The 239,156-nt window shown below is 37.1% G+C and overlaps 6 protein-coding genes, 2 long non-coding RNA genes and 2 pseudogenes across 13 annotated transcripts; 1 reads left to right on the top strand and 9 right to left on the bottom strand.

The window, feature by feature from the left end:
• Positions 1 to 5,439: 5,439 nt before the first annotated feature.
• On the bottom strand, positions 5,440 to 6,263 carry LOC143583566 (GEM-like protein 7; annotated as a pseudogene).
• Positions 6,264 to 11,360: 5,097 nt separating this feature from the next.
• On the bottom strand, positions 11,361 to 180,008 carry LOC143583565 (uncharacterized). Its single transcript, XM_077065845.1, has 2 exons — positions 180,001 to 180,008; positions 11,361 to 12,367 (listed from the first exon to the last, which is right to left on the bottom strand). Exon 2 carries the CDS (start codon positions 12,348 to 12,350, stop codon positions 11,472 to 11,474), a length of 879 nt encoding a protein of 292 aa, XP_076921960.1. The 5' UTR covers positions 12,351 to 12,367; positions 180,001 to 180,008; the 3' UTR covers positions 11,361 to 11,471.
• Positions 29,052 to 31,348, bottom strand: LOC143583559 (uncharacterized). Its single transcript, XM_077065838.1, has 4 exons — positions 30,630 to 31,348; positions 30,433 to 30,538; positions 29,913 to 30,082; positions 29,052 to 29,820 (listed from the first exon to the last, which is right to left on the bottom strand). The coding sequence occupies exons 1-4, from the start codon at positions 31,334 to 31,336 to the stop codon at positions 29,553 to 29,555; spliced, it is 1,251 nt and encodes a 416-aa protein (XP_076921953.1). The 5' UTR covers positions 31,337 to 31,348; the 3' UTR covers positions 29,052 to 29,552.
• LOC143583564 (transcription factor SRM1-like) lies at positions 38,816 to 40,642 on the bottom strand. 3 transcript variants are annotated; one of them, XM_077065843.1, is made up of 3 exons: positions 39,942 to 40,642; positions 39,396 to 39,849; positions 38,816 to 39,059 (listed from the first exon to the last, which is right to left on the bottom strand). In XM_077065843.1, exons 1-2 carry the CDS (start codon positions 40,328 to 40,330, stop codon positions 39,405 to 39,407), a joined length of 834 nt encoding a protein of 277 aa, XP_076921958.1. In that variant the 5' UTR covers positions 40,331 to 40,642; the 3' UTR covers positions 38,816 to 39,059; positions 39,396 to 39,404. The 3 variants fall into 3 exon arrangements, with proteins under 3 accessions (XP_076921958.1, XP_076921959.1, XP_076921957.1); XM_077065844.1 differs by having other exon boundaries at positions 39,608 to 39,849; XM_077065842.1 differs by lacking the exon at positions 38,816 to 39,059 and having other exon boundaries at positions 39,128 to 39,849.
• On the bottom strand, positions 45,210 to 45,912 carry LOC143583563 (uncharacterized). Its single transcript, XR_013144198.1, has 3 exons — positions 45,765 to 45,912; positions 45,622 to 45,690; positions 45,210 to 45,468 (listed from the first exon to the last, which is right to left on the bottom strand). It is a non-coding gene; the product is annotated as an uncharacterized LOC143583563 (long non-coding RNA).
• LOC143583557 (replication factor C subunit 3-like) lies at positions 46,049 to 48,362 on the bottom strand (annotated as a pseudogene). Its single transcript, XR_013144194.1, has 6 exons — positions 48,212 to 48,362; positions 47,624 to 47,840; positions 47,297 to 47,376; positions 47,060 to 47,219; positions 46,711 to 46,792; positions 46,049 to 46,084 (listed from the first exon to the last, which is right to left on the bottom strand). The product of XR_013144194.1 is annotated as a replication factor C subunit 3-like (transcript).
• LOC143583562 (superoxide dismutase [Fe] 3, chloroplastic-like) lies at positions 49,558 to 52,949 on the bottom strand. Its single transcript, XM_077065841.1, has 9 exons — positions 52,757 to 52,949; positions 51,870 to 51,959; positions 51,687 to 51,776; positions 51,322 to 51,513; positions 51,004 to 51,175; positions 50,728 to 50,801; positions 50,599 to 50,625; positions 50,312 to 50,335; positions 49,558 to 49,906 (listed from the first exon to the last, which is right to left on the bottom strand). The coding sequence occupies exons 1-9, from the start codon at positions 52,826 to 52,828 to the stop codon at positions 49,781 to 49,783; spliced, it is 867 nt and encodes a 288-aa protein (XP_076921956.1). The 5' UTR covers positions 52,829 to 52,949; the 3' UTR covers positions 49,558 to 49,780.
• On the bottom strand, positions 108,313 to 176,787 carry LOC143583560 (myb-related protein 315-like). Its single transcript, XM_077065839.1, has 6 exons — positions 176,652 to 176,787; positions 176,363 to 176,492; positions 175,864 to 176,253; positions 122,803 to 122,999; positions 108,425 to 108,567; positions 108,313 to 108,360 (listed from the first exon to the last, which is right to left on the bottom strand). The coding sequence occupies exons 1-6, from the start codon at positions 176,782 to 176,784 to the stop codon at positions 108,313 to 108,315; spliced, it is 1,041 nt and encodes a 346-aa protein (XP_076921954.1). The 5' UTR covers positions 176,785 to 176,787.
• A 1,485-nt stretch (positions 180,009 to 181,493) lies between the features above and the next one.
• On the bottom strand, positions 181,494 to 190,359 carry LOC143583558 (katanin p80 WD40 repeat-containing subunit B1 homolog KTN80.4-like). Its single transcript, XM_077065837.1, has 18 exons — positions 190,204 to 190,359; positions 189,533 to 189,663; positions 189,347 to 189,464; positions 189,050 to 189,276; positions 188,857 to 188,959; positions 188,326 to 188,396; positions 188,154 to 188,228; positions 187,929 to 188,072; positions 187,602 to 187,827; positions 186,785 to 187,336; positions 186,554 to 186,613; positions 186,332 to 186,450; positions 185,909 to 186,034; positions 185,639 to 185,713; positions 185,432 to 185,544; positions 182,523 to 182,639; positions 182,035 to 182,103; positions 181,494 to 181,952 (listed from the first exon to the last, which is right to left on the bottom strand). The coding sequence occupies exons 1-18, from the start codon at positions 190,232 to 190,234 to the stop codon at positions 181,889 to 181,891; spliced, it is 2,421 nt and encodes an 806-aa protein (XP_076921952.1). The 5' UTR covers positions 190,235 to 190,359; the 3' UTR covers positions 181,494 to 181,888.
• Positions 190,360 to 204,334: 13,975 nt separating this feature from the next.
• Positions 204,335 to 212,775, top strand: LOC143583561 (uncharacterized). 3 transcript variants are annotated; one of them, XR_013144196.1, is made up of 5 exons: positions 204,335 to 204,594; positions 211,064 to 211,238; positions 211,359 to 211,459; positions 211,541 to 211,755; positions 212,240 to 212,749. It is a non-coding gene; the product is annotated as an uncharacterized LOC143583561 (long non-coding RNA). The 3 variants fall into 3 exon arrangements; XR_013144197.1 differs by lacking the exon at positions 204,335 to 204,594 and having other exon boundaries at positions 210,942 to 211,238; positions 212,240 to 212,616; positions 212,655 to 212,775; XR_013144195.1 differs by lacking the exon at positions 204,335 to 204,594 and having other exon boundaries at positions 210,942 to 211,238; positions 212,240 to 212,750.
• Positions 212,776 to 239,156: the final 26,381 nt, after the last annotated feature.

The following is a 239,156-nucleotide window of genomic DNA, read 5'->3' as shown; positions in this document are numbered from 1 at the left end:
AGAACCAAAATATATACCATGTATGCCATGGCGTAATTACAATAGGTAATGGCACATGGCATCACCAACCAAAATTCTAAGAATGTACATGGTTAATACCGTCGCCCCCCCGGCCACCTATTTTTTTTGTCAGGCGACTTTATTATCAGCCAACGATTGATCGCCACTTGTCCCTTTTAGCACACAACACAAGTTAAAGATATATGACAACTTTATAAAAGAGATGATTACTTTATAAAATATGGGACAACTTTATAATTTATAAAATATATAAAGGTCGACTTTATAAAATACAGGGTTGACTTTGTAAAAATATGAGACGGCTTTATAAAATATTGGACCATTTTATAAAAGAGAGAATGACTTTAATAAAAACACGGGACAACATAATAAAAATAGTGTGGAGGCGACTATTAAAAATGGAGATTTTGGGAATTTTAATTAGTGACATAAATTATGGCATCAATAGACATTTGAGGTATTTTTCCTTAATTAATATTGACTTTTTATGAGAATGTAAAGACGGGACAAATTGACAACGTTCGTCAGTTGGATCCACATCGATCTCGTTACAGGTGGTTGGTAGTTGAATCTTTTGTAGGGCGTCGGTCATGGCTTTTGACTGTATATGGCTACCTTTCTTGTCATGCACACTGTTTTTCAAACTCATCATTATAAAGTGTACATATATACATAAATCCCTCTAGCTCTTATAACCTTTTTTCTCACCAAAAATAATTTAAGAAACATTAACATAGCTAAAACTTTTTTATTTTTTTATTTTTTTAACGGCCAAACAGGATTTCATTAAAATGCAAGAGGGTCTAGCCAAATACTAGGCACCCAAAGTACAAAAAGAAAAAGAAAAAGAAAAACACCTAAAATTAAATAGCTTCAATATGAATGACAATAAAATAATATAACCATAAGGCATAAACCATATTTCATCTGCAATTATCTGTAGATGTTAAATCAATATTAATGAAACTTCTAAACGAATATCGCATATTGTAGCTTTCTTGCCACGGTATCTAATTGTTTTTATTTATTTGTCCTAGATGGGAGTTTTCGTATCAAAAACCAATTGATCCCACGGACACATGACACATCACTCCCTCATTAGACAATAAAAATTACTTGATATGTTTTACTTCTATAGATTACTAGCTTTTGAACCCGTGTATTACACGGGATTTGTCAGAAAGAAGTGAACAAAATTATAGGTAAAAAAAAGATAAAATATCTAGTACAACAATAAGAAGTCTAAAATCTCAAATTTATAAATTTGATTTTATTATATACAACATTTGCAAAAATTGTTTTGACCAATTACCCATGGATAACTATGATAAATGAGATGAGAGATTATAGAACTAAAAGAGAAATTATAACCCATTTCTCAAAATTGTTTTGTCTCATGACTCATGGATATATAGGATAAATAAGATGAGAAATTAGAGAATTGAAAATGAAATTATAACCCAATTGCCAAAATTATTTTGGCCCATAACCAATGGATAGTTAGGATGAATGAGATGAGTTAGAGAATTAGAAAGGAAATTATAACCCATTGTCAATATGGTTTAGCTGAAGGTTAATCCTAAATTATTAGTAAAGTTAAAGGTTTATTTAATTATGTTTTAATTTAGGTATTTGAATTATAATTGGTTTAGGAAAGGTATGTCTTGGAGAGCAAGTTTAATAAGTCTATAAATAGAGTCTAGATTATTAGTTGTTTTTGGTGAGAGACAAGTGAGATGTGAGAGAGAGTTAAGGAGTTTCATCTCCATATACGTTTGATAAGTTCGTGAAGTTCGTTTGGTATGTTCGTTTGATTATATGAAAAGAATCGAGGGTTGTCACCCCAATATCTCGTGTTAGTTTGTTTGATTCGATTGTTTGATCCGTCTGGACCAACAATTGGTATCAGAGCCAAGGCTCGAAGGAGAGGTTGATTTATAATATTATCGTTCGATCAACACAGCTTCCGTTTGTTGTTTGCGAGAGGAAAAGAAAACGTCGTGTGAATTAATATATAACAAAAATATTATTATTTGTGTTTGTGGGTTTCCTGTTTGAAATCATTGCTTGAAGGGAATTCGGTTGAAGTATCTTGCAAAGAAATAACATATTAGTTCCTAGGGAACCGTGATTTATATTAAAGGGTTGATTTAATTTAACAAGTAGCAAGACCACCCTTATGCTAGTAGTGGCTTACGAAAAAGAAAAGTCAAGGGTATAATATCAATTAATAATTTAATTGATTGTGGTGCGAATTTCAACTGAGTGGATTAAGAAGACGAGATAGATGAGATTGCAATCGGTGGAAGCAACCAATCTCGTTGAAGCCGAAAAAATTAATCATTATGTGCAAGTGATTAGAAGAGTTGTGGAATCTTGTAATTTGATTTAGGAGTAATTGGATCCGTCAAGAAAGTGATCAAGAACGTTTCTTGAAGAAAGTAAGAAAGAAAAGTTTGTGGTATTTGGTTATTTATTAGAGATTGGTTTCGGGATCAGGAATCAATTCCAACTGAAATAGCAAACCGGAAAAGAAGGTAAAGATAGGAAAGATATGATGATGATTGGAGGACTTCCAGTATTGACGAAATCGAACTACAAAGTATGGTCAACCAAGATGGAGGGATTTCTGAAAGAGTATGGTTTTTGGGATGTTATTGAACCTACAGTTGGCGTAGCTGTAGATGAAAGGAAGATGTATACAGCGTTAGGGTTCATATGTCAAACCCTACCGGAAGATATCTTGGTACAAGTTGGCACAATTATGAATGCTAAGGAAGTATGGCGTGCTTTGAAAATTCGATTTCTAGGAATTGATTATGTACGGAAAATAGAAGATGAAAAAGCAGCTCAAGAAGCTGCTGAGAAAGAAAGATTGGATAAGATTGTTAAGAAGGAAGGGTTGGATGCTATTGTTCAACAACAACAAGCACGCAAGAAAGAAGCTCTGGAAGCTGCAGAGATAGAAGAAGCTTTGCAAGCTGTTTTGAGAAGTGAAAGAAAAGAAAGGTTGAATGAAGAAAAAGAAAGAATTTCTTCTTCAGAAGAAGAGAAGATGGAGAATCTTAAGGTATGTTTTTATGACTCAAACAACCTTGAAGATGAGGAAATTGGTAAGATAAGTGAGCAGAAAGGAAGCAAGAAATCTGCTAGTGATGATGATGAGAGAAAGGTTATGGAATTGAATGAAAGGAATGGTGCAGCTAACAAGTCTACAGGTTTAGAACTGTGTGTGAAAGTCAACAATCGAGCTTTTTTGATGAAAAGTCAGAACCGAATGAAAGGTTGATAAGAATTGTTAGAATGGAAGGCCTAGTAGGGTCTGATAAAGAAGGAATGAATAACCCATCTGCAAGTTTTGATGAGCAAAGAATGAAAAGAAAAGTGAAAAAGAAGAATGTGGAGAATGAAGTGGTATGTGAGATCAGTGTGGATGGTTTGAACGATGAGCGTGAAGAACTTGTTAAACAAGTTTGTTACAAACAACTGAAAAGAAAGGTTAAAGATGAATCAATGATTAAAATTGAAGAGATGAGAGTGCTATTGGGAATTCAAGACCTTGGTGGTACAAATTCAAGATTAAGGGGGTGAATGAAGGTTAATCTTGAATTATTAGTAAAGTTAAAGGTTTATTTAATTATGTTTTAATTTAGGTATTTGAATTATAATAGGTTTAGGAAAGGTATGTCTTGGAGAGCAAGTTTAATAAGTCTATAAATAGGGTCTAGAACTCTAGATTATTAGTTGTTTTTGGTGAGAGACAAGTGAGATGTGAGAGAGAGTTAAGAGAGAGTTAAGGAGTTTCATCTCCATGTACGTTTGATAAGGTCGTGAAGTTCGTTTGGTATGTTCGTTTGATTATATGAAAAGAGTCAAGGGTTGTCACCCCAATATCTCGTGTTGGTTTGTTTGATTAGTTTGTTTGATTCGATTGTTTGATCCGTCTGGGCCAACATTAGCTCCATAACCAATGGATAGGTAGGATGAATGAGAAGAGAGATTAGGCCTATAATGAATGTGGGATTGCCAGATCATCCTCATTATTTTTTTTAGTAGTATAGTTAGATGTCTCTCAACTTTGTTATGCATATTAATTTTTTGTCTGCTAAACAAAGACTTAGATAAATTTATGATATATAAAAACTGAAGTTGATTGAATAAAAATGTACACACATGGATAAAGATAAGAGCATATTGTGACCCAAATATTTCTAGTCATCAGGAATTGTGAATCAAATTGCATCGCCTTATACACCACAACAAAAGGGTGTGGCTAAGAGAAAGAATCAAGCTCTTAATGAAATGGTTAGCTTCTTGCTTAGTTAATTACTCGGATTGAGTGATGGCTTTTGTGGATCGGCTATGGCTATTTTAACGGCCTGCTCTTTATTAAACATGGCTCCTTATAACTAAAGCCGAGTAAGATAGTAATTATAATTAACAACAAACTGGTTCACCAGTAGAAACGGAGATTAGCAACCAATGTGTTGTTAGTAGTAATTGCGATTAGCAATAACTTGTGCTCTAAACAGTAAGTGTGCATTAGCGGAAAACTTGTGCGATCAGCAATAACTAAGCAACTGAGTTTCTGTTGAGGGGCTTTTTTGCTGTCAGAAGTTACTATTGATGGTAAACGGATGTCTATAAATAGATGTGTAAATTATGCTAATTCGATCAATAATTTTGGTATTTTAGGCTATAGATGAAACTGTTGAATATTGATCAACTGGAGGTATCTTGAGTGACCAAATCTCATGAGCCTTAAAATAACGATCAATTAAGGAATTTGGGTATGACAACTGGGCCAAATCGCTTATCGGCATTTGTTAGATGATTCGGCTCATAGAAACATGTATGTACACTGGTTATGGCCTTGTAACTCTACTTGTAGCCTAGGCTATGCTCATTTGAAGTTTGAACTTTTTTTTGTCGCGTCTCCCTTTATGTATTTGGTCCAACCAAGAGTCAAAATTTTTGAATAAGCTCCTCATAAGTTTCTCAAAGTCTATGGGAAGGTTATCAAATTTGTCCATCATCTTAAAGTTTTTAATACTTAAATAAAACTACTCGCGCAACCATATGAAAGATAGAACTCGATCTTCTACCCACCTACAGGTTTTGAAGTTTAAAATAACTAACAGCTTAGTGCTCAATTAGCTTGCATTGTTTGAGGAAAACAGGTTGAAAGCTAGGACTGCCAAAACATTTTTCTTCAATTCGGATTAACCCCGACCAATAAGTCAAAGTTGAGATCATTAAAATCTGATAGCCCTTATATTAACATGGAAACATACACACTGGATATGAAATCTTGTCATTATTTTATGTACTTCAGCAAACTATATATACGTACTAACTAGCTTTATTTGGAATTTACATGGAATGCAGCACTATCATTCCTTAGTCATCTATTTCTAATTAGCAATTGATACCAAATATCTGATGAAGGTATCTTAAAGTTTTCTTATAATCTGGAAATCCCAAAAACCAGAAGTTGTAATCGTCCACCGTCACCAACTCTACATACTTGTTAGATGGCTTCTTCAAGTTCATGCTCTCTCCTACTCCTTTTATCTTTCGTAATGGGATCGAAACCTACGTACACAAACAAATTATATGTCAATACGCTAAAAGTCTAATCAAAATTTTCAAAAGAATATATATATATATATATATATATATATATATATATATATATAAGAATTTGGGAGGCTGCATACCTTATACTGGTACTTTAAAACCTCGCCTAGAGTAGAATGCATTTTCAAGGACTTGTTACTGCAAAATCCTACCCTTTTTGTAGAAATGAATAGAATGCCAGCAATTGCACCAGCTGTAGTGTATATGTAGCATTCAGTTGCATGCAACAACTCCTCGCTGTCAATGGTACTGAACCGTTTCCTGAATATTTTCTGCCCGGCTAACTGGAAGGATTTTGGCCCCATAACTCAACTTGTGTTTCACCGTTTTGATTAGTTTGGGTCCTAAACTCACTGGAATTGCATAAGAATAAAGTATTAGATTTAGGAAGAGAAAATATATAAAACGTATCATCACAGAACCAGTGGTAAACCATTACCATAATTTTTAATCAGCGCTGCAAAACTTTCTTTTCCTTGTATGCCGTTGATTTTGGAAGTAGATAAAGGGTAATGAGGTTGATTATAAGGTTTAGACGATAATAATCCTCTTGTCGATATGATTGGAATGCTCATGACAATGTTTGAGAGTCTGTTATCCATGTTTTGAATTGGTGGCCTTGCAGATACTGAAACCTAGCGATGAATTAGTTGATGAGTATTAATGTGTTCTGGATCATGATATTTATAAGCCCATAAAGATGGTGTAGGTTAACAACTTTTGATTGTATGAGTCATCAATGTGTCATTGTTGATGGTGGTTTGAATATCATCATCATCATCATCATCATCGTACTCAGTATATTCCACCAATAGCAATGCTATGGTAGGGTCTGAGGAGGGTAAGATGTAGACAGTCTTACCTCTATCCCATAGGGATAGAGAGGCTGCTTCCGGTGAGACCCCCGGCTCGATAGTAGTTTTGCATCAAGCCTTGGACATAAGGCACATAGCACTCAATCATCAGGGACACCGGCTGATTGGTGCATGTGCCCTTGTCTTTCGGCTATCAACGCCACCACATGATGTCTGATTAACCTTCCGCCACTTTTAACGTTATTTTCACGAGATTAGTAAAATAACGTCAAAATTAGTGCACTTTTACTTTTGCCCACCCGAGGGTTCACACATATATACATTATATGTGCGCACCGCAAGCAGGGCGTACGTGGTTTGAATATGTGGAAGTAAAAGAAAGGCTGATGGAAATAATACACTCATTTTGATATAGGGGCACAATTAAGAAATAACAATGGTTGGTACATCAACCTTTTGTGGTGCATGAGCAAGTTAAGCAAACTGGCATGCAAGAATTGAATGGTCACGAGATTGCCTTTATTTTTCTTTTCAGATTGATGTGTAAAGTGGTTGGAAGGTAGGTTCCTATCAAATAGTTGTTTCTTCATGGTTTTTGATATTATAGTAATTTCTAGATGTTTTATTTTATCTTTCATGACATCCAATAAAAAGGAAAGCTAAGTAAATTTTCATATCCCAGAAGGAAGTATTTTCATTTCAAAAATTCAGTGACTCCGCGAGTTTTTCCATATGCACAACATCATATATAAACGGAATTTTTGGAACTTGTCCACATAGAGGGCGTTTGGTTTGTAGAACGTTTTAAAATTAACAAAATAATTGGTTTGCAAAATTGGTTTGCAAAATTGTTTATATAAAAGATGAAATGCAAATTAAAAGCACCTTTAAGTTGGAGAATAGTAGTCCCCATTGAATCAAAACTCCAATAACATGCTTTAAACGTTGAAGACTGATGTGTATTCAATGGTGACACATCACTACAGATGGCATAAATTGACTACTTTTAGTTGGATGAGTCATTTACATGTCATTGTTATTGTTGCTGGTAGTTGATAGTTGAGACTTCTCTGACAAGTTTTAGTTGGATGAGTCATCCACATGTCATTCTTACTGCTAGTCTACACTTTTCTTGGCCACTGTTTTACCTGCTTGATGGTGCTTCCTACCTCTGTCGTCCATGTTGATGGTCTCTTAAATAAGGTTGATAAGTGACGTCTACTTGAGCTTGTTAAGTGAAGCTCAGTCTCGGGCTAGAACTAGATAATGAGCAAATCTCGGGCTCGAACTCAACTCGATTTAAACCTTTAATGAGTCAATCCAGAGTAGCTCACAAACGACTAAGCTGGCTTACACGCTTAGTCGCAACAGCCAGAAGGTTGATGAATTGATTTGGGATATATTTTAACTTTAATACCTCAAATTAGGCATGTTCAAAACGGTTTGGGACTAGGAACCGGAACCGGTTCCTATATTCAAAACCCCCTTTTAAACCGGTTCCAGGCTCGAACCGGTTAGGGAACCGAACCGGTTCTCCCACCCTCGGACCCCTAACCTATCTAACCGGTTCTTACCGGTTCCTAACCCGGTTCCTGTACCGTAACCGGTTCCAACCGGTTACAGTGTAAAAAAAATTTTTTTTTTTTTCGTTTTTCGTTTGCGATTTGGATTCTAAACTACGATTCGTATTTGTATAACATGAAAAATAAAAAAAACAATTAACATAAAAATAAACAATTAACTTATGAAGAAAAGACAACTACTGAAGATGTTTGCCACTGAAGACAACTACTGAAGGTTGCCACTGAAGACAACTACTGAAGGTTGTCACTGATGACAAGTTGACAACTACTGAAGGTTGCCACTGATGATAACTACTGAAGGTTGCCACTGATGACAACTACTGAAGGTTGCCACTGATCACAACTACTGAAGACCGCCACTGATGAGAAATACTCATCAGTGGGAAAGCTGCCACTGATGAGGAATACTCATCAGTGGGAACAGTCATCAATTGAATCAGTGGGAAAGCTACCACTGATGACAACTACTGAAGGTTGCCACTGATGAGGAATACTCATCAGTGGGAACATTCATCAGTTGCGACTTCTTCCTCGGAATTACTTGTAGAAATGCCTTCTTGTTCGTCGTGCACTCGAACATCAAGTGGTGTTTCATCTTCGAGAGTGGTTACGTGTTGAATACGATCGATTGAGTCCAAGTGATCCTTTAAGCAAATGCACATCTCCACCGACTCCGAATTTAGTCTTGTTCTTCTCACCGATATTACCCTGCCACTAAGAGAAAAAGCGGATTCCGAAGCTAACGTAGAAGCTTGGACGGTTAGTAAATCACGGGCCATGGTGGCAAGAATCGGAAACTCAGTTTCCTTTACCTTCCACCAAGCCAAAACATCAAAAGTGCCATATTCCTCTTCGGATAAACCGGTAGAGTAATCATTTGCACTATACCTTCATAGTTCGCTTGAAGGGGTGTTACCCCTTTGTTTTTTAGCCGTTACGTTGCGAACGGTGTTCATAAGGCTAATCATGGGATCTCGTACTCTAGTAGCACTTGAACTTGATGAAGACCCCCCCGGCATAGGCATGTGTATGTTTGACCCATATTTATTTAAATAAAAGTCATACATAAATTTAAAATTCAAGTTAAAATCATTTTTTGCCTCTGTTGAAAAGTTTGGGTCAACTTCATGCATATCTAAGGCTGAAAAAATTTCGTCTATCACACATTCAACCCCCGTAACATTTAACATTGGGTTTAAAGCGGCGGCGCAAGTAAAAACCGGTGGCAATTCAAGAAAGTATTTTTTTAATTTAAACTTCATTGGTAATATGATGTTTGAAAACATTGGACTTTTATTTTCAAATTCTTTAAGATTGTTAACGATTAAAAATAACTCCGAAAGAACCAAGGGACTTGTCGGATAATACGTTCCCGATAGTTTCGTAGTTGATGTTTTAAAAACTTTAAGAAAAGTCGATAAGTCATTGATAATTTCCCATTTCTCATTTGAAAAGGGGATTGCCAAATCATTCTCGGCAAGACTAGAATAAAACATTTGTAAAGTTTCTCTTTGTTTCAAAGCACTTTGAAACATTATGCAAGTGGAATTCCATCGATGAGGTACATCCCAATTAGCTCCCAAAGCTTTTCTTCCCGTATATTTACAAAATTTTCTATATTCCATTTGTCTTTTTTTACTTTTCTTAAAAACTTCATGTATCATTAGTCTAAAATCGTTTATAACCGATGTAACCTAATCCGAAGCAAGTCCGTCTTGCACGATTAAATTAATGATATGTGCAACACACATTGAGTGAAAAAATACACCATTGCAAATCGGCGTATATTTTAATTTTAATTTATCAACCGCCGATGTATTATTCGACGCGTTATCAAATGTCATTGAAAATATTTTATTTTCTAGTTTATAAGTTTTTATAACATAATCTAAAATTTCAAACAAATTATCTCCCGTATGTGGATACTCAAAGAGTTCGAAAGCAATGGTGCGTTTCATCATTTCCCACGATGACGGGTCTACCCAATGAGCGGTGACACAAAGATAAGATTCGGGTAGACCATGTGGAGCCGACCAAACATCACTAGTTAAGTTTATTCCCGTATTTATATTTTCAAAATATGCAATTAGTACCTCTTTGGCCTTCTTCCACAATTTTAAACAATAACGTTTAAGAGTATGACGACTTACATGAGTGTATTGTGGTTGAAGCGTATCTCGAATCATGGCGGTTAAGCGAGGGTTGTCGAAGTGGCTAAACGGCAAAGCTTCTTGAATCACAAACTTCGCCATACGATCTTGAACTCGATCAATTTGGTATGTAAATATTCCGCCTTCACTATCCATTTGCGTTTGTTGCGAATCGACGTTCTTTTTCAACGCCTTGCAATACGGTTTTTCGATGTGTTTCTTCAAATTTGAATTCGAAAGTGGGTTTAAATAAATCCCACAAAACTTGCACCGAGCCTTCAATGAATGGTCACTCAATTCAACCAAATCCCAATTGCACCAAATCTCTTGATTACGATTATGAGGTACAATACGAACGAAACTTGGTTCGGCGTTGGAACCTTGACCAACCGATGATTGTGAGGCAGCCATAACAACAAATATGAATATAGAAGAAGAGAAAACAAGAGATTAGAGAACTCAAAACATTGTAATAGCGTTTTTTTTGTATTTTTTTGCGTTAGGGTTTGCGTTTTGAGTGTTGTGATGAACCCATGACACCAAATACCTATTTATACTAGTAGTGGGGTGCTTGGGGGAGCCAAAAAACGGCTATTTTTGACCCCAACGGTCAAAAAAACGGCCAAAAAAACGATTTCCAACGGCTATATTGGATCCAACGGCTAGAACCGGTTAGGAACCGGTTCCGGATGGTTCGGTTCCAGAACCGGTTCCGGTTCGGTTCCGGTTCCTACCCGCCCCCACTCAGAAATGCAAGAACCGGTCACGGATCATCGGGTTGAATCAGATAGGGTCCAGTTCCTACAAAAACGGGTAGGAACCGGTTCGGCTCCACCGGTTCGGTTCCAGGAACCGGTTTCGTTGAACATCTCTACCTCAAATTATAAGCCTAGAATAACTTCACCTGACGCGGCCCATTTTAATCCGTATTCAAAATTGCTCATTATAGCCTAAATTTTCACCGGTTACCCTGGACATTACCAGTGGTTAGTCATGGTTCATCACCTCTGAACCATCCAAGTAAGCATAAACAAGACAACTTTAGAACTTAAGAAATAACACACCTGGTGCAGCTTTGATCTTGAATTTGAATCAAGAACCGAAATAAAATATTAAACCACCCTAGAACAGAGAGCACTTTAATCAACAGGTTATAAATACTCATAATATGCACAATAAAATCCACAAAAACAGCCATCAAACAAATTAAAAAGACAGACAAATACCCAAACAACATAAAGAAAACCACAATGGATTTGTATTCAAATCAAGATATCAGGCTCCACTAAACTTCCAGTATAATTCACCTTACAAGATTCAGGAAACCTCAATCCAGCTTCCTCACAATCGGCTTTTGTAATGTTAGGGCACGACCTCACATCAAGGTACTCCAATGACCTGCACGCCTTCAAAACCATGCTTATTCCCAAAACCGTTATCTTTTGACAGTTACTGACTTTCAAAACCTTCAAACGCAAACCGGACCCTTCACTCCCATCCCCTAGTCCCTCAAATGCAGCATCTGTCACCTCTTCACAACAACCAACATCAAGAACCTCTAAACAACTGCATTCTGACAGTATGCAATTTAATGAAGCATCTGAAACATTTATACACCAATCCATTCTTAGAATCCTAAGGGAATGAATAGACACAGCCAGTAATTTTATCGATTTGCTAGATAAATACCAACATCCTCCAATAATTAGGGTTTCAAGATTTTTACAGAATTCGGCCACTGTTAATATAGATTTGTCACCAAGTTCGTAACAATCGAGCAGCTTTAATGTTTTTAAAGAAGTTGAGCAGGCTTCTGCAGCAGTTGAAACTCCAAGATCTCCAACATTAGTGCATTTATTTACATCTAGATGCTTTATGCGTTTACATCCGTTAACTAAAGCAGTGAGTCCAGTGTCTGTGATGTTGATGCAGCCTTGTAAACCTAATACTTCTAAATTATGACAGTTTTTAGAGAGGGATTCTAGAAGCTTGTTGGTAACAAAGCGGCAACCAGCAAGATGTAAGCTTTTTAGGTTATGGCAGCCGTCTGCAACAGCTGACAGCCCCTTATCAGTTAGCTTCCTGCAGTAGGAAACATCTAATGACTGTAGAGATGAAAGACCAGATACAATGGCTACCATTCCAGCATCAGTGATACCTAACAAAACATGAGTGTTATTAAGTAATATGATGTTTCCAGCTTGATTATTAATAAGAATTGTTCCAACAATCCTAAATAGGAAATAGTTTGATTGATCTGAGAATATATTGTATATACCAACGATAAGTACATCTAACACGCAACAAATTTCTGCACCAGCTCAACTAACAAATTAGAAGATCTCATTACACATTATTGAGAATGTAATATTACTTTTCAACAAAAAAAACATTGTTACATTTTCAAAAATTAAAAAAAAAATATATTTTTTAACAAAATAGTGATTTTTCAAGACAAGAAACTTATCTAGAATTCAGAAATAATATATTAAGAAAACTGGAAGGCAAATTACAAACAAAAAAACTGTCCCTTTGGTTTTCTCAAGAAACACCAGAGGTTAGGTAGGATCTACCGAAGCATCAACATTAGAAGCAATAGTCCCCCCACAGTCGCATTAAATATAACATAAACAACTGGCCCTGGTGATTATTTGCAGATAATAGAAATCATAGTTATCAAATGCGCTAGGCTCAAAAAAAGCGAGGGCCTGAAGAAAAAAAGCACACCTGAATAAAAAATTTAAAATATATAATTTATATTAAAAATAATACTATTCTTCAAATAAAAATAAACAAAAGCTGTTATATAACATTTAATTAGTACGAAAAGTTCAAAAATATTCAAGATTAAAATGTAATTCCAGAACTTGAATAACCAAATGTATCTAATTAGTACCAAGGTATTGTTGAATCGGAATGTAAAGTAGCACAAATGAAAAAATAAATAAAAGATATTATATTTATTCCAAAATGATGAGATAGAAGTCCAATTGAATGAATTAAGACCAGACCTTTGCAGTTTGAGGAGACAGAGGCCGGTAGCAATAACGGACAAATCATAATCGGTGACACCGGGATAAAAGGAAGCGGATTGGGAAAGATCGAGATCCTTCAAGCGAGTGAAGCGTGCAACCATCTTACGTGTGGGCCGGCACGAGCACAGAGCTTCTTCCGCTCGGTGCTCTGGAGATAGAGCCTTCGCTTGCACACCAGGCCGAATACCTCCTTGTCTTTATCCGTCTCCAGTTTACATAAAACAGCTCGAAGCTCGTCATCTCTCAATCGTTCGTTGATGCACCCTGTTGTTGTCATGCCGATGATGATGATGATGATGATTTTATCAATTTGGGGTTGGAAACCCTAATTTTGTTTTATTATTTGAAGTGTTGTGACATGGGGCAACGATAGACTGATAACGATGGATCAATGCTCATACCACATGCTTCCTTTTCTACTTTTATAACTCTATGAAACTGGATTATGATCGATTTTGGTTAAGGTTGAGACTGGTTTCTTGATTAACTTATGATTGGTTTCGGTTCGAGTTTTTATCCGGTTAACCGGTTTGGAACCTGAAGAAACACGGATCTACTCTCCACGGATGGGTCCTAGATCCGATGAGTCCACATGGTAGGATACGATTATTGCCAATACGATATGAATACAATTCCCAAAGTCCAGTGACGTGAATCCTGCAAAACTGAACACCGTGAGCTCGTTACGGGAAGGACAAGGTGGGGGGTCTTCCCGTAACCACCCTCCGGCGTGAGAATAAGTACCGTTCTATTGAGAGAGTACAGTGATCGTGGATGTGAATGAATATGAATATCTCATGCAGGTTGACAAGATATTTATAGCCGAAGGGTATGGGAAGATGATTGGGCCAGCTGTCCCTTTGGAAGATGCTCTTCTAACCGCCTGGACACGTGTCTTCATATTACTGGTCTAGCTCATACGTTGCATGTGCATGTATAACAACCCGGACACGTGTCTCCTTATGATAGGGCGATGAACAACCATGGCCATGTGCACGGTTATAACAACCTGGACAGGTGTTCTTCCATAATTGGCTGATACATCACGTATTACTTAAGAGAGCATCTTGGTAAATCTTCTAAAGTGTTATCACACGCTAACAGCTATCTCGGGGCATTACCTCGTAGCTATTTACGCGGACGAGCTTTCTGTCCTGCGGACAACTTTTGAGGGTGCCAGGATGCTTCCACATGCCTTGTGAGGATGTTTCTTCCGCCCATGGTTATGCGGATGACTTGGATGCCCCGCGGGTGCCTTATGAGGTACTTCTGGTTAACCCGCGGGTGTTACTTATGGGTATTTGGGTCATTTTGGTACCCTACCTCTATAAGTCCCCCAGTCCAGTGTTTCTTCCGTGTGAAGTATTTTATGCAGGTGAAATTCTGGACTTAATCGTGGATTTGGGGATTTTTGACTTTGCAAGTTGGTGAGAAATATCTTTTGTTGTTGTGGATAATCATGAAAAAAGACAAGTTGACCACTCGCAGGCGCGTGTGCAGGTGACAGGACGTTTTTTACGGCTGTTACTTTACCCGACTGTACAACGTTTTCCCTTTTTCAAATTTCCCGCGTGACGTGGCGATGTGTTATTGAACGGTTTTTTCTCTCTCTATTGTTCGCATCCCATCGCATTAATTGCAGTGTGTATAAATAGAGGAAGTTAACTTCTTTTTGAAGTTTTATCGCTCTTGAATTCTCAATACGAGCTTGCTTTTTCCTTCTGAATCCTTCAATCTTTCTTTGATTCCTTTGAACAAAATCATATATTATTACCAAGTGTTTTAAATGGCGCCTTCTCAATCTGAGGTCGATGAGATAGAGGTTTGTTGGGACCGAGAGGAATACCAGAAGCTTGTTACAACTTATGGTATCCCACCGGAGTGTGGACCGGAGTTCCCCTCTGCTGGTTCAATAGCCAGTTTTCCTCCTCCAGGAAAGATGGCTTTATATGCCGATTACTTTGACCACGGGAATTTCCGGCTTTCTGTCACGAAATTCTTTCAACGAGTGGTCAAGGCGTTTGGGATTCACTTATCTCAAATCCCTCCTCGTGTCGTCATGCGAATTCGCCACTTCGAGTTTGTATGTATGGCACATGACCTAGTTCCCCGGTTGGACCGATTTGTTGTATTCTACAAGATGGCCAACCGAAATGGATGGTACACTTGTCATAGCTTGCCCGATAGAGTTATCGGTAGCGTAACCGAGGACACTTCCAAGGATTGGAAGAAAAAATTCTTTTGGATCTCCGAGGACGTGGTGCCCGAGGCCATGACTCGTCGTTCTCCGAACGATGCTCTTATTGATATTACACCAGCAGCTCATGAGAAGCGTGACTGGTTTCGCAAGCTTACTACTCCGCCAACTTTTATGCGGGCACTTCCTGAGGAAGCTCTTGTGTGGGCAGGCATGAGCCGTTTATGGCCTTCTCCTTTCATGGAGCCTGTTTTTATTGGGCTAGACGGCCGTAAGTTTAAATATCTTGTTCTTATACTCTTCCATGTTTGAGTATTTATTGCTAACGTTTGTAGTTGTTTTCAGGTTTTGGATCAACGTTGAACGCCCTAATTGATGGCAAGAGCTGTGTGGGTAAGGCTATCCGTGACGTAAAGGATGCGCCTATCCTTGAGAGGACTGCTCAACATTTCCTCTTTCCTGTCAAAGTGCCTGCCGAACCGATTGTCTCGGAGGATATCTTTGAAACAGGTGCGTACATTCTAAACCCTCCTCCTCTTAATGTGCTGACCTCCGACGGGATGATCGTCATTCTAAGTGATGATTCTGCCCTCCTTGAGGGGGAAAGCTCAGATGATGCTTCTGAAGTTTCATCTGTCTCGCATTTGTTGGCAGAACTTTACCGGAAGAGGTCTCTCCGTGCATCGCAGGCGAGTGACGCGGGTACTAGCGCTGCGGACGCCGAGAAGGGGCCAAAAATGATGAAGCGTCGGACACATCGTCCAAGGAAACCACTACCACCCAACCTTGCGGAGCGATTAGGGACGGTGACTTGTGAGTTCTTGCTTGTTAATGTTTGTCAACCATAGTAATGAGATCTGACTATGGTGTTCTTACGCAGATCCGTCCATTGCTAAAGGACGCACATTTGGTAAGCTGTCAACACCGACACCAAATGTTGAGAAGCAACCGTCGCCTCCTCCGGAGAAGGAGGCGGTCAAGCCTGTTACCCCTCCTGTTGAAATGACTGTGGAGGGGTCTAATGTTCAACCAATGACTACCGGGTCATTGGATTATCTTTTCCAAGGTGGGGATGCCACTGGTTCTCAGCATGAGAACCTTGAAGTCACTGTGGAGGGCTTTAGGGCTGATGAACCTCCTCCTCAATTCAATCCTACTTCTTCGCCCTTTGCATCGGGCGGGGAAGATGTTCTTTTTTGGACCATCTGTCCATGAGGCTGGAGGGGGTTCCTCGCAATGCGGGTTTCATCAGTCTTCCTCCACTCCTGTTCGTCTTGGGACTTCCAGTTCCCAGTATTTTGAGAACATTCAGTTGGGGGGAGACTATGATTTGTTCGTCCCGTCTTGGGACATTGTCAACGGGTCTCGGGTTTCTAATCCCAAGACCTGTATAAGTTTCGTTGAGCATTGTATGCCGCCTGCTAAAATGACATATCAACGAACTCGCTCCCGCCAGGAACTACATACTGATCTGGCTATTTCCTTGACTAACAGCTTAGCCTGTAGTCAGGAAATCTTGCGGGAGTGGCGATCAATGGGCGGGAAGCTTGGTGCGGTTTATGAGGCCTTGAAAGTTGCGGAGAAAGAAGCCGAGGATCACCGTAAAGCAGCGAGTGCAGCTAGGTGGAAACAATCTGACGCCGAAGTTGCACTCCAAAAATAGAAAGAGCGGAATGCTGATGCTGCTAAACGGTGGAAAGAGGCCTGTGAAAGGTCTAATGCCACCCTTGAAGCTTCTCGAGCTGAAACTCAAAGGAAAAAGGACGAATTGGTGAAGGCACAGGATGAAGTGTCTCAACAAAACGCCCGGATCCAAGAACTCGAAGAAGCTTTGAGATTGCAAGGGGAACAGACTGAAATGAAAGACAAGACTATTGTCAAAATGCAGTCTGCATACGACTCCCTTTTGCAGTCTCAGACTGAAGCTAGAGACCACGCCTCTACCGAGTTGCAAGAACATCGTGGCAGGGGGAAAGCGCTAAGCGGGAGAGGCAATACTTCCTCAATCGTGGTCTTGACTCGGTAAGTTCCTCTTGGATGCTGCTTAACTTTTGTCTACTTTATTTTATGATGTTTAACAAACTTCGTTTATAGGTCATCCGTCATATTAAGAGAAGTACAGAGCTTACTGATTGCTTTGTGAGACGACTGCTTCAGAAGGGGTTGGCTGGGTGAAAGGCTTCAATGAAGGGTTGGCATTTGCCCAGTCCGGACAACCTATTGAGAGCCATCCCATTCACGGACTTGACGCGGAGCAAGAACTTGGTATGCGGGTCCAAGAATATGATGGTCTGACCTTTCCGCTACAACATATGCTTCCAGAGTTTGCCTTGTCTGAAGATGCCGAATCTGATGATGACGAATCTGATGACGACAAGTCGGATGATGACAAGGCGGAAGATGCCGCCCAGAATGCTCTGGAAGACACGACGCCTCAGAACCCATAGGATAGGCGTTAAAACTTGAACTTGTAATTTTCTTTTCATGTTTTTTGTAATCACTATTTTGAATATTAATGAAAATAACTTGATGTTGATAATATCTTTGTAAGATATCTTTTCTTTCTGAATTTTGTTCTTGTGTAAATTGGATAGTATCGGTGACGTGGAGGAGAGATGATTTTAGGCGGTGGCTGACAAGACGTGTAAAACGCCTATTTGACAGCCTGTAAACGCTTTTTCGAATCTCCCGCCTAACGTGTCAGTCGTTCTGTGGTCCATTTTTTCTCTTTCTTTTGTCAGTCAGACGGTCGCATTAATTGCGATGAGTATAAATGGGCCTTGATGTCTTCAACCATTCTTATCACTTACATATTTTTGCTTTCATTCATATCAGAGAACTTTGCTTTCCTATATCCGCCTTGTATTACTCGATTCCAATGGCTGCCCCGAAGAAAAATCCCCCCGCTATTAATGATGTCGGATGCGACATTAAAGAGAAGGACTTTGAAGATGTTAAAAATGTATATGGTTTTCCACCAGAGTGGGAAGCCGAACGTCTGTCTAAAGGAGCCATTGCGACGGCGCCCCCGGCGAAGAAAATGGTCGTTTATGTGGACCACTTCACCACCGGGAACTTCTGGTTACCCGTGACTAAGTTCGTGCAGTCGGTCCTGACGTGTTACGGGATTCACTTGTCCCAGGTTCATCCTTTTGGAATTCTTAGAATTCGACACTTCGAATTCTGTTGCGAAGCACACAACTATGATCCCTCTGTCGGGATGTTCGTCGCACTCTACAAGATGACCTATCGTGAAGGCTGGTATGGTTTCGCCACCACCGGCAAAGGAACTATTGGCTTTGAATGGCTTCGTAGTATTCATGGGTGGAAGACAAAATTCTTTTGGATCCGTGAGGATGTTATCCCGTTTGCCATGACTTATCGAAAGCCAAAGGACAAATTGCCGGAACTCCCTGCTTCCGAATATGAAGGTCGTGCCTGGTTTCTTACTTTAACAAAGACTCCGACGCCCATGCGTCCCATTCATGAGGGAGCGATGGTTCATGCCCATATGAGTCGTTTGTGGCCGTTTCCTACCTTGGAGCCTTACTATGAGAATTCTGATGGGAGTAAGTGTTTATTTGTAATATTCTGGTTTTCCAGTTTACTTTCTTTAACGTTCTTCGACTGCAGATGAAGGTGCGATCCTTTCCACTCTTGTGGACAAGATGGGAGGCATGATGGTTCTCCATCCTATTACTCAGCATGATGTACCATTTTTGGAACGTACGCGGAATAACTTCGTTTTCTCCATTATTCTTACTACGTACCCTCTTGTCTCCGAGGCGCTGTTCGCACAAGGTGAGGAGTTTGTCACCAAGTGTGAAGGTATTTTTCAACCTCAACCTATAACCGCCGTTACTTCGAGCGGGGTGATAATGCTCCTCTATTCTAGCGAAGAGTCGTCACTCTGTGAGGAAGGGTTAACGATTGGTGCTACTAACCCTTCACCTTCGACTGTAGGTTTGACTCGTAGGCAGGATTTGAAAACCACCGCCGACCCAACGATAGGCGAGGAAGGTGGTCCTCAATCCGTTGAGGGAGAACCTCCGTTTACAGATGCCAATATCCCCAAGGCTGCTGGCAAATGGAAAGCACAGCCTTCCGATGCGGCGCCTAAGAAGAAGAAAAAGAAGAAGGAAAAGGTCGCAATCCCGGACTTGGGGTCTCGTCTTCGAGAGATTTCCGCCCAAGACGTTTCTAAAGGTAAGTCTTGATCCCTTAAGGTTATAATTGAGCTCGTTACTTCCTGGGAACTTAGTAAGTTTTTCTTTTTGGAATTTTCAGGCTTGAAGGATTCACGTCCTCTGACTCCTCCCACTTCACCACCAAACACTGTTCAAGATCTGATTAACTTATCGGACACTTCTCCTCCCAAGGAGAAGGAGGTCGATGAGTTCGAGGAGCTTCCCATATCTCCACCCCGTCACGAGTATCATTTCCGGGATCAGCGTGGAGTTAGTGTTTTTAAATATGGGAAACGGGCGTCTTCATCTCAAGCGGAGGAGGATACTGCTCCGCATCGTCCTCGGTGGTCTCTTCACCGGAATTCATTATTAAGCAATGCGGACGTTTGTCATGAATATCTCCAGGAGAGTCTCCCTCCCGCTGAGAAGGAACGACAACGACACCGCATCCGCCAGGAGCTGCTGTATTCGAACTCTTATCATGTGGCGAATGCTGTCTCCACCAACCAAGAAATATGCCGGGATTGTTTGGCTTTGAATGAGGAGCTAGAGGAAACTGAGCGAAACTTGCTCGGCGCCAAGAAAGAAGCCCTTAAGACGTTAACTGACGCCCAAGATAGCCATCGGGCCATGGAGGCGGCGAAAACCGAACAACTTGCTGCTGAGGAAGCTAAAGCTGCTCTCCAGAAACAGCTGGATGACCAAGCTGAGCTGATAAAGATTTTTCAAGCTGACTCAGCAGCCAAGGACAAGCGCTTGTCTGACCTTAATGCTAAGAGTCGAGACCAAGCCTTGGAGTGTGCTGCACATAAGATGGAACTTATCCGGTCTCAGGCGGATAAGAAATGGCTTCTGTCAACAGCGTTTCCCAAGGTACCCAGTTTTTTTTTATTAACATAATGTGTTTGTTTGTACTCACACGTGGTTGTTTGACTTAACAGGTTATCACTGATATCCGGAATAGCGACGATCTTGGGAATTTTGTTGCGGTGCTTCTCCGTGAGTCCGAGCAAGCTGGCCGCCAAATGGGCTTTGAGGAAGGATATGAGTTTGGTTCAGCGTCCCGGCTTCCAGAGGAATATGTGTTGGCCGGTAAGGACACTGCCTCCATCCTTGTTGAGAAAACCAAGGAGTTTGATACCTTGAAGTTCTCCCTTTCTGACCACATATCGGAGCTTGCGGGCAAGGAAGATGCCATAGATCGATTGAAAGAACTATTGGATCTTGATGAGGAGGAAGACGAAGAAGCTGACACTACTGCGGAAGATGAGGATGTCGCTCCGTAAATACATGTCTTTGTTGTAACTTTTTTTTTACTTGTAATCTCTTTTGACTATGAATAAGAAGTCTTTGTGTTCCTTCCGGTGCACTTTGTCTTATGTACTATAACATAAGTGTATGTCCGGAACTTCGTTTTTGTCAATAAAAGATTACAACTTATCAAAATATCATGGAGTTGACTGGACATTCTCATACATTAGGCATAAGCCTTCTTACAATAAAAGAAATTGCATCACTTGCTAATCTATGCGGGCACGCAGGCCAAAGTAAAAGAGTAAATAAAACTGCTACATATAGCATTTCTTTAACTGTGCTGCGTTCAAAGTTCGAGGGATTTCAGTCCCATCCAACTTCTCTAACTTGTAGGCACCTTTGGATAATACTTGTTTGATTTTATAAGGCCCCTCCCAAGTTAGGGCTAACTTGCCTGGAGGCTCCTGCCCGGAAGCCTCGTTATTGCGGAGGACAAAATCTCCCGCATCGAATTCGTATGTCTGGACCCGCGAGTTGTAATATTTCTGAAGTTGTCGCTTGTAATTGTGCTCGCGGAACAATGCTAATTCTCTTCTTTCTTCCAGCAAATCAAGATTCATCCTAAGTTCGTATTCATTATCTTCAATCAGTAGAACCCTTGCGTATGGAATCCCGATTTCTGCGGGGTCATGGCTTCAGTGCCATAGGTTAGGCTAAAGGGTGTCTTCAAATTACTGGAGTTCTTTTGGGTACGGAAGGCCCATAGTACATGAGGCAATTCATCCACCCAACCCGTCCATTTCGTCCCTAGCCTTGCCTTGATCCCTTCCTTAATAGTTCGGTTGGTCCCTTCGACCTGACCATTTGCTTGTGGATGAGCTACGGATGTGAAAGTTTGAATGACTTGAAGTTCTTTTAACCATTCCTGTAGTCCGCTGTCAGCAAATTGGGTCCCATTGTCACTTACCAATTCTTGTGGGAGACCAAACCGGCAAATGATGAATTCCCAAAGGAATTTTTCACGCTTGAAGCCGTGATTGATGTTACCGGTTTAGCTTCCACCCACTTAGTGAAGTAATCAATGGCCACTATCAGGAACTTAACTCGTCCCGGGGCTTCTGGGAAAGGTCCCATGATATCAACAGCCCATTTTTGGAACGACCAGGCAGATGTTACTGGAATCAGTTCGTTCTTTGGACGCAAGGTGTTGGGGGCATGGCGCTGGCATGAATCACACTTTCTGATTTCTTGCACAGCGTCTAAATGCATGTCGGGCCAATAATACCCTGCGTTCATAATCTTTGCAATTGTCATTCTTGGTCCCACATGTAGCCCGCAAATGCCTTCGTGAATTTCTCTGATCAAGTAATTTGCATCTTCTGCGTCTACACAACGTAATAACGGACCAAGGAATGATCTCCGGTATAAGATTCTGTCAGTCAACTGGTAACTCAGAGCTTTGTGCTTAATCTTCCGAGCCTCAGCCTTTCCTGCTGGAAGTGCTCCGGAAGATAAGTAAGCTATAATGGGTGACATCCAAGACTCAACACCAGTTTGGATTACCAGGACTTGATTTTGTGGAACAGATGGATGGTCTAGAACTTCTACACGAATATCTTTGGTGAAGTGCTCAAAATTCGTTGAAGCTAGCTTGCTAAGAGCGTCCGCTGATTTATTCTCGCTCCTCTTAATGTGAACAACATTGAAGGAGGAGAATTGGCGAATCAAGACTTTTGCTTGTGACAAATAAGAAGCCATGACATCGTTTTTGGCTTCGTACATTCCGTTTATTTGTCCCGCAATTAGCATAGAATCCACCCGAGCCTCCAAATGTTTCACCCCCAGCTTTTTCGCTATCCGCAGTCCTGCCAGGAAGGCTTCGTACTCCGCCTCATTGTTGGTACGTTTGAATTCCAACTTGATTGCGTATGTAAATTCATGCCCCTCAGGGGTTGACTAGCCTTAAACTTGCGCCTGACCCTTCGCTGCAGGAAGCTCCATCCGTGAACAATGACCAAACTTGCCCTTGTTCCGGAGGTGCTTGGGGTTGTTGTTCGATTAGGCATTCTTGCTCTTTGTACTGCGGAACTTTCATGACGAAGTCCGCGAGTACCTGCCCCTTGATCGGTGGTCTGGGCTTATACTCAATTGAGTGTTCACCCAATTCAATAGCCTACTTTGCCAGGCGTCCGGATAACTTGGGTTTACTCAACACGTTCTTGAGTTTGTACCCGGTTAATACATTGATAGGGTGGCCCTGGAAATATCTGCGGAGCCGTCTGGCGGCATAAACCAATGCCAAAACCAATTTTTCCAACATCGAATACCTTGTTTCCGGGTCCGATAGCGTTCTACAAACGTAATAGATTGGAGTTTAAACATTTTTTCTATCGGTCAGCAGAACGGCTCCTATGGCAATGTCCGAGGCAGATAAATACAGTGTCAGAGGTTCACCCGCGTATGGTGCTGTTAGAGTAGGAAGCTCCATTAAGCATTTCTTAACTTCTAAGAATGCTTTTTCAGCCTCCGCGGTCCACTTGAAATGTGCCTTTTTGAGGCAATTTCTAAGTGTTGACACAAATGGATGAGACTTAGCCCTCGTGGTTCGCTAAGAATCGGTTTAACGCTACAAGTCTTCCATTAAGTGTTTGAACCTCTTTGAGGGAAGAGGGTGAAGGCATGCGGGCTATAGCCTGAACCTTATCAGGGTTGGCTTTAAAGCCCGCGCCTGTTACTATGACTCCAAGGAATTTACCCTCTTCCATGCTAAATGAACATTTAGCCGGATTCAGCTTCATATTGATGCTTGTTAGTGTTTCAAAGGTCTCTTATATATCCCTTAACATCTGATCCTCTTCAATGCTTTTGATTACCAAGTCATCCATATAGACTTCGAGATTCCGACTTATTTGACTTTTGAAAGCCTGATCCATCAGTCGTTGATATGTGGCTCCCACGTTCTTTAATCCGAAAGGCATCATTCTGTAACAAAATGTTCCTTGGTCAGTTCGGAACGCTGTCTTGTCCTCGTCGCCAGCTGCCATATGAATATGGTGATACCCTTTGTATGCGTCGAGGAAGCACTTGAATTTAAATGGGGCCACAGCAACTACTTTTAAGTCGATTTCCGGAAGCGGGTAACAATCTTTCGGACATGCCTTATTCAAATCCTTGTAATCTATACACATCCTCCACGTTCCGTTGCTTTTCGGGACGATCACTGGGTTGGCCACTCACGTTTGGTATTTGATTTCTCGTATGATCCCAGCGTGGAGAAGCTCTTGTACCTGCTCATTCATAGCCTTCGTTTGTTCTGGACCCATCTTTCGTCTCTTTTGTACAATTGGGGTGATTAATGGATTCACCCTTAACTTGTGTTCCGAAATGCTCCGCGGGACACCGGTCATGTCCGCGGGTTTCCAAGCAAAAATGTCAATGTTCTTGGTCAATAATTGCTTTAAAAAAGTTCTCACTATCTCCGAGATAGCAGGTCCTATTGTAAGTGTCTGGTCTGGAAACTTTTTATTCAAAACCCATTTCTCAGGTTCAATCCTCTTAGCCTGTTTTGCAACCTTGCTTGGTCTTGAACTTTCGGTTGTAAAGCAATATCTGTTTACATGAATTATCGCCACACCAGTGCAAGTTGGAACTCCTACTGCATCGTGAGTTGTAGACGGATGGGCATTGAAGTCTCCAATTGCCTCTCGTCCCAAAATAATGTCATGTTTAGAAGTTGTTGTTAGTACACAAAATTCTACTTCTTCAGTTCTTGAACGTACTTCGTCACTTAGTGTGACCGGGAAAGTGGTAACACCGCGCGGGTGCATTATCTCTCCCCCGAAACCAGAAACAGGAGCATGAATTGGTTGTAGTCTTTCTTTGTCTTCTTCGTCCAGTTGTTCGAAACACTGTTCGTACATTATATCGGACGTTGGCCTATGTCAAAAAACACATATTGTGATCGGTAATGACCAAATTCGGCAGTAATTATCAGTGGGTTTTTGTTACATGGTCCACCTTTGATCCGAGGAAAAATAGCAGGCTCGTTTTTCCATTCCTCGTCTTCATAATCTCTCCTCTTTCCCTTACCCGAATGTCCCCCTTGAATCACGCGGACATTCAGATCTTTGATTTGCCTTTTAGCTGGGCCCTGGCTATCTTTTGCGGGAGGTTTGTCGGTCCCTGCTCGTACGCCTTTAACCAAATGTTCGAGTTTACCATTTTTAATAGCTGCTTTAATTTCATTTCTGAGAGCCAGACACTCATTCGTGTTGTGTACAACATCATTATGATATGAGCAATGTATTTTGGTATCAAGGAATGACTTCCGTGGTATTGGTTGAGGTTTCCGGAAAGTCAAATTCTCAGTAGTGAGAATTTCTGAGGGAGTCTTTGATAACTGGGTCTAACTGTTGGTGGAACGAGCTGGAAAATTACGTTTACCCTTGTTTCCGATCAAAGACCTTGCATCAAAAGGCTTAGATGTTTCCGCACTTGGCTGAAGTCTTGACCATATTGGTCCCTTAGCCTGCCTGTTTGGTCTCGGAGTTTGAAACTCAATCCTTGGTGATTGTTTTTGGTTACTTGAACTTAGAGTTTTTTCAGTTCTTGCAAACAACTTTGACTCCTTCATGATTTCATCCCATGACTCAGGCATTCCATCTCTTCCTGTGAGAGTACGGATTAAAGCATCACTATGGACGTTTTTACATAATGCTCCCCGTAGCATATCCTCGCTTACTCCTTCGATGTTAAGGCTCTCGTTAGTAAAACGAGTTATGAAGTCTTCTATAGACTCGTTATTTCGCCTTGTAACATCTAGTATTTCCGAAGGATCACGAGTATGTTTCTTTTGTTGACTAAAGTGCTGAGAGAATTTTGCTACAAAGTCTTTCCAACTTATAATCTTTCCACATGGCAATTTTACAAACCACTCCCGCGTTGCCCCAGTGAATGTTAGCGCGAACATGTGACACCAATATGGAAGAGTGCAACCACTAACTCCTCTGACTGCTTCAACCTTAACAGATGATCACTGGGATCAATCATTCCATTATATGTTCCAACGGATGTTGGAATCTTTGCATTAATCGGGAATGGAGCTGTCGCGATGCTCGGAATGAATTTTGATTTCTCCGCGAAAGATTCTGGGCGATATGGTTTAGAAAAATCATACTCAGCATTACTATGATACTCCGCATGGCGGACAACTGGACGCGGATAACTAGTCCCTCCGTACGATGGGAGGCGACTATCTCCGCTGTAGTAACTACCTTCCGGGTTATAAGTTGAGTCATACCCGTCCAGTTCGTCCTCATAAGATGGTACCCGCATATCTATCCGGGGACGAGGACGTAACCTCCGGGTCTCACTCATGTTCCGCTCCGGTGGCTGACTGTACTGAATATGGCTTCCCCTTATGGGAGGAGAGATAGATCTCCTAGGAGGCTCATCATACGTCAGGGTACGGCCATGGAAATGTTCATTCCGGACCCGACGTTCATACTCTTCTTTCAGACTACTTTGTTGAACACGAAGCCACTCTTCTGGAGACAAAGTTTCTTCGGCTTTGAAATTATAACGATGGGCTTCTCTTAGGTTAGAATCACCGGAATCTTCTTCCAAACCTAACTCCGATTGAGTTCGGTGGACTTCTCTTGCAATTCGTTCTAAATTCCTCAAGTTAGAACCTCCTGGGGTTGTGACATGCCCTAAGTCAGTAGTTGGTGTAACAACATTCCCAGAGTCTACCGGAGTGACACCTTCTTGTTGAGCAAACAACCCCCGAGCTGTCGAACCACCTAAGGAAAAATTTCCTGGGTTGACGGAGTCAGTTCTTGCAACAGGGGTCGAAATTTGAGCAAACACAGATGTTGCTCCTTCACGTGTTTCAAGGTTGAGATCACGTGGAGGTTGTGCTTGATTCTCCGTTGGCCCTTTAGGTAACTGACTGACATCGTAAAGAGAACGGAAAATTTTTCTGCTGTTCTAACAAAAGCACGGATGGCGCCAATGAAGAAACACGGATCTACTCCCCACGGATGGGTCCTAGATCCGATGAGTCCACATGGTAGGATACGATTATTGCCAATATGATATGAATACAATTCCCAAAGTCCAGTGACGTGAATCCTGCAAAACAGAACACCGTGAGCTCGTTACGGGAAGGACAAGGTGGGGGGTCTTCCCGTAACCACCCTCCGGCGTGAGAATAAGTACCGTTCTGGCGAAGAGATAAAGTACTTAAGTAAATTGAGAGAGTACAGTGATCGTGGATTTGAATGAATATGAATACCTCATGCAGGTTGACAAGATATTTATAGCCGAAGGGTATGGGAAGATGATTGGGCCAGCTATCCCTTTGAAAGATGCTCTTCTAGCCGCCTGGACACGTGTCTACATATTACTGGTCTAGCTCATACGTTGCATGTGCATGTATAACAACCCGGAAACGTGTCTCCTTATGATAGGGCGATGAACAACCCTGGCCATGTGCACGGTTATAACAACCTGGACAGGTGTTCTTCCATAATTGGCTGATACATCACGTATTACTTAAGAGAGCATCTTGGTAAATCTTCTAGAGTGTTATCACACACTAACAGCTGTCCCGGGGCACTACCTCGTAGCTGTTTACGCGGACGATCTTTCTGTCATGCGGACAACTTTTGAGGGTGCCAGGATACTTCCGCATGCCTTGTGAGGATGTTTCTTCCGCCCATGGTTATGCGGATGACTTGGATGCCCCGCGGGTGCCTTATGAGGTACTTCTGGTTAACCCGCGGGTGTCACTTATGGGTATTTGGGTATTTTTGGTACCCTACCTCTATAGAACCAGTCTTGATGGTGAAAATTACAAACCAGTTCCTACGGTTTCAATTGGTTCCAAACCGGTTTCTACATAATTGGTTTTAAACCAGTTCGGTTTCGGTTCAATTTTTTGGTTAGTTCGGTTACACGGTTTACTCACATTTACATTTCTCTAAGGAATTGGCCATGTCGTATTTGAAACGGGTTTAGGTAATTTTAATTACGTATTTGATTATAGAAGTGTGTTTTGTATTCAACCAGAAATTGGTCTGGTAACTATTGGGATGGACAGATGGTAGGATTCACGACTATAATCAGTTATATTATATATTGTATGTAGTTAAAATAAATAACAAAAAACGAAAAATTATATCGAGTATGTAATTGGGTAAAGTGTATCGTTATTGGGTAATCGAATCGAATAAATGGGTATATCACCAAATCGATATCCATCTCAAAACCGCGAAATCCAGAATTAATCACATATCCGGTCTCATACATGATTAACCAATCCTATAGGCTATAGTCATCCAAAATGTGTTGGATTTCCAGTATTCCCATTAAGTGGGGTTTAATTGTCATCCTTTGCTTCCCTAATCATTTGTCAAGCCGATTTTTAGACACCAAATAACAATATAGATAATTAGTATACGTATGTAACTAGATTAGAAATCCGTGTGTTTGAGTTGAATAAAAAATATTAAATAACGGATTTTTATTCAATTTGCAAGTTGTAACTACAAAACATTAACGGACATCCCCTTTAAATAATAAATGAATAAATGATGATTGGCGTTACGTTTGATCAAATTATTAGATTAATTAAAGATGTAACTAAATAAAGTTTAAAATCATCAATATTATAACTAAGGCATAAAACATGCTCCATAATTGACTCCTAAAATTAATGTTTGACAAATGACAACCCAGCTAAAAGGGTGATTATTTTTTATTTTATCATTAAAAAAGCAATTAAAATTATGCCTTTACGTAAAAGCCAAGATAATGCATAAACAACTTTCATTGAGCTTAAAGGATCAATTTGGTACAGGAATAACTTCATTATAATATTCCTTTTGAAGAATCATTTGGGGAGGTTAGTAGGTTACAATAAGGATTTATAATAAACATAATATAATTATCTATGTAATGATATAAGCATAAATGCATAATTATAATTATGTAAAATTAATTTTATAAAAGTAATAACTTTTGTGCCAAATGCACATGATGGTATTTAAAAATCATTTCTTTAAGTCAATTTTTTAACCTAATAATAGAAGCATATTTGAAGTTAGAAAATTTTATTGGAAGTATCCTTATCATATCATGATATATCATTGATGAACAGATGAAATGTTAAGTTTAAAAGGATCTTATTACAATAAATAGACCGGTAAGCGTGAAGCAAGCTATGCCGCAACCCTCTTGTGAATAACAACAGACTGATGCATTAAAAAATGTTATTAAATCGTTTAGGCACCAATGCATCATTGTTACAAGTTCTGATCAATCAAACAGCTACATAGGTTTCTCAATTACATGTGTTGATTACTCATAATTGTATCTGTCACATCATTTTTTATTGAACATAAGGTACAAGACGCATGGCAATTTATCCGAAAGCAGTTTATCATGTTAACCTTCAACACCCAACAACACAAAAGATTGGAGTCGTAATTTCATATGCTTTTCAGTAACAACCAGATTACAGAAACAATATGATTTGAGAGCAAGGGTCAAAAACATGACACTTATTATTCTCATGTATATTCACCCCTTCCCAAAACAATAGTCAGATTATCAGTAAAGAATTCAAAGAATCAAGCTTGTTGTCAAACCATCAAACGGTCATTGGGTTCAACTGTGCCTGCAAGAATCAAGCACGCAGTCGTTGAGAAACTGTGAGAGCTGTTTCGTGTACAGCTCGGGTTCATGCCTAAAATGGTCAACATGCGGGGTTGACTTAAAGTTGCACGACCTAACCTCATGCCCCATTCTCTGCTGTACCTCTATGAAAGACTCGACTGATCCTGCAGGTATGACTTTATCTGCACTGCTGTAAATGTATAACTGTGGGCAACTCGGTTGTCCTGATTTTAGTTGTAATAGTACATTAGATAGCCTCCTGCAAAACAAGCCATTGTTATTTAATATTATTTCCAAGCATACCCTTTTGTATGTACAGATTAAATTGATTAAAAATTTAAGTCAACTTACCGGTTGACTGCGGGTAGATTTAAAACTACATCAAAGAACTTCTCCAAAATCACTAGCAAAGCTGCTTCACTCATTGATGGTTTAGCAACAATGCCGCCTGTACTTCTGTTTCCTTTTGCTGCAATACTGTTTTTCTTTAAAAATGCAGCCGAGAATCCCGAAGCCCAAACCTACAATACAGTTCACAATTTTAAACTCCCAATTCAAAACTCTGTCAAAAAAATGTTTGCTAAACATCATTTTTCTTGTTTTCATAAGAATGTAAATGTAGAGCAGCATTCATTCAGAACCAATAATATGTTGTTGAGAACCACATAATGCATATTGCTTTGAATGTGATACATAAGACGGTTATGTAACCGCCTCTGTTTCTTTCTCCCATATTTCTCATCATTTTTATGCACTATGAACAAGTCCATTAAGTGGTCCGTGGTTTCTCGTGATTCTCAACATAGTATAGGTTTTGAAACCTTAAAAAAGAAAACAAAATACTTTTCCCTTAAATAGTTGATGACACTACCTGTGGGTCTGGTGTGGCAACGGGTGCAGAATCCACAATACACCCTTTAATTCTCTCCATTAGAGTATGATCTTGGCTTTGAAACTTCTCCAACATCGCCCCGTATCTGAGATAGAACCAAGAATTAACAAAACAGAAAAATGTATAGTAATAATAATAATACAAGATGAAAAGGGGGGGGGGGGGGGGGGGGTTACATTAGCCATCCGGTATTGCTAAACGTGTGAAAGACCAAACTATTTCCATACTCTTCTTCCAAACAATCAGCAAGATGGTTAACAAGCAAATCTACATGTTGTTCGGCTTTCCCTCCAACTTGATAACTTAAAACCTCAGACATTGGAAATGTAAAAGTAATCACATGAAACCCTTTCGAGGTATACCAATCAGCATACTTCTTAAGATGCTTCTGTTTAGCACCTAACCACCCGAGCAAAACCACTACTGTTTTAGAGTTTCCTGACAAATCAATGGCATTAGCCTGTGGTAAATGCCATCTGTACACAACATCTGCAGACCCCGAGGTACATACACTAGGAGAATAATCAACCGGTCTGCGAGCTTTTGCCAGCTCAGCTGACTGATACACGTCAAGAATACGAAAACGCTCCATGTTGTTTGGAAGACAATTATTGCCTACATGAATCATTGGAAACCTGAATTTAGGAACAGGTATCGCGGTTTTTGTTGCAAAAGACTTGCAGACACTGATATCAGAAACCCGGGCCCATTTCGTTTCGTTAATCATATCTAATGTACAACCACTTGTTTGTTGAGACGAAAGACATGTTGTATGAGTATCCAACGGGGTCGATGGCCAGATTTTGTCACGAAGGTCAGCCGAAACAGAAGCTAACGCGACCGCAGAGGCTGCAACAACCGGTCTTTGAAACGAACCCATCATCTTGGAAATGAACAATATTCTCTGGCACACCAATAAAGAATTGCAAATATATATACATAAGATAAAGAAAAACGCGCAAAGAAAAACAAAAACGTGTTTGTTAAAATGTACTGTTTGATCAACATAAGTAACATGTTACCTTGTATAGGTTTGGGCTGCCAATAAACGTGTGTATTGACAGCCCACGTGAAGTCTTGTTATATATATATATATATATATATGTATATAAACTGTCAGCCAAGCTTCTTCCTACCTACAAAGAATATATATGTATTTTTTTAATAAAGATTCAAACTTTTGATCAACCCAAGTGGTAAAGAATTTGAAGATGGTATAAAAATAATATTCTAACAAAAAGGGGAATAAGTATGGTTTTTATATTCTGATGATGATTTAAGGTCAATTTACAGCCACAGAGATTGTTGACCTTGATAGCATAAAAGAATCTCACAAGAAGATACCATAAATGAGGTGGACAGGGTATGGGCAGGTGATGGACAGAAGAGCTTCTGGAAAGTTCCAGTTTACACCCCCTAATTATTTAGGGATGTCTATTTTGTAACACGCTTTTGTCATAACTCAAAGGTAACAGAGCAACTCCTTTAGTAAGCACGGGTGTGCATGGTTCGGTTATTAGCATCAACCAAATTAATCAATTGGTTTTTGTTTAATTGGTTCGGTTTATTCAATTAATTTTTCGGTTTTTAATTCGGTTCGGTTAATTTTGGTTAGTAACTAAAATAAAACTTGAGCTAAAATTTTTACTTAGAACTACATTAAATGGATGCATAAATTATAAATACATGAAATACAGGTATAAATACATGAAATGACGGTATCAAATATGAAATACATGAAATGGAGTTATTAAAGTTCAAAATATATGAAAATATGAATGATTTTGTTCGGTTAACCAAGGGTATAAAAAGTAACCGACAACCGCTTTTCGGGTAATTTCGGTTCGGTTTCATTGATTTCCAATTCTGTTTAGTTAACAATTTGATTATTGCTCAGCCCTATTAGTAAGACTTATATAAGTAGTAATTAAAGTCAAAAACTCTCAATGTAACAACTTTACATAGGCTCTTACAACCTTACAGGAATGCTTTTAGAAAAGAATGAAAATCTTTGGGTCAAAATTGCATTTTTTTCAACATGAGGGATGCAAGTAGAATTTGTTCAATATGTTTATTGGCTCACCACTCAACCCTACCAATAATACCGACCATGTTTATTAAAAGATACGAGTCAAGCCGGCCAGTTAGGTTATGCTTAGACTCGTGTTTGGTTTGGTCTGCTTATCTTAACGAGCAGAAATGTTAACCACAATGTCAACTAGTAAAAAACTAGAGCCGTCAAATTTTTTATCTTGTTTGAAAATACTGTAGTTATATATATGCTAAAGAGGTAACCGAGCGATATGGCATGTATCACATAGACATTGGTGATCACGTAACATGTCAACTCTTTGGAAAAAAAACTATAGCAATACGATAATCAAGTTAAAGAGGACACAACACTCGTTTCTATGGTGTAATTTTTTCTAAATAATATCAATGTATGAAAAAGTTATGGTCGTTTTATAAATCCTGAAATAAGTTAATTAAAAAGCTAACAATATGTTTAAAAAGATTGTATGGTATATTTTAAAAAAATTGTAATTACTTAAGCTTAAAATTACCTTTTTGTCATATCGGACATATCATAATATAGTATAGATAAAAACAAAGAGTGTAATTACTTAAGCTTAAAATTACCTTTTTGTCATATCGGACATATCATAATATAGTATAGATAAAAACAAAGAGAAATTTTTAATTTATAAATATTAAAATTTTGACATTAATTTAAACGAGTCAAATGAGCAAGACAACAAGCAAACCAGCGGCCTGAGTCAAATGAGTGAGACAACAAGCAAACCAGCGGCCTAGCTGAGGCTCGACTCGTATGAATGCTTATTTATTATTCCTAATTATAAAGCAAAAAGAATTGCAAAATTAAAATAGTTAATGTTTGACACGTGAAGCAAAGTTTAAAGTTTGCACCGATCCAAAAGGTAAATTAATGAGTCATGACGAACGTGATTCCATTACGCTTTAACCCTCTTGTACGGTACAACACCCACACATTTGAATTTGATAAAGTAAGTTTTGTCTGTAAATAAAATTGACATGGATTAATCTGCAATGTAACGATTCCGGTTAAACAATTGAGATTGAAACCCTAAATAAATATGTATGAAAAGGAATGAATTGAATGATAGAAACAGCCGGACGGAAATAGAATGAAAATACCAAGTTAACAACTTGCCTGCCTGACAGGAACTACTCCGCCGGCATCATGACACCTCCAAACTTTATTACCAATTCATTCCTCTTCAAAACTTATTTATATACATATATTATCATACTAGGTTAGGTACCCGTGTGCTACACGGGTTGAAAGATATAAATTATATAAGTTATAACTCCACAAAAAAAATAATGAACATTAAACTTGCATGTTATATATAAGTTTTTATGGTTCATAATCCAACCATTACCACATTTTAATAATTACATTAGCAATCCAGTCAATGGAACAGTTGAATTAGAAAAGAATGAATTTATAAATATTAAACATTACAAAAGGAATGGTATAATAGAAGACGTATCATCCATATAATGTGCTGCAATATAGAAAGGCAAGGTTGTAAGTGCATGTTCATTGTGTAACACCATTTAATGTGCAAAAGCTGCAATTGATTCTGGGCACACGGGTGTGAGTGGCTGTTCTTCTGTAGATGTGTTTAGCATTAGCTGTATACAAATTTGGCAGCATCTGGATATAAACATAAGCTTAAATACTTTTGTCTGACCTTTTAAAATTGGTTCTAGTATGCTTAATGACCATTTCTCTACAAGATGTGTGTGCGAATGATTTGACAACAACATTAAAGAGAATATTGTTGTTCCGGTCTCATCTGCTAGCCTTCCATTGATGCAATAGCTTTATACAAGTCAACACGAGAATGAAAGGTGAAATAGACTTGGTTAACAATAACCATCTAAATTATTAAGCTAAAATAATGACAATTCTATCAAAAAAAAAAAAAGAAAAACAATCTGATGGTTTCCTTTATTTTTTGCTATGGGTTATACATGAGATATTAAAAAAAGTACATACATTATAACTAACAATAGTTTGTTTTGTGTCAACAGCCTCCGGAAAAGGGGGGGGGGGGGGAGGGTAGAGAGTTAGACTTTGGAAATTAAAAAATAATTCTAATCAAATGAGAAAAAAACGTTAAAAAAGTATTTATAAAAACTCGAAGATATACATTCATCAAGATTATTAAATGAGTTAGATAATAACCGATACGGGTCACAACAGGTGGGTCAAAATAGACCGGGTTAGGTTGGACCACAAATACCATTTGTTTACTTCTTACCACCAAAGATCAAAAAGCATATATCTAGTTGTAATTGAATATTAAAGTATACTGAGTAATAGATATATGGTTTGTACTCACACTAAAAAGAAAGAAATCGTATAGAATTGCAGAATGTTTAAATTCATAGTTAGTAAACACTAAAACATAAATAAAAACCAAAACTTAAATTTAAAGAGTTGCGCAGAAGGGTTGAATTCATAATTAGCAAACATCAAAACAAAAAGAAAACAAAGTTGAAAATTAAAATTAAAAGAGTTGTGCAGAAGGACAGAACATCAAATAAAACCAAACTGAAATTTAAAGAGCTATGAAAACGACCAGTAACAGTAACAGAAAGGAAAACCCAAAATTAAAAGCCTAGAAAGAATGTTAACCATAAGAAACTACTACCAAATACAAACACAGAGAAAATGCATGTATGCAATTTACTCCTTTATGCCAACCCATATGTAAGTTAAACATGGAATTTCACTAAATCCTTTTGAAAGGTTTATAGCCAATATTGGGGAAATCTTTATATTCATACTCAAATAGTTAAGTGCACATCCAACCAAAAGAAAAGAAAAGAAAGAAAGATGCTCTGAAAAGTTACCTGCCATAAAGATGGTGTAATACAATACAACTTCTAATAGAACATCACCTTCATTTTCTTTTCAGCAGGAGCTTTGCTACCAAGGGGTTGCTGAAACATGGAGACAAATATTGTCAATAGAAATTATATAAAATCCTAATAGTCTAATATGAAATTCATACGAGTAACAAGTTTATTAAAGAATTGTTCAATACCGGGTTATATTTTAAGTATTTATATCTCAACTTCGTACGGGTTATCAACTTATCATCATATAGATCCAATATTGGCTACATACATGTACCCTTAAGTATAAGCATTTGCAGTATTGAAAATATATTAGATCTTCAAGTTGAATGTAAAGTAAGTCACCACCACCATAATCTAACCTTAATGTGTACATTTGATCCATATTTCAACCAATAACAGATTAAATGGTGATCGGCTGGTTGTTTTAAATAAGTACACATTGCTTTATGTAAGAAACCACACTCATTATGTAATCCCAAACAATTTTACTTCTCTCCCATATTGCCCTTTTTGCTTTTTTCTTGAAAAAAACATTTTTAAGATCGTCTGACATAAAAAAGATCATGCAAATTTTAAGTAACAGAATGCCAATTTTACCCTTTAAAGGATTGAAAATACCAAGTAACACAAAAGCTTGTGAAATTTTACCTTACCAAATTCAGCATGATTTACTTTAAAACTACAAATGCTACATATTAACAAACATATACTTAATAAGTATTCTATTCATATGAACTATGGCGAAAGCAAACAAAAACTGATCCTCACCTTAGTTGTTCCACCATAAATGATCATACCTGGTCCCATTGCAATAAGCATCTGATATAAAAAATGTTTAAAATTACCTGATCATGACCGGTAAAGCATTGCTTGCATTAAACTACTTTCAAAACCAATGTTTTTATTAAAAATAAAATAGTATATCAAGATTTTTAAAAAGGTAATATTTCGAACTGGAAAGACCACCCCTTTGGATGATAATATACTCGATGGTATAGCAAGAGTACTTTTATAAACACTATCATATGATATTTTCCTCATCTATGTTATAAAATGAAAATGGAGAAAATATCAAATAACCTAGTTTAGTGCAGACTTGAGAGACTACTACAAAAACCCTGCCCTAAAAAACATAGATAATTAACAAAATCTAATAAACGAATGAAAATCAAACCTTGTCGTGATTGTCAAACAAAGGAATTGATATCCTGCACACAAGTACATTCAATAGATGATTAGTTTCTCGCAGTTAGGGTTTGTTTGGTCAATTAGAGAATCCGATTACAAAACAATAGAACACCAAAACCAGTGAATCACTGATGAAGCCCTAATAGCGAAAAAGGTGTGACTGAAGAATAGAATCGAGACAAACCCTAATTGTGAAAAAGGCCTTCGCTGGAGAATAGCCGTGGAGATAATAAAACTTATTTGTAATGGGCGGGAAAATAAAAATTTTGGGTGATTGATGAGGTCACAGCTGTCCCTTTCCTTTATATAATATTACATTATATTATATAGGGTAGATCATACCATCCCTTTATATACCACACGTACTTTCTTTTTTTCCTTTCTTTTTTTATGTTATGTGTAGTATTTTCTAAACTATACTATAACAATATCAGATCATAAAGTTAAAAATGATAAAATTATAAATGTACCATTTATTTGAAAATCTCAAAGAATCATGGAGACTTTTATGGCCAATCAACTTTAGTTTAACTACCATCGAGGGGAAAAGTGAATGTCTGAGTTTGAGAATGTAACTTTTAAGTTTGAATTTCAACCGAGTTTTATTGTAGTGAGCTTTCTTGCAAAGAGTTTACCCCGAAATAGGAGATTGTGGACTTGAGCTACTCAGTGTTGTATTCGATCATGGGAATTTGAGGTCTTCTTTTGTCATTTATGTTACCCCGGGTAACTAAGCTTTAATCGTTGGTCGTTCAAAAAGAAAGCAAAGACTTACGTTAACATAAGTACATGTTAGAAATGTTACAATGTCTAGTAGATAGTAATTCATTTTATGTGACAATTGTTATTCTTAACAAGTTATGGAATTCACGTTACAAATCATTTATCGGCACAGCCTAGCGTGTGGATCATTAGAAAATATGGGCTGAGAAGGATATCTTAATGATCCGAATCCAAGAAAAGCCGAAGTACAATAAAGCCAGAAACGTATGTGCATATATATATAGATCATATAGAAACGATTTATACTCAACAAGTTACTTGAAACATAAGAAATACTAATCAATACAAGTTCTCTTACACAAGTTACTTGAATAACATACACCATACCACTTTTGTGTGCCATTTCATTTTACACAAGTTCTCTCTTATATTGCGTACTCAACTAGTTCTCTTGAAGTAGTTCCAAGTCGCATGTAACAGCTTGCTAAAAATGACTCAGTTGCAGTAACAGTAAGCCAGCTCGGCTCAGATAGTAAAGTTCGAGCTAGCTCAGCTTGATGCGGCCTGTTCAAGTTAAGCCAAAAATTTATTGTTTTATATTCTGGTTTATTCCTTAATTATAGGAGACTTATTTGTGTAGATTTTTATTTGTTATTAAAAGTTTAATTTTCTTTTATGATGTTGTAGAATGTACTTTCACAAGGAATCAATTGGTAGAACCGAGACTCCAAGTAATTAACATACTAAAATTAGGATTGTTCAAATAGCTTGAAACGCTCTTAGACAGTTCGCTCGAAATCCGTTCGATTGTAAACAGGCTTGAAAGGCTTGGCTCGGTTGTAAACGGGTCGAGTTCAAGCGAACCTTTACCCGAATCAGCTCTATTCGGCCCTTGAACACTACCTTCAACAAGAACAAATAAAACATATTTGGTTGTTTGCAGAAGATATCTAGCATTTTTAAACAGCGGATGACATCACTACCGTCGTTTAATTAGATTCAGAATAGAGCATGGTGTTCTATACTTATACATCAATATAGGATACAAGTCACTTATTTAATCATAAGTAGCGTTAAAGATTTTTTTTTTCATTAATAATTGACTTAACTAATCACTTTGTCACACACGACACCATGTTATTATTTTTTGCATGCAAAAAAATATATATATTTATTTAGGATTTAAACGAGTCAAACTAGATACACAATGAAAAATTCAATTATATGGGTAAATTATTTAACACATGCATATTAAATAGATGATCACTTTCATGATTTCCAAAGAGTGTGGCCGGCATCGGAGATGGTCTAAGCAAGCATACTATTGGTTCCAAACATTAAAAACAAGACTTAACAAACACCCTATGGGACCAGTTGTAACCACAATGGCTCATGGCTGCAACCTCCAATCCAAACCAAAGGAGATACGTTTGGCACAAAATCTATTGCAGGCCATAGATTGTAAGAAAAATATATCTTGAATGCAAGGAGAAATAACTTTATGGACCTAAATAGACTTAATTAATTAGGCCCTAATTTCATGTAAATAAACATATGATGTCAGCATATCATGCTATGTACAAGTGAGAACAATTATCAATCTCAGTCATAGTACATGCGCTTAACTGTTACAGAATCACACACCAGTGCGTACACTTATCTGCACGCGCGGGGTCACGGGATTCCAGCTTCAATGTGCACAAATGCAGGTGTAGAACAATGTAGTCAGTCACAATTATCATAGCAGCAAGACTTTGCATCATCCTCTAGAGCTTATCCTGCAGATATTTAAGTTACACGCACTCTAATTTAGAGCATCATAAATATAATCAGTAAATACATGTTTCTAATTAACACAAACACCTACGCAAAAACACCCTGAAGCCTGCCTACATCTCTAGTAATACAACCAAATTCCAAAAACGACTGGCTACACGAAACTAACACTTAGTTTATATATGATATTTATAAAGAAAACCGACAAGAATGTTGTAATTAGATTCTATTCTCCATAACTACAATATATAACAAGTTATTATTATTAATATCCCTGATTTAAATCATGACCAAGAAAAATATTCTAAAAAACAGTATGCCCGTGTTGTCTTCCGAACCTTGAAAGTTCACCTACGGGATGGTGTGGGGCCCATGTTCATCGGGGCACCTGGGACCACTTGGCCTGGTGCTCGGATACCATATGCAATGTGTGCTGGTGGTGGAAAATTTACAGGTGTACCTACTGCTGAACCTAGTGGTAGACCTACTGGTTGCCCTACTGTTGTTCCTCCAAAGAAGCCGACTTGAAGATTTGGGTTGCCTGAATTACCTGCAGGAGAAGTGCTTGTTTGACCCGTGATTGCAGCTTGAGGTGTTGACGTGTCACCATTGTTGACACTTGTTATATCATGAATGCTTGATCGCCTTCTATCTCGATTCATTGAATTCAGACGAATGAAATACTTCTGAGCGTGACTTGCAACTTGAGTTGGTGTTCTTGTCACAACAAAGTTTCTAGATATACTTCGCCAGTCACCTTTACCATATTTTTCCAAGCCAAGAAGAAATAACCTATTTTGATTATTTAAGTAATTAATAAACAAGAATAATCCATGTCACATAACAGAGCTTTATAAATTATAACTTATAACCAATAAACTAACCTGTGTTCATCTTCTGACCAAGCAACACCTTTACGCCGTTCTTGATCTGCTTTTGAAGACTTACCTCCATGAACAGATTCATTATTATTGTGCCCTAGACTCCCACCTTTTTTACTGGCTCCATCATCACCTCCATGGCTTGCTGAGTCATCAGAAGATGTACTGTAACTAGGCAAAGGTACAATACCTGACTCAATACGGTCCAAATCATCAACTAACAGCTCATAATGATGTTTAACTTCTTCCACTGATTTTCCTGCAACTTCAGTGGCAATTTTCTCCCAACAATCCTCAGAATCCTCCTTATAATATGCAACCAGAGCATCCTCAAAAGCCCTATCTTGCTCTCGGGTCCATATTGAATCTTTGACTTCTTCATCTGCCATCATCAATTATTTGCAGAATCTATCTTGATGTTTGAAATTCACAGGTAGTTTGCCAAAAAAGCTATCCAGAAACTAGTCAAAGCAGCCTTGAATACAATCATGCTACTTTTATTTCATCATCACATAAAGAAGCTTTATGGTGATTTACTAAACTTGTGAAAAGATGACCCCTGCAAGTGGATAAATCACATGATCTATAAAATAAGATATTAATACAGCAATAAATGGTACAAGTGCAACTACACCATTGGTTTGGTGAATTCAAGTCATTCATAAACTAGGTTTCTAGACTTCATCACGTTACTTACATGATGTAAAATATCACATTCAAACAAACAAATATCCATAACTTGTAAACAAGATCAACGAAAAAAACAAAAGTTTCCACATCAACACAGTCTAAGGGTGAAAACGGGCCAAGCCACTCACAAGTTACCTGAGATCAGATCGATAAAAAGCTCGAAACGAATAAAGTTTTTTCAGGCCCGAGCTGAGCCCAAGCCTCAAACAAAGCTTGTTTAGTTATCGAGCCCGAACTCAAGCCTTGTATAGGAAGCTTGTTTAAGCTCGTCGAGCCTTGTGTATTTTTAAGTTTGACCTCTTTTGGACTTCTATGTATTAATTTCAGTCTTCAAAGCCAAGCTCAAGTCAAGCTTTGGCTCGTTTAAGGTACTACACAAGATTGAGTTGTGCTTAGGCTCGTTTAAAGGTTTTTCTCAATATATAACAAAATAATTAAGAATGTGTATAAAAAATATTTATAAACAATAACGAGCTGAGCCCAAGCTTTAAAAAAGACTCGCGAGCTGAGCTCGAGCTCTTTTCTCGGGTCGTTTACACCCCTAGTTTTATCTAAGGTGCACACTGAAACTGGTTAACCAAACCAAACCAAACCAACCCAACCACCAGACCCGAACCAACGGTAGGTTGAGGACCGGATGCAATGTTTTAACCTACCCGAAACCAGCCAAAAAATTGGTTTCAACCCGAACCAAAAGTGATGATAAAAGTAAATGGAAGCAATTTAGGGTTTGGAAGCAGTTTGTGCTGTGTATAACACTGATAATCAAAGTAGTATTTTTAATCCAAATCCGAGGAATGAAGTAATAATAAAGAGTAGGAAGAATGAATAAGATACCCTACCTGAAAATAAAATAAAATAAAATAGAAGTCTAGGGGCCCCGTCATAGCAGTCTAAGATGCGTTGTCAGCAATCATCTGCCGTAAACGTCAACTTTCACATACAATACAATACAAAACACTTGTGGTTGAATTGGCATATACGACGGACTGTTTGACTGGTAATATGACGCATACAATCGAACCTTCAGTCGCCTTCCACGCCAATCATTCATTGATTTCTATTCAAACTCGCTATCCATGATTCGTGGGATACTTTAACACCATAACTTCCATTACAAATATGAAAGGCTTTCTTCCGAAAGGCGACTTTAGTTTATTATTATTTTTAATTCATATTAGAAAAAACGGTGACTTTAGTTTATTATTATTTTTAATTCATATTCAAAGTCGTAAGAGGCATGCCCTCCCTCGTGGAGACGCAGGTTCGATGCCCACTCAAACCGGATGAAGAGATTAATCAGGAGGAGGCGAGGGTTTACAAATTCCATCTGGTTCTCGTACATCAGAGGGTAGTCTCACGGTGGTCGAGGAGTAGAGTAGAGGTGGACAACAAAACCGGTTCCTGGAACCGGTTCGGCGGAACCGAACCGGTTCCTACCCGTTTTTCGTAGGAACCGGTTCGGTTCCGTTTCAACCCGACGATCCGGGACCGGTTTGACATGTTTGGAGGTGGACCGGGTAGGAACCGGAACCGAACCGGAACCGGTTCGACCGGAACCGGTTCGACCGGAACCGGTTCGGAACCTGTTATAGCCGTTGGAGTGGTTCTAGCCGTTGGGAAACGGTTTTATGGCCGTTTTTTTACCGTTGGGGTCAAAAATGGCCGTTTTTTGGCTCCCCAAACACCCCACTACTAGTATAAATAGGTATTTAGTTTAATGGGTTCATCACAACACTCAAAACGCAAACCCGAACGCAAAAAAATACAAAAAAACGCTATTACAACGTTCTGAGTTCTCTAATCTCTTGTTTTCTCTTCTTCTATATTCATATTTGTTGTTATGGCTGCCTCACAATCATCGGTTGGTCAAGGTTCCACCGCCGGACCAAGTTTCGTTCGTATTGTACCTCATAATCGTAATCAAGAGATTTGGTGCAATTGGGATTTGGTTGAATTGAGTGACCATTCATTGAAGGCTCGGTGCAAGTTTTGTGGGATTTATTTAAACCCACTTTCGAATTCAAATTTGAAGAAACACATCGAAAGACCGTATTGCAGGGCGTTGAAACAGAACGTCGAGTCGCAACAAACGCAAATGGATAGTGAAGGCGGAATATTTACATACCAAATTGATCGAGTTCAAGATCGTATGGCGAAGTTTGTGATTCAAGAAGCTTTGCCGTTTAGCCACTTCGACAACCCTCGCTTAACCGCCATGATTCGAGATACGCTTCAACCACAATACACTCACGTAAGTCGTCATACTCTTAAACGTTATTGTTTAAAATTGTGGAAGAAGGCCAAAGAGGTACTAATTGCATATTTTGAAAATATAAATACGGGAATAAACTTAACTACTGATGTTTGGTCGGCTCCACATGGTCTACCCGAATCTTATCTTTGTGTCACCGCTCATTGGGTAGACCCGTCATCGTGGGAAATGATGAAACGCACCATTGCTTTCGAACTCTTTGAGTATCCACATACGGGAGATAATTTGTTTGAAATTTTAGATTATGTTATAAAAACTTATAAACTAGAAAATAAAATATTTTCAATTGCATTTGATAACGCGTCGAATAATACATCGGCGGTTGATAAATTAAAATTTAAATATACGCCGATTTGCAATGGTGTATTTTTTCACTCAAGGTGTGTTGCACATATCATTAATTTAATCGTGCAAGACGGACTTGCTTCGGATGAGGTTACATCGGTTATAAACGATTTTAGAGTAATGCTACATGAAGTTTTTAAGAAAAGTAAAAAAAGACAAATGGATTATAGAAAATTTTGTAAAGATACGGGAAGAAAAGCTTTGGGAGCTAATTGGGATGTACCTCATCGATGGAATTCCACTTGCATAATGTTTCAAAGTGCTTTGAAACAAAGAGACACTTTACAAATGTTTCATTATAGTCTTGCCGAGAATGATTTGGCAATCCCCTTTTCAAATGAGAAATGGGAAATTATCAATGACTTATCGACTTTTCTTGAAGTTTTTAAAACATCAACTACGAAACTATCGGGAACGTATTATCCGACAAGTCCCTTGGTTCTTTCGGAGTTATTTTTAATCGTTAACAATCTTAAAGAATTTGAAAATAAAAGTCCAATGTTTTCAAACATCATATTACCAATGAAGTTTAAATTAAAAAAATACTTTCTTGAATTGCCACCGATTTTTACTTGCGCCGCCGCTTTAAACCCAATGTTAAATGTTACGGGGGTTGAATGTGTGATAGACGAAATTTTTTCAGCCTTAGATATGCATGAAGTTGACCCAAACTTTTCAACAGAGGCACAAAATGATTTTAACTTGAATTTTAAATTTATGTATGACTTTTATATAAATAAATATGGGTCAAACATACACATGCCTACGCCGGGGGGGTCTTCATCAAGTTCAAGTGCTCCTAGAGTACGAGACCCCATGATTAGCCTTATGAACACCGTTCGCAACGTAACGGCTAAAAAACAAAGGGGTAACACCCCTTCAAGCGAACTAGGAAGGTATAGTGCATATGATTTCTCTACCGGTTTATCCGAAGAGGAATATGGCACTTTTGATGTTTTGGCTTGGTGGAAGGTAAAGGAAACCGAGTTTCCGATTCTTGCCACCATGGCCCGTGATTTACTAACCGCCCAAGCTTCTACGGTAGCTTCGGAATCTGCTTTTTCTCTTAGTGGCAGGGTAATATCGGTGAGAAGAACAAGACTGAATTCGGAGTCGGTGGAGATGTGCATTTGCTTGAAGGATCACTTGGACTCAATCGATCGGGTTCAACACGTAACCACTCTGGAAGACGAAACACCACTTGATGTTCGAGTGCACGACGAACAAGAAGGCGTTTCTACAAGTAATTCTGATGAATAAGTCGCCACTCAATAATTACGACGAACAAGAAGGCTTTTATAGAAATAATATGTCACAAAATATAAGTTTAATGTTTTGTTAGTTTGTTTTTGAATATTTTAAAACATATAACCTTTTTTTTGAACTTCTTAAAGTAAATAAAATGAATTATATGTTAATTGTTTTTTTTATTTAACATGTTATACAAATACGAATCGTATAACACCGCTCTTGATTATAATTCAGCATTTGACTTGCGTAAGCCAAAAGACTATAATACATAGCAAACTCAACAAATGTAACACGATACAAAAGTAGCATGAGCCTCTTCAGATTTCAGAAGAACACAAATCATCACCTACACAAGCAGCGGAAACGAAAAACGAAAAAAAAAATAATATTTTACACTGTAACCGGTTGGAACCGGTTACAGTGTAAGAACCGGTTTAGGAACCGGTCAGAACCGGTTCCACCGGTTCCGGGTCCGAGGGTTGGGGAACCGGTTCGGTTCCCTAACCGGTTCGACCATGGAACCGGTTTAAACAGTGATGTTGACTAATGGAACCGGTTCTGAACCGGTTCCGGTTCCTTTGACCAACCCGATTTGATCACCTATAGAGTAGAGCATGAAAAGTTGAAAATAGTAATGTATGCATTAACATTGAGATTTAAAACTGTCGGTACACTGGTACAAAATGTCTGCATCACATTATAATATCCATGAAAACACAAAGCTACAATGCAAAAGAAGCAAAATGATTTGAATCCCTACAAGTTAAATGCACAAGACAAACATACTTGAAGAGATAATGCTGAGTTTCACAACGATTACACAATAATCATCATACTATTTAAAATTTGAAGATGCTAAAACATTTTTTCTACTTTGCAGAAGCAACAATTGCAGTTCTGGCTCGTGTAAAAGTAGAAATCACTGAGCCCAGTTGCAATTTGTCGTTGCACCCAAAACTCAACCTATACCTGCAAAAACAAATCATAATGGCAAAAATGAATATGTAAGATAATAATGCATTAACTATGGTAACAATAACAATATTATTACAATGATAACCTAAATCTATGAATAAGATGATATAGAAGGTTGTATGAAACAAAATTGTCTTTACTACATACTCGATATCAGCCAAGTCGTTGATAAGCTGGACTCGAACATCTGAAGGCATCTTGATTCTAAAAACAAACCTGGAAAAATAATATTCTTGCAAAGTGAGCTGGAAACTAAGTAGAAGCGTACTAGGAAGGAATACTAGACTTACATAGTTACTTCTCTTACAATGTCCACTAAAGCCAAACCTTTTGTCGCCTTAATATCAGATATTTCTACAAAGATTTAAAACCAAAGAAGAAAGTAAATACAGAAGGTAAGATGAACATGGAACGCTGCACATTTAATTATAATAACAGCATAAATTGGATACTTTTAAAGGCTCATTCAGTAGCCAGTAAGATATCTGCTCAATATCTTTAGGCAATGGATTTCCAGTGCAGAGATAGACAGCTTTTTCATTCATATGCTTAGAAGCCATATGCGTTGACTGCATTATATAAACGCATTTAAGCTATTAGCATACTTTAACTGTAAATTAACATTAAATTTAGCTGAAACTAAAATAAGATGTAAAAGAGTAGCAAGACCTCAATGGACTCATAAAGTTTACTACAAAACAAGACTATATTGAACAATGTATGCCTTTGTTTATATAGGTTTTCTGTTACATAAGGTGCTAGAGTACTTTTAAATACACATAACTTGTTCCAGGATTATCTAAGATTTACTCAACCTTTACAACAACCAAATCTTTTTTGTGTCTACATTAAGTTAGAGGGTGCTCCCCTATTAAGGCAATTGCATGGCTGTGTGTATTATCTTTAAGTTTGTACATAATTTATGAATCATGGATTGATCTATTTGTTATAGGTTCACAGAGAATATGCAAATCTTAGTCGTCGTATTGGAACACAAAAAGGCGATTAACTTACATTATGCTTTTTTATCTAAGATGATGTAAAAACCTACAGGAAATCTTGAAACGCATGACCCAAATATGACTTCTTACTGTATTGTATTCATGACCGAGCAGGATCGTAAATAAGATAGAAAGAAAGAACAACCCACTAGTATTTACTAAAATAAAACTTTCAAACACTATGAATTGAAAAAAGTGTAAACTGATATAAATATGGAGCAAGAATTATAATGACCTGCAAAATGTTCAATGCCTTCCTCATGTCACCATTGCTAAGCCGTACAAGAGCTACTAACCCATCTTCAGTGACATCAAGCCTGATTTACAATTTATAATCCCAAGTTATTAATCACACAAGAAGAATTGAACGATAAAAATAGAGCATAAAACATTTTTCAAACAATTCAAAATAGCAGGTAGGCAATGGAAGTTCTAATGAGATCCCAAGGCAGTTTAAAAGACACACTAGTTATTGTGTGTTCTAGAACCCTAGAAGTAGATAAACTACACCTGATTCCAGTAATCATGTATGAAGAAAGAATGCGTGCTTTGAGACTAAATTAACAGGAAGTTCACAGACTTACTTTTCAGCATTAATAACATATTTAAGTCGCTCTTTGACATTGGCAGCATCCAGAGGAGCAAACCGAAATCTGGTGCATCTTGATTGTAGTGCAGGAATAATCTTGTTCACATTATTACAGATAAGCGCAAACCTGGTGCTTTTTGTGTATCTCTCAATCACTGCATTGTTAAGATTACAACAGTAAGTGCTCAGCCAATAAACATACAACTAAGTTACTTTTAATAGAATAGATTACCTCGGCGAAGAGCAAACTGTGCATCCTTAGTCATTGCATCAGCCTCATCCAAGAGAACCAGCTTCACCGAAGCCTTTGCACTAACAAAAAAACATAAAACAGTGATCAATTGACTAAAACCCCAAAAGGAAAACAATCATAAAGAAAGATCAAACTGCTAAATATACTAACTGCAGAGAAACATTTTTGGAGATTGTTGGTTGAAAATTGATAATTGTTGAAGCAATTTTTATGTGACAATCACTACTTTCCTCTAGATGCAAGTAGTATTATATAGTGTATACAAAAAATATAAAAAAAAATCAATAAAAAGAGAGCAAGATTTACCCAAAAGAAAAGCTTTGAGTGCTAGCAAAATCCTGTATCTGCTGTCTAACCACATCAATTCCACGCTCATCAGACGCATTGAGTTCCAAAACCATATTCTGCATCTGCGACCCAAAAAGCTTTCTAGCCACAGCAAGAATTGTTGATGTCTTTCCGGTTCCCGGTGGTCCGTAGAGCAACAAATGAAGCATTTTGTTCTCGCTCGTGAGCCTATCAACTGTTATACAAATTGCACCAGTGAGAAAACACACACCTTGCTTAAACTGTCAAAAAAACTACTAAAAAAATGAGGCATTTTGTTCTCGGTCGTAAGCCTATCAACTGTTAGACAAAATGCCCCAGTGAGACAACACACATATTGCTTAAGCGGTTATAAGAAGTACAAAAGAGATGCAGCATTTTGTTGGTGCTCGTAAGCCTATCAGCTGTTCAACGAAATTCCCCGGTGAAAAAAAACACAATTTTATAGTAAGCCTATCAAGTGTTCGACGAAATGCCCCAGTGAAAAAACAATAAACACAAGTTACGCATAACGTGTTGAACAAAATCGAAAGTTGTAAAGGAAAGGAAGAGGAATTAGTAGCATACTGGTGTCGATTATGTCTCGATGCGCGGCGACGTCGGCGAGAGACTGAGGGCGAAACTTCATGGAGTGGTTTTGGGTACAGTAGCTTTGCCCTTGTTTGGTGGTAATGGTAAAGGATCGTCAATGTCCATTAAGGAGATCGTGTCCGCCATTGTTGTTTGTTGCTGTCCAGAAAGAAAGAAGAATTGATTGGACGGGAGTAGTAGATGTTGTTGCCGCCACACCACCCTTCCAAAGGTAAGTTAGGTCGACTCTAAACAAAGTGACACTAACGACTCGGCCGATTGATATCGATTAGGTTCGTATAAGTATCACTAGAGTACTAGACCCAAATAAGTTAGTAAACACCCAGAATAGCAGCAGCATTCGTCTAGAACACATTTACAACAACGATTACACCATCGGTAAAAACATGAGAGAGTCAACGTGAATGCTACGTTACGGTACCGAAACTAAACTTAAGAAATAATTTCATCAAATTTTTGTATTCAGAAAAAAATAACATATTTATATAATTTTAATAAAATAATTAAAAAAAATGAATCTTGGCAACGACGATGCCTTTTTAAAATTTTTAAAAAGTGTAATAACTCGAATTATACATTTACTTTACTATAAACAATCTACTTTACTATAAATCAATCTAAATTGAGTGTAAATCAATAAAATAATGATAATGATTATATGAGTAATAGGATTGCTCTCACCACCCAAATGAGTTATTAAGTCGACTACTTAAATTGCCAGCAAGAATTATTATATCAGCCAACAACTAATTTTCGATTTTTTTCAAATCCAATTTGCCTCAAACTTAGTAAGATAGGCACGATACCCCATAGTAATAACAAAGAATATGCTAAACTATTATGCATTAGCAGGAGTAGAAACTCCGACAGTTAAGAAATTGCAGCCTTCCAAATAGGAACTGGCCAATCCATGAAAATACCATGAAATTACAAAGATTGTACCCGTGAATCAACCCCCTATGGCGAAATACACAAGGTGAGCATCCATAACAAAGAAACTCAAAGAGCATATACCGATATACGCGTATACATCATCAACAAATTATGTCTATATAAACTTTTCCTGATTAATGATCTTATCTTAGACTTTCCACATCTAACACCCAATTTAGTTATACACATGAACTACGGAGAACCAAAAATTACGATAAGGTCCCATCATTACCCATTTGTGGGCATCCGTACCCGCAAACTCCCTCAAATACCACCCACGGATGACAAAATGGGCTGTCTGTAAGACTCTTGTATCATCGTCATATGCACGTACGCCAAAGACACTGGCACGTGTGGCGTTAGTTATTGATATATGGTAAAGTTATGTGGCCCGTAGATACTAGACAGTGAAGCTTCAATAATATGGAACAAACTTAAAAATAACGATTCATTTTTCATCCTACATCCTCATAGTTTTCTGCATACAGTAAAACTGCGAAAGCAACCGAGCATTTACAACAGCCACAAAAGTCATATGCCTAAGCATACATTTTTCCAAATAAAAGTTGCATTACTACCTGCAAAACTTGCTACCTAAACATGACACAACAGTTAAGCAACCGGAATCTTTGGTTCTCCTAGATTTACAAAGGACTGTGCACGAGCCATTCTGCCCAATGCTACATTCCATGACACGAGATGGTCCATGAACACATTAGCATACCGGGCTCTGTCATTCTGTTGAAAAAAAAGAGAGAAACATAAAACATGGCACAGTTAAATAGGAAACCAGAGGTGTAAAACAGGCAAGTAGTTCAAAAGGGTCCGTGCCAAAATTACCTTTTTACCCTTATTTTGAAATTTAGCAATAATCAGTGCATTAAATATAATAATAATAATAATAATAATAATAATAATAATAATAATCTAACTTTTATTTAAATTATTAAATTATGATCTCAGAGGTTTTATGTACTAGATACACTAAGGTTGATATTTTCCTTTTTATTAAACTTTTTGGATTAACCTATTTGACCGGTTTGAGATAGAAACCGATCCATTTGTGGATAAAAACTGTCAATATCGCCACATATGCAGAGAACGATTGGCTGTGGAAAGAAGGGTGTTTCAAATGAATAATACCTTGTAATCCAGATAATAAGCATGCTGCAAAACAGAATAAATGGAAATGAGAATGAATAATCAATCCAATGCACACACTCCACCCAAAAATGAAAGCCCAAAACACATACAATATTTCTCTTTTGCTTAAAAAATCGAACCAAATATATACTTGTTTGTTCAAATTCGTTACTACATATTACTGAGTTTTATATGCACATTGTATCTCTGTTGTCATCATTTAAGAGTGTTTTAGATATTTGAATAAAATAATGCTTTCATGTGGAGAGAGAGAGAGAGAGTCATACCTCCCACATATCCAAACTAAGAAGAGGCTGTGAAAGAAAAAAGAAAATAACACGTTACTAAAAGTAAAAAGGAAAAAAGAAAGAAATTCATAAAATAAGAAACAGTAACAATATGAGAAACTTGCTTACAATATCATCCCACACAAGAGGGGTCACAGCATTTGTCGTTGTAGCTATTGCAAGTCGTCTTTCATTCCGCTTTACTGAAACAAAAATAAAAAAAAATGTGATCAGGCTACACAACACACAAAACTCAGATAATATGAACACACGCAAACATTTTTGCCCTGATTTTGAAAACTGTTTTATGAAAAGAAACGATATTTCCTAAATTCAATAAATAAATGATGCACCAGAATTCTACTGTAGTAAACTAAACAATCAAGCAAGTGACAGGAGACATACAAACGAGCCAAACCCATCCAGAGCCAAATAGTGTGAGGGCGGTTTCAATGAACTCTTCTCTAAAATTTGAAAAGGAACCAAAATCCTTTTCAATCTGTTGAAGTAGACCTAATATCGGTAAATTTCCGCCTCCAGGCTGCATGGATTCCCAGAAGAAATCATGGTTCCAGGCCTGCAGAAAGTACAATATTGAAATCAATTAAAGAAAACCATCTTATTGAACTCAAAAGAACAAAGAATCCACCAACTATGGCAATCTAAAGCTAATTCTAGCTTTTAAAGATAGTATATTACTTGTAGCTAATGAATTCTTCAAACCTGAGCAGCAACATTAAACTCTGGCAAAGGGTTTCCATTGTTATATGTCACTCTGATCAATTCATCTAATGTGTGTCCGTATAATATATCATCCTTTGCTAAATATTCGTTCAAACGTTCCACATAACCACGGTGATGCTGTCCCCAGTGCACCTCAAGAGTCCTCTGGCTCATATACGGCTCTAGCGCATCCTGGAAACAAAAACACAGAGGACAAAATCAATATCTCTATACAGATTCAACTGCTTAAAAATGGTGTTCCTAGTTTTATTTTATATCTTACTGCACCGTTCATATGTGTTTTTCTATTTCACTCGATTCAGCATGTGGCGGTACTTAAAGAGGAAGATAACAAAAAAGCTTACAAATTTATAATTTGGAGGTTTCAAGCTGTAGTACGCAGAAATGTTTCTTGGCTTTTTCAAGACATGATCTTTCCTTTTTTGAACTTGATCCTGACATGTAACAGACCAATAAAGATTCAAGGAATGTGTTCAATAAAGTTTATCAGAATACACAAACAAAGTATTTAGTGGTTATAAACTTACAAACTTAAAAGATGGAGTTTTCAAGCTGTTGTAAGCAGAAATGTTTGTTGGCCTGTTTAGGGCTTGACATTTCCCCCTTTGCCCTTCAGACTGCCACATCAAATAATCATTAAGAGTTCTTAGACAAATCAGTAAACATCAATCACAAAGGAAAACTGCAGCCCTTTTAGAATATAACTCCAAATTGGATTAAAGATAGTTCTAGGGGCTGTAAACGAACTGAACGTCCAGCGAAAAGTTCACTTACGTTCATTCGTTTAATAAATGGAAAAACATGAACAAGGAATTTCATTCGATTAACTAAATGAACGAACAAGAACAGAGGCCATGTTCATTCAATTGTGTTAGTGAGCGTCCGATAATGTGTTCATCTATGCCTGTTTATGTTCGTTAATGTTTGCTTGTTTACATTTGTTCATTATATGTTTTAAAAACTTTTTTTAACGACTTCTATAACTTAAGCAAATTATTAACTATAAAGAAAAATATATATATGAATATTATGTGATAATTTACATGTAAAATTAACATATGAATATGAATGTTAAAAACACAAACTTGGTAGCCGGATCGAGCCATTGACACTGACCATTCTCTACTAGTCAAATCAAATAAAACACTGTTTGTATTCATTCATTTGTGTTCTGAACCATTTACGAACTATTCATTTCCTTAAATCCGTTAGAAAAAAGGTTTTTTTCCCTTAACGAACTAACACAAGCAAGAAATTTCGCAAACCATGTGCTTGTCCGATAAAAGCTTAACAGACAAACATGAATAAGACCTTGTTCGGTTTGGTTCGTTTACAAGTTACAACCCTACATACTTGTCTACAACTTGATGGTAATAACAAACAAAATCCCGAGAAATTAACACCAAATTCTCACCCCATAAGGCAACTTGCACCTGCTAAGTTCATTTGAACTACTGATAAGATAGTTACTAATGGACCAACTCATATCTTGCACAGACACCTGCAATCAAATGGGTATTTGAAACTCAGCTCACTTATTGAGACTAATATGGAAATATTAGCAGGTTATCTCTTTGACGCATTTTCACAAACACTAGGTGTGCAAATATCTTATGACGTGATTTAAGGGACAAACCTATATGGTGTGTTTGTTTCTCTGTTACGCGAGTATCGACTGTACGACGTTGTGATTGTTCCTGGTACCTTATACAATGTTCTTGGAGTTAGGGCACTTTCCCGTTTTGAGCCCAAGTTTCGACCAACCTTATCCGACCACAATATATAGGGGGTGTTTGGGAGAAATTTTTTTTAAAATGGTGTGTATGGAAAAAAAAAAAAAAGAGGAAAATGGGAAAGTCAAAAAAGAAAAAAGGGAAATGGTTGAGCGCTGGGAATAGCGACTTAGGAGTAAATTTATTTTGCTTTTCTGACTTAGAGAGAGGGAGTCGCTTTTGGCAATGGAGGCTTAGGAAGAAAAGAGGGAGCCGCCATTGCCAATCGCGGCTTAGGAACAAACCAACTTAACCCCGTTTAACCTCCGTTAGTTATAGTATTGGGTATAAAAAAAACCCACAAAAACCCTATCACACACCCTAACACACATTATAATTTTATAACTTTAAAAAAACCCACCAAACAACCTAATACACATTTACATATCTCCATTTATATTTTATAAAAACTATACCTATTTACATATGTTAATTTATATATTTTATAAAACTAATTTGTTTACATATCTCCACTATAATTTACATATCTCCATTTGTTTAATTTTTATAACTCTAGTATATTTAAAATATATATGAATGATATTTTTTTAATAATACTATTTATTAAAACAATATTGTTTGTTAAAATAAGATTTATTACATTAGCTAATTTAAAATTTACAATACAAGTAATAATCTAATGCCTATGCGGATGGCGGATCAGACAGCCGCCGGTGCCACAACCAACAGGTCTAGGATGTCTTTGTGGTCGTCCTCGTCTTGGTGGTGGATCTTCGGCTTCATCATCATCTGGTTGTCCGGAGCTTTCTGGTTGACTCGTGTGCAGGTCCAAGCTCATTGGAACCGGAGTTAAATGTTGGTATCGCGGTTGTGGAACATCAAGACCGGTATTATCAAAATTCTGGAAGTTCCCCGGCTGGTCGGAGTACATCGGAGCAATCATATTGGTATAAGGAGTTTGTCCAAAAAATCCAGCCCAACTGTTTTCTAGGTTGTAGTTAAAACTCAATTGGGTACCAAATGGATTGCTTGATGATGCCTCTCTAGCATTCTGAAATGAAGGTCTATAACCGGAATCCCAATCTATTGCTTCCCCTCCAACTTGTGAGGTACCCTCCCCATGGTAGGGTGTTGCACCTCTAATAGTAGAGGTACCATCCCCATAGTTTGGCCCTGTAAATTGTTGGGGTTCCGCCCCCTCACCTCCACCATAGTTTGTTGAAGGCCGGGTTCTTTGCCGACCACGACGACCCCGACCACGGGGAGCACGCTGGGGGATAGTGTTATCCGGTCCCACATCCGGTTCATTGGTCTGTATGTAACTGGGCTGACCAAATTGACTAATTGATCCGACCAGTTGTGAAGCCATTTGTTGGACCCCTCCCAAATTTGCGTAGTAATGGTCAGGACCCATGTTTTGCATACGTGTTGCTTCTTGACCAATGAAGCTTATACCATCCGCCTACAAAATGAAACCAATTAGAATCTACACGCGTTACTTAATTATTAATTTTAATTCAAGATTAATAATCATACTAACCAAGTATCTTGCATGTCCACCGTGATCATGGAATCCAGTATGGGGATCACCGCGCAGGTGCCTCGGGTTCGTTACATAAAGGACCGTATGCTAATGGAACCAGTCACTGTAATTGTTGACTGTCGTAGGCAGGTTGGTGTCCAAACCTTCCAACACGTGTTCGTGTCTACTGTTCCAGTCGTCGACATATCTTGCATGGTAAACAGACCAGTCCGTTCCAGTTCTCCCTTTTCTTTCCGTTTTACGTAGTTTTGTAACCACGGCACGGGTAATAGGGAATGAGGGAGGGATCTCTTGAAGCAATCCAAACTGCCTCTTCACCCTTTCCACCGGATGATATTCCACCACGTTATAATAGATTAAATAACATTGTGATCTCCAACTGTGTTGGCCTGATGTGCACATTCCCGGGAGTCTATGGATCACGCCCCGATAAGGCATCCAATTAAACTGTAAGAATACAAATATGTTAATACTTAGTATTTAAAATTTAATTAATAAAACCATTATGTTAAAGAAAACATACATCGGACTCTCGTAGACCCTGCAACGTTGTACGGTGAGCCTTTATAACATTTGAAAGCGTCTCTCTTCTACTAATTTTATTATACGTCCACCTTCAGGAAGACATTAACGACTATTAGAATATTAATATTTATCTTAGTATTACAATAGTACGTATTTAATTACTTTGCACCATATGCTTTTTCCCAATCTATTTGCTCATTGATAATTGTGGGTGCCATTGGCCGAATCCGGGTCCATGCCCATATTTGTAGGAGTGACATTGGGCCACCTAGAGCCCTAGTTTCTGGCTTGGTTCCCTTAGTCAGTTCTCTATACAAAAAAGCTAGCGCGGCTGAACCCCAACTCATTTTCCCACAAGTATTAAAGTCACGCAAATGATTTAACACATGTAACGACGCATACGAGTTATTCGTATATGCTAATAAGTTATTAGTAATCAGTATTAGGCAGATACAACGCGCATGCTGCATACATAACAAGTCTGTTGAATGTTCATGTATTGGATTCTCTAACAAAAACTCTTGTATTTTGCCGATTTTTAGCGTGTGATTTTTCAAATCATCTTCATCCGAAGTAAAACCTAAGTAAGTTTGGCACATATGCACGCGATCCGCGTGGCTGTACGACTCCTCAACCGGTGCTATTGCCAAGCCCTCAATGGGTAAACCCCATAGAACGTTAACATCTTCCAACGTTACTGTGGCCTCACCAAATGGCAGGTGAAACGTGTTAGTTTCGGGCCGCCACCTCTCGACTAGTGCTTCTACCAAAGGTCTATCAATTTTTCGACCCTTTCCACATGACACCAAGCCGCCAAAACCAAGCATACTCATGAAATTTCCAACTCTACCCGATATAGATATTCTCTCTTCGTTAATATACGCCCAAAGAGTACCATCACCCCGTTTAAAATCAATGGTATTGACATCCCCCGCTTGTGGATTCAAAAACAATTTTCTGGCTCTGTGTTCGTCACCCAGGTACAACAGACTACTATCCATTGGACCCGGGTTGAGATGTAGTTGTAATTCATTTTCTGGTGGTGTTTGATGGTTGTAAGGTGTATGAAGTATTTGTGGTGTTTGATGGTTGTAGGAGAATTTAGAATTTTGTGGTGTGAGAGATTGATGAGAATTATGGTGGTGTTGGATGAGAATTCACATGGACAATATATGAGAAAATATATAGGGATGTAATTTGCTTTCACATGTTGAATTCACATGCCATGCTGAAGAAAATGTTGAATCGTTTCCATAATGCATGTCCTTTGCTTTCTTACTTTAATCACATGTATTGTCTTCATGCCTGTGCCTTGCTTTAATAATTTGGAAGCTTTAATCACATGACATGCATGCATGCCTGTGTCTTGCTTTAATAATTTGGGTGCATGCATATATTGTCTTCTCATCACATGTTTTGGACTATTAGGGTATAATAAAGAGGTAGGGATAAAAGCTGAGTGAGATAAATATATTGCAGATCTATTAGGGTTTCGGAATTTTGAAAAAAAAAGTAAAGGGGGAGCCGTGATTCCCAAAAGAGGCTTAGGACAAAAAAAGGCTGACACATGCATTAGGGTTTTGACCAAAAACCATGTGAGGGGGAGCCGCGATTCCCAATGGCGGTTTAGGAATAAGCTTTTTAAATCTCCTAGACATGCATTATATTTTTATTTATTATATAAACTATATTATATATATACGTATTATATTAATTATTGTATATACATAATTTATATAAATAATATATAAATTATTTATATATATAAACTATATTATATACATATATATATATATATATATAATAACATAATTTTCTTATATATATATATAAATTATATGTAATATACATATATATATATATATATATATATATATATAATAACAGAAACATAAAATATATTTTTACTTTTACCCAAACACTTAAACATCATAACATTACATAAACTACACTTAAACATCATAATACAAACCAGAAACATAAACTACACTTAAACATCATAATACAAACCAAACACTCACACATAACACAGTTAAACGTCACAACCTACAAAGAGTTTTGGGACGCTTAAATTAAACAAGACTAACAACTAAACATTATCGGGTTCCACGCACCATTTATATAACACGTCAGCCATATGATGCCGGTAGTTAAAACATGACTCTTCAACGTCATTTTCAATCACTAAGGGCTTCTTTTTAACCAACATTTCCATCATCATACAAACCAGACCCCCTGAATTAGCAGTGTTACCCTTGTCTTGAGGCACGTCAACTTCACTTAAACCCATGACCATTTCTTTTTTATCGTATATAATATCCGAGTTTCGCCAGTATCGTATACGATCAAGAAACCACGGAAAAAACACTGATAACATCTCCATTTTAGCACTTTGAAGTCTTTCACTTCTCCACCTTTTATCAGTCCAGTTTGGGTAATTTCCATCGTCCGCATATCTATGCGAACGAGTAACCAATTACCATCCTTAAACGAAAAAGGAATATACACTTTGTCAACCTCCCAATGTTTTGGATATGGCCATTTAGTTCCGGCCAGCTCTAAGGCAATTATAGAGTCTTCTTTTTTCATTTCATCATAAAAACACGGGGGTAACATCGTCCAACGTTGTGCTGACTCTGGTGCAGTTCTTAATTTTGCGTATCGATGGATCATTAATCCTGCGGTCCACGCTTCAATGTGCTGTAAATATAATTAAAAATCATATAAGTTACACAATTAGGAGATCATATGTACAAGCATATGTGAGTTTAGAAATTTACCATCTCAGAAAGGCTTCCATTGGACTCGTACCCTAACAAACTACCCCAGAAACTTCGATCTAGTTGTTTCGTGGGTAAAAACTTCGTATAACAAAAAGGGGCATCTCCGTTAGTATAAAACTCAACTGCATCTTTAGACCAATTTTTACCCTCTAGGTTCAAAGTTGCCTCTTTATTTTGTAAAGAGGGGTTTTCGGGAACGGATGAAGAGGAACCCGAAATAACTGTATGAGGGTTCCTCAAACGCCTCCAAACATCATCAGTCCATCGTGCTGATTTGGTCACTGGTTGAGAGGAGTAAAATTTCTCATTATCTTCTTGGTCCCTTCGGTGCGCCATTAGGAAGAAACTTAGTGTGTCGATGCAAATTATGTTTGATAAGAGATGAAGTATTGTCTTTAAATACTGGATATAGAAAACCCGTGATACATCACATGCTGTTAAATGTCACAGAATCACGGGTGGCGGGTAAGAGAGAAAGGCCAAAATATGTTTAATGTTGATTGAGACAACGCATCAATAATGTAATTATGCATGTCACAGCTTTAATTTATTTTAAAACCATACACTGACATGAATGACCATACATCAGCTTTCATTCATCTCAAAACCATACACTGACATCAGCTTTAAATGTAACTCATTGATTAAAGCCTGTAGTAATAATGCAGTTCTGGTAGAGTAAGGCCAAAATAGGTTTACTATTGATTGAGACAACGCATCAACTTTAAACATCTCCTAAGCCACTACTAGAAGAAGCGGTTCCTCCTCATCCGACTTGTATATAAATAACACCCCATACCTCTCATTTTATACCCTGATTTCAAACAAATTTCATAATTTTATACGCATCTCAATCTTTTTTCTAGTAAAAATGGTGATTTGCAACTGCGAGAAAGAGATGGAAATCAAGATCTCAGACCATTTTACCAGTCCAGGTAGACCTTATTATAGCTGTCCAAAACGGTCTTCAAACTGTGGAGTCGGCCATGGATTTGGGTAGAGTCACAGATTTAAGGGTAGAGTCAGGCCAACTTAGTTTAATACAGTACTATCTTTGCTGTTGATTGAGACCATACATCAGCTTTAACTAATTTCACAACCATACACTGACATGAATGAATTAGGGGGTTGTCACCAGCTTTTTCTAATCATAGTTTTAAAGGTTCACATGTCTAGAACTAAAATACAAACATGTCACTGTATATAGAGCAGTAGTAACATTTACCCCTCATACGTAATTGAAACCCTTTTTGACATCTACCTAGCTTCATACATACATCACTCAAAATTCCACAGAACCCTTACACTAAATCAAAATGGATTCTTCTTCTCAACCACATTATCGGTTTGTGGTACAATTATATTATGGGGGTGAAGTTTCATACACACAAGGGGTTGTTGTAGGTGCTCCGGGAACTCGTAGCACAACGTTTTTAGTTATGAATCGTATGAGTTATACAGAGTTCGTTGATAACATATGTCAATGGGTTCAAATTGACAGAGAGTCTTCTTGTCCGCAGTTAACTCTCTTATATGAATTCAATGGTTGTTCATATACAGCATGTGTTAATGGAGAAAACGGTATGGACTTAATATACCAACTAGCTTCGCATGTCCATCCGTACACCTGTAATATTCATGTCACATGGAAGCCGGTAGTTCCCACCTTGCAGCAAGGTGGTTCCATGAATTTGCTACATGCTGGTTCCTCACACGTCTACCAAGAAGACGAAGGCAGTGAAGAGGACGAAGAAATGGAAGAAACTGAAGAGAGTGAAGCCTCTCTTTCTGAGTATGAATCAGAGGAAGAAGACGATGGAATCCCTCCTTTTCCTCAACAACAAAGTCAGGGACTAACTCAATTTCCTGAACTTAATGTTGTTGGTATAGGTTGGGATGAAGACTTTACTCCCCTGTATAATGATGGGGAAGATGAGATGGTGTTCTGGGACAAAAACAATCCAGAAATACGTTTAAATATGTATTTCACTTCAAAGAAACAAGTTGATTACGCTGTCAGAATGTGGAATATCAGCCACAACAGAGAGTTGTATATGGCTGAAACAAGACCAAAAGTCTGGACAGCGAAATGTAAAAGTATCAAGGATACAAACAACCAGTCCCAAAGCTCTCAACCATGTCTTTGGACATGCACAGCCAGAAAGCTAGTAAATTCAAATTTTTTCAAAATAACAACATGGACTCCTGCCCATTCATGTTTCACAACTGTTTCTCGCAACAACAACCGGTCCCTAAGATCAAATGTTGTTGCAGCCCACGTTCAAGAGCAAGTTCAAGCAGATCTATCTATTAAAGTGAAACAAATTCAGTCTCTCATCAAAGAGAAACTGAATGTTGATATCACTTACGGTAAGGCTTGGGCGACGAGAAAAAAGGCCGTCGAAAACATACACGGTAGCTGGGAAGAAAACTTCCATGAATTGCCAAGATACTTATTGGCACTACAACAAGCAAACCCGGGTACCGTTGTCCAGTGGTTACACCATCCAGGGAGTCCTGCGGGAAAACCAATATTTAACTATCTTTTTTGGGCATTCCGTCCAAGTATCGTGGCCTTTAGTTATTGCATGCCTGTAATCTGCATAGATGCAACCCATCCAAGGGGCACTTACAAAGGAAAAATATTGATGGCGGTTACGAAAAATGCAAATAACATGATCTTGCCGCTTGCCTACGCCTTGGTTGATGAAGAAACAAACAACAGCTGGAGGTGGTTTCTTCAAATGTTTGCGGAGAACGTTGAAGACCCCAGATCCCGAAGGTTGTGTGTAATTTCTGATAGGCATGCAGGAATCAAGAATGCCATGGAAAACTTGGAAGCCTAGCAGGAACCCAATGCCTACCATCGATTTTGTCTTAGGCATGTAAAGAGCAATTTCGCCACGCATTTCAAGGGTGTGAGCTTGAAGAAGATGTGTTGGGAGATTGGAAGCACGACACAACAAAGAAAGTACGATCGCCTAATGTACAGCCTAAAGAGAACAAATAAACAGGCGTGGAAATACCTGAAAGACATTGATAGAAGTACGTGGACACTCCTGCATGACAAGAAAAATCTCCGATAGGGTAAACTCACCACGAACATCTCCGAAAGCATGAACAATGTGTTGCGTGGTGCCCGGATGCTCCCGATAAGGGCATTGGTTGAGTATACCTTTACAAGAGAGGTTCACCAATACGTCATAAACTACCAACAGGCGTATAATTGCTCAACCCAATTTCCGGACCGCAAGTGGACATTGTTCCATGGTCGTGAAATAAGGGCTCGAGAACATAGAGTATTCCCTTATTCAGTACCTGAGCAAGTGTTCATGGTGAAAACATGCCTACAGACCTCCGATGAAACCAGCGATAGTCCTTATACGGTCAAATTCAAAAAGAAAACCTGCACTTGTGGTAAGTGGCAAATTTACCGGTTCCCTTGTAGCCATGCAATTGCAGTTGCCACTATCTACAAGAAGATCCAAAAAGTATTGTGAATAGCAGGTTTCACACAGACACATACCGTGCGTAATACAACAACAGCTATCATCCGGTGAGTCATAAAGAAGATTGGAACGACGCCGGATGGACACTTTAAGGGGACGCAAATAAGATAACCGTACTAAGAGGAAGACGTCGTGCGAGGAGGATGCGTAACGAGATGGATAACACCTATGTACAGGAAAGGACAGGGCGTCTGTGCTCTGGCTGTAAACAACCGGGTCACATGATCAACAATTGCCCAAACCGATCAAATTAGTGCTGTTAGGTCTTGTATCTCGTGTTACTTTGTATGTGTATTATGTTAACCAGTTTAATATTTTGAGGAATGTTAGGTCTTGTATCTCGTGTTCTTGATAGTATTATAGTTTTTTATTTCATTATCTTAATATTATTAGATGTCAAATAATCTTACATTACATTAAAATAATTTAACATATTTATACTTATTTAAACCATAACGTGCAATATTTATACAAATTAATATTAGAGTTATAAAAATTAAATTACGGTTATAAATAATGAATCCTACACTAATAAATTATCATTTAAACAAATTAGTTTTATAAAATATATAAATTAACATATGTAAATAGGTATAGTTTTTTATAAAATATAAATGGAGATATGTAAATGTGTATTAGGTTGTTTGGTGGGTTTTTTTAAAGTTATAAAATTATAATGTGTGTTAGGGTGTGTGATAGGGTTTTGGTGGGTTTTTTTTATACCCAATACTATAACTAGCGGAGATTAAACGGGGTTAAGTTGGTTTGTTCCTAAGCCGCGATTGGCAATGGCGGCTCCCTCTTTTCTTCCTAAGCCTCCATTGCCAAAAGCGGCTCCCTCTCTCTAAGTCAGAAAAGCAAAATAAATTTACTCCTAAGCCGCTATTCCCAATAGCGGCTCAACCATTTCCCTTTTTTTGTTGACTTTCCCATTTTCCTCTTTTTTTTCCATACATACCATTTTAAAATTTTTTTCGTGTTTGGGATTCCTTATTTTTCTCTCCTTGTAACTAATGAAATTGAATGAGTCCTTTATTTTCCATTTTAATGTTTGGGAAGTTATAAGAATTTATGAGTTTCTCCTTATTGATAAGGTTAAAAGATGGGTTTTAAATAAGTTGGGAAATCCTAACTTATCTCCTTATATGTTTTGAAATACCCTTTCCACCCTTATTCCAATTCATTTTACATCAATAAGTTAAACCAAACACTTTTTAAAAATAACTTATTGACTTATATTAATCCAAACACATTTTTTAAAACTCCTTATCAAATATCACAAGGCCTTTTCTACTTATCACAAAAAAGTTCTTTTCACCTTAAATAAGGAATCCCAAACACAACCATAGTAACATTTTCTAAAAATTTTATTTTAATTTTTTACCGATACAATGCCCGAGGTTCGGATGATGTGACTAGGTAGACAGACGTGGGTGCGTGGTGGGGGTGAAGTTTGTGACTTGGGTTTGTACTTTGTAGGATTGAACTAGTGAAGATGGGTCCCATGTTAAATGTATACCGTTTTAATTACCAAAAAATCATTTTGTTGATCGCGTACTGGGTACGCCTTACAAACCTCCCGTTGATGAACCACTGACATAGAATGATGAAGAGTGGAACTGGGCCTTCGATTAGGTCTTTATCCAACTTCAAGTTGGAGACGAACATGTTTCTAAGTAAGAGGACGTATATGTTTCTAACTCTGAAGATGATCCGGTGAAAGAATACGACAGGGAGCTTGAATGGAGTTTGATGTTCCATGAGAGGAAGAGCCCTCAACAAATCGGATTACTCATTTGATTCGCTCACTCATCTATAAAAAACGCGTTTTATTGTTTGATGTATGTTTGGTTTTTCTTATATGTATATATGTAACTTTTTCTATCCTAATATATATTTTTTAATTTAGGGTAGCATTTTATTATCATCAAATATATTCTTTTTGTTTAATATTATATATGTTGTTAAATTAAATGTTTGCTAGAATATCATTAACTAGTAATTTCAATTAATAATCTAACTATCTATATAATTGTCTACCTCACTTCCCGTCTAAAACCACCAAATTGCTTGATTTCTGAATTTGATTTAGACCGGTTTGACCCATATACTTCAGTTCACACGGGTCATAACATCTCAAAAACTCTCAATTTACTCACATTCCTTTTCACGGGTATCAGTTTCTGATGGAGATTATACGAACCCTAAATCCATTCATGTTTCTCCATTTCATTCCCAACAAAGCTATCGAAAAACCCATCTTATATCTTTTTAAACCCTAACTCCATTCCATTCAATATCGTCGTCTAATTCTCTTGTGACCATATCATCCGATTAGCGCTAAAGCTTGATGCCATATCTGAAACCCTTAATAATTCCTGTAAGTTATTCACAATTCGTGTTTTTGTATGTTGTTTAACTAGGGTATAGCTCGTGTTACACACGGGTGGAAAAACATATCAACAAATCATATTAATATAGACAACATATTCAACCAACACAAATATGTTTCGAGCAAGATGATACTTTTCGGCTGACAAAAGTAATAAACTAATTATTAATCTTAATACAATAGGGTATAAAAGATCAATAAGAAACTTTAAAAAATAAAACCAACATACTACAAATGACATTGCCATTTACCAATCCAAACATACTACAAATGACAAATATTGCTATTAAATAAAAGTAACATATTCAAAAATATTAATAAAAATATATAGGAAGAAAAAAACGTAAAGTAATTGTTAACATCATTACTTTATTTAAAATCAATTTAATTATATAATTCTTTTTTAATTGTATACATTAATATTTATGCGTAATTAAAAATTATTCAAATATTAATTAAATGATAACTGCATCATTTAAAATTAAATGTACAACTCTAATACAATTAATATGTTATAAGCAAAATGGATTCATATGTTATAAACAATTACAAAGTTTAAATAAACATACATATCTACCTATACTATGAGTTTGACAACAAAACATTGTCATTTTTCATAATCTACATATATAATATGCAAGTAAACATAGAATTAACATTTATAAATTTATCTAACAGAACAACGTAATTGGTATACATTCATTCATTCCTACGTTTATATAGACATTATTGGTTATAAACTTCTTATTAAACTCTTTTCTCTTTGATTAATTTTTAGCTATCACATGGAGCTAATGTTCAAATATATTTATCAAATAATTGTATTTGTAAAACAAAGAAAGTGTCATGGTCAAAAACGTCATAACTAATAAATTAATTAGTTGTCAACATATATTGCAAAAACTTATATTCAAAACGATTTACATATATAAAAAGTATAAATTGTTTTGAAGTTGGCAAAATATAATATCATTAATTATAGTTATATCATTTTGGTCAAATGATAGTTAGTTATCACAATATTTGAAATCATTCTTAAAATACATAAATCTTTGTAACAATATTATTAGTGTAATTAAAATAAATTTGAGTTTAAATAATTTAATTTAACTTCCATAATTACTCGGGTCTTTTGGAAAGCGTTAATAATTTGACTTCTAAAATTAAGTAATTTAATTTGACTTCCACAATTAAGTAAATGGAGATCAAATTGTAAATTAATTAATTACCTTAAATATCTTTAAACAAAAATCAACTGTTATAAATTGAATTAAAGGTAATTGATTTGCAATGATTTACGTGAACTTAAATGTTGATTATTACATTTTTAATTTAATAATGGTTACCATACCAAAAAACCTACTAAATAAAAACTAATATTTAATAAATTATTATATGAATAAAATACATTAATATTAATCAGAAATAATATATAGATAATATAAAATTGTGAATCACCAAAGGAACTTCACTTAATACAAGTAACTTTTGAAGAAATTTTTAAATAGAACTGGCCAATAATCAAAATCATGGAAATGTCAAAATAAGTGAAAATCATGGAAACTTAATTATTGTATTTATGTAATTAAAATCATGGAAATACATTGAATATAGAAAATATAATGTAAATGCTTATTTGCAATAAATTATTATATTGCAAATCTTGTAATTAAAATCATTGAAACTTTATAACTTATTTACTGGCTTTTCCACATATAACGTAATTGGTTATATATAGAAAATATAATGTATCTTACAATATAATAACAGAATAATGTTTAAGTCAAAGATATTGAAATATAAAAATAGTAAGGTCTAAATGTTATTATCTCTGTCAAAATAAGATGTAACAACTAATTAGAAAAGATAATAAATTAATAATAACAAAATTACTAAACTTATAATAATTATAATAAATTATAGAGATTATCTTTAATAAATAGATAAATAAAAGATACAAATAAATTTTTATTTAATACATCGGTTCTGATTAAAATATATTAAATGGACTTTGACCAACAACAATATATGGTTGATTATATAATAATCAAATAAATTACATGAATTGCGAAAAATAAATAAATACATGAATAATAACAAAAATACACATCAATATTAAACAAAAAATAAGATATCTTATCAACAAATCTTCAACCCACGAAATTAGCTATATTAAGTTGGAACATAACCTGAAATGAGAAAATTAAATATTAATATTAATATCACATAATAAACAAATTACCAATTATGGAATATTTGAATTATGTAAACAAATGTAAAATTGATGTTCTAATTGATAACCAGAATATTTGAATCGCGTTACCGAAAAACGAAATAGTGTAACATCCCGTTTCCTGATTTCAGTTAATAAACGAAAAATGAGCTGTTATGAGTTGGGCTAGTGTTGGGTAAATGGGTATGGGTTATGGACTTGGGTTATGAAAGAAGGAAGGAGAGTCCATGGGCTTGAGCCCATGATCCCTAAATATAAATACCATTAATCACCATTTAATCCTCATTCTCACATATTCCATACACCACCAAAACACACACTTAATATTTCTCTCTAGTTCTTCCTTATCTCTAGCCGAAATAAAAAAGGAAACCGAGCACCGACCCGAGGTAACGATAGTTTAATATTGTATGAGCTTAACCCGTTAGATATAGTTGCGAAACGACGAGCCGACACTGTTAAACCGTTTAAATCATGAGATCCGGGTGGAATCGAGTTAAAACTCGTTTTTCCGGTGAGTTTGCGTATTTCCGGCGGCTTTCAGGCAATGACGGCGCCGGAAAAGTTAATATGAGGATAGAGGTGTCAGGGAATGTTCTGACATTCTCTGACCTAACCCTAGTTCGCTATGGGAACTTAGCGAATCGGAGGGTGATTCTTTAGCTGATTCGCTATGGGAACTTAGCGAATCGGAGGGTGATTCTTTAGCTGATTCGCTATGGGAACTTAGCAAATCGGAGGGTGATTCTTTAGCTGATTCGCTATGGGAACTTAGCGATCGGAGAGTGATTCTTTAGCTTATTCGCTAGGGGAACTTAGGGTGATTCTTTAGCTGATTCGCATAAGGAAGCCTAACGAACTAGGCTTGATTCTTTATCCGATTCGTTAAGGGAAAAGGGTAACGAATTACCCTTGATTCGTTAAGACCATTCGTTAACAGAGATAACGAATTAGAAAGTACAATTCGCTAAGACCAAAGTAACGAATTAGAAGTTTAACAGAAGGACAGAATGGTCCCTGAACTTAGAAAAAAATGAATAATTACAAATAAGCTAGTGATATGGCTAGTAATAGATAATTGATACGAGTAATTATTATACAGTTAGTCGTGCACAGCTCAAGAAGGGAATAACCGTAAACGGTGAACGCAACCGCATTGAGGTGAGTTTCTAGCCCCACTTCCTTGTTATGTTTTCGGGGCTGTGTGCATACTCGATGTGATAGTTAATACACTTACCCTAAGTGGTAAGTGTATGCCTTGTATGATTTATGTATGATGATTGCTTGACGGTGTGTGAACGATCTTCGGATATTGCATGTGCCGTCAAGTGGTAGTTACAGGCATGATTGATATGTATGATGTATGAATGATGTATGTATGAATATATATGATGTATGCATAATGTATGTATGATAAGTTGATGGTACGTGAACGCTCTTCGGAGATTGCACGTATTGTCAAGGAAAGTATGTAAACGACAGGTATGTTATAGTAGCACGAATGTAGGGAATCGCCCCTAATAATGTCGGCGAATGAAGGGAACCGATCCTAATAATGTCGGCGAATGAAGAGAACCGACCCTAATAGTATCGGCGAATATAGGGAACCAACCCTAATAATATCGGCGAACGTAGGGGACCGACCCTAATAATACCGGCGAAGGCTATAGGGCGAAATGCTCTTTAAAACGTACATGTATGAATGAAAGTATGTAAGTAAGTATGAAAGAAAGAATGAAAGTGCGTATGTAAGTAAATGTGTAAGAAGATATGAAGGTATGTACCTCCGGGTGCATATGCTAGTATGTGAATGTTTTGTATGTTGTATGATTAACTAGAACCCACTCAGCGTAGCTGACTTTGAGTATGCATGCAGGCTAATCGACTGAGGCAGTTGGCTTGAGGAAGACACATGGCAGGATCCTAAGAGGATGGCATCTGGAGATTGTCGTGATGTTTGAAATGCTATGTTTTATGTTATGTTTTTAAAAGACACGTTATGGATGTTGTAATGAATGGTTGACTTTTATGTTATTCCGCGAAAATTTTTATTAACTCTGATATTTAGAACCGCGTTTATGAGTAAATCCAATGTTAAAGTGAGGCACCGGTAAAGGGGCCTTACAAATAGGGATAATCTCCATTGTATCTTTGATTTTGATATATAACCTAAAGAGATTATAAGAAAATCATATAATAATTAATATAAATACAAACAAAAACGGAAAACAAAAATCTTACCGGAAAACCGTAATAACTTCAAAAATGTCAATTAAATCTTGGATTTTGGTATACTAAGAAATTATTACAAAATCATATAAAAATTAAAATAAATATAAAACCATATCGGAAAACCTTACCGGAAAAAGATATAACATTGCCGGAAAATCAAATAGCATTGTTGGCCATTAGAGTATAGTATATAACCTTACCGGAAAATGATTAATCCCGTTCTACATTACCGGAATATAAAAGATGGGGGATGGTGGAGTTAGTAAGCCGAGAGAGAGAGAGAGAGAGAGAGAGAGAGAGATTAAAATGATTAAGGTGGAAAATCTTAAAGTTTAAATATAGTGTGTGAGATGATTTGGCAATAATAGGCAATGTTTTCAGACCCGGCCCGGACGTCGACCCGGAAGCCTTGCCGGTCAAAGGTCGGACAGACCCGGGAGGGCGGACCGATGTTTGACACGGATAACATAATATATAATTTAAATATATATATATATAATCTAAAGATTTTTTTAGTTAATTTTTATTGTTTAATATTTTGTGAAGATTCTGTTGGACATGCACTAATATACATAAGATTTATTTCCATTTTTGAGTTAATTTTCATTGTCCACTTCCAATACAATGTGTTTTTTCAATATATAGGATATATTTTTAATTCTTAAAGACATCAAGATAACTTAGTTGGATGGTATGTGTGCTATGGATTAAGACTTTCATCTCGCTCAAAGCCCAGGTTCGAATCCTACTCCACGCAACTAATTTTTGATTTATTAAAAAATGTTTGATGACTTGGCAATGATGTGGCATTAATGTGGAGAAGCTAGTTGAATGGCATGTGGACAATTGATGTGGAGAGGCAAGTTGAATGACATGTGTACAAATTGTATTGCTTTAATAGTATATAATGATTTAGACTTTCTGTATGTCTTATAATATCTGTCTTTAGTATGTTGTTCAATTTCACCTACTAGGGTTATCAAATTGGGAATTAGGAAAGTCTAAATTGAAGACTGATGTTGGGCCTAGTTTATATGGTTTGTACTTGGTCTACATATGTATGATATGGGCTACGGGTTTAGTGTGTGAGCTGAGAACTCTTTAGAGTTCTCAGTGGGCTTTTGGGCATTAGTTGGGCTTAGTTGTTTTGGTTTCCCTATATATAGGTCATGTAATGTATAGGGTAAAGGTTGTTCATTCACAGTCTTGTTATTGTTTTGGCCATCTACCAGTTGTTGGACGTGCAAGAATTGTAAGTGCTTAAGCACCCGACGTATCTTAATATACGTGTGTTTTGAAGCAATCTCGTTGTTACGTTCTTGACTTTACTTGTGTTCTTGATTCACCAAGTGTTGGTATTCCGCACCAATACTTTTTTATTGATATCATAATTGTAGTGATCCAGATTTGGGACTTACAATTGGTATCAAAGCCTTAGACCTTATTCAGGTTCGTTATTGTGATATCAAAGATTCAAGAATAGCATTTTTTTGTGGTGTTTCCGGCGAGGTACTGATCGGAGAAGGAGGATAGTTATAGGTTTGGTCAAGATCCACTTTGTTTGGAAATAATTTGAATCCCATAAAAATAGGGATTAGATTGTTACCAAAATTACTTGGTCAAACCTGTTTCTGGGTGTTCTCGGCAGATCTTCAGGGTTTCCTGCCTAAAACAGTGTTCTCGGCTTACTTGTTCTCGGCCAAACACTGTTCTCAGCTGCTGGTTGTTATCGGCCAAGTCAGTTCTCGGCCACTAGTAGTTCTTGGTCAATACTTGGTCAAACTCTTGGTTCTCGGTCAAAGTCTGGTCAAACTTTGAGTTCTCGGTCAAAGTTTGGTCAAACTTTGAGTTTTCGGTCAATACTTGGTCAAAATCTTGGTTCTCGGTCAAAGTCTGGTAAAACTTTGATTTCTCGGTCAAAGATTGGTCAAACTTTGAGTTCTCGGTCAAAGATTGGTCAAACCTTGAGTTCTCGGTCGACGTTTGGTAAATTTGGTGGTTTCGGTCAACCAGTGTGGACCTGTTTACAGCCCAGTTAGTTATTTGGGCCTATTTGATTTGGACTTGGACTTTAATTTTGGATTAAGTGATAATTGGACTTACATTGAAATCAATCTTTAATCTAATTAAAATGGCCCACTTAACAAATGGTAACAATTCAACCAACTCATCACTTCATCAAGAACTTGATTCCATCATGGGGACTGCCACTTGTATACCCCGTCTCTTGTCTCATGAGGGGTTCAGTGAATGGAAATTTCGTTTTGATCACTACGCTAAGATGAAAAATTCCAAAATTTGGAAAAGTATTGTGAGGGGACCTCAAAGGATCACCTATCAAAGGGATGGCTCTGAAGAAGTTCTCGTGAAACCAGTTGCACAGTATGACGATGATGATTTTGCTAAAGTTGAGGAAGATGAGAAAGCACTCTCCACTCTAACCATGGCACTCTCACCTGAGATTGCCCTTCGGTTTAGAGAATTTCAATATGCTAAAGAGTTGTGGGCTGCACTGATAGAAGTTTATGAAGGAAATGAAGCTATGAAGAGAAGTCGCCAAGATCTGCTGCGACAAAAGTTCAATATGTTTAATCATTTTTTGGGAGAGACGTTGGAATCCCAACTTCAAAGATTCATATCTCTTAATGACTGAAATGAGAACAACAGGAATTTATCTACAAACTTCAGAAATAAACAAGCTGGTGAACTCATTGCCGAAAAGTTGGGACATGAATGTTGCGGTTATCAAAAAGACTAAGGATCTCAATAGAATGGGTATGACTGAAATGATAGCCTCTATTAAAGCCTGTGATATGGATGATAAACAGCGGGCAATAAATCATGCAAGCTCTTACAGTGCAGCTAGATACAACGTTGCTTCCAACAGTGCTCTTATGTCTCAAGATAGTTTCTCACTGTTCAAGCCTACTCAACAACCACCTCAGGGAAACTTTCAGATGTTCTCATCCACTATAGGTCAATCATCATCATCCAACTCACCCAAACCAGCTCCAGTATTCTTCACCAAGTCTGGACAGTCTTCAACTGATACTGGAAAAACTACTCACACTCCCAGTCAGAACTTCAACCAGATCCCCACCATACCAAAGGAGACTCAAGAGAATATAGATCTAATGGCGGGATTCATGAATTGCTATCATGCATTTTTGGCTGGAGACTTGGTTCAACCTGTGGTTGCTGCTGAACTAGATCAGATTCATCCCGATGATGTTGAAGAAATAGACATCTCGTGGCAAATTGCCATTGCAATTTTCCGTGCAAAGAAGTTCACTAAAAGTACGGGTATAAATAATTAGAACATTCCTAATAATCAAAAGGTGGGTTTTAACAAAGACACTCTCAGGTGCTACAACTGTCATGAGCCGGGTCATTTTGCTCGTGAATGTACTAACCCAGCTAAGGATGGAAATACGGAAAGGGCATTGTTTCCAGTTGGGAATGCCCGGGGTGAGGCTGGAGGTAGTTCAGGTAATGGTGAAAGAGGTATGGTTGCTCAACAGTTTTCTTGGGAAGGTCAGATGGATGCGCTCAACATTGGAAATCAGACTGCAAATTTCGCCAATGTTGAAGACACTAGAGAAGAAAATGCTACTGAAAATGCTTCAGTTTGCTTATATGGCGTTCACTTCTCCAGATTCACCTGAGGTACGTTTTCAACCATGTTTTTTAAATTGTGGTGAAAAAATAGAAATGTATAAGCTTCATAACGAAAGTCTAAATAGAGAAATGAAGAGAATAAAATCAGAAAATTTCAAACTTAAGAAAAATGAAAAGGGTTTTCTAGACAAAATAGAAGCACAAAAGAAGGACATTTCTAAGCTTAAATCGGATTTTAGCATAAAAAGTTGTTACCACCTAGATGCCAAACAAAAAATTGCTGAGTTAACTGCTAAACTGGAAGCTTCCAAGTTAGAAATCTTAAATTTAACCAGTAAGTTTGAAAAGGCTGAACTTGATTTTAAAAAATTCAATGGTTCCAGTAATGTAGTTAACTCAATGATTGAGAACCAATTGTGGTGGAAAGAAAATGAAGGTGAGGGAATAGGATACAGTCAAGTTCCCCCACCTTACAATCATAATTATGTCCCTACCCCTGTCACCAAAGAACAGGAAGAAAAGATAAAGGACATGAAGTATGGTAAACAAGACAAAGGTGATGGGACCAGTTCTGTGAATGCTGGTCCGTCTACTTCAACTATGAACGATTCTAATGTATCTACTTCATGTGCAGAAAAGGTAATTGTGAAGGAGTGAACTGATGAGGATGACGACCCTAGTTTTGATTTTGATAATGACATTGTTTCTGATGTTTCTTTAAAACTTCCTGTTTTAGATTTTGTTATTTCGACTGTTTGTGTGGGCTCTGTTTTAAAGAGCAAGGATTCTTGTGTGGTTGATTCGGTTGAAATTTTGAACTCTAATAATGTGGTTTCTAATAAAACTAAAAAATTCAAAAACATCTAAAAAATACGTGGCACCTAAATTTGTCAAAGAGGGATGCTCTAATGACACAAACAAGGTGATAAGTTCAAAAATGAGAACATGGGTTCTCGCAAATTTAAGCAGACTGGTCCACACAACCAGTCTAGACAAGGAGTTGCCCAAAATAACTTTTTCATAAAACGTTAAACTTGTTTTAATTGTGGCACTCCTGGTCATATTGCCAGAAATTATCCACATTGTCCATACGTTCCCTACTATGGATTTTATCAGAGGAATATGTCATACATGCCTCATAACACGTACAGGCAAAGATTTAGTCATTATCAGGCTAGTTCCTTTGACGATGATTGGAATCGAAACAAATCTGGCAAGTTTAGTCCTCATCAGACCAAACCTAACATGTCTAAAAGAAAAGGTCCTTCAAGTTCAAGGTCTAATGTGAACAATAAGTCTAGACAAAAATAGGATAAAAGAGCTGATTCGTCTCCTTCCACATCCAAAACTCCGGAGGTTACGACAACCATTCGTACCTATAACTCCAAGTCATACGAACATAGATGGTTGCCTAAATCTTCGGCGAATATTTCTTCAAAATCTATGTTTGAGGACATGTCATGGCAATCCGTGACAACTGTAGATGAATCAGGGTCACCCAGTGTAAGTATGGACTGGGTACCAAAAACTAACTAATCCCACGTTTCGTGCAGGGACATCTATGGAAGAATGTCATCAAACCTTGGTATGTTGATAGTGGCTGTTCCAGGCACATGACATGAGACATTACCCAACTTTACAACATTCAAAACTTTAACGGTGGGTATGTGTCCTTTGCGGGAGGAGAAAAGGGAAAGATCACTCAGAATGGTACTGTAAGTAATGATGTTCTAAAATTTGAAAATATTAATTTTGTTCAAGAATTGAAGCATAGCTTATTGAGCGTGTCACAAATCTATTACAAAGATTTTTCAACTCATTTTACTAAGAAGAGTGTCTGATTTTGAAACCTGGTATAATTATACTAGAAGACTGGATTCTTGTTCGATCACAACGAAAAGAGAATGCTTATGTGATCGACATGAACAAAAATGTTCCTGACGAAATAACCTGTTTGTTTTCAAAAGTGTCAGAACATAATGCAATGCTTTGGCATCTTCGACTTGGTCATGCTAATACTAAAAATCTAAATCGTCTTGCTAAAAACAATTTGGTGCGTGGCTTACCAATCAAGGATTTTGTGACTATTGAAAAATGTGTGGCTTGAGCTTTGGGTAAACATCATTGAAAATCTCACAAGCCAAAGTTGAATAATACCATATCGTCAGTTTTTCAATTAGTCCATATGGATCTGTCCATGTTTTGAGTTTGTCTCGTAGCTCTTATTGTCTTTTTATTACTGATGATTACTCACGTTTTACATGGGTATTTTTATTGTCAAATAAGAGTGAAACTGTAGAGCTAATCAAGAAGTTTGTTGTGCTCATGGAGAACCAACTGAACCTAAAGCTGAAGGGAATCCACTGTGATAATGGAACGGAATTCAAGAAAGAAACATTGAATCATTTCTGTTCAGAAGGGGGTACTCCGTCAATACAGCGTCCCACGTACGCCTCAACAAAATGGTGTGGCTGAAAGAAGAAACAGAACTCTTATCGAAGCTGCAAGAACAATGCTGTGTGACTCTAAACTGCCACTGTTCTTCTGGGCAGAAGCTATTAACACGACATGTTATGTTCAGAATCGGGTGATAATCAACAAATCCAAGATGAAGACCCCATATGAGATTGTTTACGGTCATCAACCCACTGTTGCACATTTCAGAGCTTTTGGGTGTCCATGCACTTTACTGAATCTCGAAACTACTCCAAAATTTGGGGCCGCAGCCGATGAGTGTTACTTTGTTGGGTATGCGGGAAATACAGCTTACAGAATCTACAACAAGTCCACCAAGCAGATTCTAGAGTCCTATGAGGTTCGTTGGCTGGAAGAAAATGAGACTAACGCTCGTGTTGGTCCCGATTGGTTATTTGACTACAACGAATTTTTCAAACCATTCAATGTGTTTCCAGTCATCAACATTGAACCCTTATGTGGTCCCACAGTGGAAGCTGCAAAGGATAACTCACAGACAGTGTCCCACATTTCTTCACTAATTGATGATGATGTTGCTGAGTTAAGTAATGATTCACCTGAAACTTGCACTCAGCCCAAGGATACCCCAGAAACCGAGTGTTCGCCAAACTCGTCTGAAGATGCTGTTACTGTTGAGGGGGAGAGTTCCATCCGTCAGCTATTCGGGAGCACACTGTTTCCCGATACCATTCTAGATGAATATGTTGCCGGTACTTCGTATTCCCATAGTACGACGACATCTGGCTGGAAGAATCCCCGTTCTGATTTTAGTGAGAACGTGTCAAATCTTCAACCTAACAATGATGTTTCCGATCATTTAATTCCGTCAAGAATCCAGAAGAATCATCCGATTGAAAATGTCATAGGTCCCATTGAAGCGGGAGTGTCCCCCAGAAGTCAGACATGACACATAAACAGTTGTATGTTTTCATGTTTCATCTCTCAAATTGAGCCAAAAACTGTTGAAATTGCTCTTCAGAAACCTAGTTGGGTTGATGCTATGCATGAAGAATTGAATCAGTTTGATAAGCTGAAGGTTTGGAGATTGATTAAATTACCGGAGGGTAAGAAAGCTCTTGATACAAGATGAGTCCCCAAGCAAGATGACAATGTGGTTATTGTTCGAAATAAGGCACGATTAGTAGTTTGTGGTTTTCGTCAGATTGAGGGGTTAGATTACACTGAAGTTTATGCCCCAGTGGCTAGACTTGAAGCCATTAGAATTTTTCTGGCCTATGCATCATACATGGGGTTTACAATGTATCAGATGGATGTTAAGACTGCGTTTCTGTATGGTGAAGTCAATGAGGAGGTTTATGTTGATCAGCCACCGGGTTTTGTTGATTCTAAGAAACCAAATCACGTCTACAAGCTAGACAAGGCATTGTAAGGGTTACATCAGGCTCCTCGAGCGTGGTATGCTACGTTGACCGAGCATCTTCTTGATCATGGCTACAAGCGTGGAACCATCGACCAAACCTTGTTTGTGAGAACTGTCGGAAAAAATTTGATTCTCGTCCAGATCTATGTCGATGATATCATCTTTGGATCCACCATCGCTGAGTTGTGCACATAATTTGAAGGTGTAATGAAGAAGAGATTTGAGATGAGTTCGTTGGGGGAAATGACAACATTTCTGGGGCTGCAGGTTCGCCAAAGCTCAACAGGAATTTTACTGCATCAAGAGAAGTATGTTGAAGATATGCTGGCAAAGTTTGAACTTCAAGATTCCAAGAGTGCCAACACTCCCATGGAAGAAAGACCACTACTGTCATTTGATCCTGATGGGAGTCCCGTAGATCAAACATACTATCGATCGATGATCGGGTCTCTGATGTATCTCACAGTCAGTCGTCCGGACATCATTTTTGCATCTACTAATGTGCTCGTTTCCAGGCTAATCCTAAACTCTCTCATTTGATTGTTGTTAAACGTATTTTTTGATATCTGAAGGGACAACCAAAGTTAGGCCTTTGGTATCCTAAACAATCAGAATTTGATCTTTATGCTTTTGCAGATAGCAATTATGGTGGAGATGACATTAACAGGAAATCCACGTCAGCTGGTTGCCAGTTCTTAGGAGACCGTCTCATTTCATGGCAGGGTAAGAAACAACAGACGGTGTCTACTTCGACCACCGAAGCGGTGTATGTTGCCGCATCTGCTTGCTGCTCTCAGGTTATCTGGATGCAAAACCAACTGCTGGATTACGGTTTGGAATTTCTTGACACTCCTATTTTTTGTGACAATGATGCGGCCATTGCAATTGTATAAAATCCAGTTCAACACTCTAAAACCAAGCACATCGATATCAAAATTCATTTTATTTGTGACTGTTTCGATCGAAAATTGATTCACCTTGAACAAGTCCACACTGACAACAACGTGGCGGACTTATTTACAAAACTGGTCGGAACAACAAAATTTAATGTGCTTGTGGGTTTTCTTATAATACTTCGTTTCGAGGATTGAGTCTCTTTGGGTATAAATTTGTATGTGTGAAACTTTTCGTGTTCCTAAATGTTTTGCCTTTTTTTTGTGGGTGTCAAAATTGGTGGGTTGGGTAGTGAGTCAAAATGGGTAATCTTGGTGCGGGTCAGGTTGTTGCAAAATATTTTTTTTCCAGCCTTTTTTTTAAGTATTTAGTGTGCCAAATATTGTTACAATTGTTACTCTCAGCTCCAACTTAATTGTCCATAAAAGAGACAACTTAAAAAATATTGCAGTTATGCAGGTTTTGTTAATAAGAAAGTTAATTTTATCCTTAAAGATTCCAATTTAATTGGAAAGCCTGCAATATTTTAGAATAAGTGTTTTTGTTTTTAGTTATCAGAGTATAATGATTCCATTTGTAGTGGTTCCAGCATGATCATAAAGATGATTCAAGGAGAACCTATGCCTTCAGCTGTATAAGTTTTAGTCAATTTTAATTCAATATATATATTTTTTCATAAATCATGTTAATGTATCTATAAATTATGTGTGTTATATATATTTTTGATGAGTTACTAAAATAAGTTTTCTCCATATACTTGGTGTATCAACATAGTTATCTTTGGTTTTTACTTTTTAGAGTTTATCCGCATTTGTTTTTCATGTATTTAACTTGTCATTTGATATTTTGTTTTGTGCAGGTGAAGACCTCATATGCTTGAAGCAAGCGAACTTAGTGAGGATATTCTAAAAGGTAGTTGTTATGCATGCCCTTTCTTGGTCAATGGGGCAGCAGGTTCGGCAATGGCTACAATGTTAGTTTTACATCTTAATCTGTTTATAAATATCATATAAGATTTCATGATTTTATAATACTGCTTTGGTAGGCCTATTGAAAAAGTTAAAGAAATGAGTTAGCATTGTTGTTTGGATTTATGTTCATTATCATTTTTATGTTATTGAAAATGGAAATTGAGATTTAGGAATTTTGCGGCGAGGGTTGGATTAATAAGAAATTTATGATGATTGATTGTTCGTTAATCGAGTTGTTCTTGATGTGTCTTTTTTGGGAATTTATCATACTGCTTTGGTAGGCCTGTTGAAAATGTTAAAGAAAAAAATCATCATGGTTGTTGGTGGTGTCAATCGTAATCACACCGTGTAACTAAATTTAACCATCTATTTGTTTTATAATGTCTGAAGCAATTTGAGCATATAAGAAAGATGTACCTAAGAAGATCCAGAAAACAAAATAAGCTGAAGTAGGCAGTAATTTTTTTCTTTTATTTGTTATGTGGTTATTGTTAAGCATAGATATATGGATCTGTGGTATATTGTAAATTATTTGGGATATTTGGCTAGTTACACTCTTGAAAGTCTAAGAAAGTCTACTATGTTTTCTGAATTATTTCTATCAATTTTGTTTTTATTCATTTCATGTATGTTTGATTATAAAATGATTATTGTGTATTGCACTAATTGACTAATTTAGGACAGTTGTTTTTTTAGATACTGGATTTGTGGAGTGGATGTAATATGGCATCAAGTTAATTCCTGCTTCATTTCTTATATTGGAAATAGCTAGAACCGTCAGCACACCATAGCCTATATATATGGTTCGATCCACAGTTTAGGGTTTAAAATCGTATAACACAAACCAAATGTTTTATCTCTATTATTTTAAATACCAGTTGCATATATGTATAATTTTGTGACTATCTTTATCACTGTAAAATATTCAATATCGAAAAGTGATCAAATATAAATCTCACAAGTTTTACACTATGTGGTCAGTCTGGGTTAAAGTAACGGGTCAAAAGGTCTAAACTTGATTGTTGATGGTTGTTTATGGCTTAATGGATGACTATAGTTTGAACAATAGTAACTGTAGTTACGGTTGGTGATTAGATGGGTCAAATACATAAATAAACAAATTAATTTGATTGATGAATCTTGGTTTAAAAAAGCATGTCAGCAAAGAGTTCTATACTATATAAAAGTGAGTTTATACAACACCACAAAGTTTTGATTGATGTTTATTGCGGTCCATTAATTATAAACATGGTGAAATTACATGGATAATGTGGTTCTAAACTTTAGTGTGATAAAGCGTACATATTGATAACCATAGTGGGTGAGCGAATAAGATATATTACTTAGTATAAAAGTGATACGTCATAAAATTAGGTAACAACTGAATTAACAAGGTTCATATCACGGTGCATTTCTTTTCTTTGTATTTTGTTTTATGCATATTTCTTATGTTCTTTGCAGAGTATCATACACATTTAAGAATTCGCTATCGAGAAGTTAGAATATTCCAAATAACTAATTATGTGACGTTATAATTGAGGTCAGTAAGGGTGTGCATGGGTCGGTTTGGTTTGGTTTTTATCCCACGCCTGTTTAGAAAGTTCAAATAAAAACTATTTTGAATGGCCAAGTTTATATTGTTGATTAAAAGCAAATATGAAAATAAAATTACATTTACTCATAATAATAAGTTATTTTCCAATGGCATAGGCAGTTTAAAAATCCGAATCATAAGCACAATCCATAGTAGAAGAGGAAGATCGATAGAGAAGAAATTGGTTTGTAGGTTTTTATGATTATTGATAAAGCATTCAATTGAAGTTGTAGTGTCACACCCTCAAATTTCGACTAACGAAGTTTTACCGTGAGGTGCATGACATACCAGGATCCAGATCATTCGTTATACCAAACAATCATTTAAACTATATAAAACACCATTTATGTTTAATCCAACTAACTGGTAAAACAAAAACAAACCAAACAGTTCCAAAAGTTTTGCGGAAGCGTTAAAGTAAAACAATAAACCATGTGCTCAAACATGCACAACCCATCAAATGTAAACAATGTGAAATAAAAGTTCATGCAACAAGAGTGACCCCAAACATAAGCAATGCAAACCCGCTCCTTAGCACATCTAGCAACCTGGGCAAATATAAATACTCAAGGGTCAACACGAGGTTGGTGAGTTCATAAGTTGTAATTAAAAGTAGTATATATATTATAGATAGTATACGTAGCATAAGTAGTGTATGTATAAGTAGATTTAGCACTTTTCAAATATACCAGGGTAGCTAACCCATTTACAAGCTACTAGACGTTTAAACCAAAGCTGACTGTATGTATGCCTTCTTACCAGGTCTATCACCAACACTGGCGTATAAAAGTTAGGTAAATATAACACCCATTTTACGACATCACAGCCGTGCTAGCTCGACTAGCCCAGGTGGGGTTTGTCAAACTCAGTAGTACTACTCCATATAACCCCGCGATCCCATCCTATCGGTTCAAGGTAACTTAAGGACTTTAAGTGATATAAGAGCATCTAATATAAACTTGTGATATATAAGAAACTACATAAATCCAAAACAAGTCGCTGTGTTTTCCTCTAGAAAACCATTATGTAAGTATATACATGTTTTCTCCCCGAAAACAAGTATAGGAAAATGGTGTGTTTTCAATCCAGAAAACAAGTATACGAAAATAGTTGTGTTTTCAATCCAGAAAACAAGTAGGGAAAATGCATGAACTCACCTGGTGTCGCGTGTAATTAACTTTTCTCAAAACCAAAAGGATGTACTTGACTCGCTAATCGTTACCTAGTAAAGTGTTTAAGTTATGAGAATGTGTTCAACAACACATGACTCTAAAACCGAAGTATAGACTCACACAAACTTTACCCGATGACTAGTTGGTGATAATAAGTATTTTCAAATGTACCAAAAGTCTTAACATGTATCCACACATCATATCAGGGCAAATAAACCAAAGATTTATCATACAACTTGTTGGGTGTAGATTTTATTATCCTCGGAATTGAGCATAACTTGAGGATGTTGACTTAAGCTGTTATTCTGAGGAAGGTACGTTGACTAATTCAATTGTCCTATATTATCTAATTGTTTTGCAGATAAGAGCACATGTTAAATACGTTTATAAGAACATGGATTGCAATGGAATACTGCTTGAACTTCGTCAACAAACAACGTGGGCAGCAACGGCTTGTTAAAGACTTAGTCTAGGGTTTCCGGAATAATCAGAATAACAGTTGTAATCTTCTTATTATAATATCAAGCTGATAGTATCGATAGGTCACACACAATTCACTATTTAGCTACTATTACTCATTGTATCACTTAGCTCACGATCACTTGTCAGCTCCAACCTTTGTAATCACCGATTTTGTTATTAATAATATTGACGGTGATAGTTTTCACCGTCCGGGGGTTTTTTGTGCCGGAGATCATAATAATCAAGCGTAATTCGACCAAAAGTTAAGTTCATAGTATTTAACCGAAGAGATTCGACTAAAGATTACGTTGTAAACTCTTGACCAAAACGAAGATTATCATAATCAAGGGTTTTTTCCCTCGTAATCACATCCTAGTGTTCAATCTTTTTACCACTAAGCACCTCGCCTCACGCACTAATTTGATCAAAAGTTAGTTTGTTAATTTTTGACCAAAACAATTTGGCGCCCACCGTGGGGCAAACGGTGCTTTGATCATTATCAACTTTCAAACTAAACCCTACTTTCAATATCCACAACATGTCTTCCCAACCAAAGATTGTTTCTTCTTCTGCCGCAGCCTCAGATTCCTCCGGGAAACCTTCCATGCCTCCTCCTCCTTCTGTTGCTGTTATTCCAAAGAAACCTGATAACATTCAGAAGAAAGCTGCTACTCCAGTATTTTCGGGATCGAGACCATCCCCCAGGATCCCGTTATGGTATCTAATAATGAACTTTTGTCTATTTATAAGCGGTTACAGGAACAGATGGATCGCCAGAACAAGACCAACCAGATGCTGGTGAAGGAACTTAAAGATATTAGAAAAGCCAAGAAGCTGGCGGAAGAATTCACGCCATTAATCCCGAGATCTCTGGATTTCACTCCTCCAGGATCCTCAGGATTGGTGCGCCCGGAGTCAACCACGGCGTACAACCCGGGATCCTCGCTCTTCCATCACTTAGGGTCTGCAGGATTGCACTTACCCGGATCTCAAGGATACCCGTGTGCGTCATCTGCTGGGCCTAATCAACATGCAGGATAATCAGGATTGTCGCAGCCGGGAGGATCCTCAGGATTATTCCAACAGTCTGGATCCTCAGGATTGTTCCAGCAATCTGGATCCTCAGGATTGTCCTATCAGGCTGGTCCTTATCAGCAGGCGTTATCCTCAGGATTGTCGCAGCAAGGAGGATCCTCAGGTCCTTATTAGCAGGTGGTATCCTCGATTTTCGCAACAAGCAGGATTCTCAGCATTACCTCCATCAGGGTCCTTCAATCCTCAACAGCCATTTGCTCAGACTCAGCAGTTTGTAGGTTCCTCCGAGATACACCAGGGAGACTTCATCCCGATGCAGGCTAACACCTCGACCACTCCATTTTTCACTCCAGGAAATACTATGTTTGGGAATACGAGCTACATCGCCCAAACCGTTCCTCAGAATATCAATCAGGGTAACTCTTTCAATATGATTCCATTTAATGCTAATCAAGGATTTTTGAAGGATGCAAGCATAACTCCGGGCTTAGCCCGATAATTGCAGAAGCTAAAGGACATGATATCGAATATCCCTGGCATAATCCGTCCCATAGCTGAAGTTCTCACTGATAGTCACAGGATATCCCGATTCATGCCATCAATTAGCGACGTGCAGATCCCAAAACGGTTTCAAACCCCAAATATGAAACTGTATGATGGCTCAACGGATCCTGAGGAACACGTCGCACAATATAGAGAACGTATGGAGATCAATCCAATCTCTATGAAAATCAAAGAAGCATGTATTTGCAAAGAATTTGGGTCTACCTTAACCGGAGCAGGCATGAAATGGCTACTAAGTATTCCTCCTAACACTATCAATTCTTTTTCTCATTTAGTTAACATGTTTAATAACTAGTTTTCTTGCAGTAGAAATTTTGAGAAAATGACAGGTGATCTTTATAGGGTTACCCAGAATCCTGGGGAATCCTTGAGAGATTTTATTACCAGGTTTAGTAAGGAGTCGCTGGAAATTCCGAACCTAAACCCAACTTCAGCAATGGAAGCTCTCAAGTTGGGGTTAGAAAAAGGCTCCTCTTTCTATGATGATCTCGTTATGACTCCATGCAGGTCATTAGACGAAGCAAGAAGCAGAGCTATGAGGTTTATCAGGCTAGAAGACGACAAGAAAAACTCTAAAGTCGATATCCCGAAGTATGATCAGACGAACAGGAAATTCGAATCCCTGGGAAAATCATATCGAGCAAAGCCTTACTACAAGCCTGATAACCCCAAGATTAATGCAGTAGATGAAGCAAATGATGAAGAATATCCTAAGATCTCTGAATATTGTTTTTCTATTGATATCGGTGGATTAATGTGTGCCATGCAAGATTTAGGTGAGAAAGCTAGGTGGCCAAGGAAAGTGGAGAAACCAGGATCCTGGAAAGACAAATCAAAATGGTGTGCCTTCCACGAAGACTTTGGGCACTTGACTGATGATTGCATTGCACTCAGAAGGGAGATCAGCTATCTTCTCAGCAAGGGCCACTTGAAAGAGCTACTTGGCAAGAAGAAGGGAAGAGATCAGGATCCCGAGAAAATTCCTGAAAAGCCGACTCCTCCACCAACGGATGCAAGAACAATCATGTTCATATCCAGAGGATCCGACATCTGTGGAACCTCTTATTCTGCTGCAAAGAGAAATGCTAACCAAAGAAAGTTAGAAGTGGCTGACAGACCAACAAAGACATATATTCTCACTAAAGAGAGGATTATATCCTTCGATGAAAGCGATAGAGTTGATGTTCAGGATCCTCATCATGATAGTTTGGTAATAACTTTATATGTGGCTAGCCATTATGTTTGCAGGATCCTCATAGATGGCGGAAGCTCTGTCAACATTATTCAATTAGACGTGCTGAAAAAGATGAATATTCCTAAGGATGAGCTCGTCCCCAGTTCCTCAGTATTGGTTGGATTCAGTGGAGAAACTAAAAACACAATTGGGGAGATTAGGCTCCCAATATATGTTGAAGGGGTAATTAAAATGCAAAAATTTTGTGTTATTGACTGTTTTTCTTGTTACAATATTATATTAGGCAGGCCCTGGATACATGACATGAAAGCAGTTCCATCCACTTATCACCAATGCGTGAAACTCCCAAGTCCGTGGGGAGTTATCAAAATTATCAGTGACCAACAAGACGCAAAGAATTGCTACACCTCTTCCATGAAGTGTACTGCCAAAACCCAGCAGGCGTAGCAATTACAGAAACCAGCACAAGGCATAATGGAGGCCATGGGAAAAAGAAATCAAAGAAGTACCTCTTTATCCCAAGGATCCTGAAATCAAAGTGCTGACAGGAACTAGCATTCCTGAGGATATCGAGTCAAAATTGCTCAATTTCCTCAAATCAAGGCTGTCAACATTTGCATGGAAACATGAAGATATGACAGGTATTTCCAAAGATATTATAACACATAAACTTGGAATTGATAATTCTTTCAGGCCAATCCATCAAAAAAGAAGAAAATTTGCACCTGAAAGAAACATAGTTATTCAAGAAGAAGTAGAAAGACTCTTGAAGGCGAAAATGATTAGGGAAGTTCAATATCCCCGATGGTTAACAAATGTGGTGGTTGTACAGAAAAAGAATGGTAAATGGAGAGTTTGTGTAGACTTCACAGACTTGAATAAGGCTTGTCCTAAAGATCCATTCCCTCTACCACACATCGATTCAATGGTGGATGCTACAGCTGGCCACGAGATGCTAACATTTATGGATGCATCCTCAGGATTTCAGCAAATCCAGATGGAGCCCTCAGATCAAGAAGATACGGCCTTCATGACCCCCACATATATTTATTGTTATATTGCTAAGCCTTTTGGACTTAGAAATGCAGGTGCAACCTATCAGAGGTTAGTTAACATGATGTTCAAAGAGCAACTGGGGGACACGATAGAAGTCTATATTGATGATATGGTGGTAATGTCCAAGAAAGCTGAAGATCACCTTCAAGACCTCAAGACAGCATTTGATATCCTTGACAAATACAACATGAAGTTGAACCCTTTGAAATACCATTTCGGAGTAAAGGCTGGCAAATTCTTGGGATACATGGTCACCAAAAGGGGGATAGAGGCGAGTCCGGAGCAGATACAAGCTATCCTGAATCTGAAATCCCCAGAATCAGTCAAGGACGTTCAAAGGCTAACTGGCAGGACAGCGGCGCTCAACAGATTCATTTCCAAATCCTCAGAAAAGTGCAAAGAATTTTATGATATCTTGAAGAAAAACAAGAGGTTCGAGTGGACCAGTAAGCATGAGGAAGCTTTAGCATCCTTAAAAGCTTATCTTTCTCCTGCTCCTCTACTGGTAAAACCCGAGGAAGGTGAATCTCTATCTCTATATCTTGCTGTATCAAATAATGCTATAAGTGCAGTTTTGGCTAAGGATCTCGAAGGTCAACAACACCCCATATATTATGTAAGTAAAAGTCTTTTGGATGTTGAGACCAGGTATTCTTATCTTGAGAAATTAATTTTAGCCCTTATTATGGCATCTACTAAACTTAGACATTATTTTGAAACTCACCCTATATGTGTTAAAACTAACTATCCTATTAAGTCTGTTTTGAGGAAACCAGAAATGTCAGGTAGAATGGCAAAATGGGCAGTAAAGCTAAGTGCATATGATATAACATATGAACCTAGGACTGCTATCAAATCCCAGGCATTAGCGGACTTTGTGGCTGATTTCACCAGTGAACTTAAAGAAAAGGCAGACTTGGAAGTCCAACAACTTGAAGAAACCAAAGATAAATGGATCCTATACACTGATGGTGCTTCAAATGTTAGAGGAACAGGTCTCGGGATTCTGCTGAAATCGCCACAGGGGGACATTATATCTCAATCCATATCCTGCGGATTTCAAGCCACAAATAATGAGGCAGAATACGAAGCTTTGATAGCAGGATTACAACTAGCAATCGACATGAAAATTAGGTTTATTCAAGTAAATGTTGATTTATTATTATTAACTAATCATTTTAATGGTTCTTACACTGTTAGAGGAGAAAGACTAATGAAATATCTAGAGCTAGTTAAAAAACTAGCAAAGTGTTTCGAAACGTTTAATATTTCGCAGGTACCTAGGGAAAAGAATGTGGAAGAAGACGCCTTAGCATATTTAACTTCATCCTTCAGGATACCAGAAGGTGTCAAGATTCCTATCGTGCATATCCTGAGCCCAGCAATAGAAAAACAAGGTGTCAATGAAATATCAGAATATGACGAAGATGTAGGAGCCAAGAATTCTAAGGATAAAGAAAATTCTTGGATTATCCCAATCAAGGAATATATTCAGGATGGGGTTATCCCCAAGGATGAAAACCCAAGAGCTTTTCGCACAAAGGTAATCCCATATACTATAATGAATGATATATTATACAGAAAATCTCTTGCGAGACCATATCTTAGGTGCTTGGAGAAGGCAGAAGCTCAAGAAGTTCTTCAAGATATCCATGATGGAGATTGTGGGAATCACACTAGGGGCAGAGCACTATTCTCCAAAATCCTGAGGACGGGGTAATTCTGGCCAACGATGAAGAGGGATGCTATGAATTATTGTTAGAAATGTGATGCCTGCCAAAGACATAGCAACATTTTGCACCAGCCAGCAGAACCATTATATCCTATTATATCCCCTTGGCCCTTCATGAAGTGGGGAATGGATATCGTGGGGAAACTACCAAGAGCTATGGGAGGAAAAGTCTTTATGTTGGCTATAACAGATTATTTCTCGAAGTGGATCGAAGCGGAAGCCTTTGTTCAAGTCCGAGAGAAAGAAGTTATCTCATTCATCAAACGCAATATCCTGACAAGATTTAGGATCCCGGCAGAGATAGTGTGTGACAATGGCTCGCAATTCATCGGCAAGAGAACAACTAACTTCTGTGCCAGTTGGGGAATCAAGATGATCACATCAACACCTATCCACCCTCAGGCTAATGGATAGGCCGAATCAAGCAACAAAATCATTATCAATAACCTGAAGAAATAGTTGGGGTCTAAGAAAGGAAAGTGGGCCGAAGAACTACCTTTCTTTCTTTGGGCATATAGAACCACTTCGAAGAATGCTACTGGTCAGACTCCTTTCTGATTAGTATTTGGAGCTGAAGCAGTTATCCCCACAGAGATGGTTATCCCGATTGCCAGAGTCATTCATCAAAATCCTGAATATAACACTCGAAATCTACTTGAAGACCTAGATGCGGTAGAAGAACTCCGGGATTTGGCAAAGATCAGAATGGCTTCTTACCAACAGAAGATAGCAAAGTCCTACAACAAGAATATCAGAGTTCGAAGGTTTCAAGAATGGGATTTGGTTCTTCGAAAGGCTTTTCAAAATACTACCAATCCTACGGATGGGAAGCTCGCACCAAAGTGGGAAGGTCCTTACCTGATCGATTCGGAAGCAGGAAAGGGGGCATATAGATTATCTACTTTGGATGGTGACTTACTACCACGGGCTTGGAATGCTATACATCTCAAAAAATATTTCATGTAAGACTTCTATCCCGAGGATAACTGTTATACTAAACAGTCAAGGTATGTACTCAAACCTATACTTTTATTTGTTTTTTAATATTATTATTCTTCAAACATGGTACTGACTTAAGCATCGGAGGGGTGTTAGCTAGGCTAACATCCACCCCTCACTTAGAATTGACTGTTTTGTATATATGAGGGATTCTCATATGGAATAAAGTTAACAAAGCCTTCGTCGCCAGTTTCTAAGGGCCCTGTCGCCAGCTTATCCTTAAGGTATAAGGGGTTTTCACCTCTTCTAAGGTTTAAGGTATTTTCGTCGCTTCTTAAGGTCGCTCGTAGCGCACGTTTATTCAGCCTTAGTTTGAGAGGCGGGGCCAGCACATGAAATATAGTGACTTTTTACCTCGTTATACTCGGCTATTGGTTTGAATCACAAGTTTATGGTAGACGTACCATAATCCAAGGTTTAGGAGATTTTCGTCTCTTCTAAAGGGCCTCGACGCTAGTTCATTCCTAAGGTTTAAGATATTTTCATCTCTTCTAAAAGGCCTTGTCGCAAGTTCGTTTCTAATGGTTTAAGAGATTTTTCATCTCTTCTAAAGGGCCTTGTCGCCAGTTTATTTAGGCCCTGTCGCCAGAATCTCTAAAGATAATTTCAGGATAATGCTGATATTACAATCCTATCGCTATATCCCCAGGATTAGAGGAGCATCTTAAACAATGGTCTTATTGCAAGAATAAGATGGTCTAGACAATATCCAGGTTAACTGATGTGCGGTTCTGGTATGATTTTCTATTTGTGAATATTTTATCTTTCGTATTACTTACAAGATAAAGTTTATGACTTGATATTGGTTTATTGGATAAAACTTAAACTATTACTAAGAAATTTTTTATTTCTAACAAACTTAAATTTTTCTCTAAAAACGGAAAAAGTGAAAGGATACCAATATAGGTCATAAAAAGTTGTACTAATATTATAATGCAGGAAAAGATAGTCCGGGTTTCACTCAAAACGGAGCCCATCCACCCGAACTATCATAATTGTTCTAGATACAGAAAGTAAAAGACGGTTTGGGTTTCGTCCTGAAACCAGGATCCCTCCACCCAAACCATTATCCTGAGCCTACTACCTTGTCCTTACATAATCAAAATAAAAATTGTTTAAAACAACCATTGAAAACACATAAAATCAACCTGGAAACCAGGTTCAAACCTTTCCGCCTTCAGCATCGTCACCTTCCTTCTTCTCCAAATTCGTCGCCTCTCCAGCCTTAGTCTCCTTCACATTCTCACTAGCTCCAGCATCCTTGACCACTCCAGAAGTCCCAGCCGTCTCATCCTCTTCAAGCTTCTCCCCCCTTAGCACCTTGAGCTTTTTCTTCCAAGCTATAGAATTCCAGGAGTCCATCACATGACCTTTTGCTTGCACTTCCTCAGACATTTTGATCATAGACTCCAAGATACTAGCGGCTGCACACTTCTTGGCCTCTTCAAGAAACTTGGCCTTCTTTGACTCAAATGAGGCTTTAAGATCTGAAATCTCTTTATCCTTCTTTTTGAGCAGCTTGTCCTTTGTGTCAACAGCTTGTAGGAGGTCGGCGAGTTTGGCTTCAGCCTCTCTCTTGGACAGTTCAGCATCCTGGGATATCGGACGGTAATTTTCGGCTTTCTGTTATCCCCAAATTAATATTTGTTTTTCTGCATATTACTATTTTTCAGGATAAAACGAGAATACTTACTGTTCCGAGGAAGTTAGCAAGAGCTTGAAGTTTCTCTACAGCATCAGTGGTGGTCATGTCAGCAAAGGCCTCGGTCTCAGCTGAAGTGGTAGCTTTTCTCTTCTTTTGTGCAGCACTTTTCTGGCGAGTCATTGGGATTCTCACCGATGGAGAAAGTGTCTTGGAATGTTCTTGCTTCACCACAGGCCTATCCTCAATGAAATCGTCCAAATCAACTAAGCTAAAAGACTTTGGCATCGACATCACTACACAATGATTTATCTGGTTATTTTCAAGATAACAAAATCCCTAGAAATCAAATATCCCCAAAATACTTACCAGAAGTCATGCTCTCAGCGGGTTTTACAGCAATCACGCTTGTTTCTCCTGTTTCTTCCTCTAACCAAAACTCCCTTTCCTCTGCTGGAATCTTGAACAATGCCTTGAGCCTTTTCTTCGTGTCCTTCTTAAGCTTTATCAAGTCCTCAAACACCACTGTCAAGAAACAAACCATATTAAAATAATCATTTGCAAAAAGAAGCTTTATCCTACAGATCTCCTACCCTTATGAACCCATTTAGTAGGCAAGCTCATCCCTTCAGTAATAGAATCCCGGCGGACGAAAAAGAAGTGTTTTTTCCAATCAAGGTCGCTACCAGACACCTTGGGAACCATGTAAAGACGGCTGGACTTGGATTGAAGGCAATAGCGAAAGGATCCATGGGTTCGAAGGTTATAATTTGCGGCGATCTCGGGCACACCGATGGATAGTCCACGGGTTTTGTTCAAACGATCTATCGTTGCCAAAACCCTCCACACCATTGGCATGACTTGTGAATACGAGAATCCGGTCACATCAAAGAACTCTTGTACGAGCGGGGAAAATGGATATGAAAGGCCAATCGAAAAGGGGTAATAGAAAAAGCAGGTCCAAGTTTTAGAAGAAAAATCGGCCTTGACTTTGAGTCGTATGGCCTAATGACGGTTTCGGCAGGTAGTAAACCCGATTCTTTCAGAAACCTAATATCTAAATATTATAAAATGCATTGGTCTTCGTCGGTCGCTGGAATGAGACCTTAGTCGACGGAATCATCTGAGGTTGCGAAGGAAAAAGGATTGGGCACTCGAGGAGTTATCTTTCACATTATCGTTTGGTTCGGAAGGAAAATTTCAAGAAAATAAAGAAGACAAAGAAGAAGGACTGACATGGCTTTGAATCGATGGAAGAAGTATTGATTTGAGATTGGGAAATGGTTTAATTATAACCTGGAAGGGCGGTTATAGGCTTTCCTCAATCCGCGTGCACGTCCTTTCAGTTGACAGAAGATATTTTACTTTTCAAAATTTGAAATTTTTACAGCTGTCGTGCCTTATCTGTAAAAATTGTGGGCAATTGTTGGGTGTAGATTTTATTATCCTCGGAATTGAGCATAACTTGAGGATGTTGACTTAAGCTGTTATTCTAAGGAAGGTACGTTGGCTAATTAAATTGTCCTATATTATCTAATTGTTTTGCAAATAGGAGCACGTGTTAAATATGTTTATAAGAACGTGAATTGCAACGGAATACTGCTTGAACTTCGTCAACAAACAACGTGGGCAACAACAGCTTGTTAAAGACTTAGTCTAGGGTTTCCGGAATAATCGGAATAACAGTTGTAATCTTCTTATTATAAATTGGAGCTGATAGTATCGATAGGTCACACACAATTCACTATTTAGCTACTATTACTCATTGTATCACTTAGCTCACGATCACTTGTCAGCTCCAACCTTTGTAATCACTGATTTTGTTATTAATAATATTGACGGTGATAGTTTTCACCGTCCGGGGGTTTTTTGTGGCGGAGATCATAATAATCAAGCGTAATTCGACCAAAAGTTAAGTTCATAAACTTTAACCGAAGAGATTCGACTAAAGATTACATTGTAAACTCTTGACCAAAACGAAGATTATCATAATCAAGGGTTTTTTCCCTTGTAATCACATCCTAGTGTTCAATCTTTTTACCACTAAGCACCTCGCCTCACGCACTAATTTGATCAAAAGTTAGTTTGTTAATTTTTGACCGAAACACAACTCAACTTATGATCATTCAGTTCACGAGACAGATTATGGCATGTACAAACTGATTTTATTAACTAAATAAAACTTAAGGATAAATTATACAAAATTTACCATAGTAGCATATAGGAATTAGGTTTGTCAAACAATTTTTATTATATTTTCTCATGCATACAAAACGTACAATAATTCAATCATTGCAGATAGGTATCAACAGTTCAACAGCTTGCGCAACAAAAAGTTGTTTCATGGTTCTCTCAACTCATTTATCCAAATTGTACAAGTCCAATTGGGTTGTCTTCTAGACTCATAATTATAAGTTCCAGAACTGGAACCAACCCATTTTAACTTTCCAAGAAAGAGTTATGATGTTGGGAAGACATGCCAGAATCTGACTCCCCATATCAGCTTTGACACATGTTTTGTAAAATCATAAAAACTATTCAAAAATTGTCCAAAAATTATACAATTTTTCTAGAACCTAGACTCATAATACTATATCCTAGAATCAAGAATTGATTAATAATAATCGTTTAACATCAAGTTACAAACCAATCAATAAACGAGAACGAATCTGTCAGCAAACTGTTGTCATCAAAACTCAAACCCTAACATGTTTATGTCATCCCTAGGGTTCTAAATCATCAATTAACATTATAATCATCAAAGTTACAAAGATTGAACATCTAGGGTTTCAAAATAACTCATAAAAACATAAAAATTGATACATAAAACATACCAATTAACATTAGGAATCATGTGAATCACTCAAAGACACCTCTAATTGCAAGATTAAGATTGAATTGAAGGTGATTAGGGTTTTTTGGGTTTGACATTGCGAAAGAGAGGGAGCAGAGATGTGTCGATGGTTTTGGGATGGGAGTTAGGGTTTTGTTATTTTATTAATATTATATTTAATCATATTTACAAGAATGACCCTTTTCGAATGAGTTTTGGCTTTAAAAGAACCTTTTAACACCAAACCGAATTATAATCGAATCATTATGACCAAAACACTATCCCGGGTTTATAAAAGTAAAGCCTCATTGTTATTTTATAAATTCTACTTTATAAATGCTAAAAACGTATAAGTGAACTGATCGAAGTTTCACACAACAAGCTACAAACTAAACACATAATCATTCTGCATGTAATTTCACATAGATAATATTATCAATATATGATCGAGGTATTATTTTTATATAATAACTAATAACATGTTAAGAGGGCATATTGTACTAACTCGTGTAATACATAAAATCATCAACACATTATAATTATATCCGAATTATTTAAATATATATGATTCGATATTAATCACCAATGTGTACCGACGGACTCATGTGTGACTCGTTATTGAGTCTTGTAAATGTTATGCATGAAGTTTAATATAAAGAAGTTTGTGTTAACGTGAAAGTGGCGGGTGTCACATTATCCCCATTGTTAGTGCACGGTTTTGCGTCTCGAGTCTTTGTATTTATCGTCAATGTATTTGTCATTTTTGTTTAATGTAATAAACAATTATTTTATCTTTAGTTCGTTAAACTAATAGTCTAGTTCGCTAAGGATGTTTAGCGAACTAGATCTAAGTTATTATCCCTCCTGATTCGTTAAGGATGTTTAACGAATCAGGGGGTGATTCGTTAAGATATTTATATGTTAATGTATGTAACGAAGTGGACCCTAGTTCGTTATGGAATGTTAACGAACTAGGTCCATCTTCCTATTTATAGTGAACACTGTTCACATTTTAATTTAAGTTTTTGAGATTAATGTAACGAACCTCTGTCCAATCTCTCTCAAGCTTCATCTTCATATTAATATTAGTCATCACCTACATACATACAACTGATATATATATATATATATATAACATACAATCAAATTGAGATTGATCATATATTTCAGATATGAGATCTATTTATTGTTAAGTATTGATCCAGGTTCAAACAAGTGGTATCAAAGCTTTCGGTGCTCAATTACGCTTGATTTGACTGTTATTTGATGTTAATTAATTGAAAATTGATTTAGTTTATGTTCGGTTTGATTTTGAATCAAATTGAGATTGAATTTGTTGGATTATGGAATAATTGGATTATATTTGTGTTTGGTAAGGTATTTGTGAGTTGTGGTTGACTGGAATTGGATTTTGGATTATTTTTGGTTCGAATTTGATTTGGATCTGGTTTTGGCCGAAACAGAGGATAGGTTTGGTTCAAATTGGATTTGGATATTTGGATTACGAGGGGTATTGATTTGGTTTCGTGTTGTGATGACGAGTATTTTGGTAATTGACTTGTGCGATTTGGTTGAATATTGAGTGTGGATTACAAATCGGATTTCTGGGTTTGGTGTTCATAGGTTTCCAGATTTCTGGAAAATCCGTATGAAGATTTGAAGATTTGATGATTTCAGTCTGATTCGTTAACTTCAGCTTGATTCGTTAAGTCATTCAAGTCAATTCGTTAACATACTTGGCTGATTCGTTATGAGTTTTGGTTGATTCGTTAACAAATTCGTTATACTTTCTGATTCGTGTCAACTGATTCGTGTGACACGTGTCATACCTCGGAAACTATTTTCTAACAACTTTTGCCATGTGGCATTTTTTGTCAGAAGTTTGTTACAAACCGTTGTAACAAACTAATTCGTTATAAGTTGATTCGTTAATCAACTATAGCAATTCGTTCACTAATTCGCTAAGCTTATCTTAAGCGATTCGTTTAGTTAATTCGTTGTTTGACTGGTTCATTGACCCTCTAATTCGTTAATTATCAGATTCGTTTAAACCATTTCTGATTCGTTACTTGATCACACTTTACTTCGTTACATTGTGATTCGCTAATAACTGTTCACAGTTTGTTACCTATACTATTTTCAATTCGTTAATCTTATTTTCAAAGTTAACCCTTAAAGTTTAAAACTTGTCAAAAATGGCTGGCATGTATGCATTAGCTTCTCAAAACATGTTGATGCAACAAATGTTACAACTGGACACCGAGATCGGTTCACATTCAAAGTGTCCACGTCTCATGAAATTTAGCGCATTTGCTAAATGGGAACCTCGTTTCCGTGCTCATCTAGGGTCAGTTCACCCTGATTGTTCATACTGTTTGGATGAGGTTTACACCGTTCCAATGATTGGAGATGCGACTATTGGTTTTACACCTAAAGCTATCTCACAATACTCGGTTGAAGAGAAGAAAGCTTTGGAAATTGAGACAAAAGCTTATTCAACTCTTACTATGGCTTTACCTGAAAACATCTTTCATCAAGTAGGGAGTATAAAAATTTGTGCTTCCTTATTTCAACATATTCGTATGAGATCTATGGGGAACACAGCCGAGAGTAAGAAGGTAATGCTTAAGTTTCAATTTCGAAACTTTAATTTGTTAAAAGGAGAAACAGTAGAAGAGATGACTACTAGGTTCAGTCACTTGATTGATGAGATGGACAAAATGGTATTGGAAACTTCTGAGGTTGACAAGATTGACATGATTAAGAGTGCACTACCAAGTTCTTATTCAACATTTCTAATGGTTCTAAAAGAGAATAAATATTTTGAAAATGAAGACTTAACTGCCACTGAATTCTTGTAAAAGATTGAAGCAAGAGAATATGATCTTAAGTGTCAGAAATCCTCCAAGGATAGTCAAGATCCTGCTTTCTATGGTGGTAGTTTGCCTATAAGTTCTACCATTTCTCCTATCACTGCCTTTCTCACACAGCATGCAGGTGAAAATGAAACAACAGTTTATAATGATCCTAGAGCATGTTTTTACACATCTGGTAATTCCGGATCACCTGGTGTTTCTGTTGGATCTGGAAATTCATCTACTACTAATTCATTTGCTTCACCACCTAGTGTGAACATGAAGGAAGCTGAACAGAATTTTTCTTTTCTAACAGCCTTCATGTCTTCATATGAAAACTTGGTGAGTAGTAAGATAGCCACAAGTGATCTAACTGATGAGGATTATGATCAGATTGATTTAGATGACTTGGAAATCATGGACTTAAAGTGGAACATGGCTATGATTGTTCGAAAGGTTAAAAGATTCATGCAAAGGACTGGCAAAGATCTTCCAGCCTTGAACAAGAAATTGGGATTTGACAAGTTAAAAGTGAAATTCTATAATTGTCAAGAGTTCGGGCATTTTGCAAAGGAATGTGACAAACCGAAAAAGGAGTATACTGGTTCTCGTGGTCAAAATCAACATTCTTCTACACCACGAGGTAATGATGCTGAAAAGAAACCGTCTACTTCTAGGTCACAAGCAATGTTAGCTGATGGAAATGATTGGTCACAACGACTGTTGTGTAATGACAATCAAGCTAATTTGGCAATGTTTGGGTTGACTAAAGAATTTCAAGATGCAAGTGGAAGTGAGTTGTCTTCTGACAATGATTCTGGATCTGATTCTGACGACTCTTGTGACAAGCCTCCAACTGTGTTTTCTTGTATGGTAAAGATCAATGAGGTTAGTCATTCTATCTCTGCTACTTCATCTTTAAAGTAAATTGTGTGGACTGTGAATCTAACAAACCTAAGATAGAAGCTTTGAAAAATCATAATAATAGTCTAGTGAGAGAACTTGCTTCTCTGAAGGATACTTATCGACAATCTCTTGAATATCAAATGAGATCTCGAGAAAAGATTGAAGTATTATCGACAAGTAACCATGATCTCAAGGCTGAGTTATCTGTGAAAATGACTATTAATGATCAAAAGTTTCAAGAAATCCTGAAATATAGATCAAAGATTTCTCGAGTTGAAGAACAAATTGGGTAAATTTCAAAATTCTTCTTTTCTGTTGAATGAAATTATTGAAGTGTCTAGAAAACAAAATGATTCAAAGAAAGGCATCGGTTTTGTTGAAATTCTGCCACCTTTTCATAATGATTATAAAATGAATCCTTTTGCTAAACAAGAAGAAGAGGTAATTGTGAAAGAACATGTGATTCCAGAAAATGCTAAACCTGTTAAATCTGAAACTGTTAAAACCAAATTTGCTCCTCAAAAACCTCATGTTGAAAGCAACAAAGTCTTTGTTGAGAATGTTGACAAAGTAATTATTGAGGATGTGTTTGAACCAGAGGTTATACACAAGAATAAGAATATTCCAAGTTCTAATCATATTCTTTGCGAGCCTCATGAATTTGAGGAAGCTGTGTATGGTTCACACAAGTCTCATGTGACTAAGGTTGAACAAGTGAAAGTTAAACCTGTGAAGGCAAAGAAGTCAGAAAAACCAAAAATTTCTGATGAGGACTTGATGCGTTTCATTAATCCTCCTAGTTCTAAGCCATCATCTGCTAGAGTTTTTAAGTTAAAAGGAATGAGTACTATGTTCACTGAAAAAGATATCCCGATTAGTATCATTAAACCAAAACTAATTGAGAGCGTCTTTTACAATGAAACTGACAAGTTGAAAGATTTGGAACGTCAATATGTTTGTGCCAAGACATCAAATTCATCAGACCCGATAATTAAAACAAAACAATTGTTAAAACAAGCTAAAAAGGTTCAGTTTGTCAAATCAACTGGAACAGATACATTGAAAAGTTTTTCCAATTGTTCTAATCTTGATTTTTATTTGAAAAAGAAGTCTGCCACTTCTGATGATTTGGCCAAACGATTCACTGAAAATGTAATTTATCAACCTTCGGTTGCCTATGTTTCTACTAAACCTCAACATGGTCATGTTGACATGAGAAGCTGCTTCTTATGTGGTCAACAAGGTCATGATGTGTGAAACTATGGTCAACAGAAAACTCAAAATCTCCATCCTTTTGTCAAGGATCATTCTAAACTGATTCCTGTGATAAAGGAGATCTTGAAACGACCAAATGTCGTATGAGGATGATACACATATTATGTTTTCTAACGTGAATCCTTGAAAGGTAATTCATGTGAATGAAACTCATGCCAAGTGAAACCAAAATTCATTCCAACTGAGCCCATATGCAGGAACACCAATTCAAATATTGTTCAAGCTGCTTATCTGAGAGGAAAGTCTAGGAAGCCGGCAACATATTCTCAAGTTGCTGAACAACAGTTGAAGTCTGTTCAAATTAATGATCAAAGAGAAACTCAAAGGTGCCCAAGACTGAGGCCTGGGCTGCCTTTTTGAACTAATCACTTTTATTTTGTGTGTAGAGTACATCCAAGACTGTGTCTGGTGAAAACTGGATAATGGATAGTGGATGTTCTCGTCATATCACTGGAAATCTCAACCTATTGACCAACGTAAGAAATATTTAAGGGGGTTATGTAGCGCTTGCTGGAAATTCTGGGGGCATGATCACACAAGAGGGTGAAGTTTCAAATGGTCACATTACTTTTGAAAAAGTTAATTATTGTGATAAGGAGGACCATAATTTATTGAGTGTGTCGCATATTTGCGATAAGAAGTACACCACGGTATTTACTGATAAAGAGTATCTTATATTGAAACCAGGATACGTGATTCCTGAGGACATGGTTGTCATGCGATCACCTCGATTAAATGATATTTATGTCTTAAATATGAGTTCTAAAGTATCAACATCTATCGAAACATGTTTTGTCTCCAAAGCAACTGAGAAGGACTCTATTCTATGGCATCGTAGAATGGGTCACATACATGTTCGTAAGATGAATTATTTAATGGCAAATAACTTAGTTGAGGGTGTATCGTTGAAGAAATTTAAGTTATTTGATCACTGCATTGCATGCAAGAAGGGCAAGCAGAAGAAAAAGTCTCATACTTCTAAGTTATTGAATTCCATTGATACTCCTCTTGAATGACTTCATATAGATTTGTTTGGTCATGTGAATCGTGCGAGTATTTCTGGGGATTGGTATTGTCTTGTTGTCACCGGTTATTATTCAAGATACTCATGGGTGTTATTCATGAGTTTGAAAGATCAAACGCCCGTTTTGGTACAAAACCTTATCACTAAGATCGAATCACTATACAAACAAAAGGTGAGGAGAATTCGAAGTGATAATGGTACCGAATTCAAAAACACTGTATTGGATTTCTTTTGCATTCAGAAAGGAATTCATTGAGAATACAGTGCACCATATGTACCACAACAAAATGGTGTTGCTGAAAGAAAGAATAGAACCTTAATTGAGACTGCTAGAACTATGTTTGCTGATTCTAAGCTTCCTGTTAAATTCTGGAATGAGGCGGTGAATACAGCTTGCTATACGCTTAATCAGGTTTTAACTGTTAAACAACTCAAGAAGACAAGCTATGAGCTTTTGAACAATCGAAAGCCTAACTTAAAGTATTTGGAACCTTTTGGGTGTCCTTGTACAATGTTGAAGAAGAATGCGGGTAAATTTGAAGAAAAAGCTATCGAAAGGTATTTCTTGGGATATGCGTCTCCAAAGAAAAGAGTATTTAATTTCACGTCTGGTTGTGTTGAGGAATGGTATCATGTGGATTGTCAAAAGTACATCACTCCTCCTCAAGGGAAAGGTCCCGACTGGATGTTTGACTATGATGGCTTATTTAATTCATTTACTACTTCAACTGAACACATCGATGAAGATCTAGTTCGAGCATACTTTGAAGATCATTTGGCCATTCCAAGATTTTCAAGTTCTAATGATGTTGAAGCTTGATCTGATGCTCCAACTGAAGAACCACATGTTGCTTATCCAGTTGCTTTTGATAATTTATCTACTTCTTCTGATGATGATCAAGCTGAAGATCAAGTTATTGTACTTGACGGTGATAATGTTTCATCTCCTGAACTTGGTGAACATTACACTAATTTATTTGATAATGTTGTTGTTCTCGAGAATTCCACTCTTCGGATTCATGGATATCATCCACAGGAGAACATCATTGGAGAACTTGATGTGGGAGTCCAAACACGTCATCAAGTTGCTTCGTCAGGTGAGAATAACGTATTGTGTGCATATGCTGATTTACATTCCTCTAGAATTGTAAATGTTGCTAAATTCACTTGCTTTCTATCCCAAGTTGAGCCAACAATGCCACATATGGCTCTTCAAGATCCTTCTTGGGTAGAAGCTATGCAAGAAGAATTACAGCAATTTGCACGCTTAGGTGTTTGGGATTTAATCGATAAACCTGCTAGAGTTAAGAAAGCTATTCCGACTAAGTGGGTATTTAAGTATAAGAAAGACGATCGAGGGGTGATTGTCAGAAACAAAGCACATTTAGTTGTGCAAGGTTTTCATCAGCAAGAGGGTATTTATTACACAGAAGTATATGCTCCAGTTGCAAGATTAGAGTCGATTCGAATCTTTCTGGCATATGCTGCTTATAAAATATCAAGGTCTATCAAATGGATGTTAAAAGTGCTTTTCTCAATGGTGAACTACACGAGGAAGTGTTTGTTTTACAGCCTCCTGGTTTTGAAGATCCTGATTATCCGGACCGCATTTACCGATTAAACAAGGCCCTGTATGGTCTACATCAAGCCCCGAGAGCTTGGTATGGCATGCTCGCAGACCATCTGATTGATAACGGCTTCAAACGAGGGACTGTCGACTGAACTTTATTTCGTAAGAATGTTAGTGATGATCTTCTCCTTGTTCAGATTTATGTCGACGACATTATCTTTGGGTCTACAAACGACATGTTATGTAAGGAGTTCGAGAAGTCCATGCAAACAAAGTTCGAGATGAGCTCAATGGGAGAGATGAATTTCTTTTTAGGGTTGCAAGTTCACCAGTCTGCAAACGGAACTTTTATTCATCAGACCAAGTATGTGAACGATGTCTTGAGCCGATTCAAGATATCTTCCGGAAAAATCCCTTCTACTCCTCTCCCCGTAGGTCACAATTTATCACCGGATGAATTGGAGAATACCGTTGATCCTACCCTCTATCGTGCAATGATCGGTTCTTTAATGTATCTAATGGCTGCTCGCCCCGACATTATGTTTGCTGTTTGTCTTTGTGCTAGGTTTCAAGCAAGTCCCCGAGTGACTCACCTAGCTGCGGTTAAGCGAATACTTCAGTATCTGAGGGGAAATCCAGACATCGGGTTGTGGTACCCCAAGGACGATAACTTTGAGCTTACTGCCTCTCAGAATCGGACTATGGAGGTTGTAAGATCAACTTCAAATCAACGACGGCAGGATATCAATTTTTGGGAACCCGGCTTGTTTCCTGGCAGTGTAAGAAGCAGACAACGGTTTCCACTTCAACCACTGAAGCTGAGTATGTTGTAGCCTCGAGTTGCTGTTCCCAGGTTTTGTGGATACAACAACATCTTCGCGACTACGATTTGAAGTTTCTTACTACTCCTATTTTGATTGATAATTCTGCTGCAATTTCTATCACAAAGAATCCCGTACAACATTCAAAAACAAAACATATCGAAATTCGATATCATTTTATACGGGATTGCTTTGAGAAGAAGTTGATTGACCTTTAGAAAGTACATACTGACTTTCAGAAAGCCGATCTATTTACCAAAGTTTTTGATAAAAACGCGTTTTCATTTTTTGCTTGGTTTAAATGGATTGAAGACCCTCGCTGATATCCTTAAACAATGATGACTATCTTTATTTTCTGTCATTTTTCTTTTAAAATTTATTTTGGTTTTAGGGGGTGAAATACTAGAAAATACAAAAATATTGTGCTTTTCGTTTGTATAGATAAAACCCAAAAACATTAAAATTTTAAAAATTTTGAAATCCAAAAACATTTGAAAATTTAGAAAAATCAAAAATATTGAGAGTTATTTTCTTTAATATTTTCCTTTAAAATATTTTGAAAAACCAAAAACATTTTAAAATTTTGAAAAGGATAAAAAGATTGTGATTTAAATTTTGTACAGAAAATTTTGAAAATCCAAAAAGATTGTGATTTAAATTTTGTACAGAAAATTTTGAAAATCCAAAAAGATTGTGATTTAAAGTTTGTATAGAAAAATCCGAAAATCCAAAAAGATTGTGATGTTAATTTTGTTTATAAGAAAATTGAAAAAGAAAAAAAGATTGTGTTTTTAAAGTATGTATAGAGAAAAACCAAAAAGATTTTTGCATGCGTTCGCTGAAAATTATGTCAATTATCTACAATTGAAGGACATTTACTTGTATATGTTTGGTCCTGATAGTTTCTTGTGAATCTTCAGGATAGCCATTTACCTGATAATGGAAAATAGTTGGGGCGTTATTTATGCGTTTTTAGATTATTTTCTAGCTGAAAATTATGTCGGTTATTTAAGTTTGTGAAGCATGCTTGCATATCTTGGTCCTATTATTCACTTGTGAATTTATAGGTTAGCCATTTATTTATAGACTTAAGTTAACTGGGACGATTAAATTTATCTTTGCTTTGTTTTCTGCTCCTCAAAATTTTGAGTTTTTGAAGCAAAAAGAGAAAATGATAGTGCATTGACTATTCTGACTCCAAATCCAGCAAGAAGTAAGCTTAAAAGATTGTGTGCTTATCTGCATTGGTGCATTAGTAGGTCTTAAAACAAACAAGTAGAGTAAAGTGTGTGATATAAACATAAAGAAACGCCAAATTAAAAGAGGTGTTAGTTTCTAGAAAAGTCTCGGTAAGGATGGCAGAAATGTAATAACATGTCATACTCAAGCCTTATACTTGTTTGATCACCCAAAAATAAAATAAAGCAAATAACAAGCTTTGAGGTTCTGGACATTGTGAGATTTTATGCGGCTTAGTCATCTGGGTATTCATATGCACGGATATTTCATTCGCTTTTAGAGCAAACCCAAAGTCATTAAACTTGATCACTAATGTACTTCGTACAAATCTAAATTACTGACTTGATCAAAATCCGCTGTTAGTCATACAATGTTCCTCCCTTGCGCGTGTCTTAATACCATTAAGAAACGGACGCCATGGGATACAATGTATGTAAGCCGACAGATGGACTCGTGCATATTCACTAATAGTAACAGAAAATCAATGCATTGCTCATGAACTTCTATAAAAATCAAATTTTTGATCAACAATATAATGGTTTAAGTCAAATTGGGGTGATATAGCAAAAATCAAATTAATCTTGAACCGAAATTAGAGGCTGATAGTCTCTGATATTCTATGCTTTAATTGAACCATTAATCATATCACAAAAACACTTGAAAGTTTGTTATTAGATTTAAGTGGACAACAATACCAATGAACGACTTTACACTAGTCACAATATCGCTGAAATATAAAACTGTGATGAAAAAGCAATTTGGTCAATATGATTCTCTGCTCAAACTCGACAAAAATCCAAAAATATGTACTGTTTTTTGAAAACTCATACAAAAAACATAAAAATATTTTTTACAAATTTCTCGAATATTTTCTGGTAAATATTTAGTTTTTATGTTAAAAATTTCAAAATACAAAAAGATTTTACATTTTTATTCTTTACAATTTAATTATTTTAAGTTAATTGATGTACCGAGTGCAATGTCTGCCTTGATACAATTGAGATTATTTTAAATTATTTTAAGTTATCGGTTTCTAAACATGAAACGGTTTTTAAGGTTTTGGTTATTGAGATAAAGGTTCTCGGTAACTACTTTAACTTAATATTAATTATTTAAATTTATTAATTCATTAATTCATTAATTTATTAATTCATTAATTCATTATTTTATTTTATTTAAAGTTAAAATTAAATAAAGTTTAATTCGTTAATTATGGATAACGAATTGGAATGTTTTTAACGAACTACATTCTAGTTCGTCCATCTAATTCGCTTCCGCACCCTGTAACAAAACATACCCAGTTCATTATGCATACTTAACGAATCAAGACAAGATTTGAGACACGAATTGAATCTAATTCGTTATGCCACGTATTACGTTAACCTTAACGAATTGGCTGATTCGTTAATTCAAATTTCTAACGAATCAGTTTAATTTGTGCATTGGGAAGCGTGAAAAGACAGTGTATATAGGACAGCGTGCATACGAACCGTCCTATACACCTTCTTCTTCTTCTTCTTCTTCCTTATTCATAAAGTTACTCTCGCAAATTTTTCCCAGAAATCTTGACCTTCATTATATCTCTATCTGATCATATTTTCGTGATCCGAAGGTAAAGAGGATTACACCGTTATGATTTTCGTCAAAACTTATATGGGTGTGATGGGTTAATTATGAGGTTTTGTTATTGGGTGTTTTAGGTTCCTTTGAACTTTAACTTATAAGCTGTAGTGAACCTTGAATCTGTTACCATTATGATCGGAATTGATTTCCGAGATCAATGGTGATATTGACTCTTGTTTTTCGTACTGATTGATGAGCTAATTGTGTGTGGTTATTTTCGGGGTTTTATACTCCGGTTAAACCCTAACTTAAATAACCTATGTCATGTGTTGGTGCCTCAAATCTATACCATATGCATCGCTGTAGGTTTCCGAGACTGATTTGGTCATTTGTTTGGCTTTTGATCGATAATTATGGAGTAATTGATTTCCAAATTGCAATTTGACTTTGAGTGTTCTTGGTTAATTTTGACCTTGACCCAGTGAAGTCAAAGATTAAGCCAATTTTGTGGCCATTCATTATACTTAGCGAATTGGAATTACTTTGTGTCCAATTCGTTAAGTAATTCAAACGAATTAGAATAACGAATCAATTTAACGAATCAATAGTTCTAACGAATCAGATTGGTATTCGTTAATTATAACAAACTAGAGTGTTAGTTCGTTACATCTTTATAGTAATTCTCTAATTCTTAATTCGTTATCTATTTACTTGATAGCGAATCAGTTGATTCGTTAAAATCTCTTAACGAATCAGACTGTTTTCTTAACGAATGACATTTCAGATTTAATTAATTTTAATAATTATTTTTGTTAATGTAACGTTTATTGATAAATTCATAAGTACTCAAATTATATAAACCAAATAGTGTTTATAAATTTACATTTTACTGATAGTGAACATTATTTATTCACGATTATGGCTGATAACATGGAACAAGATCCACCTGTGGATGCACCACAAGATCAACATGCTCAAGATGCTAATCAACCAGCTGAGGATGTTCCTTTACTTCCTTATGACCCTCGGTATAATGTGTGTGCATTCGTTGATACAGACTTTCCTGATGAGGATGTCTTTGGTGGTATACTGGAATTTATACGTTGTTCCCGTCTTCATTACGCTGTCACTGCTACTCCGGATATTAGATTCAGCATCGTTCGTCAATTCTGTAACACTGCTCAATATGTAGAAGTTGAGGATCATATTGCTGCTGTGGTTAATAACAAACCAGTTATCGTCTCAGCTGAAACAGTTCGAAGAGTGTTACAATTTGATGATACCATTGATGATCCTAGCGAATATGATAAACAACTTATCAAGGGACTATTTCGACGATTGTTTTATGCTAGCAGTCTTACTGCGTCTATGTATAACAAGGCATACTTGTGTCCCCAATACAAGTATTTACTTCATGTTCTTATTCACTGCCTTGGTGGATGTAAGGCTAGGTTTGATGAATGTCGCGCTGCATTACAATCGACATTTGTAGCACTTATTCAGAACAAACGTTACAATTTTTCTGAAATGATCTTCGATCGATGTAAGGCTAGGTTTGACGAATGTCGCGCTGCATTACAATCGACATTTGTAGCACTTGTTCTGAACAAACGTTTCAATTTTTCTGAAATGATCTTCGATCATATGAAAGAAAATTGTATTCCTGGAAAACGTCGGGTGAAGTTTTTGATGTATCCACGTTTCGTCCAATTGTTTGTCAACGATGCTATTAGAGATTTGGTGCTCGATCCGAATGATGTGAACGATAAGTTATTCTGGACAACATGAAGGCAGACACCATGAGAAGAATGAAACTGTATCGCCAATCTCCTCGTCCCAGATTCAAGAGATTGATTGGTCATCCTGCTAATCCTGATTATGTATGTCCTCCAGAGAATCGCTGGATCCATGATGACTCGTATTCCGAGCGTGAGGGAGGAGTAGGTGGGAACGATGATGATGATGATGATGATGATGATGACGGTGATGATGGAGGTGATAGTGGTAATGGTAGTGATGGTGGTAATGGTGATGCAGCTCTTCGAGAACAACAAGCTGCAGTTAAAGCTGCGTTAGCTGCTACTATTGCAGCTCATCGAGAACATAAACGAACAGGGAAAGAGCTGGCAATTGAAAGTTCTTCGAAGCGGAGAGTGTCGGCTGGGGCTGGCATCTCGTTTGGTGTTCAACCGTCTCGTCCTGCAACACCTCAACGCCCGGCAGTGTCGCTTACTACTAGCACTCCGGCGCTTACTTTGACAACGACGATGGTTTCTCACGACAGGCTTGGTATGATTCCACAAACGGCTTTAGCTGAGATACCAATGCCTTCTGCTACACCTTCTACTGTTCCTCCAACATCGTCCATGGGGCCCCCTCCACCTAGTGATATATCATTTATGAGAATTACAAGGCCTCATGGACCAATCCAACCAGTTCATCCTTCTTTGTATGCTATGCCACCGAATCGTCAGACAGACATGATTTTGAATCTTCTTCATTTGTATGAAAATCAAATGTCCGCTGACCGTATGAACCAAGAACGTCTGATGGAGAACCAGAAGAAGCTGCTCAGCTATGTTTCTTTATGTCAAAAAGAAACAAAAGCCCTTCGTGAGTTTGTTGAGTCTCAGGGGGTGAAAATTAAAGAACAAGAGGAGCTTATTCTGCAACTGACATGCAAAGATGATGCGCTGAAAAAACTCAAGAATGACAATGAGGATCCAGATGAATCTGGCGCTGGTGGTGAGACTAAACAAACTCAAGACCCAGCTTCTGGTGCGAGTACGAGTTCTGTTGATGATTCGGGCAAACAAATCATCGTTTATCATGACCATTCGGCTGCCAAACCGATTGAGATGATTGAGGCCGATACGGTTATTTTTATGGATGGTAAGGGGGTGATTCGAAGCATGGTTAATGTCGATGAAATAGCTGTGGGACAGCTTGTTGATAGATCACTGACACGAGAGCAGATTGCTATCTTGCTTGGTCTGAATGAAGACGAGATGACTGTGTTAGAAACTGAACTCGATGTTGAGGTAATTAATGATGATGAAATACTAAATGATCCTACTATTGAGATGAGTACGGATTTTATTTATGAGAATGAGGAGGTCGAGGTGGAGGATGTGACTGCTGAGGAGTATCCTGACTTGTTTCAACACACCAATGTTGATCAGGGTGCTCCAGTATTTAATGAAGAATCGGTTAAAGAAGCAGAAGAACATCTTGAGAAGAATTCCAAAGGCAAGAATGTCTTTGATATGAAATCTGATTCGCTTCTCGACCTGTCTCTTGAGGAGATTGAGAGTTGGTTCAGACACAAGAAAGCAAGTAAGATCATCAAGGCATTTAGGTTTGTTGATCAAGAACAGAAAGAAGAAGCTATTGAACAAGCCAAAGCCAACCAGAAGACCACATTTAAGGCTGTGTCGAAAGTGAAAGGTAATATTGTTTCTTGGATGTTTGAATCTGAACTTAACGTATGTATTGTTAAATGGGAGAAGGGCGTCCAGTACTACGAAAGGATGTCTGATCTTCTCTCGTTACCAAGATGGGATGTGTGCACTTTGGCGTATTGTCCGTTTATTAATCGTGGTGAGGACTACCATGAAAAACGTTTTCACCAACACTTGGTGTTTGAGGTGAACCATGGTTTTAAGTATTTTAAGCCACAAATTCCCATACCCAAGCAAATAGATGAGATCGATCCAAAAACGGGATGGAAGAAGTTGGTTCTTAAGGTTAAGTCGCCGAAGACGATGAAGCGTGTACCGGTGAAGACAATGAACCAACACATACATTTATCCTTCAACTGCTGGTACTACGACAATCGTACTGGCGAGGCCGTCATTGTTCTTGGTACAGGTTTAAAGACAGAGTTGATCAAGATCATCGACCCGATGTGGCTTGTTAACTTAACTGAGACTGACAATGACGTGCTACACAAGAATAAAATATTGATCGAGTGCAATGAAGACTATGACCTGGCTATGCAGTTCCAACGCGTTGTGTGTATATGTTATGAGAACAGAATTCATAGTTGAAGAGACTGGCAATCCAAGCGTTTCAACTAAAGTAAAGACAAAGACAAATACAAAGAGCTCAAGACGAGGGGGTGTCTGTTAGTGCACGGTTTTGCGTCTCGAGTCTTTGTATTTATTGTCAACGTATTTGTCGTTTTTGTTTAATGTAATAAAAAATTATTTTATCTTTAGTTCGTTAAAGTAATAGTCTAGTTCGCTAAGGATGTTTAGCGAACTAGATCTAAGTTATTATCCCTCCTGATTCGTTAAGGATGTTTAACGAATCAGGGGTTGATTCGTTAAGATATTTATTTGTTAATGTATGTAACGAAGTGGACCCTAGTTCGTTATGGAATGTTAACGAACTAGGTCCATCTTCCTATTTATAGTGAACACTGCTCACATTTTAAATTAAGTTTTTAAGATTAACGTAACGAACCTCTGTCCAATCTCTCTCAAGCTTCATCTTCATATTAATATTATTCATCACCTACATACATACAACTAATATATATATATATAAATATAACATACAATCAAACGTGATAATGAGCTAGATCCGTATTTAGGATTAATCGTATATTTCAGATCTGAGATCTGTTTATTGTTAAGTATTGATCCAGGTTCAAACACCCATGTTCAAAGAATTTTTGTCCCGAAAATTGAAATGTGCCGCTAAGTAAATAAGTAGACTCACAGTCTAAACGTGTGATAAAAATGAAATTTTAATAGACTTTCCGTCTATATGTATGATCAAAATAAAGCAGGTAGACATCCCGTCTATAGATTAGTGTCACTAACATTTGGGCATAGTTTCCAATGTTTTTTAAAAAGAAAAAAAATTCTCGGCTGTCACATGTAGGATGGAAGGGTAAGCGAGCGAGTGTTAGGAGAGACGTTTATTGTCAGTTTCATTTTTGTTTATGATTGCAGTGAATGCCATAGGAGAGCACCTTAATGTCACCTGAAGTTGAAGTGTAACGTTCCTAGATGATATAGCACATTAAATTTAGCAGTGCCTCACCGGATTTTGTTAAATTACCATATTAGACATCCAACATGCTTAATAAGTAATTTAAATTAAATATAGATATCTTACACTTCTATACCATCCAATTATTCTAAATTATCATAACCAAACCACAATTTATTATTATCAAATACCTATATACATAAACTATTGCATTTAACATTATACTTATTTAGCATTAAACTCATATATTCATACAAAAGTTATCATCATCATCATCTCAAAACCAGACCAGATGATCAAAGCTTCTAACAATCTCTTAACCCTTGCACTAATTTTGTATTTAAACTCCAGATGTACTCTTAGCTTTCTTGGATTTACCATCTTCAAACTATCCAAACCTATTAGCAACAACAAATATGTAGAGTGTTCAACCTCAAAAGGAGTAAAAACTTTGTATGAATCGTCTTCTCACTTAAACGATAGTCATATACTTTTTTTCAAATATTCTTCAACTTAATTAATTTATTATATTAAATAATTAAAAATATTAAAAATGACATCTAAAATAATACACGAAACAAATAATTCAAATTAATAAGAATTGCATTTAAAAAATGCAACCCATTTCAACAATGAATAACAGAAAACGGGTGCGTTATTGTTAAAGAAATTAAATAAATAAACATTAATAATAATAACAATAATAAAACATAAAAAAAAATTATCATTATTATATATAATAATTTAGGAGTTTGGTGCCGCAAAGTCCCCATCGAGCTACTTTGTGGCACCTTAGTGGTGATATATTTTTTTAGTTTTGGTTCGTAACGTACGTAACAAAATTAAACTAATAACTAATTTTGTTTTGTTTTAGTTATGGTATCGTAACGAACGTGCCGGAAACCGACAGGAGTAGCGTAAACTCACCGCGTTTAGTTTTAGTTTTAGTATCGTAACGAAAACCAACCGAATCCTGATTTTTTTAGTTCCGGTACCGCAATTAATGTGACGAGACCGACCGAATTCGCATAGACTGACCACATCAACGCCCGGGATCGTTAACGGTTGGGCTTTACCAACGATCAAGTTTTACTAACTGACGCCTCACCACTGGTCCACCTCAACATTTATTTATTTTTTACTTTAGCTCCTATACAATAAGACACGTAACCGAAACTGACCGAATTCATGTCGACTTACCGTCTCAACGATTGAGACCGTTAAAACACTAGTTTTAAATATAATGCAACTAATCTCCAACTAAGATAAATTAAATAAACAAAATTTAAATAAACAAATAATTAATTAAAGATAAACAAAATTATAAATTAAAAATAAAAACTTTAAAAGTATAAACATTAATAATAATACATAAAAAAAACTAATAATTTATTAAAAAATTCAAAAACTTGATAAAACCAACAACACATGATTTAGTTATGTTCATGTAATCTTTAATTTTAATACAAAACAATCAAAGTTTATGTTGAAAGAAAGAACTTCGTGCCTACTCAAAATCTCAGTCTTCGATAGATCTATAAGAATGCAAATAATTACACCTATTTTTTATTTTTAAAAATTAAAATATTAAAAATTAAAATACATAAATAAAATATATGTAAAAAATATTGAACATTTATACATTATTATTAATAATAAATAATAGTAAAACATATAAAAAGTTCTTTTTCATATGTTTATAAACAAAAACATCATATCTAGAAACACTAATTATATGTTATTAATAATAATAATAACAAAAATAATAAACTTGAGTCAACCTATAGTTATAATATAATTTATCTATTTATGTAACCTTTGATTTTAATATATAAAAAAAATACTACAACTATAAGTTTATGTTTAAGAAGAAACTTATACACATCATAAAATTATATATTCACAATAACTTTAAAAAAATCTAAATAAACTCGTGTAATACGCGGGCTAAAAGCTAGTTTGTATATAAATCTACTATTATAATAACAAAAATGATGGTTGAACCACATTGCCCCAAATTGGTCTAATATTTTGCCAAGTGGCACCCAATCTTTGAAGATTTAGGTAATAAATATTTATAATTAAATTATAATAAATATATTAAAACCTTTCAAATACACAACTAAACGTATTCCTTGATTTTAGAATTCTTTCTTCAATGAAAACAAAATTTCATTATCAATTAATAATTAGTGATTTTTTTAAGTTGCGTATCACTAATTATGTAGACAACTAACACTAATATACAGTAGCTACCTGTTACCATATAATTTGTTTATTTCCATTAGTGATTTATGTTAGCAACAACGAAAACTAAATTTCTTTGGTGTCATTCATTTTTTAGCACCAAACACCTTTATTTGATAGTGTTCGTACTCACAAACACACCTGAGGAGACTTTGATAGCTCTGCTCCTCTTCAATTAATTTACCTTATATACAACAAGTGCTACATCCAATTATGTATTTTATATGCGCATCATATATTAATATTGTATTCTTTGCACTTTTAAGCATATGTGAATTACATGTATATCAACTAAGTGTCTTCTTGGTTGCCTTTAAAACCATTAAACTGGCCAAACTTACCATCTTGAAATGAAATTCGCCTTTAAGTCGGTTGTTTATGTTTATACAGTGTTATACATATATTATATACTTGGGTTACAAACATCATATTACACGTGGTTTTCATATAAAATTTACATGTACCTATTGGATGATAACTTTTTTATAGCTCTCCTAAATACATGCAGGAACTATTTCATTATTCCATAACTAAATTAATATATAAAATAAAATTTAATTAGGTGTCAAACTAGAATATTATAATGAAGTTGTTTTATAAGAAAAACGAACGTTCGTCACCGATAAAATAACCATAAAGGTGGCAGCCCACTAAAAGTTATGTAAAATCATGGCCAACGGTTTGGTTTATAATTTTTATAATTATGGGCCGTATAAACCAAACCGGACCGTAGGATGTGGTTGGTCAATTTTAATTTTCTTCATGTTGTTTACGCTTTAAATTCATCGTTAATACTATTTTATACTTATTCTACCATTTATATGATTCCTTTATTTAAATGTATTTGTTTTTTCAAATGATAAGGCGATGTCTAAAAGATCAAAAGCTCATCTTATAAATTCGGAGAACGATATTTCTAACAGGAGTTATCACTACGTGAATATCGACCTTCGGCCACACATGTGGTCTGGGCGATTTGCAACACTTCGGCTTAAATGTGTGGCTAAAAGGTCTTTGACCATGTTTGAAAACCTTCCAGAATGTTTTGGCCACACATATTATTCTTCATGTGGCCATTCTATACCTACTCAGGTACTTTTCGCCACACTTTGAAAAAAACTGTGACAAAAACTAGCCACATTATAAAAATGTGTGGCGAAATGTGACCTACAGTCATAGTTTGTTTGATCTTTGATACATGTGACCAAAAACACATGCATTAGCCACAAACTGTGACATATAACTAGCCACATGATTTAATAGTGTGGCCAAATGTGACAAACGGCTGCAGTATTGATAAGAGATGTGTCTAAAAGGTAAAAGATATAGCCACTTATATTACGTTGTGTGACCTAATGTCACATTTTCTAGCCACATTCTTAATAAAGTGGCGAAATATGACGAACAACCATTGTATTTATTAGTAATGTGGCTAAAACGCTTAAAATATATAGCCACTTATACGAGGTTGTGTGACCAAAGAGTAGTTTACTTTTATTTTTCCTAAGTTTTTTATTGTCACGGATACACTTATTATGTGTGGCTATAAGTGATAAATTGTCACACTTAAATATTTTTAAGTGTGTCCAAATGTAATTAATGGCCACTTATACGAGGTTGTGTAACCAAAGAGTAGTTTACTTTTATTTTTCCTAAGTTTTTTATTGTCACGGTACACTTATTATGTGTGGCTATAAGTGAGAAATTGTCACAGTTAAATATTTTTAAGTGTGTCCAAATGTAATCAATGGCCACTTATACGAGGTTGTGTGACCAAAGAGTATCTTAGTTTTATTTTTTATAAGTTTTATATTTTCACAGATACACTTATTATGTGTGGCTATAAGTGAGAAATGGTCACACTAAAATATGTTTAAGCGTGTCAAAAACGTAATTACTGGCCACACGTAGATTTGACGAGTGGCGACGTTATCATTGCCTTTACAGTTTCTTGTGCCGCCAAATTCAAATTGTCAGGGAGATGTACCGTCGGGTTCCGTTGGTGTTTAAATACCAGTCACAATCACAATCGCAATCCACAAATCATAATCACAATCCATAATCACAATCCACAATCACAATCACAATCCACCTTTCTTCCGATTATAATTTTCAATAATGGCTTCAACATGGGTCGAACGTGCACCGGGTGCTCATGCCCCCATCTACTACGACCCCACATTTTTCACCATAGATTCCACTTTTCTTCCGGCGCTATCCGGAGGAATCAAAGGGTGAGGTATGTGGACTATGTCCACCCTCACACCTTCACGTACCAACAACTTAACCGAATGGTTAGGTGGCTTGGGTACACGACTGCTGATTATTTCAGCATTGATATGGTAGTGCCGGGAATCAAGATGGCGTACATCGAGTTGAACAACTTGGAGCACTTCAAGGCGGTGTTCGTTTATGGGGAATTCCGTAGTCAGGTGAACCTTCGCCTCCAAAGGCTTAGGGACTCCACCTATACCTCGGATGGCATGTACGAGAGGATCTTGCCCTCTCATACTCCAGAAGAGAATCCGGATGTAGATTCGGATACGGAATCTACAGGGAGGTCTACGATGGATGTCGATGTAGATTCTGAGAAGGAGTCGGATGCTAGGAGCTAGTTAGTTTTATGTAATTTGGTTTTCTATATTAATGTAAATCTTATTATTGTAAATGTTATTATAATTTGGTATTAATATGTTATGTGAATTGATTAATCATATTAAAAAAAAAATTAATACATAATCACTTATATTATGTGAATGTTATTATTGTAAATGTTATTATTAACTGTAAAGCGTGGAGCGTTTCCAAAGCGTGATGTATATAACTGGTGGCTGAAATTTAATGACTGCTTTTTTTAATACATAATCACTTATATTATGTGAATGTTATTATTGTAAATGTTATTATTAACTATAAAGCGTGGAGTGTTTCTAAAGCGTGATATATATAACTGGTGGCTGAAATTTAATGACTGCAATAAACCAACTATAAAACAACAGACTTTAATGCCTGCAATAAAACTGGTGGCTGAAATTTATTAGGATTTAATATATATATATGTTATGTGAATTCCAAACATGGCCAAGCAGAAAAAATCTAAGGTTTCCACAGATCTTAAACTTCCAAAAGATCTTAAATTTTGATAAAATCCCTTCCAAAACTCAATGCCATCACCAAATCTAAGGTTACTGGTGATGGCATTGAGTTTGGAAGGGGTTTTTCAAAACTGAATTTTATTTGTTCAAAGGCTTCTTCAAAGTCTAAGACCCACAGATGCTTTGGTCAAATATCTGAGTATGGAGGGTACAATTTTGGTATGCAGGTTAGTGAAAAGAATGGCATAATGGTCTTTTTTTATAAAATGAGTTGATAATGTTTTGTAGTTAACCAGCTGTTAAAAAGTATGTTGAAACATAACCAAATAGAGGTTTGCAAGAAACAAAACCATCAGACGAGAAATGATGACTGTCACCGATGGCCGGTTTGGGCGGTTTCACGGTTTCCAACCGAACCATGAACACCTTAGACAACATGATGCATTTTTGGGCTTTCTTTGTATTAATGTAACTTTGATATAGCACGAGTCAGTTATGAGTGTAATGACTTTATTGATCTTACTATGATACACTACAAGTCAATTGTGACTGTTATCGATGTAACATGATGTATGTTTGAACTTGACACCAATTGACCAAAATAGCCAGAAGATGAAATGAATTCAACAAACCGGCCTGTATAAGTTGTAATAGTATTAAAAACAACCAATATTTCTTTAGTTTGAATTAATAAGTACAAAGTAAAGAATGGTGATATATCATGTATCACAACTAAATTTAAACATTATTTACATCTAACTAGCCGAACGAACACAACTGCTGGGTCGATAACCCCGACATCGGTGTCAATCTCCATTAAGAATAGTTGTAGGCTTTTTCCCGGGCCTCTAGTAATCATCTGGGGATTCATTACGAAGTAGTTGATTTGGTTGTACAAGTGTCAATGTATTACCCTCATGAGGGAAAGTTACCTTACTAAATTCCTCATTGACCTCGTCATACGAATGCCTATAATTCTTGGGTGGAGTCATGAGGACAACATGCTTTTTTCTATCCAGCTGATCTTGAACATAAAACACCTGGCGTGCTTGCGAGGCCAATATGAACGGATCATCCTTGTGGCCAAATTTGTTTAGGTCGACCGACGCGTAACAAAGAATATCATGTTTGACATGTTTACGGTCAACCCATTAGCACATGAAGACCGGAATTCTTTTAGTATGATAATCTAGGACCCATATCTCTTGCAAAACCCCAAAATAAAAGTTTTATCCATAGGTCACCACGTCTTTTTTGATGTGCATGTCATCCGCCTCTACACCAACCCCGCTGTTTTGGTAAACTCTACCATCATGAGATTTTGTACGAAATTCAAAACCGTTGATGTCGTATGAGTCGTATTTGTAAACGTTGCGGTGTGCTCCGTGTGCAATCTACTTTACGGTTTCCGATACAGAACCTGGGGAGCCAGCTAGCTCTCTTTCAACCTGAATTTCATTACAAGGATTAGATTCTTCACCTACATTGCAGAAACTATAAAAGAATTTTAAAAATTATAGAAGACTTAATAAATTGATCTACCTTGTCACGTAACCAATCACCAAACTTTAAAGTATGCTCCTTCTCCAGCAATGCTTGTCGTTTACCAGGCATTTGGTTTTTCAAAGAGGTCTTGTGTTGTCTGCAAGTAGGAGTATAATATATTGTGAATTAATATATATATATATATATATATATATGGGTGCAGTTACTGTACGCTAATGCCTTAACATACGGTATATTCTGATTTAATATATGGGTGCGTTTGCAAAGCGTTTAAGTTGATTTAATATATGGGTGCGTTTGCTGAGCGTTTAAGTTTTCTATATACTGTAACTGCACCCTATATATATATATATATATATATATATATATATATATATATATATAATTTAGAGTATATATGTTAGTATTACTTACTCAATATACGGCGCTATTTCAGGCGTATTCTGCAGCACATAGAAATGTGCTCTCTTGAAGAGATCAGGAGAAACTTCAACTGATTTAGCGCCTGTGACAGGAATTGTCTCCCCATTATCATCATGCTTATCGTGTGGAATACCAACAGTACTCTTGATGTTTTTTTGGTATTCGCTCAGAAACTCAATTGTTTCTTCCGCAATGTTCTCCTCAGCAATGCACTCTTCTGGATAAGTTTTGTTTCGCACATGCCCTTTGATAACCTTCATACACCTTTCAAAGGGATACATCCAACGAAAGCATGGTGGCCCACATAATTTTATCTCTCTTACAAGGTGCACGGTTAAGTGAACCATTCAAAAAATGATGGCGGAAAGTACTTCTCCAGCAAGCACAGTGTAACTATTTGCTCTTCCTGCATCTTATCAAGCTCTTCTACAATGATTTCTTTGCTACAAATTGACTTGAAAAAAAAAAACAAAGCCTGATTATAGCATTTCTCATTGGTTCTGGCATGATGGACCGTGTTGCAAGGGGCAGAAACTGTTGCATAACCATGTGATGATCATGTGATTTAAGGCCTTGTAGCTTCCTTTTTTTAAGATTCACCAAACTAGAGAAGTTAGAACAATACCCTAGTGGAGCCTTCAATTTATACAGTGTAGCTTCCTTTTTCTTGTCCTGATAATGTGAAGCATGCTGCGGGCAGTTCTGTATTGTTGCCTTTTGCTTTCGGTTGCAACTCCTTTTTAATCCCTAAAAACTCCAAATCCTTTCTAGATGCCAATCCGTCTTTTGTCCTTCCGGGAATGTTCAGCAACGTCCCGACAATACTTTCTGCCACATTCTTTTCAACATGCATCAAATTAATACAATGATGGACAGGTAAATACTTCCAATAGCTGAGCCGTTGGTACCATATGTTGAACTTCTTCCAATATGGCTGCGGCGTTGTGTTATCCCTTTTCCTCTTACTCCCACTTAGGGATTCAGATCCCTTTCCCCATTCATTGTTAATGTTTTTGACCTCGTCGTATATCTCTTCCCCTGTCATAGGCTCTTTAGCGGTTCTCATCTCCTCTTTTCCGTTGAACGTCTTTGTTTGTTTTCGGAAAGGGTGGTCATGTGATAAATACCTTCTGTGGTCAGCATAACTCTGCTTCTTTGTGTGATAAAGTCAAACACACTGAGTGTCGCCCCGACACACCACACAACCTTTGAATCCACTGTAAGGGCAACCACATAGTGTACCAAGAGCAGGGTAATCATTAATCGTCCATAACACAACTGAACGTAGTGTAAACATTTCTTGTTTATATGAATCATATGTTGGCTCCCCGACCTCAAATAAATATGCTAGATCGTCAATTAAAGGCTGTAAAAACACATCAATATTGTTTCCTGGCACTCCGGATATTAATAAGGAAAGCATGATGAATTTTCTTTTCATACACATCCAAGGTGGAAGGTTGTAAATGACTGCTAAAACAGGCCAGACACTGTGGTTTCTGTTGCCTCTATGTACGTCGACCCCATCAGGGCAAATCCCTAGACGAAGATTTCTTGGATCGCTTCCGATGGTATCGGAGTACCTGTCATCTATGGTTTTCCATGCTGGTAAATTTGATGGGTGGCGTAAAACACCGAGTTTATTGGTACTCGTGGAGTGCCATGTTAAATTCTCTGTTTTGGTCTTTGATTGAAAGAGGCGCTTGAATCGTGGAATAATGGGAAAGTACCACAGTACCTTAGCGGGCGTGTTTATGGAAGTTTTGTTAGTCTTCTCATCCACCTTCCACCTTGAATTGTTACAAACTAGACATGCTTCCAAATCCTTGTAATCCTTATAGTATATAATGCAGTCATTGATACACACATGTATCTTTTCGTATCCTGAGCCCATTGCCGTCAATATCATTTTCCCTCATACATATTATTTACCATTTCGTTATCTGCATGTAGCATCTTTTTCAACAATTTCAGAAGTTTATCAACGAACTTATGAGATACCCCGTGCTTGCTCTTCAATTTGAGTAGTTGTACTAATGCAGACAACTTGGTGAAGTCAAGACATCCTTTATATAGGGGCTTCTCAGCGTCAACAAGTAGTTGTAGAAACTGTTGATACTTCTTGTCGCCTTTGAAATTGTCTTTTGTAGCACTTACCATTTCTACAGTTTCACAGGCATCTGTTGGAATGTTCGGGTCAACAAACCCAGTATTATTATCATAATTAGTTGGAAGGCAGGTGTAGGCAAACCCAGTATTATTAACATTAGTTGGAATGTTGGTGTCGGTTTCTTCATGTTTTATCCAAGTAGTATAACTCTTATCAATTCCAAACCTGTACAAGTCATGTTCTACATCGTCTACACTAAGAGATACGTGGTTCACACACCGAACACATGGACATGAAATATAAATTGGTGGTGATGTCTCCTTGCAATTACGAACTGCAAAATGAAGAAATGCCTTAACACCATCTTTATATGCTTTACTGCACCTTTCGCCTACTGACATCCAAGACTTATCCATCTTCCAAGAATTTTTTTATTAACTGTGTCATCAACGATATATATATATATATACTAATTAACGCCAATAAATGTAACCGACTAATTAAAAGCAAAAATATTTGGTACTCACCTGAGATTAATGAAGCTGTTTGGTAGGATTGATATTGATGAGAGTTCAATAAATACACTAGCAGATCATTTATTAGGGTTTGGTGAGATTTTATTTGGTTCAATAAATACTAATTGATTTGGGAGTCTTCCAGAAGATAACTAGATCAATTGGCGGGTAAAAATGAAAATTTTAAACTTCTAAATGTCGGTATATAAATATTAGAAGAGGTTCTATTACGTTCTCTGGGTGTAGCTCAAATGGTTTAGGCGCTTGTGATTAAACATAGATTGCAAATACCGCGGGTTCGAAACTCCGGAGGGAACATCTTTTTATTAATTTTTTATAATAACCTCTTTTTAATGAAATAAATACACTGTGATTTTGAAAACACTCAAACTAAACTACTCATTAAAAGGCCTTTAAATCCGTTCAGAAACATAAAAATACATCATAATAGCTGGTCTAAAATCATAACAAAGTTTCTTAGCTTTTAATTACAAAACTAATTAAAAGACCTAAAAACAATAGGAAGCAAATAAAATACAATATCTTCACTTTTTTTTCTGATTCATTCAGTAAAGCTACACTCCTTGCAAGTTGATCCTCTAATGACTTATTTGCCCTTATCAAGATAGAAATTATGTCTGTATATCTTGTGCACACATCAGATCTTGTGGACGAAACACAATCAGACCATGTAAAGAAATCACATTTTTTTGCCCTAAGTTAAAAAATATAGAGTTTAGGGTTAACAATTGTAGATGAATTCCAACTTTATTTGCAATTTCACTAACCTGAGATGCACAATTGTAGAACCTCTGACCTGGATTTTTGGTGGTCCTTGATGTTCTTAGAATGACTTCTTGACCACAAAAACAATAAACCTGAGATCGATTGTTACTGGATGTTGTGGTCCGCGATGAGGTTTCTTCCATAGTGAAAAAGGAGTTTTTATTGAAAACAAAACTAGATATATAAGTATATATATATAGGATGGTTTAGAAATGAGTTGTTGTACACATGCGTGTTACTAGCGTTTTAGGATATTTATATATGTCTATGTACAGTAGCGTGTTGCAAGCGTAATAGACTCTTTTGAACAAATATATAACATATTTTAAGCTAATTGATTACAAGCATTTTTAACAAAGAAAGATGAGAACCATTAATCCATATCATTCATCAAAAGATGCATCACAAAAAGTACCATTAATTACAATACATAAAGCATTTTAAGATAATCCATATATTTACAATGCATTACAAAAAAACCAAAAAGAGAGAAGCTAACATCACCATCACTCCACCTTGTCCACAGTCTCTGCCCCCATCTCCTTAAAACTCATGTTGGTTGACACCGTAGTTATGGTGTCAACCAGGGTCTCACACACTGAGTCGTAGCATTCAGATTGTTGTTTCTGATAATCAGCAACCATTGATCGAAACTCATTGTCGTCTTCCCACAACATGAGTTTACAGGAGTTGAAGGTCTTTGTTTTTTCGAATGCGATTGTAGCCCTAATCGCTTCGACTTTCTTCAACAAAGTGTCTTCTTTCTCTTTCTCATGATCCATGGTTGTTTTCACTATGGTCTTCACGGTTTTGTCAGAAGAATACATTTTTATTATCTTTCTGAAACTGTTAGTGTGATTGAATAACCAGTAAGTTAGTAAGTTTGATTTGTAGTAAGATATAGTAAGATCTAGTAAGATATAGCTTAACTTTAATGTAGGCTATCATTACCATAATATTTTTCCCGGCATTTTTGACAGGTGAGTATAATTATGATCAATTAATTCTGACAGGTGATATAAATGCAAGTAATCTCTAGATTAAACAAAAACACATGAGACAAGTTTATGCGCTTCCAAGCGTGGGACACCCTTTTGTTTTTTTATTACAGAGTTACTATTCGTCTGGTTGCGTTTCCCAAGCGTGGGACACCCTTTTGTTTTGTCTGTGAGCCTTTTGGTTATATATACCTACACCACATTTGTGAAACTCATATACCTACATAATTTTAAATTATTTTTTTAGTTAATAATGGATTGCTCGTCATCATCATCATCATCCAGGTCCTACAAGGCTGCCCTCAGAAGGCATATTGAGGCTCAAACCGAGATAGATAAAGCTTGTCGGGAAACTCTTACTGAAGAATTTGTAAAGACTAGCAACAACTTGGATGCCAGGGATGTCATTGCAAAAGTTCTTACTCGAATGCCCGCTAGTACTATCCGAGATCTTGTTGTTTTGTTTATGGTTGATGTAGGACAGAGAGAGCTTGACGAGTTAAAACTTTTGGGCAAGGCAATTCTTGAACTGAATTGCTCAATGGAATTGAAGTTGAAGTTTCTTATGTCACTCAGAGATTAGTATGTGATGGTTTTTCATGAGTGTTTATGATGTAGTGATTGTGTGTTTTTATGTGTGTCACCCAGAGATTAGTAGTAATAAAATTTGTATGTTTGTGATGGTATGTTTTGGTAATTATAAAATTTTTATGTTTGTGTTAAAACATTGATTCAACATGTAAATATTATCTTAAAGTGCATTACAAACTGTTAACAGAAGACTAGAGATCACCATAACAAGTATCTTAAAGTACATATCGGTCAGTTTTGAAATCATTCAAATTTTTTGTTGCCTTATCATAAGTTCATCAATCAACTCTTCTACGGTTAAACGAGTGTCGTCATTTTCATGGAATAGCAGTGCTTTATTGATAAGAGTATTTCTCTTTTGGTTTATATCCGAGAGGAGGATTTTGCACAAATACTTTGACCTCAACCATTTTAGTTGTCTTTGTTGTTTATCGCCTTCCTTTTTGAAATTACACCCCCATGGTCTCTTCCCATCATATGTCTCCATGTGTCTCATAGCAAAAATACCACAATCTATTCCATTATTTCTTGTTCTCCATGTCATCTTCAATCTATTGATTGTTGCTACTTGGATTTGTTGAGTAATGGGGTGTTTAATTGTTTTAAGATACATGCAAAAGATGTTTCTCTAAACAAAATAGAAAGCAATTTAAGTATGTTTTTTGGGTTAAAGGTATATATGTTTACCAGTATATCAGGAGTCTTTCCGTATCTTTGTTCCAAATTCTCTCTAATTGCTTTTGATTTGTCTTCTAAGCTTTTAAACTTTGCATTAGCTTGTATTTATTGATTTGCACTGTTGTCAAGTAATTCTATCACTCATGTTTGAAGATTGAAGGTAACCACAAAGAAATGATCGTTTTGTAGAATTGGCACGAGCACTATAGCAACCTCCTTAAGTGATAGAATTCCACTCTTTGCCATATCTGTTTCGATGTTGTCTTTCAACACATCCAGTCTTTCTTTGTCTGTGAAACCCATTGACTCAGCATAATGGTCACTTGTCTGTATAATAATTAAAATGCAGATGATTAAAGCGTTTATTGTGCGTTTTCTAATAGTACAAACAAAATAGATTAATTTGTACCAGCACAGTGCTTGAAGCAAAGAATCTGAACGGTGATGCTGCAGATTTTTTCTTTTCTTCGTAGTTCATTACTTCACTGAATGCATCCATTGCACTGGTAGCTATATAACGCCAGGACAGAAGCTTTCAAATACCACCTTGAACGAGTCTGTGTGAGTGGACTTGTAGACCTCCTCCCAAATGTCTCCAAAACAAAAAAATATATACTCTGAAATTATTTATTCATCTTCTGTGACACTAGCGGATACGTCAACCTCTCTCAGAAGATTTGGAGAGTTCAGTGTAATGAGGCTATCACTTGTTGACAATCTGGTGCCAACTGTTAAACATAAAACAACTCACATTAAATTTGACTGAAAATAATTGTAACTATTATTAAATACCTTCAACCCCTTTTGGTTTTTATTTATAATTAAATACCTTCTTTTTCCCACGCAACCACTGTATTAACAACTTCATTAATATCTGCGCACGAGACATTGTTTTCTTGACCTGCATCACCTGCATCATTTTTTACGACAACCAAAGATGTAATATGTTCAACTGTGATTATAATTAAGCTGGTATATAATTAAGCTTGTACATATATGATATACCTTTTTGAGCAGCCACTGGACCACCAACACCAACATCTGAATCAACTGCATCACACAGATGTAATAAGTTTAAAATAACAGCATAAGTGTTTTAAGAGCGTTTTAATTATACTAATAATTAATTTAGCCCAAATACATTTTAGAGCAGTCACTGGACCACCAACATCTGAATCTTGTGTTTTAGGGACCACATTATTAGTGAATCTGTTTTCCCATTCACAACATCTAGCAAAGATATTCTCATTTGATGGATGTCTATCCTTTCCTTGACGGACCAACTCGTTGATCTCGGAGAAAATTTTATCAAATTTCTTCAACTTGTTATCCATTGCCTTATTCCAAGACTGTAAAAGGAAAATATAGTTATTGTTAATTCAAAAACATTTTCAATTTATCCCAGCCAGTTATAATGGAGTTAAATAATAGTCAACAAGCACGATAGGCATTTGCAAACTTAAAGGTGAATAATCGCTTACATAATCATCCAAATCATGTTCAGCTGTTTGATCGGCATTATCTGTTTTAGATGCATTTTGACCATCTGTTTTTTAATTACATATCATGTTGTATTACATATGAATGTAGAGATCAGAGATATGAGAGTTTTTTAGAAGAAAATAACAAGTTTAATACCATGTTCTCTCCTCAGCTGCAGTGTTTTCTTCAACTCCAGGCTTACTGGCAGCACTAACCGTCACAGCAGCAAAAGCAGCCATAGCAGCAGTCTCATCAAGTCTCTTCCCGACAGCACTAACTGTCACAGAAGCAGTAGCAACAACAGCAGCATCAGCAGTCTCATCAAGTCCCTTCCTGGAAGCACTAACGGTCACATCAGCAGGAGTAGCAGCAGCCGCATCAATCCCTTTCCCGTCAACACTAAACGTCACAACAGCAACCTCAGTAGTATCTTCTTCTAAGGAAGGACCATTATTCTCCAAGTATTTTTCCATCTTATTAAGAGTAGTTGTTGTTATGTAGTTGACTGCAGGCGTTGTGACAGGAGTCCCAAATGGACCATATTTTTTCTGGTATTCATGCGTGTAAAGCATCACAAGTAAGGTGATCGGACCGTTGTATTAATCGTCGATACCTCTCCATTCTTCCTTTCTCATTTTCAAGTTTTCAATAACATAGCTGCACCAGTCCATATTTGGAATATCTGAGGTTTTATCAATTGCGGAGATGAATCGTTGATTGACTGTTGTTGATTTTGTCACAAATCCTATACGGGTGTTGAACAACACAAGGAAATTAATCTTAAACAGTTCACCAACTCCTTGATCCGCGGCCAGTTTGTCTTTCACATGCTTTATACTTATTCTTGAATTTGTCGGGAATTGATTTTTGAACAAATCTGTAGTAACATCTTCCCCCAATCTTGGTCTACTCTTGTCTAAAACAGGAATCCTACCCATTGGTATCCCCAACACTTCCTGTACTTTTTGTGGTGTTATCTTAATAACACCGCTCCCAATGTTCAATTCATTTAAACGGTTATTATAGTTCATGAGCAACCAATATCCCAAAGTTGTTGGAGTTTGGGTTACTTGAAGTCTTAACATTGACCCGAAACCCATTTCTTCCACACAAGTTTTTTGGGCAGTGGTCATTGCCTTCACTGCATCAACAATATTACAAGGTGCACACCAATTCTTCAATTTTTTGTCTACAAATTCAACAAAAGGTTTTCACATCTCGGTTGGCTTCTTTTCTTTAATGGCTTTCTTTTTCGGAGGCTGAAAGTCCGGGTCAGAAGTGCTGTGTTCCACCTGTTTCCGCTTTGACAACAACCTGCCGATTTTTGTGTCAAGGTCTGAATCAGAGTCTGCTTCCACAACATGTTTTGTTTTCCCCACCGGAGCAACTTTTTTAGTCTTCCTTTTATCAGTCTTGTTTTTTTCGACAACTGAATCACACACATACAATAAAACACGAGGGTAGGGGATAACAACATGAATCACAAGGAAACAGAAATCTCTTATCAAACATCACAATGATAAATTCTCATACCAAAGCCATAACACGCTAATCATACACTTATAACATGCTTTAATATTATACATAGATTTAAAAAAAACAAAGATATGTATTACAACAACAACACGCTTATCAAAAGCATTAATACATTCAAACAAATGCTTACATTTTAAGATTAAGTAAAGCTAAAACGCTAAAAAAATCATAAATTAACACATGTTTCATTTTTATTCTGAGACCTATCATGCTTTTGCTTCGTCCTTGGTTCCGTTCCAGAAGTAGATGAGTTAGGGTTCTTCATTTTGGTTCCGTTCCAGAATAATTAAACCACTTGTGCTTGTGCTTGTGCTTCACAGTAGAAACGAATCGCCGACGGTTTTTAGGAATATTGACTTACGAGGTTGAATTTTGGGAATAATTATCGCCATTCCAGAATAGATGAGTTAATCGTACGGTTAGTATTGTATAGTAACAAAAAGGCGCGTGCTTTTAAATTTTAATCGTATAGTTTGTATTGTATATTAGCAATATATCTATATATAATACTAGATGGTGGTGGACGGTGGCGGAGGTGTGGTGGTTCGTGGTGGCGGATGTGTGGTGGTGGGTGGTGGTGGTGGGCAGTGGGTGGTGGTGGCGGAGGTCGATGGTGGTGGTGGTGGGTGGGTGTTGGTGGAGGAGGTCGGTGGGGGGTGGTGGTGGTGGTGGTTAGTGGGTGTTGGTGGTCGATGGGTATAAATAAATGTATATATATTTTTATATAATATTAGTGGGTGGTGGTGGTGTGGTGGGTGGTGGTGGAGTGTGGTTAGTGGTTGGTGCTGGAGGTCGTTGTGGCGAATGTGGGCGGTGGATGGTGGTAGTAGGTGGTGTGTAGTATGATTGCGGATATGTAATACATGAGACGATGACGGTGCTATCTCGTATGATGACCATGATGATTGGCCCAATTATGATGAGACGATGCTAATATAACAACCTGGGTTGGTGGTGGTTATCATATTGATGTTGCTAACCTATATAGTACGGTTTGCTTACGCCAACCCATACGATGGCGACTGTAGCTCGTACGACGAGCATGACGTCTATGATGATGATCACAAATATATATGATGATGATCAATTATATGTACCTATATGACAATACGCCACACAGGCTCACACACACACACACACGCACACTTTCATATATATATATATATATATATATATATATGTGTGTGTGTTGATGATGATGGTGACACAAATGTTTAATGACATGTAACCTGTATGATCGACGATGGCCATGATAACGTATACGATGGTCATACTGATGGTAGCATGTACGACTGATGATGTCGTTTGATGACGACAACAATTCATAAGATGGTACCGACAGTGATCGCTAATATTGGGCGTTTTGTTTACGATAACCCATACGATGCTGACTACATCCCGTACATGGAAATTGGATGATGATGATGATGATGATGATGATGATGTGTAACGATGATGACGACACTTATAGCGAGATATATGTTACCAGTATGATCAACGCCGACTACGATAGCCTATACAATGACCACGTTGATTACCCACACGTCTGATGATGATGCCATTTCATGGTGACGGTGATCGATGATTATGATGATGATAACCACTATAATACATGATAACCATGATAACTTTATGATGTTGATCATCATCATAACACATATGGTGATGATGATAACCATGTGATAATTATAACACTAGAATGTTATGAGCTTCTCTATTACGAAGTTGTAAATCTTATCCAGAAAATCTTACTAATGGTTATGATAATACTTCACTAATGGAAAAAAAATTAATTTTATTTAAAAAATACGATTTATTAAACGAACTCAACTTTTAACGAAATTTAATACCGGAATGTTAGTAAAAAAAACTAAAAGTAAATGTTTTTATACTATTTTTAAAAATTTATAAAACAAAAACCAAATTATATATATAATTAAATGTGTAGAAATAAATAAAACCAAAAGTCAAACCCCTTTTAACTTCAAAACCCTAAATCGACTTCTACTTCGCTCTACTGTAATTCGTATTTACTGTAATTCGTAAGAACATAAAAATGCCACGTATCAATAATGGAGTTAAGTTCCTGGTAGATATCGACAGCGATTCCATGAGTAGGGTGGTATGTTAATGTTATCTGGTTAATTTGTTTTTATGGAACATTTTACAGTTTTGCAACATATACATTCTAAGAACATTTTTTGTGTTATTTATAGCTCATTCCTAAAGCTGTTCAACCAATGTTTGCTGACATGAAATCGAATACCGGCTGTTGATTGATTTATGATCAAAGTGGTAGAACGTTTTCTGTTTTTACAATCAAAGTACTTGATGACTTTTATTTTGGAATCGGTTGGACTGAATTAATCAGAGAATGTTGTATAGAAGCTGGAACATATGTTGTTTTTGAGGTTAAGTCAACATCTATGTTGAACATGTTTACTTTCAAAAGAAACGTAAATGATCAATCCGGTACTATGATATGTATTCCAGTCAGAAACTGACACGTCCATTACTTAGTAAGTTTTAATTTCTGTTTTTAATGATTGTTTCCAAATTCAAATGTCTTTTAATTAACATGTTTAACAGGATTTCCCTGAGTGGTACGTGATTCAAGAATTTGGTGAAAATTGGATGAATTTGCTTTTCGAGCTTATTGCTCCAGATAGAGTGTTGTTTAACGTTTCATGTCATTGGGATGGAATGGGTTATAGGCTAGAGGATGGATGGATTGAGGTTTTTAAACAAACCAACTTGAAAGGTGGTTCGTTTGTTGTGTTTGAAATCATATCAGATAACACATTTCATATTAATGTCTTTCATGAAGATGGTGTAGAATTTATCCTTCATGGTCCGAATCAGCTGTTTCTCAACTACCAATTAAGCAATCAAGGTAGTTCCTCCCAAAACCCAATTCATCTTGATGAGCAAAATGATGACTCTAAAATCGTCTTCCACATGGACGTCACCAAGAAATTGGTAAATTGAATTTTTAAATTTCTTTTTTATTTACAAGTATATTTGAAATTTGCTTTTCACGGCGTCTTCCGGGTCACATGGCTACCAAGATTGATGCCTATGATGGAATGCTAATCACTTTGGTCAATCCCGAAGGTCGTAAAAAAATGAAACTCCATGGTGAACTGTCAAAGCTGAAATTCAGATATTCTTTACAAAAATGGAAAATTTTCAAGGAGGAAAATGATTTACAGATCGGTGATAAGTGCAGATTTGAATATGACTTCAATGAAGGTAGTTTGTTACTTTCAAAAGTTGATTAGTGATTTGGTAATGTTTGGAACATTTGGAAATATTTGGTGATGTGTTTGGCGAATTTTGAAACATTTGTGATTTGGTAATATTTGTATGGTTGTATTGATACACTTTTTAGTTTATTGTGTTGAATGTTGGTTGGTTAGCTTTCAATGAAGGTACTTTGTTAGTTTCAAAAGTTGATTAGTGCAAGAATGCTCGTTGTGTTTGGTGATTTTTGGAACATTTGTGATTTGGTGACTTTGGGAAACATTTGTGATTTGGTGACATTTGTGATTTTTGGAACATCTGTTATTTTCATGTTTAGATGGTTGTATTGATACCTATTTTAGTTAACTTTTAAATGCTTTACTTTTATAGTTTCTTGTAACATATTGTTTTGAATGTTGGTTGGTTACATATTTTAGTTTATTGTTTTAATGGTGCCTTTTGTATGAAAACTTTTAATGAATGGTAATAATGAAGTATCTTAAAACAAATCGAGAAAACTAAAAACACTTGGTTAAATCTAAAAATAAAACAAAAACACTTTGTTAAAAAACACTATTACGCTTGTAACACGCTAATGTACAAAAAATATAAAATATCCTAATACGCAAGTAACACGCTTATCCAACCATCTTCTGTCAAAGTGTCTATTTAATAATATATAAATATCCTAATACGCAAGTGACACGCTTATCCAACTGTAACGATTCCGGCAAATTCAGGTATACCCTAGCCGGAATATACCATTTATGTGTTATTTAATACTGAATATATAAATTATAATGTGTTTATACGAGTATATAAGATTCACAAGTATGAATTATACTCGAATGTACAGCTAGTCGTATTGGAATTACGATTAACCGATGAACGATTATTGAAACCCGATCGAATCGGGGATTACATTATAGACGAAATATATGATGTTTAGTAAGGTTTACGAAGTATTAAGGCTACAGGATAAGTGAATTATAGCACAGAAAAAGGATTTCGATTTATTGGTACGTCGGTACAATAAACGAAACCTTTAACATCAAACCAAGCAAGAGAAGATCGATCAAGCCGAAAAAGATGCACAATGACCGACAATATGATGTGTTGAGTCAATAAATGTCATGGTTTAAGTTTTTAAAGTTTTTAAATCGGTTTTATATAAATTTTATTTTAAAGCCGAAAAAAACGACCGTTTTAGCCTCGTTTTAAGCCGAATTAAGTGTTTAACCGAAAAACGAACTGAACCAGATTATCCACAACATTATCCGGATTACACAATCCGAATGTGTGGCCAAGGTTTGAGATGTGGGCCCCACCCCACACCATACATGGACCGATCGGTCCATTTGGTGCACACACACATATCATTTTTTTTTAACACTCCAACTCCACATTTCTCTTAACACTCTTCAACATTCATCCAAAAACCCAAGTTTTTAAGCAAGAATCATAAGGTATAAACATGTTATTATGGTTTAATCTTGGTTTTAATTCCAAAATCTTGAGAAAATGAGGTTTCAAGTGAAAAATGGGTGAAAACCCGAGATGAAACCGATTCTTGCATGATCAAGTGATGTATACAAGTTATACAAGGGATCTTGGTCCAAGAAAGGAGTTAAAAGAGTCAAAAACGAATTTTTACGGTTAAAATCTTTGTTTTGATGTCTTAACCGAAACCATGAAAGGAATGGCTTGATTGTGGGTATAACTTGCTTGGTGTGGTGTTATTGTGCTTGTAGGTGTTATATCTAGTTGCTAGCAAAGGCTAGAAAGCAAGATCTTTGCGATCTAAAGCTAGAAACACAAGGTAGTTCGGTTTTTCGTATGATTTGTGTGATTTGGACAGATTGTGGTAGACTTAGATTTGGGTCATGAAATTTCACAGAGATGATCTACACATGAAAATATGAGATCTGTGAAATTTTGGTAATTTTTGGATAAAGGATGAATATTTGGTGAATTTAATGCTCGGTTTTTGGCTAAAAATGGTGAAAAATAGCTAAACATCATGAAAAATTCTGGAAATATTGAGATAAGCTTTTTATAACATTTAAAGGTCACACACAAAATTTCAGGTCCATTGGAGAAGTCTAAGTAGGCTTTTCGGTAAAACGAGTTCTAGGGTTTTCTAGCTCGGTTTTGGTGAAAATGGCATGAAAAATGAGTTTTTGGTTCAGTAAAAATTACTGGGAACTATGTGGATGGCAGGAGCCTTCCCAGAAAAATTTGGGATTTTTCTAAGGTCGTTTGGTATTTTCGACATATTTGGTGTTTAAATGACGTTTAAAAATAGATAAATAAATGTTAAATATAAAAATTAATTCTGGAAATATTTTTATAAAATTCCTTACTGTCAAAAACTGATTTGTGCAAAATTTCAAGATCCGAGACTAAACGGATAATTATTTGTGCTAAACAGAACATAAAAACAAACTTTTAAAGCTTAAAACGCGTGGTAAACCGGCAAAGTTCGCCTAAGCGAGCTGACTGGTGTATAAAAACCCTAAAAATGGACTATTTTCATGAAACTAAGTTAATCAAGTAAAAATAAATCATCCGAAAGTAATTCGGATGATTTGGGTAGTTTTACCCGATTTAGCAGTTTCCGGTATACTAAAGACGGAAACGGGCCCCGCGGCCAAACGGGGTGTCTAAACCAAGCTTTAATTTCACCACTTTAATTAAAATATCAGTAACAACTATTTTCGGGTCGTATGTGACCAAACTCATTTTTGAAAACATAAAGACGGTTAACCGTGCTAGGCACGCAAAACGAGAAAACAAACTAATGGTAATTTTGACTAAAGAACTCTAAGTGATATCACAATCTAAGTCCTGAGAAGTGTTTCGGGGTTAACATTGTCCCCGGATCGTGTACTATACTGGGTTAACAGTGTCCCAGACGTACCGGTTAACACGAATTTAAGTTATATTAATAGAAATTGTGTAGTAACGACTTAGGGATCGTATTACAGATCCGGACCGGTAGCTGTGCACAGTATTACATCTTTGCTCACAAAAAGGTGAGTTTCACGAGCCCCTTTTTATTGAACTGTTTTAAATATTTTCCCGGGGCGGAAAGCATGTTTTATCAAAGTGTTTAAGTACATGCCGATCGCATGGAAATGAATGTATTTATATAATGTTTATTGTACGGGAATCGTACGGTAATGTATTAAGATGGTAATTGTCTGAGTTGCTAATATTGTAAGACCCGAAACAGTGTTCTGGGTTAACAGTGTCCCCAGAGGTTATTAAATGTATTTCTGGGTTAACAGTGTCCCCAGAGGTTATTAAATGTGTTTCTGGGTTAACAGTGTCCCAGGGGTTGTTAAATGTATTTCTGGGTTAACAGTGTCCCCAGAGGTTATTAAATGTGTTTCTGGGTTAACAGAGGTTTCACTTGTATGCTCAGCATAATTACATCGTTAATTTATGATTATTAAAATGATTTGTCATGGTTTATTTAAATTAGTGAAACTCACCAACTATTCGTAGTTGACCCGTTTCCTTTACATGCTTTCTAGGTACACCCAAATTGGAATGAGTGATACGTGCTTGATGATGTGTGCTATTTTGTGGAAGCTTAAGAGTCTATATTTTGTATTAAATATGTTAACGTACTATTGGTAAAACTTATGTGATAACGCCTAGTCGGTAACGAAACTCGGAACAATGTAATACGTTTAAATTATTGTAGTGGTGTTTTCTTTATAAGCAATGCTGTTGATATCAGATGTGTCTGTTACATCCCGTTTACGTTTCCGCTGCGGTTACGGGGTGTTACAGAACTTGGTATCAGAGCCATTGGTTATAAAGAATTAGGATGTCTTTAAAAGATACCTAAAATATAACCAGTAGCTCAAGTGTTATAGGATCTGAATATCAACTAATAATTTATTGTGACAAGGTCTAGATGAACTTGGATGGACAAGTGAGTTATTATGGTCCGGAACATAATAACAGACTTGTGCGCACGAGGGAATTCAGGGGAAGTCACGGGGGACTTTAATAGGTAAAATTGGCAACATATGTGCAAATATATGATAATATAGTTATGTGGTTAAGTTGTATAAGTAAGTGCATATTAATTTGATTATGATTTACACTATGGAAAGAACTACATGTTTGTTAACTTGTGTGCAGGAAAGAATGTCGAGAACTCCTAGTTTGTCGATGGAGGAGGACCCAGAGGAAGTCAGCTCCGGGAACTCTGGGAGCATACGCGTATCATCCAGCTCTGAGCCTAGCGAGGCTAGTCGTAGGAGCTCTGGCCAGTCCTCCCCAGTCAGGATTGTCAGATCCCCTACCCCGCCCGCACCACAGGCCATCCCTGTCCCGCCCGGATTCGGACCCCGCCTCACAGCGCGGATCAGTGTCCCACATGTCCCACCTACCTCGCCCCCACCCAGACCTGCTACCCGCAGGGGCGAGTCCTCCCGCTCCCAGCCCGAGCCTATGACTCCACCCGTGTGGGGCCTCCCTAGGCAGGAAAGGGATGCGGCGGCATGGCTTCGAGTGCTCACCGAGCAGGTGAATGAGCACTCCGCCGCCTTGACAGTGGGAGTGCAGAGGCGGATGTACCTGGGGGACTGCATACTGGACCACCAGTATGCGATTTCGCAGCTGAAGAGGGAGTGCTCATACTCCCAGTGGATGATCGGCCGGATGGAGACGCGGATCCGGGTTATGCTGGCTGTGATGGTGGTGTTGGTGGCTGTTTTGGTGGGGTTGGTATACCACCGTGTTTAGTTGTGTTAGGATGGGAGTAGACAGGGACCGCTTTTTGATACTCTGTGTAAGCAGTTAGTGGTGATGCTAACATAGAGTGAATCTTGGGTAGTTATAATACAACCACTGGCCCTTAGGGGGTCTCTTTTGGGGTATATCATTATAGATACTTTTGGGTATCATTCAAGCACTGACCCATTGCGGGTTATGTCGAGATGATGCCGACATAGGCCCTATGTAGGAAAACTTAACTTATGTAATGATGACAGGAAAGTATGTGAACTGACATGGATGTAATATGTACTAATGTTTGATAATGAATGGAATGTTTGTTGTGTTTTATGATTGAAACTTGTATTAATTATATGTATTTTCTGATGATGTGTAGAATGGCACCAAAACGATCAGCTCAAATGTCGGAAGTAGATGTGAGCCGTTTGATTGCTCAACAGTTAGAGGCGGCGATACCGGATATAGTATCGCGCATCGCCGCCAGTATTAACAATTCGACCAATCCAACCCCTCCGAGCAATCAACGACCACCAATAATGACGGGGAACAAAATGTTAATCCTCCACAAAATGATGACACGATTCCGAGTAATGACGCACCGCCTAGGGTGGTCGTTACGGGCAGTAATGGCCCTATACCAACTGTAGAGACGAACCGTACTGAACCGATTCCTGCATCCAGGGGATGTTCGATCAAAGACTTTATGTTGTGCAAACCTCTAGAGTTTAGCGGGTCTGAAGGACCAAATGGGTTGGTTAAGTGGATCGAGAAAATAGAATCAGTTGTGAACATCAGCAACTGCCCCGAGGACTGTGTTGTAAAGTACGCCACCTGCACATTCACGGACCATGCCTTGACATGGTGGAACACAATAGTGCGGGCCCGGGGTCAGGCAGCGACAAACCGCATGACCTGGACAGAGCTTAAGGCTCTTGTACTGGGGCATTTCTGCCCGAAAAACGAATTGCAGAGATTAGAAAATGAATTGTGGAACCTGGAGATGCAGGGGGCAGACCATTTGAGGTATACGAACCGGTTTAATGACTTGTCGCGATTGGTGCCATGGCTGGTCACCCCAGAGTCGAAGAGGGTTGAGCGTTATATTTGGGGGCTAACTCCCGTTGTAAGGAGTATAGTCAATTCTGGGGGACACCAGACGTATGAGGGTGCGGTGACGCAGGCTGGTATCGTCACATATGATTTCGTAAGGAGCGGTTCACTGAAGGTGGCAGGAGAATACGCTGGGGGAAAGCGGGGTACACATGACCATAGGATCCAGGAAAAGCAGCAAAATAAACGTGCTAGGCCCACTGCCCAAAACTACGCCATGACTAGTTCAGGCGGAAGACAAGAACCGCAGAAGGGAACGTTTCCTAGGTGTGGGAAATGCGGTTACCACCATGGTGGCGTGTGCAAAGAGGTGGTGTGCCACCGGTGTGGCAGGATTGGACACTACGCACCAAGTTGTAGGACAAACCTGAACAACCTGAACCGACACCGCAACCTATCCGTGCGCAGCCATTTAAGACCCAACCAGCCCGACAACAAAACCCGCAAGGAAACCAAATGGTGACCACCAGCCGTGCTTGCTATGAATGCGGCAGCACGGATCACTTCAAAAGACACTGTCGGAAACTGAACCAGGGAGGAAACGGGAGGCAACCCACGGGTCAGGCATCGTCGTCCAATCCGGCGCGAGGCCGAGCATTTGTGATGGGGGCGAACGAAGCACGCCAGGACCCCAGCGTAGTGACAGGTACATTCCTCGTCTCTGATCATTACGCTTCTGTATTATTTGATACAGGCGCCGATAGAAGTTTTGTTTCTGTTAAATTCCTATCGATTGCAAACCTTCCAATTAGTGAAACCATAGAACCTTACACCGTAGAAGTCGCTAACGGTAAAACCATGATAGTTAATCAGATAATTCGGAATTGCCCTTTTATTCTGAACGAACAATCCTTTCTGATTGACTTGTTACCGGTAGAATTGGGTAGTTTCGACGTGATAATGGGAATGGATTGGTTAGCACGTAACAAGGTAGAAATAAACTGTGAAAAGAAAATCGTCAAGATCCGGGTGTTGGATGACGAAGAGGTATTAGTGCAGGGTGAGAAGTCGGGCAATATGATACCGTTTATATCCCACCTCAAGGTGTTAAAATATATACGCCAGGGATGCGTGGCATACCTAGCGAGCCTGACGGCCACGGATCCTGAGGAAAAACGGGTGGACGATATCCCAGTAGTACGCGAATTTCCACAAGTTTTCCCAGAGGAACTTCCTGGATTACCGCCAACCCTACAGGTCGAATTCAGAATCGATCTATTACCTCAAGCTGGCCCTGTTGCTAAGGCACCCTACCGACTTGCACCATCAGATATGCAAGAATTATCCAACCAGTTGCAAGAATTGTTGGATAAAGGACTTATACGTCCTAGTTATTCCCCGTGGGGTGCACCGGTACTATTCGTGAAAAAGAAGGACGGAAGCCTTAGAATGTGCATTGATTACATGGAGCTGAACAAGTTGACAATCAAAAATAGGTATCCTCTCCCCCGAATTGATGACCTGTTCGACCAACTGCAAGGTGCGAGCTATTTCTCAAAAATTGATCTTAGATCGGGATACCATCAGGTTAGAATTCAAGAGGAGGATATCCCAAAAACCGCATTCCGGACTCGCTACGGCCATTACGAGTTCTTAGTTATGCCTTTCGGGCTAACAAATGCGCCAGCAGTGTTCATGGATCTCATGAATCGAGTCTGTAAACCCTACCTCGATAAATTCGTCATCGTGTTTATTGACGATATTTTGATATACTCGAAGAGTAAAGAAGAGCACGAGCAACACTTAAGATTAATTTTAGAGCTTCTAAATCAGGAGAAGTTATATGCAAAATTCTCCAAGTGTAACTTCTGGTTACAAGAAGTGCAATTCCTTGGTCACGTTATAAACCATCAAGGAATACACGTTGATCCAAGTAAGGTTGAAGCAGTTAAGAATTGGCAAGCGCCTAAATCGCCAAAGGAAATCCGCAAATTCTTAGGCTTAGCTGGATATTATCGTCGATTTATAGAGAACTTTTCCAGCATCGCCCAACCTTTAACCCTTCTGACCCAAAAAGATCGAAAGTATGAATGGGGTGAAGAGCAGGAAACGGCGTTTCAAACGCTAAAACAAAGATTGTGCCAAGCGCCGATCTTAAGTCTCCCCGACGGAGACGATGGTTTTGTCGTGTATTGTGACGCATCCCGGAGAGGGTTAGGATGTGTGTTGATGCAAAATAATAAGGTTATAGCCTATGCTTCTCGACAGTTAAAAATACACGAGAAAAATTACACTACTCATGACTTAGAACTGGGAGCGGTTATCTTCGCACTTAAAATCTGGAGACATTATCTCTACGGTACAAAGTGCACCATCTTCACCGATCATAAAAGTTTGCAACACATATTCGATCAGAAAGAACTGAATATGAGGCAACGAAGATGGGTCGAGTTGTTAAGCGACTATGACTGTAACATCCGTTATCACCCCGGCAAGGCTAACGTCGTAGCCGATGCCCTGAGTAGGAAGGATCGGGTTAAGCCATTGCGAGTGCGAGCACTGGAAATGATAGTCCAGTCGAACCTTTCGGACCTGGTTCGAGTCGCTCAACGCGAAGCGTTGAAAGAGGAACAATTGGAAAAAGAGGGACTTTACGGTAACGAGAAGAATTTCGAACAGCGCGTGGACGAAATTCTCTATTTCAAAAATCGGATTTGGATCCCGACCCTCCATGACCTTCGAGAACTAATCATGGACGAAGCGCATAAATCGAAATATTCCATACATCCGGGATCGGATAAGATGTACAAGGATGTGAAAGAGTTCTACTGGTGGCCGGGTATGAAAAAGGATATAGCCACACACGTTGGCAAGTGTACGACGTGTGCGAGGGTTAAGGCGGAGCACCAGAAACCCTCGGGGATGTTACAACAACCGGAAATTCCCGAATGGAAATGGGAGCAAATCACGATGGATTTTGTGACACATCTCCCTAAGACGTCCCGTGGACACGATGCAATTTGGGTAATCGTGGATCGACTAACCAAGTCGGTACATTTTATTCCGATTAGAAATAATTATAACACCGAAAGACTTGCGCAGATTTATATAAATGAAATTGTGTCTCGTCATGGGATACCCATCTCAATCATCTCCGATCGAGATAGCCATTTCACCTCCAATCTTTGGCAAGCTGTACAAGAAGCGCTGGGAACGCGTATTGATCTAAGCACAGCTTACCACCCTTAGACCGACGGTCAGTCTGAGAGGACCATCCAAACACTGGAGGATTTGCTTCGTGCATGCGTACTGGATTTTAAGGGAAATTGGGATCAACATCTCCCACTCGTTGAATTTTCCTATAATAACAGTTACCATAGCAGTATTAAGGCAGCACCTTATGAAGCATTGTATGGACGGAAGTGCCGATCACCACTCTGCTGGACTGAAGTGGGCGACACACAGGTTATTAGATCAGATCTGGTCCAGGAAACGACCAGCAAAATCCTTGAAATTAAGAACAATCTGAAGGCCGCACGGGATCGGCAGAAGAGTTATGCCGATACCCGTAGAAAACCGTTATTATTTGAGAAAGGTGATAAAGTTTATTTGAAAGTATCACCTTGGAAAGGAGTAGTCAGATTTGGAAAGGCGGGGAAGATAGCCCCTAGATACATTGGACCATTCGAGATTACTGCAAAAATCGGTCCTGTAGCATACCGATTAGAACTGCCTGATGAATTAAGTGCAGTTCACAACGTGTTTCACGTGTCAAACTTGAAAAGGTGTCTGTCGGATGAGACATCGGTGTTACCACTAGAGGGTGTCCAATTAAACGATAAGCTTAATTTCGTAGAGGAACCCATAGAAATAGTGGACGGGAAAATCAAGCAACTTAGACACAATAAGATCTCGTTGGTCAAGGTTATATGGAACTCGCAACGAGGCCCAGAATATACATGGGAACGAAAGGACGAATTTCGGAAGAAATACCCCCACCTATTTCCTCAAAAGGAAGTAGTTGACGCGTAAAATTTCGAAGACGAAATTTTTATAACGGGGGGAGAATGTAACGATTCCGGCAAATTCAGGTATACCCTAGCCGGAATATACCATTTATGTGTTATTTAATACTGAATATATAAATTATAATGTGTTTATACGAGTATATAAAATTCACAAGTATGAATTATACTCGAATGTACAGCTAGTCGTATTGGAATTACGATTAACCGATGAACGATTATTGAAACCCGATCGAATCGAGGATTACATTATAGACGAAATATATGATGTTTAGTAAGGTTTACGAAGTATTAAGGCTACGGGATAAGTGAATTATAGCACAGAAAAAGGATTTCGATTTATTGGTACGTCGGTACAATAAACGAAACCTTTAACATCAAACCAAGCAAGAGAAGATCGATCAAGCCGAAAAAGATGCACAATGACCGACAATATGATGTGTTGAGTCAATAAATGTCATGGTTTAAGTTTTTAAAGTTTTTAAATCGGTTTTATATAAATTTTATTTTTAAGCCGAAAAACGACCGTTTTAGCCTCGTTTTAAGCCGAATTAAGTGTTTAACCGAAAAACGAACTGAACCAGATTATCCACAACATTATCCGGATTACACAATCCGAATGTGTGGCCAAGGTTTGAGATGTAGGCCCCACCCCACACCATACATGGACCGATCGGTCCATTTGGTGCACACACACATATCATTTTTTTTTAACACTCCAACTCCACATTTCTCTCAACACTCTTCAACATTCATCCAAAAACCCAAGTTTTTAAGCAAGAATCATAAGGTATAAACATGTTATTATGGTTTAATCTTGGTTTTTAATTCCAAAATCTTGAGAAAATGAGGTTTCAAGTGAAAAATGGGTGAAAACCCGAGATGAAACCGATTCTTGCATGATCAAGTGATGTATACAAGTTATACAAGGGATCTTGGTCCAAGAAAGGAGTTAAAAGAGTCAAAAACGAATTTTTACGGTTAAAATCTTTGTTTTGATGTCTTAACCGAAACCATGAAAGGAATGGCTTGATTGTGGGTATAACTTGCTTGGTGTGGTGTTATTGTGCTTGTAGGTGTTATATCTAGTTGCTAGCAAAGGCTAGAAAGCAAGATCTTTGCGATCTAAAGCTAGAAACACAAGGTAGTTCGGTTTTTCGTATGATTTGTGTGATTTGGACAGATTGTGGTAGACTTAGAGTTGGGTCATGAAATTTCACAGAGATGATCTACACATGAAAATATGAGATCTGTGAAATTTTGGTAATTTTTGGATAAAGGATGAATATTTGGTGAATTTAATGCTCGGTTTTGGCTAAAAATGGTGAAAAATATCTAAACATCATGAAAAATTCTGGAAATATTGAGATAAGCTTTTTATAACATTTAAAGGTCACACACAAAATTTCAGGTCCATTGGAGAAGTCTAAGTAGGCTTTTCGGTTAAAACGAGTTCTAGGGTTTTCTAGCTCGGTTTTGGTGAAAATGGCATGAAAAATGAGTTTTTGGTTCTGTAAAAATTACTGGGAACTATGTGGATGGCAGGAGCCATCCCAGAAAAATTTGGGATTTTTCTAAGGTCGTTTGGTATTTTCGACATATTTGGTGTTTAAATGACGTTTAAAAATAGATAAATAAATGTTAAATATAAAAATTAATTCTGGAAATATTTTTATAAAATTCCTTACTTTCAAAAACTGATTTGTGCAAAATTTCAAGATCCGAGACTAAACGGATAATTATTTGTGCTAAACAGAACATAAAAACAAACTTTTAAAGCTTAAAACGCGGGTAAACCGGCAAAGTTCGCCTAAGCGAGCTGACTGGTGTATAAAAACCCTAAAAATGGACTATTTTCATGAAACTAAGTTAATCAAGTAAAAATAAATCATCCGAAAGTAATTCGGATGATTTGGGTAGTTTTACCCGATTTAGCAGTTTCCGGTATACTAAAGACGGAAACGGGCCCCGCGGCCAAACGGGGTTTCTAAACCGAGCTCTAATTTCACCACTTTAATTAAAATATCAGTAACAACTATTTTTGGGTCGTATGTGACCAAACTCATTTTTGAAAACATAAAGACGGTTAACCGTGCTAGGCACGCAAAACGAGAAAACAAACTAATGGTAATTTTGACTAAAGAACTCTAAGTGATATCACAATCTAAGTCCTGAGAAGTGTTTCGGGGTTAACATTGTCCCCGGATCGTGTACGGTACTGGGTTAACAGTGTCCCCAGACGTACCGGTTAACACGAATTTAAGTTATATTAATAGAAATTGTGTAGTAACGACTTAGGGATCGTATTACAGATCTGGACCGGTAGCTGTGCACAGTATTACATCTTTGCTCACAAAAAGGTGAGTTTCACGAGCCCCTTTTTATTGAACTGTTTTAAATATTTTCCCTGGGCGGAAAGCATGTTTTTATCAAAGTGTTTAAGTACATGCCGATCGCATGAAAATGAATGTATTTATATAATGTTTATTGTACGGGAATCGTACGGTAATGTATTAAGATGGTAATTGTCTGAGTTGCTAATATTGTAAGACCCGAAACAGTGTTCTGGGTTAACAGTGTCCCCAGAGGTTATTAAATGTATTTCTGGGTTAACAGTGTCCCCAGAGGTTATTAAATGTGTTTCTGGGTTAACAGTGTCCCCAGAGGTTATTAAATGTATTTCTGGGTTAACAGTGTCCCCAAGGGTTATTAAATGTATTTCTGGGTTAACAGTGTCCCCAGAGGTTATTAAATGTGTTTCTGGGTTAACAGAGGTTTCACTTGTATGCTCAGCATAATTACATCGTTAATTAATGATTATTAAAATGATTTGTCATGGTTTATTTAAATTAGTGAAACTCACCAACTATTCGTAGTTGACCCGTTTCCTTTACATGCTTTCTAGGTACACCCAAATTGGAATGAGTGATACGTGCTTGATGATGTGTGCTATTTTGTGGAAGCTTAAGAGTCTATATTTTGTATTAAATATGTTAACGTACTATTGGTAAAACTTATGTGATAACGCCTAGTCGGTAACGAAACTCGGAACAATGTAATACGTTTAAATTATTGTAGTGGTGTTTTCTTTATATGCAATGCTGTTGATATCAGATGTGTCTGTTACATCCCGTTTACGTTTCCGCTGCGGTTACGGGGTGTTACACCAACCATCCTCTGTCAAAGTGTCTATTTTCAGCCACAGGTTCTCTGCCGTAAAAACTATGCCAATAATCTATTGTTTCTTAATTAAAAGGGAGGCAAAACTCAAAAAGCTCCAAAAAATTGGCTCCAAATATTCAAAAACTCCAAATTACATTTAACACTCCAAAAATCAAATTACACTCCAAATTATTAAAAATTTTCCACTCCACAAATCAGCACGACGATGAAGCTTATAGATGAAACAATCGAACAAGAACATGTTTTATACACCGATGAGGAAGCCAACGACGTCGACGACGCTCAATCAGACGACATTGAAGGCTACTCTAGCGAGGAATCCAACGACGACGATGGTGAGACTGGTAGGGACGATGATATCGGTACGATGGCTATCCAACCCATCAACAGTTTTGCTACTACGAAAAAACCTACAAGGGGTTTGACGAGGTTACCTAAGCTACGTACCGAATATGCAAACTCTGATGGTGTCAACTTGTAGTGGAGTTTGATAATCTGGGTAGGTTCACTGGCCAAAACAGATCAAAGTTTGCAAGTTTTTTAAGGGATGTTGTAAGGGAAATAGTTGGCTTGAGACATTTATGTTGGAGGGAGGTCACAAAGGAGCTTAGAGATAACTGTGGGAACAAATAACGGTTATTCTTAATTTTTATTTGTGCATTTTATATTTTGAGAAGTAATTTACCTTTATTGTATTATATTATGCAGAAATATTTTGAGATTGAGGCATCTCACAGGCCTTCTGTGATGAATCATCTCGGACACCTTCTTCGGGATTTCAGAAGAAAAATGTATGCCAAATACATTATGCCGAACATCGGTAAACCTCTGAAGCTGAATGCAATACCCAAGGGACACAGGACTATGATCAGGCAAGAAGACTGGGATCGCTTCGTTGAGTACACACAATCAGAGCAGCATCTGGTATAAATCCTCTACTCTGCAAACGTAGATTGATCGACTATATATGGTTTATGTTTTTTGTTTAAATATAATGAAATGATTATAATGTGTGGTTGAAGAAAAAATCAGCTTCATCAAAGGGAGCTCGAGCAAAGAATGTTTTTTATCATCACATGGGACGAGGGGGTTATACCTACCTTTGAGAGAAACTGGTGATCACCGTCAGCTGCTTTCTCTATAGTTCAATGAATTGTCTAACGCATGACCGTCAGCTGCTTTCTCTTGAATATTTTACAAGGTCAAAAGGAAGGAAATTGAACCGGATGAGATCCCTGGCCGTGCATTAATGTGGATGAAAGGAAGGGAGGACCAAGATGGTGCATACAAGAATGCTGTTGTCGAAGGCGTGGCAACCAAATTAGTATGTTTTAGTTTAAAACTTTTTAAATCATGTTAAAGTCAATTCATTGCCTTATATTTGTGTCAAAAAAACTTGAGTCTGTATAACTTGTCTCAACACTTGATGTGGATACACAAGCGTGTTACAAGTGTATTAGAATATTTGTTTTCTTGCAGGTTCAACATGAGGAGCAGATCGCCTCCGGAGCCCTGGCACTTGAACCATGCATAGATGCTGTCACCTTAGTGCTTGGCAAAGAGAAATGTGGGTTTTTAAAAGGAATTGGGTACGGATTGACAACAGGTAAATATTGGAGTGTGAGTCGGGTAAAAGGCTCGTTTAAGCAACGGATTGCCCAACTTGAGTATGAAGCGGTGCAGAGAGATGTAGTGGTGAACAGGTTGACGGCTCTACTTGAATCCACGAATGCTATGCTAGCAAGCCGTGAGAAGGAACGGTTAGAATTTGAGGCCAGGTTCAGACATCTCGAAGGATTGTTGCCGGAAATGTCGGCAAGTCAAGTAAGTGACGTATGCTACATATTAATTAATGCATTCGACATACATAATTGGCACTGTTTTTGTCACAATTCGTAGGTAAATCCTGTTCCCAACCAGGTTGGTTCTAACCAAAGTACTAGTGTTGTGGCGCAAAATAAAATGCCAGCACCAGTAAGTATTTGACAGTTTCTTTGTTTATTACAACTTTCCATGTGATTTTTCATTTTCCATAACCTAATAAATTGATTTGTAGGCCAGTTCTGTGGGAAACATCTTAACCTCAGGTGAGTCTGTGCAACAAGAATCCGCTTCTCATGTAAGCATTTGACAGTTTGACTGATTTTTTTTAATAATTAACTTTCCATGTGAGTGTGCTGATTTTGCATAAATTAATTATAGGCCAAGTCTGCGGATAAAATAGTTGTCGAAACGGTACCCACTCCCCATATCGCGACATCAGTAAGTGTTTGACAATTTCAGTACTTTTTATAATTCATTTTCAATGTGAGTGTGCTCATTTTCTATTACCGGATTGCAGGCCAAGTCTGTGGAAAAAAGTGTTGACCAAACGGTAGTCGATCCCCATAGCGCGACATCAGTAAGTATTTGGCAATTTCAGTTTTTATATTTTATAACCTAATAAGTCTAACTATTCCAATTTCTTTTATATTACCAATGAAGCCTGTAGAGAACAATGTTGACCAAGCATCAACACAACTACACCACACTCCGGATAGTAACGGCTCGAATAAACCATCAGTAAGTATTTGGCAATTTCAGATTTTCCTTTCATTCTTGATTGATTCATTGAATGGTTTTAAGGTAAAACGGAGAAGCCGCAAAAGAAAAGTTGATGTGTCTACGGATGAAGCTTCCCCACCTGCTGTCATAAAGGTATGTAATGCGCGAAACATTGTTGACTTCAACTAAGTCATCTTAATTTCACATGTTTTATTATAGGTGTATGAGTGTCGTTTGTGTGTGCATGAAAAGTGTAACAAGGTGGCAAATGGTAAAGTTCATTGGTCACCGGTTCCACAACAGTTGCATGGAAAAGCAATCCTGGAGGGTTACTATAAAGTTAGTATTGATGAAGTCATAAAGGAACAAGCAATTATTCCTTGTGAGGCAGGTGAAATTGTGACTGTTGGCAACGCACGTGGTACTTTTGTTGCTTGGCCAGAACACCTAATCTTATGTGACCAGGAGGTTTGTTCCCTTTTAGCTTAACCAAACAAATATCTATGTTCATTTTCATTTAGTTTAAAAAATGAACACTTGTGTTCGTTTATGTTCGTTTGTTTATAATCTAAACTAACGTAATTGAACAAAGATAAACGAACATAAACGAACCTCCAGCCGAAAGGTTCATGAACAGTTAAACGAACGTTCGGTTCGTCTGCAGGCCTACTATTTTGTTCTATTCAATTACAAAATACGACATTAATTATACATATTTGTTTTACATATTCTGTTGTTCCAGCTACCACCACTCCCATCCTCAAAAGAACCAGACAGAGCTGGCAAGAAGGCAAAGGCAAAGTACACAACGATAGACCGGGTGACCAAACAGAAGACAAGGAGCAGTGCCAAGAAAACTGACGCCTTAGCTAGTATATAGGTAGTCGTCATTTTTGTATTTTGTAAGATATCTTGCATATACATTTTCTTAAGTGAATATTATTGTTATTATAATTTGTTTCTAATTTTGTTTTGTCATGCTTGCTTATAGCTGTTTTATATTACTGCATAAAAATAAAAATAATTATATATTGCCTAATTACACACAATTTGGCCACAAAGAACACATTAAATAGGTGTGACCAAAAGTAAGATGTCACACCCCGCCTCGGCGGAATCACGAGGGGTGACGAATGTGGTTGTCAAAGCATATGATTATTGCAAACACAAACACACAAATTGGCTTCATAGTTAAAATTCAGAGTTTACATCCCAAAATCAACGTTTAAGTCTCAAAACATTTATTAAAAGACATTGTTTCTAAGATTTTGCCCATATGACCCAATACATGGGTTATACAAGTAAAATCCTCCAAAATGCGTATCCGACACTTGTGTGCGTGTTATCCTACGACGCTTTCCACATGAGTGATTGTGCTTTAAGTACCTGAAAAACATATTTTGAAATGTCAACGTAATTTTGGTGATTTCACATGTTTTAGCGTTTACAAGTTTGTAAAACCTCTTAGTATAAAAATGCTTCCACGTATACGATAAGCAAAAACAAGTAACGATTGACCTATCATAAGTTAACAAAGAATACGACAAATATGAACTACATAAGGCATAACCAAACCAAGACACAGGTGTTTCGCCCCTCACTCGTACCTCACGAGCAACAAGTAGACACTATGCAATCATTCGACCATACGGATCGGCAGTTAGAGCGACTAACCATGACTGGGGGTGTCAGACCCAATAGTACTATTCACAAAATCTCTGGCTAATGCATAGCTAATGGTTACAAATAAACGATATAGGGACTTTATGGATCCAAACGATAACTCATGTAAACATAAAGGTCGGATCTTGTTTCTTATTAACGTATAAAAACAATTATTTGTATGTTTTCCCCCAGATTTATAAACGTTTAAAAGTAAAGGGGCCGTGAAACTCACCTTCGAGTTTCTGCGTGAATAGTTAGAGAATATCGAAAACAAGCGTGAGACTTCTCCTAACCGTGAACTAATCAGTTACGGTTACTTAGAATCTTATAGTACAATATTAACATACAAGTTGATCTTGTATAGAGTCCACCCAACATGTTAGACTCGATGGTGTATGCGTTTATTGTTAATGTATATCCCGATGAACCGTTGTTGATTTGTTTATGTGTTTTATCGTACATTTAAGTTTTGGTTCAGTATATATAAGATAATATATATGTGTATATATATATATATATATATATTATGTATGTTATTATTAGTCCATAAGTTCTCATGTATGCTTCATATTGGGTTTGGGTGACTTAGAATTAGTATTCATCATATTACGTTTCCACAACTTCTTCACAGATTCTATATCTATTTTGGGGTACGAAGTTACCGTATTTTCTGGTATCAAACGATCTCTTTTTGACTTGAAATTTTTATCAAATAATCTCACATATGTTAGGTTTCCAGAAAGCTATTGAAAATAATTTTTGGAGGTGTTTAAGAGGTTCAAACATATTTATTAGTACACAAGGGTCGTACAGAGAAATTTATTGATAGTTTGTGGAAAAACCTTTATTTGACTGACCTAAACCTATTTTCATGAAACGTGTGAGTACAAAATTTAAACCTCAGACAAAAAGGTATATTTTTCAAAAAGAATCATCTCATTTAGACTTAATATGACTGAGTTATGGGTTCTTGAGTAAGGGTCAAATCTGTTAACAAACTGACAGTTTGGACACGTGTTTTTGTAAAGTCCGTTTCGGGTATCAAAACTCGTCCAAATCGCATCAAACCGGTTAGGTTGGAAACTAGACTCTTAGTAGTATATTTTAGACTCAAGAATCATGATTGTTGATTAAGTATTGACTGAGATATGACCTCGTGAATCCAAGTTTTAAAACTGCCAACAAACTGTCCAGCTCTAGTTGTACTTGTGAGACACTTTTACACATTTCCTAGGTGTGTAACCACTTTATCCTATGGTTAATGGTTTATAAACTTTGTTTAACATTATTTTTAAAATAATATTTGCCTTTTGTTCCAGATCCTTAACAACTTTTATGTGGTGATTACGAGTCTCGGGTTCTCGGTTTTGTTTTTGTCCATAGTTCTCGATTTTCTTATACATGTTTTTTGTAGATCTTGGTTTTACCCATGTTCCTTGGTTAGTCCTTGTTATTATAATTTGTTTTCACACCATATATAACATAAGTTGGTTGTTTCTCATATTTAAAGAGGATGAACACACCATTTTTGTTAGTTTAAAACAAGTCATGCTTAGATCTTTAGTAGTATTTTATGGTTTACCAAAAATGTTACTCTTTTACTAACAAATCGTATGAAAGGCTTGTATTAAATATATCTTCTATATAAACATTTTAATATGCCATGATTTAGAGAAGATGTTTGTTTAGAGAAATAAGGTTTTAGTTACTAGTTTGTGTTCATTCATCTTTTAGTCTATTACTTTGAGTGGTTCATTATACAAGCTTTCAAGACTTGTATATATAATAACAAAAGAATAAAGAGTGTAGAGGCTCACTTAGGTAAAGGATAGAGGAGATAATAAAAATAATAAGAACAAAAGAAGAAATCTTGAGCTCCTTGCACTTGCATCTTCATCTTTACTTGTTTACTTGGATTTGCTTCTTGAAAGTTATACTTGAATGGAATATGGGTGCAAGAGTATGTGTGTGTGTTGATTAATAAAGTTGGAGGAGGGTTTGATTTGGTTGAATGAATGTCAAGAAAGAGAGAGAGAGATGTTTGTGGTGAGGTGTGTTTCAATCGTTATGTGATATTTCTTGTTATATGGCAATTGGAAAGTGTAAGATTATATTCTTTTGGATAAATTCATGGTCTACTAATTCCTAATTGTGATTGAGTGGGAAGTAGCAAACAAAGAGGGGAGTTGGTATGGGGTTGTCGGCCAGAAGGAGGAAAGAAAGAAAGTTGTTGCTGCTGATGTTGATTGGTGCATGCTTATCCTTAACCTCCTTGGAAATTGGAGTTTGCAACACAAAATTGAAAGAGACACCTCCTTGGTTTGCTCGTGAGATAGATGCACAATTTGTGAGGTTCAAAATTTTGTTTATTAAGTGTTAGTATATACACATTATACTTGGAGTTCTAATAATTAGGTGGGTTAGGTTAGGATGTGAACGCATCTTATTTATATATAACTACTAATGTTCATTTACATGACTAGTTTAAGAATACTTTTATATGTTACATGTACACACTCGTTTAAAGATGATAATTTAATACAATGTCTTTGAGTTTTATATGTTCATAAACTTTAAGTTCATTAGTTTGAATGTATAATATAAGGCTTTATATTTGGACTTATAGAATATCGATTTGGTTCAACCTATACACACACATATATATACATACATACATACCTATATATTACTAACGCTCGGGTTTGTTGGGTTGTTCGTGTACATGTAGGAGTAATTATCCAAGCTACTAAATGTATGATGATGGTATGTATGGTTTCGCTAGACTTTATGACTTAGTTAATGTAATTTAAGCCAAATAGAAACTCAAAAATGAAGTCATTTATAGGACATGTACGGATGTTGACCTGAAAATTGACGGTTGTCACCTAAGACAATAGACACACCTGAAATTACAAAAATTAGAGTCTATAAATGACCATTAGCCACAACATAAACATTTTTGTGTGACGAAAAGTTTGACAATAGCCACACTTTAAATTATTATGTGTGACAAACGGTAAGACAATGGCCACACCACAAACTACAAAAGAGTTTTTGAGTGGCAACTTCACATTTTTAGCCACATTCACAATAACCTCCAGTGTCTATAAGATATGATTAGCCACACGGTACCTCACTATGTGTAACGAAAAGTTTGACAATAGCCACACTTTAAATTACGAAAAGCATTATGTGTGACAAACGGTAAGACAATGGCCACACCACAAACTACAAAAGAGTTTTTGAGTGGCAACTTCACATTTTTAGCCACATTCACAATAACCTCCGGTGTCTATAAAATACGATTAGCCACACAATACCTCACTATGTGTGACGAAAAGTTTGACAATAGCCACACTTTAAATTACGAAAAGCATTATGTGTGACAAAAGGTAAGACAATAGCCACACGATAATCTACAAAGAAGTGTTTAAGTGGCAAGTTCACATTTTTAGCCACATTCACAATAACACCAGTGTCTATAAGATATGATTAGCCACAGAGTACCTCACTATGTGTGACGAAAAGTTTGACAATAGCCACACTTTAAATTACGAAAAGCATTATGTGTGACAAACGGTAAGTCAATGGCCACACATAATCTACAAAGGAGTGTTTGAGTGGAAAGTAAACATATTTAGCCACATTCACAATAACCTCCAGTGTCTATAAGATATGATTAGCCATAGAGTACCTCACTATGTGTGACGAAAAGTTTTACAATAGCCACACTTTAAATTACGAAAAGCATTATGTGTGACAAACAGTAAGACAATGGCCACACTATAATCTACAAAGGTGTGTTTGAGTGGCAAGTAAACATATTTAGCCACTTTTAATGTAACAATCAGTGTCTATATCATATAATTAGCCACTCTATTATTAAATTTAAGTGGTCATTTCTTTGCTATATCCACACGGTATAGGTCACAATGCAAGCTTAACACAACCCTATTGGCCACAATAATATAAAAATTATGTGACTGAAACATGAATTCATGTGGCTATATACGTGCAATGGTCACTCATAGTAAATTATCATGTGGCCATTTTCTACCGTTTAGCCACACTTATTTGAGAGGCTTCTTAATGGCCAGCAACTAATGCATGTACCCTTTAGCCACATTATTACCACATAAGGCCACTAAAAACTGTGTGTGGCCATATCATACCCACGGTGTCGCAACCTTTGGCCACATATGACCTGAACAAAATGTGTGTGGCTAAAGGCCTACGGCCACACTTTTTTCGTGTGGCCGAAGGTCAATTTTCACGTAGTGTATACAACAAACTATCATTCGTTTACCTGCTTATAATTAAATTTTAGGGGATACGTATTTATTTTATATTTCAACTAACACATAAGATTGTACTTATTTGTTATAATGTTTCAGTTGATGCATCTACGGGTCAGTTGTCATATATTTCAAATGGTATTCCATTATTATTTAATTTAACTTGAATTTAATTTGAAAAATAAAAATAAAAATTTAAATTTACTAAACACATTTGTTTTAGTTCCATCTAAATAGTTGTCTTTCTAATCGTCTTTAATACGAACAACGCCTATTCTGGTGCCGCTGAAAAAAAGCCAATTAAATCCCATCCTTAATATAATAAACAAAAATATAGTTATGTCACACATAATTTGGCCATCTTTGTGTCATTTGGCACTTCAAGGTTCCAAATAAAACTATATCTCATCTCATATTGCTCCAATGAGAAATCAAGAAGAAAACCAACATTTATAAAAGATAAGGTAGTGCATCCAACTTACTATTATCACTAGGCGGTGCATGAACTATCGTGTACATCTACTCAGTTTTGAAAATAGTTAATGTTATCCCGGTTGTTGTTTTCGGTTTGAAAGCTGGTTTGCGAACAACCAACCATTTTTATTTATTTGTTGGTTGGATAGCCAATTGATCCAGTTTCTGAACACTATTTTTTTATCTCAAATGGGTTAAAATATTAAATAAGTTGAATTTTATTTGTAACATAAATCAAAAAGAAATATTTGTATATTTATGAATTTCCGACATGTATATATATTTTTTCATATTGTTTAATATGTAATTAAATATACCGTATAATACATATTTATGTAAACAACTTAACACATTTTTTGTATATCTTATAATGTTGTCGTTTGAAAAAATTTATTTATTCCAACCCGTGTTGCACACGAGTATGTAACCTAGTATACGAAATATAATAAAATCATTAATATTAAAAGTATTTTGATTTGTATTAAATAAACGCAAAATTAGGTGATGATGTGAACGATGAGGTGGGGGGTTTTGTGTTATAGAAAAAATATAGGTTTTTTTAAGTAGGATTTAAAATATGATGTGTCATGTTGAGTTGGATATGTTTATAAGTTTTTAGCATTAGAGATACTCTAAAGTCTAAACTTACTTCTAAATCTATGTATTTTCCTAGCAACGTTCTAAAGGAGATTATTCTCAAGGATCAAGGAGTAGGTAGAGTGACGAAACAATACCTTCTTAAAAAGCTCATGTGATTTAGAAAATTCAATTTAAAAGACGGTTCGAAGGAAAAAGTTGTTCTTCGCATACTAACTTACGGTGGTATCGGGTATTGAATGTATTATCGAAAAATTCAAATTTCAACTAGTCGATGATAAATGGCATTGTGAAGGAGACACATAAGATATATACTCTGTTAAATTGCTTGGTGGTTGTATGTCGGAAGATCTGAATATTTGTTCGATTGAGTAAATTGGGTTCATATTAAAGTTAATAGGTTTGTTTAAAGGCTTCTTCAAAAGTTCATATTAATCGCATGTAACACCATGTCTAAGGATGTTAATTTGAATTATATGCTTGTTTTGTAGGTATTGAAGACGTCAACCATTTTTTCAACGTTTTGTTTAATCGCACAGTTTAAATTATTTTATAGGGTCATGTTTAGAAAACGCGTCAAGTCGATCAATCTCTGGAAATAATTTTTTAAAATTGTGGGTGGTCCCTTGATCACGAAAGGAAAGTCATCCCACGAAATTGGATATGTGCAAGCAAGATACATATGAATATAATATAAATTTAGTATGTTTATTTTGATATTCGATATGATGAACCTCAACCTACCCATGCAGTAATCTCCTCATCTAACTTCCAACTTGCTTTGTTTACTAAACCGAGAATGACGTTGTATGGAAAGAAGTTGGCAGGTTTTAAATGCATTGAGTTGAAGTCAAAAGTTTCAAAGTCAACTAGCATAGCATAGTATCGAAGTTATTGATAAGATCATCCGTTAAGTTCAAACTTATTTACTTTGGAGTGAAGCCGCCATGAATGACTAACGATGTGGATTTAGTACTCGTCAAATATTAAAAACAATTTTATTTTTATATTTTTGAATGACCAAGTCACGCAGCTTGCCAAGTAACCTAATGGCAAAACGCGAACTCATGTATCCGCAAGCGTACACAGCGGTGGGTAGCCCAACCCCGTCATCTCCTGCTCCGGAAAAACTCGTCGCCCGAAACCTTACTACGGGAAAACCCGATTGAGTGTGAATTCGAACTTGAGATTCCATGGCATCCATCCCAAATTTTCACTTCCCCTCCAATGTCAGTTGATGTAATCCTTATTGATAGTATTAAATGAATATTTTTGTCTATACAACACACATATTGGGTGGGTTCATTGGCAAATCACAAAAAGTAAGGAACCAAAAAATCATGTGTTTTAAATTATTTTTGCACAAAGAAAATGTAACGTCTCGAAACTTCCGGGTAAGTTTTTGTCAGTTTTAAAAGTTGAAGACCAAAAATGTCACCAAAATATATAGGAATCAACAGCCCAAATACGTATAACGGAAACCAACACGAAATATGAGAAAATCAAATATAGTCATCCATCGCGCATCGTGAAGGCCAACTTCAGACCCATCGTTATACGCGAAGGACAATAAAATATCTGATATTTTGGACAATGTCGCGTTACGCGATGATCCGACCCATTTGATCGTCACGATACGTGATGACCATGTTAAGTAACTTGAGAGACGTGTCGTCACGTGGCGCGTCATCAAGCCATGTGGCTAGCCACGAGTCCAAGGTGGCGTCACGATACGTGACAACCCCTTTCCTCGCCATCGCAATAGACGATGAGTTCAAAACCCGCCTATATTGAAGTCCCGGATCGATAACTAAACACGAACTAAACGAATAACTCTCGTTTATATTAATCAGAAAATATCACTCTAAAAACCGATTACAAACACTCAAACCCTAACTCTGTTTGACCTTTTGATGAACCCTAACTCGGTTGCATCTAGATGAACCCTAACTCGGTTACATCTCGTGTGTGTCTCTATATGAACCCTAACTCGGTTACACCTCACACAACACTCTATAATGCCTAACCATGACATGTTTATATAGGACTAACCTAACTTGCTATCAAAGACATTACCTATTATAATTACAATACAATTAGGAAACACAACCAATTATGACCAACTTGTCAATATTAGTCCCTCAAGTTCACCGACTTGTGACTTGGAGTCTGAAATTACTTCCAACAATCAACCCCTAATTTCTGACTCAAAATATGCGGATCTTTGTCTCCAAACTTGTCTTCTTTGAACCGTGCGATTTGACCCACGATTTTGACCTTCTCGGCTTTCACAGCCATCTTGGTCTTGATCTCATTGGAACCTCTCTTGATCCATAGATGTGTTCTTCGGCTCCCCCGAACTCGACTACCTCTATGACCCTGTCCCCGACCATTCACGGGTCGTCTCTGAGGATGCGGGACACCTCAAGGGCCTCGTGAAAGAAAAAATATCGGCCCCTATATATTGAAATTACTTTTGAAGAGTAAACAAAAAATGCTCGGATTAGTCTATTAGGAAAAAAAGACTAATACTTTTTGTTCTTTTAATTACACGAAATTGAAATTTTATAACTTTAATTATGGGTTTTTGCTTTAAAAAACTATATATTAGATATACAAATAAGATAAAAGATCTTAATACAAATAAAGAAATTACCCCAAGCAATAAATGTAACATTTCGGGTTTTCCGTTTCCTTTCGGTTTGTAATCATTACCCGACCCGGGTTCGGGTATTTTATCAATAAAGTTCATGGTTTTTTATCAATTTACTTATTTATTTATTTTATTTGATTAAAACTATAATTCATGTGCAATATCTACCCCCAAACTGACAATTGATCCATTTTGCATCCAACCTCAAAGACCAAGTACCCAATTGCAATTATTATTCAACCTTTTTCCTTCATCTTCACCCTCTCACGACACCGACGCCATACCCCCCCCCCTTCAATTTCGGACTCGTTAAACGCGTAATTGATCATACCATATCAATCCTTACCTTAATACGATCTCACTGACACCCTAAACTTGGTAAATTATTACCAATTGACAGCGAATTTCTTAAATGTTGAACCGCGGCTCTTTGACCTTGTAACACTATAAATACCCAACCTCGTTTCAATTAAACTTGCACACACATCCCTCATAGCATCACGAAACAAAACCCTAAATCAATTCTTACATTCGAAGCCGTCAAGACCTGATTCGTGTTCAAGCTCCAGCCGCGAGACTTACACCACCATTAACCATCAATTCGTAACCTTTCTGGTAATTATGATATACCTTATGTTCGTTTTTATGCGATTAGCAAAAACCCCAACACAATTTTAACAAACACCAAGCAGTTAAACGGATTTAAAATCTAGGGTTTTAATTTGGGGGAAAACAAGAACCAGATCATATGCTTTTATGTTTCTGTTTATGTGTCTTGAACAAGTAAAGGCGCTGGCCTGATGGCCAACACATGTTATCTTAAAGTCTGAACCGGCCTGGGGCGCGGGTTCGAATCCCCAGGCCCGGTTTTGTTGTTTTTAATTGTTGTTTTTATTTTTATTTACTTTTAATCAAAGATTTTGATATTAATACATGTATATATACTTAAATATGCATTTTCTTCATAAAACGAACTCCGGATCTAATTTCGTGTCATTGGACTTTTATTAACCATGTAATATACATATATGTATATATATAAATACGTGTATATATATGTATATATGTTGTACATATAATAGATAAAAATAACAATAAATTCTTTTATCAATCGCTTAAATGAGACGTATTGTTATCTTATCGACGCTCAAACTATTTTATCTCGTATATTTACGTTAATATATTATTGTATATAATATTTAGTTTATCTATAATAATAATAATAATAATAACAACAACAAGGACGACAACAACGATAACATTAATAAATATAATAGTAACCCTTATAATTAACGAAAATGTATCTACTAATATTATAGTATGACACACAACCATACCGAATCTTAAAACCCGTCGTAAATCTTAGTATTTTGTTATGATTATATTTAATTCATATTGTCATTAACAACTAGGAATATTTGTCGGTGAACCTCGAGAAGCTTGACCGTTTTCCATCCTAGCCTTTTCTTTTATTATCTTGTCCCCGTTTATCCTACGCTATAAGGTGAGTTTACATATCCCCCTTTTTCATCTTTTATATTTTGGGGGTGACATGTATACCCTATTTAAATTACTCTTTTTTATTTCCACATCTATTCAAAAACACAATTCAATATATGTTTATGTATGATTATTGCATGCTCTATGATAATGTTCTATGTGCTTAATTGTTTATTTTATGCTTGGTGTTTGGTATCTCATCCTCATCTATCCTCATCTAGTATGATCATACATTTACCCAAGTACTTTGATTTCGTATCAATAAGAACGGGTCCACATCTAATTAATTGTTTACATTTCCATAAGAATTGTAATACTAATCATTTACATATGAATTGTGATTATATATATATATATATATATATATATATATATATATATATATAGGATCGGGATCATGAGAGAACCTTTTTGAAATTGAGAACTATGAGAACCATTTTGAACCAAAAAAAAACCAAAAATAAAAAAATCATAAAATAAAAAAAACACAAAAATCAAAAAAGTAAAAAAACCAAAATTCTTATTTTATCATCCCGGTTTCATAAAAAAACTCGGTTTAGCTAAATTATATACACATATGTATAATATATACATATATGTACATTTACATGTTTTTTTTGTAAACATGTGTGTAATTTAGGATAAATTATATTTTACATATGTGTATATTACGTAACTAAAGATTATATAAAATTATACATATGTGTATAATACGACATTTTTTTTTATTTTTTTTAATAAAACCGGAATGAAATATAATAATTTTGGTTTTTTTACTTTTTAAAATTTTTATTGTTTTTTGTTTTATGATTTTTTTAAATATTTTTTAAAGGTGTTTTTAGTGGTCCAAAATGGTTCTCAAAGTTCTCAATTTGCAAAGGGCTCTTTTAGGATCCTTACCATATATATAAATATATATATATATATCAACTAAAACTTATGTACTCTCACCAACATTCGTGTTGACAAACTTTATTTTTATACATGCTACAGGTACAAGTAATTTACAATGTTCAAGGTCGAAGAAATTAGTTTTATCTTAGGATATTATTAAAAATACAAAACATGATGTAATTGTAGTTTATTATTGAATTTGTGTACTTGTTAATATTAATGAAATTAAATAATTATTGTCGCTTTAATTAGTGTCTTTTGAGCTACTGTCCAATCAATACGTTACGCCTCGACATGTTCCGTCTTTGGTCGGGGTGTGACAGATTTGTATCAGAGCCGAAGACTATAAGATAGGTGGTTAGATATAACGGCCTAGTAGCATGCTTAGGGTCCATATACGTGATATGTCTTTACGTGTTTGCACCCTGAATTATATTATTGATTGCAGTAGCTTAAATACTATTTAATGATTTAATATTATTCTTGTACACAAAATCACACGCTTAATCCGAGGCTATGCCTCACTCTAAAAATTGTTTTCAAAACTTTAAGACGATTTAAAAAAAAAGAAAAAAAGAAAAATGGGAAATTCCTTAAGAAATCCCGCCTTTTTACTCCCCTCTCCTTGAGGATGATTCATGGGACGGATATGTAGTAACTGTAAGAGGGACGCACTTGTTTACCGAACTCTTGACACTAATGCTTGCGAGCCTAAAGAAGTGCAATGCGCATAAATCTCAATCAACCGCGAGACCTGGTTGCCTTCCTGGAGTGTTCGGTAAGGGTGTGGAACTTATTAGGCCAAAGCATATCATACCAAACGTACCCGAATCTGCTACCCTCATTGTATCAAACGTGGTCATGTGACGATCACACTCTTAAATCGATGATGAGATTTTTCCTTAAATTTTTTTATTATTTTATTAAGAATGAATATTTTCTCAAATTATCAATTTCATCATTACTCTAAGTTAAGGTTATTAAAAATTTATTTTGTATTCTCATGAATTTTCACAAAACTCGAAATTTCACATAGTTATACAATTTTTTTTCCAAAACATAATAAATTTTCACGTGTCGTCATTGTAGCATGTCTTCTTCCCGCCTTATCAACCATAACCGTCGCACCAGCAACTCAGGCCATAGCATGTCATCCCGCATCGCTAAAGGAATCGTGGAAGCCCTCCCAACAATCATCTCTCAATTCCAAACTGTGAATGCCCCTACATCATCCACAACACCGAACCCAATTGCTTACCCCCTCAAACAATTCAAGAGTGCCAACCCGCCCGAATATTTCGGCATCGACGGTGCTACCATTCTCCTCCAATGGTTCGAAGAAATGGAGAGCATATTCCTCCATTGTGAATGTCCTGAGGACAAGAAAACCACTTACGCTTCGAGCATGCTCAAGAAGAATGCCCTCAATTGGTGGAACGGTGAGAAGCGCACGCTTGGCGCTGAGGTTGCCATGGCCTTGCCATGGGATGATCTCAAGAAACTCATGCTCTAGAAGTTTTGCCCGAAACATGAGCTTCGGAAGTTGGAAGAGGAGTTTTGGAATTTGAAACAAGAAAGTGGAAATGACGCCATCTACAACGATCGATTCCATGAACTGAGCATTCTCATCCCTCACATGGTCACTCCCCTTGAACGTTCAATCGGCAAGTACATCTCGGGTTTGCCTATGCAAATCCAAGATTCCGTCCTAAGTCGTGTCCCTCAAACTCTCCATGATGCCATCACCTTAGCCGGTACCCTCACCGAAAACCACGTTAAGGCCGGGACCTTGAAGCGGATAAATTCAAAGAAGCCCAATGATAAGCCTGCATCCGAGCCCACCGAAGAACCCAAGCCCGAATCTTCCAAACCCGAGTCTCCCAAGCCTGAATCCTTCAAGCACAACAACTCTCCTCATTACCGCAACAATAAAAGAAAGCCCAGTTCCCAAAACTATGTATTGTCCCAATCGCAAGCCCAACCCACCAAGAAGCCCTACACAGGACCCCACCCATTATGTGATACGTTTAACTTTCACCATTCGCCTAACCTCAAGTGTCGACAATGCACCCATTGCAATCGATTTGGTCACCTCTTTACCACATGTCGTTAACACAACCAACTTTTGATGCAACCATTTACCTTACCTCTTACTCAACTCCAAACTTTACCCTATGCTCATCCGTTTACTCAATCACCCTCAACTATTAGAGCTTGCTACAATTGTGGAGACCCTAACCATTTTCGCAATGCATGCCCAAGACTCGCACACATAAACCAAATTCAATCCTACCCAACCCAAACCGCTCAATATCAAGCTTACCAAGCCCAAGTAAATCAACTTCAACCAATCCAAGCTCAACCCATCCAAGCAATTCAAGCCCAACCCACTCAACCAATTCAAGTCAACCAAATCCAAAACCACCAATCGACCTCAAGTGACCAAGATACTCAAGGACATGCGTGTTACATCAACGGTTCCTAAGTCTAAGCCTAACCCTTTTATGAAGACATGATACGCAAAGGACGTTTCTTTTATTTAGTTCTTTTCATTTAAATCTAATGTATTGACTTCATTAAATCTCCAGTTTTGTTATGAATGAGAATTATGGTTATTTATAATGGTGTTCAATCACTAATTTATTCCTATTTTTTTTCGTTTGGTGCACTATTTATTATTACACAATTTACTATCATGATTTAAATGGGCTATGACCGGTTATTTGCCGGGACTATGTGCACGGTGATGTGCATAGTTATCTAATAGTACCGTATTTGTATCATAAACTACCTATGACCGATTTCCTATAAACGTGTTGGAAATTGGGACTATGAACATGTGTTGTACATAGTTATCTAATAGGAGTTACATGTACAAATTTTACTTCGATATTTTAATATATGGCTACCTAAACCCTCTAAACTCACCTCACCTCATCCTCATGGTACTCTTAACTCATCTCATCGATTTTATAATCTTGGTTACAAACCTTATCTATTATTATAATCATAAGTCATGTGATTTGTTTGTTGTGTGAACCTATTTATTATTACGTGAATTTTCTCATCATCTCAAGTATTTTCTCTACATCGTATGTGTAAGTTACTTATGTAATTACAAAATTTTCCTCTATCTGTTTATTTCATTTTGTTGTTATTACGCTAGATGGTTAACTTCAACAATTTCGTCATTTTTTTTTGTTAATTATGTTCATCAATTTTCATTCAATTTTTAGTTCATTACTATTGATCAAATGATATCGATTTAAAAAGGTTTTCTTTTACCCTCATTTTCAAACCCACACAACGGGACGAACCATGTGCATCATGCGACGATCTAAATAATTATGAGTGCACACATAATTATCGAAATCCTCGCATGGAACTCATGTGTATACGGTTGTGTGTTATAACTCGGAACCTAGGGTAATTTTGGTTAACGGTACAAATATCGATGTGATAAGGACATGGTGGATACGCCGATGGTACATCCTATATATAAGTGTCCTTATCATGTCTTCCGTTTGTAGCATTATTTAGATCACCTGAAGATCTGTGTTATTTTTTTTATATACAAAAAAATCTCTTGACAATTACTTTTCTTCCTTGTGTTATGATTTTTCTATAATTTCGGGACGAAATTTTCAAAAAGTTGTGAATGCTGTAACATTTCGGGTTTTCCGTTTCCTTTCAGTTTGTAATCTTTACCCGACCCGGGTTCGGGTATTTTATCAATAAAGTTCATGGTTGTTTATCATTTTACTTATTTATTTATTTTATTTGATTAAAACTATAATTCATGTGCAATATCTACCCCCAAACTAACAATTGATCCACTTTGCATCCAACCTCAAAGACCAAGTACCCAATTGCAATTATTATTCAACCTTTTTCCCTCATCTTCACCCTCTCACGACACCGACGCCATACCCCCCCACCTCAATTTCGGACTTGTTAAACGTGTAATTGATCATACCATATCAATCCTTACCTTAATATGATCTCACCGACACCCTAAACTTGGTAAATTATTACCAATTGACAGTGAATTCATAAATTTTGAACCGCGGCTCATTTTGACCTTGTAACACTATAAATACCCAACCTCGTTTCAACTAAACTTGCACACACATCCACCATAGCATCACGAAACAAAACCCTAACTCAATTCTTACATTCGAAGCCGTCAACACCTAATTAGTGTTCAAGCTCCAGTCGCGAGACTTACACCACCATTAACCATCAATTCGTAACCTTTTCTGGTAATTATGATATACCTTATGTTCGTTTTTATGCGATTAACAAAAACCCCAACACAATTTTAACAAACACCAAGCAATTAAACGGATTTAAAATCTAGGGTTTTAATTTGGGGGAAAACAAGAACCAGATCATATGCTTTTATGTTTCTGTTTCTGTGTCTTGAACAAGTAAAGGCGCTGGCCTGATGGCCAACACATGTTATCTTAAAGTCTGAACCGGCCTGGGGCGCGGGTTCGAATCCCCCAGGCCCGGTTTGTTGTTTTTAATTGTTGTTTTTATTTTTATTTACTTTTAATCAAAGATTTTGATATTAATACATGTATATATACTTAAAGATGCATTTTCTTCATAAAACGAACTCCGGATCTAATTTCGTGTCATTGGACTTTTATTAACCATGTAATATACATATATGTATATATATATATAAATACGTGTATATATATGTATTGTTATCTTATCAACGATCAAACTATTTTATCTCGTATATTTACGTTAATATATTATTGTATATAATATTTAGTTTATCTATAATAATAATAATAATAATAATAATAATAATAATAATAAAAACAACAACAAGGACGACAACAACAATAACATTAATAAATATAATAGTAACCTTTATAATTAACGAAAATGTATTTACTAATATTATAGTATGACACACAACCATACCGAATCTTAAAACCCGTCATAAATCTTAGTATTTCGTTAAGATTATATTTAATTCATATTGTCATTAACAACTAGGAATATTTGTCGGTGAACCTCGAGGAGCTTGACCGTTTTCCATCCTAGCATTTTCTTTTATTATCTCGTCCCCGTTTATCCTACGCTATAAGGTGAGTTTACATATCCCCCTTTTTCATCTTTTATATTTTGGGGGTGGCATGCATACCCTATTTAAATTACTCTTTTTATTTCCACATCTATTCAAAAACACAATTCAATGTATGTTTATGTGTGATTATTGCATGCTCTATGATAATGTTCTATGTGCTTAATTGTTTATTTTATGCTTGGTGTTTGGTATCTCATCCTCATCTATCATCATCTAGTATGATCATACATTTACCCAAATACTTTGATTTTGTATCAATAAGAACGGGTCCACATCTAATTAGTTGTTTACATTTTCATAAGAATTGTAATACTCATCATTTACATATGAATTGTGATTTATATATATATATATATCAACTAAAACTTATGTACTCTCACCAACATTCGTGTTGACAAACTTTATTTTTATACATGCTACAGGTACAAGTAATTTACATTGTTCAAGATCGAAGAAATTAGTTTTACCTTAGGATATTATTCAAAATACAAAACATGATGTAATTGTTGTTTATTATTGAATTTGTGTACTTGTTAATATTAATGAAATTAAATAATTATTGTCACTTTAATTAGTGTCTTTTGAGCTACTGTCCAATCAATACGTTGCGCCCGACATGTTCCGCCTTTGGTCGGGGTGTGACAATAAAAGGAAAAGAAAATAATGTTGTAGCCCATTAAGTATGCTATACAAATTCTGGAAAAATTGGAAAAAAAGAGTGAACCGGGTATTGAACCTGAGTCCAACATCAATCATGTAAACAATGAAGCATACAATGTGAGCTACAAGACTCTTTTAGTTAGTTTTTGTTTGTATATAATTTATTTATTGCATATCCTAAATTCTTTAATTTTGGGCCCCAAAATTTTTTGGGCCTTGTGCGGTTGCACGGGCTGCACGGCCCTTGGGCCGGCCCTAGTTCTATGGTTCCTCTCCTTTTTGTAGTTCGACAACAAACCCCTCTCTTTTTATATATACATACATACATATGGGCAAGTTAATGCACAAATTAAATTAACGTGCTAACTGTAAAAATTAAGTAGTGTAATTATATTTACTAGTGTAATTATATAATTAAATCGTAGTGCAATTACACTACACTATAATTACACTATGTTGTAGATAATTACATTACTTAATTCTCATAGTTCGTACGTTAATTTAATTTGTATTTGATTTAAATCTTAAATATGTGTTAGTTTTTATAAAACACTCAAATTCTTCGTCGGTAGATTATTAATCTATAATGACGCATGATAAAGAACAGAAAGTTTTAAAGTAACTTTTTGTGTTTGTCTACAATGTTCTTTTATTATCATCTTTTATTATCAGTTTTAAAGTAATACTTTCTAATACGTGTTGGTTTAGGATGTTAGGTTTGTTTAATTATTTTAATTAAATTACCTGTTGTTTAAGAATTCTAGTTGGGTCAAGTTATTCTATAAATGTTAACAAAAATGAAAAGTGTGAGAAGCCATAGATAATTGACATGTGTCAAGTGGGACCAAAAGAAAAAAGGTATAGAGGTAATTGTACACATTTTCTCTCTCCACATGCAAGGCACGTGTTAATACCTCCATCATTTTAGAACGTTTATAACTTTTTCGTATGATATATTTTTTTTATAAAAAAAATTATCATAATAACAAACGTTTTTTTATCTTTAATATGAGTATGATTTTTATTATATAAAATTTAAAACAAAAATTACGTCATTGTATCTTTTCGCACACCATTGTGTCTTTTTTCGTCATTGTGTCTTTTCGCACACCATTATGTCTTTTTTCGTCATTGTGTCTTTTCGCACACTATTGTGTCTTTTTTCGTCATTGTGTCTTTTCGCACACCATTGTGTCTTTTTCGTCATTGTGTCTTTTCGCACACCATTGTGTCTTTTTTCGTCATTATGTATTTCAACTCATCATTATGTTTTTTTTTAAATAATAATAACACTGTTGTGTAATAAAAATATGTAAAAAATTGTAGGTTCCCAGCCGGATCTACACGAGATATCGCGTACTACGTAGGTGCGGAATCCCTACGTAAGACGTTACGAGTATAGAAAACAATACGATTAACACACGATACGATAATCAAACACGTTGTATACCAACCTTAAACACGTGATACGAAGATCACTTGATTACAGACTCTCTCTCTCAAATACTCTCTGAAAAACTGTGTGAATAATAAATAGAATAAGCCGTAACAGATGGCTTATATAATCACGACAACTTCGCCTGGCATGTTCAGGCGAAGTTGTCACTAACTTCGCTTGTCTAACAAGTTCGCCCATATCAGCGAACTTGTTAGCAACTTCGCTTATACAAAACATAAAACATTACAAACGCGATTACAGACACTAGACACTGAACTACTGACATCATGCACCAACAGACTCCCCCTTGGCATTAGCTTCATCTCTTTAGCTTCAAACACGTGTCTTGTAATCTTCAACCTTATATCTTCACGCATGCACTCCTTCTCGAACACAAACAGAAACAACTCTTTGATATTTCCTCGCTTCGTCTTTCCAAGCAGGAATATAAAAGATTTTCTTCTCATTGAGCACCTGCAGATCAGCTTGCGACAAGTTTACCAAATGCATCGGATCGTAAACTCTTAGCACCTCTTGTTCATCCTCGTCTTCCATCACTGCCTCAGCTGTCTCACAATCTACAAACCACCACTTTAGGTCTTTAAGCACATCCTTGGGCATTAGCTTCATCGGTACTTCTTTAAGGCACCGGATCGGTTTATACTTCATAATCATCCAAGGTTTTCCATCAGCTCTCAAACCTATATCCTTGTCTTCAACAAGTTTTCCCTTTTGTGGTTTTAACAGCTCAAATTTCTTCTCTTTTATACTTTCTTTCCACACAATTTTCCCAATGACTCTAGCCATATTATCGTCACTTCGATTGATTAACCCCAATCTGGCTAAGTCTTTCACTTCACATTCCGGCATTGTATTCAACGATCTTAACAGTCTTTTAAAATACTGAACACCGTCATACCTTTTAATCACGAAGAGCCTCAACTGCTCATCATAGATCCAGCAAATAATCCCTTTCTTCGCTTCAGCATAGCCTTTAATGTTGTAACTCTTCTTAAACATTGTAGGGACCGCCGGTTTCTTCGTTTTGACGAACCACTGAGCATAGCCTTCCTTCCATCTAGGCTGCTCTTCCCATTCAGACTCATCGCTTCCAATCTGTTCACTCAAATCTGCTTTCTCAACATCTGGAATGTCATGCTCAATATTTTCCTCAACTATCTCTCCCTCTTCTATCTCTGTATCAATCACAATATCTCCACCAATCTTTTCTATCACATCACTTGGCAATACATCATCATCACCAACCAAGCTATCATCCATCTCCTCTACGTCCACCACCACCACATCATCACCACCAGCTGCAGTTGTCGACTCCCCCTGAGTTGTGGAAGTTCCAAGAGCTTGATCAGTTCTTGGTAGCTCACCACCTACATCTTTCGACGCATTGGGATCATCGTCTCTATCATTCCTTCTCTTGGTCCTCAACTCGTCGCCTTTACAGCTCGTCTCTCCCTGAGATGCCAAGAACTCCATCAGAGCATCTATGATCTTTCCATGTTCTACCAGCAGGGACGACTGCATCTGATTCTCTGCAACTAGGCGTTGAATAGCCTGGGTCTGGATAAGATTCACCCTTGATTGTTCTGCCACGACCCGTTCAAGTGCTGCTATTCGTTCTGAGTCTGAGAGGGTTGCATCGAAATCGAACCTCATATGTGATATGTCTTGAGTGTAATGAGGAGGGATTTCCGATGTCACCGGGACCTCAGAAGTAGAAATAGACGTAACCGCAGGTGGTATCGTCATTGATAACCCTGCAGTGGCCACAACAGTCGACTCGATAAAGCGTGCCACGACCTCCGATGGAGTAACAGTCGGAGGCGGCAACGAAACTATTTCCGGAGCCGAAAGTTGGAAAGTAGTGGGTGGGAGGCCAAAAGTAGACGAGGTAGCCACCACGGGAACACCCGTAGCGCTTGGCCTTGTAACCTGTAGGGATGAGGGAACCATTGTCATACCGGATAGTGCTGGTGGAGTGAAACGTACCACCCTAGAGCTCTCACCGGCTCCTGATCCTGCACCTATCCGTTCCCTTCTTGACCTTCGGATCAGTTGTTGTACCTCTTCCTCATAATCAGACTCGCTATCATCATCTGTTCTCTTTCTTTTCCCATGTAGTCTTTCTCGAGTCACCATAATCCTTCTCGCCTCTGCCACTTCATTATCAGAATCAGAACCAGCCACCGTAGCAGCTGTTCTAGTAACATTCACAGTCGACACTTGGGCTACCGAGACCTGTACATCTTCCTCTGGATCCACCCGATCCATATCAAAGAAGCCTTGACCACCAAATTCTTCGTCAAGGTTCACATTCTCCTCCGGTGACACAACAGGAGCAGCAGGTATAGCTTGAGGTGCTCCTGCCTGTTGTGGTGCCGGGTCCCTAAACTCATCCCCACGAGCAGGCACATACCCCGGGTTGATTAAGTACCCAAAGAGTGGAGTATGGCGAGGACGAAGCTCAGGTTTGCTCCTCGCACTGGAGGATCTGCATTGGGCGAAGATCCGTTTGTTCACACTCTCAACATATCGGATCGGACGGCGCTGAGGAAGCGTTGGAGCAACATGATTCAAGATCATTTGAAGGAATCTTGGATACATGATGAACAGCTCACGCGCCATCGCTCTTCGTTGACGATCAATCTCATAAAAGACCATCTGACTAAAGCCGAATCGCTTGTTGTACGTTAGAGCAGTCATCGCTGACTGCATGGTCGCGCCCATGCCATCAGTGCCCGCCTTTCTCCCTGACATGCATACTATCATAACATGCATAAGAAAGCGCCACTGGTCAAGCAGAAATCCCTTCCTTCTCTGCGAATCCCCCAAGGGACCAGAATAACCCATCCTCAAAAATGCTCCATCGCGGAAAGGAGCTACAAACTCTGTCGGGTCATCCCTTGTCTCGTTTCCAAACAGCAGAGCCGCCCGGATATGTTCAGAAGAGAACTGAACAATTTGATTGTTTACTGTTGCTCGCATCACCGGGGGTTCAACTCTACAGTCGTATTCCACGGTTTGCCAGAAATCCTCAATGTTGGATAAGGATATCGGCAGAGTTGTTGTAATGGCGTGGAATATCCTCGAGCGTAACAGAAATGTGATGATTTCGCGGAAATCATCAACTTCGCTCGCCTCCGGGTCTAAGGTGATATACATGTTGTGACCCTGGAAGAACTGTCTTTGTTGGTCACCTCCGTCATCACCGCCTGCACCACCTGCTCCAGCAACAGCAGCCATATCTGCAATAAACAGGTTAAGTTAGATAAACTTCAAAGCGAATCACAAGTTCACCTGTTACCATGAGCGAAGTTGTGATCAATACTGTATAGGCGAAGTTAAAGGTGAGGCGAAGTTGGGAAACAACTTCGCTTCAACTTGAACTTCGTCTGATAATAGTTAAGTTAAATGGTCCAGGCGAAGTTAATGAGAACTTCGCCTAATCACAACATCGCCTCTTAAGATAAACCTCAGGCGAAGTTAAACCTCAGGCGAAGTTAAACCTCAGGCGAAGTTACGGATAACTTCGCCTAAACTGTAACTTCGCCGAATTTGAATCGCCAACAGTTAGGATTTTGAACAACGTGTAGAAGATGATTTCGGAGATCGAGGACTCCGAAATACATGATTTTATGAAGTTTTATACGTTCAAGTGGTTTACTATCACGTAAAAACAAGTTTGAAATCGGGTGTTTAAGGTTTCGAAAGACGAGGTCGATAATCGAGTCGAAACGACCGATGATCAACCTCAAAAACATTGATTATACGATAAAGGAATCCTAAACACCTTGAAATCGGATTAGAATCGGAAAAGAATGAACAACTGCAAGATCGATGGATTATACGATAAGTTCGCTAGGTTTAGGAAGATAAGTTCGTTGGTTTTGAAAATTATGAAACTGTTTGACCTTAAACTTCTTTATATAGGGCCACAGATGTATCGGCGAAGTTGTGGATAACTTCGCCTATCAGGCGAAGTTATGCCGAACTTCGCTGATATTAAAATTTTTCAAAACAAACCCCATAATTTGAACAATTTGCAATTAAGTTTTAAAACATCCTTTAAAGCGTTAAATGAAACGATCAAGACCAAGTAACCAGGTATAAAATCAAACAATTACAAAAGTAACAAAAATTTGAAAAATTAAAGTACACGGGATCAAATTTCAGTCTCGACAGGGACTACCATGTTTTAGAAAAGATCCGAACAGGAATCATACCAATTTCGTGACTGTCACACAGATCCGTGTTCAACTGTATTATGACATAAAGAAACAGGTTGTAAGCAGGTAATCTACTTAAAATGGTTTTCATCGTTTCTGTGATACGAGTTAGGTTCAATTAAGCTCAAAACTTAAGTGGGCAACAACTCAGAGATTATGATGCCTCCTATCTATTCTCAAGGCGTATTAGGCTTTCCCCAAGTAACCCAAATTGACCTCGACCCGTAGTGTCTGATTAAGTAGTAATTACTCTTCGATCTTAGACTCTGCTTCCCGTTCACCTTCTTGTGTCTTGATTGATAATCATTATTATTATGAACTCTAGAATTTTTTTTTTTTTTTTTTAATCTAACATGTATATACACAACTTCAAGTAAAAAATAACTGCAAGTCCCAAATCTGGATCACTGCAGTGTCTTGACACGCTATCTTCACGGGAATCAGAACACTCACGGTCTCGTGTATGACTGGGTAATCGCTTTTCTGCCTATCATTCGGAAAGATATTTATGAAGACATGCACAACTCTTAAGGAGTTTCCACAAAGAATCGAGTAGATTTAGTTAGTATCACTTCTACTTTTACGCACCATAAAAAGATACCATGACATACAATGACTGTTCTAAAGTCTTTTAAGCCTAATAACTTCACTAGTTAAGCATACAGAATCAGTATATCTATCACTTTCCAAGGTTGGATCAATTTTCTGTTAAACATAATAAAGTAACTTCTTACGAAGTAGTAGACTTGAAAAATAATTTCATTTCCCGAACAGAAATTTTAACATCAATCGCCCCGACCAAAACAAAGTCTTCAGGTAAACGGCTATCCCGAAGATCCAATGGATCAGCTGGACCGACCACATACAAGTATGTGTTCTTCTAACTAAGTATGATCGATTAATTTTCAACGAAAGAATAAAAACACATCATAAACCGCCCCGGTCACTCTCAGTCATCTGGTTAATGGCTATCCTCAGATTCTACCAGTAGAAATGAGGACCAAACATATCCGAAGAAATGTCCATCAAACTAAGGCAACCGACATAATTCTAAGCGATAGTGACGTTTTTTTTTTTTTATATATATATAACACAAACACAAAGCATGGTTACTCGGGATTGATCATCCCATTCAGCTCAACAAGGTTTTGAAATCTAGTTTTGTCAAACGCTTTCGTGAACAAGTCAGCGAAATTATCTAACGTGTCAACCTTTTCGAGCTCAATCAGCTTCTTCTCAGCACAATCCCGTATAAAATGATGACGTATGTCAATATGTTTAGTTTTACAGTGCTTCACGGGATTGTTAGTTACTGAGATAGCAGCAGTGTTATCAATGCAAATAGGAGTAAGTGAGAAATTCAGACCATAGTCGCGCAACTGTTGTTGAATCCAAAGAACCTGGGAGCAGCAGTTGGATGCTGCCATGTATTCTGCTTCACAGGTTGAAATTGCGACTGAAGTCTGCTTCTTGCATTGCCACGACACCAATCTGCCACCAAGAAACTGACATCCACCAGTTGTAGATTTCCGACTCTGATTGCACCCTCCATAATCAGAATCTGTGTAAGCGACTAGCTCCAAGTCTCCTCCTCTCGGGTACCACAACCCCAGCTTCGGCTTGCCCTTGAGATACCGCAGTATCCTCTTCGCAACCTTCAAATGAGATTCTTTTGGCTTTGCCTGAAAGCGTGCACAAAGACAAACAGCAAACATTATATCAGGCCTAGAAGCAGTTAAGTACATTAAAGAACCTATAATAGCCCGATATTGGGTTGGGTCCACGTCTGCATCATTGTCTGAATCAGCACCCAATTTGTGATTGACGCAAACTGGAGTATCATATGGAGTGCTGTCCTCCATCTTGAAGCGTTTGAGAACATCATGGACATACTTTGTCTGATGAATAAACATCCCGTCTTTCTTCTGATCAACCTGCAATCCTAAAAAGAAAGTTAGTTCACCCATAGCACTCATTTCAAATCTCTTCTTCATGACGGCCTCAAACTCCTGACACATGGCGACCTTTGATGCAGCAAAGATAATGTCGTCCACGTAGACTTGCACAAGCAGAAAGTCGCTTCCTTTTCTCTTGAAGAACAACGTGCTATCAATCTTACCTCTTTCAAACTCATTCTCAAGCAAGTAATCGGATAACGTTGAGTACCAGGCACGAGGTGCCTGATGTAGTCCATACAGCGCTTTACTTAGCTTGTACACGTGATCGGGAAAGTCAGGGTCAGGAAAATCCGGAGGTTGCTCAACGTACACAACCTCATCGACTTTACCATTTAGGAACACGCTCTTCACATCCAACTGAAAAACCTTCATCTCCTTATGAGCAGCAAATGCCAAAAACAGCCGAATAGCTTCCAATCTTGCCACAGGAGCAAACACCTCATTGTAATCAATCCCCTCTTGTTGATTAAAGCCTTTAACAACCAGCCTCGCCTTGTTCCTGATAACAACCCCTTTCTCATCTCTCTTACATTTGAAGACCCACTTCGTGCCTATCGCATGCACATTCTTCGGTTTTTCAACCAAATTCCATACTTCCATTTTCTTAAACTGAGCTAACTCTTCTTGCATGGCTTCGACCCACGAGCTGTCCTTAAGAGCCATTTGATAGTTCTTTGGTTCAATCTGGCTGATGAAGCAGGTGTACAAGCATTCGTTGATAATGCCCGTGTCTTTAATGCTTGTGTAAACACAGGTGTGCTCATTCACGCTTTTTCTTGTTTGTACACCGACGGACAGATCACCTATCACATTCTCCAACGGGTGATTTTTGTGAATTCTCGTAGTCGGAACCGAACTAACATTTAGATTATCTTCCAAGTTCGAAGATAGCTCATCCATGGTTGATTGATGTTGAGAGTGAAATGGATTGATGAATTCCTCTTCAGTAGAGGCAGCAGGGGTATTGACAGTATTTGACGAGGAAGGCTGACATTCATCATACTGTGGTCGTTGCACCAAAGTGTATTCCTCATCGCATATCATCTTCGTAGCAATTCTTTCCTCAACTTCTGCAAAATTCAGATAAGGTATGTTAAAAGATTTAAAAAGTCTATCATAGTCAAAAACCCCAGCGGGTCCCGTGCTTGGTTTTGGTGATTTGTAACTTGTGATATCAGTGTTACACACCACCTCAACCTTGCTGGTCGATGTATTAAAGACCCGTCTGTTGGGAGTCCCAACAACGTATCCGACTAAGATTCCTTCGTCGGCTACTTCACCAAATTTTGAATTGGTCTTTAATATCGAACACGGGGACCCGAATGGTTCAAGACCACTCAAGTTGGGCTTTCTCCCATGCATTAGTTCATAAAAGGTTTTATTTAATCTTTTAACAGTTAACACTCTATTAAGGATATAACAGGCTGTTGCAACAGCTTCAGCCCAAAACACCACAGGAAGTTGCGAATCAGCCAGCATGGTTCTGGCTCCTTCAATTAAAGTTCTGTTCTTCCACTCAGCCACTCCATTTTGTTGCGGAGTATACGGTGCGCTGTATTGGTGTTCAATCCCCTTCTGTAGGTAGAAGATCTCCATCTGATAGTTCTTGAACTCAGTCCCATTGTCACTCCTGATGTATTTAACTCTTTTTCCCATAATGTTCTCAACTTTGGTAATCAAATTTATTACCATCTGAACAGTTTCATCCTTCGACTTCAGGAAATATACCCACGAGTATCGAGAAAAATCATCAGTAATCACCAAGCAGTACGATGTTCCCCCTAGACTTTTTACATTCACTGGACCAAAGAGATCCATGTGAAGTAGGTCTAGGGTACTGACTATTGAGTTGACCTTCTTGGTGTGATGGGATTTCTTGTGTTGCTTTCCCTTCTTGCATGATAAGCATTTGTCTTCGAAGTTGAAATTCTTCAAGGGAACCCCCAACACAAGCCCATTTTTGACAAGGTAGTTCATCTTACGAAGATGAATGTGCCCCATTCTCCTATGCCATAATTCGGACTCTGATTCAGTCGCTTTCGACAAAAGACACGATTCTTCAGTGGCCATTTCAGTAGACCTCATATCCATAATATACGTATTCTTCACTCTTGAAGCCTTCATAACAATCCAGTCCTCTGGTATCTTAAAACCAGGATACAACACTATCGCCTCATTCTTCGTGAAATGCACGGTATAATCCTTGTCACAGATCTGCGAAACACTCAGCAGATTGTGCTTCAGTTCTTCAACAAAGTTAACTTTCTCTAGCGTCATCTTCCCGTTAGTCACAGTCCCAATTCCTGTGATCTTTCCACCGCTCTCTCCTGCGAAACTCACTCTACCACCTTGAACAGGTTTCCAGTCTTGTAACAATTTCTTGTTACCCGTCATGTGCCGGGAACAGCCGCTATCCACAACCCATTGATTGTTGGCAGCCCTGTTCAACTGTTCCTGCACGATTAAAGCAGATTATTAGAATCTTGGGACCCAAGACCTCTTGGTCTTGGGTCGATACATCCCGTACCTTGGCTGTCCAAAGTTAGTATCATAATCATTTCTGTGAGTCCTAACAGGATACCTTCTTGTGGATTGTCTATGAGGCCATCCAAACCGTCTTGAATTAAATGAATTATTAGTTATGGTTTGGGTGTTACCAGTGAAAAACTGAGATCTATTTCTTTGAAAACCTGGATTAGTCCATTTTCTGAAATTCGATGGGTTTTCAGTTTTATCATTAAATTGATTACTGTTAGCTCTTTTCTCATATTTTAAAGGCCTTACACCTCTGAATTTTTGCTTCAGAGGGCAATCAGCAACAAGATGTCCTTGTTGATTACATCTAAAACAACACCTGTTTTCAACTTTCTTATCAAAAGTTGTCTTAGATGTTGAGGCTGTATTACTGCCTGTTTGTCTCACATATGGTGGGACATACGGGTTTAGTGGAGACTTCTTTTCAGGTGTTTTATTTTTTTCTCCACTTTTTGGTAACACTTCCTCTTGTTTTGTCTCACACGACTCAGAAGACTTGTCCGAGTTAGATGAGACAGGACTCGGAGCAGAAATTTTAACACTTGCAACAGGCTTACTAACTTCTGGTTCTTTAATCGTTACTTTAACCGGAACTGTCTGACCATAGTCAACATCGACAGATTTCTGATTACTAGGGTTAAAAGTGTAATTATGATTGAAAGGTGGTGGAACTTCATGATAACCAATTCCTCCCCTTTTTGGAGAACCTTGATCACTAACGAGGTGATCAAGTATAGCGGAGGAATTTCTGAATTGTTCAAGTTTCCTGTTAAGTTCCACCACTTTTACCTGGTGATCAGCTATCTGTTTTTCCCTCTCAGCTATTAGTTTGGTTTTCTCTTCTAGAACTTCATAGCTAAGATCAATCACTTTAATTTTTTCAGCAAGCTTTGCTTTAAGACTTTTAATATCTGTTTCACTAGCTTTAATTTTTACTTTGTAACTATTTTCTCTAGCTTTAGTGAAGTGATGATCTTCTTTTAAAGTTTTATATTGCGCATCCAAACTAACAAACTGATCAGTTAGAGTTGTCAGTTGTTCAGACAGATGTTCACACTTAGTACAAGGGAGTTCGGTACTTACCTCGGAGAGCTGGTCTGCTACATCTGCCATGTACGCTTCATTTTTGCCAGTTCCCTTCTCACTATCTGCATTTTTGATGTTTGCCAAGTTGGCCTGTTCAAATACTTCTTCAACATGCAGATTCCAGTTGTACTCTTCGTTCTGTCTGGAAATCATGGCTCTATAGTCATTACCACTACCACTTTGCTGTGTAGATCTGTTCTGACTGCGTTCTACACGTTCATTCTTGCATTCTTTTGCAAAGTGGCCATTCTGCTGACAGTTGTAGCAGCGAACCTTCGTCTTATCAAACCCTGGCCTCTCACCGACAAACTTCTTGCCAGTCTTCTTCATGAACCTCTTTACCCTTCTCACTATCATGGCCATCTGCCACTGCAGATCCATCTCCTCCAGATCATCAGCATCGATCTGGTCATAGTCTTCATCCAAAACTGCAGGATCAACGATCTTACCCTGAATGTAGTTCTCATACGAAGCAATAAAAGATGCATAGAGAGCAAACTGCTGTTCAGCAGATTTGACACTCATGGGCATCTTCTAGTAGTTGTTGTTTGAAACACTTGGGGAATAACTACTCTTGGTCGCTTGAGGTTGAGAAGCATTTGACCCTCCAGCTACATATCACACATCACCGTTCATGTTAAGAGATACATGTCCCTCATGTGTTGAGCTCGCGCCTGACTCTCCCTTAGAGTAATAAGCAGATGATTCCGTTTTCGAACTTGATCCTGAGTTAACCTTTGCCCCATACATACCCGGATCTTGAACCTGATCGGTAGGTGTCTCCTTTCGTACCATGTTCAGTTCAAACGTTCTTAGCTTGTTAACTGCTGTCTCAAGGTCATAGTCAGCAAAGTCTTTATCTTCTCTCATCAACACTGTATACATCTCCCATTTTGGTGGGAGAGCATCAAGAAGCTTCTCAACAATCTCATCTTCTTTGTATGCAATTGAATAGTTGCTGAGTTCAGTCATCAGATGATAATATCTAGTGATGATATCATCAAGTGATTCATTTTTCAGATACTTGAAGACCGAGAATTGGGTTTTTAGAAGTTTAATCTTCGAAGCACGAATTCCCACATTGCCCTCAAAACGGTTTTCAAGAGCTTCCCAAAGCTCTCTAGCAGTTTATACTTTCGGAAGGTGTGAAGTATCTCTTGTGGAAGAGCCATTGTAATTGCTGCATGAGCTTTACTTTCTGCCTCATACATCTTCTTCTCTTCATCTTCCATCTCTTTGTACTTCTTGATCTGATCACGACCTTCATACTCAGTAGTAGGTGGAATGTAACCATCTTGTATACACACCCACATCTTGGCATCTTGATACTTGACATATTGTTCAAAACGATCTTTCCACGCTACATAATCCGTTTTCTTAAGCATCTTAGGTGCTTTTGTAGCCGAACCAGCTTCTACTTCCATCTTTACTAGTTCAGTAATGTTTATCGAAGACATCTTTCTCAAAACTCAAAGAAATCCGAAAATAAAAAATTTTATTTTCAAATAGCTCTGTAGGCGAAGTTGTGGATAACTTCGCTTAAAACTTAACTTCGCGTGAATCAGTAACTTCGCTAACTTTCTTAAATTCGCTGGATTGGCGAACTTGAGAATAACTTCACTTAAGTTGAGCGAACTTGGGAGGTAGGCGAAGTTGTGGGTAACTTCGCTTGAGGTAAGCGAACTTGAAGAGGTAGGCGAAGTTGTGGATAACTTCGCTTAACCTTATATCTTCGCCGAAACCCTACTAACAGTGACGGCAACTTCGCCTGATGAACACGAAGCTTCTGCAGATTATATTTCTGGGTTTTTCGAGGTTTGTGAAGGTGTTATAGGTTGTTTAAGATTGTAGGAGGAGAGTATAGCACAAAAGCTCAGAAAACTCGTCCCGCGAATAGTCGAACGGAACGATTTCTATACCCGCGTGATAATCCCGAACCACACAATCGAGCAAAAGCTCTGATACCAATTGTAGGTTCCCAGCCGGATCTACACGAGATATCGCGTACTACGTAGGTGCGGAATCCCTACGTAAGACGTTACGAGTATAGAAAACAATACGGTTAACACACGATACGATAATCAAACACGTTGTATACCAACCTTAAACACGTGATACGAAGATCACTTGATTACAGACTCTCTATCTCGAATACTCTCTGAAAAACTGTGTGAATAATAAATCGAATAAGCCGTAACAGATGGCTTATATAATCACGACAACTTCGCCTGGCATGTTCAGGCGAAGTTGTCACTAACTTCGCTTGTCTAACAAGTTCGCCCATATCAGCGAACTTGTTAGCAACTTTGCTTATACAAAACATAAAACATTACAAACGCGATTACAGACACTAGACACTGAACTACTGACATCATGCACCAACAAAAATAATGATAAATTAACAACAAATTATCTAATACATAAAACAAAATGATTAATACATGTTACACAATAACTTGAAACGTAAAACACAATGGTGAATACGTATAACACAATGACCTTAAACATAAGACACGATGGTGAATACGTATAACACAATGACCTAAAACGTAAGACACAGTGATGAATATATATAAAACAATGACTTGAAACGTAAAACACAATGGAAACAATATATTACACAAAAGAAAAATCTATAATACAATTCATATGAAAACTCAACTAAAAGACACAATGAACAACAAAAAACACAATTAAAAAAACACATTAATTTTTTTATTTTTATATAACAATATGATACTCATATTAAAGATAAAAAACGCTTATTATTATGGTGATTTTTTTTTAAAAAAAATAATGTCGTATGAAAAAATTATGGACATTTTAAAATGATGGGAGAATTGACATATGCATTGCATGTGGGGAGATAAAGTCAACAAATGTGGGTTATTACCTTCATGCCCTTTCAATCAATTTTTATTTATTAAATTAATCTCAGTCATTCAAATCTAAGATCAATGGACTAGATTACTTCTCACTCTTCTTATTTTTGTTGTTCTTTGTATTTTAACTTACCCTTGGTCTATATATATAAACCGTGTAAACGAGTATACCAATTCGATCTTGAGTTCATATAACACAAAATCACGTGATTTATAAGTTGTGTTCTTGATTGTTCGTATCTATTCCACAGTCTATTTGTTAAACAATTAAGAACATTGATTTAACAAGTGGTTAAACTATTTATTTCGAAAGAGATTGCTTTGGATATAAAATTTTATCCAAATTTATTAAAAAAACGAAAGAATTATTGAGATGGACTTTTAGCAGTCAAGCCAATATTCTATCTTTGTGTTTTTTACTCTTTTTTTCCAGTCAATCACTCAATATAGTCAAGCACTGGGAGCCTGTCCCTTCTAAAAATATTTAATTGGGTTCTTAATAAATGTCCAAACTCAAATATTAATTACCATAGCATATTTGATACGTTTGTTGTAAATACGATTAGAATTTTACACTTAACGACTTAATGTGACAAAAAGACAAATGTGTGAGCTTTTTGTAGACAAAATATTACTAATATGATATGGGTGTCCAAATAATAGAGTTACAAGCTCAAGAAATACAAAGGATAGTAATGAGTCATGATAACACATTAAGTACATTATTGCACCACTTCAAATAAGAGTACAATATTCACATCATCATAAAACTTATTTCAATCTCATTGTGTACATATTTAATAATACATAACTTTTTTATAACAACTAACTCATACATTTGCTAAATATACTCTTAAATCTATATAAAAACACTAACCAGGTACACATTTACTACACTCTAATAATACACAAATAAATTAACCAGCTGCCCGTACTCACTTGATAAACTCCATATTGTTCTCAACATAAATATCCAACGATGACCATATATCCTGGGAAAAAGATTCACAAATGAAATCGTCGACAAAATTAAAAGGTGACAGCAAGTTATTGCCTGATGGCATGATATCATTGCCTGCTACAAATGGCTCAGTCCAGAAATCACTAAACGTTTTTTCATCATCTAATGTTCGTTGACTCGAGCCACATGTTTCTTTGACAACATTTTCTTTAGGGTTAGCCTGATGAACATTGGGATCAACGGTTCCAACATGTGCACTTCTAGAGACACTTTGGTCATCTTGAACTCGTTTCTTCAAATGTGTGTTCCAACGGTTTTTTATTTCATTATCACTTCTTCCCGGTAACTTTGCAGCTATCGTAGACCATCTGTCCATAAAAAGACCAAAATTCTATTAGAAGCCCTCTTTTGATTAGTATGTTAATATTATATACACACACAAATAAGCAAAAGTATTAAAAGGTTATTTGAACAGACTTGTTGCCTAGCTTGTTATGTAAATCAATAACCAGATCATCTTCTTGCTTTGAAAAATTCCCATGTTTCATGTTTGGACGGAGATAATTCATCCATCTCAACCTACAACTTTTACCACATCTAGATACACCTAAACAGAAAACATTAAAGAACAATATTAAGCAAATTATGTTCAATTAAAAGATGTTAATTACTACTACTAGCTAGCTGATATTAAGTGATTGATGGACATGCATGCATGCATATATATATATATATATATATATATATATATATAATACATATATACCAGCAAACTTTGGAAGTAAACTCCAGTTCCAATGGCCATATCTCTGGATGTATATTCTTAACTTGTTATCTTCATCTTCACTCCATGCACCTTTCTTTATTCCATTTTTGTCATACCATGATGCCTTCACCATCTTTTCAATTAATAAGCCACTCAACACAATAATTTAGATATCTTCTTCACCAACTACACTTATATATACACTAATATTATCTAATTGTGATCCCTATATATATATATATATAGATTATAGAACCAAGTCAACATTGGAATCTTGACATATAACTGATCATTTATTGTTCTTTTGGGGCGTTGAGGTTTTTTTTTTTTTTTTTTCAAACTTCTGGCAGTTTTGGATTTTTAAATTGATTTTAAGTGATAAAAAAATTATACAAAAATATCATTGAATTAATGTCAACAAATTTAAACTTCTCAACCATTTTTAAGAATCATGTGTTGAAACAAATTAATTCCCGCCTTCAGGTAGATGCTTAACGAGTTTCGGGCAAAGAATGAGAGACTTTTCCGGTTTGAGTCCGTCTTGTTAGATGTGGCAGCGACATTATCTCTCTAACGAATCATGAGAAGGTTGAGAGTACAAAAACGTGTTAAGAGGGTCCACGGGCTTAAAGCCACGTGAACACTCAAGTTGGGGCTAAAATCACAAGAATATGTATGAAGGGAGAGTTTGGCCTAGCTTTTACTTTTTGACGTATGCTTATATTTTAAGGTAGCTTATAGCTTTATATATATAACCATATTTTCAACCTCTCACTAAACTTACTATTCATAAAGATATCAAATTTTAGCCACAAAAATTTATCAAATATACTAATATACTATTGACGAAAGTTTCAAATACCGACCACAAAATTCAACCATGTAGTCCAACTCATTTTTCCATACTCACGGAAACGTAGTCTTAATTCTTCAACGGTTTCCAAACGCTGGTGTTATGCTATTTGTTTGCTTTATTTGCCAAACTTGGAATACAGTGATTGTATTTTTATAGTTTTGTTCTAGACTTTAATCGTGTACCAACCATATATATATATATATACACACACACACAACATATTAACACACTAATAGACCCCCGCGCTGCAACGCGCGAGCACAAAAACTTGTTTTCTATTATTTGATAAGCTCTTTTTAAGTGTTTGGATTAGCTTATATTCTACAAGTTGATAAGCTCTTTTTTAAGTGTTTGTGTTAGCTTTTTTTATTTAGCTTATGTTAGTAAAATGACCAAAAGGGGCATGGTTGCATATTATCACATAACTTATCTAAGTATAATTGTCTACTATGAAATTCTACGTGTCGCTCTCAGATTTTCCCCTCATTCTCTAGAGCCACCAGATTGTTTGAATTCAAAATGAAGGATTCTCATGCATTTGACCCGAAATCACGGGTATGGGTCTTACCAAATCCAGATAGTCTTTAAATGGGTTATAACATCTCATTTATTTGTGAAACTCTTTCATAATCAAACAATAATTTTCGCGGGTTGTGGGTCTCACCAAACCTGGATAACCCTTAAACGGGTTATAACATCTCATTTATTTATGAAATAACCCCTTAATCATCAAAGAATAATTTTCATGGGTTATGGATCTTACCAAACCCTAATAGCTCTCAAATAGGTTATAAGATCTTATTTATTGGTAAATGCTTTCATCCTTAAACCCCTAATTTAATGTATCTTCTTTACATGTTCTCCATTGATGGTATATCATCTCCATCGCCGGTTAACTTCCGATACTACCAACCATCGTCAACTACATCGACGTCCCCTTTCTCATTAGACAAATATTTGTGTTCATGTTTGTTCATTTAAAAAAATCAACATGTTCGTGTTCGTGTATTTTTGTTCGTTAAAAATCTAAAAAACCTACACATCTCAATTGAAAATACCCAAATGCAAAAAAAATATAATAACAAACTAATATATATGTATTGAAATAAAACAAACTACGATAAAAAATAAAAATAAATCATCATAAAATAGCAAAACGATTAAAAACAAAAACTTAAATAAACTCCCGTAACACAGGATGATCAAACTAGTACTTTATATGTATCTACTTTGTTTTTATGAGTTATATCATCATTTTTGGATAAATTTATATCAAGGATGACGTAAAAATTCTACGAAAATACATTTATATTCAATAAACATTCATCTTGGTTTAGTTAGATATCATGTAGTCATATCTCTAACTGCACTCATGTATACATAATCTATTGTACGTTGTGCACTTGTTGTGTCTTCATCTATTTCATTAATGTCACTATATCCTCGACAATCAATACCTTTATTTGGAGTTTAAGATTCTTGTTGCGCCTTGTTAAATCCTTCATCACATGTATCTTTTCTTCTAATATAATTATGAATTCCAATAGATGCTAGCACGATCTTCACTTGTGTCTCGCAGGTGTAATTGACATGCATATGTTGTAATATCTCCCATCTAGCCTTCCATACTTTAAAAGTTTGTCACTATCACATTTCCCTTCAATCAACTCTTCATCTTTATCGATCATGTTCTCAAAATTGGAAGGAGTCTTTAGTGTTATCTCCAACTGCAACACAATCTTGAAATAAAGGCTCGTAATACATCTTATACATCTCTAAATTTTACCCTCTTAGCTTTGCAAGATCCTTATCACCCTGTACAAATAAAAACATATAATTTGTAAGCTAAAAAATATTTTATATACCACATTTTACCAAAACTGATTTTAATGAGCTATAGAAAAACAAATAAAAAACAAAATATTACCTTTATTTTTCATCCCACCATTCATCCGATGCATCAATCGTCTTTCTCACGAGATCCCACCCAATTCCATATTCAAGTCTCATTAAACGATCATACAACTTCCATTCTTTCTTCATACTTTCCCAATGATTTTTATTTTGCTTGTAATCGAAAGTTCTCCCAATACGCTCTTTCATGTACTTTTCTAAATTCTCATACCCAAATTTATTAAAGTAACCGGTTGGCTTGTTCCTAACTCTAACCTCATTCAAGCATAACTCAAGAAATATCATGAGTATCATCTGTCCATAGTGACTTGGTTTCTTTTTCTTAGTTTTCATGACAACAACTTCATTATCATGGTTCAAGTCCATGATTTGAAAATTAATACAAAGAGAAAACAATTCAATAAGTAAACAGGTTGGTGTTACTCCACTTCAAGCATATTTTTTGAATGCTTGGTAAATGGTAGATGGGTGTTTGATAAATAGGATTTTTTAAGGTAAGGGTTAATGGTTTGGGAAATGGTAAATGGATGGTAAGAGTTGATCTTTTCTCCATATGGCTTTAGAATAGCTCTCCACTACCATTGCAATTTTGACGAGAAAATGAATACATATTTGCTTCAACGGACCTTATGTAGTTTTCACGAGAATGGCTTCTTGGAGAAGTCGGCTTCTTTTAATTTGCTTCATTAATTATCACCAACTTCTGCACAAGTTGGCTTGTTAGGCTATCCTCTATGGGGGGGGGGGGGGGCTTCGAAGCCCCTCCATCGTGCCACGTCAACGCCATGTAAGCACCGAGGGCATCGAAGCCCTACCCTAAAGATGTCCCACTATGATTTAATGCCCCAAGGGCGCCCCTATTATATATATATATATATATATATATGATTGATTTCTTTTGAGAACCACTTTGAGTTTTAAGAACTCGAAAGAACTCAACGTAACAAATTTTTTTTCCGAATTTTTTTTACACATGTGTAATACGTAAGTGTAAGTGATGTACAAAAAATTAGTAAGTGTAAGTGATGTACAAAAAATTACGGTATTTTTTTACACACCGAAACGACTTTTTACACATGTGTAACTAACGTTTAAACTTGTGTAATTATCAAAAATACTTATTCTATCTACTGCTTCATTTTTTAATTAGATTTAATCTCAGCCACATATTTTATATCATTTAATTAAATGTGTGATTCAAAATTCAGTTCTTAAAGTTCTTAAAACTCACCATGGTTCTCAAAATAACCCTCCCCTATATATATATATATGTGTGTGTGTGTGAGAGAGAGAGAGAGAGAGAGAGAGAGAGAGAGATGGAGAGAGCTGCTGAGAGGAGGACCCACATTCACAAACAAAGACGCCCCCATCGTTTGAACGACCTTGGGTCCGTAACCCACCACCAAGGGCGCCCGCCACCTCACTTGACCACGCCCCATAAGCATTAAAGCCCTTATTATTAATCTACCAACTTGCCTCTTATTAATTATGCATGAATAAGTTGCATGTATATGTAGTATGCATAGAATGATGCTGTTCTTATTGATCGCTCTCAAAGTGGTGTATTTTCCGGAGTACACCAATGCGAGATCGTGGAGAAGGAAAGTGAAAGAACGACGAGTGGACACATATCACTCTTTTAGATGCTTTTTATAAAGCTGAATCCTTAAAAAGTCATTAATCAAAACTACATGACAGAGCCAGAGGATGCTTCAAATAAAAAGTTCATTATTAGTATTTTAATAATTACAAAATTATAATTAATTTTAATAATGAATAAATAATCGATCCAAACAATAAGTCATTCCTTGTTCTTAGTTTGTGCTGCCTTGTAGGGTAGGTAATATTACAGTATAGTTGTAATTATCATAATAGTGGGTACTCAACTCTAGTATTATTTGGATGGTAGGGAAAACATCATCATTCCTCAATGAGTTTATAAGGAGACCGGAGACTGATTGTAACACCATAGACAAATCTCAAATCAGTCGGCAATAGGCTCAAGAAAGATGTGGACTTTTAAATATCACCAATGGGTGTTTTTCAAGCCAAAAGGGGTGGGTAGCATTCAGAACTTAAAAGATCCATGCCATGCCATGCCTACTACAATCAAGTTACAGAAAACAAATACATTTTGAAGGTTATCAATCTCAACATTAATCAACTGGTATATTCATAAATGAACCAATGGATCATCTCCTCACTCAAATAAAACTCAAAATATTTACTAACTTGGACACGTCTCCATTAGTCAGTCATTGACTCCTTTCCTTGACCGTAAGTATGTCCGGCTGTTTGGCCTCCAAAAACTCAATTAGTCTTCGAAGGATACATTAGCTTTGTTAATCATGATTATGCATGCATAATCAAATGTACATCATCACCCCAACACTGCAGTTGAACTTTTCAAATTTCCTAGCCTAAAAAGCAAACCCTAATCTGTTTCAAGTAAATCTTTCACCCAAACTCATGACACTTCTTGAAGTGCAAGATTCAACTCATGTGCTGACTTGGCGATCGTTCCGCCCCGTCTAGAAGATCATGATATATCATTGTTTAGATGCCTTTATTAAATCTTGGAAAGAAATAAGAAAATGAGAAGTGAAAACACACCTTGTTATGAGCGGCAATGAACGTTTCACCTTTTCAAGCTCCAGATAGCACAGGCTGCACCGCTCCAACCTGCAACAAATTATAATTTCAAAACAGACACTACAACTGGGATTTGATCAAAAACCTTTGATCAATCGTATAAAACAATTAGCCAAAAACTCTTTAAATAGACGAGTCCCTTATTCACCAAGTAACCTAATTTGACAAAACAATTAAACTAAATTAACCTTACAAACAACAAATACCAAATAAAAAACAAGTATCAAAAGACTCAACTACCCCTGGACCTAATTCAAAAATTACCAGACAGAATAACTTCAAATTTTGACCAGTGACCCACAAACATGGTTGAAACCATCACTTTCAGCACGTTTGGCAATTCCCAGTTGTCAGGTAATTATTTTAAAATATACCATTTGACAATTTAGATATCCACCCATAAGGTCGGAATTGCACTGGCAAAATTAATTAATGCAAGTCTAACATACCTTTGCTCTGCCTCAATATCAACACCAACAGAGGATGATGCTTGTAAAGAGGAATATATCACTGAACCAAATACTCGTACCAGTTTAAGCAGTAACTCTATTGATACCCCCCGATGCCTATAAATAAATAAAAATATCCAGAAAGTTAGACAAACATGTATCATCACTTGAAATTCAGCATGATGTAACAACAATTCACTTTTTGTGTGGCCACAAAGAATGTATCGTATTTTTTGGTAAGCTTTTGTCTTTCATTAAAAATCATTCTAAATATTTGAGCATTGGTCAGATACGCCCTTTTACTAATATTTGCCTACTCAAATGTATTTTTTAGATTTCAATTGATGTTACAACTTTTACTTAAATACACACACTCTTAAACTTGACTTTGTACTCAACATTTGGATTGTAAGTGTAACCCCTTAGCACAGGTTGCCATGAAAAATTAAAAAAGAAAAAGGAAAATTCAATTTGCCATCACAACCTGGTTGTTGTGGCAATCTTGGGTTGCTATGGATTGTATGACACATGTCAGCCCATGAGTGGTTGTATGAATCATCCTTTTTCTTATTTTCTTTACCAACAATTAGTTATATTAATAATTTGATTTTTGCTTAATTACTTATAGTATGTAACCTTTTAAAAAAAGAATATAAAAACAGTCTTTAGTTTTTTTATGAACATTTCGATATAATTTTTTGCTAAAAACGGAGTACTTTCAATAATATGATTTTTTTAATGAGTTCATAAGGTCTTTTGGTTAAAACTTGTTAATAAGTTATTAGGTTCGAAATGATATTTAATTGTTTCGTTTCATAAAATCTAAATAACAGTATTGTTTAGTTTTTTTTTTGAACATTTAGATATAAACATTTTTATTTTTTATAATATATTTTAGAGAATAAATTAAAAAACTAAATTATATATATATATATATATATATATATATATAGGATTAGTATCATTACAGAACTCTTAAATTATTTAAGAACTTGAAGGAACCCTTGAATACTAACGTTTTTTATAAAATTCTTTGTATGTCCATGTTAGTTAAGTGTAGTTTTATCATTTTTCTATATCTATAGTTACAATTACAATTTTGAAAATTGGTTTTTATACATATCTATGTTTTGTTTTACACCTGTGTAAATTTGTTAGTACATAAATTTTACACATATGTAAACTTGTGATTAATATATGTAATCAAAAATTTTTATATAAAATATGATAAAACTACTATTGAATAATGTTCAGGAGAGAAGTCATCTTAATGCGAGAATTGTGATATTAATTATCATCTTTTTAATGTGTTTAATGAGAAAAGGGTATATTGGTATTTAATTATTTAATTCCAAAACGTTAACATTAAGCATATCCCGAATTTGTGTCCAACATTATCACTCATAATATATTCCAAATATAGCACCAAAATTTTTGGCCAATATTATTAGCCATCAGATATTCAAAACGCAATTTTAAAAGAGTATAAACCCAAAAAAATGTATAGTTAATTGTGTTATTATTTTTATTTGTAAGAAACTATGGAATTTTACATTCTAATTTTCACTAACGTAAGAACAATTATGTTATTGTGTAGGAACAATTGTGTTACTGTGTAGGATGTGTATGGTACCGTGTAGGAAATTTGATAGGATGTTTATGTATACGAGTATAATGATATGTGGTAGTTTGATATGGTAAAAGTTATTAAAAGGATATGTACATAGGTTAATATAATTAATTTGTGTAGGTTATTATATTCAGTGTAGGTATTAATTATACCATATTATTACGATATGTGTTTGTGGCATTTTTTAAATGTAGGTTATTGATATAGCTTGTGTAGGTTAATATGAATATATCTGTAGGTTATTAGTATGACAAGTGTAGGATATTAAATATAATATAAGACGCATAATAAATCTTAATGTAGGATGATGAGATAACAAAAAAAATCTTTATGTTTTTTAATTTAATTAATAATATATTAACTAAATAACATAATAAAAGGTTTTCTGGGAATTCATATACGAATAAAAATGAATGGTAATGTTTTTAAAACTTAATTAACATATAAATAAATAATAAAATAACATAAAAATTAGTGTTTAAGTTATTGTATAAAATTATGATCATGGGGCTTATATGCTTAAATAATATTTCGAGCCGGGGGTTCTCACCAGAAGCAGCCTCTCTATTCCTAGGGGGTGGTAAAGGTAAGACTGTCTACGTCTTACCCTCCTCAGACCCTACCATAGCTTTGCTATTGGTGGGATTTACTGAGTAGATGATGATGATGATGATGATGATGATGATAGTATGAATTAATTCGTAGATTCAATAAAAAAATGATTTGTATTGAATAAAAACGTTAGACGGATAATGGTTAGAGGCACAATTAAATTAAAAGGAAAAAGATAAATAGATCTGTAACTTTTCCATAACTAAAACTTTCCAAAAATAAAACTTTGACAAGTTTACTATTGTACCCTTGCATTTAAAAATAACATAAATTAAAAAGGAAAAATATGATTGGTTACAATTATTTCTCACACTTCTCGCACTAAAGTGATTTCTCTCCTGAACTATATATATATATATATATATAAAGTTAATTTAGGTTGGGTTGCAAATGAGAGTAAAAAAGTTGGATTGGGTTGTGTAGGTAGAAGCGAGATAAATTATTTTTCTATTAAGGTTGGTTTGGATTGGTTTGGGTTGTGATTAAAAATGGTCTTAGACACACTCGACACTGGGTGCAGGAACATAAAATAAAAACAAAAATAAATGCGAAAAAACAGGTTTCCTAAAGTAAATAGTCTTTTGTATTTACCAAAAAGAGATGTTACTTTGTGTTTTCCATATAGCAATTAACGCTATCTTTATAACTAATATGTATAATCATATACCTATCCATGTCACTGTCAAGGAGGCTATTGAGGAGAGGCAGTAAAGAAGAACAAACATCCAAGGTGATAGTATCAATCTTTTCAGTCAAAAGGCTGATAATATCTGCAGTTACCTGCATCATTATACAAAAATAGGGACTCAGAATTTATCCAAGAAACAAAAATTAAAAACAAGTAATACGAGTGAAACAGAAACAAAGTGCTCACAGCATGATCAGACATTCTCGACAATGCATTAATGGCTCCTTTAATATCATTCCTGTCCCAGCATCTACGAATCATCTGCAGTCAACATAAATAACCAACTGTTTTCAAGTACTCTTCGCAGCAATAAGTTTAATAATTATATAACGGATTTTTGTGAACTAACAAGCATGACATGTTTGTGTAAAACTTTCCAGGGAACTCTAGAAATTTAAAAGGAACAAATAATGGAGTAAAATTTTCAAAAAGAATATCTAATAAAACATTAGTAACCTGTAGCTTGGCTAGACGAGTCTGCATCGAGGATACAAATTGATCATGTCTTCCCATGATATCTACAATGGCATCATCCTCTGATATGGGCCCTGTTTCCTTCACAGTAGATTCAGGTAACTGTTTCTGCACAAATTGAGAATTATACAAGAAGAAAACAAGTGAGACCTTATTTTGTAAAAAATAATAAATAAAACAAAGCAAGTGTCTGCGCCGACTGTAAAAACATTTTTAAAAAATAATTTCAGCGCAGGAGCTGTAAAATATGACTCAAATAGCTAGTTTACAATTGTAAATGTATCAATTTTGTTAAGGACCTAAAGTTACGTCAATAATTTGAAGACAGTCCAGAAAAAGTTACACTTTTATAAGTAACAAAGATCAACTTTTATTAAAATAAAGACAAAATTAAAAGTGTCATACCACAGTATTTGGTAGCTTATTGACAGTAGAGCTACTATCAGAGATGCTTCTAGAAGAAAGTGTGTCATAAGGAGGCCTTTCTTTTCTGTCCCAAGTAGAAACAAGTGTACGTGTTCTTCCTGGATATAAAATATTTATCTAGTTTAATATCATAAGAATTCATGTTTGTTGATGGCTTAACAATTGAATCCATCAACAAATGTTGGCATTGAACAGTTATACCTGTTCGTTTTCTTTCCATAGAAAAAGCATCTCTGTTTGCACGTGGAAGACGTCCTTCATCTGCAATAATTCACACAACAATATCTTTAGTTGGCATATTTAGAGATAGAGCCATGTTAAAAACTAGCTGAAATTCCAAAATCCAAAAATATATATTGCAGATTTGTAGATGCATTCAAATTTTTGTTTATAGGAGAACAAATATACAAGTTCAGAGAATTATATACTTACATATTTCGGGCTGGTAGCTTGGAACTGACTCATTCGCCATATTCTGATGACGACTGTCATCTTCAAAGCTTGACTCTTTTGCAGGAATTTCAAAAGCCAAGTTTTTCATTGAAGTAAAATTATTTCTGTCAGCTACTCGACTCGATTCAACGTCACTTGGGTCACTCACAGATTGTACAGAAGATAATGGTTTCTCTGCTTCATCCTTAATATTTGTAAACTTGCGAGAATCGGATGTTTTTGACAGTACAACCGTTGGTGTCACTCTTCCAGAAATACCCTCTCTTCTTAGTTCCACATTGTTTCTTGGCACAATTACAGGTGCAACATCTAACCTATTAAAAGTTGATGCATTTTGTGTCGATTGGTTTTTTGTTACAGGTGCAACATCTAACCTATTAAAAGTTGATACATTTTGTGTTGACTGGCTTTTTGTAACAGTTCGCTTTGAAGCAGTTGGTGCACTGCTAGCTGAAACTGAAGCAGTTGGACTGATCTTCTGGACAGCATTGGGATAAACCTTTTGAGGAATACCAGCTACATTTCCTGTGGCTACATTTAGTACACAACATAGTATTAATGTCTTAAGCATTACACACAAGATAAATAGTAGAAACATAATGCGAATTTGGGTTTGAAAGAACAAAAAAGGAAACCAAGAAGAAATTCATAACTTGAGGATGAGGGTATTTGGGGCAGGGGAAAATTTGTCAAAACTTTGAATATCACAATGACCATTTTCACAATTTTAACCAAACAGCATGGGCCGATACCATAACATACTCTGACTATTAATTAGAAAACAAAAAAGACATACATGAGAAGGTTTTGTACTCCTTGTTAGTTGGTTCTGAGTTTTGAGTAACTGAAAGCCTCCCCAAGGATTTTGTTTCCTTTGCAATCGGATCTGAAGTTTGTGAAACGGATAGCCGGCCCAAACTAGGTTTCGTGGTATTTTCAGCCAAAATTGAATGGTTTCCACTTGAGTTAGATATTTGGTCTTGATGACCGTTAGACTTTGAAACTTTATATGGTTCAGTTCTCTGCATGAAACAAAGGTTGCATGAGAAACAAGAGTCTGAAATGCGAAAACAATATGCCATAGTCAAAATAGTCAAACTAGTAACCATGAATATTATTTTACCGAGATATCTACAACCCAAACTCCTACACAGCTTTGATTGTAAGAGCAGCCAAGAAGCTTCCCTTCATGCATATTAAGATCTGACAATTTTGACCATCCCACATCCACAGCATCATGAGTTCTAATTGGTTCCCATGAGAACACCTGAAATACATATAATGAGTATACTTGGCAATGTTTTGTAACTTTTTTTTATCAAAAGATATGCATATAAAAAGATACCACCTTTAGGCTCTCATGCAAACCACATAGAAGGGTTCTCCCATCAGGATTGAATGTCATACAACGTACTCCACTGGTCTGAAATGAAAACAAAAGATGAAAAGTATAATGTGTCCCATATAATACAAAATGGAATTAGATATTGTCTAGACAAATAGACCACACGGTATTTTACCTCTGGACCAGCAGAACCTATGAGTTCCAAAGTCTCAAGATCCCAGAATTTAACGGTTTTATCAGCAGAACCTGACAGGCAGAAATGCAAACAAAGAGAATTATATCATGCTTGAAAAACGAAGTATTAAGTATAAAAAATATATTTAGTGGAGTGATTGACTATCATTGAAATAACCTATACATAAAAGATGAACCAAAATTTAACATAAAAATATATTTATGTTCTCATTGTAGTCAAATAAGAATTAAAAACGATAAAAATCAACAGCAAAGAAGCTGATTCTTAACAAGCTGCCAATCTTACAAGAATAATCCATTAAGCTGATTAATAACATGAGTAGGATAGTATTGTTTTCATTGACAGCATATAAGCACAAGAAATGCTTCTTCTTGATTAACCATTATCAAAAGCATAATAACAATTGAAACTCTAAAAATAACTGCAAACTTTTTATTCACGATAACATATCAACAATATTGGCACCAACAAGCACGTGAAAACAAGCATTTGCAGCATAAAAGTTCCAACCTGTAGCCATCAGGAACTCGTTTGGATGAAAATCTATGCATTGGACCTGGCCTTCATGAGACTTGAAATCATGTAATAGCTTTCCGGCAGTTAAATCCCACAGCTGTCAGAGCATTCCATATTTCCAGCATTATATAACCATTTACTTCAGACATGCATTATGAAAAAGATTGAAAACGAAAAGCAGTCTGACCTTTACATTGTTGTCTTCTCCACCAGAAACTACCCAACGACCATCCGGTGTAAATCTTATTGCATTCACACCCCGTGTGTGACCTTTGTATGTATGTATACACCCTTTCCGTCTTATATCCCATATTTTTAAATTTGTATCTAAAGACCCCGAAGCAAAAAACTCCCCAAATGGATGGAAATCAAGTGATATACAATTCGACCGATGACCAGTAAGAGTCCGAACAACTGCGGAAAAAAATGAACCAAATAACAGTCAATAAGCTAACAGATTACAATCATTATATAGCAAACATACTTTTTGCTTCTTCTAAATCCCACAACTTAATTGTCCCACTTGCAGCTCCAGCTGCTACCAGTACTTCAGAAGAATCCAAGCTGACAGAATCAATTCCACTTGAGTGGCCGGACAAACTCTGTAGCACCAAAGAATGAGTAGAGATCCAGATAAACACGTAAAACCGCAGTATGATGTGTAATTTACCTGGATAGCATTTGGTTTTCCAATAGCCCATAGATTAACCTTGTGATCTTCGCCTCCAGTAACAAGCAATCTTGAAGATTTTCTCCCGATTTTTAAACAATTGACAGTGGAAGCATGAGCTACAAATTCCTCTATAAATCACATATGGTTAAGTTCACAATTTCCACACCTAGATTCAAAACTTCCCTATATAAAGACAGAACCCTAATTTCCAATAATTTCTGATTCAAATATACATACATTTAGCACACAGAAGATTTCCTCCCAATTTTTAAACAATCCACGTACAGTGGAAGCATGAGCTACCAACTCCTCTATAAATCAAATTAGGTCAAGTTCACACACAAAACCCTAATTCCAATAACTTCCAATTGAAATCACACACAAAAACACATACATTTAGCGTATAGTAACCAAAACACTTCCCTAGATCACAAAAACGCCGACCGAAGCATGAAGCATTAGCTACAAATTCTTCTGTAAATCAAATGAAGTAAAGTTCACAATATCCACAACTAGATTCAAAAAAAAGCTCCCTATATAAAAACAAAACCCTAATTCCAATTGAAGTCACATACATTTAGCATATATATATATATTATATAAAGAAAAGAGATTGAATGGAGATTACTAGTAAAGGAGGAGAATAATAATAAGTAAGTAAAGGATACGTAGCTTATAAGCACGCTTTGTGGTGGCCATGGAATATAGTAGATGATATACAGAAACCCTAACTAGATCTTCTTCTTCTCTGTATATTGCTGTTGACACATTTGATTGATCTGAAACCCTAACTAGATCAAACAAGCAAGTAATGAGGAGGAGGAGGAGGACAGGTGGCAGTTGGATTTCTGGTGGAATCCCGTGACAAGAGAAATGAAGGGATTCAAAATTTGTTGAAAGGAATCTGGAATTATTATTATTATTATTATTATTATTATTATTATTATTATATAAACAAAGAAGAAGAAAGAAAGAAAGAAAGAGTGTTTTGTTTCAAGATCTCAAAATTAGAATGAATGAATGTTTTTGAAATGAATATGAAAATTACTTACTTTACTAGTCGGACGACAATCGAGATGTCGTTTTTACCACCAACCAAACCAAAGAGGCTTGAGGGGGAAACCCACTTTGGATATTATTATTATGACTTGAAGATGATGACCCCACAGTATTAAAGTGAATCTCAAGATGAATATGTCATCATTTTAAATTATTAGTATTATACCAATTTATTTCTTCTTTTTTTTTTCATGTAAGGGCAGAATAATTGTAATCAAGTTGTATAAAAGGGCAGGTATTTAATGAGGACTCGAAAGGAATTTCTAACAATTATTGGTTATGGTTGCTTGATGATGGTATTTATATTTTTAATTCAAGATTTTGTGTAATTATGGTAGAACTAGAAAAAACATGATTTATTCATTCCCAATCTCATGTCTAATTATTTTTTTAGTTTCTTCTCCGGATTAAAGCATTAATATGTTATAGATAAAACCATTTATGCATTATCGATTCTATGGCTTTTTGTTTAAAGATTTCACAGTAACACTAAGAGAGTTAACCAACTAATACAAAATTGTTTTTTTTTAACGACAAACAAAATATATTATTATTATTATATAAAATTGTTTTTTTCTAAATTTGAGCCAATTAGATAAGCTATATATGTGTAATTTTTTATTAATATTACTACCTTTTTTTTTCAATAATGATTTGTTCCATTTTCAGTATGACAAACCATCGGAAAATAACATCAAATAAGTATGTTATATTCTCATTTAGCATATTTTTCTTAGCAACGGAATATTATAACAAATGACTAGTCAGAAACAGCATGAAAAATTAGGAGTATATGAGAGGATTTCGTAACCAGTCGACCCAACTAATGTTTATCTTCATGTTTCTCTTGACAAAACACAAACACGAAAAATTAGCAACATCATAACACATGTTCTTAATGTTGTCAATACTTTGTAGGGTGAAACGTGATAGAATGGGCTTAAAACCTTTTTTAGCAAGTTCGCTAAGAGTCAACATTACTGTTGTATAATACATAATGCATATACAATCAATATAATTATATCAGAATGAAGATTAATAAGGAAATATAAATAAACCTACACATTTTTTCATAATCTATCTATATATATATTAAAACGATTGAGTTTTATTGAACAAACTCTATTGTTTCCATATATAACAATCACTTTTATGATTTTTTTAACAATTAAATAATTCAAAAATTAATTAAATTAATCAATAGCCAACAATTAATTCACATACAAAGATATTTAAATCATCTATGAACTAATTTTTAGCTAAAACCGACAATTTTAATATTCAAATTTAATTTTCAAACTTAAATCGAAACTAACACAATGAATGTTCAATTTTAATATTCAAATGTAGACCAAAACTAACAACATAATTAATTCATATCCTTACTGAATGTATCTACTTTAAATCTAAATCATCTAAAAGTATTAGAAGTCCAATTTTTAAAATTTCAAATTTTCATTACTAATTTGACATCATCTTATACCTCGAAAACCATTTTAACAATCATTTCTATAAATTCGGTATTTCATATTCATTTGTTTATATCATCATTTTCACTCTTCTGAAGCTGTTATAACTTATAACTATGACTTTGTATTCAAATTTCTATCGTTTGTTATTGTTTGTAAGTGAAATTCACATATTAATTTAATTAAGTTGTCCTTATTTGGTCTTTTGGTTGTTATGCAGGCAGGTTAGCATGGGAATTAGATGTATGCAAACTGGTTAGGTGAATGATTCATGTTAAAATTTTCGTATTGTCAGTTTTACTAAAATATATTTTTTTTGTTCTTATTGTTGGTGTACCTTGAATGAAACTTAAATATTTGAATTGTTGGTATTATTTGCAGTTCATCTTATAGATTGGCTAATTGCATGGAAAAAGTATTTGATGGAGATTAGGTTGATTATATGTGTTTTGGTCATTACGAATGTATTTTAGTTGTTAATTTTCTATCATTTTTTTTTATTTTATGTAGCTTAGACAATTCATGTAAATTAATTTATTTTTATATGAACAACAATCTTTATTTTCTGTGTTAAAATCTTTGAATCTTATCTTGAAAGTTTTAACTATTAGTTATTGAACTTTCAAAAAAATAGAACGTTTTTTTTATAATAATAATACTAGCCTTTGAACCCGTGTATTACACGATATTTGTCAAACGACAAAAATATATAAGTTTTGTTATTTGAAAAATAAAATAAAATTAAAGGTAAAAAAAATAAATAAATCAGGTATGATATTTTAATTGTGATTCTTAAAATATTTCTCATGATTGAAATTGCGTGTAGCTTAGCATCTACCTATATTATTAAAAAAATAGAATTATTAGACACATGTCATTTTGTTATTGGTCCAACCCTATTGTTTCCATATATAATAAACACTTCTTTGATTTTCTTAACAAATAAATAATTCAAAAACAAATTTATTTAATCAGGGCCCATTAATGTTATTTGATTACCCGATATCCGATTAAAAACATTAATCAAATAACGTTTACTTTACCCTAATTAACTCTCGCTTCCTTCACGACGCTCAGTTCATCCGTCCCTTTCTCCGAAATTTCCTTCAATTAAACTTTGATTGGTAGTCAAAATTCATAATCAACAAGGTAACTCTATTATATATGTCTATTCTAATGTTCTAATTCTTTCCATCGATTTTATTTCAATTCCATATTTATGTTTTATGGTAGTAACTATTTTGATTTCGCTGATTGATAAATGATACCATCTTAGCTTGTATCAATTATTCGTCTAGCAACTATAATTGCTTAATATAATTGGTTTTAGATTATATGTTTTCTACCGATTTATGCTTTTATTCCATTGTTTGTTAATGATTCTGTAAATCGAAAAGTTTGAATTCGATTTAGGGTTTTATTTAGGTTTACAACAATGCAGTTTTTCATTCTAATAGGTTGCTTTTCTACAAAATCTGTATCTATGCTTAAAATTAAATTAAGTTTAATCTATTTGTTTGTTTACCCTTAATTGAGGTTTATTTACCGCTTTCATCTATATATCTAGATGATTATGTTTATTTACCATTAGTTGATTATGTCTTGGTTTATGTAGTATTTGAGGAACAAATTCATATACAATTGTGGATAATAAGCTCTTTAAGTCTGGGGTGCTTCACCATTGTAGCTTTTGGTTGAAAAGGTATCTAATTGCACAATGTTATTATTCAATAATGTAACTTCCCGAAATTTCTAAAATAATATTTGATATATTATTTGCGTCAGGTGAAATAAACGAGTTAGTGAAACGATAATAATAATAATAATAATAATAATAATAATAATAATAATAATAAAATATGAAAGAGTAAGTAGGATAATTAGATGGGATTAGTTATGGACCAAAAAGGAAAGATGGGCCTTAGGTCCATGGGTTTAAGGGGTATAAATACCCCCTTAAACCCTAATCATTTCCATTTCCATCCATATTTTCCATCTTATTCTCTACATACCTTAAAACACACACACACACCTCCATACACATATACGGTCGTGAGAGGGAGGAGCGAGACCCGTGACCAAAACCGAGCCCAATATAGGTAGATCTTCAATATACAAGATAGATACAAGATTCAAGTTCATAACCTAGCTAACCGAGACCAAATGAACACGAAAAGGTACGTTTTTGTGACCTTAAAGTTTATGTTTTTATGAACGGTTAGCCATGAAACTTAAACACAAAGTAAATCGGGTCTAAGCGAAATGAAAAGTAGCAAACTTGACGTTGGAAACGAACTTAACGAACCATGGCTATGTACGGCGACTTGTAATGAACGTTTTTAAGCTTAAAGGTCTGAGCTTTATGGTATATACGGGATAAATATGAGCGAAAACGGGTAGGAAACAGTAGTGGGTGATATCGAGCCATTACAAGAGTATTAAAATCGCATGATGCTTGACAAAAATCAACCCGTCGCTGCTGCTGGATAACTTCGCTTAATGCTAAGTTCGTTTAATACTAACTTCTCTTAATGCTAAGTTCGCTATACTAACTTCGCTCAATGCTAAGTTCGCTATACTAACTTTGCTTAATGCTTAAGTTCGTTTAATACTAACTTCGCTTAATGCTAAGTTCGCTTTATACTAAGTAAAAGTAATCTGATACGATAGGACGAGTTTTGATACGTATAATTTATATACAGTTAGCAGAGCTCAACTAAATAAAGGATTAACCATTAACGGAGAGAGAAACAGGATCCAGGTGAGTTTCTAGCCCCATTTCCTTGTTATGTTTTCGGGGCTGTGTGCATACTCGATGTGCAAACACTTACCTAAAGTGGTAAGTGTATGCTATAGATGTCATACAAGGTAGCTATTGAATAATATATGTGATAGATACGGATGATAGCTTGTCGGTACATGAACGATCTCCGGATATTGCATGTACTGACAGGTTATAAGTAAAAATATGAATATTGTATGTAATGTAAGGATGATGTATGAACGTTATGAAAGAAAGCCTGTCGGTGCGTGAACGATTTTCGGATATTGCACGTGTCGGCAAGGGAAATGATTTCCAAGTGGTTGTTAGTGTGTTTGAATGCTATGATGTAACTTGTTTATTATGTAAATGTTGTAATGATATGAAGTGTGTTGTAGACAAGTAGAGGTAGAGTGTGTTAGAAGTGGCAAGAGTCTAGTAAGAGTGTTAGTGGCATGACGATGGTACGTGGTAGGGTAAGCCTATACGTGACTTTGTTATTAAAGTGGCAAAGTGGCATAACGTTATACGTTATTAAAGTGGCAAAGTGACATAACGTCATTTGTTATTAAAGTGGCTAAGCGGTAGGGGTAAATAAGAGGTTAAGTGGTAAGGTGAGCAGGTCAGATAGTGGGCTACGTGTCTTCAGATACGTATATGATGCATTTAGTGGTTGGATGATAAGTTGCTTGATTAACTAGAACTCACTCGGCGTAGCTGACTTTTAGTATGCACGCAGGTGAGCTAATTATAAAGTTAGCATGAGGATGACACATGGCATGGATTGAACGGCTGGCATATGAAGATAGGAAGCAAATATGTTTTAAATATAATGTTTTGTGTTATGGTATCAAAGAAAAGATTTAATGTTTTGTAATAAACAGTTAAAGTGTTATATTCCGCGAAGGTTTTAATTAACTCTGATTGTAAGAACTGTGTTTATGAGTAAATCCAACGCTAAAGTAGGGCTACCGGGAACGGGGCCTTACAAATAATCATTTTAACAAGAATCTTCCATGTTTGTTAATTAATGTTTATAATTTGCATTTGCCACTATTTTGAGGTACTTAGAGAAGTAGCCACTCTTTTTTAATTGCAGCACCAACATGTTATACGTTACTATCAGGTAATTTTCTGTTTGTCGTTTTTCATGTTGAAAATATATATTAGAGGTTGCAATATTGGTAACCTTTTGTTACAGTTCTGGTCACATTTCAAATTTCATGAACATGAAAATTAGACATATTATTAACTGCTTTATTAACAACTATTTTTAATAAATCAATCAATCAATTTATAAAACTGCTTAATTAGTAACTTCTAACTTATAAAACTGCTTAATTAGTAACTTTTTGAATTAAGAAGTCAACGAATTAGACCTATGTTTGACTGTGTTTTCTCTTTTTAATAATTTAGACCTAACAAGCCGAATCTTTTAATTAAGATCAATCAATTTGTAAAACTGTTTTGACATTTCTATAATAATAAACTTTATAGTATTGTTTGTTGAACAAACTTAAATCTTTTAATTTACTATGGTCAACGTAAAATTTATATCAGGCAATCAATGTATTATAAAATCCAAATTTTAGTCACCCATTTCTAGCTATATAATATACCCGATACTCATCCATTTTGCACACGTCAAATCATGTGCAACCTACAGTTCATCATTTTTTTACATTCAACCTTTGTAAGCGGTGTAATTCTTAATTAGTTTATCATACATTTTAATTAAGTATTTTGTGTTTTATTTGTATTTAAATTATGTGCTAATTATTTGTAAAAACTATTACAATTTCACAAACAGCCGAATGGAGAAACAAAATATAACAATGTTGAATGAGCTGGGAGTTCTTAAGAATGGTTGTGTTTTAAAGGTGCGTATTCTAAAGAATGGACCACTAAAATTGTTTTTGTTACTACATGATTTATTATGTTTAGTGCTGTCTTTTGAGTTTGTAGGGTAGTGAGTCGTTTTTTTTCTTATTGAAAGTGCACTCTATCAATAACAGGTTGTTTTAAAATATGTTAGTTGAATGTAAAGCATCATCTACCTTACCCATTGTAGATAATCAAAATAGCGAGTCAAACTCAAAATCGAACCACATAATAATCAAAAATGGAAACACAAGTGTATTATTTAAATTGAAGACCAATGAGGGTGATAATTATGTGTGTAGGAAGTCGGGCACAGTATTTAATTGAATTGTGTTAGTTTCTTTTCCAAAAGAAAGAGAAGAGCTTTATGTGCTCACGGAAAATTTGGTAATTTGTTGTGTAGGATACAAAAGGCTGCTATTTAGAACTTGGTGATGATATGTTGGTTATTTTTCCCTTTAAAACCACCATGGATGAGAAGAAAGTTATGGGAAAAACTGGTTAAGATTTGGAATACTCGCGAGTGGATATTAAAAATTAGTAGAAACAAAGATAATAGAAAGAAATCGATCGGGGCAAACATAGTCTTTGATCACAAACCTTTGTGACTGTCAACCTAAAAGCGGTAAAAAAACGTTATCATCCCTCTTTTAGTGCACATACGGCTATACCATTTTTTACTAACTCCTAAACATTACTTTGTAGGCTAAGATATACTCGGACGTGATTTTGCGTTTTCTGAGATGTGGATGTAATTGCATTGCATATAAGGAAGGTGACCACTAGACAAAATGGCAGCGTACCAGTACAGTATTGAAAGACTCTGATTTGAAAGAGAACACTCTAAAACCGGATTTACAAGAGAACTCTTAACAACAGCCGAAGTGGGTTGACGATAGGTCATATGACTTTGGGTAACTTCACATCCAACATATACTTTTCCGGTTGATATCCCAAATCAGTTTAACAAACCTGTTTCTCTTAACCTGTTTGACAAACCAGTTTCTTTATACATATTTCACAAACTATAGATTTGAGTCATATTTAATATACTTGAGTTTAAAATTTGCTTCTGGTTTAGAAGTGCTTAATTATGTATATATTTATGAGAAAACAAAGGTGTATATGGTACTTTTGTTTTAATTTTGCTTATCCTTATAATAAATACATTATATTGATATGCTTATGTTTTATATTTGCGTCATTATGTATATATTTATGAGAAAACAAAGTTGTATGTGATACTTCTGTTTCAAATTTGAATCTGCTTATAATACGGTATATTGATGACATGCTTCTGGTATAGATAGGATTCATTACGTTCGTATTTTATAAGCTGCAAAGACAAGACAGTAAAAGCAAGGTTATGTAATAACCTTATAATTTATAAAAGAGTTAAGAGGTTATAAATTATAATGTTAATTATTCATTAAGTTAACTAATAAATATACTGTTTTTCACCTTTGTGTGACCTCCCCATCGAATCTAGCAAGAGTTGGCATATATTTAGAAGACTTTGTTTTTTTACATATTGCCAACTTTATGTAGCTTCATCAAGAATGAAGACGATTTTAAAATGCTTATTTTTGATAAAGAAAGTAAAGTTATAAATAAAACAACAAATGTTGGTTATTAGTAAATATTTGGTAGTTTAAGAAGTTTATCTTTTAAAGTTGTAAATTTGCTTTGTAAACATTCCACCAATGTTTTCATAACCGGATCGGACGTCAAACCAGCCGCTTTACTGATTCACTGGTTGGACTGGTTGAACCGGATAACATTATAATTAGTTAAAAAGTTAAATATAAAAACTTTTAATAAAAAATAGTTTAGTTTATTCAAACAACGTTCATAAAATAGTTTAGTACCATTATTATTTACAACCAAATATCATATTGCGTCCAAAAAAACATATTACAACTTATGTTGTCATTTTAAATTACATGTGATTGTTGAACAATTTCAATATTTCCACCTGTGTCGTACACGGGTTAATAACCTAGTATCATAACAATGGTTGATCAATGTGAGGCTAGCTCATTTGGTAAAGGCACATGCCTCTCAGATGGAAGGTCACATATTCAAACTTCAGCACTTGTGTAATTTATATTTGTTGATTTAAACATGTACCTCTCACATGGGTGATCATAGGTTAAAAACACATTTTGCATACTTAAATTTGTCAATGGAAGCTCGAAAATCGTTCAGTATATTTCTTGTATGCTTACTAATGAATACATTATATTTTTAAATGTTGTAATCACGTATCAGTCCTCACACATTTCTTTGCTCCCACCAACTATTGGCACTAGGCCTATCTCATAAAGTGTAGCCCCTTAAGTGCTTCCCCACTGTGTCATTCATGTGAACTGGTATCCTTTTTAATTTAGGTTTCTAAAACGTGTTTTTGCCACATTTGTGTCACCCTGTTTTTGTACACCATTAATCTTGATTGTTCCCTCTATAGTGTTCCTACCAACACTTGATCCATCTACTCCACTCTTCTTTAAAGTTCTTCTTTAAAGTTGTGAAAATTTAATAAAAAATTTGCATCAATCAAAACTAAAAGAATAAATAAAATAACTATATGTTTGATGCAAATTGTTTACTAAATTTTTATAGCTTTTCTTTAACTTTTCTAATCAAATGATTTTATTCATTTCTAATAAACAAAAGTTCTTTCAAACTCTTCAAATCGCTAAACATCTAGGTGAAAAATTAGTTTGATCTATTAAAGACATAATAATAGCTTTTTAACGGCTAGTTCAAACAAAACTCCTAGAATAATTGCTCTTACAGGGGTTAGATGCCGTGAGGCCTAATCTACCCAGTGGTGTTTCACCCAGATTTAAATCCAAGAATATGGCACATAAGTGGGACTCAAACCCGCAGTGTCAAACAAATGAAATCCTTAAAATACCTAAAGTAAAACTCCCGACCACTCCACCAAAATAAAAATAGCTTATTTGCTCTCTCATGTACTTTCTTTTTCACTCTTTATGGTATCTATCTATTAGTCTAACATAAACCTTTGATTTATTTATGTAATTGTTTACGTCTCTTGTATCACTATTGTAGTATTATTTATATAAATAAATACAACTAATTACCACGGTTGAGGTAAGTTTTCTCACATTGAAGATGACACTATCATCTAACTCTTAGATGCTTGACATGATATTAGAAACGACCCCTAAACACTTCACCAAACATTTTCGTTTTTCTCTCAACCACCTCCCAAACCATCATATGCCCTCCATAACAACCTGAAATCAAAAGTATCTATATTGTATAACTGTTCATGTGCTTGATCTGCCAAAAGATCTATAGTTGCTAGCGAAGGTTTTGCTTGACTCCATTACATTGAGTATGTAATATTGATCCAAAATACATGCGCATTTGTTTCTTAAAGGATATGAGTGTTTCGGATATACAGATTAAACAAGACAAGGATGGTACCGTTAAGCTATGAAATTAGTGTGATGAGTTTTTATATGTTTCATATGTTAATTTTGAGATTCTAGCAAGAAAATGCATTCACCAAAAACAAAATCATGCGATAACTCATGAAGTTGAGATGATTTGGTGTAAAATACATCAGGATGATGATTAAATTATATATACATGCATAAATTAATTCTTTGGTGATAATTTGGGCTGAATGGACTAGGCAGATCCATCATCTTTTTTTGACCATGGCCGTTATTCTTTTGTCACGAATATCTATTAACTCCAAATATAAATTTTGATTAAACACTTTAAACTTATGCACTAAACTCATTTTTTTATAATAAAACGTTTTACTCAACATTTAAAACGGTAAACTCTTTATGCGGTCGGTAGCTTGAAATCTTTATATAACATTGATAAAATTAATTGATTATACACATGGGTTCGCTTACACACTCATAACGTTCTAAACAAAATATAATAAATAAACAGTAAACCAAACACAATAAAAATAAAAAAAATACGCATTAACTTCCAAACCAAACCCAATATAAAATATAGAAAATAAACATGTAGCAACCTAAATTAAATTAAAATTTATTTAATGTATGAAAAATATGAAAAAAATTATCTAAAACCAAAAGTATATATTGGAAATATGTATCGTTATTGGTAAGTTGAATCTATGACCAACCACTAACATAGATATGATATGAATAAGTAACCATCAGAACAAGGAAATTAGTTTTGTTAAGTTGTATAGCAAGATTTTTCTATAAGTATAATCATTCAAAAATATACGGTGTCACTTGACTTTGGAATAAGCCTACGGAATTTTTGTTGACGTCACATGATACTGTAAGCTATAATGTAGGCCTACACCTAAATATGGGGTTTTGAGATACTTCTGAAGATAAAGTGTGAGGTAAATTTGTCTTGTAAGTACATAACATACAGTTAAACTTATAGAAAGTTAAATGTAAGACAATTTGTGATATATGACTAGTAATTTTAAATAAAGTCTAGTTTAATTTTGTTATGGTATCCTAATTGAAGGTGAAGTACATTGGTGGCTCAAGTGTATGCCGCAAATCCTAAACCACACATGAAATTGTCGGTGGAGTGTGGGTTACAGTTTATAATTGCTATAATATAATATAATATACTATTATATACCTAATTTTTATATTTATATATGCTAGTATATAATAATATAGGCGATTCAAGAAGGTTGCAAATGACATCTATGAATGTGATAGCTTGAATATAATTGATAATTATTGGTGTTGTGAGGTAATTCAAGAGGGGGATTTTTTTTCCAATAAATTTATGTTTGGTGATTAGAGTATACCTACTTTCAACTAATAAATAAGATATTTAGATATTATTAGGTTCGATTATTCAAAAGAAGTTCTAAAGCTAATTTAGAGTTGAATTATGAGTCTCATAGGTTCACATTCGAGTTAAAAAAACAATAAATAAATAAATAAACACAAACTTATTCAAGCTCGAGTTTACAAGCGAGCTAATTAAAATCACATGTAAAATATTACTATTACTAGAACTATTAAATGGAAGTTGAAGCATTTAAATAATATTTCTAGTTTAAGTCAAATTGAAATTTTTGTTTTTATTGCTTAACTTGTAAAAAATAATCTTAGTGGGCAAATAATATATACGAGTTGAGTAGAGTCAACAAAAACTCATATAATATTTGAGTTTGGTTCGTTAAAAGGAACATACAAAAAAAGAATTTAGACTATACATGCATTAACCCTTTTATACGGGAGTATACCATCACACTCGCTACCCTATACAAACATATACCGTCAAATAACATCACATCAAATTGGGATTGGGTGGGGTGTTTGATTAGTGAGATAGGTTTGTTTGTTTAGCCTTTCCTTTATTATGTAGTTTAACATCTTTCAATCACAATCATGAAATAATCAAAGCAATGGTTGGCGCGAAATCTAACAATCTTGGCCATCAAATTATGTTTATTGAATCGTAAACATCAGCTTATCTAATATAAAATAAGTTCAGACAGGTATGCTTTCCATAAGACTACAACTTGTGAAATTTAAAATTATACTTATTTGATTAGGACTGCTTAACTAAAAGGCAGTTATAATAATTTTGTTTTTTTTTTCAAAACCCTGACTTGATAGACTGATGGAATATTAAATATAAAAATAATAATAGCAATTAAGTATGAGTTGAAAAAAAATTACCAATGAATGATTCCAAGATTCCCCAACAAACTAAACTCACAAATGAAGCAAGCCAAGTTAGAATATTTCTTAAAGAAATTAAAAAATATAATTACAAAATTATTATAATAGTAGCCCTAATTATAACAAGATTATTAAAGTAATATATGAACTTGAAGATAACAAAGAAATAAGAGAATAGGAAAATAGACAAATCAGTAACTTTGTCGATGTGCATCTTCTTATGTTACATGAGGTAATATATATACTGTTGGAATTATTATTTAGGAGACATACACAAATAATTGGTGTTGAAATTTTTATCCGTCACGTGGATATGTTTTACTTACACGTTTATAACACTCCCCCTTGGATGACACATTTTCAAACTTCAGGGTCTTGAATTACTGCCTCATTAAAAACATTGCTAAATAAAACCCAGTGGGAAAAACTTTAGCTAAGGGAAAAGGAGTGCAGTATATAGCTCCCCCTCAAGTTGTATGTCATTACATTTTTCGTACGTGTCTCATGCCAATATCATGAACGTGTTTCTGGAATGTTGCTGTGGGAAGTGCTTTTGTGAAAAGATCAGCTGAGTTGTTGCCGGATTGGACATATCTCATCTCAACCTGATTGTCTTTAATAAGGTCCCGAGTATACTCAAAATATATTGGTGGTATATGCTTTGTTATGTCACTTTTGATATACCCTCCCTTCATTTGCGAGACACAAGCTGCATTATCTTCATAGATAGGAGTTGGAATTCGATCTTTCTATAGTCCACAAGAAGTCAATATGTGTCGTGACATAGATCTTAACCATACACATTCTCTTGAAGCTTCATGCAATGCAATGACTTCAGCATGATTTGAAGATGTTGCAACGAGTGTTTGTTTCTGAGAAGGCCATGAAATCACAGTTCCTCCATTCTTAAATATGTATCCAGTTCGAGATTTTGCTTTATGGGATCAGTTAAATAACATGCATCTGCATAACCAACTAACCCTTCTTTTGAATCGTTAGGATAAAATAAATCTAATCAACAGTTCCTTTTCGATATCGAAAAATATGTTTAATGCCATTCCAATGTCTCATAGTGGGGGATGACTGAATCTTGCCAATAAATTAAATGTAAAAGAAATGTCAGGTCTTGTACAATTAGTAAGGTACATAAGTGCTCTAATTGCACTGAGGTATGGTACTTCTAGACCAAGAATCTCTTCATTATCTTCGCAAGGGCGAAATGGATCATTGTAAACATTGAGTGATATAACAAACATCGGGGTGCTTAAAGGATTTGCTTTGTCCATATTGAAACACTTTAAGTGTTTCTCAGTATAAGTTGACTGATGCAAAAGTATCCCATTATGCATATGCTCAATCTGCAAACCAAGACAATATTTGGTTTTTCAAGGTCTTTCATTTCGAATTCTTTCTTTAAAAGAGCAATTGCTTCATTAATTTCTTTTTGCGGCCCAATTATATTTAGATCAACAACATACACAGCTATGATCACATATCATGATGTTGTCTTCTTAATTAAGACGCATGGACAAATAAGATTATTTGTGTATCATTTGCTTATCAAATAATCACTCGGACGGTTGTACCACATCCTTCCAGATTATTTCAACCCATATAAAAATCTTTGTAATTTGATCGAACACACTTCTTTGGGTTTTGAGCCTAATGCTATAGGCATTTTAAAACCTTCTGGAATTTATATATTTACATTTACAAAGAAACTTATGCACTACTGTTTGTACCATTTGCATTTATAATTGTACAACACTCACCGCTCTTTCTTCCAATTGATTTCTTCCACATACGTTCGGAGTCATCACCTGTTGTTTCTTTAGATGAAAACCATTGTTTCCAGCGAATATATATATTGTTTCCCACCGTCATCAGTTATATTTCTACTTGCTCTCACTCACCTCTTCTTTTCTGCACTACACTTAACCGTGACGCCACCACCATCGCCCCTTCGACGATTTCAACTTACAAACCCTAGGCGACGGTCGTATCGATTTCGATTCTACCGATGCCGGGTTGCAGCCGTAGTTGTCGCCGGGTTTCATTTGGTAACCCTAGGTGGCGGCGTTGTGGTCCGTTGGGGGGCGATGGCGTCATGGTGTTAGTGGTCCGTAACTGCTCCTCTGAATCCTTCCGCCATGGGTTTGTATGAAGATGGTCTGCGTGTTCTTCAAATTAATTGGAGTTTAGGTTAGTTTTGTTTGTCATTTTAATTCTTGAGATGGCTAGACTTAATTGTAGCTAGGTTGTTCATTTAGCTGTTCAATTTGGCTCACATTTGTTATGTCCAATGTTGGTTGTTTATATTAGCTTTTGAGTTATCTGTATTGTATTTCCTAATTAGGTTTTCAGTTATTTTGATGCATCATTAGGTTGTGTATGTTTGTTACCTTTAACCTATGTTAACATAACTTCCAAGGTCAAGGTGAAAAGGTCCAACTATCTAAAAAATATGTCAAATACATTTAGTTTGAACACTCTTAATATGTTAAAACACATTTTAAATGACTTTTAAGATCACGTGAAATGACTTTTAGTTATTTTTACTTAATGCTTTAAATCTCCTTACTACATAACCACTGTAAAAGTGGCTATCAAAATGAAACATAATAAATTGTGTCCAACGCTTAAGTTTTAAAATTGAATGTGGAGACTGTAGGGGTATGGTACTAAACCCGGCTTACGACCTTAATTTATTATGTTTGGCTTATTTTATTATATGGACTAATACAATATTATTGGGCTGATGGGGTTTTGTGGAGGTAACCCTAACTGGGCTAGGCCCATTAGGGTACCATGATGGTGGCCATGAGGCTCTCTATATAAGGAGGTCTCCACCTTCTTATTATTGATGAGGCTCAGTAAGAGCGGCCATCATATCATTTTTGTGTCTGTAAACAAGAGATCCTCGAGATTTCTTAGCAGTCACCTCCACACCCCCAAAAAGCCATTGCAGATCTCAAACTAGCCGGAGAAGAAGATCAAGGCGCAACTCGTTCATCCCGAAAACCCGGGAACATCGTCATGGATCAGGTCAGATTCATCTCATGTTTCTACATTGGCGCCATCCGTGGGACAGCAACGAGCTACCCTTCGATTTTCGTCTCGGTTCTCGGATCTGTTCATCCATTTTCTCCCAAGAAAAATCCAGATCTGGAAGTTTACAGAAAGATGCTTCAAGATTTGTTCTATTAAAGCTCAAAAAAATCCATAGATCTAAAAGATGCTTCCAGATCTGTGTTTTTGGAGTGACGCAGATCTGCGCTCACACGCAATGGGTGTCGGATCCAAATCTGATTTTTCAGTGTTCAATGCTGGAATAAAGTCTAGATCTATGGCCACAAAGCAAAAATTGGGAGCAAAAAGGAATGCACAGAAGAATAACAGGTGTGTACATCGGTGCTCCTCCATCACCACTAGAGCAACTAAAGTTAACAGTCTCGGAGAAACTCCGCCACCGCGGAAATCACCATGAGGGTTTTGCGCAAAAGACTGCCACCATGTGGGTTTTGCGCAGAAGACCGCCACCATGCATGCTCGCCAGCGGGTCACCATTCCGCCGACATGCGTGAGCGCTCGCAGAAACCACCGCGGAAATCACCGTGTGGGTTTTGCACAAAAGTCTGCCACCGTGCATGTTCGCCAGCGGGTCACCATTCCGCCGCCATGCACGCGCGCCTGCGGATCCTCACTCCGCAGCCATGCATGCGCGCCCGCGGAAACCACCATGTGGGTTTTGCGCGAAAGATTGCCACCGTGCATGTTCGCCAGCGGGTCACCATTCCGCCGCCATGCACGCGCGCCCGCGGATCCTCACTCCGCAGCCATGCATGCGCGCCCGCGGAAACCACCATGTGAGTTCGAAAGACGACTCCATGCTTTTGGCTTTACGTAGAAGACTCCAACGCCATGCATGTGCGCGCAACCCTCTACCATGCTTGTGCGCAACTCGCCGCCATGCATGCGCACGCAACTCTCCGCCATGCGCGCGCGCCCGCGAGTCACCACTCCGCCGCCGTGCATGCGCACTGCCAAGGATCAAGCTTCGCCACCATGCATGCACGCCCGCGAGTCACGACTCCGCCGCCATGCATGTGCGAGCCTGATTTTAATTTTGCATACACGTTTCACACTTCCCTTTATTAATTTGAGCAATATGACAACATTGTATTGACATCAAGCTAAAAATGAAACGAAGTAAAACATAAATGCGCGAGCTTCAAGCTCAGACGCGTTGACGAGTTTTAACTCTAAAACGTCAGGGCCTTAGCCCGATAATATGAGCCTTAGCTCAAATTACTCATAGCATCCATCCTACGTATTGCGCAGCTGGACCGTAAAATACCTAAGCACAACTAAGGCAAAGCACATGCCAAAGCATAGTTGTTAAGGTTTTAGGTCGGGGCCGCCCATGGGATTATAATGGATATAGGCAGAGTAACACATACTGACACGTAAAGGCTAAAAAACTCATTCATAATTTCCTATAATAAATGCGCGATAACGTCGCGCAAAAGAGGAATAATGAAATGCCAAGGCACGTGTCAGCATATTCAAAATATCGCAAAATAACTTGAAATATGACAACTGTTAAGGAGTAAGTAAAAATAATTTCCTTACAACATTGTTCAAATTTCAATGTGTAAGCATACCTTATAGCACACGCGCGCGCCATCACGTACACGCCATCGCGATTCAATACTTCGCCACCACACATGCGCCACCGCGGTTCAGTACATCGCCATGAAGCAGCAGCGCGTCGCTGCGGATCACGATGCGCCGTCACGGGTCAATACTCCGCCACCATACATACGCACAGTCGCGGATTAACATTCCGGCAACATTCACACGTGCCACGACAAGTGAACCTCGCCACCGCGTAATGTCGTTGCGCCACCACGCGTACACGCCACCGCGGGTAACCATCTGGCCGCCAAGATGCATGCCACCATACATGAGTTTCACCGCTATGAAGCAGCAGTGTGCCATCACGTATGCGCGCTGGCGCCGAGCACACGAAAGGTCTGAACGTCTCTGATGCATGTCAACACCAACCAACCACATGCATTGACGATTTCATTTTAACCAAAGGGATGGAATTTCGCGCAACGCGCGTACAAGAAGAGAAAAAGAAAAGAAAAAAAAAAGCAAGCCCTATTAAAAAAGCAAACTATTAAGTCTAATATCTATCTTACCTACCTCGCGCGAGACAAGACGCACATTAGACTGGGGGGGCTTGAAGGGGTATGCACCCGCCTTAACATCGAACGGGGCAGGTCAACCTACAAGATATAGATAAGAGGCTTGAAATCAGGATGTCATGAAGACACAAAGCCAAAACCTATGCGCGTGGTGCATATCACATGCTCACGCATCACATCTGTGTGTGGCGCATATCATATATGCTCACGCATCACATATGCTCACGCATATCATATAATGTCACGCATCACATATGCTCACGCATATCATATATGCTCACGCATCACATATGCTCACGCATCACATATGCTCACGCATCACATATGCTCACGCATATCACATCTGCGCGTGAGAATAAAGAGGACCTCGCGCATCCCCAGGATAAGCGCATATCACATATGCACACAACCAACCACGTCCCTATCCAAATCAGGATAAGGACAACCATGATTGTGCTCATCAGACAACCTTCCATAAGGTATCTTTTAAGGAATAAAGAATATGCTGATGTTGACAGCTGCCAATGAAGGGTGGACAACTCAGCAAAGCCCATGTGCCACCACGTGATGGCACATGGGTCAGGTGAAATACCTTGGTCAGAGAATAATCAACGAAAAAGCACCAGGTGTCCTAAGTACACGTGGCGCGAAGCGATAGGAGGAGGCCAAAAAGGCCCTAATTGGGTCTGAGCCCAATCATTGGAGACCCTAATACTATAAATACCACACCACCTCCACAGGTGGAGCCAGGCAAGAAAATATATTCTAAGTCATTTACTCATTTACACAACACACCGCCATCATACTTGCGGATCACCACTACGCAATCACGTCAAAAGAACACTGCGCCACATGCGTGGGCGTCGTCGCGGAACAACACCGCGTCATAATGGATGGGCGCCTCCAAAAGTTTGGTTTTCTTACATCCGCATCACTGTTCAAGTGGGAGGATGACTCCATACCTTGGTTCTATGCAAAAGACTCCACTGCCATGCACGCGCGCCCGCGAGTCATCACTCCGCCGCCATGCATGCACCCACGGATCACTCCGACGCCATGCAAGTGCGCTGCGGACGAACTCCCCCGGCCATGCATGTGCCGCATCGGAGGAACACCCCGACGCCATGCATGCGCAGTGCTGAGGGTCAAGACTCGCCGCCATGCTTGCGCGCTCAACTCGCCGCCATGCATGCGCGCTCAACTCGCCGCCATGCATGCGCGCTCGACTTTCCGCCATGCATGCGCGCTCAACTTTCAGCCGCCATGCATGCGCGCCCGCGGATCACCACTCCGCCGCCATGCATACGCGACCTTGGATCACCACTCCGCCCCCATGTATGCGCGCACCGCAGATTAACACTTCGTTAGACCAAGACCGATCACTAAAGAACGCATACATCTTCGCAACGCAACTTTTTAAAATCGGCAAACTGGGGCGGAGGTCTTATTCTGCTCCGACACGTATAACAAGAAAACCCTTCCTCGATCTGAAAGAATTCTCGAGTCAGGGGCACGGAACACTCATGTCGGAAGCGTGGAATTCTCATGGCAAAGCAAAAACAATCCTCGCGGCCAAATCCCAGAACGCTAACAATAGCACATGCTTGGTTACAAATTCCTCAAGTAAGTGAATTACTTCACAAGTTTTTTACAAAACCTAAAACTTTTTGCCTATATTGATTTTGGTTTAACAATCAAAATAAAACAAAACGAAAAGTATGAGTATATAGGATTTGCATGAAATGGCACAAAAAATTGTGCTTATATTAATGCAGAACACACAGCTATGCACCAAACACTAGGTTGGGCGCACCTCATAATTTGCCTAAGGATGGAAGACATCCTAATCATAGGTTGGGAATCCTCATAAACTCATACGGCTACACGCCATACTTATAGGTTGGGAATCCTCATAAACCCAAACGGCCACGCGCCAATTTTATATGTTTTTGCAGGTTCGGCTACGAGCCGCACAGGCACCTATGACAGTATCATTATTATCTGGCCGTTTGTGCCTCCATTATTATTTTGAAAACAAGCCGGGATAGTCATCCCGCGTAGAAGAGGCCCCTGTGGGCCAGTCATTATCATATTATAGCTAAAAGCCGCAAGCTTCATTATTTTTATAGCTCGTAAGCTGCCTCGCGCGCAAGTCGCATTACATTATTATCGAGATGCGCACTCTATCTTTTATAAGGCCCCGCGCCACTATTGTTATGATGCGTGATATATCTTATTCATGCCAGTACACCATCATTACTTTATAGAGAAATCATTCGCTTCATGTCAATGATTTCATCCCTGCTGTACATGCATGTGCCTCAGGCAGTGTAGAGAAATCATTAGCTTCTAGTCTTTGCTTCACATCAGTGTATAACGACTTCATTATTTTATAGCTCGTAAGTCGCCTCACGCGCAAGCTTCATTATTTTATAGCTCGTAAGTCGCCTCGCGCGCAAGCTTCATTATTTTATAGCTCGTAAGTCGCCTCGCGCGCAAGCTTCATTATTTTTATAGCTCGTAAGCTGCCTCGCGCGCAAGTTGCATTACATTATTATCGAGATGCGCACTCTATCTTTTATCAGGCCCCTCGCCACTATTGTTATGATGCGTGCTATATCTTATTCATGCCGAGGAACCATCATTATCATAAGGATCACAACATGTCACCATCATGGAGAAAACCTCTCAAAACTCAAAGACAATAAAAACAAGGCCAAAGAAAGGGGAAAAAACCGCCTCATATCCTAACACACCTTATGAAGTCCAGCGCTCCACCTAAACGCTTGCACGCCTAGGAGTAACACTGGACTTGGGGGGCTTGTGGGGGTATGGTACTAAACCCGGCTTACGACCTTAATTTATTATGTTTGGCTTATTTTATTATATGGACTAATACAATATTATTGGGCTGAGGGGGTTTTGTGGAGGTAACCCTAACTGGGCTAGGCCCATTAGGGTACCATGATGGTGGCCATGAGGCTCTCTATATAAGGAGGTCTCCACCTTCTTATTATTGATGAGGCTCAGTAAGAGCGGCCATCATATCATTTTTGTGTCTGTAAACAAGAGATCCTCGAGATTTCTTAGCAGTCACCTCCACACCCCCAAAAAGCCATTGCAGATCTCAAGCTAGCCGGAGAAGAAGATCAAGGCGCAGCTCGTTCATCCCGAAAACCCGGGAACATCGTCATGGATCAGGTCAGATTCATCTCATGTTTCTACAGAGACATTTTGCTAGCTGTTACTACTAACTGGCTATAGAGCTGATGTACATGATTTTTTTTCCTATTTTCTCTAGAGGATCTAATGACTTTGGATACTGATGCTTACTAATATTATTTATTGGGTACTATATTATTGAATCTTATTAGTATGTTTATTATCTAACTTATGTTCTTACATGAATTTGGAATATAAATGTAAAATTTGAAGCTTGATATTATTTTTGTTTGCAGGCTTGAAGCTAAAATGTGTGCTGAATGACATATATTTAAAAGAGATTTTATGTCATTGGCAGATAAAGAATGACTCGAGAAGGCATTGAAGACTCTGTTAAATTTTCTCGGGGCAGACACGAAATTCTTTATAGAAAATAATGAAGAATGAGTTAAGACAATTTGGCGAAAAATAGTAAGTTAAAATCTTTTTTCCGGTACATTTTGCTTACAAACTGTAATTTCGAAGTCATAACTAAGTATTTAATTAAATATGCTAACAACATGTCTTCCGTACGCCTTTCCAACACTAAAGTATGACAGAAGCCCGTTCCACCGAAAATGAGAGTCGTTAAAAAATCGGCACTGCTTGGTGATTGGTCAAGGACAAGAAATTTGTTACCTATATTTAGACGTGTAAGTTGGATACATACATGAATATCTATATTATGAAAAAAGTGATTCGCTAAAACTCATATCTATTTGGGCTTAGCGCAGGGCGATACTATTGAGGCAACAACTGACTTAAATGACAAGAGGTACTATAAGTCGATTATCAACAATAAAGACTATGCCCATAGTCAAACATAAGGCATCTTTGAAATTCAAGGAAAAAGGAGAATATGAACCCATTTCAACACTATCACACATACTTTTTCTGATTTGCTTCCTATGATGAACAAATGGTGGAACCAAAACTGACTTGCTTACAGGTATATTCATAGATTGGTTCATAATTTTCATCTTCCCATATGTACGAACTACTCTATAGAAACATAAACCCATTACACATTTATACTAATGCGGGTTATACGCGCGGAGTTGGTTACATGCATTCTGGCAAAGGTTATGCGTGTTTGTACTGATTACTTGTCTGGCGCCGTGTTACGCATTTACCGACACTGGTTACGCGTCCAAGATGGAACTCTAGAATTGATACATTACAAATTGACTGAACTTTTAAAAACAATTGTATGATTTTTATTAAATTAAGTTTGAAAATGAAGTTTTCATCCCAAAAATTATTACAGCCGTTGGCAAAATGCACAATGTGTATTTTTTTTTAAACTTATGCTACCATGCTTTCAAAACATTCATTGCAGCCATGGCAATTAAAAATTTATACACACAATACTTGACACTAAACACTTACAACAATGCCAAAATTGCCATATTATATTTGCTATCTCATGAAAGATTTTTAAAGGGACACATGCAAGACACCAATGAAAGTCAACCAAAAGGATATCAAGACAGATGCATATGAAAACTAACAACAGATGTCGGCACATGGTGATGGAGGTATATGTGGATCCAAATAAAGTTATCTATAATACCGATCTGACATATCAAAAGCTATCAAAGACGTCATTCTTATCAAATCTGGCCATCGCGGTCTCACCTAATTACTAGATTTCTGTTCAACGGGATGTTCTTTTGTTCTGTAAATAAATTACACCCTACTTTTAGATGGTCATCCCTTGAAGTTCTGACAATGATACATTTGGGTTGCTAACATCTCCCGAAAACAAAACTAGCTAGCGATCTTTTGTAATTAGTTGCTGCAAGATTTTGTACCAACTCAAAAGACCCTCAAATATGATGTGAAAAGGTCTATAAGGTTACTATGTAAAACATATATTATACGAGCCAAACATGTGAATACTTTTGTTAGTGCTATTCTAAACCCCATCGCATCGCAGTGCCCCCGCAACGCGGGGGGTTTACCCACTAGTTTTCATATAGATGTCACTATCAAGTGATCCATACAGGTAAGCTGTAACAACATCCATAATACGCATTTTATAAATTTTTAAAAAACTGCTAAGCTGATTAAATATCTAAACGTAATAGCATCCATAATCGGAGAATGCGTTTCTTCATAGTCAATTCCTGGTCTTTGAGAAAAACCTTGAGCTACAAGTCTTGCTTTATATCTTGTGACTTCATTTTATCATTTCGTTTTCTCACAAAAACCCATTTATATCCTACAAGCTTTATTGACTTTGGTGTAATAACAATAGATCCAAAAACCTTTTGATTGCTCAGTGAGTTTAATTCAGCTTGCATGGCATCTTTCCATTTGTTCCAATCTTGTCGATTTTGGCAATCATTTACAGATTTTGGATCAGGATCATCATTTTCTTCCATGATATCACTTGCCATGGAATAAGAAAATACATCAACAATATTTTTCATTTCATCTCGATCCCACATTATATGTATTTGACCATAGTTGATTGACAACTCTTTATTGAAATCATTTATTTTTTCTTGAGGGAAGGTTATATCATTTACTCCTTCCTGGGGGAAGGTTTTGCCATTCATTCCTTCATTAGGGCCAGTATCCTTTTCAGGGCCTTTTCTTTTTCAAGGATTTTTATCCTTTGAACCGATTGGCCTCCCACATTTTAAACGTTTTTGGGATTCACGAGGTGCATTATTATGGTTTTGCTTACTTGGAATCTCAACTCGAGCTGGAGCATTAGCAGCTGATATATGAGATTTAGTGACCCTATTTATATCTGTAAATGCATCAGGTAACTGGTTGGCAATTTCTTGTAGATGTATTATTTTTTGAACCTCTGTCTCACTTTGTTTAGACATTGGGTCTAGGTGTAACAATGATGACACACACCATGATATATCTCTTTCTTGCTTTTTCATTTCTTCCCCTAATGAAGGGAATATTGTCTTGTTAAATGACAATCAGCAAAACGTGATGTAAATACATCACCTGTTAAAGGTTCAAGGTATCTTATGATGGAAGACGTTTCATATCCAACATACATTCCCAACCTTCTTTGAGGACCCATTTTTGTGCGTTGTGGTGGTGCAATAGGAACATACACAGCACACCCCAAAATTCTAAGGTGGGAGATGTTTGGCTCACTGGAAACAAGTTGTGTGGGAGAGTATTTATGATTTGCACTTGGTCTCACACGAATTAATGATCCAGCATGCATAATTCCATGACCGTAAATAAACACAAGGAGTTTGGTCCTCATTATTAATGGCCTAGCTATTAGCTGTAGGCGTTTGATCAACGACTCGGCTAAACCGTTTTGTGTGTGTACCTGAGCAACAGGGTGTTCAACAACTATCCCCATAGACATGAAATAATAATCAAAAGCATGTGATGCGAATTCTCCCGCATTATCAAGTCTTACACTTTTAATGGTATAATCGGGAAAATGTGCACGTAATTTGATAATTTGAGCAAGAAATTTCGCAAAAGCGACATTACGAGACGATAATAAAGAGATGTAAGACCATCTGCTGGATGAGTCTATTAAGACCATAAAGTATCTAAATGGTCCACATGGTGGATGAATTGGTCCATATATGTCACCTTGAATTCTTTCAAGAAACATTAATGATTCTTTATCAACTTTTAATGGTGAAGGCCTTGTAATTAATTTGCCAAGAGAACAAGATGTACATTTAGACATTTTATCTATTTTGTGGATATTTTGACCTTTAAATGGATGCCCATGTGTATTTCCAATGATCCTTTTCATCATTGTGGATCCCGGATGGCCTAATATGTCATGCCATAAGTTTATGATACCAGAATCTCAACAATTTTATTTGACTGTCATATGTGCTTGAGGCACATTTATATATGTATAATGTAAACCAGAATGGAGCATTAGTAGTTTTTCCAATATCTAATCTTTATTTATGATATGCAAATATTTTTCATTACTAACAGTCCTTGACTGAGTATCATATCCATTATGATATATGTTTTTGAAACTCAACAAATTTCTTGTTGATTTTGGGAAAAATAAAACATTTTCTATTTTAAACTTTGTACCATTTGGTAATGCTAAATTAGCTTTTTTCACTCATTCTATCAATTTTGTAGGACCTTAAATTGTATTAATAATCCCCTTTGTTGGTTTCAATTCATAAAAATATTTTTTAGATCTAAGTATAGTATGCGTGGCTCCACTATCCGCTATACATATATCTTCTTCATTTGTTTGATCTTGTGCTCCAGTTATTTTCATTTTAAATCTTAAAAATATTAAGAAAAATAATAAGTGTATAACAAAGACATTCTGATATTTTAATAAGAACTTTATTTAATTGAAAGACAAACACTACATGAAGGAAAACACAAAAATTAAAGATAATAAGAAACACACTTAATTATTGCCTATAATTATTGTCATCAAACAACATTTGTTTCAGAGTTCCACATCAAAGTCTGCAATGCTTAGCTCAACATTGAGATCATCAAAGTTATCCACATGGTTCACTTCTTTCTCTTTTTCTTTGAGAGAGGTTTGGTATAGTTCACATAGACGTGGAGCTGTGCGACAAGCCTTTGACCAGTGGTTTGTACTTTCACATCTAAAACAAGAAGTGTCATTATTATCGGACCTACCAGCTTCATTCCATTTATTGTGTTGGTTGGAATTGTTATTTTGTGGAGCATGGTAATTGGTGGTTCTTTGATTTCGACCACGGCCACGACCACGTCCACAACCATGAAAATTACCTCGGTATTTATTATTACCTTTGAATGAATAGTTTCGACCATTAGAATAACTTTTATCAAAATGTCCACGACCATGGCCTCGTACCCATTTGTTTCTTTAGTATAATTATTAGTAGCAACATTTGCTTCTGGGATTGCTAGTGATCCGATAGGACGAGATTAATGATTTTTCATTAAAAGCTCGTTATTATTTTCTGCTACGAGAAGAAACGAAAGATCAGAATATCTTTTAAGTTTTAGCAACCTATATTGGTGTTGCAAATTCATATTTGATGCATGAAATGTGGAGAAAGTTTTCTCCAACTTATCTTCCTCAGTAACAGTTTGCTCACAAAATCGGAGCGTTGAGCATATTCTGAACAAATCAGAGGTGTACTCATTTACCTTTTTGAAATCTTGGAACCTGAGATTGTTCATTTATCTATAGCAGTGTGGAGTAGAACTTCCTTTTGATGATCGAATATGCTTTTTAAATCTTTCCACAAAACGTATGGGTCCTTACAATTTGAATACTCAAATTGTAACATCTCTTTAATGTGTTTGTGGAGGAAGACATCGGCTTTTGCCTTGCCTTGTTCCTCACAATTATTTCCCTCCGTTATCGTATTCAAAACACCCACTGATTTGAGATGCCGTTTAACATGTGCCGTCCGAGACATATAATTATGTCCGGTGATATTAAGAGCCGGAAATTCAAGTTTTGCAATGTTTTCCATTCTATTACTAAACACAAATAAGATAAATATTGGGATTACATACTTATTAAAATTGAAAGAAAACACAAAGGTAGAGCTATAAATAGATAAAGGAAAAAGAAAAGATTAACCTCCTTAGGTGGGAGATTACAAATTAAGAACAATAAGATTATCAACATTATCGTATTTAACATCAACACTGGGTGAATCATCTTTCAAAACATTATCTTGAGTATTTCCGAGAAGAAAATTGTTGTATTTGTGAAAGAATTGAGATTGATAATTGGTTATTTATAGTTGAAAATTTTTATAACCGTTCTATAACGGCTATATGACCGTTTCATCAACGGTTATCTATATATATATATATTATATATATATATATATAGGATTCATTTCTTTTGAGAACCACTTTGAGTGTTAAGAACTCGAAAGAACTCAAGGTAACAATTTTTTTTTTCGAATTTTTTTTACACATGTGTAATACGTAAGTGTAAGTTATGTACAAAAAATTACAGTATTGTTTTACACACCGAATCGACTTTTTACACATGTGTAACTAACGTTTAAACTTGTGTAATTATCAAAAATACTTATTCTATCTACTGCTTCATTTTTTAATTAGATTTAATCTCAGCCACATATTTCATATCATTTAATTAAATGTGTGGTTCAAAATTGAGTTCTTAAAGTTCTTAAAACTAACCATGGTTCTCAAAATAACATTTCCATATATATATATATAAAATTATATGTATAGATATAAAAATTATTTTGTTAGTAATAGAATAAATGGGATATAAATGATAAGCTTGTTTATGATTGATACCTTCTTACTTGGTTGATCCTCTTGATTAAAACACAAGCGAGTCGTGTTGATAACGTGTTATAATATTAGCCCTAATTATAACAAGATTATTAAAGTAATATATGAATTTGAAGATAACAAAGAAACAAGAGAATAGGAAAATAGACAAATCAGTAACTTTGTCAACCTGCATCTTCTTATGTTACATGAGGTAAATATATATACTGTTGGAATTACTATTTAGGAGACATACTTTTCATCAATCACATGGATATGTTTTACCTACATGTTTATAATAAAAATGTTGTATTCAACAAAAACCAAGAAACTTAAAAAAACAAACATTATCATATATCAGCTATGGTACATCAACAAATGACTAAAAAATGCAAACAGGCAAACCACCAAACCAGCTATGAACTTGATACAAATACAATACAATCAAAGCTCTGAAAGAATTGCAGGAATGTAATGTGACAACTCAGCAGTGAGCGACTGAAAACCGTTGACCGGTTGCGTGTGGAAATCTTGATCTTCATCCCCAATAAGTCTAAAATGCACGCGTATAGCGCGCTTGCAAATAGCCATGAATTCAAGAAGAGCAGCAATCAGTTTCTACAGTTCCTGTGACCTGAGTCTTGTTGCAGGCTCCCTTGATAAGAAAGTTGTGCACACACTAAGTACTCCACTGTTCACCTACACAAACATATTAGTTCATTAGTTAGAAGCATACAAGTGGCGATGCTGTTAGTTAGATTATATTAGGGTTTTAGGCACTTTCAGCCCATGTAGTTGGTTAAAGCCCATGGGCCTATTATTGGTTGTAATTAGGGTTTAGCACCTGTATATATAGATGCTCACTCTTTTTGTAATGTTCATCCATTCAATAAACATCTCTTTCACTACCATCACCATCTATTTTACATGGTATAAGAGCTACGACTCTCAATCCAAACCCTAGCCGCCATCTGATCTGAAACTAAACCTGGCAGCCGACCCTAGATCTGAAACAAACCCCCATTCGGTTTACCTTCTACTCAGGTCATGAAATCTTTTTTCGAGACACCTTTACTGTCACCGCCTCTGCCATCATCACCAGCACCCTCCGATTTACCATCTCTGAAAAGCCGCCGCCGAACTACTGTTATGAGCGCCCCCACGCGTCACTCTTACTTCGCCGCTGCAGCCCACGCGCCACCGCGTGACGGCGCGTGACACATTTTCTGGCCACCGGATTTTTTTCAGGTTACTTTTCTTTTACTTCCACACCTCCCTGTGTTGTTAGTTTTTCAATTCAGGCACTCTTAGTATTCTGTTTCAGTTCGTGTGCTCGTATTCGTTCGGTACACTAACTTTTCAGATTCAATGGGAGACAAAAAGGCTACTGAAAATCAGATTGCCCCAGGTATTATCAATTATTCTTCTGTCATATGCATTCCCGTTAAGCTTGACTCCAAAATTGGGGTTCATGGAGTCTCTTTGTCCAAAAAGGTCTTACTAGTGCGGGCAAAGACGACCATATCACTAAACTACCTCCTGTTCCGATTTCTAGAGAATGGTGTATTGATGATAGCGGAATCCAAATGGCACTATGGAATGCCATGGACCCACAAATCCTTACTATTGCTCAAAACTTTTCCACCGTGAAGGAAATGTGGGATCACCTTTCTTCATCGTTTTCGGCTAAAGAGTCTCTTTCTCATGCATATTCTGTGGTCCAAGCCTATGGTCGGGTAGAGCAAGGCGATTCTACATTCACCGAGTACTCTACACGGTTTTCTAAACTCTAAGATGAGCTTCGTACTATATTTCCACCCACTACTGATTTGAAGATCCAGGAGGAGCAAAACACCAAGATGGATGTCATGACCTTCATTGTTGGGTTATCACCCAAGTATTCGAGCGTTCGACCTTTATTGTTGAGAAACCTCACCGCTACATCCTCCGTTCTATCGACATATTGTTTGTAACGAGAGATGTATGGTCCTAGTGCAACTCTAACTCCTACTGATACATCAGCTATGTATACATCTGCTGGTAAAGGTATTGGTCGAGGCTCTCATATGACCCATAAAAAGGGTATTCGACGGGGTGGCGGTATTGTTTGTCACTATTGCAAGGAACCGGGTCACACGAAATGGGATTGCCCAAACCGTACTCCTGGAAGCCAGCCACCTCCTCGACCCAAAGCTCTCTTGGCTACCACTAGTGAGGATTCAGATCCGATCGCCACTCCTGCCTACACGTTTAGTGAAGAGGACTTCTGTTGTCTCCAACATCTTCTAGCCTCTCAGACATATGTCCCTACTCCATGTGCCAATGAGGCCGATTCAGGTACGTTTCCTAGTCTTACTTCATCTTGGATTATTGATTCTGGAGCTACGCATCACATGATTGGGAACCGGGTATTATTTCCAACCTTCATAAAGTTTCCCACTAGCCAGTTCGACTTGCTGATGGATCTTCCTGCCTTGTACTTGGGGTTGGATCCATTAACGATTCGTCCAACTTAAACCTCTCCTCTATTATGTTTGTTCCTAAATTTCTTGATAGCCTTTGTTCTGTAAGCCAACTTACTAAACAAAACAGTTGCTCCACTAAATTTTATCCTACTCACTGTATCTTTCAGGAACTAGGGACGAACCGCCTGATTGGCACATGTTTTGAATCAGGAGGCCTCTACCGTTTGACCTTCCTGTAACGTCCTACAGTGAATGCTTGTGATTCAAGAGTCAAGGAGGACCACTGTTGGTTAGGTCATCCCTCTACAACCGTTTTGAGGCAAATGTGACCAGATTTACCACTTTCGTCTTTTAATTGTGAGTTGTGTCAACTTGGTAAACACACCAGGCGTCCCTACCCCCTAGAGTGTCTAATCGAGTAAATTTTTGTTTTGAACTTTTGCATTATGATGTATGGGGTCCTTGTCCTACCAAATTGTCACACCCGGCCCTGAGCGGCGGAATCAGCCGGGCGCGCGCGAGTGGGGATTGATAATTAAGCACGGGCCATTGCAAACATTCAAAGATTTTCATTGCGCATGAAATGTTTAATACAAATACATTACATTGTTTAAAAATTACATAAAAACATCCAAGTACAAAAACTGTTGAAGATTTCCACGCCATATCCCCTTGCGCGGCGGGAACAACCACGCGCATCGAAGGGATAGAACTAAAATCTTCCAAAAAGCTAGTTTTAGATGTTCAGCGTGAGGTGCTCTAAGTGTGACTCCATGCGCTATCTAGTTATCTCGTGAAAGACACGTAAAAACATTTGAATCAGTATAAACTGAGTGAGTTCACAAGTTTTAGTAACTTGATAAATCGCATTGCATCATAGTCTTGAAAAATCATATTGAAACACATTTATGATTTCATGTCTAAACATATACTTGATAATCCGTATGAAAACATAGATCTGACACATATTTCTGATAAAAGTCGTTCCGCGGGCTACGCGCGATCATTACTGGAAGTGTGCTCGTCCATGCAAAGTGGCGCTGCCACTACGAGCTAAATAATATAATGCCGTCCCGCGGTTTACGCGTGGACATTTCTGAAAAACCGTGCTCGTCTATGCAAAGAGGCGCTGCCCCTACGAGCTAATCAATAATTCCGTCCCGCGGGTTACGCGCGGACGTTGTGCCGGAAAACAAGGCGCTCGTCCATGCAAAGAGGCGCGACCCCTACGAGCGGGCTCAAACCCATAGTACTGCCCCATGACCATACTAGGCACTCGTCAATGCAAAGAGGCGCGACCCCTACGAGTGGGTGGATCAAACCAGCAGTCCCTACCCTTAGAGTTCCAATGGTAAAGTGATCACTTACTCGAGTTCTAGCGCACATACATCGAAAACCTTAGATAACCGTTCGCATTGCTCATTATGAAATATAATTTAAACACATAATCGCTTGCATAGCTTGTAAGTATACCATGATAAAACATTATTTAAGTACGTGTCCCTCGCCCCGAAAGCAGTTTAAAAACAGTGAAAACAGCGAGAATAGGGGCTGTGAGACTCACCTGTGGTTCTTGTTAAGGGATTAAATCGAGATTCGGGTTTTCTTGGTGTTGGCCTCGGAATTGAAGGTCTAGAATACGATTAAATAACAAGAAGTATATATATTAAGATCAAGAAATAGGAGAATATAAGGGTTGGAAAGTAGATCTCAAGGTTATATTCTCGGCTTACCTAGTAACAGGATCGGAGCTGAAAACAACGGATGCTTGGGAGAGGATTAGTGCAAGTTTGCAGTTCTTTGAAGTGTGTTTTGAGTGATAACTTAGGTTACATATTTATAGGCAAACTCAAGGGAACACAATCCCTTGCTTTAGGGGATTGTAATCTTTTCATATCTAGGGGTAATGATGATAAAGTATGGAAATTATTATTATTTATTTAAAAGTGGAGTAGTGGATAAAAGATTTTGATTTGATTTGGTCAGGGCATGCAGGTCTGGGGTTGGTGAGAATAGGGTGGCTGATAGTTGACTTTTCGTGTTACAGTGCTTTTTCAGGTACTTTTGTTAGTGTACAGTAAAAAGTGGAAAATCTCTGAAACACGCTACTGTTTCCTTTTGGGCGGGAGTAATCTCCTTACGTCTGGAGAATAGACTAAGTGTTCTGTGCGTATTACTTTGTGCGCATAGCTTTCTGCGTGAAGGACATTTCTTTGCTGCGGGTAGGCACGTAACCTTCTCGCAGTTAGGGACATTGAGTTTCATTTGTAGATTCTCCAGGTGGTCTTGGTATTTCAACATAGTGATCAGTCATGTTGAAGTCAATTCCATCTTGGAGCTTCAGACAAACTAGCTCTCAATGTTCCCGCCATGCGGGGAGGTTAGTTCCCTTCCGCACGCGCATAAACGATTTAGGATGCACCCGCCTTAGCATCATGCGGGATGGTCAACCCATTAGACAACATAACGTTAAGGTACATGAAAACATAAAGCCAAAACATTCGCGCATGGCGCATATAACATATGCCCACGCTGGTTCTTAACATGGCGCGCTCGCGCAGGGCGCACATAACAAATGCACGCGCTGACTATCATGGCGCGCTCGCGCAGGGCGCACATAACAAATGCACGCGCTGACTAACATGGCGCGCTCGCGCAGGGCGCACATAACAAATGCACGCGCTGACTAACATGGCGCGTTCGCGCAAGGCGCATATAACATAATTACCTAATATTTAGGTTGATTACTTGGTTTAAGGGATTGGGAATTTACCGGGTGTCACATTCTCCCCCTGTTAAGAGAATTTCGTCCCGAAATTTAGGAGACGTCGCTGGCAGAAGCCATGTTCTGAAAGAGGTGTGGGTATTTCATGCGCATCTGGTCTTCTCTTTCCCAAGTGAATTCAGGCCCACGCCTCGAGTTCCATTGAACCTTTACTAACTTGATTCTGCTTCTGCGTAACTTTTGTTCTTTCCAATCGGTTACTGCTATCGGTTCTTCTACGAAGTGCAGCTGTTTGTCGATGTGAATCTCTTCCAACGGCAAAATCAACGTTTCGTCAGATAAACACTTTTTGAGGTTGGACACATGAAACGTATCATGAACTCCACTGAGTTCGGCGGGTAAACGGAGTTTATAAGCAACCGGACCGATCCTTTCCAGGATCTCAAATGGTCCAATGTAGCGCGGATTCAACTTTCCTCGCTTGCCGAAACGGGGGACTCCTTTCCATGGAGAGACTTTCAACAGTACTCTATCCCCTACTTGAAACTCCAATGGTTTTCTTCGCACATCTGCGTAGCTCTTCTGTCTGTCGCGCGCTGTCTTAAGGCGATCCCTTATCTGAAAAATCTTGTCTGTTGTTTCTTGGATCAATTCTGGACCAGTCATTTGCTTGTCACCCACTTCAGCCCAGCACAGTGGGGATCTACACTTGCGCCCATACAAAGCTTCAAACGGCGCAGCCTTGAGGCTTGTGTGATAACTGTTGTTGTAAGAAAATTCAACCAATGGGAGATGAGTATCCCAGCTACCTTCGAAATCGATCGCGCACGCGCGCAGCATATCTTCCAACGTCTGAATTGTTCGCTCGCTTTGCCCATCCGTTTGAGGATGATAAGCTGTACTCATATCAAGGCGAGTACCTAGAGCTCCTTGTAACGATCTCCAAAACCTTGATGTGAACCGACTATCTCTATCAGAAATGATGGACACTGGGACTCCATGTTTTGAAACTACTTCTCGAATATACAATCGGGCTAACTTTTCCATCTTATCGGTTTCCTTGATCGGCAGGAAGTGCGCTGACTTAGTTAGCCGATCCACAATAACCCAGATCGTGTCGTAACCCCCAGGTGTCCTTGGCAGTTTGGTGATGAAGTCCATAGAGATTTGTTCCCACTTCCACATGGGAATTTCTGGCTGTTGAAGCAACCCTGATGGTTTCTGGTATTCAGCCTTTACCTTCGAACACGTCAGGCATTTACTGACATACGTCGCGATGGCGCCTTTAAGATTGGGCCACCAATACAGCGTTTTAACATCTTGGTACATCTTGTCTGCGCCAGGATGTACGGAATACCGTGTCTTGTGAGCTTCGTTTAGTACTTGCTCGCGCAATCCTCCCTTGAGAGGGACCCATATGCGGTTAGCGAAATATAGATTGCCGTTCTCTTTAAGTTCCAAACTCTTAATCATACCCCCAAGGCATTCGTTTTTAACAAACTCTGGTTTCAAGGCTTCTTGCTGAGCGTCTCGGATGCGGGTAGAGAGATCTGTGTGAATGGTTAGCCTTAGGGCCTTGACTCGTAGCGTTTTTATTCGCTCCTTCCTACTTAGCGCGTCTGCTACCACATTCGCCTTTCCAGGGTGGTACTTAATTTCACAATCATAATCATTCAACAACTCCACCCATCTTCGTTGCCTCATGTTTAAATCCTTTTGATCAAATATATGCTGAAGGCTCTTGTGATCCGTAAAGATTATACACTTTGTACCATAGAGGTAATGGCGCCAAATCTTTAGCGCGAAGACAATCGCTCCAAGTTCCAGATCATGCGTTGTGTAGTTCTTTTCATTGGTCTTGAGTTGGCGCGAGGCATATGCTATGACTTTGTCTCGCTGCATAAGGACACATCCGAGTCCTTGATGTGAAGCGTCGCAGTAAACGACGATGTCGTCCGTCCCTTCGGGCAGAGACAAAATTGGCGCACTACATAATTTTTGTTTCAACATTTGAAACGCTGCTTCCTGATTTTCGTCCCAAACAAACTTCTTGTCTTTCTGAGTTAGCGCGGTCAGAGGTAGAGCTATCTTGGAGAAGTTCTCAATGAAGCGTCGATAGTAGCCAGCTAGTCCTAGGAATTGCCTCACCTCAGTTGGGGTTTTTGGCGCTTCCCAGTTTTCGATGGCCTTGACTTTGGAAGGATCAACGTGTATTCCTTTCTCGTTTACAACGTGACCGAGAAAGTGAACTTCTCTAAGCCAAAACTCGCACTTGGAAAACTTCGCATACAACTTTTCTTTCCTCAACAATTCCAAAATCAATCTCAGGTGTTGCTCATGCTCGGCCTTGGTCCGAGAGTAAATCAAAATATCATCTATAAACACAATCACAAACTTGTCCAAGTATGGTTTGCACACGCGGTTCATCAGATCCATGAACACAGCCGGCGCATTAGTTAGCCCGAAAGGCATCACTAAGAACTCATAATGGCCGTATCTAGTTCGGAAGGCTGTTTTCGGCACATCTTCCTCATGGACCCTAAGTTGGTGGTATCCTGACCGTAGATCTATCTTCGAATAATAACTGGATCCCTGCAACTGGTCAAATAAGTCATCAATCCTCGGTAAGGGGTACCGATTCTTGACTGTCAGCTTGTTCAGCTCCCTATAGTCAATACACATTCTGAACGAACCATCCTTCTTCTTAACAAACAGTACTGGAGCTCCCCAAGGTGAAAAGCTTGGGCGTATGAAACCCTTATCCAATAGTTCCTGTAACTGATTGGATAGCTCATGCATCTCAGATGGAGCTAATCGATAAGGCGCTCGAGCTACTGGCGCAGCTCCTGGGACTAAATCAATACGAAATTCTACTTGTCGCGGCGGCGGTAATCCGGGCAAATCTTCAGGAAAAACTTCTGGAAATTCGCGCACTACTGGTAAGTCTTCAATTCTTCCCTCATCTCCTTTCTTCTCTACGACATGCGCCAGGAAGGCGTAGCACCCTTTCCTTAGGCACTTACGCGCCTTTAGGCACGAAATCAGTTTCGTCTCAACTCCCCTTCTTTCCCCTTGAATTACCAAGGTTTCTCCGTTCAACAGTGGGATCCGAACCTGCTTCTCATGGCAAATAACTTCCGCGTGGTTCTCGACTAACCAATCCATACCTACCACAATGTCAAAACTTCCCAAGTCTATTGGCAACAAATTAATATTGAACCCGTGACCTCCCATGACTATTACACATTGTTCAGTTCTTTCGTTCGCGCATAACTGCCTACCATTGGCTAGTTCTATAGTATAAGGCGTGTCTAGCCTACTGGTTGCTAAGCCTAGGGAGTTTTTAAACTCAGCAGATATAAAACTCAGGTCAGCGCCAGTATCAAATAAGACAGATGCAAAATGGCCGTTAAGCAAAAACGTACCGGTTACCACATTCGGCTCTTCTTTAGCTTCACCCGCGCCGATCACAAAAGCTCTCCCGCGAGCTTGGTTCCCCTTTTGCGGGCAATCCCGACTAAAATGCCCTGGCTTCCCGCATGCGTAGCAGTTGTCGCTTGCTCCCGCTTCTCTGACACGGCAATTCATCGTCTTGTGCCCTGGTCTGCCACATTTGGCGCATTCGATTCTTGCGCATTCACCCTCGTGGTGATACTTGCATTTGTTGCACCATGGGCGAGGCCCGCTGTATCCTTTTCGTGGTGGCTCCGCGGCCTGAATCGCGTAAGCCCTTACGCTCTCCTGCTTCTTGAACGGTGGCTGCTTGGAGTCGGACCCTCGGTGGTGAGAGTTCCATTTCCTCTTGGGATCAGAGGTTCGCTGCTCGATTCCGCGTGTAGTTAACATACCCGCACGGACCGTATCCCTTGTAAGGGTGATGGCCCGCGCTACCGCCTCATCAAAAGTTGGAGGCGCTGCGGCGTTGAGCGGAACCCTAACAACAGGAGGTAACCCAAAAATATACCTCTCGATCTTCTTTTCCTCCGTGTTTGCCATGTCTGGTACCAATTGGCAAAGCTCGTTGAACCGGTTGTTGTAGGCGTCGATATCCGTTCCTACCATGGTGTGGTTCCAGAATTCCTGTTGTAGACTCTGGATTTCTGCGCGAGAGCAGAACTTTCTCATCATCATTTCCTTCAGTTCCTCCCAGGTCTTGTGGAGAGCAACTTCTCGCCCCAATGTTTTCGTTTGAAGCTTCCACCAAGACGAAGCTGCTTCTTGGAACATGCAGGTCGCGTAAAGGACCTTCTGGTTCTCACTACATCCGCTAATGGAGAGAACTGTCTCCATCTTGTCAATCCAGTTGTAGAGCCCAATGGCCCCTTCGGTACCCTTGAATGGCCAAGGCTTACAGGCCATGAATGTCTTGTAGGAGCATCCTTTGTCCAAGGCTCCTGATTCGGGTTCTGGGGTCTCATTCTGACGACCCTGACTTGATTCGGCCTTGCTGGCCTCATGTGTTGCGATTGCTTGCGCGATTATTTCCGCGAGTTCCTCGGGTGTCATGGTAATTCCCTTGGCTTTAGTTGGAGGCATTCTCGCTTTAAAAGAGAATGAAAATATATCAAACTTAGCGCATGTACTCTGAGCACATAATGTTATCATTATTTACTAGACACTGTGTGACCCGTGTTCCTAAGTGTGTGTATAGTTTCTTTTGAAAATATTTTCTTTGAAAAATATTTCATGCGATTTCCCCCAACGGTTATAGTCTAGGTTAAAACTTCTTTTCCTAGTTCGCTATAACCAGTGCTCTGATACCAATCTGTCACACCCGGCCCTGAGCGGCGGAATCAGCCGGGCGCGCGCGAGTGGGGATTGATAATTAAGCACGGGCCATTGCAAACATTCAAAGATTTTCATTGCGCATGAAATGTTTAATACAAATACATTACATTGTTTAAAAATTACATAAAAACATCCAAGTACAAAAACTGTTGAAGATTTCCACGCCATATCCCCTTGCGCGGCGGGAACAACCACGCGCATCGAAGGGATAGAACTAAAATCTTCCAAAAAGCTAGTTTTAGATGTTCAGCGTGAGGTGCTCTAAGTGTGACTCCATGCGCTATCTAGTTATCTCGTGAAAGACACGTAAAAACATTTGAATCAGTATAAACTGAGTGAGTTCACAAGTTTTAGTAACTTGATAAATCGCATTGCATCATAGTCTTGAAAAATCATATTGAAACACATTTATGATTTCATGTCTAAACATATACTTGATAATCCGTATGAAAACATAGATCTGACACATATTTCTGATAAAAGTCGTTCCGCGGGCTACGCGCGATCATTACTGGAAGTGTGCTCGTCCATGCAAAGTGGCGCTGCCACTACGAGCTAAATAATATAATGCCGTCCCGCGGTTTACGCGTGGACATTTCTGAAAAACCGTGCTCGTCTATGCAAAGAGGCGCTGCCCCTACGAGCTAATCAATAATTCCGTCCCGCGGGTTACGCGCGGACGTTGTGCCGGAAAACAAGGCGCTCGTCCATGCAAAGAGGCGCGACCCCTACGAGCGGGCTCAAACCCATAGTACTGCCCCATGACCATACTAGGCACTCGTCAATGCAAAGAGGCGCGACCCCTACGAGTGGGTGGATCAAACCAGCAGTCCCTACCCTTAGAGTTCCAATGGTAAAGTGATCACTTACTCGAGTTCTAGCGCACATACATCGAAAACCTTAGATAACCGTTCGCATTGCTCATTATGAAATATAATTTAAACACATAATCGCTTGCATAGCTTGTAAGTATACCATGATAAAACATTATTTAAGTACGTGTCCCTCGCCCCGAAAGCAGTTTAAAAACAGTGAAAACAGCGAGAATAGGGGCTGTGAGACTCACCTGTGGTTCTTGTTAAGGGATTAAATCGAGATTCGGGTTTTCTTGGTGTTGGCCTCGGAATTGAAGGTCTAGAATACGATTAAATAACAAGAAGTATATATATTAAGATCAAGAAATAGGAGAATATAAGGGTTGGAAAGTAGATCTCAAGGTTATATTCTCGGCTTACCTAGTAACAGGATCGGAGCTGAAAACAACGGATGCTTGGGAGAGGATTAGTGCAAGTTTGCAGTTCTTTGAAGTGTGTTTTGGGTGATAACTTAGGTTACATATTTATAGGCAAACTCAAGGGAACACAATCCCTTGCTTTAGGGGATTGTAATCTTTTCATATCTAGGGGTAATGATGATAAAGTATGGAAATTATTATTATTTATTTAAAAGTGGAGTAGTGGATAAAAGATTTTGATTTGATTTGGTCAGGGCATGCAGGTCTGGGGTTGGTGAGAATAGGGTGGCTGATAGTTGACTTTTCGTGTTACAGTGCTTTTTCAGGTACTTTTGTTAGTGTACAGTAAAAAGTGGAAAATCTCTGAAACACGCTACTGTTTCCTTTTGGGCGGGAGTAATCTCCTTACGTCTGGAGAATAGACTAAGTGTTCTGTGCGTATTACTTTGTGCGCATAGCTTTCTGCGTGAAGGACATTTCTTTGCTGCGGGTAGGCACGTAACCTTCTCGCAGTTAGGGACATTGAGTTTCATTTGTAGATTCTCCAGGTGGTCTTGGTATTTCAACATAGTGATCAGTCATGTTGAAGTCAATTCCATCTTGGAGCTTCAGACAAACTAGCTCTCAATGTTCCCGCCATGCGGGGAGGTTAGTTCCCTTCCGCACGCGCATAAACGATTTAGGATGCACCCGCCTTAGCATCATGCGGGATGGTCAACCCATTAGACAACATAACGTTAAGGTACATGAAAACATAAAGCCAAAACATTCGCGCATGGCGCATATAACATATGCCCACGCTGGTTCTTAACATGGCGCGCTCGCGCAGGGCGCACATAACAAATGCACGCGCTGACTATCATGGCGCGCTCGCGCAGGGCGCACATAACAAATGCACGCGCTGACTAACATGGCGCGCTCGCGCAGGGCGCACATAACAAATGCACGCGCTGACTAACATGGCGCGTTCGCGCAAGGCGCATATAACATAATTACCTAATATTTAGGTTGATTACTTGGTTTAAGGGATTGGGAATTTACCGGGTGTCACACAAATCTATGTTGGGTTTTGAATATTTTATTACCTTTATTGATGATTTTTCTCGTGCTACTTGGGTTTATTTGTTGAAATCTCGTAGTGAGGTGTTTTCCACCTTTCGTGAATTTAATGCTTATGTTAAAAACCAGTTTAACACCACAATTAAAACTTTACAATCTGATAATGCCAAAGAATATCTTTCCACCGACTTCTCTTCATACTTAAAAACCCACGACATTATTCATGAATCTTCGTGTGCGCATACATCCCAACAAAATGTTGTGTCCGAACGCATAAATCGTCACCTATTGGATGTTGCTCGCACAATCATGTTCCAATCCATTGTTCCTCACCGCTTCTGGGGAGATGTCATTCTCACTGCCACATATCTGATTAACTACATGCCCTCACCCGTCCTTTATGGTAAAATACCATTTTCTATACTATTCCCAACGGCACTCCATTTCCTCTCGCACCTAGAGTTTTTGGTTGTGTGGCCTATGTTCATGATCATCGTCCAAAAGTCACTAAACTTGATCCCCGAGCTATTCGTTGTCTTTCTTGGTTACTCAAGAGTTCAGAAGGGTTACCGGTACTATAGCCCAACCTTTCACTGATACTTTACTAGTGCCGATGTCACCTTTCATGAGTCATGTCCTTTACTCTCTCGAGTGTTCCACTTTGTTTTTGGCCCATTCCCCGACCTTGATATACCTACATGTCCCATTATCCCCACTTTCCCCATGACTGGTGTACCAGATCCCCCGTCACACGCTGCTTATGATCCTGAATCCACGGGCCCATCGACAGAACCTCCCCATTTGCTTTTCACATGTAGTCGACGATGCCAGAATCAATCAGAGCCTCCTGATTCTCAATCAGACCATGATATGTCCTCAGTTCCACTACCCTTTGCTGAGCCCGACACCCCATCACCTACTCCCTCTCCAACCATTTCAGACCCTCCTACGCCACACGATCTTCCTTATGATTCTCCTGGTGCCCCCTTTCCTGATATACCTATCGCCTTTCACAAAGAACCGTGACATTGCACATGTTACCCGATTCAAGATTATGTTGCCTACACTCACATATCTCCTGAATCTCATGCCTATACCACTACCCTTGATTCCTACCCGATTCCCAGAAACGTGACCACAACTCTCGCTCATTCAGGATGGAGGCAGGCTATGGAAGAGAAAATTGGGCTCTGAGATCCAATCATACGTTGGATCTTCAAACACTATTTATTGGGAAGCGTATTGTTGGTTGTCGTTGGGTGTTCCCAGTAAAACTTCACCCAGATGGTTCTTTACATCGCCTAAAGGCTCGATTCACCAAAGGGTATTCTCAGACATATGGCATTGACTATGATGAAACTTTCTCGCCGGTTGCTAAAATGCCATATGTCCATATTTGTATTGCCCTTGCTGCCAGTAATCATTGGCCGCTCCACCAGCTTGATGTCAAGAATGCCTTTCTTAATGGTTTTCTTGAGGATGAGGTATATATGGAGCAGCTACTCGGGTTCATTGTTGAGGAGGAGGCGTCGAAAGTTTGCAGACTACGTTGTTCTATATATGGTCTTAAAAAGTCTCCCAAGGCATGGTTTGGTCGATTCTCTGGGACTGTTTGGGATGACTCGTAGCGCATACGATCACTCTGTCTTCTTTAGACACCAAAAAGGGAAAAGGATTATTGTAGTTGTTTATGTGGATGACATTATAATCACAGGTGATGTTGAGGTCGGGATCACCGAATTCAAACAGTTTTTCAGTCTCAGTTTCAAGTTAGCGACTTAGGTCGATTGAGATATTTTCTTGGCATAGAAGTATCTCGCTTTCCACAAGGAATACTTCCCTCTCAATGAAAATATGTCCTTGATATGTTGCCTTAATGTGGCTTGCTGGGATGCAAACCAGTTGATACCCCAATGCTTCCTACAAAGAAACTTCTCTCAAAGGAAGGGGATCCGATGAAAGATCCTGAGTGATACAGACGGTTGGTAAACTTAATTATTTAACTGTCACGCGACCGGATATTTCATTTTTGTCAGTGTTCTGAGCCAATTCATGGCTGAATCGTACACCGGTCACTAGGATGCTGCTTTTCGTGTCTTAAGATATCTCAAGGCCACACCGGGCCTTGGCATCTTATATTCAGATCAGGGTCATTACCGGGTGGGCGCTTTCACGGAAGAAAGAGAAGGTCGGATATCAGGTTTCTCAGACGCGGATTGGGGCAGGTTGTCTGATTTCACGACGATCTACCACTGGTTATTATGTGTTTGTTGCAGGAAATCTTGTATCATGGAAGAGTAAGAAACAACACATTGTATCTAGATCGAGCGCTGAAATTGAGTATAGAGCCATGGCATATGTAACATCGGAGATGACATTGATTCGTCGACTTCTCATAGAACTCGGGGTTATTTCTAAAGACTTGATGTGGTTATACTGTGATAATCAATCGGCTTACCATATAGCCAAGAATCAAGTGTTCCATGAGAGGACGAAACACATTGAGGTTGACTGCCACCTTATCAGAGACCGGGTAGTAGGCACAAAAGCAAATCCTCCATCTATTCAACCAATTCATATTAAGACAAACTTTCAACTTGCAGATATTCTCACTAAACCTCTCCGGAAAGCTTAGATAGATTTTTATTTGTAACAAGTTAGGCATGATTAACATCTATGCACCAACTTGAGGAGTGTTAGTTAGATTATATTAGGGTTTCAACCTATGTAGTTGGTTAAAGCCCATGAGCCTGTTATTGGTTGTAATTAGGGTTTAGCACTTGTATATATAGATGCTCACTCTCTTTGTAATATTCACTCATTCAATAAACATCTCTTTCACTGCTACACCATCCCTTTTACATATGCCAACCCATTGCCTTACGAATGGGTCAATCTAAGTTGTGCTTTTAACATAAATGGGTCAAACATATTGAAAGTTGCCTGTAGTAATAATTAACACATTTATTAATTGTTAACTATTGATAAATAAAAAATGTCAAAAAAGTGTTTGTGGTTCCCCTCCCCTCAACTTGCCAAACAGGTTGAAAGTTGACATGAGTGTATTTTATATACATGCCTCTTAAATCATATTATATTATTATTCAAGAAACCATATTATTATTGTAATAAAATACATATTAAATCCATATATCACACACTGATTATATATAAAATAATAGCATAATAAAGTGTTTAGCTGACACAAATATTTGTCAACGGACACAAACACAACCCGAAAATTTATATAAAATAGTCATATTTCAATTATAATTATTATACCGATTTCTATTTTAACTTCAAATATTTGCCATAATATACGTGTTTGCCATAAGACAACTTCTAAAAGAATTAAAAAAAATAAAGGGTCAAATGGGGCAACCCGAAACCAATGGGTTGATACAAACATTAACCATTTAAATAAACGTGTTCGCTGTTCAAATCCGAGCCTGTTTATACTAAACCCAAACCCACAAAATTCATGTTAGGTCCATGTCGTGTTAGAAATTCACATGCCTAGGTCAACCCTACAGATCCAACTAATACAAAAGGCACCCATTTTGACCCGAACATGTTTTTAAGCCATTATAACCCCACCCCCCCCCCCCCCAACCCATTTTGCAACCTACATTCAGACATTCAAGCAAAACTAAAAAGTTTAATTCAGAACATGAACGGAATAGAAAAACTGTTTAAAGTAAATAAAAACTCACTTGAACCGCAACAGACCCCTGAAGTATCCTCTGTAAACTCTGGCGCCGTGGAAGCTGATCACCATCAGAGATATGCGGCTCTTCAACCTCATTCCTTAACACAGCAGTTCGGGTCTCAATCATACCAATAGCATTCTCCACAAGTGAAAACTCAAGCGACTCGGATTTGGTAACCAAAAGCCGGTTCACTAAAGCAGGAAACGACCCCTCGGTTTGAACCACGGTCGTCTTTTCCACTGGTCTTCCAACCCACCTTGAGTCTTACCAGTTTTAGTAAATGGAGTATCAAATAAGAACCGGTCAAACACACGAGCCCGAACCGAACCAGTCGAAAGAGAAAAAATCATCTCCCTTCTGTTTCCCAAATCCTCATCTTCCATAACCGGATCACCAGCTGTGATTTGCAGATAACACACACGAGACTGCAATTCATCGGCTTTTACTTGTTGGGAGTCAGGAATTATATGCAACGTGGGATTACCGTCAATTCTTAAGTCATAAATATGACTAAGTTTTTCCATTATGTCACGTAATCTTACATCACGAGGCTCTCGGTATACATACTCCTTTTTATCAAGTTTCCCAAATTTTTCACCGTAAAATCCGACACGATAATATGTGGCGTCTGTGAATGGAATCAGGCTTGATTCTTATTCTAAGATTGATTCATAAATGTTAGTTAACATACTATGGCATTTGGCTAGGAGTCCATATGATCTTCATGTTGGGATCCAGTGGTGATCAGTCAACGGTTTAACAATTACACCCGGTTTTATTGGTTTCATAATTATTAATCAAACTAATAATTAATAAGAAAAACGCAGCGGAATATTAAATCGAGTAAGCACCAAAAACGAAACTGTACAGGATCCGGTTACATATGATATGAGTACGAGTCAAAACGACCAAGTTAAATATAAATCAACAACGACAATATTTAAGTTTACCTCGGTTAATGATTAACCGGTTGAGACACCGAGGTTCAACGAACAACGCTAGGTGACGAACTGAACAAACAAGCAGCGGCGGTGCACTACGGCAGCGGCGGTGGTGGTTGTTGACACGCCGGACAAACAGCGAACAAGCGACTACAACGGTGCTTATCAGCGAGGCTTCGCGGAGCAACGGTAGTGGCATAAAGTTGGATGAGTTGCGGAGGTGGATTTGCGGCAGTAGCGCTGACGCAAAGGAATTTGAGTGGCGGCTGTTTGAAGTAATCTCCAAGCTTTCGTTATTTTTTATTATTATTAACCACAATCATTATATAATAATGATAATAACAAACCGATTAAACAAATCGGCCCTTAAGCCCACGTTGGAAAAGAGCACACCATCTTGTTTATATAAATAAACTATAAACATTATTAATTATTTATATTTAGTATAAATAATTAATCTCGTTAATTATTCGTCATATACCGATTAAACTATTTAAGCGGGTTTTGGTTCATTGACCTAGGTGTAACTCTCACGGGTCGTAACTCGGTCGGCCGCGTTAAATTAACCGAACCGGTCCACTATTTCCAACAGTCTCCCACTTGGACGGCTTTTGATTAATATCCTTAACGCAGATAGTCAGCGGTGCTCTAGCTACACATGGCTGCCCCCAACAAGTTATGACACTTTAAATTCATTAACCAAAATATCTTGGAATACACTATTTGCAAGATAATGAAAATATAGTAATCGTTGTCATCTATCCTTTCCATATAAGACATCAATTGAACAATGAGACATGGATCAGATCAATCTCATATGGCGTTCAATCATTATCGTTTTCGTTCTCGAGTCGAAGTGGTCTAATCAAACACACAGTAAGTTTGGGTGAGGCCTCACACTTTACCAATTTGAATCAACGAAGGCGCCAAGATGTCTAACTATTACATATCATGTAAGAGTACAGAATCCCATCTTGATTACATACAACTCCCACTGAACTTCAGAATATTCCCAACCAATGCCTTTATGACTGACAGTTACGCGACAACGGTTGACACTGATCAAAGAATACCTTTGGTAAACAAGAGTTCTAATATGTACCTCAGGTATAAGGATACTAAATGAGCATACTAATATCAAATGCATCTTATGACTAACATCCATGAAGATGATTTGATGCGAGTTACATCCAACGTCATTCATAATGAGGTCTGTGAGTTTGGAAGTCAACTCCTTGAGTCCAAATTCAGAATAGTCTTAATTTAGAATCGCTCCCACGAGTCTGACCGACTACTGATAATTTAGAATACAATATTCATGGATTAAACGTATTAAAATGAACACAATTATAATATTCAACGTTTGTATTTAACCATTAAAGCAAAAGTGAACTCAAAATCATAACTGTTTAAATGTTCATACATCCAAATACTAAATCAAAACAAATTACTAGCTAATCTAAGACCGGTAGTATCCTTGTGTTGGTCATGCTTGTCCTGAGTCATCGGCTTAGTGAACGGGTCTGCTAGGTTTTGATCTGTGTCTACTTTGCTTATTATGATGTCACCTCGTTCCAGTATCTCCCGTATGAGGTGGAGCTTCCTTAGAATGTGTTTGGCTCTGTGATGAGATCTGGGCTCTTTGGCCTGAGAAATAGCACATGTTTTATCACAGAACACCTCGACTGGTTTGCGAATACTCGGAACCACATCGAGATCGGTGATGAACTTCTTCATCCAAGCAGCCTCCTTAGCAGCATCCGAAAGCTATATATTCGGATTCTGTGGTAGAATCCGCCACTACACTCTGCTTGGAGCTCTTTCAATAAATAGCTCCTCCATTTAGAGTGAAAACGAAAGCTGACTGTGAGCGAGAATCATCTCGATCAGTCTGGAAGCTAGCATCAGTGTAACACCTTACAGTGAGCTCCTCTTCCAATCCCCCAAACACCAAGAACATATCTTTGGTCCTATTCAAGTACCTTAGAATATTCTTTACAGCAGTCCAATGGGCGTTGCAGGAGATTGCGATTTGCTTAACACGGTTCCTTTAGTCATTGGAACAGCTCCTTTCTTGGAGTTTTCCATTGAGAAGCGTGCCATTACCTTGTTTATGTAAGTACTTTGACTTAGCCCTAGAATCCGCTTAGATCTATCTCTATAGATCTTTATTCCCAGAATATATGCGGCTTCTCCAAGATCTTTCATTGCAAAACAAGATTCCAACCAGCGCTTAACTTCCTTAAGCATAGGAATGTTGTTTCCAATTATCAGTATATCATCCACATACAAGATGAGGAATGATATAGTGCTCCCACTAGCCTTTCTGTAAACACAAGGCTCATCTTCATTTTTGATAAAACCAAACTATTTGATTTTCTCATCAAAGTGAAGATTCCAGCTACGAGATGCTTGCTTGAGTCCATAAATGGACTTGTTTAATTTGCAAACCCTATTAGGATATTTGGGATCGACAAAACCTTCAGGCTAAACCATATAAACATCTTCGGAAAGATGTCCATTAAGAAAAGCGGTTTTGACATCCATTTGCCATATCTCGTAGTCAAAGTACGCGGCTCTGGCAAGTAATATCCTTAGCAACAGGTGAAAAGGTTTCATCATAGTCAACACCTTGAGTTTGAGTAAAACCTTTCGCGACTAGCCGTGCTTTATAGGTTTGCACATTTCCATGCATGTCGGTTTTTCTCTTAAAAATCCACTTGCTCCCTACTGCCCGACCATCGGGGGGTAGCTCAACCAAGTTCCAAACTTGGTTGTCATGCATGGACTGCATCTCGGCGTTCATGGCATCTCGCCATTTCTCGGATTCCGGATCCAAGATATCAGATTTGTAGTTAGTAGGTTCGTCGCCAGACTCGGCTACTAATAAGACTTCGGGACCATCTATATGCCATAAGTATCTAGAATTTGGTACAGGAGTCCTACTACTTCTGCGAACGCTCGTGTTCACGTCTGATGTATCAGCAACAACAACTTGTTGATCAGACGCTCCAACTTCCTCAGCGGTTGTTTGTGGTTCTCGAATTTCTTCAAGATCGACAATGTTATCTCCAGTTCCTCGATTGAGAAATTTCTTCTCGAGGAAGTGGCCTTTCCTCTTGATAGAAATCGTATTTGTATCAGGATGAAAGAAGTAATAACCGCTTTGGTTATAGTATACGACGAAAACAACTTTTACGCCGCGGGGATCAAGTTTGTCATCAGACTCACTTGAGATGTAAGCATCACATCCCCATACTCTAAGGTAAGACAATTTGGGCTTCTTTCCCTTATGCCATATCTAATATAGGGTTTTGTCTATCTTCTTAGTTGGAGCTAGATTGACAATGCGGGCGGCGGTCATAAGGGCATAACCCCAAAAGGAGTGAGGCAAGTTAGTTCTATACATCATCGATCGAACCATGTTTAACAAAGTTTGATTTTTCCTCTCACTCACGCCATTATGTTGGGGTGTGCCAGGTGGAGTGAGCTGTGAAACAATTCCATGCTCTTTTAGATGAGTGATGAACTCTGAGCTGAGATACTCTCCACCTCGATCTGATCGAAGCATTTTAATGGTTTTACCAAGTTGTTTTTCCACTTCTTTTTGAAACTCTTTGAACGTTTCAAAAGTTTTGTGATTGTGTTTCATAAGATACACATAAGTGTGTCGACTATAATCGTCGATAAAAGAAACGAAGTATCTTTCATGATTTCTAGTCATGGTTCTGAAAGGTCCACATACATCAGTATGTATGAGTCCTAACAGATCACTTTCTCGTTCACTTTTATGAGTGAAGGAGTCTTTGGCGAGTTTGTGTGACACCCGGTAATTTCCCAATCCTATAAACTAAGTAATCAACCTAATAATTAGGTGATTGTAAATATTAAGCGCGCCATGTTAGAATCAGCGCGGGCATTTGTTATATGCGCCGTGCGCGAGCGCGCCATGTTAGTCAGCGCGGGCATGTTATGTACGCCCTGCGCGAGTGCACCATGTTAAGAACCTGCGTGGGCATATGTTATATGCGCCATGCGCGAGTGTATTGGTTTTATGTATCCATAATGTTGTCTATTGGGTTGACCGTCTCGCATGATGCTAAGGCGGGTGCATTCCAAATCGTTTATGCGCGTGCGGAAAGGGAACTAACCTCCCCGCATGGCGGGAACATTGAGAGCTAGTTTGTCTGAAGCTCCAAGATGGAATTGACTTCAACATAACTGATCACTATGTTGAAATACCAAGACCACCTGGAGAATCTACAAATGAAACTCAATGTCCCTGACTGCGAGAAGGTTACGTACCTACCCGCAGCAAAGAAATGTCCTTCACGCAGAAAGCTATGCGCACAAAGTGATACGCGCAGAACACTTAGTCTATTCTCCAGATGTAAGGAGATTACTCCCGCCCAAAAGGAAACAGTAGCGTGTTTCAGAGATTTTCCACTTTTTACTGAACACTGACAAAAGTATCTGAAAAAGCACACTGTAACATGAAAAGTCAACTGTCAGCCACCCTACCCCCACCAACCACAGACCTGCATGTCCTGTCCAAATCAAATCAAAATCTTTTATCCACTACTCCACTTTTAAATAAATAATAATAATTTCCATACTTTACCATCATTGCACCTAGATATGAAAAGATTTCAATCCCCTAAAGCAAGGGATTGTGTTCCCTTGAGTTTGCCTATAAATATGTAACCTAAATTATCACCCAAAACACACTTTAAACTTCTCTCTTAAAGTTGCACGCACTAATCATCGCCCAAGCATCCGTTTGATTTTCAATTCCGTTCCTGTTACTAGGTAAGCCGAGATTAAAACCTTGAGATCTACTTTCCAACCCTTATATTCTCCTATTTCTTATATACTTCTTGTTATTTAATCGTATACTAGACCTTCAATTCAAAGGCCAACACCAAGAAAACCCGAATCTCGATTAATCCCTTAACAAGAACCACAGGTGAGTCTCATAGCCCCTATTTTAACTGTTTTCACTGTTTTTTTTAAACTGTTTTCGGGGCGAGGGACACGTACTTAAATAATGTTTTATCATGGTATACTTACAAGTTATGCAAACGATTATGTGTTTAAATTATGTCTCATGATGATCAATGCGAAAGGTTATCTATGGTTTTCGATGTATGTGCGCTAGAATTCGAGTAAGTGATCACTTTAC

This window comes from Bidens hawaiensis, unplaced genomic scaffold (genome assembly GCF_021521415.1).
Source record: "Bidens hawaiensis isolate Kalapana, Puna unplaced genomic scaffold, B.hawaiensis_p1.1 tig00032455_1, whole genome shotgun sequence".
In the NCBI taxonomy this organism is placed as follows: Eukaryota; Viridiplantae; Streptophyta; class Magnoliopsida; order Asterales; family Asteraceae; genus Bidens; species Bidens hawaiensis.
The sequence above is the reverse complement of the archived record's forward strand: the minus strand, read 5'-3'. Positions and strand labels throughout refer to the sequence as shown.

Excerpts from the sequence above, each read along its gene's own strand:
- LOC143583565 (XM_077065845.1), bottom strand. The coding sequence starts at position 12,350 with ATGGTAGCCATTGTATCTGGTCTTTCATCTCTACAGTCATTAGATGTT.
- LOC143583559 (XM_077065838.1), bottom strand. The coding sequence starts at position 31,336 with ATGATGGGTTCGTTTCAAAGACCGGTTGTTGCAGCCTCTGCGGTCGCG. Across the intron at positions 30,539-30,629 it reads AGCAATACCGGATGGCTAAT|ATACGGGGCGATGTTGGAGA; the intron begins GTAACCCCCCCC and ends GTTCTATCTCAG. Across the intron at positions 30,083-30,432 it reads TTGCCACACCAGACCCACAG|GTTTGGGCTTCGGGATTCTC; the intron begins GTAGTGTCATCA and ends ACTGTATTGTAG.
- LOC143583564 (XM_077065843.1), bottom strand. The coding sequence starts at position 40,330 with ATGATGGCAGATGAAGAAGTCAAAGATTCAATATGGACCCGAGAGCAA. Across the intron at positions 39,850-39,941 it reads TGGTCAGAAGATGAACACAG|GTTATTTCTTCTTGGCTTGG; the intron begins GTTAGTTTATTG and ends TAATCAAAATAG.
- LOC143583562 (XM_077065841.1), bottom strand. The coding sequence starts at position 52,828 with ATGAGTTGGTCCATTAGTAACTATCTTATCAGTAGTTCAAATGAACTT. Across the intron at positions 51,777-51,869 it reads AAACTCCATCTTTTAAGTTT|GATCAAGTTCAAAAAAGGAA; the intron begins GTAAGTTTATAA and ends GTTACATGTCAG. Across the intron at positions 49,907-50,311 it reads CTTATTATCTGGATTACAAG|AATGACAGAGCCCGGTATGC; the intron begins GTATTATTCATT and ends TTTTTTCAACAG.
- LOC143583560 (XM_077065839.1), bottom strand. The coding sequence starts at position 176,784 with ATGGTGAAGGCATCATGGTATGACAAAAATGGAATAAAGAAAGGTGCA. Across the intron at positions 176,254-176,362 it reads CATAACAAGCTAGGCAACAA|ATGGTCTACGATAGCTGCAA; the intron begins GTCTGTTCAAAT and ends TTTTATGGACAG. Across the intron at positions 108,361-108,424 it reads TGATGATGATGATAACTTTT|GTATTTGATAATAATAAATT; the intron begins GTATGAATATAT and ends TTATGTATATAG.
- LOC143583558 (XM_077065837.1), bottom strand. The coding sequence starts at position 190,234 with ATGGCCACCACAAAGCGTGCTTATAAGCTAC. Across the intron at positions 188,960-189,049 it reads GAGAAGACAACAATGTAAAG|CTGTGGGATTTAACTGCCGG; the intron begins GTCAGACTGCTT and ends ATGCTCTGACAG. Across the intron at positions 186,035-186,331 it reads ATAAGCTACCAAATACTGTG|AAACAGTTACCTGAATCTAC; the intron begins GTATGACACTTT and ends CAATTTGTGCAG.